Source organism: Rhinoderma darwinii, chromosome 1 (assembly GCF_050947455.1).
Source record: "Rhinoderma darwinii isolate aRhiDar2 chromosome 1, aRhiDar2.hap1, whole genome shotgun sequence".
NCBI classification, from domain to species: domain Eukaryota; kingdom Metazoa; phylum Chordata; class Amphibia; order Anura; family Rhinodermatidae; genus Rhinoderma; species Rhinoderma darwinii.
Window position 1 is genome coordinate 312706408 of NC_134687.1, and position 288358 is coordinate 312994765.

Consider the following 288358-nt stretch of genomic DNA (forward strand, 5'->3'; position numbering starts at 1 on the left):
CTATTTGCACATTCAGGGGGATGTCCTGAAACTGTGTTAAAGGGCCGCTATTCTGCCTATTAAGCTTGCTAGCTGTCTGAGACAATATCAGTATATCTAAGAATTCTGAGACATATGCCACTAAGTCCTATTTTTTCGTACAGACGCTCATCGACAAAGTCTAAGTGTCTATTGTGATCCTGGAAATACTAGAGAATTCGACTTCTCTAGATTGATTGTGAAACCTGTGTCTGCCCACTAGATTAGAACGTGATCTCTTTGTTGTAATAAAACCAGTCGGTCTGGATGAAATATTAACAGATCATCCGAATAAACAAGGCATTAGACCCATTAGGAATGGAAATTAGTTATCAATGCTTTTGTGACCCTGGAAGAAGTGTTTTACACTGGCCGATTATCGTGCAGACTAGCGTTCATATAACGCTCGTTGCCGATAATTGTAAAAAGGGCAGCCATCAGCAGATGAACAAGCAAATGCTCAATCATCCACTGGTTGTATCGTTTTAAAAAAGTAAAATATTATCATTGTTGGCAGCCCATCTCCCTGTGTAAACAGGGGGACGCACTGCCGACATGATAATAATGTATGGGGACGAGCGATCGGAGTAACGAGCGCTCATCTCCATCCATAGCTCCGTGTGACAGGAGCAAACGAGCGCGATCAACGATGTCTCGCTGCACCGGCAGAATATCGGCAGGTGTAAAAGGCTCTTTAGGTGCTTGGAGAGACCTGAAAACCATTACATTGCAGTGGAACAGATGTTTTCTCCATTTGAACTGCAAGAGGCAGTGTTTTGGTGCAATATAAATTGTGTGGAAAGGGTCTTTCAAATCTATTTTGATGAGAAAGACATATTTTACAGGTATCTTAGTTCAGATAAACTCTTTTTTCCGATAAAGTTTTTTATTGATGAGTAATATGGAGAAAGAGGTCTTTGAACTTAATCTGCGCGATGCCATAGTGCATAGTTACTTGACACTGGTGAAATCCGGTAAAGTATTTGGCACAAAGGGCCCTAAATGGGGCTGCAGATCGTGTGGGGATTGTTTAAGCTGTCCTAACATCGAGTGCTCTGAGTATTTTGTTGATTCTAGTGGACATAACTTCAAAATGTGTTGGCCTATTACCTGTAACACTAAAGGCGTTATTTATTATGCCACATGTCCGTGCTCTAAAATTTACATAGGCATGACTACCCGCGAGTTGCGGGTTCGAGTGAGAGAACATGTTAGGGATATAGAGAACGCTAAAATGGTAGAAGATCTGGAACAATTAAAAACAATTCCTAAACACTTTCGACTCCACCACTCATGTAATTCGAGATTATTGAAGGTAAAAGGTATTGATTACATCAATATCGATATGCGAGGAGGTGATCTAAGAAAACTTCTCCTACAGAGAGAATGTAAGTGGATTTGGAGGCTACAAAATGTACATCCTAAGGCCTCAATGAGACCACTGGGTTCTCCTCATTTCTCTGATTGCCAGTTCATTTTAGTGGTGTTGGGTATATTTTTGCTATCGTTTTTTATCTTCGGTTTGTGATTTTAACTAATCATATATCTCTTTTCATACAGATTGGATTTATATTGTATAATCCCATTGTCACATTTGGAGTTTCCATTTTCTTTATTTGGGGTTCCTCTGCGCCAATGGGCTTTCCCATGTTCGTCAATCAATATTGTTGGAATTCATGCAACTCTTGAAGAATTCTTGACGATCAGAGAACAAAAGTTCGATACATGTTTACATTCATATATTTACATATGCATTGTTGAAAATTGTATGATCTTGAATGCACTTTTATGTAATATATACATTATGTATATTATAATTTTGGACATCATTTATGCACAAATAAGTTTATTATATTTTTTTATTTTCACATTTTATGGTATCAATATTTATACTTATTCACGTTTATATATTCAGCATGAATATCACATTATCACCTTATATTACATAGAGATTGTACACTGTGACTTTGTGATGTGTTTTTTACATTTATTTTGTGGCACTTTCTTTTCTTTTCTTTCATTTTTATTAGACTTTTTTCACTGCACCAATCTTTTTGGTTCTGTATTTATTTTCCCTGCAAATGCATTATGTGGTTCTGATGATCATGATATTTCGAGATGTATCTTCTTTATTGATATTATGGTTATCAATGCTGTATTGCATACATGTATTGTTAATTACGATTGGGCAAACTTACCTTAGAGACTCTGTCACGACATTATAAGTGGCCTATATTGTACATTATGTGATCGGCGCTGTAATGTAGATTACAGCAGTGTTTTTTTATTTAGAAAAACGATCATTTTTGACGGAGTTATGACTTATATTAGCTTTATGCTAATGAGTTTCTCAATGGACAACTGGGCGTGTTTTACTATATGACCAAGTGGGCGTTGTACAGAGGAGTGTATGACGCTGACCAATCAGCGTCATACACTTCTCTCCATTCATATACGCTGCAATAGTGTTCTTATCTTACTAGATCACTATATGTAGCCATATACACACAAACTAACTCTACTCAAGTGTCCTGACAGTGAATATACATTACCTCCAGCCAGGACGGGATGTGTATTCAGAATCCTGATACTTCTGTAGCTTTTGTGGTTGATTTACAGCACATCAGGCGTAGTCTCGCGAGATTACGCTGTAAACTGTCATTTACAGCGAGACTACGCCTGCTCTGCTGTAAATCAACCACAAACGTTAGTGAAGTGTCAGGATTCTGAATATACATCCCGTCCTGGCTGGAGGTAATGTATATTCATTGTCAGGACACTTGAGTAACGTTAATGTGTGTGTATGTGGCTGCACATAGTGATCTAGTAAGATCACTATGTGCGGAATAAATGAATGGGGAGAAGTGTATGACGCTGATTGGTCACTGATTGGTCAGCGTCATACACTCCTCTGTACAACGCCCACTTGGTAAAAAAGTAAAACACGCCCAGTTGTTCATTGAGAAACTCATTAGCATAAAGCTAATATAGGTCATAACTCTGTCAAAAATTATCGTTTTTCTAAATAAAAACCACTGTTGTTATCCACATTACAGCACCGATCACATTATGTAGGAGACAGGATACTTATAATGTGGTGACAGAGCCTTTTTAACTGCGATCCTGTGTTCTCTGCTCACTGTGTCGCTTTGTGATTGGTGCGTGGTGACCGGCCTCCGTTTCATCACTCATGACGCGGTGACGTGTATCCGGCTCCTCGTGACTGATGCGGCCATTTTACTCTCCAGGACGACGCGACCAGTAACTATACAGTGAGGTAAAGATGTTTTGAACGGTGTATTTTTCACCTGACGCATGTTTTTGTAGTTGGCCAGTCCCCATTTAAATATGGTGAGTTTATTGTTCAACGTCACCCCCAGACTAAGGCATTAGCGACGAAACGCGCATTGGGGCGGACGTTCGCTGTGTCTCTTCCTGCATCCATCATGGGTATGCCTCAGTATTTTTGTGTATAACTGCTTTCCTCCACGTTCATATGGACTTAATACATGTTTAATCACTATTCATATTTTTTGTGCTTGTGCAGCGCATCATTGTATGTATATACGGTCTCCTCACTTCAGTCTATATCAAAACTTTTTGGAAGGCGTGTCATTGGTACGACTTTGTACTTTTTATTCATCTGTTGGACACACAGCTTATCGTCCTTTTTATCTGCTGGTTTGTGGATTCCTCATTTTATCTATTGTCTTTTATCATGTAATTCAATAAAGATTTTTTTCTATTTTTGCATATTCTCGTCTTCTGAGCATCTGTCTTCTTTAGGTCATATATGTTCTATCCTTTGCGGTACAGTTCTACGGCACAGACACTTATCCGTAGCGATACGGAAAGGTGTCCGCGGCCAATAGAACCGAATGGGTCCGTAACTGCGTAATTCCGATGTTACAGAGATTTTTTTTACTGTCGTCTGCATGGGGCCTAAGAAGCCTGAAGACCAAAACATAAGTTAGAATTCAAATGCCCAGAAACAGAGACCCAGTATGGGGACATCCCAGCACACGTCCCTGTTGGTATTCAGCTGGGGCTAAAAGGGGGACATATCTGTGGTATTGAGGGCATTTCATAGAAGCCATCTGTGGCTAAGGCCTGTATGGGAACACACCTGTAACTGAATCCTGTATGGGGGAATACCACCTGTGGCTAAAGTCTGTTAGGGGGCACACCTGTGGCTAAAGCCTGTATGGGGGGCAATCCTGTGGCTAAAGCCTGTATGGGGATTAACCTGTGGCTAAAGGGGCACCTGGGGCAGGTGCGTATGGGGCACTTGCAGTAGACATTAAATGGGAATCACCTAATCTGAAGCACTTATGGGGGGCCCGTCAGTTGAGGCCTTTAGGAGGGTATAAGCTGTTAGGTAGGCTTCCGTGACTTGGTACCAATAGAAAAAAAAATGTGAATGCAATAAAATAGGACCACCATGGGAGATTGATTTGAAAAATGCTGTGCCACACACAGCACCCAACTGTTGGAAGCACAACCCACTCATTGACAATAAAACCAGTGGGGGTTGTAGCCCCTTCTCTCTGTGCCCCTTAATGCCCATTGGCATGTTTACTGTTCACCCCTCAGTAAAGCCATTGCTTGTGCCACCTGTATTTTAACAGGTATACACTTAAGATCTCAACTTTGTGACTAAAATATGACAACTTCACCCAAAAAAAAGCTGCCCATTGGAGTATAGGCATGTAGTCATAGTGATAGGAAATGAAAGACCTCACGTAAGTCACATCTGCTTGGTGGCAGCGTGGGGCTCCTCACATGCACCTCACACCTCTCCTCCTTCCCTCTCTCCCTGCAATAGAGAAGGACAATCCCAAGCTTCCCCTCCTCCCCCTGTGCTGTCCTCCCCCCTCCGCCAGGCGCAGGCGCAGCTCATACATTCGGCTCTCCTCGGCACGACTCGGCTATTTCCGCCTCTTTGTTTTAAACTCCAGCCGGAATTTTTTTCCTCCTCGTTTTTCTCTCTTCTTATTTTAACTAAGGGGGGACTCATTGGGAACACGAGTGCCCTCCTGTCACCCCGTTCCTGCCACTAGGCTCCAGCACCCTGATACATAACCCCCTCCTTGGCTTTGCCTGCTGCACAGACACACACACCGAGGCTTCTCCTTTTGCCCTGTGTGTCTGTGCTGTGCCCGGTGGTGAAGCCCCCTCCAGCAACCAGCAGCGGCTTTATCTCCAGAGACACAGCAACTACAGGAGCCGCTCCACCATAACAATTGCAGCAGGTCAGTGTCTGATTTCCACCCTGCAAAGTGAGAGGGGAACTGGGATCTGAGATACATGGGAATAGTCCTAATCATGACTCCCCCTCCCCACCTCCTCAGCCCTCCCCCTTTCTAATCTAGCACATCTTCTTTTCTCTTTAATGTCCTCCTGCATGTGTAGTGCTTGCTATGTGTGATCCATAAATAAGCCCTCATGGCTCCTCAGCCATGTAATGTCTCCATCCTGCCTTGTATTCCACTGCTTCCCCTCCCCTTCCTACTTTCTAGAGACCCCCTGGATCATGGCCTTAAGGGGGATTCTATAGTGCCTCTGCCTTCCACCCCATTAATGTATTGTGTTGTGATGCTGCAGACCAGTAATTGAATTGCCCTTTTACCCTTCGCTCACCTGCCATTCCTAGAAGTTCTCCATGTCTCCTGTATACATGTAATGATGGAGCCAATGTCTAGGTGGTGTCCCCCTGTCAGTTTCGGGGATCCCCCTCGTAGTGTTTTTTTTTTTCTCACCCACTATTGTAACACCCCATCTTCTTTTTAACCACCGCTAACTCGCTGTCACTTTCCTCCACCTGTCTACTCCAGTCTTTCTAGTGTCTTCCACTCTCCTTTGATCCCTCCACACCATAGATCGAGTCTACAATTAGAATTTACGTGTAACTTGCTCACTCAGCCTTGGTTACTCATGCCCGCTCATTGTCACATTGTTTTGCCAGCCTACATTTCATGTCCTTCGTACTCGATTACAGTTCTGCCAGTACTCAACAAGGAGAAAGTAATATTCGGTGTTGTCTTTAGCACACATCCCTAAATCTTGATGCTATTGAGCGCCTCTTTACACTTCTAGACCAGTGTTGCAGGTGCTTCGTCCATTGCCACCACCTTCTGTATGTCACCAGCTCCTGCCAGTGTACTCCAGGTCTAGAAGTGTGGTGTCTTAGGTATTGGAGTCCAAAACCACTTTTATTTATTTCCATCCACATTGGCAGATTTCCATACACTATTCTGCTTGGTACTCGTAGCTACACGTTTATGTCTATTCAGTTTATTGTAGTTAATGTCTCTGTTTTTATATTGATGGCCCCCTAGTTGGTTGCATTGCTACCTTCAAGCTGCTCTATCTAAGTTCTTGTTCATGCCGTGTCTTAGTGCCTTATGCCCACCATTAAAACCCTTCCGCGTCTCTACTGGTGCAGTGCCCCTGCACTTTCTCTACTTGTCACTTCACTATTTCCACCTCCAACTTTTCTCATTTTCTGTTGGTCTGTGTCTGCAGTGTCCTTAACTTCCCTTTTATTGTTTATTTGGTTGTCGAAGGCAAACTTTTTTTTTTTTTTTTTTTTCAAGCACAATCTCCCACTACCCTTATACGTCAGAATCACAAGGGTTGCTCAGATCTATGATGTTGTTTAAGAGGGTCCTTACACTAGAGAGCTGCTTTGGTGTTTTGTGTAGCTGATCTGGAGAGAATAAGGTGGTCACAGGTGACTTTATTTGACTACCAAAATAGTGACTCTACATGATCAAAACAATCAATTTTGACCATCAAGGCCCCCTCTTGTTCGACTTGGAAAGGAATTCACCAGTGACTGTCTTATTCCTCCAATATGATTTCTAAAGGCACAGAATCTGTCTGGTTTGAAGACCATGCCAAATAGCACCATGTAAAACCCAGCCTCCGAGATGCCCGCAATTATGACTTACAAGGGAGGGATTCGGCACCTGAACTTCTGGCCGTAAACTTCTCTGACATAAGGAGAAATTCTTGGAGTGTCTGTATTTAAACATGATGTTTTCAGGTTTGGGCAGCGTTTAATTCATGTATATACCCACCTGTTGCCTTTCGGCCCAGTTTAGTTTGGCACAACATTCCTGTAGCCGCCTTACGGATGTACTTGGAAATCATTAGGTGTGTTGAGATGGGTGTATGATGTGCATTGCTGGTCAGTTTCTAGTTGAAGGCTTTATCTTTTCATTTCATTAGATTTGCTGAATAACGAGTGATCTGCACCCACCACCCATCTGTTTATGAATAATATAATGGTGGCATTGAGACTAAAGCTGTTTTCACGCTGATACTGTGTTTGACTATCAGCATGGAGATGGTAACTGTAATGTTACTGTATTAGTTCTGCTTAGGACAAACAGGATCACTTGTTTATTGATTCAATTGTACGTACTTTTTAGAATAGTATTTCTCATGATTTCAAAAATGTCACTGCATTTGTTTATAACCAACGTTAAAATAGAAATGTGGACAATACAGAATTCTGTTTTTAGTTATTAGAAGGGCATACATTTCTTTTAACACATGTCTGATTTGGACAACTCTATCCCATGTTATAGGTCCCCTGACATTACAATGGTCCTACTTCTGGACTGTACCCACAACGTGATTCGCCAGTATTAAACTCGGCTATTTGCGTAATTCTTGGACATGCTTGCTCCCCTATTACATCCATGTGCCCCAATAAGGAATATGGATGGGGTTACCAAAAGCAGATCAGCCCTTTAACGGCATATGTAAAGTACTCGGACTGTGAGATGTATAAAATACTAGAAGTTTGCACTCTGTATAACCTTTAAAGACTCCTAGTGACTATGGGGTTGTTAAAGTTATCAAGGACCGTAAATCTTTTTCTCAAAATACTTGAGTAATTCTCATTTCATGCTACATCAATTGCAACACATTCCACTGGAGGACATTAGACCTAAGCTGCACATGCGATTGTTATTGGGGGTTTTCTTTGCAAATCAAATACACAGCTATGTGGCTGTAGACCATTGAATTTTTTTATTTATTTTTTTATTATCTCTTAGACCCTATTCGCACAGTTTTTTTGCAGGCAGAAAAAAATCTGCTTCAGAATTCCACCCGGGAAAATAAACGCTTCTGCCTCCCAATGAAATCAATGTGGGGCGACTTTGGCAGTTTTTTTTAGTTGATTCCGATTTGTTGTTTCCGTGTCAAAATCAGCTCCAAAAAACCCACTGTGAACAGGGGCTGGATTCACATGGGACGGAAATGCTGCAGATTTTCAGTTCGGAAAATCCATAACCGATTACAGTCCCAGCCATGTGGATGACATTTGAGCAAATCTGATCCACGTGCTGCTTAAAGAGGCTCTGTCACCACATTATAAGTGCCCTATCTCCTACATAAGGAGATTGGCGCTATAATGTAGGTGACAGCAGTGGTTTTTATTTAGAAAAACAATCTATTTTTACCACGTTAGGAGCGATTTTAGCTTTATGCTAATTAGTTTATTAATGCCCAAGTGGGCGTGTTTTTACTTTAGACCAAGTGGGCGTTGTACAGAGGAGTGTATGCCGCTGACCAATCAGCGTCATACACTTCTCTCCATTCATTTACGCAGCAGCATTGTGTTCTTACTAGAACACGATGTGCAGCCACATACACAAACACTAACATTACTCCAGTGTCCTGATAATGAATATACATTACTTCCAGCCAGGACGTGATGTGTATTCAGAATCCTGACATGTCTGAATCTTTTCTGTGAGATTTCCAGCAAGGCAAGCGTAATCTCGTTTTAAATGACAGTTTACAGCGTAATCTCGCGAGATTACGTTTGCCTTGCTGGAAATCTCACAGAAAAGATTCAGACATGTCAGGATTCTGAATACGCATCCCGTCCTGGCTGGAGGTAATGTATATTCATTATCAGGACACTGGAGTAATGTTAGTGTTTGTGTATGTGGCAGCACATCGTGTTCTAGTAAGAACATGATGCTGCTGTGTAAATGAATGGAGAGAAGTGTATGACGCTGATTGGTCACTGATAGGTTAGCGTCATAGACTCCTCTGTACAACGCCCAATTGGTCTAAAGTAAAAACACGCCCACTTGGGCATTAAGAAACTAATTAGCATAAAGCTAAAAATTGTTCATAAAGTGCTAAAAATAGATCGTTTTTCTAAATAAAAAGCATTACTGTCACCTACATTACAGCGCCGATCTCCTTATGTAGGAGATAGGGCACTTATAATGTGGTGACAGAGCCTCTTTAAGGTGTATCTAAACGTTTGACAAACTTCTGACATGTCATAGAGACATGTCAGAAGTTTGGATTGGTGGGGGTCCAAGCGCTGAGACCCCCACCAATTGCTAGAACGATGCAGCTGAGGCGCTCGTGTGAGCGCTCAGCTACTTCATGTCTGTTTGGCTTTTTTCGGGAAGCCGATGTATCGGAGGATGGGCTCATAGACTTTCTATTGAGTCCGTACACGATACATTTATTTCCGGAAATAGCCGAATAGACACAAAGCGGCTGAGTTATCACACGAGCACTTCAGCTGCATCGTTCTAGTGATTGGTGGGGTCTCAGTGTTCGGATCCCCACCAGTCCAAACCTCTGACGTGTCTGACATGTCAGAAACGTTTAGCTACACTTTAACGTTTTCCGGACCGAAATAAAAGCATGCAGCGGATCTTCAAATTTGCATCTTGCTCATTCTGTTCCTTATGTTCACTTCAGATTTCACCGTTTTCAATGTAGAAGGGGTGAAATCCGCAGCAAAATACTTACGTAACACTTGGTGAACCTTTTACATAAAACTCACCAGGTCTTTATAGCACTTACTGTCGAAAAACTACTTCATGGTACAAAATCAATATTTTATGCTACTGTTGGCCATTAATCACATTTTTTAAATGGCAAAAAGTCAGTGATCAACCACAAAGAATTGGTTTGTGACATCGGGCTAATGCTGGTGATTTTGCACGTGATCATGATTTACTAATCCCGTATGTCCCATAGCCATAAGTAGGTTCCAAGACAGACGATTGAACACTGGCAAAATTAGTTAGTGCAATTGGGTTACAAAAAACCCCTAAACCGTGTAACTTAGGCCTTAATATGTTTATTACCAGGTAAACATAAAGCCTTTGGGGCCATCTGCACTGCTGACGGTTGCATTTGTTTCTCATAGACCGGGAAGGATGAAGCAAGCTGCACATCTGGTAAACTAGATCCTGTAGTCATGAGAGTGTGTTTAGCTTGCCACATGGAGTGCGCTATATATGATAAATGCACCACTTCTCTGGCACCGCATGATGATCTTGAATTTCAGGACAATTGTGCCGATTACATCCATGTACAAATGCATCAAGACCGGGAGTTATTAAAAAAATAGAATTCACATGAGGCTCTTCATTGTTTATTTTAATAAGATAGAAATTGAGAACGTGCTGTATCCGGAATAGGGACCAAGAAAAAAAAAGTGTGTATAGGAGTCAATGCACACAGCAATTCAGTCCAAATAGGATTTCACACGGAGTCCTTACGCGTCCATATTATGGAGTCCTAGGCACTGCGTAAGTATGTTGCCTTCCTGAGGCACTGTGTTCCCTAGAAGCCGCATTCTGTAATACAGCATGAGATGGAACATGTCACAATATTTTGCCTGCATGGATTCTGTAAGGTTTTCTCTTCGAAATTTAGTGCAAGCCTCTGTATAAATAGTATGAGCCCAATGCAGTCTATAAGTGCCATATTGCACATCTGTACAATACAGGACTGTAATACAGCCATATGCATGAGCCCTAAGTATGCTGTAAGGTAGATTTATTTGTTAAAGGGCCTTTCACTCCTCCACTCTACCTTTTTTGATTATTTTTGAACTATCACATTGTTGTTTTTCTTATGGTGAGGAAATGTGCATACAGTAATATAAGGTATTTTTCCCCTTCACACTAATATACGTCTAGAAAATCACTTAGGCCTCATGCACACCACCGTAAGGGTATTTAATGTCCGCAAATACGGATCCGACTGCTACGGATACACATCCGTAGGCGCCTGCAATTGCGGATGCGCCCATAGACTTCTCATGGCTTTTCATGCGTTATTATGGTGAAGCTCTGTAAAGTGTAATAATAGAAATGATTAAATTGCTTAAAACGTTTAGTCAGGGAATTACTGTATTTTTCGGACTATAAGACGCAGTTTTTAGCAAAAATAAATCTTGCTAAAAAGTCCCTGCGTCTTATAGTCCGCAGTCAAGGGAGCCGGCATCGCCGGGCCCCATGACCGCTTCATTACTTTTCCCCTTCCCGAACCCATGACGTGCCGGCACATCATGGATCAGGGGGGGGGGGGGGATGATGTATGGAGTGGCCTCACGCGCTGAGCCCGCTCCATACACTGCAGGTGTTCGCTTCTGACATGCTGCTCTAACGGCCAGGAACAGCAATTTCGCTGTTCCTGGCAGTTTAAAGGGGTTGTGCCATAAAACACATGTATCCCCTATCTACAGGATAGGGGATACATGTGTGATCGATAAGGAGAACGGGGACCGAAAGTTACCAAGACCGCTGCATGAGAAGCTGTGACTTCCGCGTTCTGTGTCCGGCAGCTTCATAGAGATCAATGGGATTCTTCTGCTCATGCGCGAGCGGCTCTCCATTGATCTCTATAGAGCTGCGGAACAAATAAGCCGGAAACAGGACCTGGAAGTCCAGGCTTCTCATGTAGCGCTTTGGGTGACTTTCGGTCCCCTGTTCTCCTTATCGCTGGGTGTCCCAGCGGTCGGACCCCCCAGCGATCTCACATGTAGCCCCTATCCTGTGGATAGGGGGTAAATGTGTTTTATGGCAAACCCCTTTAACTAGTTAAATGCCATGGTCAATAGCGACCGCGGCATTTATAGGGGTTTTTCTATGAAGGACATTTATGACATATCCACAGGATATGTCATAAATGTCAAATATATGCAGGTCCCACCTCTGGGACCCACACCTATCTCTAGAACGGGGCCCCCTAAATTCTGTTCCAGCTTTCTGTGCTCTCCTGGCCACTTGATTACATGCGGTGTTACGGAAACAGCGTAGCTCGCATGCTACGCTGCTTCCGTAACTGCCATTCACTACTATGGGAGTTAGAGAAACAGCGTAGTTACGCTGTTTCATTAACTCCTCATGTAACCAAGTGACCGCTGGTTTAGTCCCCATGGGGAAGTAATAAAATGTGTAAAAAAAAAAATGTTAGATACATTTTCAGGAGTGTAAAAAAAAATATTAAAAGTTCAAAAAAAAACCCTTTTCCCATTTTTCCCCAAGCACAATGTAAAAAATAAAATAATTTGGTATCGCTGCGTCCGTAAAAGTCAGATCTATTACAATATACCATTTAACTCGCATGGTCAGTTTAAAAATTGAAAACATCAAAATAGTTTTTTGGTCACCTTAGTGCTTAAAAAATGAAATAAAAAAAAAGTGATTAAAAAATCGTATGTACCAAAAAATAGTGCCAATAAAACTACAGCTCGTCCCGCAAAAAATAATCCCTCACACCGCTCAATAAATGAAAAAAATATTTAAAAAATGTGGCTCTCAGTATGTGGTGAAACAGAATAAATTATATTTTAACAAAGAATTTTTTTCCTACTTTCTGTTGTCTAAAACCAGGGTGCGTCTTATGGTCAGGTGCGTCTGAGGCCGGGTTTACATGGGCGTGTGCGTTTTGCGCACACAAAAAAGCGGCGTTTTGCGTGCGCAAAAGGCACTTAACAGCTCCGTGTGTCATCCCCGTATGATGCGCGGCTGTGTGATTTACGCGCAGCCGCCATCATTATGACACTCCGTTTGGATGTTTGTAAACAGAAAAGCATGTGGTGCTTTTCTGTTTACATTCATAGTTTGACAGCTGTTGTGCGAATCACGCTCGTCCCACGGAATTTTCACTTCAATGGGTGCGTGATATGCGAACAACGCAGAAATATAGGACATGTCGTGAGTTTTACACAACAGACTCCTGTTGCGCAAAAATCACGGACTGTCTGCACTGCCCCATAGACTAACATAGGTCCGTACGACACATGTGAAAATCACGCGCGTTGCACGGACGTATTACACGTTTGTCTAAACAAGCCCTTATAGTCCAAAAAATACGGTACATAAGTAAAAATTCCCTAATAATCATAATTTTAACAAATATTTAAAATAGTAGTGAGCTTAAAAGTTTATTCCCAGAATAGACATTTATCCCCTATCCACAGGATAGGTTTCTGATTGCTGATGGCTCTACTTGCTGGGACACCCACTGATCACTAGAACGAGGCTCGCAGTGATGAAATCATCATGTGGAACGGTGGATGAGCAAGTGCAGTTCTAAATGGGACTGATGGAGACTGCCAAGTACAGTGCTTGGCTGTTTCTGCAGTCCCATAGACCTTGAATAGAGCGGCAGGGCGCATCCACGTCCTACAGTCAAGCTCCTCCTCACAGTTGGGGGCTTGGGCCCCCAGTTCCAGTGATCGTGGGGGCCCTGGCCGTGGGGCCTCACTTATCCTGTTGATAGGCGATAAATTTCTATTCTGGGGATGTCCCTTTAAAAATGAAATGTAAGGCTGCATTCACACGAGCACATTATGTCCGTAATGGACGGAACGTATTTCGGCCGCAAGTCCCGGACCGAACACACTGCAGGGAGCCGGGCTCTTAGCATCATACTTATGTACAATGCTAGGAGTCCCTGCCTCGCTGCAGGACAACTGTCCCGTACTGTAATCATGTTTTCAGTACGGGACCGTAGTTCCACGGGGAGGCAGGGACTTCCTATCGTTTTACATAACTATGATGCTAGGAGCCCGGGTCCCTGCAGTGTGTTCGGTCCGGGACTTGCGGTCGAAATACGTTCCGTCCATTACGGACGTAATGTGCTCGTGTGAATCCAGCCTAAGGCTACATGCGCACGTTGCGTAATTTGGAGCAGAAAATCTGGATCAAAACCACAGGTAAACGCAGGTAATTCCACAGGTAAAATTCGCACCGAATAGCATGTTTTTTTATTTTATGCGCCTTTAGGTGCGCTTTTTACATTTTGATGCGGTAATAGGTGCAATTTTATGCTGCGTGTTTTGGTGCTGGTTTTGGTGCTTTGCAGGAAGCAAATATATGGCTAGAGAATTAACTTGGAAAAAAAGCATGAAAAAATAAATAGCTGTAGCTTAACCCCTTCCCTCTTTGGCTGTTTTTGACCTTCCTGACAGAGCCTCATTTTTCATGTTTCATGTTTCACTTTATGTGGTAATAACTCCGGAATGCTTTTACCTATCCAAGTGATTCTGAGACTGTTTTCTCGTGACACATTGGACTTTGTTACTGGCAAAATTTGCCCGATACATTCAGTATTTAATTGTGAAAAACACCAAAATTTAACGAAAAATTGCAAAAATTAGCATTTTTCTCAATTTAAATGTATCTGCTTGTAAGACAGGCAGTTATACCACACAAAAATGTTGCTAACTAACATCCCCCATATGTCTACTTTAGATTGGCATCGTTTTTTGAACATCCTTTTCTTTTTCTAGGACGTTACAAGGCTTAGAACTTTAGCAGCAATTTCTCACATTTTCAAGAAAATTTAAAAATGCTATTTTTACAGGGGCCAGTTCAGTTGTGAAGTGGCTTTGAGGTCCTTAGATATTAGAAACCCCCAATAAGTCACCCCATTTTAAAAACTGCACCCCTCAAAGTATTCAAAACAGCATTTAGAAAGTTTTTTAACCCTTTAGACATTGCGCAGGAATTAAGGCAAGTAGAGGTGAAATTTACAAAGTTCATAATTTTTTTCCAGAAATTCATTTTGAATCCATTTTTTTTGTACCACAGAATGTTTTACCCAAGAAATGCAACTCAATATTTATTGCCCAGGTTCTGCAGTTTTAGGAAATATCCCACATGTGGCTCTAGTGTGCTACTGGACTGAAGCACCGGCCTCAGAAGCAAAGGAGCACCTGGTGGATTTTGGGTCTCCTTTTTATTAGAATATATTTTAGGCACCATGTCAGCTTTGAACAGGTCTTGTGGAACTAAAACAGTGGAAACCCCCCAAAAGTGACCCCATTTGGGAAACTACACCCCTCGAGGAATTTATCTAGGGGTGTAGCAAGCATTTTGACCAGCCAGTTTTTTTGCAAAAATTTTTGGAACTAGGCCATGAAAATGAAAATCTACATTTTTTTCAAATAAAATGTAGGTTTAGCTAATTTTTTTTCATTTCCAAAAGAACTAAAGTAGAAAAAGCACCACAACATTTGTAGAGCAATTTCTCCCGAGTAAAACAATACCCCACATGTGGTAATAAACGGTTATTTGGACACACGGCAGGGCTTAGAATGGAAAGAGAGCCATTTGACTCTTGGAGCTCAAATTTAGCAGGAATGGTTTGCGGAGGCCATGTCGCATTTGCAAAGCCCCCTAGGGGACAAAACAGTGGAAACCCCCAACAAGTGACCCCATTTTGGAAACTATACCCCTCGAGGAATTTATCTAGGGGTGTAGCAAGCATTTTGACCGGCCAGTGTTTTTGCAAAAATTTTTGGAACTAGGCCATGAAAATGAAAATCTACATTTTTTTCAAATAAAATGTAGGTTTAGCTAATTTGTTTTCATTTCCACAAGGACTAAAGGAGAAAAAGCACCATAAAATTTGTAAAGAAATTTCTCCCGAGTAAAACAATACCCCACATGTAGTAATAAACGGCTGTTTGGAGACACGGCGAGGCTGAGAAGGGAAAGAGCGCCATTTGGCTTTCGGAACTCAAATTTAGCAGGAATGGTTTGCGGAGGCCATGTCGCATTTTCAAAGCTCCTGAGGGGACAAAACAGTAGAAACCCCCAACAAGTGACCCCATTTTGGAAACTACACCCCTTGAGGAAATTATCTAGGGGGTATAGTGAGCATTTTGACTCCACAGGTGTTTTACAGAACTTATTGGAAGTAGGCCGTAAAAATGAAAATCTACATTTTTTCAAATAAAATGTAGGTTTAGGTATTTTTTTTTCATTTCCACAAGGACTGAAGGAGAAAAAGCACTGCAACATTTGTAAAGCAACTTCTCCCGAGTAAAACAATACCCCACATGTGGTCACAAACATCTGTTTGGACACACGGTAGGGCTCAGAATGGAACTAGCACCATTTGGATTTTGGATAGTGTCTGGGCGCCATGTCACATTTGCTGAGCCCCTGTAGTACTAGTACAGTGGAAACACTGCAAAATTGACTCCATTTGGGAAACTGCACCCCCTGAGGAATCATCTAGGGGTATAGTGAAAATTTTGACCCCAAAGGTTTTTTGCTGAATTAATTAGAATTAAGTTATGAAAATGAAAGATAATTTTTTTTTTCCAACAAGATGTAGTTTTAGATCAACATTTTTCATTTTTACAAGGAATAGAGAAGAAAAAGCACCCCAACATTTGTAAAGTAATTTCTCCCGAGTACGGTAACACCCCATATGTGGTTATAATCAGCTGTTTACATATATGGGAGCAATCGGAAGAAAAGGAGCGGTATTTATCTTTTGGAGCGTAGATTTTTCTGGAATGGTTTGCGGACGCCATGTTGCATTTGCAAAACCCCTGATGTACCAAACAAAAGTGACCCCGTTTTAGAAACTACACCCCTAAAGGCATTTATCAAGGGATGTAGTGAGAATTTAGACTCCACAGGTGTTTTTCAGAAATGAATACGCCGTGGATGTTGCAAAGTGAAAATTGCAATTTTTCCCCTGATCTGCCTATTCATCGCACAATATGTTGTGCCCCTAGAGAATCTTACCCCATAAATTGTTAAGCGGGTTCTCCCGGGTATGGTAATGCCTTACTTGTGGCCATAAATTGCTGCTTGGGCACACTGTAGGGCTAAGAAGGGCAAGACCGCCATTTTGAGAATGGATTTTGCTTGGTAAGAGTTCTGTTTGGGGTTTTGCTGGTATTTCCGTTTATAATGTGGTGGCACATGTAATCTGTGCGGAGTATATCAGGGGTATATGTAATCTGTGCGGAGTACATCAGGGTATATGTAATCTGTGCGGAGTACATCAGGGCATAATAAGAGGGTATAATAATGGGGTAAATAATACAATTATCCATAGATGTGTGTTACGCTGTGAAGCGATCCGTTATGCGCAGGCCGGTGTCACACTGATAAACGTTTTTCTTTCTTATCCCCCTTTTGTAACGCTCTGCACCTTTTGGGGACTTTTTCTCCTTCGTAGTTTGGGAAATATTACTGGGAAAGTTTTGCGCTGGTATAATACGGGCGCCCTCGCTTCCAGCGGATGTGCCATGTCCCTTCCCTTTCCTAGTTCCTAAATTCTAGGGCCCTGAAACTGAAGGAATGTTCCCCTCCTGTGCATTGAGATGTTTTTTCATCACCGCATTACTAGTGCCGTAACTTTTTTGTTTTTCAGTTGATTGAGCGGTGTGCGGGCTTGTTTTTTGCGAGACGGGCTGTAGATTTTATTGGTACAATTTTAGAACACATACGACTTTTTGATCACTTTTTATTTCATTTTTTGGTAAAGGAAATTACCAAAAACAAGCAATTCTGGAATAGTTTTTTATTGTTTTTTTTTATCGGCATCCACAGTGCGCCCTAAATTACATGTTAGCTTTATTCTGCGGGTCGATACGATTACGGCGATACCAAATTTATATAGTTTTTTTTATGTATTGCAGCTTTTGCACAATAAAATCACTTTTTTTATAAAATCATTTGTTTTCTGTGTCGACATTCTAAGACCCATAACTTTATTATTTTTGCGTGCACAAAGCGGTGTCAGGGATTATTTTTTGCGGGACGGATTGTCGTTTTTATTAGTACTATTTTGAAGTAAATGTGACTTTTTGATCACTTTTTATAGCATTTTTTGGAAGGAGATGTGACCTAAAAACAAAGATTCTGGCGTTGTTTTTCATGTGGTTTTTTTACGGCGTTCACCGTGCGGGATAAATTTCATAATAGTTTTGTAGTTTGGGTCGTTACGGACGCGGCGATACCAATTATGTATAGTTTTTTTTTAATTTTTACGGTTTTTCCCATAATAAAAGACTTCCTATGGGAAAAAAGTCAGTTTAGCTTTATTTTTATTTGAAATGTGTGTGTTTTTATTGTTTTACCACATTTTTATTATCTTTTTTTTACTTTTCTGACTTGTCCCACTAGGGGACATGAGGGCCTGATGCCCCGATCGCTACTCTAATACACTGCACTACATACGTAGTGCAGTGTATTAGCGCTGTCAGTTATTCACTGACAGCAAGCCTATGAGGACACGCCGCAGGCGGGTCCTCATCGGCTCCCGTACAAGGCAGACTCGGACGCCATTTTCTGGCATCCGATTGCCACAGCAACCCAGCGATTGCATCACTGGGTTGCCGGTAGGGTGAAAACCTATCAGATGCTGCGCTCTATTGAGCGCAGCATCTGAGGGGTTAATCTGTCGGATCGGAGAGTAGCTCCGGTCCTGGCAGTTACAGGAGGGTGCCAGCTGTTTAATACAGCTGTCACCCCGCGGTGATGGTGCCGGCTCTGCTCCTGAGCCCGCACCATCACTGCGCCGTATATATACGGCGCTTTGCGGGAAGCACCTCTCGACAGCGCCGTACATGTACAGCGCATGTCGGGAAGGGGTTAATAAGACCCTTGAAAAGGTATCCGAATCAAGACTGTTAATTGCCTTCTACTATATATATATATATATATATATATATATATATATGTATATATATATATATGTGTATATATAATTTTAAAAAAATCAAACAGATCATCAATTTGTGATAAAGTGCTAGTGCGATGACTAAAATACAGTATAACATGGTGCTAAAAATAAATCTGCAATTTAATATAGGTGTGTATATATAATGCCTATAGGCAGTATATATATAATGCCTATATTGAAAAAGTTAAAAAATTCAGACCGTTGTGTAAATAATTTAATGTGCAAAAAAAAACAATGTTATTACATAAATAATACATATCCCAGAGTTTAATTTATAAGATAAAGTACTGAAAACTAGGATTGCACGATGTACCAAAATATCGATACTATTTCGATGCCGTGCACACTCAAACGGTTCAATACCGTTAATTCATGTATTTCGATACAAAGCTGTGCAGTCGAATAGCATAGTATGGTTCACATGAATGTAGTTCAGAGCGGGGCTGCGGCTGTGTAATACACTCATGGCCCCGCTCCTGACTAGTGTGCACCCGCTGCCAGCATGAGGTGATGCGGCCGCCGCTGCTAAACACCCCCATGTTCTGTCTTCAGTGCCATCAGCACCGTTGCTCATTGGTGCAGCGCCGGCCGCATCACCTCATGCTGACCGCGTGCGCCACTTGTCAGGAGCGGGGCAATGGCTTATTACACAGCTGCAGTCCCGCTCTAATAGCGGAGATCATAGAAATGATCTCTGCCACTATTCCATTGAATGCTGCAATCAAAGCTGACTGCAGCATTCAAGGGGAAAATTGGAAGGGGATGCTGCTCCCTGCGACGCGATCGAGGGACATACCATATATGGGCAGACAGCCCAGGGTCCATTCAAGGGTTGTCTGACCATATTTCCTGTTAGGACATACTGAGGTATGTCCTAACAACTGCCTGTGTACTATAAGTATATAGATATATGCCAGTACATTAAAGTTTAAAAATAGAAATAAAAGTCCAAATTTAAATAAAGTTAAATGACGTATATTTTTTAAAAAACACACTTTTTTTTTTTTTTACAATAAACATTAACCCCTTCCCGCTTTGGCCACTTTTGACCTTCCTGACAGAGCCTCATTTTTCAAATCTGACATGTTTCACTTTATGTGGTAATAACTTTGGAGTGCTTTCACCTATCCAAGCGATTCTGAGATTTTCTCGTGACACTTTGGACTTTGTTAATGGCAAAATTTGCTCGATCCATTCAGTATTTATTTGTGAAAACACCAAAATATTAGAGAAAAATGTGCATTTTTCTAAATTTAAAGAGGCTCTGTCACCACATTATAAGTGCCCTATCTGCTACATAAGGAGATCGGCGCTATAATGTAGGTGACAGTAATGCTTTTTATTTAGACAAACAATCTATTTTTACCACTTTATGAGCGATTTTTAGCTTTATGCTAATTCGTTTCTTAATGCCCAAGTGAGCGTGTTTTTACTTTATTTCAATATATTTTTATTAAGAAATTTGTAACAATATAAACACAGTACAGGCAATACATTTACAATATATATAATCTGCAGCTCTTAGGTCTGTGCAAGGAAGTCGTGTTTTTACTTTAGACCAAGTGAGCGTTGTACGTAATCTCGTTTTAAATAACCATTTACATCGTAATTTCGCGAGATTACGTTTGCCTTGCTGGAAATCTCACAGAAAAGATTCAGACATGTCCGGCTTCTGAATACACATGACGTCCTGGCTGGAGGTAATGTATATTCATTATCAGGACACTGGAGTAATGTTAGTGTTTGTGTATGTGGCTGCACATAGCGATATAACTATATCGCTAGTGCAGTGTAAATGAATGGGGAGAAGTGTATGACGCTGATTGGTCACTGATTGGTCAGCGGCATACACTCCTCTGTACAACGCCCACTTGGTCTAAAGTAAAAACACGCCCACTTGGGCATTAAGAAACTAATTAGCATAAAGCTAAAAATCGCTCATAAAGTGGTAAAAATAGATCGTTTTTCTAAATAAAAAGCACTGCTGTCACCTACATTATAGCGCCCATCTCCTTATGTAGCAGATAGGGCACTTATAATGTTGTGACAGTCTCTTTGCATGTCTTACAAGCAGATACATTTAATTATACCACACAAAATAGTTGCTAATTGACATCCCCTTTATGTCTACTTGAGATTGCCATCATTTTTTGAACATTCTTTTATTTTTCTAGGACGTTACAAGGCTTAGTCCCCATGCACACTAACGTATTTTTGCGGCTGCAATTCACCCGCAAATCTGCGGGTGAATTGCGGCCCCATTCCTTTCAATGGTCCCATGCACACGACCGTGGTTTCCACGGTTCATGCATTGCCCAGGAGCCCGGACCGAAAAAAGTCCAGGCTCAAAGAAATGAATGCACTCTGCCATGTGCACGGCCCGCGATTTGCGGGCGGCCTGCGGGTGACACTCCGCGGCTGTCCGAGCCGCAAATCACGGCCGTGCACACCACTACGGTCGTGTGCGTGAGGCCTTAGAACTTTAGCAGCAATTTCTCACATTTTCAAGTAAGTTTCAAAAGGCTATTTTTACAGGGGCCAGTTCAGTTGTGAAGTGGCTTTGAGGGCCTTATATATTAGAAACCTCCAATAAGTCACCCGATTTTAAAACTTCACCCCTCAAAGTATTAAAAACAGCATTTAGAAAGTTTCTTAACCCTTTAGACGTTTCACAGAAATTAAAGCAAATGAGAGGTGAAATGTACAAATTTCATTTTTTTTTTGTTGCAGAAATTCATTTTTAATCCATCTGTTTCATAACACAGAAGATTTTACCAGAGAAACACAACTCAATATTTATTGCTCCGGTTCTGCAGTTTTTAGAAATGGACCACATGTGGTACTAGTGTGCTTATGGACTGAAGAACAGGCCTCAGAAGCAACGGAGCACCTAGTGGATTTTGGGGCCTTATTTTTATTGGGATATATTTTTAGGCACCATTTTAGGTTTAAAGTGCTCTTGCGGTGCCAAAACATTGGAAATCCCCCACAAGTGAGCCCATTTTGGAAACCACACCCTTTGAGGATATCATCTAGGGGTATAGTGAGCATTTTGACCTCATAGGGTTTTTGCAGAAATTATTGGAAGTAATCTAGATTTTGTAGGTTTAGCTAATTTTGTTCTCATTTCCACAAGGACTAAAGGTGAAAAAGCCCAGCAACATTTGTAAAGCAATTTCTCCCGAGTAAAACAATACCCCATATGTGGTCATAAACGGCTGTTCGAACACACAGCGGAAGAAGCTTTTGCAAAGCCCCTGAGGGACCAAAACAGTGAAAACGCCCAAAAAGTGACTCCATTTGAGGAATTCATCTAGGGGTGTAGTGAGCATTTTTACCCCAGAGGTGTTTCATAGATTTTATTAGAGTTGGGCAGTGAAAACAAAAAAATACCTTTTTCTTCAATACGTTGTAGCTTTAGCTCTAAATGTTTTATTCTCTCAACAAATAAAGGAAAAAAAGAACCCCAACGTTGTAAAGCAACTTCTCTAGAGTACGACAATACCCCATTTGTGAACATATTCTCCTATTTGGACACACGGCAGGGCTCAGAATGGAAGGAGGGCCATTTGGCTTTTGGAGTGCAGATTTGTAGGGCAAAGTGACCAAAAAATATAAATTCTGGCATTGTTTTTTTTCAGTTTATTTTTTTTTACGCCGTTCACTGCGTGGAATAAATAACATAATATTTTTGTAGTTTAGACCGTTACGGTCGCGGCGATACCAAATATGTATGGTTTATTTCGCTTTTTTCAATAACAAAGTACTTGATAAGGGAAAAAGGGCGATTGTGTTTTTATTTTATGACTTGAAACTTTTATTTTAGCAACTTTTTGTTTTTCACTTTTCTTTAGTCCCACTAGGACGAGGACTTGAAGGTCCAGCTGTCGGATTATTTTTCTAATACATTACACTACGTATGTAGTGCAATGTATTAGATCTGTCAGTCATTCACTGACCACAAGCCGATTAGGCTTCGCCTTCGGGCGGTGCCTAATCGCTTCCATAATGGCAAAGCAGGAAGCCATTGTTAGGCCTCCTGTTGCTAGAGTAGCAGTCGGCAGTCCTGCGATTGCAGGGCAGAGCTGCTGATCTGCTGTAAACCACTAAGATGCAGCGATCGCTTTCCATTACTGCATCTAAGGGGTTATTTGCAGGAATCGGAGCTTGCGACGGTTCCTGCTGTCACAGGTGGATGTCAGCTGTAACATACAGCTGACAACCACCGCTGATAACACCGGCTCAACTTCTGAGCCAGCACCACCTTGCCGGCGGCTATGGAAGCCTTTTAGGCCCTGCCTCCGATCGGGGCCTGAAAGTCTTCCGTACTAGGCATAACGGGAGGCCAGTGTTAAGCCTCCGGTTGCCTTTGTAGCATCGGTATCCCGGAAATTTCATTGCTGGGGTGCCGATTAGCTGCAAAAACCCTAAATGCAGCGATCGCTTTTGACCGTTGTATTTAAGGGATTAATGGCGGAGATCGAAGCAAACTTCGGTCCTCGCCGTTACCCCAGGGTGTCCGGTATAATATGCAGCCGACACCCAGGGATGGTGGCACCGATGCCGCTTCGGAGCCGTGTCCACCATTTGCCTGAGGCACAATGAAGCCCTAATTTCCAACTACTTAAATAATGAAGTAAATTATAACTTTTATTAGCATAAATTAAATATCCAAAAGGGACACACAACACAAAGTAAAATTTAGCCAATGTTGGCTAGTTAGCATATAGATTTTTTGTATTATCAAAGTAACTGTTTCCATTTAGGTTTGACACATTATCCTTCCTAATAATGTTCCCTTCCTTTTCCTTACCAGTACTTTTAATTATCTTTAATAACAGACATATATGCAGCTATATGATGTTACGTATACATTGCGTTGCATCGATTAGCTATTTATTATAGCCAGTGGACTTATATGGGTACTTAATAAATTGTTGCTGTACATCACTCTTTTTCTAAGTGTCCTGACATGCGCACTTAGAATAGTCTAGTACTTGGTAATCTACATTCCCAACTGGGAGTTGCCACGTAGTCCGCTTCTTACAACTGTACCTTGCTACTCGTTCGAGAGATTCACTGCAAAATCTAAGTGTTTAGACATGCACATACTTACTCCTTTATGAGATTATTCATATAATCGGCTGCATGACCAGCTTTTCTGTAATGCGCCTGTGCGCCCGGTGCGTTTTGATTGGAGCACTCTCCAGTCCTCCTGATTGGTTAGTTCACATGTCTATCTTATTAGACGGGGGCTTGTCTCCTCTCAGACAATTCTATTGGCTCCATATGTGTGCGCACCTACTTGTTTGAATATCCGAAATTTTAAAGGAAGGGAAATTTCGAGCGCGCCGTCAGCCCTATTAATCCCCTGAGGATGCTACGTCAGTAGCGAAACATGTCGGGGGGGGCGGAGCGCTGTCTCATTTTTAATCTCATTGTTAAGCTAGCATTACCTTGAAATCGAATATTCACGTAGTGGTTAGATCAGCGGTCTGCAGCCGCTGGCTGATGCACCGTGCATTCAGTCACTACAAGTATTCACCTAGATGTTTCAGTAACATACTCTGACTCACCACGATTTGCTGGCCAACATTGGCTAAATTTTACTTTGTGTTGTCTGTCCCTTTTGGATATTTTATTAGGGTCTTTCTAGTTTTTCGGTGTCCACCATTTGTCGTATGGATACGGCAAAATGCGGGAAGCACTGGCTTCCCATGACGTATCCATACGACAAATGTCGGGAAGGGGTTAAAATAAGTCAGTATCGTCGCGCCCGTAATAACCTGCACAACAAATTTATAGTGTCATTTATGATGTCTTCTGTTTAAAAAATAAAATAAAAACTGCTTTCTATCACTTATTAATGTGAGGCACATGGTGTTCTGAATTCTGAACCTCCAAGTGCCTCACATTAATAGGAATTAACCCCAACGTGTACCTGACACATTAACCCAATGTTGTCCGTTATGACTGTAAGAAACATGATTGGGTTAATGGCAAAGTATCGTTTTGATATTGAAAAGCGCAATACTACACAAAGTATCGGTATCGAAGTCCAAATTTTGGTATCGTGAAAAACCTAGTAAAAACCCACCGTTTATACTAATTATTGTAGTCCCACACAGTCAATTGACTGAATAAATAATTATAATTTTTTTTTTTTTAACACTGGCTCGTGCCAAATCTGGCTTTGGGAGAAGGATCCATTGGTCAGGTCCACTCTGGCTTCCCCAAACCTGTCAATCAAGCAGGGCGGGGACAAGCTGGAGAGGAGCCGCCAATCCGACACTTTTCTCTGAGTCCGGAACTTACACATATCATAGTTTTAATATGAGTACAACATAGTCCAATGGAGTCGTCGCACCTGTTGCTAAATCATGCCACCTACAACTAGGTCAGCATGAGCATGCTGACACATTCCTTTTAATGTAAAACTTGGTTTAAACATAAGTAACGTCATTGTGATAAATATGAAATTAGCCTTGTACATATATGCAAATGTGCACTAAAAAAAACAACTAAATTGAAATATTAACCGTACATGTAATAGTACTAAACTTAGAATCTATTCACTCCGAGGAGTACCCTAAAATGTTTCTATCTGAGACACATACATACAGTGCGTTTTTTTTTTTTGTTTGTTTTTTGGTGTCTTTATATGGGACTTTATAGGCTGAAGCAAGCTTTTCTATTAACGAAAATCTGGTAACATTATTACATCCCGCAGTGCAAGCACACCTCAAAGTGGTAGGCAGGTATAATTTAAAGGGGCTCTGTCACCACATTATAAGTGGCCTATATTGTGCATGATGTGATCGGTGCTGTAATGTTGATTACAGCAGTGTTATTTATTTATAAAAACGATCAATTTTGACGGAGTTATGACCTATTTTAGCTTTATGCTAATGACTTTCTTAATGAACAACTGGGCGTGTTTTACTTTTTGACCAAGTGGGCATTGTACAGAGGAGTGTATGACGCTGACCAGTCAGTGACCAGTCAGCGTCATACACTTCTCTCCATTCATTTACACTGCACTAGCGATATAGCTATATCGCTATGTGCAGCCACATAAACACATTATAACGTTACTGCAGTGTCCTGACAATGAATATACATTACCTCCAGCAGGGACGTGACGTGTTTTCATTCTCCTGACCACTTCTGTAGCGTCTCTGTGATATTTACAGCAAGGCAAGCGTAATCTCGTTTGAAATGACCGGGTACATCGTAATCTCACGAGATTACGCTTGCCTTGATGTAAATATCACACAAGCGCTACAGAAGTGGTCGGGATTCTGAATACACATAACGTCCTGGCTGGAGGTAATGTATTTTCATTGTCATGACACATGAGTAGCGTTATAGTGTGTTTATGTGGCTGCACATAGCGATTTAGCTATATCGCTAGTGCAGTGTAAATGAATGGGGAGAAGTGTATGACGCTGATTGGTCAGCGTCATACACTCCTCTGTACAACGCCCACTTGGTCTAAAGTAAAACACACCCAGTTGTTCATTAAGAAACTCATTAGCATAAATCTAAAATAGGTCATAACTCTGCCAAAAATGATAGTTTTTCTAAATAAAAAACACTGCTGTGATCTACATTACAGCACCGATCACATTATGTAGAAGATAGTGCATTTATAGTGTGGTGACAGAGCCTCTTTAAGTAATGTTTCCAATGAATTTGGAAAGTGATAATTCATACCCTAGTAATTTTTTAAGACTGGTGTTTTTAATAAATTATCCCCAATGACTCCCTCACACTGCACTGCCTTCACAAGTATTTTAGCCACTAGGCAGAAGCTAGTGAAGCACCTGGAACAAAGGCAGGGTAAACCGAATACTGCAGACGTTAGGAGCCAGTAATACCACTTTCAGAAGCAAGGTGAACTTTCCTAGACATCAACCGAACGCAAGCCAAGAAGTTAGATGCCAGTAATCCATTTTTAGGCACCTTGGCTATCTGGCCTTTGTGATTTTTGTATCTTTACACAATGTAGAATTGAAAACATTTGAAGGTCGTAAAAATGGCTTGTAACTTCAAAGTTAAACGATCCGCTGGAGACCCAATTAACAGCTGTATGAGCAGTTTTTGGACTTCTAACAAATGGTCTAACATTAAAAAAAATACTGGCTTATCTAGTCTGTTAGTATGGAAAGATGCAGGCTCTACAATTACAGTGAAGACTCTTTGAGATGACCAACCAAAATTGCACAAAAATGGTCCTTTGTGTGGGTGGTCCTGTTAGTCTCAAGATTGACTCCATAAGATTGTCAGTCACCATCATGGCTCCCCTAGCCGTCTCAGTTCCTAGCGCATGGCTTTCCTCTCCTCATTACCTAGCATAGGCTCCTCTGCCATCTTCATTCTACCCAGCATGGCATTGTTTTTCTCCAAACAATGGCTCCATCCTCAACCAATATTGGCAGGCTGTTCTGCAGCTTATCATGTGGGCTGAGCTCTGTTCACATACAGAATGACGTAAGCTGCATACAGAGCTTGACAACTCCCCTCCTCTGTCTCCCTTCAGTAAGCAGCGCCTTTCTCCCCTGCAGTCAATTCAATCAGAGGATCCATCAGTGCTGGAAAGAAGGAATCAAACTTGGCATCGGTCTCCTGTCCTTTGCTAGGCCTTGCTGTCCCACTCGTCACTTTATTTCATTCATTATTGAGCACTATGTTCCCGAATGCACTTGCTAGGGAACCCCATTACGTCAATAATGACATCACATGGAATCCATGTGCAGAGGGGTCTCGGAGACGTGCACAGAAGACGCTATCTTCACCTTCTCTGCTGCATTTCTCTGTATACAGATCACTAATACATTGGACTGTTCCCATTGGGTCACTTATCAGTGATCTGAATTTAGGGAATATACAGATCATGTGTTCTCTGCTAACTTGTGCCCCATAGTAAAAATTTTAATAATCTAGTAAAATGTAACTAAATGGGAAAAATAATAAAATTCACACAGGTCGGATACTCTGCGTAAAACTATGCAGCATATCCAACCTAAAACTCGCAGCACATTCAGTCAGAAAAACCGCACCACATTGTGGTTGAGTTTTTCGGGCGGAATTTCCACTGCGGAAAGCAGTTCTAGGAAAAAAGAAAAGCGTTCATACTTACCCTAGCTGTAATTATGGCGACATGTTCCTCTGATGTCCTGCAGCCCGACCTCCTGGGATGACGTTTCATTGTGACTGCTGCACCAGTCACATGAGCTGAAACGTCATCCCTGGAGGCTGGGCTGGTCGCAGAAGCAGAGATTATTTTTTTTGAGTTGCGATTTTTGCGGCGGAGTCGCTGCATTTCTGCCGCAGAAAAGTAGCGATTCTGCAGCATTAATTAAAAAACTGCACCGCAGGTAAATTTATCAACGTTTTTTCAGCAGGTGTTTATTTAAATCTCATCCACTTTGCTGGTACTGTAATATACTGCAGATTTTCCACAATGAAATATGTTGCAGAAAATCCGCAGTGTTTACGCTACGTATGAACCTGGCCCTACTAAAACGTTTTTGTATCTGGATCAATATCATTTGTGTGCTATGTCTAAAGGTAACTGAGGGAGATACATTTAAAACTAAAAAGGTGTCTTTGTTCTCTGGCGATATTGCAGCGTGATGTTACAGAATGTACACAAATTTGGCATCCTTATGCACGGGAGTATTAGAGGATTACGTTCTGTACTAAATCTTAAAGAGGCTCTGTCACCACATTATAAGTGGCCTATATTGTACATGATGTGATCGGTGTTGTAATGTAGATTACAGCAGTGTTTTTTATTTAGAAAAACTATCATTTTTGACAGAGTTATGACCTATATTAGCTTTATGATAATGAGATTCTCAATAGACAACTGGGCGTGTTTTACTTTTTGACCAAGTGGGCATTGTACAGAGGAGTGTATGACGCTGACCAATCAGCGTAATACACTTCATTCATTTTCACAGCGCATAGTGATATAGCTATATCGCTATGTGCAGCCACATAAACACCCTAACAGTACTGCAGTGTCCTGACTATGAATATACATTACCTCCAGCCAGGATGTCATGTTTATTCAGAATCCTGGCACTTCTCTGTGTTTTACAGCATAGCAGGTGTAGTCTCGCTGTGCTGTGCTGTAAATCACAGAGAAGTGCAGAGAAGTGGTCAGGATTCTGAATACACATCACGTCCTGGCTGGAGGTAATGTCTATTCATTGTCCGGACACTGCAGTAATGTTATAGTGTGTTTATGTGTCTGCACATAGTGATATAGCTATATCGCTTTCTGCAGTGTTAATGAATGAAGAGAAGTGTATGACGCTGATTGGTCACTGATTGGTCAGCGTCATACACTCCTCTGTACAACGCCCACTTGGCCAAAAAATAAAACACGCCCAGTTGTCCATTGAGAAACTCATTAGCATAAAGCTAATATAGATCATTACTCTGTCAAAAATGATATTTTTTTCTAAATAAAAAACACTGCTGTAATCTACATTACAGCGCCGATCACATTATGTACAATATAGGCCACTTATAATGTGGTGACAGAGCCTCTTTAAGATTTTTTTACTGTTTCTGACAATTTTTCCCTAAATAAGACTAACAGAATTAAATGCGCTCCAATTTTAAATAGTAAGAAAGCCCTAAGTGTCCAACAAAAAAAGAAACAAACATTGTTGGTATAAAGAAAGAATAATAAAAAAAAAAGTTTTGCCTTTTTAGATTGCAGCATTCCAAAATGTGAAATTTTTCTCTGGGTATCAAGGCATAAAACACCCCTGGCTATGAAATGGTTGAGGAAGACCACTGTACATAAATTATAGTGTAAATTATCGGTCGCATAAAAATATGGTCTTATTTTTTTTTGGGGGGGGGGGGAGCCCCCCTGTCTTCTCAAAGAGATTATCCCGGGGAGATTTTGCAGTACTTCCAAAGCTTCTTTCAGTTGGGTGGTTCTGAGGACCATTCTGTGTGTATCGGGATTGCTCCAATATCCCTCAAAACTGTTTTCATGCCTCCTGTCTGCAGAAATCTTCAATTTAGTAAATAAAAAATTGTAGAATTTTATCAACCCGTTCCCGCCCTGCGACGTAATAGTGTCATGGTAAGTGAGTGATTCACGCAAACCCCTGTACGATGGTCACGACTGTAACATCCTGTCAAGATCTAGGGGTATGTGGACCCACTAGGCCACTCCACTGTAGCGGAGCGGCAGCTGGCCAAATAACAGTCTGTAAAGTCTATGCAATAGTCTTTAGCACAAGAGTACCTGTAAGGGTATGTTCACACGCTTAACAAAAAACGGCTTTAAAATACGAAGCTGTTTTTTAAAGGGAATGTGTCGCTAGAAAAACATTAATTTTTTTTAGTTAAACAGTTAGTGTGTAGGTGATTAAACATTGTTCTAATTTTTTTATTTTTTTCACGAGTCAGGAAATATTATAAATTAGATTCTAATTTTTATAATATTTCCCAGCGCTGGTCACTAGAGGGAGCAATTCCCAAAATTGCAGCATTGCATGTGGTAAAGCAACCACATTGCTTTATGCTGCAAAATTTGAGAAAACTCACTCGCTCTAGTGAGCTCTCAGAATCCCCCCTCCTTTATCCTGGCTAGTGCCGGGAGAAACGAGGGGATTGAACGGTCAAACCTCCTACACTGTGTGTCGCCATCTTTTGAGCTAACACACAGTGTAGTAGGTTAACCTACAGTAGTAAACACACACTAAACCACGAACATACATAGAAATCACTTACCTGCTCCTGCCGCCGCCGCTCCCTCCGGTCCGTCCGCTCCGTCTGCTACCGCCGGTCCAAGTGCACAAGTCCGGAAGCCGCGACCGGAAGTAGTAATCTTACTGTCCGGCCGCGACTTCCGGTCCACAGGAAAATGGCGGCGCCGTTCCCACACAGACGGCGTACAGCATAGTGGATGGAACGGGCCCCATTCGCATTCACTATGGGACTGTATGTGCCGTATTCCATGTCTGTATGTGTCGTTAATCGACACATACAGAGATGGAAAAAAAAATGGCAGTCCCCATAGGGAAGAAAAAGTGAAAAAATAAAATAAAGTAAAACACAAACACACAAATAAATGAAAAAATGTTTAATAAAACACTAAAATCAAATTGATCTAAAAAATGTAGCTACTTACCTGCAAACGCTGATGCTGCTGCAGAATCAACTGTAGCCTCTGGTGCCGGTGTCCTCGCTCGTCTGACACGATGCAGGACCTGTGAGTGACGACACAGTGTGATCTCTCGAGAACACGCTGTGTCTGCACTGCCAGAAGCTGGGCGTTCTGAAGAGAAGTGGATGATACTTCTCATCAGAGCGCCCAGCTAGTAAAAGTATTAAAAACGCCCGATGTACGCACCTAATACACGCCCACTTGGACTTTTACTTTTAAACACACCCACTTGGACTTTTGCAAGCCTCATTTGCATAACTACAAAAATGGTCATAACTTGGCCAAAAATGCTCGTTTTTAAAAAATAAAAACGTTACTCTTATCTACATTGCAGCGCCTATCTGCTGCAATAGCTGATAGGGGTTGCAAAATCTGGTGACAGAGCCTCTTTAAACGGACTCTGACACACTCCCAGTGTTCTCGGATTGGCAAGAGCTGCTCACGTGAGCAGTTCTGTCCAATTTGTGAACAGCGGGAGTGTCTTACACCTCATTCACACGACAGGGTCCGAGTGTCGGCCGATAAAATCGGCCGTTTTTCCCGGCCGGTTTGCATCCGTTCCGTTCCGGGCTGTGTTGCCGATTTTGACCCGTTTTGCATCCGTTTTTTTCCCTGTCCGTTTTAAAATCGGATGAATTTCATTTAACTTTGTTGACACACACAGCCCTTTGTACATAATGCCACCCAGCCCCCTGCAGGTAATGCCACCCAGCCCCCTGCAGGTGATGCCACCCTGGCCCCTGCAGGTGATGCCACCCTGGCCCCTGCAGGTGATGCCACCCTGGCCCCTGCAGGTGATGCCACCCTGGCCCCTGCAGGTGATGCCACCCTGGCCCCTGCAGGTGATGCCACCCTGGCCCCTGCAGGTGATGCCACCCTGGCCCCTGCAGGTGATGCCACCCTGGCCCCTGCAGGCGATGCCACCCTGGCCCCTGTAGGCGATGCCACCCTGGCCCCTGTAGGCGATGCCACCCTGGCCCCTGTAGGCGATGCCACCCTGGCCCCTGTAGGCGATGCCACCCTGGCCCCTGTAGGTGATGCCACCCTGGCCCCTGTAGGTGATGCCACCCTGGCCCCTGTAGGTGATGCCACCCTGGCCCCTGTAGGTGATGCCACCCTGCCCCTTGTAGGTGATGCCACCCTGCCCCCTGTAGGTGATGCCACCCTGCCCCCTGTAGGTGATGCCACCCTGCCCCTTGTAGGTGATGCCACCCTGCCCCTTGTAGGTGATGCCACCCTGGCCCTTGTAGGTGATGCCACCCTGGCCCTTGTAGGTGATGCCACCCTGGCCCTTGTAGGTGATGCCACCCTGCCCCTTGTAGGTGATGCCACCCTGCCCCTTGTAGGTGATGCCACCCTGCCCCTTGTAGGTGATGCCACCCTGCCCCTTGTAGGTGATGCCACCCTGCCCCTTGTAGGTGATGCCACCCTGCCCCTTGTAGGTGATCCCACACAGCCCCCCCCCACATTCCAGGAGAAGTCACTGACTTCAATGTCCATATATGGACAGTGTAGTCACTCACTTCTCCTTTAGCGGAATCCCCGGCCATAGAGTCGGGGATTCCGCTGCAGAAGTGAGTGACATCGCTGTGTCCATATATTGACAATGTAGTCACTCACTTCTCCTGTAGCGGAATCCCCAATCCCCGGCCGGGGATTGGGGATTCCGACTCCTACAGGGAGCAAAAAAAGACCCTCCTCCTCCTCACATGCACTGTGAGGAGGAGGATGAGAGAGAGCACGAGCGACGGAATACATGGCCATCACTCGGGACACATTCCGGTGATGGCCGTGTATTACCTGGCCCCATAGATTTCTATGGGGGCCGGGTAAACGGCCGAAAATAGGGCATGTCCCATTTTTTGACGGCCAGGTTTCCCGGGCCGTCAAAAAATCGGTCGTGTGAATGGCCCCATTAGGGGTCTATTGTTCCTAATGCAGCCGATTTATGAACGGCCGTCACCCGGATGGGAAACCCTGTCATGTGAATAAGGGCTTAGTCTGAGAAGCACTGTGGCTTTTTTGATACAGCACGGAGAGGACCCTAAAATGGCGGATCCATGATAGACGGTCACAACTGCTGGGCAACAGCTAATATTAGGGTATGTTTACACGTACGATAAAAAACATTTGAAAATACAGAGCTGTTTTCAATGGAATATAGCTAGTTTTTTAAGCCACTCACGTTTTTCGCGGCGTTTTTTACGGCTGTTTTTGGAGCTGTTTTTATATGGGGTCAATGAAAAACTACTCCAAAAAACGTCTCAAGAAGTGACATGCACTTTTTCGCGGTCGTTTTGAAAAACGGCCGCGTAAACAAATAGCCCGTCGGAACAAAACGCAGTTTTCCCATTGAAATCAATGGGCAGATGTTTGGAGGCGTTCTGCGTCAGATTTTTCGGCCGTTTACGGCCCGAAAAATGGCCGAAAATAAGCCGTGTGAACATACCCTAACTCTATATACTCCATCACATTTATAATTTTGTCCTGATCCCTGAGGGTCGCTTTAATAATCTTGTATATTTTACAACAGGCAGCTAATCTGAGGGTTAGCAATTAGGTAGTACACTTGTCAATTGTATTATTTTAAAGCAGCATATGTTGCTTAATTCTGGTAATGGATGCAGATTTATTTTGGTAAATTTTGCGAAATACTTATTTACGTAGCCTTCTACTTCCTTTTCTACACGTAACTATGTGAAATGACAGAACTTCCTTTTTATGAATATGCTGCATTAATTGGAACAGGAAAAATGTAATTTAAATTGCCTATTGTAAAACTATTAGGCTGGGTTCACACGACCTATTTTCAGACGTAAACGGGGCGTATTATGCCTCGTTTTACGTCTGAAAATAGGGCTACAATACGTCGGCAAACATCTGCCCATTCATTTGAATGGGTTTGCCGACGTACTGTGCAGACAACCTGTCATTTACGCGTCGTCGTTTGACAGCTGTCAAACGACGACGCGTAAAAATACAGCCTCGTCAAAAGAAGTGCAGGACACTTCTTTCAGACGTAATTTGAGCCGTTCTTCATTGAACTCAATGAAGCACAGCTCAAAATTTACGGCTGTCAGAGAAGCCTCGCAAAATGCGAGGAGGAGCATTTACGTCTGAAACGAGGCAGCTGTTTTCTCCTGAAAACAGTCTGTCTTTTCAGACGTAAAAGCCTGCTACCGTGTGCACATACCCTTAGCATTATGGTACTGTAAATTGTTAGAAAAGAATCTAGATTTGTTAAAAAAAAAAAACAAGTGCAGATAAATGATGCTATTGGGTGCAGTTTATAGAATAATTCCTTTGCTCTGTAAAGTCAGGCATAAGGGAATGTATTGCCTATATAATTATTTCCTAATTAAAACCAGATAGTGAAACATAATCTTTGTTTCACTGGGGTACACCGTACCATGGGTATTGGCCGCTGACACTAGGTAAAAACAAAAAAATGTGTGGCTCCGCCCAGTGGGCTATACCCACTGCTGAGCACTCAGCTCCTCCGTTTTAGCCCAGTGTCTGTAGGAGGCACACATGTCCTGCACTGTTTCACTGGATGCCCGCCATTATGGCGGATGCTCTTTCCACCTGATTGGATGCTCACCTCTATGGTGGGTGTTCCCCCTCCTTGGTCACCCAGTCCATTATTATTACCGCATCGGCGGTTGAGGATTCTGGAAAGCCACACTACTTGTGTGCGTTTTCCCAGCGATTCTAAGATTGTTTTCTTGTGACACATTGGACTTTGTTACTGGCAAAATTTGCTCCATGCATTCAGTATTTAAATGTGAAAAAACACCAAAATTTAGCGAAAAATGCCAAAAATTAGCATTTTTCTAAATTTAAATGTATCTGCTTGTAAGACAGACAATTATACCACACAAAATAGTCGCTAATTAACATCCCCCATATGTCTACATTAGATTGACTTCGTTTTTTGAACACCCCTTTTTTTTTTTTCTAGGACGTTACAAGGCTTAGAACTTTAGCAGCAATTTCTCACATTTTAAAGAAAATTTCAAAAGGCTATTTTTGCAGGGGCAAGTTCAGATGTGAAGTGGCTTTTAGGGCCTTATATACACAGTGTTCCAAATTATTATGCACATTGGATTTAAGTGTCATAAACATTTAATCGTTTTTCAATTAAACTCATGGATGGTATTCTGTCTTAGGGCTCTTTGGATCATTGAAATCAATCTCAGACACCTATGATAATTATTTTGCCAGGTGTGCCCAATCAAAGGAAAACTACTTAAGAAGGACGTTCCACATTATTAAGCAGGCCACAGGTGTCAAGCAATATGGGAAAGAAAAACGATCTCTGCTGCCGAAAAGCGTGAAATAGTGCAATACCTTAGACAAGGTATGAAAATATTGGATATTTCAAGAAAACTTAAGCGTAATCATCGTACTGTGAAAAGATTTGTGGCTGATTTAGAGCACAGACCGGTTCGGTCAGATAAAGGCATAATGAGGAAGGTTTCTGCCAGACAAATTTAATAGGATTAGGAGAGCAGCTGCTAAAATGCCATTGCAAAGCAGCAAACAGGTATTTGAAGCCGTTGGTGCCTCTGGAGTCCAGCAAACCTCAAGGTGTAGGATCCTCCAGAGGTTTGCAAGTGTGCATAAAGCTATTATTCAGCCACCCCTAAACAATGCTCACAAGCAGAAACGGTTACAGTGGGCTCAGAAATACATGAAGACTAATATTCAAACCGTGTTGTTTACTGATGAGTGCCGTGCAACCCTGGATGGTCCAGATGGATGGAGTAGTGGATGGTTCGTGAATGGCCACCATGTCCCAACAAGGCTGCGACGTCAGCAAGGAGATGGCGGAGTCATGTTTTGGGCTGGAATCATGGGGAGAGAGCTGGTAGGCCCCTTTAGGGTCCCTGACGGTGTGAAAATGATCTCTGCAAAGTACGTAGAGTTTGACTGACCACTTTCTTCCGTGGTACAAAAAGAAGAACCGTGCCTTCCGTAGCAAAATTATCTTCATGCATGACAATGCACCATCTCATGTTGCAAAGAATACCTCTGTGTCATTGGCTGCTATGGGCATAAAAGGAGAGAAACTCGTGGTGTGGCCCCCATGTTCCCATGACCTCAACCCTATTGAGAACCTTTGAAGCATCCTCAAGCAAAATATCTGAGGGTGGGAGGCAGTTCACATCAAAACAGAAGCTCTGGGAGGCTATTCTGACATCCTGCAAAGATATTCAAGCAGAAACTGTCCAAATACTCACAAATTCAATGGATGTAAGAATTGTGAAGGTGATATCAAAGAAGGGGTCCTATGTTAACATGTAACTTGGCCTGCTAAGTTTTTTTTTTTTTTTTTTTTTTGATTGAAAGAGCTTTTGATTTCTGTAAATATGACCTCCTGATGCTGCAAATTCAAGAAATTACCATTTTAGTTCTCTTTACAAACTTTAAAATGTTTTGATCTCTGTTGTGCATAATAATTTGAAACCGTGCATTTTGAGTTTTTTTTTACTTCTAAAAAAAAAATCTGTTATCATTAGGAGATTTGTTCAATAAAATTTGCATTATACTCCAACGGTTGATGGCTTGAAGATTATACTGAATGTCATTTGCATCGACTATTTAGGAAAATCAGCGAAAAATAACATTTGCATAATAATTTGGAACGCGGTGTATTAGAAACCTCCAAAAAGTCACCCCATTTTAAAAACTTTACCCCTCAAAGTATTCAAAACAGCATTTAGAAAGTTTCTTAACCCTTTAGACATTTCACAGGAATTAAACCAAAGTAGAGGTAAAATTTACAAATTTCATATTTTGATGTTACAAAAAAATGGATTAAAAATGAATTTCTGCAACACAAAGTTTTACCAGAGAAACGCAAGTCAATATTTATTGCCCAGATTCTGCAGTTTTAGGAAACATCCCACATGTGGCCCTATTATGTTTATGGACTAAGGCACCGGCCTCCGAAGCAAAGGAGCACCTAGTGGATTTTGGGGCGTCCTTTTTTATTAGAATATAATTTAGGCACCATGTCGGGATTGAAGGGCTCTTGCGGTGCCAAAACAGTGGAAATCCCCGAAAAGTGACCCAATTTGGGAAACTAAACCCCTTAAGGAAATTATCTAGGGGTATAGTGAGCATTTTAACCCTAAAGGTTTATTGCAGAAATTATTGGAAGTAGGCCGTGAAAATGGAAATCTACATACTTTCAAAGAAAATGTAGGTTTAGCTAATTTTTCTCATTTCCACAAGGACTAAAGGAGAAAAAGTACTGCAACATTTTTAAAGCAATTTCTCCCGAGTAAAACAGTACCCCACATGTGGTCATAGACGGCTGTTTGGACACACGGCAGGGCTCCGAATGGAAAGAGCGCTATTTGTCTTTTGGAGCTCAAATTTAGCCGGAATGGTTTGCTGAGGCCATGTCGCATTTGCAAAGCCTCTGAGGGACCAAAACAGTGAAAACGCCCAACAAGTTACTCCATTTAGGAAACTACACCCCTTGAGGAATTCATCTAGGGGTGTAGCGAGCATTTTGACCCCACAGGTGTTTCATAGAATTGGGCAGTGAAAATAAAAAGAATCCTTTTTCTTCAATAAGACGTAGCTTTAGCTCAAAAAATTTTATTTTCTCAACAAATAAAGGAAAAAAAAAAACCCCAACATTTGTAAAGCAATCTCTCCCGAGTACAGCAATACCCCATATGTGGTCATAAACTAATTTTTGGGTGCAGGGCTCAGAAGAGAAGGAGTGACATTTGGCTTTCGGAGTACAGATTTTGCTGGATTGGTTTCTGCCGATATGTCACATTTGCAAAACCCCTGTGGGACCAAAACAGTGGAAACCCCCCAAAAGTTACCCCATTTTGGAAACTACACCCCTCAAGGTATTCACCTAGGGGTGTAGTGAGCATGTTCACCCCGCAGGTGTTTTGCATAAATTAGTGTGCGCTTGATATTGCAGAGTGAAAATGGGATTTTTCAATAGATATGCCAATATGTGGTGCCCAGCTTGTGCCAGCATATCAAGAAAGCACTCTAATTATTATGCGGTGTTTACCGGTTTTAGAATCACCCTACATGGAGCCCTAATCTTTTGCCTGCTCAGGAGTGAAAGAGTACCATGCGAAATTGAGGCCTAATTTGGCGACATATAAAGTATTGGTTCACAATTGCAGAGCTGTGATGTGAAATAAAAGAAACCCCTAAGAAGTGACCCCATTTTAGAAAATACACCCCTCAAGGCATTTATTAAGGGGTGTAGTGAGCATTTTCACCCCACAGGTCTTTTCCATAAATGATTACGCTGCGGATGGTGCAAAGTGAAAATTAAAATTTTTCCCCAGATATGTCAATTCAGTGTCAAATATGTTGTGCCCATCTTATGCCACTGGAGACACACACCACAAAAATTGTTAAAAGTGTTCTCCCGGGTATGGCGGTGCCATATATGTTGAAGTAAACTGCTGTTTTGGCACACTGTAGGGCTCAGATGGGTGGGAGCGCCATTTGGCTTTTGAAGCGTAGATTTTGCTTGGTAGTAGTTTTGGTTGAGTATTACTTGTATTTCAGTTTATAATGTGGGGGCACATGTAAGCTGGGCAGAGTACATCAGGGGCATAGTGAGGTGGTATAATAATGGGGTAAACCATAAAATAATCCATAGATGTGTGTTACGCTGTGAAGAATCCGTTCTGCACAGGCCGGTGTCGCACTGATAAATGTCCTTATCCCCCTTTTGGTCCACACTCCACACTCCGCACTGTCACGGCGCGGGGTGTGGACCAACTGGGTTGTACCGCGTAGCGGGGTAGCAGCTGGCCAACTAGGTACAAAACAATGTCTATAGTTCAAAACGGGTACCTGAGGCAATGTAGACAGTGGCAGGATCACGACTTGGCTTTCACAGCAGGTGACGCCGCGGATGCAGCGGGAAGGCACGACTTGGCTTTCACAGCAGGTGACGCTGCGGATGCGGCGGAAGACACGACTTGGCTTTCACAGCAGGTGAAGCCGTGGATGCGGCGGAAGACACGACTTTTTACAGCAGGTAACGATAGTACGGGATACAGGGTTCAGGCAGCAGGAACGTGCAACACTGGGAACTGGAAAACCCTGGGAGACCTTTAGCAAGACAGACTAGGGTATACAACAACGCTCAGGCAAGGAACCAGTGGGCAGAGCCCCTTTTTATAGTCCAGCAGCCATTTGGGCTGATAACTGATTACTGGCAGCTGGACGCGTACTGGCCCTTTAAGTCCGTGCACGCGCGGGCGCGCGCGCCCCCTGCGGGGAACGGCGCGAGGACCCAGAAGACCGTGCCGGCGTCTGCCAGAGGGAGGAGGACGCCGAGCAGAGAGGTGTCCATGGCCGGGATCGTCAGGGGGTGAGTTAGAACGGCGATCCCCGGCCATGGACGTAACACGCACCTTTGCAGTTTGGGGAATTTTGCTGGAAACTGTTGTCCCGGTATAGTGCGGGCACCCTCGTTTCTAGCAGATATGTTTGGGCCCTCCCCTTCCTGGTTCCCTAATTTTAGGGCCCCGATAAATCGCCTCTTGAAACAGACGAATGTTCCCCTCTGATCTACACAACCGCATATTTTTATTTCATGACTTATTGGAGCCTTATCTAATTTTATTTTTTCGTAGACGTAGTGGTATGAGGGATGTTTTTTTGCGGTACGAGCTGTAGTTATTATTGGTGCCATTTTGGGGTACATGCGACTTTTTGATCACTTTTTATCCTATTTTTTGAGAGGCAAGGTGACCAAAAAAACAGCAATTCTGGCATAGTTTTTTTTTATGGTTTATATACAGTGAAGGAAATAAGTATTTGATCCCTTGCTGATTTTGTAAGTTTGCCCACTGTCAAAGACATGAACAGTCTAGAATTTTTAGGCTAGGTTAATTTTACCGGTGAGAGATAGATTATATGAAAAAAAAAAAAGAAAATCACATTGTCAAAATTATATATATTTATTTGCATTGTGCACAGAGAAATAAGTATTTGATCCCTTTGGCAAACAAGACTTAATACTTGGTGCCAAAACCCTTGTTGGCAAGCACAGCAGTCAGACCTTTTTTGTAGTTGATGATGAGGTTTACACACATGTTAGATGGAATTTTGGCCCACTCCTCTTTGCAGATCATCTGTAAATCATTAAGATTTCGAGGCTGTCGCTTGGCAACTCGGATCTTCAGCTCCCTCCATAAGTTTTCGATGGGATTAAGGTCTGGAGACTGGCTAGGCCACTCCATGACCTTAATGTGCTTCTTTTTGAGCCTCTCCTTTGTTGCCTTGGCTGTATGTTTCGGGTCATTGTCGTGCTGGAATACCCAGCCACGAGCCATTTTTAATGTCCTGGTGGAGGGAAGGAGGTTGTCACTCAGGATTTGACGGTACATGGCTCCATCCATTCTCCCATTGATGCGGTAAAGTAGTCCTGTGCCCTTAGCAGAGAAACACCCCCAAAACATAATGTTTCTACCTCCATGCTTGACATTGGGGACGGTGTTCTTTGGGTCATAGGCAGCATTTCTCTTCCTCCAAACACGGCGAGTTGAGTTAATGCCAAAGAGCTCAATTTTAGTCTCATCTGACCACAGCACCTTCTCCCAATCACTCTCAGAATCATCCAGATGTTCATTTGCAAACTTCAGACGGGTCTGTACATGTGCCTTCTTGAGCTGGGGGACCTTGCGGGCACTGCAGGATTTTAATCCATTACGGTGTAATGTGTTACCAATGGTTTTCTTGGTGACTGTGGTCCCAGCTGCCTTGAGATCATTAACAAGTTCCCCCCGTGTAGTTTTCGGCTGAGCTCTCACCTTTCTCAGGATCAAGGATACCCCACGAGGTGAGATTTTGCATGGAGCCCCAGATCGATGTCGATTGACAGTCATTTTGTATGTCTTCCATTTTCTTACTATTGCACCAATAGTTGTCTCCTTCTCACCCAGCGTCTTACTTATGGTTTTGTAGCCCATTCCAGCCTTGTGCAGGTCTATGATCTTGTCCCTGACATCCTTAGAAAGCTCTTTGGTCTTGCCCATGTTGTAGAGGTTAGAGTCAGACTGATTAATTGAGTCTGTGGACAGGAGTCTTTTATACAGGTGACCATGTAAGACAGCTGTCTTTAATGCAGGCACCAAGTTGATTTGGAGCGTGTAACTGGTCTGGAGGAGGCTGAGCTCTTAATGGTTGGTAGGGGATCAAATACTTATTTCTCTATGCACAATGCAAATAAATATATATAATTTTGACACTGTGATTTTCTGTTTTTTTTTAAATATAATCTTTCTCTCACTGGTAAAATTAACCTAGCCTAAAAATTCTAGACTGTTCATGTCTTTGACAGTGGGCAAACGTACAAAATCAGCAAGGGATCAAATACTTATTTCCTTCACTGTACAGCGTTCACCATGCGTTATAAATTACATGTTAACGTTATTTTGCGGGTCAGTACGATTCCGAGGATACCCGATTTATAGCACTTTTTTATGTGTTACAACTTTTTGCACAATAAAATTACTTTTGTAAAAATTAGTTTCTTCTGTCGCCAAGTTGTGAGAACCATAACTTTTTAACTTTTTCATCGACGGAGCTGTATGAGGGCTTGTTTTTTGCGAGACCAACTAATGTTTTTATAGGCACCATTTTTGGTTACATGCGACGTTTTGATCACTTTTTATTTGAATTTTTGTAGGGCAAAGTGACCATAAAACAAATTCTGGCATTGTTTTTTAAGTTTGTTTTTTTTACGCCGTTCACCGCGTGGAATAAATAACATAATATTTTTTTAGTTTAGACCGTTACGGTCGCGCTGATAACAAATATGTATGGCTAATTTTGGGTTTTTTTCAATAATAAAGGACTTGATTAGGGAAAAAGGGCGGTTGTGTTTTATTTTTATTACTTTAAACTTTTATTATATTTTTTACAACTTTTTTTTTATTTTTTCAATTTTTTTTACCCTTTACTTTAGTCACACTAGAGGACTTGAAGGTCCAACTGTCAGATTTGTTTTTCTAATATATTGCACTACCTATGTAGGGCAATGTATTAGATCTGTCAGTCATTCACTGACAGCAAGCCGATTAGGCTTCGCTTCCAGGTGGGGCCTAATCGGCTTCTGTAATGGCAGACAGGAGGCCATTGTTAGGTCTCCTGTTGTCATAATAGCAGTCGGCAGTCGTTCGATTGCAGGGCACAGCTGGCGATCTGCTAACCACAAAGATGCTAGCTCCGGTTCCTGCCGTTACAGGTGGATGTTAGCTGTGACATACAGCTGACATCCACCGCTGATAACACCCTCTCATCTCCTGAGACGGCGCTATCTTGCCGGCGGCTACGAAAGCCCTTCAGGCCCCGCCTCGGGGCGGGGATTGAAAATTTTCCGTGCTAGGCAGACCGTGAGGCCAGTATTAGGCCTCCGGTTGCCATTGCAGCCACCGACACCCCGGCGATTTCATTGCTTGGGTGTCGATGAGCTGCAAACACCTTAAATGCAGCGATCGCTTTTGACAGCTGCATTTAAGGGGTTAATGGCGGGGATCGAAGCTAACTTCGGTCCTCGCCGTTACAGCAGGATGTCAGCTGTAAGATGCAGCTGACATCCGGGGATGATGGCACCGACTCAGCTTCTGAGCCGGTACCATGCATTTGTCGTAAGTATACGTCATTTTGCGGGAAGCACTGGCTTTCCATGACATATACTTACGACAAATGTTGGGAAGGGGTTAAAGGATCCTGTTGATGCCAAAGTAGAGTCTAAGGTAAAAGCCACTTTTAGCATGGCCGCAGCTTAAGGCCTTATTCACACGAACTGTCCGTGAACTTCATGCAGCGTATGTGCGCTGCGTGAAACTCATGACATGTCCTATATTTGCCCGTGTTTCGCGCTGCACGCACCCATTGAAGTCAATGGGTGCATGCAAATCGCGCTCGGCACACGGAAACACTTACGGGTGATGCGCGCTACAGTAGTCAAATCTATGAATGAAAACAGAAGCACCACGTGCTTTTCTGTTTGTAAACCTAAAACCAGGGTGTCATCATGATGCCAGATCCGCGAAAATCGCGCAGCCGCGCACCATATGCTGATGACACACGGACCTTTTGCGCGTGCAAAACGCAGCATTTTTTGCGCACACAAAACGGAAATGTCTGTGTGAATAAGGCCTAAGTCAGACCCTCTTGCAGCATATTGGGTTTGCTTGGAGTATTGAACTAGCTACTCAAGTACAGGACGCAGTTGATTCAGGGGACTCTCAAGTGGATACTTCCCTGCTAGCTGCACAGCTTTTGCAGATGTCTAAATATATCTGTGACATCTCCGTCCAATCTGCCCAAAGGTCGGCTAATGCCATGGTTAATGCGGGAGCAGGGCCATTTGGACTAGGAACTGGGATACTGACAGGTTTTCACCCTTCCATTTGCCGAGTATCTCCTTTATGGACCTGATCTGGTCCAACTCATTTCTGAAGCTACAGGAGGAAGGAGCACTATACTTCCACAACGTCGTCAAAGACGTTGAGGATTCGAAGGTTGCTTCTTTGGAGGTCGACGAGTTCCTGTCCTTAATAGACTTAATAGACATCAAGGATGCTTATCTTCATGCTCCCATTTCTCAAGTACATCAGCATTTCTAGCGCTTTGCTGTTGGTTCTGAGCATTTCTAGTTTGTGGCTCTCCCTTTCGGGCTGGCCACGGCTTGAAGGATCTTTACCAGGGTAATTGCAGCGCTCATGGCTCTCCTCAGATCCAGGGGGACATCGGTTATCCCATACTTGGATAATCTTCTAGTGAAGGCACCTTCCAAACAGGACAACTTGCACAGTCTCAACATTACACTGGATTGTCTTCGCAGAGTCGGATGGCTGATCAACAGCACCAAGTCAACTCTCGCTCCTTCTCGGAGAAGGGAATTTCTAGGGATGGTCCTGGATACACAGGCAGCCAGGGTATACTTACTCAAGGCAAAGATCACCACCCTCAGACAGTGAGTGACCGTACTCTGCAGGAATACTCCTTGCTCCATCTGCTTCTGCATGAAAGTTTTGGGTATGATGGTCTCAACGAGGTAGTCCCATTCGCTCAATTTCAGTCCCGATCTATACAGCTGGCGATTCTATCTTTTTGGGATAAGTCTCCGGACTACTTGGATCTGATGATCCATCTGCCCCCTTCAGTCAAGAAGGAGCTGCTGTGGTGGATGTCTTTCCCCATCACAACTCTAGACTAACAAGACATCACAACGGACGCAAGTTCGTCCGACCGGGGGGGGGGTTATTGGTCTTCGGCTACCTCCCAGTCCGACTCGGAAGCTCAGCTCCTGATAAACATATGGAGCGAAGGGCCATCTTCCTGGCCATGTCTCTCTGGACGTCTCCTCTCCACGGTCTTCCAGTGAGGATACAGGCAGACCATTCTACAGTAGTGGCGTACCTCAATCATCAGAGAGGTACAAGAAGCAGGACCGTATGAAAGGAATCCGCCAGGTTTCTTCGCTGGGCGGAATAAAATGTCCCAGCAATCTCAGCAGTGCACATCCCAGGAATAGACAACTGGGAGGCGGATTACCTGAGCCGGGAACGCCTGCACTCCAGAGAATGGTCTCTTCAGCCAGAGATTTTTACCGCATTTGCATTCGCTTGGACTTGCCTGGACGTAGATCTCTTCGCCTATCACCTCAATCACAAGTGTCCGGACTACGTCAATAGAACCAGGGACCCCAAGGCCATAGGAGCCAACGCTCTAGTTCTCCCCTGGTCGTCCATTAACCTCCCTTACCTTTTTACGCCCCTTCCACTACTCCCTCGAGTGCTGAAGAAAGTCAAGGATGCAGGAATTCCAGCCATGCTGGTGGCCCCAGGCTGGTCTCGCGGAGCTTGGTACGTGGATCTCGTGCTCCTGTTGACAGATGGCCCGTGGCCGCTTCCTATGCGTCACGACCTCCTTTCCCAAGGTCCAATGTTCCACCCTGCTTTACCTCGGCTGTGTTTGACGGCTTGGCTGTTGAAACCGCGATTTTGAAGTTTAGCGGTTTCTCTGATCTGGTCATTCAGACCATGATTAAGGCCCAGGAGACTCAATCCAAAAAGAGTTAGCATCGTACTTGGTTGGCTTATTTTAGGTGCTTTGATTCCCATCCGCTTCAACCCTTCAATCCCTCAGATTCTGGCTTTCCTCCAGGTGGGTTTGGATCAGGGAGTCAGATTGGCTACTCTAAAAGGGCAGGTTTCAGCCCGATCTATACTTTTCCAACACATTTTGGCTTTTCTCGCTCCAATTAAGACTTTTTTTGCAAGGAGTCTCACATTGTACTCTTCCCTTTTTTTTGTCGTCTCTGGAACCTTAGAATCACTATCTGGTCCATGACGCTATCCAGGCTGCACCGTTCGAACCTCTGCGGGAAGTTTCTCTCAGGATATTATCCTGGAAGGCAGCTTTCCTTGTTGCAATCACCTTTATCCGTAGAGTTTCTGAGCTGGCAGCAGTGTCCTGAAAACCTCCCTTTAGGGTTTTTCATAGGGACATGGTAGTGCTATGTCCGGTGCCATCTTTCCTTCCTAAAGTGGTTTCCTTTTTCCATCTTAATAAGGATTTTGTCCTAAACCTTCTTAGGGTATGTTCACACGAGGGCGTCCGTAACGGCTGAAATTACGGGGATGTTTCAGCCTGAAAACATCCCCGTAATATCAGCCGTAACTGCATGTGCAGGCGCTTGAACGCCGCGTCGATTACGGGCGTAATTGGCGCTGCTATTCATTGGAGTCGATGAATAACGGCTCCAATTACGGCCAAAGAAGTGACAGGTCACTTCTTTGACGCGGGCGTCTATTTACGCGCCGTCTTTTGACAGCGGCGCGTAAATTACGCCTCGTGTGAACAGACAAACGTCTGCCCATTGCTTTCAATGGGCAGATGTTTGTCAGCGCTATTGAGGCGCTATTTTCGGACGTAATTCGGGGCAAAAACACCCGAATTACGTCCGTAAATAGGCCGTGTGAACATACCCTTATTCATGAGAACATGCTTTACATTGCTTGGATGTCATTAGAACCCTTCGAGTCTACATTGCAGTTACAAAGTCCTTCTGGAAGTCAGGGTCCCTATTTGTTGTTCCTGACGGTCCTCGTATGGGTGGCCCGGGTTCAAAGGCCTCCATTGCTAGCTGGATACAGTTGGCCGTTTAAAAAGGTCTACTCTGCTAAGGTTAGGGATCCTCCCTTCTAGGTCACTGCTCATTCTACTAGGGCAGTTGGGGTGCGGCATCAGGCCTCTGAGCTTCAGGTCTGTTAATCCACCACTTGGTCCTCGTTACATACTTTTTTCAAGGTTCTACCGGATCATTCTTTGGCCTCTGCCGATGCCAGTTTGGTTTGGATGTTGTTGCAAGCAGCCGTAGTTTAGGCTGCTCGCATAGCTATGATTCTTTTTTCCCACATTAAGGGACTGCTTTAGGATGTCCCACGTTACGGTGTCCCCAAGTTAATTTTTGTACTTAACAGTAAAATCCCTTTCTCGTTGAATTCACTGGTCCCGTCCTATTTCTTTATTGTTATATTTTTTGGCTTCTCAAGGTTGTTTTTCTCCTTGAAAACATATCGTGTTAAAAACCTTCTCTTCTCTCCTAATGCTCTTGGTACGAACTAAGGAGCTGAGTGCTCAGCAGAGTGTATAGCCCACTGGGCGGAGCCACACAATTTTTTATTTTTACCTAGTGACAGCGGCTTATACCCATGGTACTGTGTCCCACAGTGAATTTAACAAGAAAGGGATTTTACTGTTAAGTACAAAAATCCAGTTTTTCTAATCTGTTTTTGTTTTGCCAATTGTTTTTGACTATGGGGCAGCCATTTTGCCTGAGGTGCTGTTAACAGCATTTACAGATCTGCTTTACAGCAGACATCAGCGAACAGTAGGCGACCCATTGACTAATATGGGAGAATGTTCTAGGCATGCTCTGTTACCTGTGCAGAGGTCATTGTGCAGGAAGGGATAGGAGGGGAGCTGTTTCCATTGCCTATTGTCAATGGTGGATCCTGTGTTCTATATGTAAAGGTGTTACCTTTAATTGTAATCCTGCCTGTGATTTTAACAAATTACTGCTGAGAAGTAATCTCTACAGAACAGGAAGGGTCAGTCTTTTGTGAGGCTAAAGGCCCTTCTCTACGGCCCAACTATCGGGCAAACGCTCGTTCATAGAACGCTCTTTGCCTATAATTGCCCTGTAAAGGGGGCAGCGATCAGCAGATGAACGAGCAAACGTTAAAAATGAAAAATATTATCGTTGTCTGCAGCATATCTCCGACAACTGCTGCCGACATGATAATGTATGGGGACGAGCGATCCGAGTAACGAGCGTTCGTCCCCATACTAGCTGCTTGTGAAAGGAGCAAAAGAGCGCCGATCAACAAGCTGACTCGTTGATCGGTGCCTGTTTACACGGCAGTGGCCAGTGTAAAAACGTCAAGATTTTAGGATTATTTTTCAATAGAGATTATGACATAGAAAATGAAAAAAAAAACGAACCAAAAATTCTTAAGAAATCGGCTTAAAGATGCTCTGTCACCACATTATAAGTGCCCTATCTCCTACATAAGGAGATCAGTGCTATGATGTAGGTGACTGTGATGTTTTTTATTTAAAAAAACGATCAATTTTTACCTTTATTAGAGATTTTGGTTTATGCTAATGAGTTTCTTAATGCCCGACCAAGTGGGCGTTGTACAGAGGAGTGTATGACGCTGACGAATCAGTGTCATGCACTCCTCTCCATTCATTTACACAGCAGCATCGCGTTCTTACTAGAACATGATGTGCAGCCACATACACAGACATTAACGTTAATCAAGTGTCCTGATAATGAATATACATGACCTCCAGCCAGGACGTGATGTGTATTCAGAATCCTGACACTTCTGAATCTTTTCTGTGAGATTTCCAGCAAGGGAAACAAAATCTCGTTTACCTCGTAATCTTGTGAGATTACGCGTGGCCTGATGGAATCTCACAGAAAAGATTCAGAAGTGTCAGGATTCTGAATACACATGACGTCCTGGCTGGAGGTCATGCATATTCATTATCAGGACACTTGATTAACGTTAATGTCTGTGTATATGGCTGCACATCGTGTTCTAGTAAGAACGCGATGCTGCTGTGTAAATGAATGGGGAGGAGTGTATGACGCTGACTGGTCACTGATTGGTAAGCGTCATACTCTCTGTACAACGCCCACTTGGTCGAAAGTAAAAGCACGCCCACTTGGGCATTAAGAAACTCATTAGCATAAAGCTAAAAATCGCTAATAAAGTGGTTTAAAATAGAGTTTTTCTAAATAAAAAGCATTACTGTCATTAAATCAGAAGGTCTTATCCCTTGAAAACAGCGCCGTCATTTTCAGCCTTTTCTTTTTGTAAGTGTGAACATACCCTTTGACTGCGACTGTTGCCTGCTGTTCTACGTTGATTTAAAGTTTCATTGAGTCACATAAATTGTGCAACCCATTGCATTCCTCCCCAGTCTGGGAGGCATCTGTGGCCCTCACACTGAAAATAAATGCATCGTTTGTTGCGTGTATTATATTATTCAGCAAATCTACCTCCGCCATGATGTATGGATATAGTCATTATTTAGATCCCGTAACCAATAGATCCCTATTAGTAAGATCACTCAACTCAGAGCCTACAAAATCTTTTGTCTATCTTTTTAGTAGCCTGGTAACTTCCATAGAAATCAGTACAAAACAATCCAAAAATGTGGTTGTGGGCAGCAAATTTTCACACGCAAAACGGCAGTGTCAGAAGCTATATTATATACAGTAGTATACAGCAGGCTCGGGATAAATATTCAATGGTGTAGCATGTAATTGGGGGCGTGGTATGCAAAAATGAGTGTGCCCTAAATAATTGTTCATTAATTTTAATCGAGGTTACATCTTCAATTAATTGTGATTTTTGATTTAGGCCATAATCGCTAAGCCCTACTCCGCACTCTGCAATTTTGTACCTCACGCATTCGGGATAATCTCCCTAGAAGATGTAAAAAAATGTATTTAGAATTGAAAATGTAACAGGTGCCGTGTTGAGTCTCATGTCTGCAGAATATTAAACCCACTAGGAGATGATTTTCTCAAACAGTTGAACCTTGTATTGACAAATGCTAGAAAGTTTCTCGTTAACTATGATCGAGCTGTTAACGATCACATCTAAATTCATAACTTAGATGTGATCGATAACAGATGGATCCTGTGTGTCAGAGACACGCAGGACTTGCTGTCACTGAACCAGTCCGTGCCGCTGATCTGATGCATTCAGGTTTCAGCGCAGGATACAGCTGCTCTGTATACAGGATACAAAGCAGCTGTATCTCAAAAAGTCAAAATAATTTTTAATAAAAAGTATTTAGAAAGCTGCACCAAACACACTGATACACATTTTTATATATAAAAAAAAAACAAACGTTTAAAAGGTGTATATAGCCTTCAAGTTTTGATCTAGGTTAATTGTGGAGGTTTCCTATTCCCCAGCTATTTTAATTCCAGCGGGCAGAAACATAAATGATATTCGTATACACAATCAAAAGCGACTATCGGGCATGGATTTTTTCAATAAAGCTTCCCAAGGGGATATATACGGAGAGAAATTTAAGTCCCAGCCTGCAAAAGATAAGGGTCAGTTCACGCGTTCATGATTTGATGCAAATCATATGCGCATGTTAATCCACATTTAGAAATTCACAAGTGCGGATTTCTTATGGTGCAGATTTTAACATCTAATTGATTTCTATGATGAAAATCTGCAATTAATACGCATTGAATCCGGTGGGGAATGGGCATGCTGCAGATATAAATTCTCTATCCGCATCTGTAAATCCACAATGTTAAAATACACCATGTGGCTTGGGATTTTAAAAGCCCATCTACTTGCATTGTACAGTAAAATGATGCAGATTTGCTCTGCATATTCCGTAATGCAAATCCGCATCAAATCCGGAACGTGTGAACTGGCCCTTTAAGGGTATTCATAAATGGCATACCGTGGGACCGTTCCACTACATGTGCAATAATGAACTTTCGGCCGCACAGCCCATGAAACTTAGAGGAAGATACAGGGACTATCCATCTCTGAAGCGTTCGAATCCGGATACAAACTCCTGATGGGCTGGAATTTTGTCAATGCAGCGTTTAATTGAGAGTTTGGCAATAGATTCAGCCATATATTGGCAGTCTCTCAAAGCGAGTCCCCCAGATCTTCCTTCCATCATCGCATATAAGATAGTTTAGTTTGAGGGTACACAAATGTGTTGTATGATGTGAGTATATTACCTGATCCTTCTAAATTATTATTATATATAGACTAAAAAGTTGACTTGGAATGTAGGTTTCTATGCATTTGCTGTAAAGAATGCAGAAAGTGTCGGATTTGTTGAAACTGGGAGGACTCAGAGGGGGGCATGGAGTGTATCGAGAAGAAGTAATCCTGTGATTTGATGCCTGCGCGATCAGCTAAATCCGCAATACGTAGAAGACTCGTATTTTTCCAATACAGGAACTCCCTTAAACGCAATATATCACCTGGAATAATTCTCACCTACTTAGAGACCCATTGAAAAGGCAAGTGAGTAGCACAAAGTGAAATCAGTTGGGTCAATTGAGCCGCATGGTAGTATTTAACTAGTTGCGGTACTCCCAAGCCACCAAAATGTCTGAGGTCAAATAGGGTGGATTGAGGGATCTCCTCAACATGCCCTGCCAAATAAGTTTAAAGAGGCTCTGTCACCAGATTTTGCAACCCCTATCTGCTATTTCAGCAGATAGGCGCTGCAATGTAGATTACAGTAACGTTTTTTATTTTTTTTAAAACGAGCATTTTTGGCCAAGTTATGACCATTTTTGTATTTATGCAAATGAGGCTTGCAAAAGTACAACTGGGCGTGTTTAAAGTAAAAGTCCAACTGGGCGTGTATTATGTGCGTACATCGGGGCGTTTTTAATACTTTTACTAGCTGGGCGCTCTGACGAGAAGTATCATCCACTTCTCTTCAGAGCGCCCAGCTTCTGGCAGTGCAGACACAGCCGTGTTCTCGAGAGATCACGCTGTGACGTCACTCACAGGTCCTGCATCGTGTCGGACGAGCGAGGACACCGGCACCAGAGGCTTCAGTTGATTCTGCAGCAGCATCAGCGTTTGCAGGTAAGTAGCTACATCGACTTACCTGCTAACGCTGATGCTGCTGCTGAATCATCTGTAGCCTCTGGTGCCGATGTGTCCTCGCTCGTCTGACACGATGCAGGACCTGTGAGTGACGTCACAGCGTGATCTGGCAGAAGCTGGGCGTTCTGAAGAGAAGTGGATGATACTTCTCGTCAGAACGCCCAGCTAGTAAAAGTAGTAAAAACGCCCCGATGTCCGCACATAATACACGCCCACTTGGACTTTTACTTTAAACACACCCACTTGGACTTTTGCAAGCCTCATTTGCATAAATCCAAAAGTGGTCATAACTTGGCCAAAAATGCTCGTTTTTTAAAAATAAAAACGTTACTGTAATCTACATTGCAGCGCCTATCTGCTGCAATAGCAGATAGGGGTTGCAAAATCTGGTGACAGAGCCTCTTTAAATATTTTGAGCAGTGTATATATGTATGGAACTGCAGAGCTCAGACCAGTACTTGGCTAATGTTACTTTATTCTTTAATTTAAATAGCAGATACCTGAGACATTTCACTTTCTTGTATACACATACGCAAAACTGAATCATTGCTGTACTTTCAGCCAATGGTCTAATAAGCTTAACCCTTTCCCGCTTTGGCCACTTTTGGCCTTCCTGACAGAGCCTCATTGTTTTTCCTTTATGTGGTAATAACTTCGGAGTTCTTTTACCCATCCAAGCTATTCTAAGATTGTTTTCTCGTGACACATTGTACTTGTTACTGGCAAAATTTGCTCGATACATTCAGTACTTAATTGTAAAAAAATAAAAATAAATTTAGCGAAAAATCACAAAAATTAGCTTTTTTCTAAATATAAATGTATTTTTAAATGCCTTATTCACACGTGTTATACGTCCATGCTACGCGCGTGATTTTCACGTGCGTCGCACTGACCTATGCTAGCGAATGGGACCGTTCAGACTGTTAGTGAATTTCACGCAGCGTATGTGCGCTGCGTGAAACTCACGACATGTCCTATACTTGCCCGTGTTTCACGCAGCACGCACCCATTGCACTGCAATCTACAAGCGCCACTCTAGCTCCCTGAAAGAGCGGAATCCCCCATGTGGCCGGGGATTCCACTCCTGGAGCGCTCCGCTTGATGTCTCTGGCTGTATATGGACCGTGACATCAGGGGCAACTCCTGAAGGGGCATCCCCGTCTACAGCGTTGCCGACTCTGTGACCGGGGATTCCACTCCAGGAGAGGCCCTTGACGTAACTGTCCATAAATGGACACAGGCGACAGGGGCTTCTCCTGGAGTGGAATCCCCGGTCACAGCGTCGGCAACGCTGTGGACGGGGATTCTGATTCAGGATTTGCCCCTGATGTCACTGTCCATATACGAGACATCAAGCGGAGCGCTCCAGGAGCGGAATCCCCGGCCACAGGGGGATTCCGCTCTTTCAGGGAGCTAGAGTGCCGCTATCTACAGGAAGGGGGGGGGGGGGGGTGGCACTACCTACCAGGGGGCTTTGTGGCACTACCTACCAGGGGGCTTTGTGGCACTACCTACCAGGGGGCTGTGTGGCACTACCTACCAGGGGGCTGTGTGGCACTACCTACCAGGGGGCTGTGTGGCACTACCTACCAGGGGGCTGTGTGGCACTACCTACCAGGGGGCTGTGTGGCACTACCTACCGGGGGGCTGTGTGCCACTACCTACCGGGGGGCTGTGTGGCACTATCTACAGGGGGAATCTGTGAGTGACGGGCTGATGGTCATTTTACTGTGTGTGCTGGGGTGATGGTTATTTTACTGTGAGGGGGGGGGGGGACTGATGGTCATTTTACTGTGTGTGCTGGGGTGATGGTTATTTTACTGTGAGGGGGGGACGACTGATGGTCATTTTACTGTGAGTGGCGGTAAGATGGTCGTTTTACTGTGAGTGGGGGGCTGATGGTCATTTTACTGTGAGCGGGGGGCAGATGATTATTTTACTGTGAGTGGGGGGCTGATGGTCATTTTACTGTGAGCGGGGGGCAGATGATTATTTTACTGTGAGTGGGGGGCAGATGGTCTTCAACTGGTTTTTACCTCTGAGTTCAAATTTAAATTAATAGGTGGCAGAAAATACCTGCAGTGCCCGTTTGGAGCTTTTTTTCCAGCGCCTTTTGCATTAGCTTCAACAGCTTAAAAAAAACGCAAAAAAAAATAAGGTCAAACAACGCTGTCACTTCCTGAAGGAATTTTGAGGCAGATTTTTTTTGCCTTACAAAAAACACTGTGTGAACAGACCCTATGAGTGTAGTGCTTGTTTTTAGCCGTTTTCTGTCTTTCTCTAAACTATTTTTGGTAGGGGTGCCCTGAGAATTTTATTTTCCCAGTGGAGTCCGAAAATGTTGGGAAACCCTGTGGGGGCCGTGTGGCACTGTCTACAAGGGAGAGGTGGTGGGATATGGCACAATCTAAAGGAAGGCTGTATGGCACAATCTACAGGGGGGCTGTATGTGGCAGGAAGGGGAGGGGGGCATTATACTGTGTGGGGACCACTAAGCGGACATTATACTGTGTAGTGGCACTGCAGAGGGCAATATACTGTGTGGCAGCCAGGGGAGGGGGCATTATACTGTGTGGAGTCCACTAAGTGGACATTATACTGTGTAGAGGCACTGCAGGGGGCAATATACTGTGTGGCAGCCAGGGGAGGGGGCATTATACTGTGTGGGGACCACTAAGTGGACATTATACTGTGTAGTGGCACTGCAGGGGGCAATATACTGTGTGACACTTAGGGGGCATAATACTGTGTGGGCACAATTAGAGGACAAAATACTGTGTCTTTGAAGGGGTTATATATAATATATTATTATTATACTGTATGGGGGAACTAAAGGGGCATTATACTTTTTTTATGAATGGGTGGGGCGCCGAAAGATAATTTTGCACGGGGCGCCATCTATCCTAAGGCCTGCCCTGTCACTACCCACCACAGGTTTTAAGGCTATATAAACCTTTTGAATGTGCTTTTTGTTGTTGTACCAGTCTGTTTGAGGCTACTTCGTAAATACTTTTTTTTTTAAAATAATTTTTACTTTGAGATACAGAGCAGCTGTATCATGAACTGAAACCTTTATCTGTCAGGTCGGCGGGACTGACGGGTTCAGTGTCAGCGGGTCCTGCGTGTCCCTGTTCATAATTTAGATTTGTTCGATAACAGGTGAATCCTGGCCCGCCGACACTGAACCCGTCAGTCCCCCGGACCTGACGGATACAGGTCTCAGCGCACGATACAGCTGCATCTCCAAAAGTAAAAATTATTTTTAATAAAAAGTATTTACAAAGTTTCATAACACACACTAAAAAGTTTTTATATATATAAAAAAAAAGAGGTATACATAGCCTTTAAGATCTCTCCCCCTCCCCCAGGTATCCTCTCTCCCTTCCTTCAGATATCCTCTTTTCCCCCAGTTATCATCCCCCTAGTATAATGTCTCCTTTAGTGTCATCCACCCTCCATTATCTCCTACCCACCACGCCATCATCTCCGTGTCCCCATTGTCATCTAACCCCCCTCCCACCCCCATAGAAAGCAAGTGTCTTCCCCAGGTCTGTATGATCCTCCGGACACTGTATCACTAGCAGCAGCTCTTATCTCCTGTGCAGCGTAAGGGGACAATAAACCTGTCTTCTCCCTCCGCCACACAGCCCGGGAGATAAGAGGTAAGAATTATTGGGGCGATGTGATGTGAGGATGCTCCGGGCAGCAGCAGCCTGACAGACATCACATACTGACACAGACATCACGTACTGTACTCACGGTGTCAGAAGTGTTCTGCTGCTCCTCCCTTGGAGGAGGGGGAGGGGGAGGGGCGGGCTCTATGTGAGCAGCGGACCCTTTATGATTTTATTTTGATGCAAAGAATGGGCCCCGGCTCCGTGATGGGACCTGTTCCTTTCACCAAAGTGAAATCCTAAAGGACCGTGAGCAAATGCATTCCAGCAGTGGAGCACGGCCCCCCGTTTTTTCAAATTTTGATCGGGCCCCTGACGGCAGTACCGCCAGTACTGCCCTAATGCCATGCTTCCGGGTGATGCGCTCTACAGTACTAAAATAAATGAAAAACAGAAAAGCACCTCGTGCTTTTCTGTTTGTAAATATAAAAACAGAGTGTCATAATGATGCCGGCTGCGCGAAAGCACCATATACTGATGCCACACGGACCATTTGCGTGCGCAAAACTGACACGTCCGTGTGAATAAGGCCTAAGACAGGCAGTTATACCACTCAAAATTGTTGCCAATTAACATCCCCCATATGTCTACTTTAGATTGGCATCATTTTTTGAACATCATTTTATTTTTCTAATAGGTTACAAGGCTTAGAACTTTAGCAGCAATTTCTCATATTTTCAAGAAAATTTCCAAAGGCTATTATTACAGGGACCAGTTCAGTTGTGAAGTGGCTTTGAGGGCCTTATATATTAGAAACCCTCGATAAGTCACCCCATTTTAAAAACTGCACCCCTCAAAGTATTCAAAACAGCATTTACAAAATTTCTTAACCCTTTAGACGTTTCCCAGGAGAAAATTAGAGGTGAAATTTACATATTTAATGTTGTTTTTTTTTTGCAGAAATTCATTTTTAATCCATTTGTTTTTGTAACACAGACAGTTTTACCAGGGAAACACAAGTCAATATTTATTGCTCAAGTTCTGCAGCTTTAGGAAATATCCCACATGTGGCCCTAGTGTGCTACTGAACTGGAACACAGGCGTCCGAACCTAGTGGATTTTGTGGCCTCCTTTTTATTCGAAAATATTTTAGGCTCCATGTCAGGTTTGAAGGGCTCTTTCGGTGGCAAAACAGTGAAAATCACCCAAAAGTGAGCCCATTTGGGAAACAACACCCCTCAAGGAATTTATCTAGGGGTATAGTGAGCATTTTGACCCCACATGTTTTTTTCAGAAATTATTCAAAGTAGGCCGTGAAAATGAAGATCTACATTTTTTTCATAGAAAATGTAGGTTTAGCTATTTTTTTTTTTCATTTCCACAAGGATTAAAGAGGCTCTGTCACCACATTATAAGTGCCCTATCTCCTACATAAGGAGATCGGCGCTGTAATGTAGGTGACAGTAATGCTTTTTATATTAAAAAAATGATCTATTTTTCCCACTTTATTAGCGATTTTGGTTTATGCGAATGAGTTGCTTAATGCCCAACTGGGCGTATTTTTACTTTCGACCAAGTGGGCGTTGTACAGAGGAGTGTATGACGCTGACCAGTCGGCATCATGCACTCCTCTCCATTCATTTACACAGCAGCATCGCGTTCTTACTAGAACACGATGTGCAGCCACATACACAGACATTAACGTTAAACAAGTGTCCTGATAATGAATATACATGACCTCCAGCCTGGATGTCATGTGTATTCAGAATCCTGACACTTCTGAATCTTTCCTTGTTGGGATCTCCTGGGTATGGTAATGCCTTACTTGTGGACATAAACTGCTGTTTGGGCACACTGTAGGGCTAAGAAAGGAAGGAGCGCCATTTGGAGCATGGATTTTGCTTTGTAGTAGTTTTGTTTGAGTATTACTGGTATTTCAGTTTATAATGTGGGGGCATGTGTAATCTGTGCGGAGTACATAAGGGCATAATAAGGGTATGTGCACACACACACTAATTACGTCCGTATTATACGGACGTATTTCGGCCGCAAGTACCGGACCGAACACAGTGCAGGGAGCCGGGCTCCAAGCATCATACTTATGTACGATGCTAGGAGTCCCTGCCTCGCTGCAGGACAACTGTCCCGTACTGAAAACATGATTACAGTACGGGACAGTTGTCCGGCAGCGAGGCAGGGACTCCTAGCGTCGTACATAACTATGATGCTAGGAGCCCGGCTCCCTGCACTGAGTTCGGTCCGGAACTTGCGGCCGAAATACGTCCGTATATTACGGACGTAATTAGTGTGTGTGCACATACCCTTAGAGGGTATAATAATGGAGTAAATAATAAAACTATCCATAGATGTGTGGTACACTGTGAAGCAATCCGCTATGCACAGGCACCGCATTACTAGTGCCATAACTTTTTTTTTTTTTTTGGTTGAAGGAGCAGTGTGCTGGCTTGTTTTTTACGAGACCAGCTGTAGATTTTATTGGTACCATTTTGGGACAAATACGACTTTTTGATCGATTTTTTTTTTACATTTTTTTGTAGGAGGAAATTACCAAAAACAAGCAATTCTGGAATAGGTTTTTAGTTTTTTTTCGTCGTTCACCATAAATTGCATAATAACTTTATTCTGCGGGTCGATACGATTACGGCAATACCAAATTTGCATATATTTTTTTTTTATTATTATTTTTTCCATGTATTGCAGCTTTTACACAATAAAGTCACTTTTTAAAATAACAACATTTTCTATGTTGCCATATTCTAAGAGCCATAACTTTTTTTTATTTTTGCGTAGATTAAGCTGTGTCAGGGATTGTTTTTTTGCTGGACAGGTTTTCGTTTTTATTGGTACTATTTTGGAGTAAGTGTGACTTTGATCATTTTTTTTATTCCGAATTTTGGGATGAGATGTGACCTAAAAACAGGGATTTTATTTTTTATTTTTTCATTTTATTTATTTTTTACAGCGTTCATCGTGCGGGATATATGACATAATAGTTTGGGTTGTTACGGAAGCGGCGATACCAATTATGTATAGTTTTTTTTAAATTTTTTACAGTAATGATAGACTTTTGGGAAAAAGGCAGTTTGGCTTATGTTTTTTTACTTAAAACTTGTATTTTTTTTCCTTTTTTTTATTTCTCCCACTAGTGGACTTGAAGGCCTGAAGCCTCGATCGCTATTCTAATACACTGCACTCCGGTGGGTCCTCGTCGGCTACCGTACAAGGCAGACACGGAGGCCGTTATTTGGCCTCCGATTGCCATAGCAACCCAGCGATTGCGTCGCTGGGATGCCGATCGGGTAATAACCCCTCAGATGCTGCGCTCTCTTTTGAGCGCAGCATCTGAGGGGTTAATCGGCCAGATCAGAGAATAGCTCCGGTACTGGCCGTTACCAGAGGGTGTCTGACACCCGGTGGTGATGGTGCGGGCCCCTTCCCGTCAGCGCCGTATATATTAACTCTAAAAGCGGAATCCGCTGCCAGAACTGGTATTCCGCTCCAGGAGTAGCCAATGACGTCACTGTCCACTCTGGCCTGGGATTCCGCTCCTAGAGAGAGCCACTAAACGTCACTGTCCAAATGGACAGTGGCGTCAGGGGCTCTCTAGAAACGGAATCCCTGGCCAGTGCGATCTGACATAGGGGATTCTTCTCCTAGAGTCAGTTCAGGTGGCACTATCTACAGTGGCATGGTGCGATGCTATCATAGAAGTTGCATTGTATAAAGTAAAAAAAAATTTAAGAGTCTATTTTGAAAGTTGCATAAAAACACATTTACACATTTATTGAAAATTTTTTAAATAAATTGCTTATAACAATAACAGCAGGGGGGTGGCACTATCTACAGCGGGGATGGAGAGACGGTGGGGCTTCGATACTGGAGGGAGCTTAGGTGGCGCTATATACAGAGGGTTTTGCGCTACCTACAGTGTGTTATGGGTGGCACTATCTACAGTGGTGGGTGAATTCCGGGGCTCTCAAAGCCCCGGCCGACATGAGAGTGCAGCGCTGCTCACACTGAAGCAGCTCTGCACTCATTAAACCCGTTCCATGCTGTCAACGTCTATATACGTGACAACTGCACGGGGCATCGGCAGTTAGAACGTATATAGCCGTATGGCAGTCATGAAGGGGTTAAAAATGTAAAAATATTCAAATTCAAACATATTTATTTGTAATTCCAGAGAAAATGGAAAATTTTAGCTTTGTGTCCGCCAAAGTCTGTGTTTTTTTTATTTTTTTTTATTAATCTTTACTTTATTTTCACATTAAATTTTTTTTATTTTTTTTACAATTTGTCCCACAGAAAAGATCTTTTATGAACATGTGTTGTTGTTTTTTTTTTTTGGTATTCGTTAAACGGATACACCATGAACTGGTGTCATAAGAGTGTTTCTTTGACGGATGCCACTATCCGGCAACCATTCAACATATCAATTACCTATAGACTATAATGGTATCCGTTTAACGGATACATCATGAAAAGCTTTTAAAAATCCCATGCATATACATTAAATGTACACTACCGTTCAAAAGTTTGGGGTCACCCAGACAATTTAGTGTTTTCCATGAGAACTCACACTTCTATTTATGAAATGAGTTGCAAAATGACTAGAAAATATAGTCAAGACATTGACAAGGTTAGAAATAATGATTTTTATTTGAAATAATAATTTTCTCCTTCAAACTTTGCTTTCGTCAAAGAATGCTCCATTTGCAGCAATTACAGCATTGCAGACCTTTGGCATTCTAGCTGTTAATTTGCTGAGGTAATCGGGAGAAATTTCACCCCATGCTTCCAGAAGGCCCTCCCACAAGTTGGATTGGCTTGATGGGCACTTCTTGCGTACCATACGGTCAAGCTGCTCCCACAACAGCTCTATGGGGTTGAGATCTGGTGACTACGCTGGCCACTCCATTACAGATCGAATACCAGCTGCCTGCTTCTTCCCTAAATAGTTCTTGCATCATTTGGAGGTGTGCTTTGGTCATTGTCCTGTTGTAGGATGAAATTGGCTCCAATCAAGCGCTGTCCACAGGGTATGGCATGGCGTTGCAAAATGGAGTGATAGCCTTCCTTATTCAAAATCCCTTTTACCTTGTACAAATTTCCCACTTTACCAGCACCAAAGCAACCCCACACCATCACATTACCTCCACCATGCTTGACAGATGGTGTCAGGCACTCTTCCAGCATCTTTTCAGTTGTTCTGCGTCTCACAAATGTTCTTCTGTGTGATCCAAACACCTCAAACTTCGATTCGTCTGTCCATAACACTTTTTTCCAATCTTCCTCTGTCCAATGTCTGTGTGCTTTTGCCCATATTAATCTTTTCCTTTTATTAGCCAGTCTCAGATATGGCTTTTTCTTTGCCACTCTGCTCTGAAGGCCAGCATCCCGGAGTCGCCTCTTCACTGTAGACGGTGACACTGGCGTTTTGCGTGTACTATTTAATGAAGCTGCCAGTTGAGGACCTGTGAGGCGTCTATTTCTCAAACTAGAGACTCTAATGTACTTGTCTTGTTGCTCAGTTGTGCAGCGGGGCCTTCCACTTCTCTTTCTACTCTGGTTAGATCCTGTTTGTACTGTCCTCTGAAGGGAGTAGTACACACCGTTGTAGGAAATCTTCAGTTTCTTGGCAATTTGTCGCATGGAATAGCCTTCATTTCTAAGAACAAGAATAAACTGTCGAGTTTCACATGAAAGCTCTCTTTTTCTAGCCATTTGGAGAGTTTGATCGGACCCACAAATGTAATGCTCCAGATTCTCAACTAGCTCAAAGGAAGGTCCGTTTTATAGCTCCTCTAAACAGCAAAACTGTTTACAGCAGTGCTAACATAATTGCACAAGGGTTTTCAAGGGTTTTCTAATCATCCATTAGCCTTCTAACACAGTTAGCAAACACAATGTACCATTAGAACACTGGAGTGATGGTTGCTGTAAATGGGCCTCTATACACCTATGTAGATATTGCATTAAAAACCAGATGTTTGCAGCTAGAATAGTCATTTACCACATTAACAATGTATAGAGTGTATTTGTGATTAATTTAATGTTATCTTCATTGAAAAAAACTATGCTTTTCTTTCAAAAATAAGTAAATTTCTAAGTAACCCTAAACTTTTGATCGGTAGTGTATGTCAAACATCTATGCCATGAAAAGCTATTAACCCCTTCCCAACATTCGTTGTGTATATATACGGTGCACGTTGAGTGGGGGAGTATGGAGCTGGCTCACAGACTTCCATAGAACGAGCCAACAATTCAGGGTAGCTAGCGGTTTTACCTTATGAAGACCCCCAGGTCTGCCAATTTTGTACTTCTATGAAACCCTGCCTCCGGTGTCCGTATCACAATATACTGCAATACATTAGTATTGCAGAATATAATGCAAGCAATCAAACGATAGCTGGTTTAAGTCCCCTAGGAGGACAAGTAAAGAACAGTAACAAAGTTTTTTAAAATAAATGAAATAAATAAAAAGTCACTTCATCTCCCACAAAAAATAAAAAGTGATCAGAAAGTCTCATGTACCCCAAAATGATACCAATAGAAACTACAGCACACCCTGCAAAAAATAAACCCCCATACCACTCAATCGACCGAAAAAGACAAACATTAATGCTCTCAGAATTAGGGATGCACGATGCATCGAAACTTCGATACTGTTTCGATACCGTGTATCCCCAAACGGTTCGATACCGCTATTTCATATATTTCGATACTTAGCTGTGCGGCCGCACAGCTAAGTATAGTAACGCATGAATGTATGAGAGCGGGGCTGCGGCTTTGTAATATATTTGTAATACAGACATTGCCCCGCTACGGAGTCCTGACATGTGCGCGCATCTGTCAGCATGAGGTGATGCGGCCAGCGTTGCACTGATGCGGCGGCACGGAAGACAGAACATGGCGGGCACACTGCAAAACACCCCCCACGTTCTGTCTTCAGTGCCTGCACCGCCGCTCATTAGTGCAGCGCCAGCCGCATCACCTCGTGCTGACCGCGTGCACTTGTTGTCAGGAGCGGGGCAATGGCTGTATTACACAGCCACAGTCCCGCTCTATGACGGCTGAGAAGAGAGAAACCTCATTCCCACTACATTATATGGTACAATAAATGCTGCCGTAAAAATCTATAACTCGTCCCGCAAAAAAACAAGCCTTCATACGGAAATATTAATGGAAAAATAAAACTTTATGGCTTGTGGAAGGTGGGGAGGAAAAACCAAAGTGAAAATCAAAAAAATGGCTGCGGTGGGAAAGGGTTAAAGGGGTTCTTCGGAACTTATAAATTGATGTCCTATCCTTGAGATAGGTCATCAAAATCAAATCGGTTGGGGTCCGACTCCCGGCAATGAAGGTTGCGGCCTCTTCATAGTTTACCAGGTATAGCGCCGTACAATTCCGTAGCGGCTTTGCCTGGAATTTTCAGCTCAGTCCCATTCAATTGAATAGGATTGGAACTGCATTCAAAGGCACGGTCGTTACGGAAGTGTATGGCACTAATCCGGCCCCTTTATCGGTGGCCCCTATGGACAGCTGAATGGTGAGGGTGCAGAGAGTTGAATCCCCACTGATCTAACATTGATGACCCATCCTTAAAATAGGCCATGTATAATCGTCCCAGAGAACCCCTTCGAAGCCCCTTTCACGAACTGACTTGTTACAACGGTGGGACTAAATAAAACCTCTAAACTCAATGATTACGAGGTGTGTCCCAATACTTGTCTCCATATAGTGTGTGTCGTTTCAGGTTAATTTTCAGAATAAGCTGTCCTGTTTATGTACATGAAGAATAATGCTATTTCGCACTATTATATGACTTATATTCTGAATTTATCAACCGTTATCCTCTGTTTTTATTTTTCAGTTTTCCCTGGAAAGTACTATGCAGTGTTGCTTTGAATCCAGCTTTGGGGTGAGATGGAACACTTAAAGGGGTTATCCAGGAAATGAAATATTTTTTTTTGGGGTCTGCAAATGAAATGAATAAAACCAAAAAAGCAATACTTACCTATCCTTGCCACTGGCGATCCAGCGATGTCGCTCCGGCGGCAGTCCCGGTGCTTGTTTACATGCATGTGGCATGTGATCGTTTCAGCCAATCAGAGGACTCGGCGGCCATATGTTGTATGCCAGAAATACGATTTATCACCAGTGAGCCCCGCTGATTGGCTGTAGAGGTTACATGCTACGTGTATGTAAAACAAGCATCGGGACTGCCGCTGGATCATCGGGGGACAAGGATAAGTAAGTATTGCTTTTTTGTTTTATTTCATTTGTAGCCCCTAAGAAAAATGTTAAGTTCCGGGATGACCCCTTTAAGTGTCTGTCTCTGTGCAGCTCTTCCCATCTCCCTCTTCCCTCTCCATAGACTTCTATGGCCAGCAGCTGTAACATGATCTCTGTGAGATGATAATCCGTCTTCCTCTGTGCTGGCATAATACAGATTTTACCAGTGATAAGTGGAGAAAGGGGCATTTTTCTGTAATAAGATTTATTACAAAGTTTCTGATCACTACTTTTACTATTGATTCATGGGAAAAAATGTAAATCACTGCTACACTAACAAGATTATTGTTATTATTTTCTAGTAAGTAAAAGGGAAGTCTGTGGTTAAACAACCCCATTAATTAAGAGAGATTTTAGGGTCAATTCTTCGGAAAATTCTAATGCTGACATGGGCTTAATGTAGCTGAATTACCTGTTGTAGGTGCAAGATTTTTTAAATGTCTTATAAATAATGTCAGTATTTCCATGGAAATCAGGTAGTTTGGGCGATCTTTGCCTTATGCATACTTTGTGTGTATGAGAAATAATGTCTTATTTGTATGATCTGATTTTTTTTTTTTTTCTGAATACAACTACATCATTGCAAAAATGTATTTCTTGCTGCTGATGTTTAGTAAAAACATATTTCCTTATATTTCTGTTACCCTGTCAACATTGATGTGAGCACCAGATAAAAGGCATTGTATATGAAATGCAACTACTCTTGAAGTCTTTCCCTTTTTAATTTTTTTTTATTTATACATGTTTTGTCCATTAATGTATTAATTGATTTACTTACGGACGGTGTTCTAGTTTTTTTTCATTGGATGATTCTTTCATATTGTCATTTTTTAGCTGATCCGCTTTAATTCAGATATGCATGAATGTACATTTCCGATCCTTGCTATAGCATTTTAATTGGGTTCCATTTAGAACTTTGACTAGGCCAATTCAAAACTTTCATTTTGTCTCTCCTCAGCCATTCAGATGTAGACTGTGTTTTCGGCTTCCGCTTATGGACAGATGACTGGACATTCTCCTTAAGAATTTTCTGGTACAGTGAAGAATCCATAGTTCCTCAATGATGGCAAGTTGTTCATGTTCTGAGGCAGCAAACCATCAACACACCATCACATTACCACCATTATGCTTGATTGTTTGGTGTTCTTGTGGAATACTCTATTTGATTTACACCACACATAATTTGACCTGTATTGTCCAAAAAGTTTCCATTTTTGGCTCTTAAGTCTATAGAACGTTGATGTCCTACTGGGACATTGATTCACAATTCGCTTTCCTTGCACAAAGTTGAGGCTACATGACTTAGTTCTTTTAGGATGTTGTTGTTGCACCCTTGGAATAATTTTGAGCAATTCGATCACTCCTGGAAAGATTCATTAGTCTTCCAAGTCTTCATTTTGAGATAACGGCTGTCATTGTGGTTTGATGTACTTGCAGAGCCTTAGCTTTGTAACCCGTTCAAGACTGTTTCATATTTCATTTAATGAGGTTTCAACATCTTTAAATGTTTTTTTTTTTTTTTTTTTAATTTTCTTTGGTATTGGCATAGCATTTGGTGTAAAAATCTGCATGTATTATGATGCGTGTGTGTGTGTGTGTGAACCGCATGCTGCACTGTTTGTAAACCCAGCTTCTGGACTTATGCATAAGGCCATATTACAACTCCGTTTTGTACTGAGATGTTTATAGGGCTGCCCTAGACGTACGCGAGTCCTCTATTGTACCTCCCATGTGTTTCTGATTTCATATAAGCAGCACATAGAGACTTTCTCTGTCACAGTCCATAAGAAACCCACAAAGACTGTGGCATACTCCATTGGACTCCATATGTATGTAGGTATTGTCCTCTAGGTGATATACAGTTATTAAACGCAACATAATTGCATAACTTTTCCCCACCAGTTGCTATGACTCACCTTAAAGGACTTATCCAGAGAGATAAAATGAATGGCCTATCCTCAGAATAAGCCATCAATATCTCATCAGTGGGGGTCCGCCTTCCAGATCAGCCGCCCCTTCAAAACAGCTGATTGGAGTGGGTGCCAAGAATCGGACTCCCAACGATCACATATTGATGGCCTGTCCTGAGTAAGTAATTTTATCTCTCCGTATAATAATCTCTTTTTAGAATCATTTGAACAGTCAAGATGTTTCAGGTGATTCCTGTGTAAATACATCCGTATCTGAAAGGTTCTTGCAAAACTGAAAACAGAAGAACACTCCTCACAACTCTGGGATAGTGTTATTGAAAAGTATTACTGATAGGATAAATACAAGACCATTTTTAAAAGTCTCTAAATATTCCTCAGAGCACAGTTAACAGCCATGTGCACTTTAAAAAAAAAAAAAAAAAAAAAAAAAAAAAAGTATTGTCCCAGTGCATCTAAAACTTTTTTTTTAACCCCTTCCCTCTTTGGCCACTTTTGACCTTCCTGACAGAGCCTCATTTTTCAAATCTGACATGTTTCACTTTGTGGTAATAACGTCGGAATTCTTTTACCTATCCAAGCGATTCTGAGATTGTTTTCTCGTGACACATTGGATTTTATGTTACTGGCAAAATTTGCTAGATATGTTCTGTATTTAATTGTGAAAAACACCAAAATTTTGCGAAAAATTGCAAAACTTACAATTTTTCTCAACTTAATCTGCTTGTAAGACAGGCAGTTCTAACACACAAAATTGTCGCTAATTAACATCCCCAATATGTCAACTTTAGATTGGCATCGTTTTTTGAATATCGTTTCATTTTTCTAGGACGTTACAAGGCTTTGAACTTTAGCAGCAATGTCTCACATTTTCAAGATTTATTTCAAAAGGCTATTTTTACAGGGGCCAGTTCAGTTGTGAAGTGACTTTGAGGGCCTTATATATTAGAAACCCCCAAAAAGTCACCCCATTTTAAAAACTTCACCCCTCAAAGTATTCAAAACAGCATTTAGAATATTTCTTAACCCTTTAGACTTTTCACAGGAATTAAAGCAAAGTAGAAGTGAAATTTACAAATTTTATCTTTTTTTGCAGAAATAAATTTTTAATCCATTTTTTGGGTAACGCAGGAAGTTTTACCAGAGAAATGAAACTCAATATTTATTTCCCAAGTTCTGCAGTTTTAGGAAATATCCCACATGTGGCCGTAGCGTGCCACTGGACTGAAGCACCGGCCTCAGAAGCAAAGGAGCACATAGTGAATTTTGGGGCCTTATTTTTATTACAATATATTTTGGGCACCATGTCAGGTTTGAAGGACTCTTGCGGTGCCAAAACAGTGGAAATCCCCCAAAAGTGACCCCATTTGGGAAACTACACACCTCAAGGAAATGATCTAGAGGTGTAGTGAGCATTTTGACCGCACAGGTTTTTTACAGAAATTATTGGAAGTATGGCGTGAAAATTAATATCAACATTTTTTCAAAGAAAATGTAGGTTTAGCAATTTTTTTTTTTTTCTCATTTCCACAAGGACTAAAGGAGAAAAAGCACCACCAAGTTTGTAAAGCAATTTCTCCCGAGTAAAACAATACCCCACATGTGGTAATAAACGGCTGTTTGGACACATGACAGGGCTTAGAAGGGAAAGAGCGCTATTTGCCTTTTGGAGCTCAAATTTAGCAGGAATGGTTTGCGGAGGCCATGTCACATTTCCAAAGCCCCTGAGGGGACAAAACTGTGGAAACCCCCCACAAGTGACCCCATTTTGGAAACTACACCCATTGAGGAAATTATCTAGGGGTATAGTGAGCGTTTTGACCCCACAGGTTTTTTTCAGAAATTATTGGAAGTTGGCCCTGAAAATAAAAATCTTTTTTCAAAGAAAATGAAGGTTTAGCTAATTTTTTCTCATTTCCACAAAGACTGAAGGAGAAAAAGCACCACAAAATTTGTAAAGCAATTTCTCCCGAGTAAAACAATACCCCACATGTGGTAATAAACGGCTGTTTGGGCACTCGGCAGGGCTCAGAAGGGAAGGAGCGCCATTTGGAGTGCAGATTTTGCTGGATTGGTTTCTGGGCGCCTGTGGGACCAAAACAGTGGAAACCACCCAGAAGTGACCCCATTTTGGAAAGTACACTCCTCAATGCATTTACCTAGTGGCGTAGTAAGCATGTTAACCCTGCAGGTGTTTTGTAGAAATTAGTGTGCACTCGATGTTGCAGAGTGAAAATGGGATTTTTTTCATAGATATGCCAATATGTGCTGCCCAGCTTGTGCCACCATAACAAGACAGCTCTCTAATTATTATGCGGTGTTTCCCGGTTTTAGAAACACCCTACATGTGGCCCTAATCTTTTGCCTGGACGTTCGACCAGGCTCAGGAGTGAAAGAGCACCATGCGAAATTGAGGCCTAATTTGGCGATTTACAAAGTATTGGTTCACAAGTGCAGAGGCTCAGATGTGAAATAATAAAAAGAAACCCCTGAGAAGTGACCCCATTTGGAAACTACACCCCTCAAGGCATTTATTAAGGGGTGTAGTGCGCATTTTCACCCCACAGGTCTTTTCCATAAATGAATGCGCTGCGGATTTTGCAAATTAAAATTTTATATTTTTCCCCAGATATGCCATTTCAGTGGCAAATATGTCATGCCCAGCTTATGCTACTGGAGACACACACCCCAAAAATTGTTAAAAGGGTTCTCCCGGGTATGACGATGCCATATATGTGGAAGGAAACTGCTGTTTGGGCACGCTGTAGGGTTCAGATAGGAGGGAGCGCCATTTGGCTTTTGGAGAGCGGATTTTGCTTGGTAGTAGATTTGTTTGAGTATTGCTGGTGTTTCCGTTTATAATGTGGGGGTACATGTAAGCTGGGCAGAGTACATCAGGGGCATAGTCAGGTGGTATAATAATGGGGTAAACAATAAAATGATCCATAGATGTGTGTTACACTGTGACACAATCCTTTCTGCACAGGCAGGTGTTGCACTGATATATGGCGTCCTTTCTTATCCCCCTTTTGGTCCACACTCCGCACCTTTGCAGTTTGGGGAATTTTGCTGGGAAAGTGTTGTCCTGGTATAATACGGGCACCGTCGCTTCCAGCGGATATGTTTGGGCCCTCCCCTTCCTGGTTCCCTAATTTTAGGTCGCATCTTGAAACAGAAGAAATGTTCCCCTCGGGCACAACTGCATATTTTTTTATTTCCTGACTTATTGGAGCCATAACTAATTTTATTTTTTGATAGACGTAGTGGTATGAGGGCTTTTTTTTGCGGGACGAGCTGTAGTTATTATTGGTACCGTTTTTGGGGTACATGCGACTTTTTGATCACCGTTTATCCTATTTTTTGGGAGGCCAGATAAACAAAAAACCGCAATTCTGGCATAGTTTTATTTAGGTTTTTTTTATACAGTGTACACCATGCGTTATAATCTACATGTTCACGTTATTCTGCGGGTCAGTACGATTCCGGCGATACCTAATTTATAGAACTTTTTTATGTTTTACAACTTTTTGCACAATAAAACGACTTTTGTAAAAATAATGTATTTTTTCTGTCGCCAAGTTATGAGAACCATCACTTTTTTGTTTTTTTGTCGACGGAGCTGTATGAGGGCTTGTTTTTTGCGAGACGAGCTATAGTTTTTATAGGTACCATTTTTGGATACGTGCGACTTTTTGATCACTTTTTATTCCTGTATTTGTAGGGCAAAGTGACCAAAAAGCAGAAACTCTGGTATCGTTTTTTTAAGTTTTTTTTTTTACGCTGTTCAGCGCGTGCAATAAATAATATCATATTTTGATACCTCAGGTCATTACGGTCGCGGCGATAGCAAATACGTATGGTTTATTTATTTTTTTCAATAATAAAGGACTTGATGAGTAAAAGGGGGGATTGTGTTTTATTTTATTACTTGAAACTTTTATGGTTTTCAAACTTTTATTTTTTTCACTTTTTTTTGTACAATTTTTTTTATGCTTTTTTTTTATACTTTCTCAAGTCCCACTAGGGGACTTGAAGATCGAGCTGTCAGATTTATTTTTTTCTAATTCATTGCACTACATACGTAGTGCAATGTATTAGATCTGTCAGTTATTCACTGACATCAAGCCGATTAGGCTTCGCCTCCCGGCGGGGCCTAATCGGCTTCCGTAATGGAAGAGCAGGAGGCCATTGTGTCTCCTGTTGCCATAGCAGCAGTCGCCAGTCCTGATTGCCTGTCAGGGCTGGCGATCTGCTAGTAACCGCTACGATGCAGCAATCTCTTTCGATTGCTGCATCGAAGGGGTTAATGGCAGGGATCGGAGCTTGCTCCGGTTCCTGCCGTTACAGGTAGATGTCAGCTGTAACATACAGCGGACTTCCACCGCTGATGACGCCGGATCAGCTCCTGAGCCGGCGCCATCTTGCCGGCAGCTACGGAAGCCGATCAGGCTCCGCCGCCGGCCGGATCTTGACCGGCTTCGGTGCTAGGCAGACCGGGAGGCCAGTATTAGGCCTCTGGTTGCCATTGCAGCCACTGGAACCCCGGCAATTTCATTGCTGGGGTTCCGATGAGTTTTATACACCTTAAGTGCAGCACTCTCGTTTGAGCGCTGCACTTAAGGGGTTAACGGCGGGGATCTAAGCTAATTTCGGTCCCCGCCGTTAAAAATGGATGTCAGTTGTAAGATACAGCTGAGATCCGGCGATGATGGCACCGGCTCAGCTTCTGAGCCGGTGCCAAACATTTGGCGTATGGGTATGGCAATTTGCGGGAAGTCAATGCTTTCCATGGCATACCCATACGGCAAATGTCGGGAAGGGGGTTAATAATAATAATAAAAAAAATATTTTTTTTCTTCTACGGCTCCCATACAGATCTGTGTGTCTCCATGGTAACAGACATTAAAGGGCTTCTCCATTACCGGACAACTGATGACCTATCCCCCAGATAGGTTATCAGTACATGATCTGTGGGAGTCCAACACCCAGACCTTGCACCGTTAAGCTCCTCCGGCTGCCTTCGGGCACCGGACGTCAATGCTGGAAGCAGATTGATCCGGTCATGGAAGAGCCGCCAAGCTGCAGTACTACAGCTCTTTGCCTATTCAAGTGAATGGGAGCATAGCTGCAGTTCGGCAGCACAGCCGCTATGCAGTGTACGGAGCCAACTGCTTCCGGCTCCGTACGTTGCATACTGTGCAATAACATCCGGTGCCCGCAGGCCACCGGAGCAGCTGATCTGTGCGGGGGTTCGGGTGGCGGACCGGTGGATAGGTCATTAGTTGTCCGGTAGTGGACAACCCCTTTTAACCCCCCTTCTTTTTTTTTTTTTTTTACCTGCAGCACTGATCGCTGCTAGAATACATTAGTGTAATGTATTCCAACTGTCAGTGTGACATCAGTCACTCTAACAGGAACCTATGCACCACGACGCAACTGTACGTCTTGGTGGCCAGTGTCTTAGCGCACCAGGACATACAGTTACTGCTCGGTTCCCGGTGCACATTGTTGGTGACAGTGTGCACCAGGAACCCGGAGGTCAGCTCTCCCCGACAGCTGACACTCCACCTTTGCCGATCAGCGGCTCATCGCCGCTGATTTTGGCAATTAACCTTTTAAATGCGGCAATCTATTGCAATCGCCGCATTTTAGGAGTTTCTATCACATCGGCAGACCCCAGGATGAAATCCCGAGGTTCGCCGATGGTTGGCGTGACAACCGGAGGCCAAATAACGGCCTCCGTGTCTGCCATATATGGAAGCCTATCAGGACCAGCCTCCTGATAGGCTTCCTGTCAGAGTGACAAGAAGTCACTGTGTTGTTCCCAATGCACTCGGTGACCATGTGCATTGGGAACAGGGAGGTCAGCTGTCCCCGACATCTGACACTCCACTGTTGGCAATCAGCGGCTCATCTCCGCTGATTTAGTCAATTAACCCCTTAAATGCGGTGATTGATTGCGATCACCGCATTTAGGGGTTTGTAGCACATCGGCAGTCCCATACAATCGTGGGGGTTGTCGATGATGGAAGCTTATGAGGACTAGCCTCTGGCTGGTCCGCATAGGCTTACTGTCAGTGGCTGTAACGTCACATTGACAGTTGGAATACATTACAGTACCTAGGTAGTGTAATGTATTCTAGCAGCTATCAGTGCTGCAGGTGAAAAAATAAAGTGTAAAAAGCTAATAAAAATGTTTTATAAAAGGTTTTTTTTTTTTCCTATAATGTGTGTGTGTGTGTGTGTGTGTATGTGTATGTATATATATATATATGTATATATATATATATGTGTGTATATATATATATATATATATATATATATACAGTGAAGGAAATAAGTATCTGATCCCTTGCTGATTTTGTAAGTTTGCCCACTGTCAAAGTCATGAACAGTCTAGAATTTTTAGGCTAGGTTAATTTTACCAGTGAGAGATAGATTATATAAAAAAAAAAATAAAGAAAATCACGTTGTCAAAATTATATATATTTATTTGCATTGTGCACAGAGAAATAAGTATTTGATCCCCTACCAACCATTAAGAGTTCAGCCTCCTCCAGACCACTTACACGCTCCAAATCAACTTGGTGCCTGCATTAAAGACAGCTGTCTTAAATGGTCACCTGTATAAAAGACTCCTGTCCACAGATTCAATTAATCAGTCTGACTCTAACCTCTACAACATGGGCAAGACCAAAGAGCTTTCTAAGGATGTCGGGGACAAGATCATAGACCTGCACAAGGCTGGAATGGGCTACAAAACCATAAGTAAGACGCTGGATGAGAAGGAGACAACTGTTGGTGCAATAGTAAGAAAATGGAAGACATACAAAATGACTGTCAATCGACATCGATCTGGGGCTCCATGCAAAATCTCACCTCATGGGGTATCCTTGATCCTGAGGAAGGTGAGAGCTCAGCCGAAAACTACATGGGGGGAACTTGTTAATGATCTCAAGGCAGCTGGGACCACAGTCACCAAGAAAACCATTGGTAACACATTACGCCGTAATGGATTAAAATCCTGCAGTGCCCGCAAGGTCCCCCTGCTCAAGAAGGCACATGTACAGGCCTGTCTGAAGTTTGCAAATGAACATCTGGATGATTCTGAGAGTGATTGGGAGGAGGTGCTGTGGTCAGATGAGACTAAAATTGAGCTCTTCGGCATTAACTCAACTCGCCGTGTTTGGAGGAAGAGAAATGCTGCCTATGACTCAAAGAACACCATCCCCACTGTCAAGCATGGAGGTGGAAACATGTTTTGGGGGTGTTTCTCTGCTAAGGGCACAGGACTACTTCACCGCATCAATGGGAGAATGGATGGAGCTATGTACCGTCAAATCCTGAGTGACCACCTCCTTCCCTCCACCAGGACATTAAAAATGGCTCGTGGCTGGGTCTTCCAGCACGACAATGACACGAAACATACAGCCAAGGCAACAAAGGAGTGGCTCAAAAAGAAGCACATTAAGGTCATGGAGTGGCCTAGCCAGTCTCCAGACCTTAATCCCATCGAAAACTTATGGAGGGAGCTGAAGATCCGAGTTGCCAAGCGACAGCCTCGAAATCTTAATGATTTACAGATGATCTGCAAAGAGGAGTGGGCCAAAATTCCATCTAACATGTGTGAAAACCTCATCATCAACTACAAAAAACGTCTGACTGCTGTGCTTGCCAACAAGGGTTTTGGCACCAAGTATTAAGTCTTGTTTGCCAAAGGGATCAAATACTTATTTCTCTGTGCACAATGCAAATAAATATATATAATTTTGAAAATGTGATTTTTCTGTTTTTTTTTAATATAATCTAGCTCTCACTGCTAAAATTAACCTAGCCTAAAAATTCTAGACTGTTCATGTCTTTGACAGTGGGCAAACTTACAAAATCAGCAAGGGATCAAATACTTATTTCCTTCACTGTATGTATGTATATATATGTATATGTATGTATATATATATATATATATATATATATATATATAGTTTATTTTCTTGTTAGCGGTAGTGTGTGTGTGTGTGTGTGTGTGTGTGTATATATATATATATATATATATATATATATATATATATATATATATGTATAAAAATAATTGTTTGTTTTAGTTTTTGACATTATAACGAGTAAGTTGTTTAGTTCTGAGGAGGCATATGCCATGGTGTGGTCCGAGTCTGAGACCGCATCAGAGATGGAACCTGTTTTAGGCATTGACGATGATAGCGTCACTTCAGGTTCATCTTGAGGGGACGTTATCCCTGACGCAGTAGAAACTGCAGGACATGAAAGCGCAGGGCCTAGTAGCGCTGTAGCATGGGACAGCCTGGTCCCTCCAGTTCAGGCTTTTGTATGGGCACCTGCTCCATCTTTTGGGCCTAGAATCCACAGATTTACTGCCACTCCTGGCATAACTGTGGACAATGCTAATTTTATCCAAATGGATTACTTCCATTTATTTATTCCAGATCCTAAATATGATTGTCCACAAAACTAATTTATATGCCGCTCAGCATATAAGCAGAAACCGTCATCCACCCATGCCAGACATTGGATGCCCACCAATTTGCAGGAATTAAATTTTTTTGGGGGGCTGACCCTAAATATGGGTATTGTAAAAAAGCCCTCCATTAGGTCTTCCTGGTCAACAAGACCCGCCCAAGCGCTCCAGTGTATTCTGCAGTAATGCCCAGGTCTCGTTATGAAACAATAAATGAGGTTCCTCCACTTCAATGACAACGCACAGACCCCCCCCCCCCAAGTACCGATGCAAACAGTGATCGGTTGTTCAAAATAAGACCACTGATAAATTCCCTCAATAATTTATTTCTGCAACTCTACACCCCTGAGCAGAATGTAAGCGTGGACGAATCCCTGCTCAACTTCCATGGAAGACTTAGCTTTCGCCAATATCTACCTTCCAAAAGGGCAAGATATGGCGTTAAGCTTTACAAATTGTGCGAAAGCGGGTCAGGATATACCACCGCCTTCAGGATTTATGAAGGGTGGGACTGCTCAATAAATGTTCCTGGATGCCCCCCTGATCTTTCCACCAGCAGTAAGACCATGTGGAAGATAATGCAGCCTCTGCTTCACCAAGGGTACCATCTGTACTGTGATAATTTTTATTCCAGTGTGCCCCTGTTTAGGCATTTGCATGCTGCAAGGACTGGGGCACGTGGTACCATGCGCAAAAACCGAATTGGTTTTCCGCAGCAATAAGTGGGAAAGCGCATGGTAAAGGGGGACTTCTGTGCTTATGCATCTGAGGAATTGCTGGCGGTCAAGTACAGGGATCGCAAAGATGTGTATGTGCTAAGCACAATACTTACCGCAGGAACAGTGGCAGTGAGGGAAAGAGGGGCAACATCGGACAAGCACAAACCAGTGAGCGTGTCCGAATATAACAAGTACATGGGGGGGGGGGGGTGGATTTAAGCGACCAGGTTTTACAGCCCTATTTAGTGAAACGCAAAACAAAAACCTGGTACAAAAGTGTGGCCATTTATCTGTTACAGGTGGCCATCCACAATTCATTTGTGCTCTATAAAAAAAACAGAGGCAGAGACACATACCTGGATTTCCAGGAGAAAATTATTGAAGGCCTCATTTTTGACGTTCAGGACACCCGAGAATGCCCCCAGTCTGAGGATGTCACGCGACTGACTGAAAGACATTTCATCACTCGCATTCCCCCAACACCAACTAGAAGCAACCCCCAGAAAAAGTGCCGTGTCTGCAGAAAAGACAGGCACCGCAAAGATTCCCGATATTTCTGTCCCTCATGTCCCTCACAACCAGGCCTGTGCATTCACCCATGTTTTAAAAAATACCACACTGTTCTGAATTATTAGATTTTAGTTAATTCGTTGAAAATATATTTGCCCTACATTACATTTTTATTTTTCCAAGGATTTTACTCCACGGGTGAGGGAGGGAATGGGTGGGGGGTGGATGTCATGTTTGCATATTTTCTAAAGTTCATCTGCTGGAGAGCTCCATTTGCATAAATCTGCAATTTCTTATTTTAGGAAACCCCAAAAAATAAATTCCCATTATACCCTTAGATTTAATATTTTGGGATCTCTGCTTCAAGAGCAAATATTTTGGAAGGGTTAAAACCAGCTTTGAAAAAAGGCGATTTGTGAAATAAGCTTCTTCTATCGTCCGCCCTCCTACATCTCTATGTGATAATAAGACACACATATTTGGTATCCCCATGCACAGGAGAAGTGGCAGAATGTGAAAGGAGATGAATTTTGTCCGTGGTCTATACTGTGTGTGAAAAATGGCAAAAATTGCAAATTTTTATTTTGTTCCATCTTATTCAAGAAACTTTCAGAAGGAAACTGTACTTTCTAAAAATATCATAGATCCCTTGAAGGAAACCTTGTGGGGTCTACTTGTGTGAATGAAGTCATTTATGGGGTGATTCTAATCTTTCAGCAGCATTACGCCACCAGAAAACCGTATGCTGCTATAAAATCAAATGCAGAATTCCTGGACCGAACAGGCCAAAAAGCCTCCTTTTATGCCAAGCCCTGGCACATGCCCGCACAGTGAACAAGGCACACATATTTGGTATCCCCATGCACGGGAGAAGTGGAAGAATGTGAAAGGAGATTAATTTTGTCCGTGGTCCATACTGTGTGTGAAAAATGCATCATAAACTGACGCATTTGCTAAATTCTTGAATTTTTTTTCCAATTTTGCCCACTTTAGAGAAAAAATAAATAAATGATATATACTGACAAATGCCACTAAAACAAAGCCCTATCTGTCCTTTAAAAAGAGTGTAAAATTCAAAGATGAACTTTATTCACCTGCAGAGTTATAATCATCTAAAGAAGCGCATAGCAAAATTGTGAAATTTGCTCTGGTCATTTAGCTGTAAAACAGCCTAGTCCTTAACCGGTTAATGAACGAAAGATTCACATTGAAAATCTTTACTGAACAAAATGAGGTATCAACGATCAATGGAACCTAAAGTAATCAATCAATTGAGAGCTGGATTCTAAATCACTCCTTCAATGAAAGAAAAAAATTAAAATCACAGGCAGATCAAATTTGCGTGAATATGTTTACGGCAACTTGTAATGTGACTCAGTAGTGTGCATGGCCCCCACTTACCTGTAAGCACTCCAAACAATGTCTGGGCATGATTCACAATTTAACTCTGATCAGCCATAACTTTAAAACCACCTGTCTAAGGGCTTGTTCACACGTAGTTTTTTGCAGGCAGAAAATTCTGTTTTGCACCACACATGTTTTTTGATGTAGATGTTACTTTGACACGTACCATATACCTAAACATTGTTGCATACCAAATCCACCACTTCATGGCATCGGTATTCTCTAATGGCCTTCAAACTTCCCAAATCTCAATTCGTTCGAGCATCTGTGGAATGTGCTGGAAAAATTTTGTGTACGTTGGGAAAGCTCTAGTGTCCATAAGGAGATATATAATAGCAATAAAATGAGGCAGCACTTCAATCATGTGGAGCCGTTTTTCATTGACTCTATAAAAAAACAGCACCAAAAACGTCCGTAAAAAATGCAGCGTAAATTGCGACTGGCTTAAAAAACTTCTGACAATCGGGAGCTGTTGTCCCTTGATAACAGCTGCGTATTTTCAGATGTTTTTGAGTTTGGGTGCACTTACCCTAGGGCTGGGGCTACATGGAGCCTTCTCTATGGGATGTTCTGGACGTCCTTTCGAAGATACGTGTGTACCGCCCAATCGTTTATAGTCTATGTGGGGTCTGAAACTGGTTAATGTGGTTTTCTCGATTCATATACATTGCTGCATTCATTCATTCAAAACGGCTGGCTGCCTTTGAACCAGAAATTGATTTATCTCCCTTCTGCTGTAGGACATATTCAGAACTAAGCATTTAGATGACATTACTGTCATTTGAGCTCATACAATGCACTGCTCCCTAGCAATAGTAATCCAGCAGATCCAAATTTTTCATGTAGCTTTCTGTCTAAACAAAAATGAAATATCATGCAGTTAATAAATTATTAAAATAAGTAATACAACTCAGCTGACATGATGGAATCGGCTGAGACAAATATGTCTTCTATGTATACAGGATACATAGATGTATCTTAAGCCCTTAACGACATGTCACGTACCTGCCGTTAAGGGGAAGTATGGGGCGGGCTCACGGGCTGATCGCGCTCCATACTCAGCGGGTGATGGCTGCGTTATACAGCCGACACCTCACTGCAACGGGTGAAATCAAAGTTCACTTTGATTCTGCCCGTTTAACACCTTAAATGCAGCGGTCAATCGCAGCCCCGGCATTTAAATTGTTAGAATCAGGTGGTCATCCCCCTTTAACGCGCCATCGCCCCCCCCCCACTACGCGATCGGGGAGTGCCGATGGTTATCATGGCAGCCTGGGGGCCTAATAAAAGCCCCCAGGTCTGCCATATTCGTGGGCTTCAATTGAGGCTGTCTGTATCACGATATACTGCAATATATTAGTATTGCAATATATCATTCAAGCGATCCACCGATCACTGGTTCAAGTCCCCTAGGGGGACTAATAAAAAAGTAAGAAAACGTTAAATAAAATTTTAATGCAACGTTAAAAAAATTTAAAGTTAACATAAGTGGTATCAATGTATGTCCATAAAAGTCCAAACTATCACAATATAGCGTTTAACCCGCTTGGTGAATGGCGTAAAAAAATAAATATATATATAAAAAAAATTATTCGATAAATCTACACATGCAAATTGCTGTTTTTTGGTCGCATTCGCTCTCCAAAATTTTTTAATAAAAAGTCGCATGTACCCCAAAATGGTACAGGTGAAAACTACAGCTCACCCCTCAAAATTTAAGCCCTCCCACCGCTAAATTGATGGAAAATTTAAAAAAGTTATGGCTCTCAGCATGTGGCGACACAATACCGTTTTTTGTTGTTTTTTTTTATAAAGTAGTTTTATTTTTTTAAAAGTGGTAAAACATAAAACAAAACATATAAATTTGGTATTGCCATAATCTTATCAACCTGTTGGATAAGGTGCATATGTAGTTTTTACCGCCTGATGGACACCGTAAAAACACCACCCCCCAATATATGGTGTAATCAGTTTTTTGGCCATTTCAACTCGCAAATAATTTTTATGCGGTACATGAAAAACAAGTCTTTATACGGCTACGTCGACAAAGAAATAAAAAAAATTAAGGTTTTTGGAAGGACGGGAGGAAGAAACGAAAATGAAAAAAGTCAAATTGACTGTTTTATTAACCCCTTCACGCACCTTGACGTTAATGCACTTTCGAGGTGAGCAGTCACTTCGCGCACCTCGACGTGCAGTTACGTCTGTGCTTTGACAGTTAACCGCCGCGCAGCGCTACACCGCAGCGGCGGTTAACTGTGCAGGATGTCTGCCCTGCATTCCCTGTTGCCGATCAGCGGCGCCTTGCCGCTGATTTCGGCAGTTAACCCCTTCGATGCGGCGGTCGATTCCGATCGCCACGTCTAAGGAGTTTAGCAGAGATCGGAAGCCCCCTCGTAAAATCACGGGGGCTGGCGATGGTACCCATGGCAACGGGAAGCCAGACAATGGCTTCCGGGCTTCCTGTCAGTGTGACTGTCACGTCACAATGACAGTTGGAATGCATTACACTATGTAGGTAGTGTAATGTATTCCAGCAGCGATCAGAGCTGCAAGTCTAAGTGTCCCATAGTGGGACAAGTAAAGAAAGTAAAAAAAAAGAATGAAAATATTTAAAAAAAAAGTGTAAAAATAAAAGTTAGAAGTGACCTAAACAAGAACTGCTTTTTTTCCTATAATAAGTCTTTTATTATAGGAAAAAAATGAAAACGTAAAAAAAAGTACACGTATTTGCTATCACCGCGTTCGTAACAACCCCAACTATAAAACTATAATATTATTTTTCCCGCACGGTGAACACCGCAAATAAAATAAACGAAAAACAATGCCAGAATCACTATTTTTTTGGTCATCACCCCTCCCAAAATACACAATAAAAAGTGATCAAAAAGTCGCATGTACACCAAAATGGTACCAATACAAACTACATCCCGTCCCGCAAAAAACAAGCCCTTACACAGCTTTTTTGACTGAAAAATAAAAAAGTTATGGCTCTCAGAATATGGCGACACAGAAAATGTATTTATTTTATAAATAAGTTATTTTATTGCGCAAACGCTGCAAAATGTAATAATAACGATATACATATGGTATCGCCGTAATCGTATCGACCCGCAGAATAAAGTATAATGGTCATTTATAGCCCAGGGTGAAAGCCGTAAAAAATAAAAAACATTGTCAGAATTGATGGTTTTTGGTCACCTTGCTTGACAAAAAATGGAATAAAAAGTGATCAAAAAAAATCGCATGTACCCCAAAATGGTACCACTGAAAACTACAGATTGTCCCGCAAAGCACTGCTCCGGTGGTGAAAAAATAAAAAAAGTTCTGGCTCCAAGAATATGGCGATGCAAAATGTGCAGTGCTCCAAAAGCGGATAAGATCGGGCGCCATTTATAAGTGCGACACTGGCCACATATCTGCAGATTATTTATTTACCCCATTATTATACCCTCTTATTATGCCCCTCAAGTACTCTGCCCAGCCTACATGTACCCCCACATTATAAACTGAAATACCAGCAAAACGCCAGAGCTACTACCAAGCTAAATCTGTGCTCCAAAAGCCAAATGGCGCTCCCTCCCTTCTGAGCCCTACAGCGTGCCCAAACAGCCGTTTACGTCCACCGATATGGCATCGCCATACCCGGGAGAACCCTGTTAATATTTTATTTGTGGTATTTGTGGCACAAACTGGGCACAATATATAGTGCACTAAAATGGCACATCAGTCGAAAATGTTAATTTTCACTTTGCACCATCCACTGCGCTTGAAACCTTTCGCACACCAGGACTTAATAGCATGTCGTGGTGTGGGGGGTGATATATGGCGCGTCTCACGCACTGAGCCCGCGCCATACGCTGCGGGTGTCTGCTGTGTATTACAGCGGACACCCGGGAATAACGGACAGAAACAGCGATCGCGCTGTTACAGGAGCATGTAAAAATGACAATATACTGCAATACATTAGTATTGCAGTGTATTCTACCAGTGATCTAACAATCGCTGGTTCAAGTCTACTAGGGGGACTAATAAAATATGTAAAAACAAAAGTAAATAGTTATTATTAGTGGAAAAAAATAAATAAATATTTAAAGTCCAAAAAAACAACCTTTTCACATTTTTTTCTCTAAAGTAATGTAAAAAAAATACACAAAATTGTTATCGCTGCGTCCATGAAAGTGCGAACTATTACAATATACCATTATTTAGCTCCCACGGTGAACTCCGTGAAAAACAAAGAATTTAAAACTGCAAATCCGCTGTTTTTTAGTCACCTTGGCTCTACCAAAAAATGTAATAAAAAGTGCTAAAAAAGATGTATGTACCAAAAAATTGTACCAATAAAAACTACAACTCGTCCCACAGAACATAAGCCCTCACACCGCTCTATTGATGGAAAAATAAAAAAGTTATGGCTCTCGTAAAGTGGGGAGGGAAAAATTAAAAAGAAAAAGCAAAACATGGATCAGTCCAGAAAGGGTTAATTATTTTCTAATGAAAAAGCATTTATGACCACATGTGGGGTATTTCCGTACTCAGGAGAAATTGCTTTACAAATATTGGGGTGCTTTTTCTCCTTTTATCCTTCGTAAAATAGAAAAAATTCTACATTTTAGTGGAAATAATGTTGATATTAATTTTCACGGCCTAATTCTAATATATTCTGCCAAAGACGTGTGGGGGTTTAAATGCTCACTATACCCCTAGATAGATTCCTTAACCCCTTAACGCTCCATGACCTACTATTAGGTCATGCTAACTGTAGCGTTCGCGCTCAGTGACCTAATAGTAGGTCATGGAGTAAACACGGCGCCGTTCGCGCGGGGCGCGTTCATGAGCTGTGATAGTCTGCTGTCGGAAACAGCAGCTATCACTGCTCAATGTGCCGGGACCGATCGCGGAGCTCCCCCGCCGATTAACCCCTCAGAAGCCGCGTTCAATAGCGATCGCGGCTTCTTAGGGGTTAATCCGCCATCGCCGGCCTGCTACACGATAGCGGCCGGCGATGGTGACTATGGCAACCGGACACCAAACAATGGCGTCCGGCTATGCCATAGACGGAAGCCTAGTGGGTCCTGACAACGTCAGGACCCACTATGCTTGCTGTCAGTGAGTAGCTGACAGTTCTAATACACTGCACTACGCATGTAGTGCAGTGTATTAGAATAGCGATCAGGGCCTCCTGCCCTCAAGTCCCCTAGTAGGACAAAGTAATAAAGTTAAAAAAAAGTTAAAAAAAGATGTGTAAAAATAAGAAAATAAAAGTTTTAAAAGTAATAAAAGTAAAAGTCCCACTTTTTACCTTATCACTCATTTATTATTAATAAAAATATATAAACAAACAAATAAACTATACATAATTGGTATCGCCGCGTCCGTAACGGCCTGAAATACAAAATTATTTTATTTATCCTGCACGGTAAACGCCGTAAAAAAAAATATTAATAAACCGTACCACAATCACAATTGTTTGGTCACTTCACCTCCCAAAAAATGGAATAAAAAGAGATCAAAAAGTTGCATGTACCGAAAAATGGTACTGATCGAAACTACAGTTCGTTACGCAAAAAATAAGTCCTCGCACGGCTTTATTGATTGAAAAATAAAAAAGTTCTGGCTCTTAGAATAAGGTAACACAAAAAGTGAATGATTGTTTACAAAACGTATTTTATTGTGCAAACGCCATAAGACATAAAAAAAAAACCTATAAACATCTGGTATCGCCGTAATCGTATCGCCCCGCAGAATAAAGTGAATATGTCATTTATAGCGCACGGTGAACGCTGTAAAAAAAAAAGAATAAAAAAACAATAGTAGAATTGCTGTTTATTAGTCACCACGCCACCTAAAAATAGAATAAAAACTGATCAAAAAGCCGCATGCACCCCAAGAAAACTACAATGGATTCCTCAAGGGGTCTAGTTTCCAAATTGGGGTCACTTTTGGGGGGTTTCCAATGTTTTGGCACCACAAGACCTCTTCAAACCGGACATGGTGCCTAATAAAAAGGAGGTCTCAAAATCCAGTAGGTGCTCCTTTGCTTCGGAGGCCGGTGCTTCAGTCCATTACCGCACTAGGGCCACATGTGGGATATTTCTCAAAACTGCAGAATCTGGGCAATAAGTATTAAGTTGCGTTTCTCTGATTAAATCCTTTTGTGTTATAAAAAAAATGGTATAAAGAGGATTTTCTGACAAAAAAAAAAGTAAATTTCACCTCTACTTTGCTCTAAATTTCTGTGAAACACCTAAAGGGTTCATAAACTTTCTAAATGCTGTTGTGAATACTTTGAGGGGTCTAGTTTCTAAAATGGTGTGTTTGATAGGGGTTTCTAATATATGGGCCCCTCAAAGCAACTTCAGAACTGAACTGGAACTTAAAAAAATAAATGAGGCAATACTTCGCTTCTCACATTATACTGATAATGAGCCGTGCCCACCCCGAGATGACCCCAGTTTTGACCGTTTGTATAAACGGAGACCCCTATTAGACCGTTTCAGTGCCCGGTTTTCTCAAGCATACACCCCCGAGAAGTGTTTTTCTATTGATGAGTCCCTGGTACATTTTAAAGGGAGGGTTCAATTCCACCAGTACCTGCCGGGTAAGAGGGCAAGGTATGGCGTGAAGATGTCTAAGCTGTGCGAGAGTGCATCAGGGTATACCTACAGATTTAGGATATATGAAGGAAAGGCCACCCCCAAACCAGACTGCATCCTGGACTACAATAGCTACATGGGAGGGATGGACTTGTCAAATCAAGTCCTGAAGCCCTACAGCGCCATGCGGTGTGGTATAAGAAGCTGGCCGGGCACATCATACAGATGGCTTTGTACAATGCGTACGTGCTACGTCGATGTGCAGGCCAGAGGGGAACTTTCCTGGAATTTCAAGATCTAATCTTTAGGGACCAGCAAGGGGGGGCACCCAGTACTTCTGGAGGCGAGGCCACACGCATCGTACCAGGGCATTACTTTCCAGGAGAAGTTCCCCAAACCGGGGGAAAGGGAAAGAGTCAAAAGAGGTGCAGAGTCTGCTATAAGAGGGGGATAAGGAAGAACACAATATACCAATGTGACGCGTGTCCCGAAAAGCCAGGGCTCTGTATAAAAGATTGTTTTAAAATGTATCATACATCCCTTGATTTTTAATTTACCCTGATGCACTCCGCACAGCTTACCCCCCTCATCTTTCCCTTCTGAGCCCTGCCGTATGCCCAGGCAGCTGATAACAGCCACATGTAGGGTATTGCCGTACCCAGGAGAACCCACATTACAATTTAAGGGGTGTATATCTCCGGTGGCGCATGCTGGGCACAATATATTGGACACTGAAATGGCATATATATATATAAAATTGCAAATCTCACTCTGCACCATCTGCTGCGCATTATCTTTTACACAGTACCTGTGGGGTCAAAATGCTCACTACACCTCTAGATGAATGTCTTAAGGGGTGTAGTTTTTAAAATGGGGTCACTTCTCGGGGGTTTCAACTGTACTGGTACCTCAGGGGCTTCTGCATACATGACTTAGCACCAGAAAAGCTCCAGTAGGCCAAATGGTGGTCCTTTCCTTCTGAGCCCTCCCATGGGCCCAAACGGCAGTTTATCACCACAAATGGGGTATTGCCGCACTAAGGACAAATTGGGCAACAAAATAGGGTATATTGTTCCCTGTGAAAATAAGAAATTTTGATCAAAAATGACATCTTATTGGAAAAAATATAATTTTTTTCATTTCACAGCCCAATTCAAATAGGTGCTGTGAAAAAACTCTGCGGTCAAAATGATAACAAAAAACATAAATGAATTCCTTGAGGGGTGCAGTTTCCAAAATGGGGTCACTTCTGGTGGGTTTCCATTGTTTTGATACCTCAACACCTCTTCAAACCTGGCATGCTGCCTAAAATATATTCTAATAAAAAAGAGGCCTCAAAATGCACTAGGTGCTTCTTTGCTTCTAGGGCTTGTGTTTTAGTCCACGAGCGCACTAGAGGCGCATGTGGGACATTTCTAAAAACTGCAGAATCTGGACAATACATACTTAGTAGTGTTTCTCTGGTAAAACCTTCTCTGTTAGGGTATGTGCACACACACTAATTACGTCCGTAATCGACGGACGTATTTCGGCCGCAAGTCCCGGACCGAACACAGTGCAGGGAGCCGGGCTCCTAGCATCATACTTATGTACAATGCTAGGAGTCCCTGCCTCGCTGCAGGACAACTGTCCCGTACTGTAATCATGTTTTCAGTACGGGACAGTTGTCCTGCAGCGAGGCAGGGACTCCTAGCGTCGTACATAAGTATGATGCTAGGAGCCCGGCTCCCTGCACTGTGTTCGGTCCGGGACTTGCGGCCGAAATACGTCCGTCAATTACGGACGTAATTAGTGTGTGTGCACATACCCTTACAGAAAAAAATTGAATAAAATTGAAATTCAGCAGAAAAAATGAAATTTGCAAATTTCATTTCCACTTTGCTTTAATTCCTGTGAAATGCCTGAAGGGTTAAAAAAACTTTCTAAATGCTGTTTTGAATACTTTGAGGGGTCTAGTTTTTAAAATGGGGTGTTTTATGGGGGTTTCTAATACATAGGCCCCTCAAATCCACTTCAGAACTGAACAGGTACCTTCAAAAAAAGGCTTTTGAAATTGGAGAAATTGCTGTTTATGTTCTAAGCCTTGTAACGTCCAAGAAAAATAAAATCATGTTCAAAAAACGATGCCAATCTAAAGTAGACATATGGGAAATGTGAACTAGTAACTATTTTGGGTGGTATAACCATCTGTTTTTCAAGCAGATGCATTTATATTCAGAAAAATGCTATTTTTTGTAAATTTTCTCTAAATTTTGCAATTTTTCACAAATAAAGACTGAATATATCGACCAAATTTTACCACGAACATGAAGCCCAAAGTGTCACGAGAAAACAATCTCAGAATCGCTTGGATAGGTTTAAGCATTCCGACGTTATTACCACATAAAGTGAAATATGTCAGATTTGAAAAATGGGCTCTGAGCCTTAAGGCCCAAACTAGGCTGCGTCCTTAAGGGGTTAAGTGGTGTAGTTTCCAAATGGGGTTACTTTTGGGGGGTGTCCATCTATGGGGTCTAAATGCTTACTACACCCCTAGATTAATTCCTCAAGGGGTGTAGTTTCCTAAATGGAGTCACTTTTTTGGCATTTTCATTGTTTTGTCCCCTCAGGGGCTTTGCAAGTGCGACATGGCCTCCGCAAACCATTCCAGCTAAATTTGAGCTCCAAAATGCAAATAGCGCTCCTTAAATTCTAAGCCCCGCTGTGGGTCCAATCAGCACTTTACTACCACATATGTGGTATTTACGTAATCAGGAGAAATTGTTTTACAAATGTTGGGGTGCTTTTTCGCCTTTATTCCTTGTAAAAATTTAAAATGTCTACGGTTTTTCAGCAAAAAAAGCAGATTTTTACCTTTACAGACTAATTCCAATGAATTCAGCAAAACAACTGTTTGGACAAAATGTTAACTTTACCCCTAAAAAAATTCCTTGAGGGGTGTAGTTTCCAAAATGGGGTCAATTTTGGGAGGTTTCCACTATTTTGGTTCCTCCAGTACATTGTAAACGCGACACGGCACTGAAAACTATTCCAGCAAAATCAGAAATCCAAAATCCAAATGGAGCTCCTTACCTTCTGAGTTTTGCTGTGGGTCCAAACAGCAGTTTATTACCACATATGGGGTATTGCTATAATCGGAAGAAATTGCTTTACATATGTTGGGGTGTTTTTTCTACTTTATTCCTTGTAAAAATTTAAAATTTCTATGTTTTTTTCAGAAAAAAAGTAGATTTTCATCTTCACATACTAATTCAAATAAATTTTGCAAAAAAACTGTGGGTTCAAAATGCTATCTATACCCATAGATTAATTCCTTGAGGGGTGTAGTTTCCATAATGGGGTCACTTTTGGGGGGTCTTTACTGTTTTGGTACCACAAGACCTATTCAAGCCTAACATGGTGCCTAAAATATATTCTAAAAAAAGGAGGCCCCAAAATCCTCTAGGTGCTCCTTTGCTTCTAAGGCCTGTGTTTCAGTCCATTACCGCACTAGGACCACATGTGGGATATTTCTAAAAAGTGCAGAATCTGGGCAATAAATATTCCGTTGCATTTCTTGGGTAAAAGCTTCTGTGGTACAGAAAAAATGTATTACAAATGAATTTTCAAAAAAAATAAAAATTAAATTTGTAAATTTCACCTCTACTTTGCTTTAATTCCTGTGAAACGCCTAAAGGGTTAAAACACTTTCTGAATGCTGTTTTGAATACTTTGAGGGGTGCAGTTTTCAAAATGGGGTGATTTATGGGGACTTTCTAAAATATAAGGCCCTTAAAGCCACTTCAGAACTGAACTGGTCCCTGAATAAATAGGCTTTTGAAATTTTCTTGAAAATATGAGAAATTGCTGCTAAAGTTCTAAGCCTTGTAACGTCCTAGAAAAATAAAAGAATGTTGAAAAAACTATGCATATATAGACATATGGGAAATGTAAACTAGTAAGTATTTTGTGTGGTATTACTATCTGTTTTACAAGTAGATACATTTAAATTATCTCTAAATCTTGGTCTTTTTTACAAGTAAATATTGAATTTATCGACCAAATTTTTCCCCTAACATAAAGTACAATATGTCACGAGAAAACAATCTCAGAATCACTTGGACAGGTAAAAGCATTCCGGAGTTATTACCACATAAAGTGACACATGTCAGATTTGAAAAATCTGCTTTGTCCTGAAGGCCAAAACAGGCTCAGTCCTGAAGGGGTTAAGGCGTTAAAAAGTAATAACAATTTTTAATAAGTCAATTTAAAAGTTGTTTAAAAACACAAAACGTTGACATATTAAAAAATAAAATCCTTTCTTTTAACCCCTTCCCGACATTTGACGTACATGTACGTCATGGAAAGCATTGACTTCCCGCAAAATGCCGTACATGTACGTCAAATGTTTGGCACCGGCTCAGAAACTGAGCCGGTGCCATCATCACCGGATCTCAGCTGTATCTTACAGCTGACATCCGACTGTAACGGCGGGGACCGAAATTAGCTTCGATCCCCGCCATTAACCCCTTAAGTGCAGCGCTCAAACGCGATCGCTGCACTTAAGGTGTTTGCAGCTCATCGGAGCCCCAGCAATGAAATTGCCGGGGTTCCGGTGGCTGCAATGGCAACCGGAGGCCTAATACTGGCCTCCCGGTCTGCCTAGCACCGAAGCCGGTCAAGATCCGCCCGGCGGCGGAGCCTGATCGGCTTCCGTAGCTGCCGGCAAGATGGCGCCGGGTCAGGAGCTGATCCGGCGTCATCAGCGGTGGAAGTCAGCTGTACTGTACAGCTGACATCCACCTGTAACGGCAGGAACCGGAGCAAGCTCCGATCCCTGCCATTAACCCCTTCGATGCAGCAATCGAAAGCGATTGCTGCATCGTAGCGGTTACTAGCAGATCGCCAGCCCTGACAGGCAATCGGGACTGGCGACTGCTGTTATGGCAACAGGAGACACAATGGTCTCCTGCTCTGCCATTACGGAAGCCTATTAGGCCCCGCCGGGAGGCGAAGCCTAATCGGCTTGCTGTCAGTGAATGACTGACAGATCTAATACATTGCACTACATAGGTAGTGCAATGTATTAGAAAAAAAAAAATCTGACCGTTGGACCTTCAAGTCCCCTAGTGGGACTTGAAGAAAAGTGTAAAAAAAGTGTAAAAAAGTGCAAAAAATAAAAGTTTGAAAACAATAAAAGTTTCAAGTAATCAAATAAAACACAATCCCCCTTTTACTCTTATCAAGTCCTTTATTATTGAAAAATAATAATAAACCATATGTATTTGGTATCGCCACGACCGTAACGACCTGAGGTATCAAAATATTGTATTATTTATTGCACGCGGTGAACAGCGTAAAAAAAAACGTAAAAAACGTTACCAGAGTTTCTGTTTTTTAGTCACTTTGCCCTACAAATATTAGAATAAAAAGTGATCAAAAAGTCGCACGTATCCAAAAATGGTACCTATAAAAACTATAGCTCGTCCCGCAAAAAACAAGCCCTCATACACCTCCGTCGACCAAAAAATTAAAACGTTATGGTTCTCACAACTTTGCGACAGAAAAAAAATACATTCTTTTTACAAAAGTAATTTTATTGTGAAAAAAGTTGTAAAACATAAAAAAATGCTATAAATTAGGTATCGCCAGAATCGTACTGACCCACAGAATAAAGTTAACATGTAGTTTATAACGCATGGTGAACGCTGTATAAAAAAAAACGAAAAAAGCTGTGCCAGAATTGCATTTTTTTGTTTACCTGGCATCCCAAAAAATAGGATAAAAGGTGATCAAAAAGTCACATGTACCCCAAAATGGTACCAATAATAACTACAGCTCGTCCCGCAACAAACCAGCCCTCATACCGCTACGTCTATGAAAAATAAAATTAGTTATGGCTCCAATAAGTCAGGAAATAAAAAAAATATGCAGTTGTGCCCGAGGGGAACATTTCTTCTGTTTCAAGAGGCGATTTATCAAGGACCTAAAATTAGGGAACCAGGAAGGGGAGGGCCCAAACATATCCGCTGGAAGCGATGGTGCCCGTATTATACCAGGACAACACTTCCCAGCAAAATTCCTCAAACTACAAAGGTGCGGAGTGTGGACCAAAAGGGGGATAAGAAATGACACCATTTATCAGTGCGACACTGGCCTGTGCAGAAAGGATTGCTTCACAGCGTAACACACATCTATGGATTATTAATTTTTTTTCATACCACCTGACTATGCCCCTTATATACTCCGCCCCGCTTACATGTACCCCCACATTATAAAACACCAGCAATACTCAAACAAATTTAGTACCAAGCAAAATCCGCTCTCCAAAAGCCAAATGGTGCTTCCTCGGCTCTGAACCCTACAGCGTGCCCAAACAGCAGTTTCCTTCAACATATATGGCATCGTCATACCCGGGAGAACCCTTTTAACAATTTTTGGGGTGTGTTTTTCCAGCGTCATAAGCTGGGCATGACATATTTGCCACTGAATGGCATATCTAGGGAAAAATATAAATTTTTAATTTGCACCATCCGCAGTGCATTCATTTATGGAAAAGACCTGTGGGGTGAAAATCCTCACTACACCTCTTAATAAATGCCTTGAGGGGTGCAGTTTCCATAATGGGGTCACTTCTCAGGGGTTTCTTTTTATTATTTCACATCTGAGCCTCTGCAGTTGTGAACCAATACTTTGTAAATCGCCAAATTAGGCCTCCACTCCGCATGGTACTCTTCACTCCTGAGCCCTGTCATATGTCCAGGCAAAAGATTAGGGCCACATGTAGGGTGTTTCTAAAACCGGGAAACACCGCATAATAATTAGAGGGCTGTCTTGTTATGGTGGCACAAGCCGGGCACCACATATTGGCATATCTATGGAAGAAAATCCCATTTTCACTCTGCAACATCGAGTGAACACTAATTTCTACAAAACACCTGCAGGGTTAAAATGCTTACTACACCCCTTGGTAAATGCATTGAGGGGTGTCGTTTCCAAAATGGGGTCACTTCTGGGGGGTTTCCACTGTTTTGGGCCCACAGGCGCCCAGAAACCAATCCAGCAACATCTGCACTCCAAATGGCGGTCCTTTCCTTCTGAGCCCTGCCGTTTGCCCAAACAGCAGTTTATGACCACATATGGGGTATTGCCGTATTCGGGAGAAATTGCTTTACAAATTTTGGGTTCTTTTTTTCCTTTATTTGTTGAGAAAATGAAAAAAATTGCGCTAAAGCTACGTCTTATTGAAGAAAAAGGACTGTTTTTATTTTCACTGCCTAATTCTAATAAATTCTATGAAACGTCTGTGGGGTCAAAATGCTTACTACACCCCTAGATGAATTCCTCAAGAGGTGTAGTTTCCTAAATGGAGTCCCTTTTTGGGCGTTTTCATTGTTTTGTCCCCTCAGGGGCTTTGCAAATGTGACATGGCCTCCGCAAACCATTCCTGCTAAATGTGATCTCAAAAAGCCAAATAGTGCTGTTTCCCTTCTAAGCCCTGCCGTGTGTCCAAACAGCCGTTTATTACCACATGTGGGGTATTGTTTTACTCGGGAGAAATTGCTTTACAAATTTTGTGGTGCTTTTTCTCCTTCAGTCCTTCTGGAAATGAGAAAAAATTAGCTAAACCTAGATTTTTTTTGAAAAAATGTAGATTATTATTTTCAGGGCCTACTTCCAATATTTTCTGCAAAAAAACTGTGGGGTCAAATCGCTCACTATACCCCTAGATAATTTCCTCAATGGGTGTAGTCTCCAAAATGGGGTCACTTGTGGGGGGTTTCCACTGTTTTGTCCCCTCAGGGGCTTCGTAAATGTGACATCGCCTCTCAAACCATTCCTGCTAAATTTGAGCTCCAAAAGCCAAACGGCGCTCTTTCCCTTCTAAGCCCTGCCGTGTGTCCAAATATCCATTTATTACCACATGTGGGGTAGTGTTTTACTCGGGAGAAATTGCTTTACAAATTTTGCGATGCTTTTTCTCCTTTAGTCCTTGTGGAAATGAGAAAAAAAATCGCTAAACCTACATTTTCTTTGAAGAAATGTTGATTTTAATTTTCACGGCCTACTTCCAATAATTTCTGTAAAAAACCTGTGTGGTCAAAATGCTCACTACACCACTAGATAATTTCCTTGAGGTGTCTAGTTTCCCAGATGGGGTCACTTTTGGGGGATTTTCACTGTTTTGGCACCGCAAGAGCCCTTCAAACCTGACATGGTGCCTAAAATATATTCTAACAAAAATAAGGCCCCAAAATCCACTAGGTGCTCCTTTGCTTCTGAGGCCGGTGCTTCATTCCAGTAGCACGCTACGGCCACATGTGGGATATTTCCTAAAACTGCAGAAACTGGGCAACAAATATTGAGTTGCATTTCTCTGGTAAAACCTTCTGTGTTATAAAAAAAATTGTATTAAAAATTTATTTCTGCAAAAAAATATGAAATTTGTAAATTTCACCTCTACTTTGCTTTAATTCCTGTGACATGTGTAAAGGGTTAAGACATTTTCTAAATGCTGTTTTGAATACTTTGAGGGGTGAAGTTTTTAAAATGGGGTGACTTTTGGGGGGTTTCTAATATATAAGGCCCTCAAAACCACTTCACAACTGAACTGGCCCCTGTAAAAATAGCCTTTTGAAATTTTCTTGAAAATGTGAGAAATTGCTGCTAAAGTTCTAAGCCTTGTGATGTCATAGAAAAATAAAAGGATGTTCAAAAAACGATGCCAACATAAAATAGACATATGGGGGATGTTAATTAGCAACAATTTTGTGTGGTATTACTGCCTGTCTTACAAGCAGATACATTTAAATTGAGAAAAATGCTAATTTTTGCAATTTTTCACTATATTTTCGTGTTTTTCACAATTAAATACTGAATGTATCGACCAAATTTTACCACTATCTTAAAGTCCAATGTGTCACGAGAAAACAATCTCAGAATCGCCCGGATAGGTGAAAGCATTTCAACGTTATTACCACATAAAGTGACACGTGTCAGATTTGAAAAATGAGGCTCTGTCAGGAAGGTCAAAAGTGGCTAAAGAGGGAAGGGGTTAACCATGGAATGATTTTTTTGAATTGACTATTCATATGGCTTGATGTCTCTGCAGTATAATTTCCCATCATAGTATTTACATAGTAAATCAGGATCTTTTATAAAGGACAATCGAGGTTCTAAAGTCGAGAAAGGAAATTTTGGGTTTCTAAACTTAAAGGGAATGTGTCGCAAATTAAATTTTGAAGTAAGTTACTTATTTTTCTTGTATTTTTTGCGGCATTTTTTTTTTTTCTTCCACATGGTGGGAAGTATTAAAAATTAAATAATAATTTGACACGTTTTCCTATGTTGGCCACCAGAGGGAGCACTTCCCAGAATTACAGCAAGGTGAATAATGGAAAACAAGCGGACTTACAGCTGCTTTAAATGTGGGAGGGAATCTCACCCCCCCTCCCTATTTTTGGCTGCAAGCCAGGAAAAGGTGTCTTCAAATTGCTAAGCAGTGTCTGCCATTTTGGGAGAGCTTTTACAATGTAGCTGGTAGAAGCTATAGGACACACCAAAAGGCTAAGAATGATGAAAGTCAAGAGGGAAGCCCCTGTGGTGAATGACTTTTTAGTTGACCGGTTCACACGGCGTGTATTTGACGCGGTTTACATGCCAAAAATCGCATAAAAAAACGCTTAATTACGCTTTTCATTTACATAATTGGTAAAGCGCGCTGTTAGTACATACAAACTGCTTTTTTACACATGCGTTTTTAAAAAACGCGTTGTGTAAATAAAGAAGTGTAGAGTCAATTCGTTTACACGTAAAACGTGCCAAATGTTCCCATAGTCAATGGGAGTCTTTATTATGCGCCAAAAAGCGCACACAAAATGCGTGAAAAAACATGCAAAAAAAGCATCAAACGCCTGATTTAAGCTTCCCATTTACATCAATTGGAAAGCAAGCGTTTTTATAAAACGTGTTGCGTAAAAAAGAAGCGTTGGATCAATTCTTTGGTGCATAAAATGCGCCAAATGTTCCCAGTCAGTGGGAGTCCTAACTACGCGCCCAAAAACTTGCAAAAATCGCACACAAAAACTGCAAAAAAAACGCAAATAAAAGAAGCGTGCATGGCCCCATAGAAATGAATGGGTCAGTGTGCTATCAGTTAAAAAAAAAAACAGATGGCATACTGAAGTATTTCACTGAAGTGTGCTTGAGGCCTAACTTTATTTTTATTTTTTGGGTTCCGCTGGACCTATTGGACTATGTTGTAGATTCGGTGGACTACTGCGATGATCTATGGTTTTTGTTTAAAATGGTTAGCGGGGATTGTGTGGGGGAGTTTTTATTTCAATAAAAATATTTTCTTATGTCTGTTTTTTTAATACTTTATTACCACCTTAGTAATGCCAGTTGTCTGACGACGTCCATTACTAAGGCGGGGTTTAATGTTAGCCAGTAAATAGGCTAATACTAACCCACATTATTACCCTGGTACCCACCGCCACCAGGGGTATCGGGAGGAGCCGGGTACGATCCAGTACACGACCATCTGTAGTGATGGTTGGGTACTGGGGCGGCCACAGACCGGTATTATGAGGCGTGGAAGAGCCAATAACTGTGACTTTTTCCATCCTGGTAATGCCAGGCGGCTGCTGCTTTTGTATCTGGCTGGTTATAAAAAAAATGGGGAACCCCATGTAATTTTTTATTTTTACAAAAAAACAGACGCGTGGTCCCCCCCTGTTTTCATAACCAGCCAGATACCACATAGCAGCAGCAGCAAAAACCTATTGGTACATTCAGGAAAGTCTTGTCAACATACATGTAGAGTTTCTGTCATAAACCGTGTAAAGACAAGAATGTGTTCAAACCAAGTTATATCTTGGTGCATTGACCCTAACATTGAGCATGAAAACCTACAGTGTGGGGGGTACAAAAACACACCGTAATTTCTTTAGAAAAATACAACCTTTATTCAAAATACACAATGATTAAAAGATGAGTCATGCAAAACATGAACAAGACGTCCCTGACACTATGAACAGTGTTACAAAACATGGGTATGAGATGAGCAAGAAAGAGGTAGAAACAAAAATACAAGATGCATATTTCCTGTGATCCACATAGATCCCTGAATGTAATGACAGCACAATTACCACAGATACAAGTGTGCAACTGAGCACTTGGTGGAGTAATAAATGTTATGTGGAAAAACATATAAGTGGACCTACATGAACAGGATGCATATAGAGAAACAACATACCCACGTGGCTCGCTCTGCACGGAGAGAGACGTCAGACCCCCTGGACGAAGGCTTTTCGCCAAAACGCGCAAGGTTTTTATAGCAGCACCTAGCCTAGCACTACCAGGGTGGGAAGGTCCACTGTTTTTGGCCCTTTCTCAGCCTGGTAATACCAACCTGCGGCCGCCCTGTACCCGTGCATCACAACAGATGGTCGGGTACTGGATCGTACCTGGCTCTTCTGGATACCCCTGGTGGTGGTGGGTACTGGGGTAATAATTGGGGTTAGTATTCGCCATTTTACTGGCTAACACTAAGCCCCACCTTTTTAATGGATGTCGTCAAACAGACAACTGGCATTACTAAGGTGGTAATAAAGTATTAAAAAGAAAAGAAACATAAGAAAATATTGTTATTGAAATAAAAACTCCCCCACACAATCCTCGCTAACCATTTTATTAAAAAAACAAAAACGTAGATCATCGCAGTAGTCCAACAAATCTACTATGTAGTCCAATATGTCCAGCGGAACCTGCAAAACAAAAAAAATAAAGTTAGTCATATGAAAAATATAAATACTCCTACTCCCCTACAGCGACTTCTGTCTTCTCCTCACAATAAATACTAGAGGACCCTGCAGACACCCCCAAGCTTTGCTCCTTTTATATTGTATCTGTTCTGCTTGCAAAATGTAATAAATGTAATGTAAACCCATATCAGGCGAAGTTCACACTGGCGCTACTATCAGTTTATCTCTCTCCCATCAGAGGAAGAGAGTATCGATACATTAAAGAGGCTCTGTCACCAGATTTTGCAACCCCTATCTCCTATTGCAGCAGATCGGCGCTGCAATGTAGATTACAGTAACGTTTTTATTTTTTAAAAACGAGCATTTTTGGCCAAGTTATGACCATTTTCGTATTTATGCAAATGAGGCTTGCAAAAGTACAACTGGGCGTGTTGAAAAGTAAAAGTACAACTGGGCGTGTATTATGTGCGTACATCGGGGCGTGTTTACTACTATTACTAGCTGGGCGTTGTGTATAGAAGTGTCATCCACTTCTCTTCACAACGCCCAGCTTCTGGCAGTGCAGCACTGTGACGTCACTCACAGGTCCTGCATCGTGTCGGCACCAGAGGCTACACTTGATTCTGCAGCAGCATCAGCATTTGCAGGTAAGCCTCATTTGCATAAATACGAAAATGGTCATAACTTGGCCAAAAATGCTCGTTTTTTAAAAATAAAAACGTTACTGTAATCTACATTGCAGCGCCTATCTGCTGCAATAGCAGATAGGGGCTGCAAAATCTGGTGACAGAGCCTCTTTAAACGAATTTCATGGTAATTCTTTTGTATAAGTTGCTTTCCGTTTGTCTCCGTTCGCCAGGTTTCCGTATTTTTGAACGGAAACAAAAGTGCAGTCTGCAGAACTTTTGTTTCCCTTCAAGAAAAATTATTATACGGAAGCCTCGGAGGAGCAGCCGTACACCATAATCGCTATTTTTTTGGTCACCACCCCTCCCAAAATAGAGAATAAAATGTGATCAAAAAGTCGCATGCACCCGAAAATAGTACCGATAAAAACTACAACCCATCCCGCAAAAAACAAGCCCTTACACAGCTTTTTTGACTAAAAAAAAAAAAAAGTTACGGCTCTCAGAATATGGTGACACAGAAAATAAATTATTTTATAAAAAAGTGATTTTATTGCGCAAACGCTGCAAAACCTAAAGAAACCCAAATACATATGGTATTGCCGTAATCGTGTCGACCTGCAAATAAAGTAGAAATGTCATTTATAGTGTACGGTGAACGCCGCAAAAAAATAGACGAAAAAACATTGTCAGAATTGCTTGTTTTTGGTCACCCGGCTTGCAAAAAAATCACATATGCCCCAAAATGGTACCAACCGAAAAATAAAAGTTACGGCTCTTTTTATTTTAACAATTCGATTTTTCTTTGCAAAAGTAGTATAATATAAAAAAATACTATATAAATTTGGTATCACCGTAATTGTATTGAGCCGCAGAATAAAGTAAAGTTTTAGTTTTTACCGCATGGCGAAAGCTGTAAAAACGAAACCCCCAAATAATGGAATCAGATTTTTTTCCAATTTCAGACCACAAATAATTTTTTTTCAGTTTCCCAGTACATTTTAAGGCACTTTAAATGGTGTCAATAGAAACTACAACTCCTCCCGCAAGAAATAAGCCCTCACAACACTACTGACGGAAAAAGAAAAAAGTTATGGCTCTTGAAAGGCAGAGAGTAAAAAACGAAAATAAGAAAGCAAAAAAATGGATCAGTCCTGAAAGGGTTAATTCATTTCTAATGAAGAAAATGTATGACCACAAGTGGGGTTTTTCCGTGCTTGGGAAAAATAGATTTATAACAATTGGTTGTTTTTTTATCCCTTTCGAAAATGAGAAAATTCAACATTTTAGTGGAAAAAATTGTGATTTTCATTTTCGCGGCCTAATTCTAATAAATTCTGCATAAAACCTGTGGGGTCTAAATTGTACCCTAGAAAAATTCCTTAAGGGGTGTAGTTTCCAAAATGGTGTCACTTTTGGGGGGTTTCAACTCTTTTGGTCCCTTCAGGGCGTTGCAAATGCGACATGGCACCGAAAACCAATCCAGCAAAATCCGTTCTCCAAAATTAAAATGGCGCTCCTTTCCTTCTGAGCCCGGCTTTGGTCCAATCAGCAGTTTATTACCGCATATGTGGTATTGCCGTAATCAGGAGAAAATGCTTTACAAATGTTGTGGTTCTTTTTTTCCTTTATTCCTTGTAAAAATTAGAAATGTCTGTTTTTTCAGAAAAAAAAAGTAGATTTTAATTTTCACAGTCTAATTTCACTAAATTCTGCAAAAAACCTGTGAGGTCAAAATGCTAACTAATCCCCTAGATAAATTCCTTGAGAGGTGTAGTTTCCAAAATGGGGTCACTTTTGGGGTGTTTCCACTGTTTTGGTCCCTCTTGGCAATTGCAAACGTGACATGGCACCGAAAACCATTCCAGCAAAATCTGTGCTCCAAAATCCATATGGCGCTCCTTCCCTTCTGAGCCCTGCTGTGGGTCCAATCAGCAGTTTATTACCACATGTGGGGTATTGCCGTAATCGGGAGACATTGCTTTACAAATGTTGGGGTGCATTTTCTTCGTTATTCCTTGTAAATCTTTAAAATGTCTTTTTTAAGAAAAAAAAGTAGCTTTTAATTTTTACAGACTAATTCCAATATATTTAGCGAAAAACCTGTGTGGTCAAAGTGCTAACTATACCCTTGGATAAATTCCTTGAGAGGTGTAGTTTCCAAAATGGGGTAACTTTTGGGGTGTTTTCACTGTTTATCCACCACAAGACCTCTTCAAACCTGACAAGGTGCCTAAAATATATTCTAAAAAAAAGGAGGCCCAAAATCCACTAGGTGCTTCTGCTTCTGAGGCCGTTGTTTGTCCTTTAGCGCACTAGGACCACATGTGGGATATTTCTAAAAACTGCAGAATCTAGGCAATATAATATTTGGTTGCATTTCTCGGGTAAAACGTTCTGTGTTACAAAAAAATAAAAATGTGTTAGAAATGAATTTCGGCAAAAAAAATTTAATTTTGTAAATTTCACCTCTACATTGCTTTAATTCCTGTGAAACGCCTAGAGGGTTAAAACACTTTGTAAATGCTGATTCAAATACCTTGAGGGGTGCAGTTTTCAAAATGGGGTGATTTATAGGGATTTTATACTATATAAGGCCCTCCACACCACTTCAGAACTGAACTGGTCCCTGAAAAAATGGCCTTTTGAAATTTTCTTGAAAACATGAGAAATTGCTGCTAAAGTTCTAAGCCTTGTAACGTCCTAGAAAAATAAAAGGACGTTCAAAAAATGATGCAAACATAAAGTGGACATATGGGAAATGTTAATTAGTAACTATTTTGTGTGGTATTATACGTTTATACGTTTACATTTAGAAAAATGCAAATTTTTGCAAATTTTCTCTAAATTTTCGTGTTTTTCAGAAATAAATACCAAATTTATGGACCAAATTTTTTCACTAATATAAAGTACAACATGTCACGAGAAAACAATCTCAGAATCGCTTGGATACGTAAAAGCATTCCGGAGTTATTACTACATAAAGTAACACATGTCAGATTTGAAAAAATGCACTGTGTCCTGAAGGCCAAAAGAGGCTGGGTCCTGAAGGGGTTAAGGACGCAGCCTTGTTTCGGCCTTAAGACTCAGAGCCCATTTTTTAAATCTGACTTTATTTGGTAATCACTTCGGAATGTTTAAACCTATCCAAGCGATTCGGAGATTGTTTTGTCGTGAGACATTGGGCTTTATGTTAGTGGTAAAATGTGGTCGATATATTCAATGTTTATTTGTGAAAAATGGCAAAATTTAGAAACAATTGCATTTTTCTCAATTTAAGTGCATCTGCTTGTAAGGCAGATGGTTATACCACCCAAAATAGTTACTAATTAACATTTCCCATATGTCTACTTGAGATTTGCATTATTTTTTGAACATTCTTTTATTTTTCTTGGACATTACAAGGCTTAGAACATACGTTTTTCCATCGTCGCATTCCAAGAGCTATAACTTTTTTTATTTTTGCGTCGACATAGCTGTATAAGGTCTTGTTTTTTGCTGGACAAGTTTTATTTTTTAATAGCACCATTATCATGTACATATTATTTATTGATTTACTTTTTTTCGGGGGGAATAGAAAAAAACCTGAAATTTTGCCACTCTTTTTTTGCATCCTAAATCTACACCGTTTTACGTGTGGTATAAATAACACAATAACTTTATTCAGCGGGTTGTTACGATTGCAACGATACCAAATTTTGTATAGATTTTGTATGTTTTACTACTTTCACAGTAAAAACGCTTTTTTTTCAAAATTATTTGTTTTTTGTGTCTCCATATTTGAAGAGCCATAACTTTTTTTTATTGTTCCGCCAATGCAGTTGTATGAGGGCTTTTTTTTTGCGGGAAGACTTGTAGTTTTTATTAGTACCATTTTTGAGTAGATGCGACTTTTTTATCACTTTTTATCACATTTTTTTTAAAGTCAGGATTCACAGAAAACAGCAGTTTTTCCATAGTTTTCGTTTCTTTTTTTACGGAGTTCACCGTGCGGGTTAAATAATGTAATAGCTTTATAGACGGGGTTGTTACGGACGCGGCGATACCAAACATGCGTCACTTTATTACTTTATTTTATTTTTTTAATAGTAAAGCAGTTTGTAAGGGGAAAAGGTGGGTTTTTCATTTTATTTTTTTTATTAACTTTATTAAACTTTTTTTTAACTTTTTTACCAGTCCCACTAGGGGACTTTAATATGTGATCATCCGATCGCTATTATAATACACTGCAATACTTTTGTAGTTTAAAATGGACAGGCATCTGCTAGGACATGCCTCTGGCATGAACTAGCGGCATTCACTACAGGCAGACCTGGGGGCCTTTATTAGGCCCCCAGCTGCCATCGGAGACACAGACACTCGGCGATCTTATCGACGTGTGTCGGTGGGAGAGAGAGGGAGCTCCCTCCCTCTCTCCAAAACAACTCGGATGCGGCGCACGCTATTGAGTGCCACATCTGAGGGGTTAAACGGGTGAGATCGATACTTATATCGATCTCACACGTTAGAGCAGGGATGCCCCCAGCTCTCAGCTACATCTGGCAGCTGAGAGCAGGGAGATTTGTCAGCTCCCTGCTCTGTTTATTTATTCTGATGCAGCGCCGTAAAAAGGCTTATGCATCAGAATAAGGCCAATTAGTGGCCAACGTGAAAAGGCGTATTGGCGGTCACTAACGGGTTAATAAAATTTCAAAAGCCTTTTTTTAAGGTACCTCTTCAGTTCTGAAGTGGCTTTGAGGGGCCTATGTATTAGAAACCCCCCATAAAACACCACATTTTAAAAACGAGACACCCTCAAAGTATTCAAAACAGTATTTACAAAGTTTTTTTTAATCCTTTAGGCATTTCACGGGAATTAAAGCAAAGTGGAGGTGAAATTTGCAAATTTCATTTTTCTTGCTGAATTTCAATATTATTCAATTTTTTTCTGTAACACAGAAGGTTTTACCAGAGAAACACTACTAAATATGTATTGTCCAGATTCTGCAGTTTTTATAAATGTGCCACATGTGGCTCTAGTGTGCTCGTGGACTAAAACACAAGCAAAGAAGTACCTAGTGCATTTTGGGGCCTCTTTTTTTTTTTTTTTTTATTGTAATATATTTTAGGCAGCATGCCAGGTTTGAAGAGGTGTTGAGGTGCCAAAACAGTAGGAGTCCCCCAAAAGTGACCCCATTTTGGAAACTACACCCCTCAAGGAATTCATTTATGGTTGATGTTACCATTTTGACCCCACAGTTTTTACACAGAACGTATTTGAATTGGGCTGTGAAATTAAAAAAATTTCATTTTTTCCAATAAGATGTAGTTTGGGCTCAAAATGTCTTATTTTCACAAGGAATAAAATACCTAATTTTGTTGCCCAATTTGTCCTGAGTGCGGCAATACCCCATTTGTGGTGATAAACTGCTGTTTGGGCACATGGGACGGCTCAGAAGGAAAGGACCACCATTTGGCCTACTGGGGATACATGTGTGATCGCTGGCAGCGATAAGGAGAACGGGGGACTGAAAGTCACCTGAAGTTCTCCATCACAAACCTCAGACTTCCGGGGTCTGTGTCGGCAGCTCCGTAGAAATTAATGGAGCGCCGGTCGTGCTTGTGCGCATGCGTGACCAGCGCTCCTTTCATTTTTATTGAGCTGCGCAGACGCCGGAAGTCAGAGGTTAGTCATGGCGAACTTGGGGGGACTTTTGGTCCCCCGTTCTCCCTATCGCTGCCAGCGATCACACATGTATCCCCTCTCCTGCGGATAGGGGATACATGTCTTTTGTTTAATGGCAGGGGGGGGCTGTATGGCGTTCCCTGCAGGGGGGGGCTGTATGGCGTTCCCTGCAGGGGGGGGCTGTATGGCGTTCCCTGCAGGGGGGGGGGGTGCTGTATGGCGTTCCCTGCAGGGGGGGGGGTGCTGTATGGCGTTCCCTGCAGGGGGGGGGCGCTGTATGGCGTTCCCTGCAGGGGGGGGGGGGGCGCTGTATGGCGTTCCCCGCAGGGGGGGGGCTGTATGGCGTTCCCCGCAGGGGGGGGCTGTATGGTGTTCCCCGCAGGGGGGGGGCTGTATGGTGTTCCCCGCAGGGGGGGGGGCTGCATGGCGTTCCCCGCAGGGGGGGCTGTATGGCGTTCCCCGCAGGGGGGGCTGTATGGCGTTCCCTACAGCCCCCCTGTAGGGAACGCCATACAGTCCCCCTGTAGATAGCAGCGCCATACAGTCCCCCCTGTAAATAGCGCCATACAGTCCCCCCCTCTGTAGATAACGCCATACAGACTCCTCTGTAGAGAACGCCATACAGACCCCTCTGTAGAGAACGCCATACAGACCCCCCTGTAGAGAACGCCATACAGCCCCCTCTGTAGAGAGCGCCATACAGTCCCCCCTGTAGATAACGCCATACAGTTCCCCCTGTAGATAATGCCATACAGTCCCCCCTGTAGATAACGCCATGCAGTGCCCCCCCTGTAGATATCTACGAAGGGGGCTGTAATGCGTTATCTACAGGGGGGGTGTGTATGGCGTTATCTACAGGGGGGACTGTATGGCGTTATCTACAGGGGGGACTGTATGGCGCTATTTACAGGGGGGCTATATGGTGCTCTCTACAGGGGGGGCTGTATGGCGCTATCTACGGGGGGGCTGTATGGCGCTATCTACAGGGGGGCTGTATGGCGCTATCTACAGGGGGGCTGTATGGCGCTATCTACAGGGGGGCTGTATGGCGCTATCTACAGGGGGGCTGTATGGCGCTATCTACAGGGGGGGCTGTATGGCGCTATCTACAGGGGGGGCTGTATGGCGTTATCTACAGGGGGGGGCTGTATGGCGTTATCTACAGGGGGGCTGTATGGCGTTCTCTACAGGGGGGGGGTGCTGTAAAAAAGGCACTATCTTCAAGGGGGTGGTTGTGTGACACCCAGGGGAGGGGGGCCCCAGTCAAAAGTTTGCTATGGGGCCCAGTCTTTCCTAGTTACGCCCCTGGGTACCAGTACAGTTGAAACCCCCAAGAAGTGACCCCATTTTCAAGACTACACCCCTTAAGGCATTCATCTAGAGGTGTAGTGAGCATTTTGACCCCACAGGTATTGTGTAAAAGATAACGCGCAGCAGATGGTGCAGAGTGAGATTTGCCATTTTCTATACATATATGCCAATTCAGTGTCCGATATGTTGTGCCCAGCATGTGCCACCGGAGACATACACCCTATAAACTGTAATGTGGGTTCTCCCGGGTATGGCAGTACCCTACAAATGGCTGTTAACAGCTGACTGGGCACACGGCAGGGCTCAGAAGGGAAAGATGAGGGGGATAAGCTGTGCAGAGTGCATCAGGGTAAGAAAAACTGGGGTATATTAAAAATCAAGGGATGTATGATAAATTTTAAAACACTCTTTCATACAGAGCCCTGGTTTTTCGGGACACGTGTCACATTGATATATTGTGTCCTTCCTTATCCCCCTCTTATAGCAGACTTTGCACCTCTTTTGACTTTTTCCCTTCTTGCCAGTTTGGGGAACTTCTCCTGGAAAGTGTTGCCCTGGTACAATGCGTGTGGCCTCGCTTCCAGAAGTACTGGGTGCCCCCTCTTCTTGGTCCCTAAAGATTAGGTTCCCTCTGGCCTGCACGTATACATTGTACAATGCCATCTGTATGATGTGTACGGCCAGTTTCTTATACCACACCGTCGATTTCCGCGTGGCATTGTAGGGCTTCAGGACTTGATCTGACATGTCCACCCCTCCCATGTACCTATTGTAGTCCAGGATGCAGTCTTGTTTGGGGGTCTCTGTACTGGTACCTCGTCCTGGCACATTGGTACTGGTGTGGCCATGTATTGTTGTCAATACAAGGACATCTCTCTTGTCCTTGTACTTGACACACAATATGTTGCTGCTAGAATATGCACTGCTCTCACCCCTTCTGAGTGTTTGCCCAAGCAGAGTCTTAGGGAGGCCTCTCAGATTTCTTCTAGCAGTGCCGCATGCCGCAGGACTTCTGGAAGTGAGGCAGTTGAAGAGTGGGACGCTGGTATAAAAATTATCCAGGTAGAGGTGGTAACCCTGGTCCAGCAGTGGGTGCATCAAATCCCACATAATTTTTGCATTAACTCCCAGTAAGGGGGGGGGGGGGCATTCTGGGGGCTGAATACTGGTGTCATTCCCTTCATATATCCTAAATTTGTAGGTATACCGTGATGCACTCTCGCACAGCTTATACATCTTCACACCATACCTTGCCCTCTTAATCGGCAGATACTGGCGGAATTGAAGCCTCCCTTTAAAATGTACCAAGGACTCATCAATAGAAATACAATTCTCGGGGGTGTATGCTTGGACAAACCGGGCACTGAAATGGTCTAATAGGGGTCTCCGTTTATACAAACGGTCAAAACTGGGGTCATCTCGGTGTGGGCACTGCTCATTATCAGTATAATGTAAGAAGCGAAGTATTGCCTCATAACGCATACTGGACATGGCCATACGGTACATCGGGGTGTGGTATAAGATGTCCGTGCTCCAGTAGGTCCTAGTGGACAGCTTTTTCAGAAGCCCCATGTTCAAGTGAAGTCCCCAAAACTTGCCCAACTCTGCTGCGTCTACAGGGGTCCACCTGTGGGATTGGGCATAAAATGATGTTTGGTTCTTAGTAATCTACTGTTGGCTATATAAATTTGCATGGGAGACCATAAGCGCTATAAAGTCATCAGTGAAAAAGAACTTAAAGTCCATTTCACTGAGCCTTGACGTATTAAATTTGATCCCCGAGCTGCCCGTGTACTCTGGGATTTGGGGCTCATAAATGTTTATGGGGTCACTTTGCTCGGGACTTTCAACTGCTGCGGGGTCATTTCACTCGGGGGTTTCAACTGTAGTGGTGGTCCTGGGGCGTCTCCTAGGGAGTTTCTCTTCTTCATCACTCGATGAGGAGGTGGATAAATAATAGAGAGTCTCACCATCTGACGAGTCTGTGTCGGAGGCAAGAAATGAATATGCCTCTTCAGCAGTAAATGTCCGTTGGGACATGTTTGTTTGCTTCCCTGACTATGAGCAATAGGCTGCTACCTAAACCAGTCAAAAAATTTGGTGTTTTTATAGAACGAGTGGGCTTCCCTGAGACTAGGGCGAGGGTTCCTAACACTAAACCTAACTAGATTTTATTTGAAATTCCCCGAGACTAAATCTAACTACGGCGGCTATTCCCTGACACTAAACCTAACTAGATTATTCCGAGCCTCCCTGACACCAAACCTAACTACGGTGACGGGTGCCTGACACTATACCTAACTAGATTATTCCGAGCTTCCCTATTGCTAAACCTAACTACGGTGATGGATCCCTAACGCTAAATTCCCTGATGCTATACCTAACTACGCTTTTTGACGGTTCCCTGACAGTAACTAACCCTAATACTAAACTAACCAGTTAAATTGTGTAAACTAACAATTATTAATTTTATTTTTTTTTATATATATTTTTTATATATTTTATAAAGAAAAATAATCCCCAGGGACCAAGAAATTGGTCCTGAAGACTAAGAAGTGGTCAGTGATAGATCACTGACCAAAAACATGGGGGGAACACAAGGAGGAAGGGTACAGGAGTGGGTAGTGGATGGGGGAGGTGGGAAGCAGAAATAAGCAAAAAAAAAAAGTTTTTGTTTTTTTTGCGCTTTGCTCTTCTCTCTCTCTTCTCACAACCGCCTCGCTATCTCCAACAGAGGCGTTCAGGGCGGTTGCAGCAGGATGTGATGTCAGGGAGAGGAAGTGAAGAGACCGATCACCGCTACTGGACAGTTAGTCACTGACTGACCAATAGCCGCGATCGAGGAGTCGGGATCATCGCGACAGGTTCCGGCATATTTAGCTGTGATAGCCTGTGTTTAGTCTGCACCAAACAGCAGCTGTCACAGCTTGTGAACGCGCCTGCGGAAAATGGTGATGTACTATTCCGTCACGGAGCACGAACGGTTCGGTCAGCATGACTGAATAGTACGTCACTGAGCGCGAAGGGTTTAATTCCACCTGTTGCAGTGATGTCGGCTGTATTACACAGGCAACACCCGCTGAGTATGGAGCGTGCTCCGCCCGTGAGCCAGCTCCATACTTCTCCTTAACGGCTAACACGTACATGTGGTTGAGGGGTTAATTTATATTTACAACTTAACATAGTACTTTGGCCCCCTACGCATCACGTCATATTGATCATAAAAAAAAAAGAAGTGATATGAACAGAAGAGAAATTAAATCAAATCAATATTTGGTGACCATCCTTTTACATTCAAAACAGCATCAATTCTTCTAGGTACACTTGAACACAGTTTTTGAAGGAAATCGGCAGGGAGGTTGTTCCAAACATTTTGGAGAACTAACCACAGATCTTCTGTGAATGTAGGCTTCCTCAAATCCTTCTGTCTCTTCATGTAATCCCAGACACTCGATGAGTAGGGCTCTGCTGGGCCATATCATCACTTCCAGGGCTTATTGTTCTTCTTTATGCTGAAGATATTTGGTGTCTTTGTCCTGCTGCAGAATAAATTTGGAGTCAATCAGACGACTTCCTGGTTGTATTGCATGATGCGTAAGTATCTGCCTGTATTTCTCTGCGTTGAGGACACTATTAATTCTGACTAAACTCACAACTCCATTTGCTGAAATGCAGCCCCAAACTTGCAAGGAACCACCACTATGCTTCACTATTGCCTGCAGACACACATTATGGTACCGCTTTCCAGCCCCTCTGTGAACAAACTGCCTTCTGTTACAGCCAAATTATATAAATTTTGACTGAACAGTCCAGAGCACCTACTGCTGTTTTTCTGCACCCCAGGTCCTATGTTTTCATGCATAGTTGAATCTTTGGCCTTGTTTACTTGTCAAAGGTATGTTTTTTTTGGCCGCAATTCTCCCATGAAGACAACTTCTGGGCAGTCTTCTCTGAACATTAGATGTGTGTACCTGGGTCCCACTGGTTTCTGCCAGTTCTGAGCGGATTGCACTGCTGGACATCTTCCGATTTTGAAGGGAAGTAAGCATAATGTGTCTTTTGATCTCCTGCACTAAGTTTCCTTGGCCGACCACTGCGTCTACCGTCCTCGAAGATGCCCGTTTCTCTGTGCTTCTTCAAAAGTGCTTGAACAGCACATCTTGAAACTCCAGTCTACTTTGAAATCTTTGCCTGGGAGAGACCTTGCTGATGCAGTATAACTACCTTGGGTCTTGTTATGGTGGACTTGTGACATGAAACTGTCTTATACAGCCTCACCTTTGTAGCAGAGCTTTGCTGTTCCACACCCTGGTTTAAGCCTCCTACACAGCTGTTTCTGTAAGGGTATGTGCACACACACTAATTACGTCCGTAATTGACGGACGTATTTCGGCCGGAAGTCCCAGACCGAACTCCGTGCAGGGAGCCGGGCTCCTAGCATCATAGTTATGTACGATGCTAGGAGTCCCTGCCTCTCTGCAGGACAACTGTCCCGTACTGTAATCATGTTTTCAGTACGGGACAGTTGACCTGCAGCGAGGCAGGGACTCCTAGCATCGTACATAAGTATGATGCTAGGAGCCCGGCTCCCTGCACTGAGTTCGGTCCGGTACTTGCGGCCGAAATACGTCCGTCAATTACGGACGTAATTAGTGTGTGTGCACATACCCTTACAATTAATGACGGTGTTTCAACCTACATATGAAAATAATGATCATTATCACCTGTTTGGTATAATTAGTTATTCATGCACCTGACTATAATCCTACAAAATCCATGACTTTGTGCAAGTGTGCCTAGAAGAATTGATGCGGTTTTGAAGTCAAAGGGTGGTCACACCAAATTTTGATTTGATTTAGATTTCTCTTATTTTCATTAAATTAGCATTTTGTTAATTGAAAAAAAAAAAAAAAAAACACTTATTTTTGAAAACATTCTTACTTTGCAGCATTTTTCCACAACTGCCTAAAATGTTTGCATAGTACTGTATATGTTAAACGCAGGCTGTGAGGTATGTCCCAACAGTAGCATCCGTCGCCATAGACTATAATGATATCCGTTAAACGGATACGCCATGAACTGGAGTCAAGAGAGTTCATGGTGTACCAGTTAAATGAATTTCATTTTAGTCTATGGGTGACAGATGCCACTATTAGGCATTCTTTTAAAATATCCATCATGAAAAGCTTTTAAAAAGCTGATGACTTATACGTTAAATGTCGCACAGTAGCATACGTCCCCCATAGGCTCCCTTTGAACACCCTACGTACATGTTTAGTGTGTTTGGCAGGAGCTTACCCGATGTACGCACTAAACGTAGGGAATGCACATGATGTGTAAGGGGCCTAAGAAATATGATTTAGGAGCTTACGTTAGGGGCCTCCATCGCCGATCCAGTTCGAAATACCAGAAAAAATAGAAGAGCAATGAAAACACGTTGTTTTGTTTTTTTCTTCTTAGGGTATGTGCACACACACTAATTACGTCCGTAATTGACGGACGTATTTCGGCCGCAAGTACCGGACCGAACACAGTGCAGGGAGCCGGGCTCCTAGCATCATACTTATGTACGATGCTAGGAGTCCCTGCCTCGCTGCACTGTGTTCGGTCCGGGACTTGCGGCCGAAATACGTCCGTCAATTACGGACGTAATTAGTGTGTGTGCACATACCCTCATTCTGCACTAATAGTATTAATTCACCTTTCTGTGCCAAACTTTGAGGTCTTTGCTTTTACTACCATCTAGTGGTAAGAACAGTGAACAACTTAGGGGTCTTCCCCCCCCCCCCCCCAGATTTTGGTGCTTCGTGTCTAAGAGAAGAATAATGTCATTATATAACATATTACTCATTACATTTATTCATATATTAAGTTATATTACGAGGTGAAAATGTTGTGATTATTTCCTCTTTTTATTTTCTTTTTTTTTCTTTTATGTGATTGTTAGGCGGGATTCACACGACAGGGTTTCCCGGCCGGGTGCCGGCCGTTCATAAATCGGCCGGCACCCGGCTGCATTAGGAATAATAGACCCCTAATGGGTCTATTCACACGACCGATTTTTTGACGGCCGGGAAAACCGGCCGTCAAAAAATAGGACATGCTCTATTTTCGTCCGGGTGCCCGGCCGCCCGGCTCCCATAGAAGTCTATGGGGCCGGGTAATACCCGGCCATCACCGGAATGTGTCCCGAGTGATGGCCGGGTCTACCGTCGCTCGCGCACTCTCTCTCCTCCTCACAGTGCAGAGTGCATGTGAGGAGGAGGAGGAGGAGGAGGGTCTTTTATTGCTCGCTGTAGGAGTTGGAATCCCCAATCCCCGGCCGGGGATTGGGGATTCCGCTACAGGAGAAGTGCGTGACTACACTGTCCAGATATGGACACAGCGAAGTCACTCACTTCTGCAGCGGAATCCCCGACTCTATGGCCGGGGATGCCGCTACAGGAGAAGTGCGTGACTACACTGTCCAGATATGGACACAGCGAAGTCACTCACTTCTGCAGCGGAATCCCCGACTCTATGGCCGGGGATGCCGCTACAGGAGAAGTGCGTGACTACACTGTCCATATATGGACACAGCGAAGTCACGCACTTCTGCAGCGGAATCCCCGACTCTATGGCCGGGGATGCCGCTACAGGAGAAGTGCGTGACTACACTGTCCATATATGGACACAGCGAAGTCACGCACTTCTGCAGCGGAATCCCCGACTCTATGGCCGGGGATGCCGCTACAGGAGAAGTGCATGACTACACTGTCCATATATGGACACAGCAAAGTCACGTACTTCTGCAGCGGAATCCCCGACTCTATGGCCGGGGATTCCGCTACAGGAGAAGTGAGTGACTACACTGTCCATATATGGACACAGTGACGTCACTCACTTCTGAAGCGGAATTCCCGACCTGTGGCAGGGAATTCCTCTTCAGGAGAAGTCAGTGACTACACTGGCCATATATGGACATTGAAGTCAGTGACTTCTCCTGGAAGGGGGATGGGTGCAACCTACAGTGGGCTGTGTGGGATCACCTACAGGGGACTTGGTGGCATCACCTACAGGGGGCTGGGTGGCATCACCTACAGGGGGCTGGGTGGCATCACCTACAGGGGGCTGGGTGGCATCACCTACAGGGGGCTGGGTGGCATCACCTACAGGGGGCAGGGTGGCATCACCTACAGGGGGCAGGGTGGGTGGCATCACCTACAGGGGGCTGGTGGGTGGCATCACCTACAGGGGGCTGGTGGGTGGCATCACCTACAGGGGGCAGGGTGGCATCGCCTACAGGGGGCAGGGTGGCATCACCAACAGGGGGCTGTGTGGCATCACCTACAGGGGGCTGGGTGGCATTACCTACAGGGGGCTGTGTGGCATCACCAACAGGGGGCTGTGTGGCATCACCTACAGGGGCCTGGGTGGCATTACCTGCAGGGGGCTGTGTGGCATCACCTACAGGGGGCTGTGTGGCATCACCAACAGGGGGCTGTGTGGCATCACCAACAGGGGGCTGGGTGGCATTACCTACCAGGGGGGCTGTGGCATTATCTACAAAGGGCTGTGTGTGGCAACAAATTTAAATGAAATTCATCTGATTTTTAAAACGGACAGGGAAAAAAACGGATGCAAATCGGCTCCAAATCGGCCGGTAAAAACGGCAACTCGGCCCGGAACGGAATCGGAACGGATGCAAATCGGATGCAAACCGCCGGGAAAATCGGCCAAAAACGGCCGATTTTCCCGGCCGACACTCGGACCCTGTCGTGTGAATGAGGCCTTAGGCCTCATTCACACGGCAGGGTTTCCCGGCCGGGTGCCGGCCGTTCATAAATCGCCCGGCACCCGGCTGCATTAGGAATGATAGACCCCTAATGGGGCTATTCACACGACCGATTTTTTGACGGCCGGAAAATCCGGCCGTCAAAAAATAGGTCGTGCTCTATCTTTGCCCGGGCACCCGGCCGCCCGGCTCCCATACAAGTCTATGGGGCCGGGTATTACACGGCCATCACCGGAATGTGTTCCGAGTGATGGCCGGGTTTCCCGGCGCTTGCGCTCTATCTCCTCCTCCTCACAGCGCAGAGTGCATGTGAGGAGGAGGAGTTGATGCCATTCTGACGAATGGCATCGCTGTACACTGTGTTGCAGGGCCGGGGTGTACAGCAGGTGGAGGGAGCGCTGCGCTGGCTCCCTTCCCCTGCTTGTTAAAAGCACCCTGGCTCGGCGACACCTTCGATGGCGCCGCTAGTAGTAGTAGCAGCAGCTGCTGCTGCTGCGGCTGCTACTACTGTAGCGACGCCACTATAGCAGAGCGGGGAGGTATCTCCCCGCTCTGCTATGTGCTAGCCGCACTTTAGCTCCTTGAAGGAGCGGAATCCCCGTGTTTTCGGGGATTCCGCTCCTGGACAGAGCGCTTGATGTCTCTGTCCATATCTGGGCAGTGACATCAGGGGAAACTCCTGAAGCGGAATCCCCGAACACATGGGGATTCCCCTTCAGGAGCTGCCGCTGATGTCACTGTCCGGATCTGCCCGGCCCGGCACGGATGCATAACTTTATGCAAACCGGCCGGGCAAAATGGCCGATTTTACCGGCCGACACTCGGGCTCGGGAACGACCCGGTCGTGTGAATCCCGCCTTAATGACACACTTTCTTGAGAATGTTCAGCAGCATGTGGATAAGGTTTTTAAAATATCATCCACTTGCCTGCAACAGTCTTCTGTTGCAGATTTTTTTTTTCCAGCATATCGGGATGGCAAAATCTACAGCAAATACGCTACATGTGCAGGGGGCCCAAAGGATCTATATACAGATAACTAGCTAGAGCAATCTTTTTGCAGTTACACATTGTTAGTGGTAAAATTTGGTCAATATTTTTACTCTTTTTTATTTTTATTTATTTATAATAAAATTCTGAAATTTAAAGACAGTTTAGAAACTTTAGCATCCTCTGCTTATAAAATGGATATTGGCACCACACAATTTATTACATAAATAAGGTTTATCATATGTCGTCTTTATGTACACCGATATTTTTTTTAATTAATTTTTTTTAAATTAAATTCTTTAAGACGTTATAACGCCCCATGCACACGACCGTGCCCGCAATCACGGCCCGCGATTGTGGGCACGGCCGGCCGCCAACTGCCACCCGCATTTTCGGGCCGTGCTCACATACAAGGTATGGGAGCACGGCCCGCAAAATGCAAAAGAACGGACATGTTCCATAATTTTCGGAACATTTCTACCGGATGGACACCCATCCGTAGCGCTACAGAAAGGTGTCCGCGTTCAATGAAAGTGAATGGGTCCGTTTTTGCGGACCGCAGTTGCGGTCTGCAAAAACTGAGTTTTTTACGGTCGTGTGCATGGTGCCTAAGGCTTATAATTGCAGTTTTTTAAATATAGAACAGAATTTGCAAAAACATATATTTTTTTTAAGCACCACTATAGTTTTAAAGTGGCTTTGAGGGGCCTATAAGAAATCCCTCATGAATGACCCCATTTTAAAAATTGCATCCGCTCCACGTTTTTAAACCAACATTTAGATGGTTTGACGCTTAGGTTTTTTACAAGAATTAAAGCAAAGTGAAGGTGAAAGTTACAGATTTCCTTTTTTCTTCAGATATTCAATTTTAATTCATTTATTTCAGTAACACAGCAAGTGTTAAGAGAAACCCAACTCACTATTTATTACTCTGATTCTGCAGTTTTCAGAAATATTGCATATGTGGCCATAGTTTGCTGCTTGACTGAAACACATGCCTCAGAAATTAAGAAGCACCTTGTGAATTTTGGGGCCTACTTATGGTTTCTAGGCACCACCACTACAGGTTTACAGAGACCTTGAGGTGCCAAAACATAAGAAACAACCTTAAAAAATACCATATTTTGCTAACTTTTCACCTCAAGGAATTTAGGTGTGTAGCGAATATTTTGACCACACGGGTGTTTCATAAAATTTATCAGTGCAGTGCAGATTTCACTGAATTGGTTTCTAGATACCAAGTTGCATTGTGGCTAACCGTACAGTGGAAACCTCTGAGAAGTGATCCCATTTTGGAAGCAACACCCCTCAAGCAATTCATTTAACCACTTCCCGAAATTTGACGTATGGATACATCATGGAAAGCTAGTTCTTCCCATATTTTGCCGTATCCATACGACAAATGAATGACACGGGCTCAGAAGCTGAGTCTGTGTCATCATCCCCTGGTGTTAGCTGCATGTTACAGCTGACGCCCTGGGGTAATGGCGGGGACCGAAGTTAGCTCCGATCCCCACCATTAAAGAGGCTCTGTCACCACATTATAAGTGGCCTATCGCCTACATAAGGAGATGGGCGCTGTAATGTAGGTGACAGTAATGCTTTTTATTTAAAAAAACAATATTTTTTCACCACTTTTATTAGTGATTTTAGATTTATGCTAATGAGTTGCTTAATGCCCAAGTGGGCGTGTTTTTACTTTGGTCAGCGTCATACACTCCTCTGTACAACGCCCACTTGGTCTAAAGTAAAAACACGCCCACTTGGGCATTAAGCAACTCATTAGCATAAATCTAAAATCACTAATAAAGTGGTGAAAAAATATCGTTTTTTTTAAATAAAAAGCATTACTGTCACCTACATTACAGCGCCCATCTCCTTATGTAGGCGATAGGCCACTTATAATGTGGTGACAGAGCCTCTTTAATGGGCCTCTTTAATGGTGGGGATCGGAGCTAACTTCGGTCCCCGCCATTACCCCAGGGCGTCAGCTGTAACATGCAGCTAACACCAGGGGATGATGACACAGACTCAGCTTCTGAGCCCGTGTCATTCATTTGTCGTATGGATAATATTTTAAATAAAAAGCACTGCTGTCACCTACATTATAGCGCCCATCTCCTTATGTAGGAGATAGGGCACTTATAATGTGGTGACAGAGCCTCTTTAACCCCTTAAATGCAGTGATCAAAAGCGATCGCTGCATTTAAGGGGTTTACAGCTCATCGGCACCCCAGCAATGAAATTGCCCGAGTGATGGTGGCTGCATTAGCAACCGGGGGCCTAATACTGGCCTCCCGGTCTGCCTAGTACAGTAGCCGTTCAGGCCATGCCTGGAGGCGGAGAATATAAAAGGCTTCCGTAGCCGCTGGCGCCGGCTCAGGAGCTGAGCCGTCAGTGGTAGGTGTCAGCTGTATGTTACAGCTGACATCCACCTGTAACGGCTGGAACCGGAGTTAGCGCCGATCCTTGCCATTAACCCCTTAGATGCAGCGATCAAAAGAAATTGCTGCATCTTAGAGGTTGGTAGCAGATCGGCAGCCCTGCATTGAGATCGTAGGGCTGCCGACTGCTGCTATAGCAACAGGTGGCCTAACAATGGTCTCCTGCTCTGCCATTACGGAAGCCGATTAGGCCTTGCCGGGAGGCGAAGCCTAATCGGCTTGCTTTCAGTGAATGACTGACAGATCTAATACGTCGCACTACATAGGTAATGCAATGTATTAGAATCAAAATCTGACAGTTGGACCTTCAAGTCCCCTAGTGGGACTAAAATAAAGACGTTGTAAAAATAAGTTTAAAGTAATAAAATATAATACAATCGACCTTTTCCATGATAAAGTCCTTTTATTATTGTAAAAAATTTAATTAACCATACATATTTGGAATCGCCGCGACCGTAATGGCCTGAACTTTGGTCACTTTGCCCTACAAAAATGTAAATAAAAAGTGATCAAAAAGTCGCATGTATCCAAAAATGGTATCTATGAAAACTATAGATTGTTTCGCAAAAAACAAGCCCTCATAAAGCTCCATCGACGAAAAAATTTAACAAGTTATGGTTCTCACAACATGGCGACAGAAAAAAATATATTCTTTTTACAAAAGTGATTTTATTGTGCAAAAACTTGGAAAACATAAAAATATGCTATAAATTTGGTATCGCCGGAATCGTACTGACCCGCAGAATAAAGTTAACATGTCATTTATAACACATGGTAAATGCTGTGTAAAAAAAATATCTATGCCAGAATTGCTGGTTTTTGGTCACCTTGCCTTCCAAAAAAAAAGGATAAAAAGTGATCAAAGCGTCGCATGTACCCCAAAATGGTACTAATAATACCTACAGCTCGTCCCGCAAAAAAACAGCCCTCCTACCACTACGTCTTTGAAAAAATTTAATTAGTGAAGGCTCCAATAAATCAGGAAATAAAAATATGCAGTTGTGCAGGCCTGATGGGAACATTTCTTCTGTTTCAAGAGGCGATTTATCAATGCCCTAAAATTAGGGAACCAGGAAGGGGAGGGCTCAAACATATCTGCTGGAAGCGAGGGTGCCCATATTATACCAGGACAACACTTTCCCAGAAAAATTCCCCAAAATGCAAAGGTGCAGAGTAGGGCTGGGCAATTATGACCTAAATCAAAATCACGATTAATTGAACATGTAACCTCGATTACGACTATTTAGACCACACCCCTTTTTGCATGCTACGCCATTGAATTAATATTTATCCCCGGAGCCTGCTGTATACTACTAGTATATAATATACCCTCTGATTCTGCTGTATACTACTAGCATACAGAAGATTTAGAGCCAGGGGTTATACATACAGCATATATATTGTACAGTAGGCAGGCTCAGGGGGTATATATTATATACAGTAATATATCATTCCACTAACACTTCGCTGAGGCATCTCAAAGTCAGGTTCTTCCAGACTAGTGTGTTCTTATTCTTCGTAGTCCTTCTACCCAGCTTCTTTTCAGCATCAAACATTTGTACGACTAATTAGGCCTCAATTTCGCATGGTACTCTTTCACTCCTGAGCTAGATCGAATGTCCAGGCAAAAGATTAGGGCCACATGTAGGGTGTTTCTACAACCGGGAAACAGCATAATAATTGTAGATCTGTCTTGTTATGGTCTCACAAGCTTGGCACCACATATTGGCATGTCTATGGAGAAATTCCCATTTTCACTCTGCAACATCGAGTGCACATTAATTTCTGGAAAACACCTTCGGGGTTAACATGCTCAGTACACCCCTAGGTGAATACCTTGAGGGGTATCGTTTCCAAAATGGGGTCACTTCTTGGGGGTTTCCACTGTTTTGGTCCCACAGGGGCTTTGCAAATGCGACATAGCACCCAGAAACCAATCCAGCAAAATCTGCACTCTGAAAGCCAAATAGTGCTCCTTCCCTTCTGAGCCCTGCCATGTGCCCAAACAGCAGTTTATGACAACATATGGGTTATTGCCGTACTCAAGAGAAATTGCTTTACAAATTGCTTTTTTTTTTCCCTTTTATTTGTTGAGAAAATGTAAAATTTTGAGCTAAAGCTACGCCTTATTGAGTAAAAAGGATTTTTTTTATTTTCACTACCCAATTCTAATAAAATCTATGAAACACATATGGGGGCAAAATGCTCACTACACCCCTAGATGAATTCTTCAATGGGTGTAGTTTTGTAAATGGAGTAAATTTTGGGTAGTTTCCACTGAACTGGTACCTTAGGGGCTTTGCAAAAGCGATGTGGTGCCCAGAAACCAATCCAGCAAAATCTGTTCTCCAAAGGCCAAATGGCGCTCCTTCTCTTCAGAGCCCTGCCGTGTGCCCAAACAGCAGTTTATGAGCACATATGTGGTATTGCCATACTCGGGAGAAATTGCTCTACAACTGTTAGGGGGCTTTTTCTTCTTTATTCCTTATGGACATTGTTTTTTTTTCCGCTAAAACTACATCTTATTGTAAAAAATGAAAATATTTCATTTTCACGTCGAAATGAAATGTTAAATACTTTTGTGTCAAAAAAGACAAAAGTATAATAGGTATGATACTCTGTGACGATCGCCGATCTCAGGTCACGTCACAGGGGTGAATTACACTACTGAGCTTATTAATTTACCCCATAAATCCACGCCCACCTACTCTGGATGACAGGATTATGCTAAATTACTCACATAGGTTTCCAACACCCCAATAATTTATACCACAGTATGCTACCACCACCTATAACATTGCTGGATAGTGAAATCATATTGTTGCAAGGCTAAACTCCATCTCAGCAGCTTCCCGTTATCACCTGCTACCCTGTGCAACCAACTAAGTGGGTTGTGGTCGGTCACTACTGTAAATTTTCACGTCAAAATTTTAATAAAATCTATGAAACACCTGTTGGGTCAAAATGCTCACTACACCCCTTGATGGATTCCTTGGGGGTGTAGTTTCCAAAATGGGGTCTTTTTTGGGTGTTTCCCTTGTTTTGGCATCACAAGACTTCTTCAAACCTAACATGGTGCCTAAAATATATTCTAATAAAAAAGAGACCCCAAAATCCTCCAGGTGCTCCTTTGCTTCTGAGGCCTGTGTTTCAGTACATTAGCACATTAGGGCCACGTGTGGGATATTTCTAAATACTGCAGAATCTGGGCAAATCATATTGAGTTGCGTTTCTCTGGTTAAACCTTCTGTGTTCCAGAATTTTTTTTATTAAAAGTGTAGCTAAACGTTTGACAAACTTCTGACAAGTTTGGATTGGTGGGGGTCCGAATGCTGAGACCCCCACCAATATCTAGAATGAAGCAGCTGAAGTGGTCGTGTGAGCGCTCAGCTGTTTCATTTCTGTTCGACTTTTTACGGAAAGCCGATGTATTGGTGTAGGGCTCATAGACTTTCTATTCAGTCCGTACACCGATACATTTATTTCCGGAAATAGCCGAACAGACACGAAACGGCTGAGTGCTCACACGAGCACTTCAGCTGCTTCGTTCTAGAGATTGGTGGGGGTCTCAGTGCTCGGACCCCCACCAATCCAAACTTCTGACATGTCACTATGACATGTCAGAAGTTTATTAAACGTTTAGCTACAATTTAAATATGAATTTCTGCAAAAAAAAATACAATATTTGTACATTTCACCTCCACTTTGCTTTAATTCTTGTGAAATCGCTAAAGGGTTAAGAAACTTTCCAAATGCTGTTTTAAATACTTTGAGGGGTGCAGTTTTTAAAATGGGGTGACTTATGGGGGTTTGTATTGTATAGGCCCCTCAAAGCCACTTCACAACTGAACTGGTCCCTGTAAAAACAGCTTTTTGAAATTTTATTGAAAATGTGAGAAATTTTTGCTAAAGTTCTAAGCCTTGTAAGGTCCTAGAAAAATAAAAGGATGTTAAAAAAAACAATGCCAATCTAAAGTAGACATATGGGAAATGTTAATTAGCAACTATTTTGTGTGGTATTACGATCTGTCTTACAAGCAGATCCATTTAAATTTAGAAAAAAAACGAATCTTTTCAATTTTTTTCGCTAAATTTTGGTGTTTTTTTTTTACAAATACTGAATGTATTGACCAAATTTTACCACTAACTTAAAGTCCAATGTGTCATGAGAAAATAGTCTCCGATTCGCTTGGATAGGTAAAAGCATTCCGAAGTTATTACCACATAAAGTGACACGTCAGATTTGAAAAATGAGGCTCTGTCAAGAAGGTCAAAAATGGCTGCAGCGGGAAGGGCTTAAAGGTGTAAAGAGCATTTTGACCCCACAAGTGTTTTGCAGAAATTCGTGCACAATGGATATTGCAGAGTGAAAATTGCTAATTTTTCATAGCACGCAAAAAAAAATAATGGCGACCGCACACTGCGTTCACTAATGTCACCTAAACCGCTAAATATAAATATATATGCATTACTGCTAAATCTACTTACAAATAGGGAGGTTCTTGGCACACATTTTTGATCAAAAAGTGTTAGCCCACCTGCCACGACAAGGCGACCTCTGTAAGGTGGGAACCTACGCTGCACATACACCCAGAACTGGGACTAAGCCTACACATATATCTGGGGATGGTAGGATCCAGCATTGAACGAATTAAAATCACCCAGGGCAAAATGGGAGGAGTGCAAGAACAACAAGTGGAGGCAGTCACTAACACCACATGTAATGCATATTTATTTATATTTAGCGGTTTAGGTGACATTAGTGTTCGCAGTGTGCTTACGCCATTTTTTTGTATGCTGTATAAATTTGCCGTCACAGGCGTTCTTGCACCTGTATGTACATTTTGCTTCGTTTTGTTGGAATGTGCTGTGCAAACTTTCACATTTCAGTCCTCAGCTTGTTCCACTGTAAAAATACAGCTCTCTAAATATTATGCTGTGTTTTTTTTTATTTCAAAACACCCTGCATGTGGCCCTAATCTTTTGCCTGGACATACAACAGGGCTCAGGAGTGAAAGAGTACCATATGCATTTGAAGCCTAATTTGGTGATTTATACATTACCCATAATTGCAGATGCTCTGAGGGGAAATATTAAAAGAATCCATAAAGAAGTCACCCCATTTTAAAAAAAACGACACTTTCAAGGCATAGAGGTGTAGTGAGCAGTTTGACCTCACAGGTGTTTTCCAGAAATTAGTGCTCAATGCATGTTGCAGATATATGCCATTTCAGTGCCACACATAGTTAAGCGGGTTCTCCCGAGTACAGTAATACCCATATGTGCTCGTAAACTTCTGTTTGCACACTGCCAGGCTCGTAAGGACGCCATTTAGCTTTTGGATCACACAATTCTCTTAGTATTAGTTTTGTTTAAGGTGTTTTTTTGGTACATTTGTAAAATGTGCGGAGTACATCAGGGCATAATAATGGGGTAAATATTACAGTTAATAATCCGTTCATGTGTGATACGCAATCCTTTATGCACAGGCCAGGTTTTTCGAGGAGGTGTCGCACTGATAAATGGTGTTCATTCTTTGTAATGGCAGGAAGGAGGTGAAGGGAAAGTGAGCCCTAATCTACCCACCGCCCTGTCCCTGCCTACTTGCAGCGACCCGCCCTAGGCGACGGGGTACAACTGGGCGGCGGTCCCTACGCTGTCTAAGTGCACGGGAGAACAAACAGGGAACACGCAAGGGAAGGGGCAGTCGCCCACGGAACGCCGCGAGGAAACGGGGCGGTGAATGAGTAGTCCGGACCAGGATGAAGTGGAGTATACCCAAGTGAGCACGGAGGAGGAAGCAAGCCAGAGGCAAAGCAAAGCAGGTTAAGCGGAGCTGCAGCAAGGCAGAAGCACGGCAGAAGCAGGCTGGAGCAAGCAGCAGTGGGGCCAGGAATCCAAAAGAATTACAAGCACTGAGGAGGAGAACACGACAGGTGATAAAGGGCAGGGGGCGGAGCTAACTCCGACTGACCAGGCCGCGATAGGCTCTCCCACTCCTGAGCCTGCCACCCTGGTTGGTGGGAGATGGTGTCAGTCGAACAGGTCTGGCCTCAGGTGTGGATTGATTAATCCCAGGAGTATACCTAGACGTAGTACCTGGCAGATCCCTAACATTCTTATCCCCTTTTGGAGAACACACTGCATCTTTTAGGGTCCTTGCCATATTTGCAGTTTGGGAAAATTAACTGGGTAATTGTTTACCTGGTACAGTAGAGGCGGACTCACTTCCATAGAAGATGACTTTTTGGGGCAAATTTACTTGGGCCCTCCCCTTCCTGGTTCCCGAATATTAGGGCCCTGATAACCACCTCTTAAAGCTGAAAGAATGTTCGCGTCCAGTCTGCACATCGGGATAGCACGTAAGCGTAATACAGCGCCATCTGTACGATGTGCACAGCCAGCCTTTTGTACCATGGGACATGGTTATGTGGGAACACAGGGTGTTGTACAAAATGTATTGCCTACTTTGGTTTCTGCACTAGCCCCATATGCAGCACAAGGGCCAAAAATGTCATCATCTCTGTGACATCTGCATGGCCCACTTGTGGGATCTAGCAAATGATCAGCGAAAAACTGCTGGACTTGTGAATTAGTCACGGCTAATCATAACTTTTTTTTTTATTTTTCACTTGATGAAGCTGTGTGAGGGCTTGTTTTTTGTGAGACAAGCTGTAGTTTTTATTAGTATCATTTTGGGGTACATAACCACTTTTAATTTAAATTTTTTTTTTAACCCCTAAAGGGCCGAGCCATTTTTTTATTTTTCATTTTGATTTTTCACCTCCCGCATTCCAAGAACCAGAACATCTTTATTTTTCCGTCAATAGAGCGGTGTGAGGGCTTATATTTTGCGGGAGGAGTTGTAGTTTCTATTGGTGGCATTTAAAGTACCATATAATGTACTCGGAAACCGGCCAAAAAATATTTGCGGGCTGAAATTGGGAAAAACTGCGATTACTCCATTATTTTTTGGGTTCGGTTTTTACATCTTTCACCGTGTGGTAAAAACAACAACTTAACTTTATTCTGTGGCTCAATACTATTACGGTGATATCAAATTTATATAGATTTTTTAATATTTCACTACTCTAAAAAAACAAAAAACTTTTTGTTAAAAAAATAATAGTTTTGTTTTACCACATTCTGAGAGCTGTAACTTTTTTGTTTTTCCATGTATTGAGCGGTGTGAGGGCTTATTTTTTGCGGGACGAGCTGTCATTTTTATTGGTACCATTTGTTGGTACATATGACTTTTTGATCACTTTTTATGAATTTTTTTTGGGGAGCGAAGGTGACCAAAAAACTGAGCTTTTGGCTGTTTACAAGTTTTATTTTTTCCAGCCTTCACCGTGTGCATTAAATAACAATATATTGTAATAGTTCAGACTTTTACGGACGCAGCGATACCAATTTTGTTTACTTGTTTTATTTTTTACATTACTTTAGAGGAAGAATGGGAAAAGGGGGATTTTTTGAAGTTTTTATTTTTTTTGCACTACTAAAAACGTTATCACTTCTTTTTACACCTTTTATTAGTCCCCCTAGTGGACTTGAACCACAGATTGTTAGATCGCTGGTACAATATACTGCAATACTAATGCATTGCAGTATATCGCCATTTTTACAGGCATCTGTTAAGCCCTGCCACAGGCCCCTTCATTAGGCCCCTAGGCTGCCATAATAGCCATTGTCACCCCCGGATCTCGTTGCGGAGGGGGGCGATTAGCTGTCAGAGGGGGCTGCCCCCCTCTTTTGAACATCTCAGATGCTGCGGTCGCGATTGAAGGCAGCATTTGAAGGGGCTAAACATCCAGGAACAGCGCGATCGCTGCTCCTGGCAGTTAGTCCTGAGTGTTGGCTGTAAAACACAGCCGACGCCCGCAGCATATGGAGCGCGCTCTAAACATCATCCCCCCCCCCGCACCAGGACGTATCGGTGTGCTAAGGGGTTAAAGACCTGAGGATCAAAAACAGCAATTTTGGCACAGTTTTTTCTATAAAAGTTTAACGTGGTTCACCGTGCTGTACAAATTACACGCTAGCTTTATCCTACAGTTCGATACGGTTACAGTGGTACCAAATTTATATCGTTTTTTTTTTTAATGTTTTACTTTAACGCAATTAGACTTTTTTTTCACTATATTCTGAGAGCCATAAGTTATATTTATTTTTTTTAGTCGACTGAGCTATATCCGGGCTTGATTTTTTTGTGAGACAAGCTGTAGGGCTTATTTAAACAAACGTGATATACGTCCATGCAGCGCGAGTGATTTTCACGCGCCTCGCACGGACCTATGTTAGTCTATGGGGCCGTGCAGACTGTCCGTGAGTTTCACCCAGCGTGTGTCCGCTGCGTAAAACTCACGACATGTCCGTTATTTGTGCGTTGTTCGCGCATTACGCACCCATTGAAGTCAATGGGTGCGTGAAAATCACGCGCAGCACACGGAAGCACTTCCGTGTGACGCACGTGATTCGCGCAACAGCAGTAAAAAGTATGAATGAAAACAGAAAAGCACCACGTGCTTTTCTGTTTACAAACATAAAAACAGTGTCATAATGATGCCGGCTGCGCGAAAATCACGCAGCTGCGCATCATACGCAGCTGATACACGGAGCTGTTAAGTACCTTTTGCGGGTGCAAAATGTCGCGTTTTTTTCGCGCGCAAAAGTCACACGCTCGTGTAAATTCGGCCTTATTGTTATCATTTTGGGATACATGTAACTTGATCTGTTTTTTTTTTTTGTTTTTTTTTTTCATTTTTTCTGCCTTGTTTCCTTTTTTTATTGTATGCGTTATCCATGCGGGATGAATAACATATTTTTATAGTTCAGGTTATGACGAACGCGGCGATGCTATTAACGCATGTTTTTTTGTTTTTTCATTTTGCCATAATTATAGTTGATCAACTATAATTTTTTTTTTTTAATTACATTTATTTACTTTTTCTAAAACATTTTTTTTAGTTTTTTTTTTGTAGTCTTACTAAACTTACTTTAGACTTGAAGGCCTGCTCTTATCTGTGCAATACATTGCACTACTTAGTAGAGCATTGTTTTGTAACTCATTTTTACACTGACGGGCAGCCTATTGGGCACTGCCTCTTGCAGGACCTAATAGGCTTCCGTGCATAACAGACCAGGATGCCATTATTAGGCAACCATTGGCTCGTAGATGGGATGATGGGGTACAGAGAGAACCCCCTCCCTCTGCCAGCCTCTTTGATGATGCAGTCTTATAAACGTAACTGTATGCCTATTTGCGAGAATGGACTTTCAATTACATTTAAAGAGGCTCTGTCACCAGATTTTGCAACCCCTATCTGCTATTGCAGCAGATAGGCGCTGCAATGTAGATTACAGTAACGTTTTTATTTTTAAAAAACGAGCATTTTTGGCCAAGTTATGACCATTTTTGTATTTATGCAAATGAGGCTTGCAAAAGTCCTAGTGGGCGTGTTTAAAGTAAAAGTACAAGTGGGCGTGTATTATGTGCGTACATCGGGGCGTTTTTAATACTTTTACTAGCTGGGCGTTCTGACGAGAAGAATCATCCACTTCTCTTCAGAACGCCCAGCTTCTGGCAGTGCACGGACACAGCGTGTTCTTGAGAGATCACGCTGTGACGTCACACACTTCCTGCCCCAGGTCCTGCATCGTGTCGGCCACATCGGCACCAGAGGCTACATTTGATTCTGCAGCAGCATCGGCGTTAGCAGGTAAGTCGATGTAGCTACTTACCTTCAAACGCTGATGCTGCTGCAGAATCAACTGTAGCCTCTGGTGCCGATGTGTCCTCGCTCGTCCGACACGATGCAGGACCTGTGAGTGACGTCACAGCGTGATCTCTCGAACACGCTGTGTCTGCGCTGCCAGAAGCTGGGCGTTCTGAAGAGAAGTGGATGATACTTCTCGTCAGAACGCCCAGCTAGTAAAAGTAGTAAAAACGCCCCGATGTACGCACATAATACACGCCCACTTGGACTTTTACTTTAAACACGCCCACTAGGACTTTTGCAAGCCTCATTTGCATAAATACAAAAATGGTCATAACTTGGCCAAAAATGCTCGTTTTTAAAAAATAAAAACGTTACTGTAATCTACATTGCAGGGCCGATCTGCTGCAATAGCAGATAGGGGTTGCAAAATCTGGTGACAGAGCCTCTTTAAATTCGGGAAGCGGTTGATAAATTTTTTGTGTCTTTGGCTGTCAGTGCGACACTGAGAAATCTACAACAGCCAGAAGCTGGCATAGATTTCCACTACAATTTCTGCCAGTTTCTGTCATAAATTATAGTAATTGCATCGAGCCGCGATGGCTCTGCCACCTTCTGCTAAACTCCTCTGACTTTTTAGAAAAATTGCGAGAGCAGTGTAAATGACACACACAAGTATTAATTTTGTGACTTGAGAGCCTTTTGCGACTTTTCTACGCCATAAAACCGGCGTAGGAACGTTGATAAATTCCCCCCCATTAAGGCTATGTTTACATCGGCATTAGAGGCTCCGTTTGAAACCTTTTTAGATTTTACCATATTTGACAGTAAAAAAATACCACTGAAAGTAGCACTATTTTACTCATCAACACGACGGTGATAAAGAAAATTAATCATTATAGCTTTAGCTAATAATCAATTCCCAACATTATATGCTTTTGCTAAAATATATATGTACACTTTGCCTATGTTTTCTTTGCCTCTGAAATGTATTTTATATAATCTTGGTAGCTAAAGGCCCTTTTACACGGGCCAATTATCGGGCAAGCGAGCGAAATTATGGATAAAAACTACGGTTGTGTTCGTGGGGCCTAAGTCGGTGGGGACGCAAGTGTAAACAGAGCTGAAGTAACGCAATCATATTGCCTCTATTTTGACTCTTATGGGGAAACACTGTATAAAAAAAATATATAGAAAAAAGAAAACAATATCAAATAAAAATCTATACCTGGTAAACCCCATTATTATTACTACTACTACTACTACTACTACTACTATCATATGGATAGTGTGTGACTGGTTTATACATATTGTCTTAAAGTATACAAAAAAGAAAAAAACATGCTTTGTAGAAACATTTATGGTTTTGTGGATAAACAATCTTGTATGTATATTTTTGCTATACCTTTACCAGTTCTCTCAAAAAGCACATCTATGGGTTTATTTTTGGGCTGTCATTCTGGGGCTGGACTATGGAGGCACCGTTCTCTGTTGGTCCTCCCCAGACGCTCTTCAGATCGGCTCAAAAAAAAAAGTTCAAGTAATGTAACACTTGCCTCTCAATTCACTCTTCGACATCTTCATCATCTTCCTCTCTGCTTATACTGATCATGGGAAGTATGTAGTGCTGAAAGAAGATTAAAGAAGAAAAATTTTGTTCTTAAAACTTTTTAACTTTAAATAGATCTCTTACCTTGGAAAACTTTTATTTTGCAGACACCAAAGATGCTGACTCGAAAGATAAAACTCTGGGACATCAACGCTCACATCACATGTCGTTTGTGCAATGGATATCTCATCGATGCGACTACTGTGACGGAGTGCTTACATACCTGTATGTATAATTTAGCTTTTTTTTATAGTATAAATTGTGATTTGGAATGTAATTTATTATATGTACAGAAGTGAGGAAAGATAGCAACACTAGCTCTGTATGCATCTCCCTGTCATTTTTCTGGTACATGGGGGAGGGGCTGTACTCCATTTATAATAATTTGTAATAATTGATTTCAATAGATTCCCATTTGTGCTGTCTTCATGCAGACCAAATAGATGTTTCCAATATGGCTGCCCTAGGGAAGTTTTTTTTTTTTTTTTTTTTTAAATGTTTTATATAAAAAAAATACATTAAAAAAACCAAACAGACTTTTATATCTAGTTAATGAAACATTAATTTTGAAACTTTATTTAAAGGCTATGTACACTTTTTAACGTTTATTGTTTTTTTTCCCCACTATATCATTGTTTTGTGTCTTAAGCAATTTCTTTTATTGACTTATTAAAAACGTTTTTACAGTACATCTTCTATGTATTCTGTACATATAGAATCTGTATCGTTACCTCTCTGACGATTCCATCAGTTAAGCTGAGAGAGTCCTGTGTGTATAATAAAAGTCAATGAAGAGAATTACTGAAAAATATTGATTTCATTTAAAAAAATCCATTCAAAAGTGTACATAGCCTTTAATTCCTGTATGAACATAGGAGCAGAACATTGTGGGCAGTGCCAGTTGACATCACTTTATTTTACAGCTGACACCCTTCTAGAATGGCCAGGACAGGAGCAAGCCTCCGATCCGGCTGATTAACTCTTTAGGTAGTGCAATGTATTCCTATAGCGATCAGTGTTGCAGGCCTTCAAGTCCCCTAATGGGTCGAAAAAAAAAGTTGTTTAAATAAATGATTCAAGTTAAAAAAAAAACAAATTTTATTTTTTTCCCCATACTAAGTTTTTTATTATTGGGAAAAAAAAAACTATACATAATTTAGTATCGCCGCGTCCATAACGACCCAAGCTATAAAACTATTATGTAATTTATCCAGCATGGTGAACGCTGTAAGAAAAAATATGAAAAACCACGCCAGAATCGCTGTTTTTAGGTCACCCCAAAAACTGGAATAAAAAGTGATCAAAAAGTCACATTTATCCCAAAATAGTACCAATAAAAATGACAGCCCGACCCGCAAAACAAAGCCTTGACACAGCTTTGTTGATGCAAAAATAAAAGTTATGGATCTTAGAATATGGCGACACAGAAAACCAATTATTTAAAAAAAAAAAAAAATTATTATTTTAGTTGCAAAAACTGAAATAGATAAAGAAAACTATATAACTTTTGTCCGAATAATGAAATAAAAAGTGATCAGAAAGTCACATGTTCCAAAATGGTACCAATAAAATCTACAGCTTGTCTGTCAAAAAACAAGCCCTCTCACAGTTCCATCAACCGAAAAAAGTTATGGCACTAATAAAGCGGTGATTAAAAAACATCCCGATGTGCAGGCCGGAGGGGAACATTCCTTCCTGTAGGAAAACATAAAAAAAAAAACTATATAAATTTGGTATTGCAGTAAACGTACTGACTCGCTGAATAAAGGCAACATGTCAATTATACTGCACGGGAAATACCGTAAAGAAAAATACATAAAGGATAATGCTGGAATCCTTTGTAATTGGTCCCTAACCTCCCAAAAAATTGAATAAAAAGGGATCAAAAATTTGCATGCCAATGGTACCAATAAAAACAACAGCTCGTCCCACAAAAAAAAGCCCACATACGGCTACCCGATGTGTAGGCCGGGGGGAACATTCCTTCAGTTTCAGGAAGTGGTTATCAAGGCTCTAGTTTATGGGAACCAGGAAGGGAAGGGCCATAGCACATCTGCTGGAATGAGGGTGCCCGTATTATACAGTGGCAACACTTTCCCAAACTGCACCTTTTTGTGACTTTTCCTCCTTTGTAGAGGGTTACAAAAGGGGGATAAGAAAGGATAGTGTTCATCAGTGCGACACTGGCCTGCGCATAACGGATTTCTTCACATCGTACCACACATCTATGGATTATTTAAATTATTTACCCCATTATTATATCCTCTTATTATTCTCTGATGTACTCAGCAGAGATCACATATGCCCCCGCATTATAGACTGAAATACCAGTAAAACTCCAAACGAAACTACTACCAAGCAAAATCTGCTCTCCAAATGGCGCTCCTTTCCTTCTAAGTCCTACAGTGTGCCCAAACAGCAGTTCACGTCCACATGTGTGGCATTCCCATACCTGTGAGAAGCCACTTAACAATTTATTGGGTAAGATTCTAGTGTGGCACAAGCTGGGCACAACATAGTGTGCGGTGAAATGATGTATCGGTGGAAAAATAAAATTTTTCACTTTGCATTATCCACTGCGTATGAATTTCTGAAAAACAACTGTGGAGTCTAAATGCTTACTACACCCCTTGATAAATGCCTCTTAGGGGTGTCGTTTCTAAAATGGGGTCGCTTTTTGTTTTGATACATCAGGGGTTTTGCAAATGCGACATGGCATCCACAAACCATTCCAGCAAAATCTGCACCGCATATGGGGTATTCCCGTACTCTGAAGAAATTTCTTTATAAATGTTGGGGTGCTTTTTCTCCTTTTTGTTCTTTGTGAAATTTTGAGCCAAAACAACATCTTAATGGAAAAAAATTTTTTTTTTAATTTTCACTGCGCAATGCTAATCAATTCAGAAAAAAAATTGAGGGGTCAAAATGCTCACTATACCCCTAGACTAATTTGTCAAGGGGTGTAGTTTCCCAAATGGAGTCACTTTTTAAGGGTTTCCACTCAGGGGCTCTGCAAATGTAATATGGTGCCCAGAAAACAATCCAGCAAAATTTGCGCTCCAATAGCCAAATGGCGCTCCTACCCTTCTGAAGTTTCAAAAATTGTTTATTTTTTTAGGTTTTTCCTATGCTTTGGCACCACGAGACCTCTTTAAACCTGACATAGTGTCAAAAATACCGTATTTTCTAATAAAAAGAAGGCCACAAAATCCACTGGGTGCTCGTTTGTTTCTGAGGCCGGTGTTGCAGTCAAGTAGCACACTAGGACCACATACAGGATATTTCTAAACTCTTAAGAATCAGATTAATAAATATTAAGTTGCGCTTCTCTGTTTACACTTGCTGTTTTACAGAAAAAAAAGGACTGAAATTGAATATCCGCAAAAAATAATTATTTTAATTTCTGTGGGAATGCTAGTGGCTTAAGAAACTTTCTAAATGCTGTTTTGAATACTTTGAGGGTGCAGTTTTTAAAATGGGGTGATTTATGGAGGTTTCTAATATATGGGCCCTTCAAAGCCACTTCAGAACTAAACTGGTCCCTAAAAAAAATAGGCTTTTTAAATTTTCTTAAAAATGTGAGAAATTGCTGCTAAACTTAAGCTTTGTAATGTCCTAGAAAAATAAAAGTATGTTTAAAAAACGATGCCAACATAACGTAGACATATGGGAAATGTTAACTACTAACTATTTTGTGTGGTATAACTGTCTGCCTTACAAACAGACTCCTTTTAATTTTAGAGAAATGCTATTTTTTTCCCAAATATTCTCAAAATTTTGGTGTTTTTCACAAATTAATTCTGAATGTATCAACCAAATTTTACCACTAACATAAATTACAATGTTTCACGAGAAAACAATCTCCGAATCCCTCCGATAAGTATAGCATTCCAAAGTTATTACCACATAAAGTGACACATGTCAGATTGGAAAAATGAGGCCCTGCCAGGAAGGGGTTAAAGGTGTTTCTCACCAATGATAGGTATACCATAATGGTCTGATTGCTGGGAGTCCCAGCAGTCCTTATGAATCAGGCTTTTATGGCTTATGGCATATCTGAGTACAACCACCTTTTCTTTTCTTTGGATAATTTAGTAAAAAATAACACAGGCTAGATTTTTACCGACAAATTGTAAAATTAGAAATGGATCATAAAGATTATAAGAGATATAGCTGAGAATACTTATATGATTACATTTACTGTGAAGTGTAAAATAATTACAATCACAATATCCTGCATGTGCGCATTTGGCAACCAAGAGTTGCCGAGACCATTAAATTAGTCAATAACTGGGGTAGCTGTAGGCTAAAGCAGAAACGTGTGGCTACCAGAATGGGTGACCATGTAGCGAGTCCTCCAGAACGAGATCCACTCTTTGCAGTGGCTCTCCACTCTGGCTAAAATAGCTTTCTACAAACTCTCTAAGGGCTTGTCCACGTGTAGCGGAAATGCGTATTTTCCGTCCGGTATTGCGGATGGAAAATACGCAGCAGAATACAGTAGCAGCAAAGTTGGTGAGATTTAACAAATCTCATCTACACGCTGCGTAAAATTTCCCACCAGAAATTGACCTGCGGTGCGTATTTTTCTTACCGCAGCAGGTCAATTCCTGCTGCGGAAAGTGGACTGAATTGCTGCGTTTTTCAGAGGAGATGTCATCATCTCCGAGCATTGAAAAAAATGCAGCAAAATCTGCACCATTTTCTGCAGTAAAAAACGCACGAAATGGTGCGGTTTTTCTGCAGTTGAAATCCTGCTAGTTTCTGCGGAATTGCTGCAGAAATTTTGTTGCGTATATACACAGCAATTCGGCTACATGTGGACAAGCCCTAATTTCTGAGCCGGACTCAACTGGTGACAGAATTGATGACAGAATTATGCACAGTGTGCACCGCTTCGGTCTAGCAGGACGTGGAAGATGCAGGGATATATTCGGCATCACAGCTGATCCCAGGAAAATAGGGGATCGGTTATGTCCTCTGTTTTACTACACCGGAGTGAATCATTATGTGAGTGTTGGATATATTTTGAAGGGGGTCTTAATGAAAAAAAAACAAAAAAAAACTTGAAGGCCTGGGTCCACATGGGATGGAAATGCTGCTGATTTTTCTTGTGAATTTACACGAAAATGAATGCTACAAAAAATAAAGCTACTATACAATGCTTTGTGGACACTATTGTTTGACGTAAATTACTGTACAAATGTCTATTATTTGACTCTATATTACAGTCATTGAAGCTAGTATTTGACAGTTAAGAATTTAATATTCTGGACTATAATGAGCTGGTGGGGAACGGGCTAAATCGTATAATGCAATAACGTCTTTATATAGACTTTTTAGAAGCTTGTAGATGTGATACAAGGGGCTGTTCGTTTTTTGTGTTTTACAGGATATGGAGGTGACCGGCATACACAGTTTGCCTGTCATGGGAGACTTGTTAACAAATATTTGGTTTAACGTACTTGTGTGCAGATGGTCCGTGTCTCTCATTGCCGTTACATATAGGCTCAATCCATTTATAGATGGGTGTGATGCAATACTTTGTCTAGTTGCTATGTCCCTAGACCACATTTCATCCCATTCATTGTGTTGCATTTGGTGCTGTGTAACCCTATGCATGGATGTTTTCTACAGGGATGCCATCAGTTAAAGAGGCTCTGTCACCAGATTTTGCAACCCCTATCTGCTATTGCAGCAGATAGGCGCTGCAATGTAGATTACAGTAACGTTTTTATTTTAAAAAAAACGAGCATTTTTGGCCAAGTTATGACCATTTTTGTAGTTATGCAAATGAGGCTTGCAAAAGTCCAAGTGGGTGTGTTTAAAAGTAAAAGTCCAAGTGGGCGTGTATTATGTGCGTACATCGGGGCGTTTTTAATACTTTCACTAGCTGGGCGCTCAGATGAGAAGTAACATCCTCTTCTCTTCAGAACGCCCAGCTTGTGACAGTGCAGATCTGTGACGTCACTCACAGGTCCTGCATCGTGACGGCCACATCGGCACCAGAGGCTACAGTTGATTCTGCAGCAGCATCAGCGTTTGCAGGTAAGTCGATCTTACCTGCAAACGCTGATGCTGCTGCAGAATCAACTGTAGCCTCTAGTGCCGATGTGGCCGTCACGATGCAGGACCTGTGAGTGACGTCACAGATCTGCACTTTCACAAGCTGGGCGTTCTGAAGAGAAGAGGATGTTACTTCTCATCAGAGCGCCCAGCTAGTGAAAGTATTAAAAACGCCCCGATGTACGCACATAATACACGCCCACTTGGACTTTTACTTTTAAACACACCCACTTGGACTTTTGCAAGCCTCATTTGCATAACTACAAAAATGGTCATAACTTGGCCAAAAATGCTCGTTTTTTTAAAATAAAAACGTTACTGTAATCTACATTGCAGCGCCTATCTGCTGCAATAGCAGATAGGGGTTGCAAAATCTGGTGACAGAGCCTCTTTAAAGAGGCTCTGTCACCAGATTATAAATGCCCTATCTCCTAAATAACCTGATCGGCGCTGTAATGTAGATTAAGCCAGTGGTTTTTATTTTGAAAAACAATCATTTTTGAGCAAGTTATGAGCAATTTTAGATTTATGCTAATTAGTTTCTTTATAGACAACTGGGCGTGTTTTAACTTTTTACCAAGTGGGCGTTGTATAGAGGAGTGTATGACGCTGACCAATCAGTGTCATACACTTCTCATTGTTCCAGCCCAGCTTCTTTCACTGCACAATCACGCTGTAACAATGGGCTGGAACAATGAGAAGTGTATGACACTGATTGGTCAGCGTCATACACTCCTCTGTACAACGCCCACTTGGTAAAAAGTAAAAACACGCCCAGTTGTCTATTAAGAAACTAATTAGCATAAATATCAAATTGCTCATAACTTGCTCAAAAATGATAGTTTTTCAAAATAAAAACCACTGTTATCTATATTACAGCGCCGATCAGGTTATGTAGGAGATAGGGCACTTATATTGTGGTGACAGAGTCTCTTTAAGGATAGATTCTCTGTGTGTTGTGGAACAGACCACTAAGCACAAAAATGGCCAGGTTCTGACTACACGAAGAAACCATTAAGGAACTCGTCTGATAATTTTATTGTAAGGATTTTTTCCCCCTGTTTTTGTTGCAAGCCAACAGCAATAAATATTGTAAGATTTGTATATATGATACATATTTTTGTGTATATATGTTTGTAAATTCTGACAACAAATCGATACTCTATACTTAACCCCTTCCCCCTGCTTGCATTCTGGGCCCTAATGTCCAAGCCATTTTTTACATTTTTACATTGTCACATTCGAAGAGCTGTAACTTTTTTATTTTTGCGTCGGCATAGCTGTATAAGGTCTTGTTTTTTGCGGGACGACTTGCAGTTTTTATTGGTACCATTTGAGAGTAGATGCGACTTTTTGATCACTTTTTATCACATTTTTTTTAAGTCAGGATTAACAGAAAACAGCAATTTTTCCATTGTTTTTTATTTTATTTTTTATGGCGTTCACAGTGCGGGTTAAATAATGTAACAGCTTTATAGTCGGGGTCGTTACGGACGCGGCGATACCAAATATGTGTAACTTTTTTGCTTTATTGTAGTTTTTTTAATAGTAAAGCATTTTGTAAGGGGAAAAAGTGGGTTTTTCATTTTTTTTGTTTCACTTTTTTTTTTTTTATTAACTTTATTAAACTTTTTTACTAGTCCCACTAGGGGACTTCACTATCCTCCGATCGCTATTATAATACACTGCAATACTTTTGTATTGCAGTGTATTACTGCCTGTCCGTTTAAAACGGACAGGCATATGCTAGGTCATGCCTGCGGCATGATCTAGCAGGCATTCGCTCCAGGCAGACCTGGGGGTCTTTATTAGACCCCCGGCTGCCATAGAAGACACAGACACTCGGCGATTTCATCGCCGGGTGTCAGTGGGATGAGAGGGAGCTCCCTCCCTCTCTCCAAAACCATTCAGATGCGATGCTCGCTATTGTGCACCGCATCTGAAGGGTTAAACGGGTGAGATCGATACTAATATCGATCTCACCCGGCAGAGCAGGGACGCCCCCAGCCCTCAGCTGCCTCTGGCAGCTGAGAGCAGGGAGATTTCACAGCTCCCTGCTCTGTTTACTTTATTCTACAGCAGCGACGTAGAATAGCGGCGCTCTAGAATAAAGCCCACTAATGACCGCCGTAAAAAGGCGTATCGGCGGTCATTAAGGGGTTAAACCCTTATTCGCAAATGGGCATAATAGTATGCCCTAATTACGCTCTCCTAACTGCAATAGGATCTAATAGTACGTCTTAGTGACCGTGCAAGCATTGTAGCTGTGACAGCGGGATCACTGTGGGAGCCCAGCACCTCCGATCACGGTCGTTTAAACTCCTCAGGCCCCTTCACATCATGTTTGGAGCCCTATATTGGAGGTATACGTGTCTTGGACCTTTCTTGCATATTAGACTTCTATGTGAAACGCACCCCAAGCAGGCTTCGACCTAACCTGGTACACATGATACCTATTTGGATATGCTCACCAACTGAAAACTGCAACGTATCCCACTGTATAGGCATACATTGGGATACCTCCTGGGGCGAATTGGGAACTTAATAGTGGCCCTGGAACAAATTCTAAAAGTGGCCTTCTGTTGTAGGCAGAACAAGCACAAGTAGGTGGTGTCCGCAAACCGTTAGGCTGAGTTCCCACACCAACCAAGCTCAGTACATAAATACAGCACCAGAATCAAGCTTCATATATACAGTATATACTGCACCAGAAACAAGCTCAGTACATATATACAGCACCAAGCTCCAGTACATATAAACAGCACCAGAAGAAAGCTCAGTACATATATGTACAGCACCAGAACCAAGCTCAGTACATAAATATAGCACCGGAGCAAAGCTCATACATATATACAGCACCAGAAACCAGCTCGTTACATATATACAGCTCCAGAACCAAGCTCAGTACATATATACATCCCCAGAACCAAGCTCAGTACATAAATACAGCACCACAACCAAGTTCCGTACATAAATACAGCACCAGAACAATCTCTGTACATAAATACAGCACCAGAACCAAGCTCCGTACATATATACCTCACCAGAATAAAGCTCAGTGTATGCATACATACATACATACAGCACTAGAACACAACTCCATGTGTATATATATATATATATACATATATATATATATATATATATATATATATATGGCACCAGAACAAGCTCCGTACATAAATACAGTACCAGAACAAAGCTCCGTACATAAATACAGTAACAGAACCAAGCTCCGTACATAAATACAGTAACAGAACCAAGCTCAGTACATCTATACAGCACCAGCACAAAGTACATTTTCAAAGTAAGGTTAACCACTGACGTATAATTTTGTACCATGTAAAACTACAGCTCCCAGTATGACCTGAACAATGGTAATGATATGCTGAGAGTTGTTGTTTCACAAAAAAACAATGTTGCCACCCATCATCTTGCTTGCAGATCACACAGTACTGATCAGTCAGCGGGAAGATAAACATTTGCATTCAGTGACGCACAGGTGACATCTTCTCTGACTGGAGTAGTTCTTGTCGCCCCGATGTTTGTTTCGCCTAACTATTTCAGCACGTCTGCACCTATAAACTAACACAAACTCCTCATACTGCCGCACGCTGCACCCATGAATACAATAGCACCATACACTGTGCCCAAATATAACTCACGCATTTTGCCCCTAGAAAATAAAGCGCCGCAGACACGTGCTCCTTGTAGATAGTGCAACATACTGTGTCCCCTGTAGATAGTGCCACATACTGTGTCCCCTGTAGATAGTGCCACATACACTGTGTCCCCTGTAGATAGTACCACATACACTGTGTCCCCTGTAGATGTAGGGTGCAATGCCTTTAAAAAAAAAAAAAAGCACAATCTTCACCGTTCCCACACCATCCTCCAGCGAAGCAGGCCCGGTCTCTTCTGGCCGGCGGAGCGATACAGGCGGTGCAATGACTTAATCTCATGGCCTCTATCATTGACAAAGCGATGATTGGCAGGACAGGGAACCTAAGGCTCCCGCCAGCTCCTGTCAGACTGCTCCATTGTATCCCCGTCCTAAGGACGCGGATACACTTTAGTTCAGGAAAAACTGGATTGGCATCCCTCTTGACCCCGGTTCTGCGAAACGACTGCCATTTTAACAAACCGTTCTGGAGAACCGCGACGAACTAGCCACATCCCATGGGTGCCCTGATATTATGGCCCGACCTGCCCACCAGGATTTCTCACGGTACAGCCAATGGCCAATCTGCCTCTGGATACGTTGGCACAATATAGAGACCCCGAATCTGGGGAAGCTGCTGACATCACTGTCAGTATATGGTCAGTCACATTAGGAGCTTACCCAGGATCTGAGTCCCCAGGGCAGAGAGGGGACTCACCCCAGGCTTTGTGTTCCCCCGGTGAAGGACGGAATTGCAAATACAGGTCTGACACATGGCTTAATCTGCTGCTTTTGGGATGAGGCGGCCGGGGGTTTGCTCCTGCTGAACCTGGCTGCTTTCACTGTGCCCTGGAAAATTTCCTGACATCACTGTTCCTATATGAGCATTGCGGTCAGAAGCTTCCCAGGGCCGGAGTCCCCCAGCCAGAGCATCCATCTCCAGCTCTGAATCAGGACATGGCTGTCCGTCACTGGAGCTTTCCAACCTTACGTTAAACTAGGGCTGGGTGACTTTGCCAAAAAATAAAATCTAGATTTTTTTCAACACTTTGGCCGATTTTCGATTTGAATCTCAATATTTCTTATTTTTTTTCTGTTTATTTAACAGAAATACAAAGAGATAATTTATTAATTTTCTTTATATAAATAACTTTTTAACATATATTGCTATAATTATTGTACGTAACTTTTAACCTCTGCAAATACTTTATTTTATCATAAATACAATTGGAAAAATGTCTATCTAATTGATTATAACTTCTATGTTCCCCGGCAGGGAACAGGTTAACAGAATCTATAATCAATGATGCGCTGCGTGCACGAACATCCCTCTCTCCCCGTCACCACCTCAGCCGGTCCCCGACATGGCAGGATTCACACGACCGTGCTTGGACCGTGAAAAATGTCAGACGGATTGCGTGGCCCGATCACGATACATGTGAATGGGACTCCTGGCATCAGTCATTTAGGCTACAATCACACGTCAGTGAAAAAAAAATGGCCATTAAAACGGATCAATGGTCAGTTTTTCATGTCCATTTTGCATCAGTGTATCCAAATTATCATCCATTTCCAGTCCGTCTTTCATGGCCGTCAAAAAAAATAAAAAAAGGATGGATTTCATTTGTCAGGGTGTCATGCCCATTGCCACGGGCCATCAGGCTCACTCACCTCCTGACGCCGGCAGCCATGGAACTGTGAGCGCTGGTCCCCGTCTCTTCCTCAGGAGACGCCAGCTCTCACTTCCGCTTCTTCCAGCTGGGCCCCGTAGTGTGCGCGCACACGATCGTGCCCGCTCTTAAAGGGCCAGCGCGCACACCTGAATTAATGTACAAAATTAGCCCATGAGCACCCTGGACTATAAGAGGGGCCCAGCCCCTTCCTGCCTTGCCTGAGCCTCGTTGTAGTTACCCAAGTCTGTCTAAGCAAATGGTCTCCTAGTGTTTTCCAGTTCCCAGTGTTTCCTGTTCCTGTAACCTGTATTCCGTGCTATCCTGGTCAAGTACTGTGTTGAGCTGACGTCGTGCTGTACTGTATACCACGCCTATCCTGCTACACCACGTCTGGCGCCTGCCTGCTGCCTAGTCCCAGCTGAGCCTGCCTCACTACTGTCTGAGCTACCACAGGTACACTATACGAACTATAGACTGTGTCCTGTTGGCCAGCTTCCATACCATCTAGGTGGCACGGCCCAGTGGATCCACGTACCCAACGTGACACAGGGAAGATAGTGCCCCGGCGCCCACATATGGTGACATAGTGCCCCAGCATCCAAATATAGTAACATGTCCCAAATATAGTGACACAGTGCCTACATATAGTGACCGTGCCAACATAGTGACATAGTTCATACATATAGTGACAGACCGTGCCCACATAAAGTGCCACAGTGCGCACATATAGTGATATAGTGCCATAGTGCCCACATATAGTGACAGTACCCACATAGTACCACCCTCCCAATAGTGCCACAGTGCCCATTTAGACCGTACCACACCCCCTTGCAGAAAGCACCCCCATTTAGATAGTACCCCAACTTGTAGATGCAGCACCAACCCCTCCCTTGTAGATAGTACCCCCACATGTAGATCTCACCCCCCACATGTAGATTGCAGCACCACCCCCACCCCCCTTGCAGATGGCTGCACTACCCACCTTCCTTGTAGATCGCACCCCCACTCGTTGTAAGTCGCAGCACCATCCCCTTCCTTGTAGATCGCTCCGCTGTAGCTGCCACTAGGAGCTGAATCCCCGGCCAGAGGTTGCCAACACTTTGGCCGGGGATTCAGCTCCTAATGGGAGCTACAGTGGCGCGATGTATAAAGGGGGCGGGTTGTGGTGCGATCTACAATGGGGTGCCATCTACAGCGGTGCGATCTATAAGGGGGGGTTGTGGTGCGATCTACAAGTAACAAGGGGGGGGGTGCGATCTGCAAGGGGGGTGGTATCTACAGGGCGGTGTGGCTATGTACTAGGAGTCCCTGCTGTTCCGTGCTGCATCATTTTGTTCAGTACAGAACAGCAGTTCCATGGGGAAGCAGAGACCAAACGTGGCGAACCAGGAAGGGACGAGGCGGCGGGGCTGAGCTTCCACCTGCAGTACAGCGCAACGGCACCACTAAAGAATCGATAAAAAAAAATGAATTGTGAGAGTCCTTGAGGGCAAATGAATCAAATTAATTCGATTAATCACCCAGCCCTAAGTTAAACGTTGCCATACGGCACCCATAGGCTCCGTGTTAAAAAATCGTGTATTGTGTGGTATACTTTGGGCAGAATGAAATCGCGTAGTCCATATTCCATACTTTAAAAAAGTATACCAGCCTGACAGAGGCCAAAAGGACTAGTAACCATGGCAGACAGGAGCCTAAATAAGTCCCCCAGGTCTGCCAACGGCATGGCCCAATTGATTGCTGGTCAGCCGGGCTCCAACTGAAACTTCTCATCACGGTCGTTTAAACCCTATTGGCCGCTGCATACAAGGTGGATAACAGTGGGAGGGGGCTCTTTGTCAGGCTGTAATGACGGGGGTAGGGAAACGGACAAGTAAGCCCTAATCTACCCGCCACTCTGTCCCTGCCTACTTGCAACGACCCGCCCTAGGCGACAGGGTACAACTGGGCGGCGGTCCCTACGCTCAGTAAGTGCAAGAGACAAACAGACAAGGGAACACAAAGCAAAGGGAAATGGGGCAGTTGCCCACGGCAACACCGTGAGCAACAAAAGTGGTGAACGAGCCGAGTCAAACCAGGAGTGCGCGAGGTACCAAACGCAGAGCAGGAGAGTAGTCAGAAAGCCAGGGTCAGTATGGAGCAGGATCAAATAGTCAGAAGCTGTAGCTGGGCCAGGAAACCACACGAGAAGAATCACAAGCAAAGGAGGAACAGGAAAGGCAGGTATAAATAGACAGACGGCGGGAGCTAGCTCCGTCTGGCCAGGCTGCGATAGGCTCTCCCACTCCTAAGCCTGCCATCCTGAGTGGCGGAAGCTGGAGTCAGTCTCAGAGACATAGACTCAGGTGCAGACTGATTACCTATGGGCGTATACACAGAAATTGTGCCTGGCAGATCCTTTACAGTACCCCCCCTTTTATGAGGGGCCACCGGACCCTTTCTAAGTGGACCTGGTTTATTGGGGAAACGGAGATGGAACCTCCTGACCAATACCCCAGCGTGAACATCCCGGGCGGGTACCCAAGTCCTCTCCTCAGGCCCGTATCCTCTCCAATGGACCAGGTACTGGAGGGAGCCTTGCACCATCTTGCTGTCCACAATCTTGGCCACCTCGAATTCCACCCCCTCAGGGGTAAGAACGGGAACAGGAGGTTTCCTCGAGGGAGCCAAGGACGGGGAGCAGCGTTTAAGGAGGGAGGCATGAAACACGTCGTGTATTCGAAAAGATGGGGGCAACTCCAGTCGGAAGGAGACAGGATTGAGGACTTCAATGACCTTATACGGCCCAATAAACCGGGGAGCAAACTTCTTGGACGGGACCTTAAGGCGCAAGTTCCTAGACGATAACCACACCAGATCCCCGACCATAAACAAGGGGTTAGCAGAACGTCTTCTATCAGCCTGAGTTTTTTGTACGCTCTGGGACGCCTCTAGGTTCTTCTGAACCTGGGCCCAGACTGTGCACAGTTCCCGATGAACGACCTCTACCTCGGGATTGTTGGAACTACCAGGTGAGACGGAGGAGAACCGTGGATTAAACCCAAAATTACAGAAAAAGGGGATAGACCCCTGACGAGTTACTGACCCGGTTATTAAGGGAAAATTCGGCGAGGGGAATGAATGAGACCCAATCATATTGACAGTCAGAGATAAAACACCTTAAATGTTGTTCTAGAGATTGATTAGTCCTCTCAGTTTGACCATTTGTTTCAGGATGGAAGGCAGAGGAGAAGGACAGATCAATCTCCAACTTTTTACAGAAGGCTCTCCAAAACAATTAAACAAATTGTACCCCTCTGTCCGAAACAATATTGACAGGGACCCCATGGAGACGCAGGATGTGTTTGACAAACAAGGTAGCTAACGTCTTGGCATTAGGTAGTTTCTTGAGGGGCACAAAGTGGCACATCTTACTGAAGCGGTCTACTACCACCCACACCACCGACTTGCCTGGAGATGGAGGAAAATCGGTGATAAAATCCATGGAGATATGGGTCCAAGGTCTCTGGGGAATGGGCAAAGAACGTAGTAAGCCCGCTGGTCGGGACCTGGGAGTCTTGGACCTAGCACAAACCTTACAAGCGGCGACGTAGGCCTTAACGTCTTTAGGCAACCCAGGCCACCAATAGTATCTGGCAATGAGGTGTTTGGTACCCAGGACGCCTGGATGACCAGATAGTGCGGAGTCATGATTTTCCCTAAGTACCCTTAGCCGGTATTGCAGGGGAACAAACAGCTTGTCCTCAGGAAGGTTCCCGGGAGCTGAACCTTGATCAGCCGCAATTTCAGAGACTAATTCAGAATCAATAGAAGAAATGATTATACCAGGAGGCAAAATACAAGCAGGATCTTCCTCCGAAGGAGGGCTGGCCATGAAGCTACGCGACAGTGCATCGGCCTTAATATTTTTAGACCCAGCCCTATAGGTAACCAAAAAGTTGAATCTGGTAAAAAATAGCGCCCATCGAGCTTGTCTCGGGTTTAGCCTCCGGGCAGATTCTAGGAAAACCAGATTTTTGTGGTCGGTAAGGACCGTTACCTGGTGCCTAGCCCCCTCCAGGAAGTGGCGCCACTCTTAAAATGCCCATTTAGTGGCTAAGAGTTCGCGGTTGCCAATATCATAGTTACTCTCAGTGGGCGAAAACTTCCTGGAGAAGTAGGCACAGGGACGGAGATGGGTGAGGGACCTGGTACCCTGGGACAAGACAGCCCCCACTCCCACCTCGGATGCGTCAACTTCCACGATAAATGGCTCCATTTGGTTGGGCTGAACCAGCACCGGGGCCGAGATAAAGCACTTCTTAAGGACCTCAAAAGCCTGGACAGCCTCAGGGGGCCAGTGGAGGAGATCAGCACCTTTGCGAGTGAGGTCCGTAAGAGGCTTAGCGATGACCGAGAAGTTAGCAATAAATCTCCTGTAATAATTAGCGAACCCCAAGAAACACTGTAACGCCTTCAGGGAGGCAGGTTGGACCCATTCCGCCACAGCCTGGACCTTGGCGGGGTCCATGCGGAATTCATGAGGAGTGAGGATTTGACCCAAAAATGGTATCTCCTGTACCCCAAACACACATTTTTCGGTTTTCGCAAACCGTTTGTTTTCCCGAAGGACCTGGAGCACCTTCCTGACATGCTCAATGTGGGAGGACCAGTCCTTGGAAAACACAAGTATGTCATCAAGGTACACTTCAAGAAATACCCCCAGGTAATCTCTTAAAATCTCATTTATGAAATTCTGGAAGACCGCGGGAGCATTACACAACCCAAAGGGCATGACGAGGTATTCGATATGACCTTCGGGCGTGTTAAACGCAGTCTTCCACTCATCCCCCTCTTTGATGCGGATAAGGTTATACGCCCCCCGTAGATCAAACTTGGAGAACCATTGGGCCCCCTGAACCTGATTAAAGAGATCAGGAATCAGAGGAAGGGGATACTGGTTCCTTACAGTGACCTTATTCAAGTTACGGTAGTCAATGCCTGGCCTAAGACCACCATCCTTCTTCCCTACGAAGAAGAAGCCAGCACCTACTGGAGAAGTAGAGGGGCGAATGTAACCCTTGGCCAGGCATCCCTGGATATACTCACTCATGGCTTCACGTTCGGGACAAGAAAGATTAAATATCCTACCCTTAGGGAGCTTAGCTCCTTGTACCAATTCGATAGCGCAATCGTATTCTCTATGAGGAGGTAACACTTCGGAGGCCTCCTTAGAGAAAACATCAGCGAAGTCCTGAACAAATTCAGGTAGCGTGTTCACCACCTCGGGGGGAGAAATAGAATTAACAGAAAAACATGACGTCAAGCATTCATTACCCCATTTGGTAAGCTCCCCATTATTCCAGTCAAACGTGGGATTATGCAACTGCAACCAGGGAAGGCCTAAAACCAAATCGGACGATAATCCCTGCATCAACAGTACAGAGCACTGCTCCAAATGCATAGAGCCAACAAGGAGTTCAAAAACAGGGGTATGATGTGTAAAATAACCATTAGCAAGAGGAGTGGAGTCGATACCCACTACCGGGACAGGTTTAGGCAAATCAATTAAAGGCATAGCTAGAGACATAGCAAATTCCACAGACATGATATTAGTAGAAGACCCTGAATCCACGAAGGCACTGCTGGTAGCAGACCTACCCCCAAAAGAGACCTGAAAGGGAAGCAAGATTTTATTACGTTTCATATTCACGGGAAATACCTGTGCACCCAAGTGACCTCCCCGATGATCACTTAGGCGCGGAAGTTTTCTGGCTGCTTATTCTTACGCCTAGGACAGTTGTTCACTTGATGCTTGTCATCCCTAAAGTAGAAGCAGAGACCATTCTTCCTGCGGAACTCTCTACGTTGTCGGGGGGACACGGAGGCCCCGAATTGCATAGGTACCTCCGAGTCTTCCGTGGAAGAGCGAAGCAACGGGACCGCGGGAGGCATCATGGGGGAGTCAGAGGGGAAAACACAAAAACGTTCAAGTTGTCGTTCCCTGAGACGTCGGTCAAGTCGTACCGCTAAAGCCATAACCTGGTCAAGGGAGTCAGAAGAGGGATAGCTAACTAGCAGGTCTTTCAGGGCGTTCGACAGACCCAACCAAAACTGGCACCTTAAGGCAGGGTCATTCCACCGAGAAGCTACGCACCACTTCCTAAAGTCAGAACAATACTCCTCAACAGGTCTTTTACCCTGACGTAAGGTCACCAGCTGACTCTCAGCAAAGGCAGTCCTGTCAGTCTCGTCATAAATGAGTCCGAGAGCAGAAAAGAAACGATCAACGGAGGAAAGTTCAGGGGCGTCAGGAGCCAAGGAGAAGGCCCACTCTTGGGGCCCTTCCTGGAGCCGGGACATAATAATACCCACCCGCTGGCTCTCAGAACCTGAGGAGTGAGGCTTTAAGCGAAAGTAGAGCCTACAACTCTCCCGAAAGGAGAGAAAAGTCCTCCGGTCCCCTGAGAACCGGTCAGGCAACTTGAGGTGGGGTTCAAGAGGTGAGGTGAGGGGCACTACCATGGTAGCGTCAGGCTGGTTGACCCTCTGAGCCAGGGCCTGGACCTGTAGGGAGAGACCCTGCATTTGCTGGGCCAGGGTCTCAAGGGGGTCCATAGTAGTGTCAGGGACCAGGGTAGACTAGGTATATGGGCTTGTGATTATGTAATGACGGGGGTAGGGAAACGGACAAGTGAGCCCTAATCTACCCGCCACTCTGTCCCTGCCTACTTGCAACGACCCGCGCTAGGCGACGGGGTACAACTGGGCGGCGGTCCCTACGCTCAGTAAGTGCAAGAGACAAACAGACAAGGGAACACAAAGCAAAGGGAAATGGGGCAGTTGCCCACGGCAACACCGTGAGCAACAAGAGTGGTGAACGAGCCGAGTCAAACCAGGAGTGCGCGAGGTACCAATCGCAGAGCAGGAGAGTAGTCAGAAATCCAGGGTCAGTATGGAGCAGGATCAAATAGTCAGAAGCTGTAGCTGGGCCAGGAAACCACACGAGAAGAATCGCAAGCAAAGGAGGAACAGGAAAGGCAGGTATAAATAGACAGACGGCGGGAGCTAGCTCCGTCTGGCCAGGCTGCGATAGGCTCTCCCACTCCTAAGCCTGCCATCCTGAGTGGTGGAAGCTGGAGTCAGTCTCAGAGACATAGACTCAGGTGCAGACTGATTACCTATGGGCGTATACATAGAAGTTGTGCCTGGCAGATCCTTTACACAGGCAATACCGATCGCTGGGTGCCGATGAGTTGCCAGGGACCTTTTATTGCCATAAGCCTCTGTCTGTCCGACCATGCCAGATGTATTCCAAAGCATTTTATATGTGATCTTGAGTTTGCAGCTTCAAGTCCCCTAGTGGGACAAAAAAAACGATGTTAACCCCTTAAGGACGCAGCCTAGTTTTGGCCTTAAGGCTCAGAGCCCATTTTTCAAATCTGACATATTTCACATTATGTCGTAATAAAGTCGGAATGCTTAAACCTATCCAAGCGATTCTGAGATTGTTTTCTCGTGACACATTGGGCCTCATGTTCGTGGTAAAATTTGGTCGATATATTCAGTGTTTATTGGTGAAAAATTGCAAAATTTAGAAAAAATTGCATTTTTCAGAATTTAAATCCATCTGCTTGTAAAACAGACGGTTATACCACCCAAAATAGTTACTAGTTCACATTTCCCATATGTCTACTTTAGATTGGCATAATTTTTTGAACATTCTTTTATTTTTCTTGGACGTTACAAGGCTTAGAACATAAACAGCAATTTCTCACTGTCACGAAGCGGGTTAGTGGACCCACTAGGCCGTACCGCCGCAGTGGGGAGGCAGCTGGCCAAACAACAGGACACCCCAGAAATACAATGTCCCGCACAAGGGTACCTGAATAGTCCAGATGGTGGCCGCAGCTCTGGCACAGATGAGATGGGTGCAGCAGATGGCGCCAAACGTGGCGGATGACACAGGAGCCGCAAGTTGCGCCAGACGTGGCGGATTCCTCCGGATGTGGCAGATAACACAGGATGTGGTGGATTCCTCCGGATGTGGCAGATGACACAGGACGTGGCGGATTCCTCCGGACGTGGCATATGACACAGGACGTGGCGGATTCCTCCGGACGTGGCAGATGACACATAGTAGCGGATTCCTCCGGACGTGGCAGATGACACAGGACGTGGCAGATGACACAGGACGTGGCAGATGACACAGGACGTGGCAGATGACACAGGACGTGGCAGATTCCTCTGGACGTGGCAGATGACACAGGACGTGGCACGACTAGATACTAGGGCAAAGCACGGGAAACAGGAACGGGGAACAAGGTACGGGTAACAACAGGAACGGGAAACACTAAGGGACCATTTGCAAGACAGACTGGGAAAACTAACAAAGCTCAGGCGTCGAACTAGGGGGCTGGACCCCTCTTATAGCCCAGGGTACTCACGGGTCAAAGGTCGTTCAAGATGTCCGGTGCGGGCTCCGGCGGAGGTGAGTGGATGCGAGCGCTGGCGTCTCCTGAGGAGGAGGCTGGGGCCAGCGCTTGCCGACTCGTGGCTGCGGCTGTCAGCGGGAGGCTGGAGCTGACAGCCCACAGCCACGGACATTACACTCATTTTTTTAAGAAAATTTCAAAAGCCTTTTTTTTAAGGTACCTCTTGAGTTCTGAAGTGGCTTTGAGGGGCCTATGTATTAGAAACCCTGATAAAACACCCCATTTTAAAAACTAGACCCCTCAAAGTATTCAAAACAGCATTTAGAAAGTTTTTTTTTAACCCTTCAGGCATTTCACAGGAATTAAAGCAAAGTGGAGGTGAAATTTGCAAATTTCATTTTTCTTGCTGAATTTCAATTTTATTCAATTTTTTTTCTGTAACACAGAAGGTTTTACCAGAGAAACACTACTAAATATGTATTGTCCAGATTCTGCAGTTTTTAGAAATGTACCACATGTGGCTCTACTGTGCTCGTGGAATAAAACACAAGCCCTAGAAGCAAAGAAGCACCTAGTGCATTTTGAGGCCTCTTTTTTATTAGAATATATTTTAGGCAGCATACCAGGTTTGAAAAGGTGTTGAGGTGCCAAAACAGTAGGAATCCCCCAATAGTGACCACATTTTGGAAACTACACCCCTCAAGGAATTAATTTATGGTTGTTGTTACCATTTTGACCGCACAGTTTTTTCACAGCACGTATTTGAATTGGGCTGTGAAATGAAAAAAATGTCATTTTTTCCAATAAAATGTCATTTGTGATCAACATTTCTTATTTTCACAGGGAACAAAATACCCCATTTTGTTGCCCAATTTGTCCTTAGTGCGGCAATACCCCATTTGTGGTGATAAACTGCCGTTTGGGCCCATGGGAGGGCTCAGAAGGAAAGGAGCGCTATGTGTTCTTTGGAGTCCAGATTTTGCTGGATTGGTTTTCGGGTGCCATGTCGCATTTGCAGAGCCTCAGAGGTATCAAAGCAATGGAAACCCACCAGAAGTGACCCCATTTTGGAAACTACACCCCTCAAGGAATTCATTTATGGGTAATGTGACCATTTAGACTCCATAGTTTCTTCACAGAACTTATTTGAATTGGGCTGGGAATTTAAAAAAATATATTTTTTCCAATAATATGTTGTTTTAGCTAAAAAATTCTTATTTTCACAAGAAATAAAATACTCCATTTTGTTGCCCAATTTGTCCTGAGTGCCGCAATACCCCATTTGTGGTGAAAAACTGCCGTTTGGGCCCATGGGAGGGCTCAGAAGGAAAGGACCACCATTTGGCCTACTGGGGATTTTTTAGTGCAAAGTCATGTATGCAGAAGCCCCTGAGGTACCAGTACAGTTGAAACCCGCAAGAAGTGACCCCGTTTTAAAAACTACACCCTTAAGGCATTCATCTAGAGGTGTAGTGAGAATTTTGACCGGAGACCTACACCCCATAAACTGTAATGTGGGTTCTCCCGGGTATGACAATACCCTACATGAGTCTGTTATCAGATGCCTGGGCACACACCAGGGCCCAGAGGGGAAAGACGAGGGGGGTTAAGCTGTGGGGAGTGCATCAGGGTATGTAAAATTGGGGTAAATTATAAACCAAGGGATGTATGATTAATTTTAAAACACTCTTTCATACAGAGCTGTGGTTATTCGGGAAACGTGTCACATTGATATATTGTGTCATCCCTTATCGCCCTCTTATAGCAGACTTTGCACCTCTTTTGACTTTTTCCCTTCTTGCCAGTTTGGGGAACTTCTCCTGGAAAGTGTTGCCGCCCTGGTACGATGCGTGTGGCCTCGCTTCCAGAAGTACTGGGTGCCCCCCCTTCTTGGTCCCTAAAGATTAGGTTCTTGATAATCACCTCTTGAAATTCCAGGAAAGTTCCCCTCTGGCCTGCACATCGATGTAGCACGTACGCATTGTACAATGTCATCGGTATGATGTGCACGGCCAGCTTCTTATACCACACCGCATGGCGCTGTAGGGCTTCAGGACTTGATCTGACAAGTCCATCCCTCCCATGTACCTATTGTAGTTCAGGATGCAGTCTGGTTTGGGGGTGGCCTTTCCGTCATATATCCTAAATCTGTAGGTATACCCTGATGCACTCTCGCAGCTTATACATGTTCACGCCATACCGTGCCCTCTTACCCGGCAGGTACTCGCGGAATTGAACCCTCCCTTTTAAAATGTACCAAGGACTCATCAATAGAAATACACTTCTCGGGGGTGTATGCTTGGGAAAACCGGGCACTGAAACGGTCTAATAGGGGTCTCCGTTTATACAAACGGACAAAACTGGGGTCATCTCGGGGTGGGCACAGCTCATTATTAGTATAATGTAAGAAGCGAAGTATTGCCTCATTTTATTTATTTTTTTAGGTTCCAGTTCAGTTCTCAAGTTGCTTTGCGGGGCCCATATATTAGAAACCCCTATCAAACACCCCATTTTAGAAACTAGACCCCTCAAAGTATTCACAACAGCATTTAGAAAGTTTATGAACCCTTTAGGTGTTTCACAGAAATTTAGAGCAAAGTAGAGGTGAAATTAAAAACATTTTTTTTTGTCAGAAAATCCTCTTTATACCATTTTTTTAATAACACAAAAGGATTTATCAGAGAAACGCAACTTAATACGTATTGCCCAGATTCTGCAGTTTTGAGAAATATCCCACATGTGGCCCTAGTGCGGTAATGGACTGAAGCACCGGCCTCCGAAGCAAAGGAGCACCTAGTGGATTTTGAGGCCTCTTTTTTATTAGGCACCATGTCCAGTTTGAAGAGGTCTTGTGGTGCCAAAACATTGGGAACCCCCCAAAAGTGACCCCAATTTGGAAACTAGACCCCTTGAGGAATCCATTGTAGTTTTCTTTGGGTGCATGCGGCTTTTTGATCAGTTTTTATTCTATTTTTAGGTGGCGTGGTGACTAAAAAACAGCAATTCTACTATTGTATTTTTATTCAATTTTTTTTTACAGCGTTCACCGTACGCTATAAATGACATATTCACTTTATTCTGCGGGGCGATACGATTACGGCGATACCATATGTTTATAGTTTTTTTTATGTCTTATGGTGTTTGCACAATAGTATACGTTTTGTAAAAAATCATTCACTTTTTGTGTTACCTTATTCTAAGAGCCAGAACTTTTTTATTTTTCAATCAATAAAGCCGTGCGAGGACTTATTTTTTGCGTAACGAACTGTAGTTTCGATCATTACCATTTTTAGGTACATGCGACTTTTTGATCTCTTTTTATTCCATTTTTTGGGAGGTGAAGTGACCAAAGAATTGTGATTGTGGTACGGTTTATTATTATTTTCTTTTACGGCGTTCACCGTGCGGGATAAAAAACGAAATAATTTTGTAGTTCAGGCCGTTACGGACGCGGCGATACCAATTATGTATAGTTTATTTGTTTGTTTATATATTTTTATTAATAATAAATGACTGATAAGGTTAAAAGGGGGATTTTTACTTTTAATACTTTTAAAACTTTTATTTTCTTATTTTTACACATCTTTTTTTTACTTTTTTTTTTACTTTATTACTTTGTCCCACTAGGGGACTTGAGGGCAGGAGGCCCTGATCGCTATTCTAATACACTGCACTACATGCGTAGTGCAGTGTATTAGAACTGTCAGCTACTCACTGACAGCAAGCATAGTGGGTCCTGACTTTGTCAGGACCCACTAGGCTTCCGTCTATGGCATAGCCGGACGCCATTGTTTGGTGTCCGGTTGCCATAGTCACCATCGCCGGCCGCTATCGTGTAGCAGGCCGGTGATGGCAGCTTAACCCCTAAAAAGCTGCGATCTCTATAGAAAGCGGCTTTTAAGGGGTTAATCAGCGGGGACACAGCGATCGGTCCCCGCTGTAGGAGCTGTGACAGCTGCTGTACGAGACAGCAGCTGTCACAGCTCCTGTATGTGTCGGGAGGATGGCCGAAACGGCCGTTACTCCCGAGACGTACTATTAGGTCATGGAGCGCGAACGATACAGCTGCCATGACCTAAAAGTACGTCCAGGCGCGGGAAGGGGTTAAACTAAATTGAATAAAGTTTAAAAACAAACAATCCAAAAAAAGGCTCCCAAAAATAAATAAAATTGTTTCAAAATAATTCACCATAAAAAATAAATACATATATGGTATCATCGCAATTGTGCAGCAGGTTTAAAAAAAAAAAACAAAAGTGCTGGTGAATTTGTTTTGTTTTTTTTAACCAAATTTCCCTCCTTTATCTAAATTACTATTATTTAAAAAAAATAAAAGTTAAAAAGGGTATTGCCGTTGTAACAAGTTATCACCTAAAGGATAGGTGTGAAATGTTAGATCGATGGGTGTCTGACTAGTTACAACTGGAGAACCCCTTTAATTCATAAATTATATTAAAGAAGCACTCAAGGTTTTTTTTTTCTCTCACAGTCCACACTCCCTGTTTGCAAATGTAGTGTAGTGATGTGCAATAATTTATCTGGTGCTCTATTTCACAGGATGCCGGCAGTGTTTCTTTAAATCTAAAATGATGCCATTGAAAACTTCCATTTTGTCCCAAAAAAGAAACAAGCTCTCATACAGCTTCTTTAATTTAAAAAAAAAAAACAATGGCTCTCGGACAGAAACCTAAACGATATATACTTGTTATTGCTGTAATTGTACTGACCTGTAGAATACAGTTAACAGGTATCCTTCACAGTAAACCATTTAAAAAAAAGAATCCCTAAAAACAATGCCAGAATTGCTTTTCTCTCCATTACCCCGCCTCCCATAAAAAATAAGTCAAAATAAAAAAGTTAATTACGGTAATAAATTCCCTAAATTGGTGCAATTGAAAAATACAACTCTTCACAAAAAAACACTTCCTCATATAGTTACGTTGATGGGAATGAAAATGGTTTCATTGCGCTCTTCTTTCTGTCTAGCTGTGCTATCGGAAACTATCCATGTATGTTTATAGCTAGGGTTGGTTGAAGGGGACCAGCATGAGGTATTTCTTTATAGCTATATTTATTTACTAGTGCTCGATAAAAGTTGGTTGCCTATGACTGTGCTAATCGGCATGAAATAAGTAATAACATATAAAATAAGCTTTTAGTATAGATGACGGAATATTATTTGGTATTCTCGCGTTTAGGAATTTCCGAGCCGAATTCCAGGTGCCAATACACTAGTAGAGCTATGTCAATTCATTTGTGTGTTGTATTCCTTTACTGTGAATTGTAATATATCTGTAAGCATGCGAAATGCATCTGTAACAGGATTACAAGGTGCACATCTCTGAGTGCTTACATCACTTAACTCGAAAAGGCAGGATCCAGCAAGCGCAGCCTGCTTATTGTGAAGTGACAAAACGCGCCAGTTTTATTCCCCCTCCTTGTTTGCAGACTTTGCTACCACGGAGTGACAGTCTCTTAGTAAGTGACTGTGACTATCACTGTTGTGCAGCTGACACATGGCTATGGAAGACTCAAACAAGCAATTGCTGGATACGTTTTTTAGGTTGCGTTCGAGTTCTGCTTCCTAATTCCAATCATTTGATTTATGTTATGGCTCCATCTTGGTGATGAGCAGTTGTACCAACTGCATTTGTTGTTTGTCTGTTGAAATGATTGATACACTCAAATTTTACATGTCCTGATGAAGTGTATCAATTTTACTATATTTTAACCAGTACAGGACCGGGCATCGGTTACCTATTTTTAGCATGCGTTAATGAAACCTCTATAGCGTTTTTAGTTGTTGGGCTAGCAACGTGATTTTTGGGACTTTTTTTTTCGTAATAAATTCAAGTTTCTTTTATTATACATTTTTTGCACGTTTTTCCTGTTTAGCATTATTAGGCTTATAGTTTTGAACAAAATAGTAAAACATATATATATATGAGCGATGTGTATGTGAGAGAAGCGTTGAAAACCGCTTTTGTTTTTTCTCCAGGGTCCCTGGCAGTCTTTGACTTCCTGGCACCTGACCTTCAACGTCCCAATTGCTCTGGCAGCAAGCTTGAACCTGCGCAGTAAATGCAGTGGGCGGTCCTCAATCGGATCAGAAGATTATCAATTTAATTTTGAGAGAATGATGAAGATTTCATTCTGCAGAGCAAGATGCGTTTTGGACAACCCCTGTCCAAATTCCCTGTTAGGACAAGCTCCTCAGCTGGCAGACTGCTCTGAAAATTCTGGACAATGAATGAACATCAATTCCACCAGTGCTAAAGGACAACTTGGGAATAGGAATTTAAAATCCCATGTAGCCCTGTCCGTTTTTAATAGGCTTATGTATATCCCTCATATTCTTAAAGTTGATCTAAGGTTAATGTCTCAGTGGTCACCTGATGGCAGACTATCTCTACCTTGCCCTGAGAATACATTTCAGTCCTGTAGTCTGCTGACTGCATCTCTAGGGCTAGAGCGTGGAATCTGAAATGCCTTCCAGGTTTCTAGCGAAACACACCTGTTTTTACATAGACCAATGGTGTGGCTAAAAGATCAGCTAAATATATTTTACATTTACCGAGCAACTGAATAATAACATATAAAATAAAAAAAAGTAATATATATGAAAACTAATTTGTATTTAATTTGACTGTCTCCTATACAACATCAGCCATAACATTATAACCACATTACATTATGTAGGTCCTCCAAAACCGCTCTGACCCTCCAATGCATGGAATCCACAAGACCTCTGGAGGTGGCCTGTGGTATCTAGCACCTAGAGGTTGCAAGGTTGGACCTCCATAGATGGAACTTGGTTTTTCCAGCACATCCCATAGATTCATGATCGGATTAAGATCTGGGGAATTTGGTGGCAAAGTAAACTCCTTGAACTCTGTTGTGTTCCTCAAACCATTGCAGTGTGTTAGGGGGCCTTATCCTGCTGAAAGATGCCAATGCCATTAGGGAATACTGTTGCCATGAAGGGGACAACTTGGTCTGCAATAATGTTTAGGTAGGTGGTAACAGAACATTGCCCAGAGCATCACCCTGCCTCCGTTTGCTTGTCTTTTTCCCATAGTGCATCCTGGTGCCGTCTTTTCCTCAGGTAAACGACGCACACACTCCTGGCTGTCCACATGATGTAAAAGAACATGTGAATAAACTCACCAGGCCACCTTCTTCCATTGCTCCATGGTCCAGTTCTGATGCTCACGTACCCACTGTTGGCCCTTGTAGTGGTGGACAGGGGTCAGCATGGCACTCTAACTGGTTTACGACTTACTGCCACTGCGGTACATTGTGTGTTCTGACACCTTTCTATCACAGCCAGCATTAACTTTTTCAGAAATTTGAGGGGCAGTAGCTCTTCTATACAAATCAACGTTCCTTGGGTGCCAATGACCCTGTCGCTGGTTCACCAGTTGTTCTACCTTGGACTCTTTTTTTTTTTGTAGGGACTAATCACTGCATACCGGGAACACACCACGAAACCTGCCGTTTTGGACTTGACCTGATTCATTTAGCCATCTCAATTTGGCCCTTATCAAAGTTGCTCAGATCGTTATAGTTGCACGTTTTTCCTGCTTCCAACACATCAACTTCAAGAACCGATTGTTTACTTGACATCTCAAAAGTTTTGATCGGTGCGGGTCCGAACACTGAGATCCCCACTGATCGCTAAGCGGCAGAAGTGCGCGGGTGAGCGCCGAGCCGCTTCGTTTCTGATCAGCTTTTCTCGGAAAGCTGCGCAATTGATGTAGGGTGTAAAGGATCTGCCAGGCACAGCTTCGGGGTTAACGCCCATAGATAATCAGTCTGCACCTGCTTCTATGTCTGTGAGACTGACTCCATCTTCCACCACTCCAGGTGGCAGGTTTAGGAGTGGGAGAACCTATCACAGCCTGGCCAGACGGAGCTAGCTCCCGCCCTCTGTCTATTTATACCTGCCTTTCCTGTTCCTCCTTTGCTTGTGATTCTTCTCGTTTGGTTTCCTGGCCCTGCTGCAGCTTCTTGTACCATTGTCCTTGCTTCATATTGACCCCGGCTTGCTGACTACTCTCCTGCTCTGCGTTTGGTACCTCGTACACTCCTGGTTTGACTCGGCTTGTTTACTACTCTTCTTCTCTGCGTTTGGCACCTCGTACTCTCCTGGTTTGACTCGGCTTGTTCACTTCTCTTGTTGCTCACGGTTTTGCCGTGGGCAACTGCCCCTTTCTCCCCCTAGCTCTGTGTACCGTTGTCTGTTTTTCTGTCGTGCACTTATTGAGCGTAGGGACCGTCGCCCTGTTGTAGGGCGGGTCGTTGCAAGTAGGCAGGGACTGAGTGGTGGGTAGATTAGGGCTCACTTGTCTGTCTCCCCACCCCCGTCATTACATAGGGGCTCATAGACTTTCTATGGGGGGTCTCGGTGCTCTGACCCCCACCGATCAAAACTTCTGACGTGTCACTATGAGGGCAATCTTGCTGCCCTATCTAAAGGGAACATGTGATTATTATGAACATTATGGCTATTTAAATAATAACCTAAAAATGGAGTCTATAACACACCAATACTATAAAACGTATAAATTCTATTGACTACATAAACATAAAATACATTTTAAAATCAAAGATGATTGGCTTCAATATATCACACTGTGGCAGACAACGGCAAATGTAGATGCATTCAAGAAATATATTTGATATATCAAAGGGTAAATACACAAGGGGAAAATAATAATAATAATAATAATCTTTATTTATATAGCGCCAACATATTACGCAGCACTTTACAATTTAGAGGGAACATGAAACAAACAATATCAGACATTACATAGTGACAAAGTTAAAGAGGCTCTGTCACCAGATTATAAGTGCCCTATCTCCTACATAATCTGATCGGCGCTGGAATGTAGATAACAGCAGTGGTTTTTATTTTGAAAAACTATCATTTTTGAGCAAGTTATGAGCAATTTTAGATTTAGTTTCTTAATACCCAACTGGGCGTGTTTTTACTTTTGACCAAGTGGGTGTTGTAAAGAAGTGTATGAGGCTGACCAATCAGTGACCAATCAGTGTCCTACACTTCTCATTGTTCCAGCCCAGCTTCTTTCACTGCACAATCTCACTGTGATGTGGATCATGCTGGGCTGGAACAATGAGAAGTGTATGACACTGATTGGTTACTGATTGGTCAGCCTCATACACTCCTCTGTACAACGCCCACTTGGTCAAAAGTAAAAACACGCCCAGTTGGGCATTAAGAAACTAAATCTAAAATTGCTCATAACTTGCTCAAAAATGATCGTTTTTCAAAATAAAAACCACTGCTGTTATCTACATTCCAGCGCCGATCAGATTATGTAGGAGATAGGGCACTTATAATCTGGTGACAGAGCCTCTTTAATTTACAATTCAAACCTGAGGAGTGAGGACCCTGCTCGCAAGAGCTTACAATCTATGAGGAAATAAGGGAGACAAAGTGTAACAGTGTTTGTTCTGTACAATAGTCAAGCCATTTTTATACACATGGGGTGGTACACATAAAGCTGCATGAGCCGGTCACCAGCCAGTATCCGTGTATGACGGACATGAAGAGAAGGAGTCTGAGGGAATCTTATTCTGATGACTAATGGGGCCATGGAAAGGAGTCAGATTAGGGAATGTTATAGGCTTGTCTAAATAGATGTGTTTTCAGGGCACGTTTAAATGTGGATATTGGGAATTAATCGGATTGTCTGGGGTAGCGCATTCCAGAGGACTGGTGCAGCACGAGAAAAATCTTGAAGACGGGAGTGGGAGGTTCGGATTATGGAGGATTTTAATCTAAGGTCGTTGGCAGAACGTAGAGCCTGAGTAGGGTGGTAGACAGAGATGAGGGAGGAGATGTAAGGAGGTGCAGCACTGTTGAGAGCTTTGTGGGTGAGAGTAATAAGTTTGAATTTTATTCTGAAGGGGATGGGCAACCAGTGCAGTGACTGGCACAAATTAGAGGCGTTGGTGTAGCGGTTGGTCCTAAATATGAGCCTGGCTGCTGCATTGAGGATAGATTGGAGAGGGGAGAGTTTGGTGAGGGGGAAGACCGACTAGTAATGAGTTACAGTAGTCAAGACGAGAGTGAATCAGAGCAATAATGAGAGTTTTGGCGGTTTCCTCCGTAAGAAAAGAGCGGATTCTGGAGATGTTTTTGAGGTGAAAATGACAGGAGTGTGAAAGTGATTGAATGTGAGGAGTAAAGGAAAGATCTGAGTCAAAAATAACCCAGACACAGCAGGTGTGTTGCTTAGGAGTTATGATAGTGCCACACACTGAGATGGAGACATCAGGTTTAGGGAGGTTGGTATAAAATATAAGAATCCCATTAGATCAAAAAGGTTATTATGTCAAAAGGTAATGCTGATATGATGCAAATAGTCGGACCAACTGGCTATTATCCAGCAAAAATATAAATATAGTTCTATATGCATAGTAGCAGCTTGCACAGGCAAAGATACATATGTAGTGGTCATATATGCATAATAGCAGCTTGCCCAAATACAGGTACATATGTAATAATCATACAGTATATGCATAGTAACCGCTTACCCAAAAGTGCATATGTAATAGTCATGTATGCATAGTAGCCGCTTACCCATGTGATGGTAACTGGCTGTCTAGAGTCACACACCGACGCGCGTTTCGGCTGAAAGCCTTCGTCTGGGGGTGGTGCCAGAGAGACACAAGGAGGTTTTTATGTGCCCATGAAACATAAAAACACTAACCTGTGGTGATGTTAGCAGCTGGTATTGAACGCACAATGCGTCCATACAATCCGAGATACAGAGATCCAGGAAGTCAGTGATGACGTCCTATGCTGCAACGCAGTAAGCACCACGTGTCTGATACATTACATGACACACGGAGTTGGTCAACGCGAATGCGTCAACATCTCTCCTATGTGAGAGACCAGCACAGTGCAGTCCATGCAAATAACTCAGGAGGGAGGAGTAAAGTGTAGAGCGATCACATGACCGAAACTATACACGATATCTGTCAGATGACAGGAGCATAGTGCATCACATTATAAAACCGAGCTATTTCATATACGTATTAAAATCCGTAGATTACATGCATAATATAACAGACATAGATATTTATATTACATAGAGCATCCAAAAGAGAATAAATATATATATTCTAATCTGTCCCTATCCTTTCCCTAACCTTTACAAAATAAAATAATCTTCTTAGACAAATCATATGGCACATCCGTTTTACTGAACATATGATTTGTGAATAATAAAGATAAGTATATAGTGAAAAATGACAAAAGGCAAAAAATCCAAAGGGTATGTGTTTATAAAAGTGAAAACGCAAAAGTGAAAAAAGATGAAGAAATATAAAAAAGTGTGTGTGTGTGTGTGTGTGTGTGAAGTGTTAAAAAACAAAAAATCTTTTGAAGTTATATTGTGAAAATGTATAAATTCCAATTATGTAAAAACCAATGAAAGGCACAAGCCAATAGTAATAATAAATTACATTGCGAGCGTTGTTCATTAGTAAAAAAAATTAAAGAAAAAGTATACAATATATATATATATATAAAACTCGTGACCTCTGTATACAAATATTAAGTATTAAAAGATGTAACAAAACTCTAAGTGCAAAAAATGTGTGCCTTATATAGAAAAAAATATAATGGTAGGTTCATATGTGCATAAGACACACACACACACACACACACACACACACACACACACACACACACACACACACACACACACACACCAAAGGGTGCATGCGTATCATGCCAAAAACAAACAAATTATAGCTATTTAGTTTATTCATTCCTCAACTCTCCTCCTTCCACAGACAGTGATTGACAGTTTCTTTTGTGTGAACATGTTTTCAACCACATCACTAAAGCTGACCATATGCGGCCACAGCTTTATTTAAAGCCACATGACTTCAACAATCACAGTAGGAGTCAGGTGAAATGCTAGGCAAGTATATTTTGGGATTCACGGATACCAAGAGATGCCCGAGCTGCCTGACCTACAGCAACAGGCCAGGCAGCAATAAAGGGTGGCAGGCTCTGGCTTGCCATTCTAACAAAGCTAGTCTACTTCAAGGGCACCAATGACCCTACCAGAGATCCTGTGCTTTACATCTACCATTACCACATCTTTTTCGGCTGGTTACCTAATCTCAGCCGGTTCACCACCATCAAGTTTAACAGCTTCTATCAGTTAATTAACTTGCCTGCAACCTCCTCCTTACTCCCCAACCACAACAGGAGAGGCCATTTGACACCTTAAATGGACTCTACCCGCCACCAAAGCAACCAACTTAATTCTCAATGATAAATATGTCTTCAGCAATACTGGATTAACTGTGTGTTGGCAAAAACCATATATAGAACTGCCCCGTATCTGATTTTTGCCAAAGGTTTCAACTACATTAGGTGACAGATAATAAAATAATCAGTCCCGAACCCCAGACGAAGGCATTTCGCCGAAACGCGCGTCGGGATTGACGTTCTCTCCTTGCAGAGGGCTACTATGGGTATGTTACATGTTCTATTCTTTGTGTACTACTCTGCTTAAACTGCCTGTATCATCACTGACCGCACTTGTACTTACTAGCAAGCTACCACATGTTGATTTCCAGCAATAGGCTGGTATTTTGATATCGTATCTCAGCTATTTGCACTCAGTTTCAGCAGAGTCCCCACTGTTGCTTTGATACATACGATGCATGTTTGCACGTTACTATTTACATAGAAGCTGCAACCATTTTTTCTGGTTAGACCTATTGGGCTTAAAGTACATCGAATATACTCATTGTATTGCTATGTCTTGTCATTTGTATGTCCTCTGTAACTGACAGACGTTTTTATTCATGCTCAGCATGATTCATCTTTTAATGTTGTTATATTCAATAAAATTTATATATGTTTCTCTAAAATTACAATGTGTTAATTGACCCTACAGTTTATAGGTTTCCTGGCTATTGCAAGTAGGAAAACCAGTGTAATAATGTTTGTTTTTTTTTATAACCAAATTATGCTTGAATAGTCTGCAAATACCACAATCCACTAGCTCCAAAACCAGTCACAGCGGCGTCACCTGAGCATTGCAACCCGTAAAACCTTTTAGATAAACAAGAAATTGTAGCCAGGTTCTTGATGATCAGATTTACTTGGAACATTCTGCAAATATCCTAAACTACTAGCCACAAACCAAAACTAGCTAATGGTGCAACCCGGGCATTGCACCATATAAAACTGCCATACATGTAACAAACTGATTTAGTGATGCCAACGTCACAGGGTTCTACCCTTAGAGAAGAGCATTCATAATAAGCAGTGTTGGTAATTAAAAAGTATTTAACCCCTTAATACCAAAGGTATTTTAAACCTTAATGACCAAGCAATTTTTTTTTTTTTTTCGTTTTTTCATAGTCTCCTTCAAAGAGCTATAACTATTTTATTTTTCCATTTACATAGCTGTGTAAGGCCTTTTTTTTTGCGTGACAAGTTGTATTTTTTAATAGCACCATTTTGGGTACTTATTTTATTGATTTACTTTTTTGGTGGGGTAATAGGAAAAAAAACTGAAATTTCGCCACCCTTTTTTTGTATTCGTTCAAGATATGAGAAATTGCTGCTTATGTTTTAAAGAGGCTCTGGCACCAGATTCTCTAACCCCTATCTCCTATTGCATGTGATCGGCGCTGCAATGTAGATAACAGTAACTTTTTTTTTTATTTATTTTTTTTTTTAAACGTTCATTTTTGGCCAAGTTATGAGCTATTTTATATATATATATATATATATATATATATATATATATATATATGCAAATGAGCTTTGAAATGGACAATTGGGCGTTTTTATTTCGTTATGGCCAACTGGGCGTGTATTGTGTTTTTAACTGGGTGTGTTTACGTGTATGACGCTGACCAATCAATATATGAACCGTGACGTCGGCAGCAGTGCTGGAGTTCCCGAGCAGAGCATCAGCACTCCAGCTATAGGAAACCCCTGAAGTCACTGTCCATATATGAACCGTGACGTCAGCAGCAGTGCTGGAGTTCTCGAGCAGAGCATCAGCTGATGCTCTTCTCGGGAATTCCAGCTATAGGAAACCCCTGAAGTCACTGACCAAATGTCGGGAGCAGTGCTGGAGTCCCGAACAAAGCGCTAGCTGATGCTCTGCTCGGGGACTCCAGCAATAGGCAGTGTGACAGCCTCTTGCGGTCATGCCATTGATAACTCGCCGACACGAACAGAACAGGAAGCAAGCCCTCGGTCACGTGGGGCCGTGTCGGCGCGTCATAAATATTCGAAACGCTCCAGGACTTCCGGCAACAGCTCCCCGGGTTTGAACGGCACCATTTAGTACCGAATTTTTAATTAAAGTATATTAGTAAGTGACTTCTTTTTACATAAAAATATGAATGCAAAGCAATTTTTGGTCCCTGGACAACCCCTTTAAGCAGACCAATAGGTGTAGTTCTTGACAAATCACAATTGGGGAACTTTATTTTTGGCTAAGAGATACGTTTTAAGTAGTTTGCATGAAGTAGTAGTATGTACATGTGTAAAATAAGCCTGATTATTTTAAACTGCACAGAATTGCTTTTGTATTATTTGGCGGATTGGTGTGAAACTTTTTGTAATGTTCTGAATAAGATGAATTTGGTTTGGGAGCCACACATTGCAGGCTGAATGACAAAAAAGAAAAGACAAAAAAGAAAAAACAAAACCGCTGTTATTTATAATCCTAATTTTTCGTTTGGCCATTAGATGGCACCATTGGACAGTAAATTTGAGAAACTGCAATGTTATAAATTTTAGTTTTTGTTACAGTAGATGGTGGAGCAAAGAAAATAACAATTTTAATTAGAATAACTTGTTAATTAGGCCTTTGCAGCCTGCAAAAAAAATGGAATGCATTTAGGTTTTAATTGAATATATAAATTAAACCGAAAAATTCAAGGAAGGAGGGTGGTATTGACTGACCGATTTCTTTAATTTATCTTTACAGTTTGTAGAAGTTGCTTGGTAAAATATTTGGAAGAAAATAACACCTGTCCTACATGTAGAATCGTCATCCATCAAAGCCACCCTCTACAGTATATAGGGTAAGTGAGAGTTATGTATATCATCCAGTGTGAAACTGCTGGCATATTTTTCATAATTGGTAAGCTGGAGCTACAGTCGGGCCATTTAACATACCAGAGCTGTTAAAAGGGTTGTCTCATGAAGGCAACCCCAGTTCATATGCTGTATTAGGTAATATGGACAGGGGTAAAAGTGATTCCTGCTCTGGCAAACATGTGCTGTCCATGTATTACATGGACGTTAACGCCCCATGTAACAATACAGTTTTCCTGCAGATGTAGCTGGCTGTAGCTTCACCTGGCAACATCTGCTGTTTTCCATGGGTGTAGAAAGCTGGACTGATGGCCGATTCCCATATGAAAGGCATTGTCTGTGATGGGACATTCACAATTCTCCCGTCTTCAGATTTTTCCCATCATTCCCTGCTTGTTCAATGTCTGTACAGTGCATACTCTGTCTGTACTTTGCAGCATTTTTCGCAACTACCTAAAACTTCTGCAAAGTAAGAATGCTTTCAAAAATAGACGTGCAAGGCCCCCTTCACACGACCGTATTTTCATTTATCCATAAATACGGTCCGTATTGCATCCATATTTGATCCATATATACGGATCCATAAAAAAAAGAGGGAGGCTGCAAAGGATGTCACCAACATGTTGCATAGCAACGCTTTCGTAAATACGGACGGTTTACGGATGCACATCTGTAGCTGTCCGTATTTACGGACGTGCCCATCGGCTTCTATGGGAGGGTCCGTGCCGTCATTTTTTCAACACGGACACCCATCAGTAAAAATATTAAAAGGCGTCTGTGGCCAATAGAAATTAATGGGTTCGTAATTACGGTCCGTAATTACAGATGAAATTTATGGTCGTGTGCATGGGGCCTTAAACGTTTTTGTTTTTTTATCAATTAACAAAATACAAAGTGAATGAACAGAAGAGAAATTGAAGTTAAATCAATATTTGGTGTGACCACTCTTTGCCTTCAAAACAGCATCAATTCTTCTAGGTACAATTGCAATCAGTTTTTGAAGGAACTTGGTAGGGAGGTTGTTCCAAACATCTTGGAGACTTAACCACAGATCTTCTGTGGATGTAGGCTTCCTCAAATCCTTCAGTCTCTTCTTGTAATCACAGATAGACTCGATGTTGAGACCAGCGATCTGTGTTGCCATATCATCACTTCTAGGGCTACTTGTTCTTCTTTTACGCTGAAGATAGTTCTTAATGACATTGGCTGTATATTTGGGGTCGTTGTCCTGCTGTAGAATAAATTTGGAGCCAATCAGATGCCTCCCTGATGGTATTGCATGATGGATAAATATCTGCATGTATTTCTCAGCATTGAGGACACCATCAATCCTGACCAAATCCCCAAATTTGCAAGGAACCTCCATGCTTCACTGTTGCCTGCAGACACTCATTATTGTATTGCTCTCCAGCCCATGTCGCATGGCTTTGTTTCGACGTCGAAGGTACGGCTATTTGGCCACAATTCTTCCATGAAGACCACTTTTGGCCAGATTTCTCCAATCTGTAGATGGGTGTACCTGGGTCCCGCTGGTTTCTGCCAGTTCCGAGCTGATGGAACTGCTGGACATCTTCAGATTTTGAAGGGAAGTAAGGATAATGTGTCTTTGATCTGCTGCACGAAGTTTCCCTGTCCGAACACAGTTTCTACGTTCCTCAACATTGCCCATTTCTTTGTTCTTCTTCAAAAGCGCTTGAACAGCATGTTTTAAAACCTTAGTCTGCTTTGAAATCTTTGCCTGGGAGAGACCTTGCTGATGCAGTATAACTACCTTTTGTCTTGTTGCTGTGCTCAGTCTTGTCATGGTGCAACTGTAACATGAAACTGTCTTCCACAACCCCACCGTTGTAGCAGAGTTTTGCTGTTCCTCACCCAGTTTTTAGCCTCCTACACAGGTATTTCTGTTACAGTTAATGACCATTTCAACCTACATATGAAAATGATGATCATTATCACCTGTTTGGTATAATTAGTTATTCATGCACCTGACTAAAAATCTTACAAAATCCATGACTTTGTGCAAGTGTACCTAGAAAAATTGATGCTGTTTTGAAGGAAAAGGGTGGTCACAACAAATATTGTTTCTGATTTTAGATTTTGCTTCTGTTCTTTCGCTTTGTATTTTGATAATTGATGAAAAAAAAAAATAACACTTCTATTTTTGAAAGCATCCCTACTTTGCAGCTTTTTTTTGCAACTGCCCAAAACTTTTGCACAGTACTGTATATGCGCACATAGCAATATGTCCCAGAGGTTTTATAGTGCAGAGGAGGCATACGCTATGGTATTTTCAGATACTGAGTAAAGATGAGAAGTAATTCATACTTTCTTGTTTATCTAGCGAGTCTAATGAGCCCCCCACAGTGCAGAAGAGTTGCCTACCATGTGCAGCCTGACTTAAATGAGGCAATGTGGGCACCCAATCTCAATTACATCCCCAATGTTTTTAACTTCACTGCCTTCTTAATGATCCAAGTAGTGACCGCAGGGTTTTAGAGAAATAGATTTCTTTAAACTATTTTTCTTTGAAGAATTTGTTAATGCATTTGTTTAGCAGTCTAATCTGTATGCAGAGCATTTCCTCATCAGCAACCCCACCTCCATTATTATGCCGAAGAGGATCCCCACAAACCCCCTAGAACTTTGCAAGTTTTGGGGTTTATTGTTAAGCATGTTTTTTTATAATACCCCACTTTATGATAACGTGATGAGCAGGGCATGTTTTGAGGCCTTTATCAAATTTCTCCACTGCAACGATAATTCCCACTGCCCACTCACACTGGAACCTAATTATGACAGGCTATACAAAATCAGGCATTTCATCGACCACTATAATACAACATTTTCCAAAATGTACACCCCTGAAAAAAATATATTCGGTTAATGACTCTCTCCTAAATTAAAGGGAGGCTTCACTTTTTGGCATTACCTGCCAAACAAAATGGTCCAGTACTGGAAAAAATTTATAAGGTATGTGAAAGCACCACAAGGTACACACGCTGCATAGAAATTTACTACGCAAATACCCATTCCTAGGTATTCATGCTATTAATGTTTATATTCTGAAAGAGCACTTGTCTAAGAATATCACATCTACCTGGACAACTTAGTATCCCCTTCCTAAAGTAATTTTCGTCCAGATCCACCGTGGAGCGTGGCACCATCAAGAAGATTCAGAGGGCTTCCTCAAAACCCTGCATGGGAAGACCTTGCAGGAAGGAGAAAGTCGGGCATTCTGCAGGGAAAATTTACTGCACGTGAAGTAGGGAAAAAAGGGAGGTTCTTATTTTGTCCACAATACATAATGACAGCAGCAGCCCTGTGCCGTGGATCCAGCATCCCCAACCACTAAGCCTGCTTCATGAGTGGCATTCATTTATCCGATTTAAATCATGTAATCCTACAGTGGCATGCACAAAACTAAGGTGTGGTACAATAATCTGGCAGTCAACCTCACCCAAACCGGCATTTATAATGCGTTTGTGGTGTCCGTTGTCACTATCTGGGGGTATGTGGACCCTCTAGGCCGCACTGCCATAGTAGTAGGAGCTGGCCAAACAACTGTATATAAAGTCTATGCAAAGTACTTAGCACAAGAGTACCTGTAAGAGTCCAGACAGTAGCAGAGGCTTTGGCATGGATGCAACTTGATGTGGCAGAAGACGCCAGACGTGGCGGATGATACCAGACTTGGTATATGACCGCGCTCAGGCAAGAATGGAAGGGCAGAGCCCTCTTATAGTACAGGGTGATTGGGTAATTTAATGCATGTGTGCGGCGCGCTGGCCCTTTAAGACTGGGGCGAGCGCGCGCGCACCCAAGAGAGAACAACAGAGTTGTGCGGCCCCATGTGCTGGCGTCTCCTAGGAGGGAGACACTGGCCAGAGGATAGAGGTCGCAGCTGACGGGAGGTAAGGAGAGGCGGCGGACCGTGGCCGTTGCATCCATATATATTTAGGCAATGGCTATACCTTTCTGCAGTACCAGGAGAAGGTTGTCTTCAGAAGGGGAGAGTACTGCATCGTGAGGGAATATCAGCCATATGATCCCTGGCCAGCATTTCCCCCCTCTGAGGAAAAAAAGCCCAAAAAAGATGTCGGGTGTGTGCAAAAAGAAGGATCGAAAAAGACACTATCCACTGATGTGATATGTGCCCCACAAAATCCAGCCTATACATTAAAGAATGCTTTAAAATTCTTCACACTTCATTAGAGTTTGAAATAATTTTTTATTTATCCATTCCTTTTGTCTACTTATTATTTCATATTTTTTGCCCAATAACTAAAATAAAATACTTTTTTTAAATTTAAATCTACCTATAGATTAGGGGTACTCAACTAATTTTAGTAAAGGTCCGTTTACCTTGGTCTGCCGTCAGGTGAAGGTCCAAGCTGAACACCAACGGTAAAGACTATGTTCGCACTGGCAAATCCAACTGGATCCGTGGCAAAAATCCTAGCTTTATCTGCCCCCTGTAGAAAGTTCCAAACAGCCACAAGCTCACCTATCACCGTTCCCGCATTTTCTGGCCAGGTCTTTTTCAGCAGAACGACAAAGGCGAGATCATTGCGTCGCCTGCTGAGTCATTGGAAAAGCGATGGGGCGTACAGGGAACTGCTGGTTCCTTTGCACCTGCCAGCGCTAAATGAGGCAGTTCAATTGTACCTGCGTCCTAGGTACCCGGATATAATAGAGTGCAGGGGTCCGGACAGCTGGTGTCTGTGGTACGCCAGTGTAGTACCCCTGCCCTAGATGAATATCTAGAGGGTTGTTGCTTTACAATTAATAACACCTCATTTCTGTATCTTAGGCGTTTGTTATCCTGCCACATCAGGGACTCCACAAAGATGAAATGACTAAAATTGGGTCATGAAAGCCACACACGATTCAAACAAGCCGAGACCGGAGGCTTGTTTGAATCCTAGCGTGCTGAGAGCTGCACTTACGTACACTTGCTACTTGCAAGTATCTACTTTTTTTTTTTTTTTCTCCAAAAAGGCTACTTTTGAGGTTTCTGTCATAAACCCATCACTTGGACAATACTAAGGCTTGTCTGTCATCCTCTTCCCTGAAGAATCCTGGGACAAACCGGGAGGAAGGAGCTAAACAGGGGTATACTAGAGCTATTTCCCCTTGTAGGGCTGTTCTTTTTGGAGCATTTGCCACTACCTTTAAGAAAGTGCAGTAGTTCGCAGTAGTTCGGGAACAAGAGTAGTGTCCATAACCGTATACAGCATACATGCAAATACACCTGAATTACGGAAGGAACTGGATTTTATCTTTTTGAATCATGGGACTGGATAGTTCTAGTTTTTTTCAAGGGTTAATATGACACATGGACATTTTATATGATACACGTATTAAAAGTGGTACCACTAATCATGCCGAAATCCTTACATTTTTGTGGTTGGTTCTAAATATGGGCATTACAAAAAAGCCACCAGTAAGGTCCTACTGGTCAACAGACATTTTTTACCCCTGACCTTTGTACCGCAAGTACAATGCCCAGGGTACACTTTGAGGCCATTCAAAAATGTATAATTATAATAATAATTCCCAATACCCCCGCCCAAGGATGACGCCAATTTCGATAGCCCTTTTGAAATTAGAAATCTTTATTTAATTATAGTTTGAATATTTTTCTAGTAAGTACACCCCTGATAGCAGTGTGGACTTTTGCACCCGGTGTTTGATCAGGGGATCCACGTGTATCTTGATAATTGGTACACAAGTGTACCCCTGTTCAAATGTCTGGCAGAGAGAAAAACAGTGGCGTGTGGGATGGTAAGAAAAAACAAAAACCCCTCCAAAAGACCCTTGTGAGCCAAACTCTACAGGTTGTAGGGTGTAGGGTGTCTTTTTAAATAAATAAATGAGGTACAAAAAAGAAAGATCAAGTCCCATAAGCATCGCTCACATCTGCATCGCGGTTTCGTTCGTGGGTTCTTTCAGACCTTTCCGTCAGGGGAACCCATGAATGGAACCATAGCTTTCAGTTTGCATTGCTAATGGTTTCAGAGGTAGTGCTTCCGTTGATAATGGTTTCCGTTTGTCTCCGTTTCCTAAGGCTTCCGTTTATTATTTTTTTTTGCATAATCAATACGTTATTGATTCCGCAAAGAAAAAACTGAAACCTTACGCAACGAAGACAAAAGGAAACCATTAGCAGCTGAAGTATTACCATTGAAATCAATGGTACTACAGACGAAAATCTATGGTTTCCGTTCATGGGTTTCCCTGATGGAAAGGTCTGACGGAACCCATAAACGGAACCCTGACGCAGATGTGAATGAAGCCTTAGTTGGCCCTTTATAGCCTAATTTATGGAGCACTTTAGGGGCGCCCCTATCCGCTAACCCTAGCACTCCCCTAAGGATTCCCTACCATAGCGTCTCTCTGCAACATTTGGGTTCATCAGGGGAAAAAGAGGGAAAATGAAAACATTATCAGAGTGTTCTAGGAGCTCAGAGCCTCTTCATGCAAAAATTGGCCCTTGAAAGTCGTAGGCTTCTTCTTCATTCCGAGGACTGCCATGCCAGGCAACAGATTTGGGCCACTTTGGGGGTATTTCTGAACTCAGTAGAAATAGCCTGATAAGTGCTGAGCTGTCTTTCTCCACTTTCTTTCTGTGTCTAAAAACTATACTCCTCAACATTGAAATTGCAACATCACGAAGGAAAAGTTTTGGAATTGTGGAAATCACAGGATCGATAGACATGTTAATGATATGCAAATGTAAAAAAAATGGAAACAAAACATTCCAAACATCATGATTTATTCAGTATCTAGTATGAGCGCCACGTGCAGAAATACATGCACTTACACGCCTTGGCACGCTATCAAGGAGGTTATTAATGACTGTCAGAGGAATGTTATGCAACGCTGAATGCACTTGGACACGCAACTCATCAAAATTTGCAATTACCTTTGCAATTACCGACCAATGACGTCCCAGATGTGCTCGATGGGAGACCAGTCCGGAGATGCTGTAGGCCATGGTAGCACACTTGGGCCACGCAAGCTGCTCACAGTATCCTGAGCAGCATGCGGCCTGGAGTTTTCCTGTTGAAAAACTACTTCTGAGACACTTGAAGAAAAGGCCTTACCACTGGTTCCACGACCAAATCAATGTAAGGCCGAGCTGTTCGTGTACCGGCTACCATACATTATGCCAGCCCACACCATAATCTCGGGAGTAGGACCGGTGTGACGTTCCCTCTTCATCGCATTGCCCACGTGGTCTCCAGACCAATGTCTGGCTATTATTGTGTCCGAGACAAAATCGTGACTCATCGCTGAAGAGGATAGACCTTCATTTCAGCTTCTGTTGCTGTCTTGCTGTTCACCATGATAGCCTTTGAGAGCGGTGGTGTGTGGTCAATTGAACACCTGTAGCTGAACGTTTGGCTTGTAGCACAATGTCGTGCAAACGCCTTCTGATGTTTTGCGTCGTCACTAGTTGCCGCCCTAGGCTTGGGATGTGACGTCCAATTTCATTTGCAGTGCAGAATAGATGACTGTACACCATTCTTCCAATCAAACGATCAGTCTGTGCAGAGATTTGCCTCCGTGCACCTCTTGCTGTCATTTCCGTTTATTGTTGTTCTCCCAACCTGCGGGACACACGACGTTGAACAGTGCTGACATCTCGGCTTAGGCGCATAGCGATCTGCCGGAGTGATAAACCAAGGTCTCTCAGTTCAAGGATTCTGTCCCTCTCCGTTTGCGAGAAGTGGCGATAACTGGCATGTCAACGAACAGGAGGCCTCTCACAATCATCCCACACCACTTCATCCGATTAGTGACGTTTCATGTGACTAAAAAATACTTTGCTTTCAATTTGGCTTTTATGCCCCTTCCACATGCCACAGAGTTGAGCTGGGTGCTTGGAAATTTGATAATTTGCAGATGTTAGCCGGATTACTGAACGCCTTCAAACATCTGCCCATTGATTTCAATAGGAAAAATGGCGTTTCGTTCCGACAGAGCAATTTTTTTACGCGGCCGTTTGAAAAATCGGCGCATAAAAAAACGCCCCGTGAAAAGAAGTGCATGTCACTTCTTGAGCCGTTTTTTGAGCCGTTTGTCATTGTGTCAATAGAAAAACAGTTCCAAAAACGGCCACAAGAAACGCATCAAAAGAATGTTTCTTTAAAAAACGGCTGAAAATCAAAGGTGGTTTTCCCTTGAAAACAGCTCCGTATTTTGCAGCAGTTTTTTGTTTAGTGTGTGAACATACCCTTAAGGCAAAAAGGTAAACACAGGCTCAATCCTAGAGAGGTTAAGCCTCTGCATTTAAACTTAGGATGTTTCCATTCACTGACCGCTAGCAGTGTTTTGCGGTGTATCGCGCCATTGAAAATGATTCTAATAATAAAATAAAACAATTACAATATTCCAAATACCCCCTACATTAAAGTGGACTCTAAATAAAGAAATTCCCTGTCCAGAATGTTTGTCTGGATTGCCACACTATGTATATAATTACATAAGCGTACAGACCTACCCACACATTATATTAAACTCACCCATTACGTATAGACCTATATGCGCACATTTAATATCCTAAGCGAGCTCAGCCCATTTGGTTAGGCTGTCCACATGAGAATGGTGGAGGACAGTGCGGCGTGCACAGTAAACCACAACGGATCTGGCAGCTAATGCACAGATATGGTGCCAGGACCAAGCTTAATACATATATACTGCACCAGAACCAAGCTCAGTCCATATATTCAACACCAGAACCAAGCTCAGTCCATATATTCAACACCAGAACCAAGCTCAGTCCATATATACAGCACCAGAACGAGGCTCAGTACATATATACAGCAACAGAACCAAGCTCAGTACATATATACACCACCTGAACAAAGCTCAGTACATATATACAGCACCAGAGCCAAGCTCAGTACATATATACAGGACCAGATCAAAGCTAGGAACTTATATACAGCACCAGAACCAAGCTCAGTTCATATATACAGCACCAGAACAAAGTGCAGTACATATATACAGCACCAGAAAAAAGCTTAGGACACTGTCATCGCGCCGACTGCATCGTCACTAAAGCGCCGAATGGCGAGGCATCATGTGCCTCGCCAGGGCAGCGCTAGGCTACTCAGATGTATCCGCATCCTAAGGAAATGGATACAATTGAGTGCAGGGGACCGGTTCCGGCTCCCTGCCTTTTATACATACGATTTATTTACAGAAGTGTGTTTTCCCTTTCAGAAGTACCAAGCTAATGTGCAAGTTTTGGTACACATCAATTTAATTAAATTTCTTTAAACTGATTATTCTCTTACACATAGGATTTTTTTTTTTTTCAAGATTGTTCAGGTACATACATTGACAGAATAACAGATACATTGGTTCACAGTGATGAGAGGTACTAAATTTATACTATAAAGAAAAAAATACCATCTAATAAAAAGTAATACCAAACAGAATTCTAGTTGAAGCCTTCTCCCATGTCCCCTCACTATATGTAGAAGTCTATTGTGGAGAAAAACTCCTTGGTGCAGATATATTTTTTGGGTAGATTTGTATTCTAAAGGTAAAGGAAGTTCAGCAGAAACCTTTTTACCACTGATAGGAGAATATATTTTATTACTCGATTTGAACCAAAAGCAAACATGCTGTTTCCTTATTGCTAGTGAATGATGGAACGTTAATACATGTAACCGTTCCAGAATAAAGAGTAAGTGTTTGCGGGAAGGCCAGTTTAGTACCAGCTGTCTACCTGCCTTTTGTGTGCGCCAGTGGTGGTGAAAATATTAAAGAAAGCAAGGATATAACCATTATTTTGAAACAAAACATTTCTACTATTAATTTCTTTTGTATTTTTGTTTTTTCAGTCATGACCGAACAATGCAAGATATCGTTTACAAGCTGGTGCCAGGTCTACAAGAAGGTAGGGTATCCTGTGCATTTTGCAGCTTAGAGTTGATAATTGTCTGCAACTGATCAGTTATTTACTCTTTTTGTAAGGCCTGATTCAAACGAACGTGTCCATTTTGCGCGCGTAAAAAATGCAGCGTTTTTCTTGCGTTGCAGTTCCCTGTGGCATCAGTGTGTGTCCCGTGTGGCATCAGTTGGTGCACATTTTTTTATTTTCTATTTCTCTCTGTATTTCTTTAGCAACTGGTGCGTGAATCACAAACCGCACGCGGAAGACGTCTGTGCGCTGTCCATGATTTCCACGCACCCATTGACTTCAATGGGTGCGTGATCCGCAAAAACACACCAAAATAGGACATGCAGTGAGTTTCACGCAACGGACACGCGCTGCGTGAAAACTCATGCATGTCTGAATAGCCCCATTGAGTTGAATAGGTCTGTGTGCTGTCTGTTGTTTTGATGCACAACACACGGACGTATACAACTTTCGTGTGAATCTGGCCTTAGTCGTAAGATAGTCTTGCTCACTAAAATGGCAGCATTATCAGTTTACTAATTTGCATTGGATATTTTTTTTAATGTTTGCCGATGATGCAAACCACCTAGGGTTATTAAAACAGAAGAATACAATATTTAATAACAAAGAAATTTGGAACGTGGAGTCTTAGGCCTCGTGCACACGACCGTAGCCATGTGCACGGCCGTGATTTTCAGGTTGGACGGCCGCGGGGTGTCACTCGCGGGCCGTGCACATTGCCGCGTGCATTAATTTCTATGAGCCTGGACCGCAGAACACGGCCGTAATAAGACATGTCCGTTTTTTCTGCGGTCCTGGCTCCTGGGCCATGTACGCACCGTGGAAAATACGGTCGTGTGCATGGGCCCATAGAAATGAATGGGGCCGCAATTCTAACGTGGATTTTCATTATGTATTTATCGTTCCACTTCTATTGAACATCAAAGTGCTAAAAAGTTAAAATTACTTTTTATGCAGCTGTTTGCTGGAGTTTTTATCTCAAATACTCACTACTGTAACATGACATATCTTTACTCATAGCGGAAATCCGTAAGCAGAGAGAGTTCTATCACAAACTCGGAATGGAGGTGCCTGGTGACATCAAAGCAGACACTTGTGCAGCTAAGCAACATGTAGAAGCTGTTCGAAATGGTATGATCCTCCTAAATAACAGTATCATCAATGTTTTACTTCATATTTAAAGAGGACCTGTCAATTCTCCTGACATGTCTGTTTTAGTAAATTAAATTATTCCCCCATGAAATAAAAGTTTTGGCGCATCTTTTCTTAGAGCTCTAAGTTGTGCTGTTCCTCTGTTGTTTCTAGGGCTGGGCGATCAAATTAATTAGATTAATTCGCCCTCAAGGGCTCTCACAATTCTGTTTTTTAACAGAATCGTTGAATCAATTCTGTAGTAGCGCCGTCGCGCTGTAGTGCAGGGGGAATCTTCGCCCTGCCGTCTCGTCACTGCCTGATCTGCCCTGTCCTGTCTCTGTTTCTACATGGAACAGCAGTTCGTTGGGGAAGCAGAGACTCCTCGTATATATAGCCACACCCCCTTGCATATCCCACCACCACCCCGCCTTGAAGACCGCGCTGCTGTAGATCCCACTAGGAGCTCAATCCCCGGTCAAAGCGTCCGCAACCTCAAGGAAGGGGGGGTTGGGTGCGATCTACAAATAAGGGGGAGCGGTTCTTCAAGGGAGGAGGTGCTGCGATCTACTAGGGAGGGTGGGGTACTATCTTCTAGGGTTGTGGCACTATCTACATGGGCACGTGGAACTATATTGTGGGGTTGTCACTATGTGGACATTGTCATTACATGTGGGCTCTGTGGCACTGTCATTACATGTGGGCACTGTTGTGGACACTGTTATGGGCACTGGCACTGCATGTGGGCACTGGCACTATGTCACTATATGTGGGCAGTGTGGCACTATGTAGGTACGGTCATAACATGTGGGCTCTGTGGCACTGTCATTACATGTAGGCGCTGTGGTAATGATGTGTGTGCTGTGGCACTGATGTGGGCAATGGCACTGTATGTGAGCACTATGTGGGCGCTGTGGCACTGAGGTGGGCACTGAGGCACTGCATGTGAGCACTATATGAGGGCACTGTGGCATGATGTCACTATATGTGGGCATTGTGGCACTATGTGGGCACTGTCTACTGGGACATTGCGGCACTATCTACATAGGCATTGTGGCACTATCTACAGGGACATTGTGGCACTATCTACATGGGCACTGTGGCACTATCACTATATGTGGGCAATATCTACAGGGACATTACGGCACTATCTACATGGGCACTGTGGTGTTTTCAGGGGATAGGGACAAAAAAGAAACCTGACGGCCATGAAAAACTGATGGCAAATGGATGAAAATTTGGAGGCACTGATGCAAAATTGACATGAAAAATTGACAAATAATCAGTTTTTACTGGCCATCTTTTTTCACTGTCATGTGCCTAAATGACTATGATGCCAGGAATCCCTTTCACATGTACCGTAGTCGGGCTGGCAGCTGACACACGGACGGTTTTTCACGGTCCAATCACAGTCGTATGAATCGGGCCTTAGTGTGATACATTTAACCCTCCATCGTGGGACTGATACTGCACAGGGTCCTGCTCACACTGCAGACACTATAATGTTATCTTACCCCAGAGTGCCCGCTAGCGCTATCTGCCTGGCCCTGCTGCAATTTACACTGCTACCTGTAGGTAGGTGATCAGCATGAAAAACAGCCCCAAGTCTGGACAACCCCTTTAACGTAGTCAACATTCCCCACAAACTATGTCCAGTTTTCTGTACCCATCTCTCAACAACTGACTGCATCACTGTGAAACAGACCACTATATAAAGATAAAAGGGAGTTTAGACCACTCCAACAAATAATTACAGAACTAAATATCTTGAGAAGATTTTTTGTTTTTAATAAATAGTAAAATAAAGCAGTTTGTGGTGCCTCACTCCAACTACTTATAGTTACATAGTTACATAGTTAGTACGGCTGAAAAAAGACACATGTCCATCAAGTTCAACCAAGGGAAGGGAAAAGGGAAGGAAAAATTTCTACACATAGGAGCTAATATTTTTTTGTTCTAGGAAATTATCTAACCCTTTTTTAAAGCCATCTACTGTCCCTGCTGTGACCAGCTCCTGCGGTAGGCTATTCCATAAATTCACAGTTCTCACTGTAAAGAAGCCTTGTCGCCTCTGCAGCTTGAACCTTTTTTTCTCCAGACGGAGTGAGTGCCCCCTTGTTTTTTGAGCGGGTTTTACAAGGAACAGGATATCACCATATTTTTTGTATGTGCCATTAATATATTTATATAAGTTAATCATGTCCCCCCTTAGTCGTCTTTTTTCAAGGCTAAATAGGTTTAATTCTTTCAATCTTTCCTCATAACTTAAATTCTCCATGCCCCTTATTAGCTTCGTTGCTCTTCTTTGTATTTTTTCCAACTCCAGGGCATCCTTTCTATGAACTGGAGCCCAGAACTGAACTGCATATTCTAGATGAGGCCTCACTAATGCTTTGTAAAGTGGTAATATTACATCCCTGTCCCGCGAGTCCATGCCTCTTTTAATACACGACAATATCCTGCTGGCCTTTGAAGCAGCTGATTGACACTGCATGCTGTTATTGAGTTTATGATTTACAAGTACACCCAGATCCTTCTCAACAAGTGAATCCGCCAGTGTAGCGCCCCCTAGGACATATGATGCATGCAGGTTGTTGGTACCCAGATGCATAACTTTACATTTATCTACATTAAACTTCATTTGCCAAGTGGACGCCCAAACACTTAGTTTGTTTAAATCTGCCTGTAATTCATGAACATCTTCCATAGTCTGAACTATATTACATAGCTTGGTGTCATCTGCAAAAATAGAAATAGTGCTATTAATCCCATCCTCTATATCATTAATAAATAAGTTGAATAATAGTGGTCCCAGCACTGAACCCTGGGGTACACCACTTATAACCGGTGACCATTCAGAGAAGGAATCATTGACCACAACTCTCTGGATACGGTCCTTGAGCCAATTCTCAATCCAATTACAAACTATATTTTCTAAACCTATAGTCCTTAATTTACCCATTAGGCGTCTATGGGGGACAGTGTCAAATGCCTTTGCAAAGTCCAAAAACACTAAATCCACAGCGGCCCCTCTGTCTAGACTTCTGCTCACCTCTTCATAAAAACAGATTAGGTTAGTTTGACAACTTCTGTCCTTAGTAAAACCGTGCTGGCTGTCACTTATAATGCTATTTATTGTCACGTAATTCTGTATATAGTCCCTCAATAGCCCCTCAAACATTTTCCCCACGATGGATGTTAAGCTTACTGGTCTATAATTACCCGGGGAAGACCTAGAGCCCTTTTTGAAAATAGGCACCACATTTGCCCTGCGCCAGTCCCTTGGCACTATACCAGTCACTAGAGATTCTCTGAATATTATGAAAAGGGGGACAGAAATAACTGAACTAAGCTCTTTAAGAATTCTAGGGTGTAACCCATCTGGTCCCGGAGCCTTGTGCACATTTATTTTATTTAATTTAGCTTGGACCATCTCTACATTCATCCAATTCAGTATATCAACTGATATATTAACAGCACCGGCAGCGGCTACATCAGCTGCTCTTTCTTCTGTTGTATATACAGAGCTAAAGAACCCATTTAGTAACTCTGCCTTCTCTTGATCCCCTGTGATCAACTTCCCATTACCATTATCTAGGGGTCCTACATGTTCAGACCTTGGCTTTTTTGCATTTATATGCTTGAAGAATTTTTTGGGATTTGTTTTACTATCCTTGGCCACCTGCCTTTCATTTTGTATTTTTGCTAATTTTATTACATTTTTACAGATTTTATTAAGCTCTTTATATTTTACAAAGGCTACAGCTGTACCCTCAGATTTGTAATTTTTAAATGCCCTTTTTTTGTCATGTATTGCCCCTTTCACAGAAGGTGTAAGCCATGTGGGGTTTAATTTGAGTCGTTTATACTTATTACCTGTAGGAATAAATTTTGCACTATAATAACTCAAAGTAGATTTGAAAATCTCCCATTTATCATTTGTTCCATTATTTGACATTAGTTCTTCCCAGTCTATATCCTGAATTGCAGCCCTCATCCTGGGGAAATTGGCTTTCTTAAAATTAAATGTTTTTGCCCTCCCAGCCTGCGTTTGTTTTTTACAGTATAGGTAAAATGTAACTATATTGTGATCACTGTTACCGAGGTTTTCACGAACATTGACATTCCCAACAAGATCTGCATTATTAGAAATGACCAGATCCAACAGAGCTTCACCTCTAGTCGGGTCTTCCACAAACTGGCCCATAAAATTTTCCTGCAACAGGTTGAGGAAATGTCTCCCCTTTGCAGTTGAAGCCGAACCATGACACCAATTAATATCCCGGAAATTAAAATCTCCCATTATCACTACAGTACCCGCCTGTGCAGCCCGCTCCATCTGTTTATATATCTGACCTTCCATCTCCTCAGTTATATTGGGGGGTCTATAGATTACACCAAAAGTAATTTTTTCAGTGTTTACCTCCCTTTCTAGTTCCACCCACAAGGTTTCAACCTCCTCACAGTCTTCACCCACTATTGTCTCTTTCACACTCGCCTTCATATCACTTCTCACATACAGACATACACCACCACCTTTCCTATTTGTCCTGTCTTTACGAAAAAGTGTAAAACCCTGTAGATTTACAGCCCAGTCATGTGAAGAGTCCAGCCATGTTTCAGCAACACCAACTATATCTATATTTTCTTCCAGTATCAAGGCCTCCAGCTCCCCCATTTTGCTTGCTAGACTTCTGGCATTTGTGAACATACACTTTAACTTGCCTGTCAGTTTTTCACTTTTATTATCAGAAATGTGATTTGACATTAATCGGTCCTTTTTATTTACACTGATGTTCTGTAACGAAAGGATCTCCTTATCTTGTTGTCTAGTCCTCTCCCCACATTCTGTTTCTCCCCCCACCAATATAGTCTGACCCCTCTCTAACCTGGCTACCCTTTTTTTTTCTACATTGACCTCCCTCCTCAGCCCTAGTTTAAATACTCCGCCACCCCAGCTAGAATTCTCTCCCCCAGCACAGCGGACCCCCTTCCATTTAGGTGCAAATCATCTGCAGAATACAGTTTGTACCCCAATGAAAAGTCAGCCCAGTGCTCTAGGAACCCAAATCCTTCTCCTCTACACCAAGACTTCAGCCATGCATTTAACTCCCTAAGCTCCCGCTGTCTTTCCTGTGATGCGCATGGCACAGGCAGTATTCCTGAGAATACAACCTTGGAGGTCCTTCCCTTCAGCTTGTAGCCTAGTTCTTTAAAATTATTCTTAAGGCTCCTCCACCTACCATTTATTCTGTCGTTGGTACCGACATGGACCACGACAGCTGGATCATCACCAGCCCCTCCCAGCAATTTGTCCACCCGTTCCACCACATGCCGAACCCTGGCACCAGGGAGACAGCAAACCATTCGGTTGAGGTGGTCTTGGCGACAAATAATTCTATCCGTCTTCCTGATTATAGAATCCCCTACGACTATCAATTGTCTTGGCTTACCTGCATTACCATCCCGCCGACTACTAGCTGGGCTGTTCTCCCGGCTGTTAGGGAGATCAGTATCCACTAGGGCTGCCATTTCTGAGACTGACACCCTAGCATCATCACCCAACTTGGCAATTTTGCCTGGAATGTCAGAAACCGGATCGGCCTTCCTTGTCTTTGACCCCTTTCTACTGCCCCTAACTACATTAACCCAGCTACTTACCTGATCCTGCTCACCCATGTCTTCACCCTCCAGTTGTAACCCACTAACTGCATGCTCTGTGAGCAGCAAGCTCCGTTCAAAATTGTCTATCCTCCTCAGTGTTGCATTCTGCTCCTCCAGATCTCTAATACGAGCTTCCAGGTGAACAATATGCTCACATCTGCCACAGAGATATTCACCCTGGAACTCCGGCTCCAGTCGTGCATACATATGGCAAACTGTGCACTGAAGAAAACCTCCAATCTTGCTGTCCATTATCCCAGTTACAAAAAAAACAGCGAACAGGTGTTAATCAAAAAGATAAAGAAGTAGAAGAGCACTTACTTGGGCTTTAACTCCTCTTTTGAACTCCGGTTTTTGGAACTCCACTTAATATACAAACCACTTGGTATTCAGCCACAGAGCAGTGCCAAGTATAATGGTGTTCTGTTAATTTATGCCCAAATCGCAACTCGTATTAGTGACATTCGCTTACTGTTAATGAAATTGCAGAGTTTTGTTTTTTCCATATCAAAATTAAAAGATTGTTACTTCATTTTTTTTCAGTTACTGTTGTGCTTTCCTATATTCTAGGTGACACAAAACCGGAAGAAAATACAACTAAAGATACAACGGAAGAAAAACAAGAAGACGACCATGACTACCACAGAAGTGATGAACAGGTATCTATAGCACAGTGCTTCCTATGGTAAACTTTTTCACTTTCAAATGCTGTTTTATCAACAAGGTTGGGAATATGCGAAGATTTAACTACTTCCTGACCAGAGGCTTTACCCTTCTTCCTGACAGGCCCATTTTCAAGTTTTAGCCATGCGCCAATTTAAAAGCGAATTGTTCTTTTATTACTCTTCCAACCCACATGTATTTGGTCTTGTTTTTTTCAGAACATGTTGGGCTTCCATATTTTGTAAAAAAAAATAATAGATATATTTTACATTTTAAAAAATGTAATTGGAAAAAAAAATTATAAAAAAAAAAAAAAAAGTGAATATGTGAATTTAGATGATGTTTGTTGACATCTGGTGCATGCTACTGGGTAAACACACCTGAACACATATTTGGCAACGTCTGCCAACTTCAGCGATACTAAATGTGTGTGCACTTCTTACACGCTGTGCACAAGGCGGAGCTTACAATGAATGGTGCGCAAACTGGCTTTTGGAGAGCAAATTTTCCAAAGCTGGTTTGCTGACACCATATGACCAGTGCAGATGTTGTGAAGTGCCAAAACACCGTCAACACCCCCAAAATTACTATTTTTAGGAAATTACAGCCCCACCCCCAAGGTATTAGTTTAGTGACATATAAAAGATTTTAGCCCTCTATTTTTATTTCCAGACAATTCATTGACTTTGATGGAAAAAATTAAACTTGCCATTCTTTTTCAAATTATGTGAATTCAGGTGATCTTTTCTGCCATCTGTTGCGTGACACTGGGTAAACACAACTGAATGTATATTTGTCAACTTCTGCCAACTTAAACGATACCAAACATGTGCATTTCATACACGCTGGGCGCAAGGCGGAGGTTACAATGAATGGTGCGCAAACTGGCTTTTGGAGAGCAAATTTCCTAAAGCTGGTTTCAAAACGATCATTGTGTATGCGACCAGTGTCGTGACCAAAGTCACTGTGTAGCCCCAACTTAAGGCCCCCTGCACACTGCCATGCCCGTAATCACGGCCAGTGATTACAGGCTCAGCCGGCCACGGACAGACACTCACATTTGCATGGTCCGTAAAATAAAAAAATAGGACATGTCCTTTTTTTTACGGGACATTTCTACGGCCCGGACACCTTCCCATAAATATTTTGGAAGGCGTCCGTAGGTTCCGTACTTTGATGAACGTAATTGCGGAACAAACTTACAGCCGTGTTCATGGGGCCTAAAACTGTACATCTATATATGATTATATATATATATATATATATATATACATACATATACACAGCACACAAAAATTTGCGACCGCACTCTGCGAACACCAATGTCACCTAAATATAAATAAATATGCATTACTGCTAAATCTACTTACAATAGGGAGGTTCTTAGCGCACACTTTGATCAAATCGCGTTTGCCCGCCTGCCGCGACAAGGCAAACTCCATAGGTGGGGACCCACTCTGCACATACACCCAGAACTGGGACTAAGCCTACATATATCTGGGGATAATAATGTAATTAAAATCGCCCAGGGCAGAATGCATATATATATATATATATATATATATATATATATAAATGAAAGCTATAGATAAAGAGATAGGTAGATATATAAATAAAGATTATTATTTCTAACAAAAAAATCACAATTTATATATATATATATATATATATATATATATATATATATATATATGTGTATATATAGATATATTGTAGCGGTGCAGAAACTGTCAGGTTTTAAGCAACCAGGGAGCATGTACAGCAGCGAGGGTTTTCTCTGCTGTTGCTTGCGTGTAAAGCCCGGAATAGGGCCTGGTTTGCTGGAGTGTGAAGGAGAAGGGCGGCTTCAACTCTATACAGACAGTCCATGTCTTGGGCTTCCACTCCATACAGACAGTCCATGTCTTGGGCTGTCTGATGAGCTTAGTTAGGCTTCACCTGAGGTGGCTCTTTAATTGAGGTGTGTGCAGTTCACACAGGGCTCTCAGTCTGGGGAAGACAGGCATGCTAGCCTGTGAGAGTCACCAACGTGTAAGGTAAAGCTGCCTATGTTTTGAGGTGCTGGGCACAAGGCTCATCAGACAGCCCAAGACCTGGACTGTCTGTATGGAGTGGAAACGAGCCCTTCTCCTTCACACTCCAGCAAACCAGGCCCTGTTCCGGGCTTTACACCCAAGCAACAGCAGAGAAAACCCTCACTGCTGTACATGTTCCCTGGTTGCCTAAAACCTGACAGTTTCTGCACTGTCCAGTAGCTGCACTGCTACAATATATATAGAGAGATATAGAGATATTCTAATCTATCTATCTCCTATCATCTATCTCATATCTATATATCTATCTCATATCTGTCTCCTATATATTGATATATATAGTATAGTTCTAGGCTGGAGCTACACGACGACTTTGGCCACGACACCGGTCCTATGGCCAATAATCGCTTTGTCCGGTAAAATTGTCGCGTTCACTTTCATTACTTGCCATGTACGCTACGGAACATAGTGATCTTTGACCGCACGACTGTGTCGTGTCCAAAGTCATCGTGTTGCCCCAGCCTTAAACTATACTATATATCAATATATATGAGATCGATAGATAGATGGATGAGAGAGACAGTGTATGGGGAACGCCGACTGGGCATGTATTGTGATCATTGTGACAGGTTGTCACAATGATCACATGCCTTGAGACCACGCTGATTGGTCTCTGGGCAGAGCTCCGTGATGTCCGCTGTCTGGAGACCATACATTCCTATGCTTATGACCTAAAATGACTTTGTTGGATTACACAAAACTTGGAGTGCATGCTTTTAATCTATCCATGTATAAATGGTAGAAAAAAAGCCAAGGTTACTCAATCCCCAAACTGGCAGTAATGGCTTTTTTTTTTTTTCTTTTCTTTTAATTGCTAAACTGATCTGAGGATCACTTCAGCTCCTCTTCTTTATCTTCTGACCCATGTATTCAGTGCAGACTGACATAATAATCTAATAATGGCTAAAAGGATTGAAAGACTGGGCATGTGTATAATGAGCTGTAGGCAGACACAATGCAGGTTGACATTTGTGTGGCCTATGTATTTGTTCATGCCGAGCGCTTTCATTCAGCAGCTTTCTATATATAGCTGGTGCTTTGAGGGATGTAAAGATGGATTTCATTGAAGACATTGATTTTGATACAAAGGAGAGTTTGCATGGTTTGGCCAGTTTTTTGCTACATCCGCATACTGTAGTGTTTCTGCGTTGTAGCTTTTAATTGTTTAAGTTTTCAAAGGAATGTCTTGTTGGGATGCCACAGAATCTGAGTAAGTTGTATTGTAATTTAGACTCGAAGAAGTCATGAGTTTCAAGGTAATCTACCTCGGAGCCACTGTAAACAAGCCTACAGCGCTTTGAAGGGTTATTTTCTTGTGTTAGAAAGCAGAACAGTAGGTGTGCTACTCTGTCAGGTTTGGTTTACTTCTTCCCTTACTTAAGTGGCACTACATTAAATCTGGAATGGCAGTGTAAATTATTAAGTTGTGTTTCTTCTGTGCTTTCCTCCCTTCTAAAGGTCAGTATATGCCTAGAATGCAATAGCAGCAAGTTGCGTGGACTCAAGCGGAAATGGATACGGTGCTCAGCCCAGGCAACCGTTTTGCATCTTAAGAAGTTCATAGCCAAAAAACTTAATCTAACATCTTTTAATGAGGTAAGACAAAGCAGTGTTCATTTGCATGAAATGGTACTATTGTTTTCTTAGCCCATTAAGGAGGCAGCTATTCTAGGCATTGAGGACGCAGACATTATTTTTTTTCGTATTATTTTGCGGGACGGGGGTACATATAATGTATAGAGAAGATGTTCACAATTTTTTTGAGGGCGGAATGGAAAAAAAAGAATACGGCAATGTTTTGGGTTTCGTTATTATGACGGTTGCTACGCAGTATAAATTATATACTGACTTTTTTCGGAGGGTCAGTATGATCACAGCGATACCAAACGAATAGTTTTTTATGTTTTACTGCTTTTGCTAATTATTTGAATTTTTTTTTTGTACCGGTACATTCTAAGAGCCATAGCTTTTTTTTATTTTTCTTATGATGGAGCTGTGTGAGGGCTTGTTGTTTTGCGGGGCAAGCTGTCGTTTTTATTCGTACCATATTGGGGTACATACGAATATTTGATCACTTTTTATTCCATTCTTTTTTTAAAGGAACAGTGTCATCACAAATTTATTTTTCATATGTTAAAGATGTTAGTGCTTTATTAAAAACGTTTATATTTATTTGTGTGTTTGTGTTTTACCTTTTCTTATTTTTACACTTTTTCTTCCCTATGGGGGCTGCCATTTTTTGTTCCATTTCTGTATGTGTCGATTAACGACACATACAGACATGGAATACGGCAGCCACAGTCCCATAGGGACTGCGAACGGCTCCCGTCCCATCCACTTCTGTGTACGCCGTCTGTGTGGGAACTGCGCATGCGCCGCTCCCACACAGTCCAATTTGAAATTGGCGCCGTCCGGCGCCATTTTCCTGTGGACCGGAAGTCGCGGCCGGACTGTAAGATTACTACTTCCGGTCGCGGCTTCCGGACTTGTGCACATGGAGCAGCGGCAGCAGACAGAGCGGACGGGCCGGAGGGAGCCACGGCGGCAGGAGCAGGTAAGAGATTTCAATGTATGTTCGTGTTTGTGTACGTTTACTACTGTATGTTAACCTTCTACACTGTGTGTTAGCTCAAAAAATGGCGACACACAGTGTAGGAGGTTAGACCGTTCAAACCCCTCGTTTATCCCGGCACTAGCCCGGATAAAGGAGGGGGGGATGCTGAGAGCTCACTAGAGCGAGGGCTTTTTACCCAATTTTGCAATGCTGCAATTTTGGGAATAGCTCCATCTAGTGACCAGCAATGGGAAATATTATAAATTAGAATCTAATTTATAATATTTCCTGACTCGTGAAAAAAACAAAAACAATTTGAACAATGTTTAATCACCTACACACTAAATGTTCAATTAAAAAAAAACAAAACATGTTTTTCTGGCAACACATTCCCTTTAAGGAGAGGTGACCAAAAAACAGCAATTCTAACATCGTTTTCTTAGTTCACTGTGCGGGATAATTAATGCCATAGTTTTATAGTTTGGGTTGTTACGGATACAGTGATACCAATTATGTATAGTTTTTTTTATGTTTTCATTTTTTCCAATAATAAGGTACTATGTAAGGGGCAAAACCGTGAATTTGGTGTTTTTACTTGTTGTTTTTTTTATTGCTGATATAATAAACGGCAATACTTCTGTATTGCAGTGTTTTATGCCTTTCAGTGTAAAACTGACCGGGTAGGGCTATAATGCTCTGCCTCTGCCGATAAGCAGACAGAGGACGAGCCCAAACTCCCTAGGTGCCAAAGTTGCTATTGACCACGGCATCTATGGGGTTTTACCAGCCATTGCAGCAGGTTGTTAGCCGTGTGTGTGTGCGTGTGTGTGTGTGTGTGTGTGTGTGTGTGTGTGTGTGTGTGTGTGTGCGCATGCGTGTGTATATGTATATATGTGTGTGAGCACTCCGGTAGAGGAAAAAACTTGTGGGTTTATTCAGTCAACATAAATGCGACGTTTCAGTCCAACAATAGGACCTTTCCCAAGCATGTTTTTAACATCTTTTTTTCGGGATGATGTCTGGATATGAGATGTAAAGGAAGAAAATACCATTTATAATTTGGATTTACCACGGAGTTATGACCTTGTTTTCTTTTTTCATTGAAGGTGCAGCATGTCACCTGTATGTTACAGCTGACTCCCGCTGCTGACAGCGCAGGCTTAGCTCTTGAGCTTGAGCCATTATTGAGCATTATATGTCTTTGTAACACTTTTTAGATTTTACCTAGATGAGATTAAATGGCTCTGGGAATTGTACTTGGACAAAAAAATCCAGACTTTTAAAAAAAGGGATGTACACTCGACATCCTCCATTCGTATTTCCTATTAGTAGGACATATGGACGTCATAGAGATAAGTGGCTCTTACTGTGGAGCACTCGGTGCAGACATATTTTAGATCTTCGCCCATTGACTTCAATGAGCACCATAAAATACACATATTATACACCACCAGTACTGAGGATGTGTGTACTCATTATTTTTGGAATACAAATTAGAAATGTCTGAAATGTTTGCAGATGGCAAAATTTGCATATAAACGATTTTTATTTTGCTTTTCAGTTGGACATATTATGCAATGAAGAAATCCTGGGAAAAGATCACACGCTTAAGTTTGTTGTTGTCACAAGATGGAGGTTTAAGGTAATTTTTTTTTGTTTGCACATACATTTTTCTTATTTTTTTTTTTTACTTGCCAAAATGACAGTAGATGACTTTAGTTTTAGGCCTCATTCACACGGCAGGGTTTCCCGGCCGGGTGCCGGCCGTTCATTAATCGGCCGGCACCCGGCTGCATTAGGAATAATAGACCCCTAATGGGGCTATTCACACGACCGATTTTTTAGGACATGCTCTATTTTCGGCCGGGTGCCCGGCCGCCCGGCTCCCATAGAAGTCTATGGGGCCGGGTAATACACGGCCATCACCGGGATGTGTCCCGAGTGATGGCCGGGTTTTCCGGCGCTTGCGCTCTATCTCCTCCTCCTCACAGCGCAGAGTGCATGTGAGGAGGAGGAGTTGATGCGCTGGCTCCCTTCCCCTGCTTGTTTTAAAAGCGCCCTGGCCCAGCGACACCTTTGATGGCGCCGCTAGCAGCTGCTGCTGCTGCGGCTGCTACTACTGTAGCGACGCCACTATAGCAGAGCGGGGAGGTATCTCCCCGCTCTGCTATGTGCTAGCCGCACTTTAGCTCCTTGAAGGAGCGGAATCCCCGTGTTTTCGGGGATTCCGCTCCTGGACAGAGCGCTTGATGTCTCTGTCCATATCTGGGCAGTGACATCAGGGGAAACTCCTGAAGCGGAATCCCCGAACACATGGGGATTCCCCTTCAGGATTTGCCGCTGATGTCACTGTATGCAAACTTTATGCAAATCGGCCGGGCAAAATGGCCGATTTTACTGGCCGACGCTCTGGCTCGGGCGGGACCCGGTCGTGTGAATCCCGCCTAAGTAAAGAAAAAAAAATGGGTTGGCCTGAATTTTTTTATTTGAAGTTTAGAACCTAATTTTTTTTTTTTTATGTGTATAAGGAATGGAAAAATAGAAGCAATCTCTACCAACACAGGAAGGGAAAGGCTTCTGGGATAAGGCATTGAGTGAGGGTTTGGAGGACTCCAGGCTCAATCAGTTATACTTGCACACTGACAAATGGGAACATCGCCCCCTCCTCTCTATATAAACACACACACACACACACACACGCTGTATATTAACCCCTTAATGACCAGCCTATTTTGGACCTTAATGACCAAGCTATTTTTTACGTTTTTCAATCGTCGCATTCCAAGAGCTATAACCTTCTTATTTTTGCGTCGACATAGCTGTATAAGGTCTTGTTTTTTGCGGGACAAGTTGCACTTTTTAATAGCACCATTTTTAGGTACATATTATTTATTGAATAACTTTTATGAACTTTTTTTTTGGGGGGAATAGAAAAAAATCTGAAATTTCGCCACTCTTTTTTGCGTCCTAAATCTACGCCGTTTACCGTGTGGTATAAATAACACAATAACTTTATTCAGCGAGTTGTTACGATTGCAACGATACCAAATTTGTATCGTTTTTGTATGTTTTACTACTTTTACACGGTAAAAACGCTTTTTTTTCTAAATTATTTGTTTTTGTGTCTCCATATTTGAAGAGCCATAACGTTTTTATTTTTTCGCCGATGCAGTTGTATGAGGGCTTTTTTTTTGCGGGACGACTTGTAGTTTTTATTGGTACAATTTTGGAGTAGATGCGACTTTTTGATCACTTTTTATTACATTTGTTTTAAAGTCAGGAGTCACAGAAAACAGCAATTTTTCCATAGTTTTTTATTATTTTTTTTACGGCGTTCACCGTGCGGGTTAAATAATGTAATAGATTTATAGTCGGGGTCGTTACGGACGCGGCGATACCAAATATGTGTAACTTTTTAACTTTTTTGTTTTTTTAATAGTAAAGCATTTTGTAAGGGGAAAAGCTGGGTTTTTCATTTTTTTTCAATTTTTTTTTTTTTAATAACTTTATTAAACTTTTTTTTCACTTTTTTACTAGTCCCACTAGGGGACTATAATATGCGATTCTGCGATCGCATTTATAATACACTGCAATACTTTTGTATTGCAGTGTATTACTGCCTGTCCGTTTAACACGGACAGGCATCTGCTAGGTCATGCCTCCGGCATGATCTAGCAGGCATTCACTCCAGGCAGCCTGGGGGCCTTTGTTAGACCCCCGGCTGCCATTAGAGACACAGACACTCGGCGATCGTATCGCCGGGTGTCGGTGGGAGAGAGAGGGAGCTCCCTCCCCCTCTCCAAAACCACTCAGATGCGGTGCTCGCTATTGAGCACCGCATCTGAGGGGTTAAACGTGTGAGATCGATACTAATATCAATCTCACACGCCAGAGCAGGGATGCCCCCAGCCCTCAGCTGCCTCTAGCAGCTGAGAGCAGGGAGATTTGACAGCTCCCTGCTCTGTAAACTTATTCCGATGCCGCAACGTAAAAAGTCTATGGCATCGGAATAAGGCCCGTTAGTGACCGACGTAGAAACACGATGGGCCGGTCACTAACGGGTTAAAGGGGTTGTCCACCTTCTGACAACTGATAACCTGTCGACCGGATAGGTCATCAGTATGTCATCGGTGCGGGTCCGACACCTGGGCCCCGCACTGATAAGCCACTTCGGTGGCCTGCGTGCACCGGATGTTGTGGCACATAATGCGATGTACGGAACCGGGAAGCAGTTGGCTCCGTACATAGCATAGCGGCCGTGCTGCAGGTCTGCTCCTATTCACTTGAATAGGAGCAGAGCTGCAGCTCGGCCGCTATTCCGTGGCCGGAGCTAACTGCTTTCGGCTTATACGTCCGGTGCACGGAGGCACCGGACCAGCTGATTTGTGCGCAGCCCAGGTGTCGGACCCCCACAGATCATGTACTGATGACCTATCCGGTGGATAGGTCATCAGTTGTCAGAAGCTGGAAAACCCCTTTAAAGAGAGAATATATACAAGTTAAAACTTATAGAAGGGTTCTCATTCCCAATTGCATGATTTTATTAGTCTTTTAACCAGACAAGACATTCATGTGAGAAGTTTTTAGAAAACTATAGAAGCCAATTGGCACAGGTTCTTTTTCCATCCGCTTAGAGCCTTCTGGAAACTGAGACAAAATGTAATGCATGAAACCAGAATACAGAAATCAGAGCTAGCTAGAGATGGAAATTTCCCCAGCCCCATGAATGTTTTATATTTATTCTAAAGATTCCTAAAAAGCTTTGACGTGGCTCTGTTAGGTCTCTTATTATTAGTCATTAATGATTGAGGTGATTCATAACTTATGACTTTATTCTTGCACTCTAGTGCCAGTCAGTCAGTAAGAGCCTGTGTTGACCATGCTCAGTACACGTTATGGTTATTGTAGAGTATGGCTATTGTACTAAAGTAGCAGTTCAGTTTAAGGTTAGCACATCATATCAAAATAAAAACAGACATTATTCATTGGTAAAAATCCTACAACATTATTTAAAGAAAACCCAAAAATATAGATTGATCAATAAGGAAATATTGCAAATTTTGGCTTCCTGGGTTGAGCTTGAGTGTTTCATCCAGGCCTGTGGCTATGACCTCTTATTTATGGATTATTCTTTGAACAATGACTTGTCAATACGATCTGAGTTTAGGTAATAATGTCTGTATTTTAGTCTTCTATTTATCAGCCTCTATTTATCTGCTAGATGTCTCCTTTTACATGGGTTGATTATCTAGTACAATTTTATATAAACTAAAAGTTCACACTCGTTTGGGCAGTGTAAACGCGTGGAATGATTGCACGATCAGCAAGAAATTGCTAGTTTGACATTGATCTAGTATTTTATGATGACCTAACCATTATCGTTTGCCAGCGGTCCATCGCCTGGTGTAATAAAGGCATCTGCTAGTCGTTCGCAGACAATACAGAAGGAAATGTTGCCGAGCTTTTTGGACATCACATTCAAAAACCATGGGCCTTAATTTGGAGTTGGGCCCCCCTTTTTGACTATAACAGCCTGTACATTTCTGGGAAGGTTATCCCACAAGATGCATGTGGGAATTTGTGCCTATTTAGCCAAAAGAGAATTTGTGAAGTCAGGCACTGATGTTGGATGAGAACGTCTGGCCCGCAAATGGCATTCCTTTTCATCCCAAAGGTGTTTGATGAAGTTGAGGTCAGGGCTCTGTGCAGGTCACTTTCTAAAACTGTTGCCACAAAGTTGGAAGCAATTGTCTAAAATGTCTTTGCATGCTGTAGCATTTACATTACCCTTCACTTGAAATTAAAAGCCTAGCACAAACCCTTAAGTAACAGGCACTACGCATTCCGATAAGTAGTGTTTCCCTGGCATTGGCCAACCCACGTTTCGTCCATGATACTGCAAAAGAACACGCTTCCACTGCTCCAGAGTCAAATGTTAACATGCTTTACACCACTCCAGCCGAAACTTAGCATTGTACATGATGGCTTCTGTGCAGCTGCCACACCATGGAAACCCATTTCATGAAGCTCGACAAAGAACAGTGCTTGTGCTGATGTCACTTCTAGTGGCAGTTTGGGACTCTGTAGTGAGAGATACAACATAGGATAGGTAATTGCTATACACCACAAAAGTATCCGTTCAGTGCGCCCGCTATGAGAGTTTGCGCGGTGTACTGATTCATGGCCGAGCTGTTGTTACTCCTACATGCTCCCACTTTAAAATCATAGCACTTACAGTTGGGGCAGATCTATCCGATCAGACATTTCAGAAACTAACTTGTGGCAAAGGTGGCCTCCTATGACTGTTTAAAGTCACTGAGCGACTTCTAATACCAATGTTTATCTATGGAGATTGCATGGCTGTGTGCTTGATGTTGTGTACCTACTTGCAATGGGTGTGGCTGAAACACCTGAACTCAATAATTAGGAGGGGTGATAACATACTCTTGGCTTTTGACAGTGGAGTACTGCCTTCATTATTCTCCTGTCTTTAAAGGGAATGTGTCACCAAATGTAAAAAAAAATTAAGTGAGTTACTTATTTTTTTGCTGTATTTTTTTTTTTCTTCCACAAGGTGGATATTAATTGACATTTGGCATTTTTGTCTATGTTGGCCACTAGGGGGAGCACTTCCCAGAATTGCAGCAAGGTGAATCAGGCAAAGCAGCCTGACCTAGAGCTGTTGTAAATATGGGAGGGAGACTCAATTACTAAGCAGTGTTCAGCTCCATTTTTGGAGTGTTTTTGGCAGAAGCTGCAGGACACGCCAAAAGGCTAAGAAAGTCAAGAGGGAAGACCCTGTGGTCAATGACGTGTAGAACCAATGTAGATCAGTCTCTTTCCTCACATCTGTCTTCTGACTCTGATTCAGAACAGGAATCGCATTTGTCAGCTGCAATGCAGACGTTAATATGTGCTGTAAAAGACCACTTTCACGTAAAGGATGACCCCCATCTCCCCTTCTCAGGAGGAAGCACCAGAAGCCATGTTCCCAAAACCATACAGAATTTGAGAAGTTATTAACCAAGGAGTGTAAACATCTGGACATACACGATGCATACCTACATATTCTCATCGTAGGAACCCGCCAACTTTTCCTTTGCTTCGCAGTGGATTCTCTACATTTCCAATTTGTCAATCTTGCTTTTGGGCTCACCACGATTCCTCGGGTCTTCATTAAGATCCTGTCAACTCTAATATCGCTTCTCCGCGCCATGGGAGTCGCTGTTATCCCTTAGCTGGACAACCTCTTGGTGAAAGTACCCTCCAGAGAGGACAATCTTCAGTCTCCAGATCTCTCGTTACACTTTGAGAGGATTCATATGTATCATCAATGACACAAAATCCGGAGCATGGAGTGTTTAGAAATGATACTTAACACGGTAGCCCCCTTTTAAATAGAAGTGGCTCTTCTTTGCCAGGAGACTCCTACCCAGCACTTGCATGCACAAATGGATAGATAAAGAATGGTGTCGACCTTTTGAGGCAGTTCCATATGCACAATACCACTACAGGTCCCTCGAGAGGGCCATCTTTTCATGCTGGGACAAGTCTCAGGACTCCCTGGACAAGTTGATTCTCCTGTCCGTTCAGGTACGTCAAATCACTGAATGCCAGTCTATCTGGGTGGGGTGCAGTTTTCAATCCTCACACAGTTCAGGCAACTTGATAGCAGGAAGAATTGTCCTAGCAGATCAACCTGTTGGAATTGAGTGCAATCTTCCTAGCCCTTCCCCACTGGACTCTTTTTTTTTTTTTTTCAACCTGATCTTCTCGTGGATGTGCCATGGCGTCTTCTTCTTTTTCCCAACCTCCTTTTCCAAGGGCGGCTATTCCACCCCACTTTACCTCAGATGCTTTTAATGCTGTGGCTGTTGAAGCTGAGGTTCTGAGGGCCAGGGGTCTCTTTTAGCCTGTGATCCAGATCATTTTGAAGGGCTAGAAAACCTCAGCCAAGGTATACTGCCATACGTGAAAGGCTTTTTTCCTTGGGTGTGAGCGTAATCCTTTCCCTTATCGCCTCCATTAGGCGGGTTTCAGACCTTGCTACCTTGTTCTGCAAGTCACCTTTTTCGGTCCTCAATAGGGATAAGGTGTTGTTCTGGCTTGTTCCGTCTTTTTTACCGACAGTCTCTACATTGCATATTAATGAAGAGATTGTTCTCCCTTCTTTTAGCCCTTCCCCATCACATCTGAGGGGACGGGCTTTACATTGCTTTGTTTTGGTAAGAGCAATCCGTATCTATCTGGCTGCAAAGTAGTAGTTTCTGCGCTGAGATTCTTTTTTTATTATTATTATTATTCCTGAAGAGCCACGCAAGGGTTTGGCAGCATCCTAGGCTAGTATTGCTTTTTGGATCCGGTCTGTGATTTTGTAAAACTATCGGTCCAAGAGTAAAGTTCATCCCCTTCGGCTTACTGCCCATTCTACTAGGGCTTTTGGTGCCTCCTAGGTCGTCGGGCATCAAGTCCATTTGCTTAGGTCTGCAAGGCTGCTACCTGGCCTTCTGTGCAGTTTTTCCAGATTCAATCTTTGGCATCTGTTGATGCCAGTCGTGGTCGCTGCCAGCTGTGTGTTAGGCAGGTTGCATAACTACTTTTAGTTTTGTTTTTCCCACCCTCTGGGACCTCTTTAGGACATCCCATGGTGTCGTTTCCCGCAATGATTAACAAGAAAACAAGGTTTTTGTACCCCCTTTAAAATCTATCACTCATTAAATCCATTGGGGGACACAGATCCTGCCCTGCTTATTTTTGGTTGTTTATTCAAGCACAGGACCTGTCGTTCCGACTGTTTGTTTTTCTCCCGGGCCCGCGGACATAATTGTTTTTCTTTTTTCCTACTACTTTTGTACAAAACTGGATAAGCCAGTGTCTATGGGAAGGGTATAGCCTGCCTTGGCGGATCGAAGACTCTTTTCTACCAAGTGTCACCTCCTAGTGGCAGGAGCTTATACCCATAATGGTGTGTCCCCCGCCCCCAATGGATTCAAGGAGTAATCGACTGCACGGTTAGTACAAAAATCTTGTTTTCCATATGCATTTTAAAATAGTGAACAGAGTGGTAGTCACATTTTTGGGTAGGTAGCCTGCATTGTTGTATAGGCATCTTTTTCTCTATAGAAGCTTCAATAACTGGGTGGAGTATAAAAAAAATAATGTATATATATATATATGTATGTGTGTGTATATGTATATGTATATATATATATATATATACATATAGTGCAAGTGGTCTTTAATAGTTGTGTAATTTTAAACAAGATTAGCAATAAAATTATAATTTTTTCATGTTTTTTTTTTTTTTTGTTTTTTTTTTTTAAAGTTTACATTTTAGTCTTGTTCTAATTAGCAACCTAAATATATATTTATATGCCTTTATTGCAGAAAGCACCACTTCTTCTACATTACAGACCGAAAATGGACTTGCTGTAAAAGAACTTAATTGTCCTGTCTGGACAAGGTTTTTGCAGAGACTATCATGGGCACCACAGCCGTGCACCACATGACTCCCGACATGTGACCTGTACCAGCGGATTCAAGCCAGAAGATTGTAGCGCACTCACAGGAGAACCTCTTCACTTCAAAATGTTTCTCTTACGCAACACAATTAACATAATTCTGGACAGAAAAAATATTTCTACTTTTTGTACAAAAAAAAAAGATAATTTTTCACAATTCAAGACACTACCAGCATGGCGTTTACAAATATTGAACACTTTTCATAGATATTCATGTCTTTGCTGCAAACTACATCCAAGTTTATTTTTGAGATGTATTGATCGTCGTATATATTAATAAATATATATCTATATATGTAATAGATTGACACCAAATTACCTTAGGTTGCTTTTTAATTGTTAAACGATTTTATAAATCATTTACAATTAAAACCCATTATCAAGTTTACTTTGTAGATGCTTAAAAAAAAAAAAGTTACATTTAGGCCGATTGCCCAGTGCAGACCTTTGAGCCAATATATTTGTAAAACAAATTGGGGGTGGTGATTGTGCTGTTTCCAGATCTTCTTGTTTGGTGGAAAATATCACTTGCAAAGATTAGTGATTGGATTATGCATTTTGACTTGTGTTTCTAGTTGTGATTTGTTGCCACAGTGCACTTTTTGCCATTTGCTGCAATAATGTTATTCGAGATCCCTCTGCTTGCAACATATGGTTGTAGACCCGTTACTGCTAGTCCTGTTAGTACAGACCTGTTGGGTCTTAGACCTATAATTCGACTTACAGAAATGATCAATTCTGATTTGAGATCTTCATTGTTCTTGGTGCTAACCTCCTCTTTATCTAAAAATATTGACATGGTGCAGTGAATAATACAAGGAAACGCATCGACACGTGTGCCTGCTGGAGTTGCATGGTTCAAATTTGATTTAAAGGATTAAAATGAACCATGTCAATTGAAAGAATGTAATAAATTACGAAAACTGAATGCATATATTCATGAAACAATCTACATTTTTGCAACTATCTATTGGATCACTTGAATTTGATATGGTGCTACATTAAATCCTCTGTTGCTGAATTTCAATATTTAGCTGTATAGGCCAGCTCGCAATTGGCTGCACTGTCTGCCTATCGGAGATAACAAGTAAAAGTGATCTAGCATAACACTGTATAGCTATGCGTATTTGTTAACCTAACAACCTCAGCAGTGAAATAATTTTTATTTTTACAAAATGCCATGTCGCTAAGTCTACTCTCTCCCCATCCGCCATTGTCTGTTCCCTTTTTGAATAATTTGGGAGCAAAAAGAAACGGGCTAGTTGCACTGATCAGGTCAAAACTCTGCAGATGGGATACATGAAGGAGATCTATTGGATTAATGGAAGCCTCTGTGAGGTACGTTGTAATGTTGCTCCCGGAACTTCAAAGTAAATGTTACATTTAAGAATGGGCAAAGAAGCACTTTTATGTCCGATTTTTATTTGATGCATCTGCGCTGTTCTCACAAGCGGCACTTGGCTTTTGGGTCAGGAACGTTTTTTGAAGGTGGGGAATTGTTTATCAGTGAACAGAGTTTAAAAACTTCTTTCACTGCATTGTGTCTGCAAAAATAATATTTATATGTCTTTGCTGTATCCTGCAACAGTGAGACGAAAGATAGCCAGGTATACATACAGTTTTGTTTAATATAGTTCATATGGAAAATAGTAAATTCTGACAGAATATATGATAAATTTAACAAGGATTGGTGGGGTTTAAAAATAACTTTATAAAATTATTTATTCTATTTTAAGCTTTCTATATTATTTTACCATTGAAATGGTTTGTGACAAGCTTTATTTACTGGCATATAAAATTGTGAAAAGTTGAACAAGCTTCATTTTTTTTAATTTTATTATTTTTTTCAACATATAGTAAAGGTGAGTAAAAGCATCAGGAATGCAGTTGTGCAATAGATTTGCAAAATGCCTAGTTTAAAGAGGCTCTGTCACCAGATTTTGCAACCCCTATCTGCTATTGCAGCAGATAGGCGCTGCAATGTAGATTACAGTAACGTTTTTATTTTTAAAAAACGAGCATTTTTGGCCAAGTTATGACCATTTTTGTAATTATGCAAATGAGGCTTGCAAAAGTCCAAGTGGGTGTGTTTAAAAGTAAAAGTCCAAGTGGGCGTGTATTAGGTGCGTACATCGGGGCGTTTTTAATACTTTTACTAGCTGGGCGCTGTGAAGAGAAGTAACATCCTCTTCTCTTCAGAACGCCCAGCTTGTGACAGTGCAGATCTGTGACGTCACTCACAGGTCCTGCATCGTGACGGCCACATCGGCAGCAGAGGCTACAGCTGATTCTGCAGCAGCATCAGCGTTTGCAGGTAAGATCGACTTACCTGCAAACGCTGATGCTGCTGCAGAATCAACTGTAGCCTCTGCTGCCGATGTGGCCGTCACGATGCAGGACCTGTGAGTGACGTCACAGATCTGCACTGTCACAAGCTGGGCGTTCTGAAGAGAAGAGGATGTTACTTCTCATCAGAGCGCCCAGCTAGTGAAAGTATTAAAAACGCCCCGATGTACGCACATAATACACACCCACTTGGACTTTTACTTTTAAACACACCCACTTGGACTTTTGCAAGCCTCATTTGCATAACTACAAAAATGGTCATAACTTGGCCAAAAATGCTCGTTTTTTTAAAATAAAAACGTTACTGTAATCTACATTGCAGCGCCTATCTGCTGCAATAGCAGATAGGGGTTGCAAAATCTGGTGACAGAGCCTCTTTAAGTAAATGTTTGTCTTCAGCGCTATGAAAATAGGAATCATTCTTCGTGATCACTAAAGAAAATTTATTTAAATATGACTTGTCAGGCCTCATTCACACGACAGGGTTTCCCGGCCGGGTGCCGGCCGTTCATAAATCGGCCGGCACCCGGCTGCATTAGGAATAATAGACCCCTAATGGGGCTATTCACACGACCGATTTTTTGACGCCCGGGAAAACCGGCCGTCAAAAAATAGGACATGCTCTATTATCGGCCGGGTACCCGGCCGCCTGGCTCCCATAGAAGTCTATGGGGCCGGGTAATACACGGCCATCACCGGAATGTGTCCCGAGTGATGGCCGGGTTTTCCGTCGCTTGCGCTCTATCTCCTCCTCCTCACAGCGCAGAGTGCATGTGAGGAGGAGGAGTTTATGCCATTCGGACGAATGGCTGTACGCTGTACACTGTGTGGCAGGGCCGTGGTGTACAGCAGGTGGAGGGAGCGCTGCGCTGGCTCCCTTCCCCTGCTTGTTTTAAAAGCGCCCTGGCCCGGCGACACCATCCATGGCGCCGCTAGCAGCTGCTGCGGCTGCTACTACTGTAGCGACGCCACTAGAGCAGAGCAGGGAGGTATCTCTCTGCTATGTGCTAGCTCCATTTTAGCTCCCTGAAGGAGCGGAATCCCCGTATGTTCGGGGATTCCGCTCCTGGACAGAGCGCTTGATGTCTCTGTCCATATCTGGGCAGTGACATCAGGGGAAACTCCTGAAGCGGAATCCCCGAACACTGTCCAGATCTGCCCGGCCCGGAACGGATGCAAAACTTTATGCAAACCGGCCGGGCAAAATGGACGATTTTACCGACCGGGCAAAATGGCCGATTTTACCGGCCGACACTCGGGCTCGGGCGGGACCCTGTCGTATGAATCCCGCCTCAGTTTTCCCTGCCGTGTCTGTTTATTATATACTCGTTCCCACGAAATAGCAATTCTAGAACACCTTTTCGCAGAACTATGCGTTTTGTTCCTTTTATTCCTCCTGGAAATGTATGAATATATTTACAAATTAGTGTTACTATTTTCCTTGTCAATGTGGTGGACAGTGTTAGTACATACATGCACCTAGTTGTTAACTTATTCTTACATTTCCAGGAGGAATAACAGAGGAGCAAAACAATGCAAAGTTCTAAAAAATATCCTCCAGAATTGTTATCTTATAAAGAAGTATTCACTAGAACATACACATCAGAAGAGCAGACAGGACCTCTTTAAAAATTGTTTTCTTTGCATTTTGCATAAGCTACACAATCACAATTAAATAGTATTACAATATTTCAGAACAATCTTTTTGCTCTCTGACTATTTTATTTTATTTAGTCCTGTCCAACTTAATATGGTGCTATTAAAAATTATTATATCCCATATTTTAATTTCCAAAATCTTTGCTTTATATAGTGTTCTACATTTTTTTTTTGTAATTCGAAGGTTTATTCCCTTATATCAAACTTATGGAATTCATTCAAATGAACGCAAATAGCCTTTGTAATAAACCTCAAGTTTTATACTCCAGAAACAGTGATTTCCTCAAATTTACTTTTATTACCTATCTGTGCATGAATACTCTGACTGTTATGTAGATTTGTTTTTGTGTCTCCCTGAAGACAAAAAAAATTCAAAAAAGAAATCAGGTACACCTTTCAGGTTTCAACTAATGTACGTGGCCCTCAAATTTAATGGCACACTTGAGGTATTTATGTAATGGCTGTATACTTATTAGATTTATTTTTTTTTTTTTCATTGTACATGTATAGTATACGAGGGATATATATATTTCTACCCAAGTTGGGTAGGCTCATTATGAATTTTCAATTTCTGTCCACTATATATCTGTTAGTGTCCTTGAAATACACTGAAGACATCGTTCATTGGTTCCAGTATTGAAAATGTAAGGTGGAATAAGCTATTGCTTTCAATACCATTTTAAAAGCCTGAAGAATTTCATGTACTTAAATAAACTTTCAAAAATGTTCATTTGGTGCAAATGTTTTTTTTTTTTCCCCCTAAAAGTTTACATTTTTAAGTTTGTATTACTGTGCAAAAGTTGTATCAAATAGGTTTTTGTCCATAATGCCTTTGGGTAAGGCTATATTGCTTAATGTTTTGATTTTTACTACAGTGAAGCTTGTATTCTGTGTTTTGCCAATTAATATTATATGCTTGTAATAAAAGCTAATACAAAAACGAAAAAATGTAAACAAATTTGTTTGTTATCATACTTTAATTTAGATGGGTTTGTGAGGACAACTTTGAAAATATGTTAAGGACAGATACGTATTTGAATGTTTGACATTCTTTAGAAAAGAGAAGAAAAACATGCTGAAACTGCAAATTTGAGTAAGGTCCTGTTTACATCGCATTCTTGCCCTGTGTTTAGAGCGTGCGTTGGGAAAGCTCGTGATGTACATGCTAAATGTGTCCATAGGGCTCCATTAGCCAGTATACGTCAATATAACACTTTTTTTTTTCTTTTAAAGATAAAATAGCCTAGTAGACTACGCTATTCTATCCCACCGGATCCCGCAAAAAAAATGTATACCGCAGTGTATACACTGTGTATAGCACTTTTTAGCATGGAAGGCTATGGGTGATGTACGCTATACAGTGTATACATTTAACGTATGGGCAATGAATATGTTCAATGGATTTCGACATGTATGTAAAACGTAGGCAAAAAACGTGATGTCATAGCCTAACTGACAAAAATGAGTTTTGTGTGTATACATTCAGCCGAATGTAAACATATGTAGTGTGAATTTAGCTTAAACTAAACATATACAGTCGCATACCCCTGCCATAAACTATTAAAAAAAAAAGTGTACTGCTTGGTATACTTTTTTTGTTACATGGGAGCCTGTGGGTGTCGTATGCCAATGCATGGCATATGTCACAGGTATACGTTTAACGTATATGTCATGGGCTTTTCAATAGCCTTTCATGACATATACAGTACATTAAACGGATGCTATTTATAATCTTTGGACAACGGATATGTTAAACGGCTGCCTAATAGTGGAATCCGTCACCCGTAGACTGTAATGGTATCTGTTTAATGCATATGTCATAAATTCTCACTACCCCAGTTCATGACGTGTCTGTAATGTATAACGGATACCATTAACCCCTTATTGTATTTTCACATACATGCACGTCACATGTATAGTCCCCTTCCCGCATTTCGACGTGCAGGTACGTGATGGTGATCATACAGGCACAGCTGTGACTAACAGCTGGTCTCCCACTGCAACGGCCGTGCTTGGAGAAACCTCCGATCCCTGCCACTTAACCCCCTAAATGCTGTATTCCATTTAAGTGGTTTGAGAGAGGGAGGGGGTTCCCTCTGTAACCCATCGGCGTGCCGCATGCACGATCGCAGACCACCAATGGGTTGCCATGGCATCCAGGGGCCTAACAAAAGTCCTGAGGCCTGCCATAATAGTATGCCTAGTAGACAGTGCCAGAGGCATGTCCTAATAGACTGACATGCAGTAATGCTTTGGTATACGGAGTATACCAAATCATTATATCAGTGACCAGAAGAAGTCCCCTAATGGGACTAAATAAGAATAATTTAAATACAGTCAAATACATAAAAAATAAAAAAAGCACTGTAACATTAACTAAAACCTTTTTTTTTTCATAAAATGTGGTTTTGTTTAGTGAAAGCGTAACAAAAAATAGATATACATACATCATAAGGTATGGCCGCAATTGTAACGACCCGAAAAGTAAAGTTAACACGTTATTTAAACTGCATGGTGAACAAAGTACAAGAAAAAGTACAACGGCGGAAAATGCTTTTTTTTTTGCCATGCAATATGTGCTATGTATCCCAAAATGGTACCAATGAAAACTACATCTTGCCCCACAAAAAAAATGTATGGCTACATCAACCGAAAAATACAAAAGTTATAGGTTTTCGAATGCAACGATGCAAAAACAAATTTTGTTTAAAATTTTTTTTATTGTGCAAAAGGAGTAAAACATAAAAAAACTATACTTACGTGGTATTGCCTACCCATAGAATAAAGGTAGCATGTTACCTAAAGGTTAAGCTAAATAATAATACCAATACGATAAAGAACAATGGTAAAATTGCTTATTTTGGTCACCCTGCCTCCAAAAACAAAAACAGTACCATTAAAAACTACAGCTTGTCCTGCATAATAAGAAAGCCCTTTTACATCTCCGTAGACGGAAAAATAAAAAAGTTATGACTCTCGGAATTTGGTGACCCCAAAACATGATTCTTTATAGACAAATCTGTTCTTTATTGTGTGAAAGTAATAATACATAAACTATACATAGTTGGGATCACCGCATCCATAACAACTTTAACCATAAAACACGTTATTTATACCGTAAAAAATAAATAAAATTAAGTGCCGGAATTGCTGTTTTTTTCAACAGATATGCCATCTCCGTGCCCAAAATATTGCGTCCAGCTTGTGCCACTTGACACACACACCCCATAAATAGTGGTATAGGGGTATATGTAAGCTGTGTGGAGAACATCAGGGCATAATAAGGTGGTATAATAATGGGGTGAATAAAAAATTATTCAAGGATGTTGTGGTACGCTTTGAAGCAATCCTTTATGCACAGGTCAGGTTTTTGTACCATGGGACATGGCTATATTGTAAAATGGGGTATTGTACAAAATGTACGCACTCCTGTATTGTCTGATTTAAAGCTTCATCTACGATGTCCACCTATGGGGTCTAGCAAATGATGACGTTTTGGGACGACAAACTACTGGACGAATAAATTAGTCTGGGCCTTCATTTTGCATCGTTGCGTTCCGGGAGCAATAACTTTTAAAATGTTTCCGTTGACGAAGCTGTGTGAGGGCTTGCTTTTTGCAGCAGGACAAGCTATACTTTTATTGGTACCCTTTTGGGGTACATGCAGTTGTTGTTTTTTTTTACATTTCTATATATTTTTTTTTTCAATATTTATTGAATTCAATTGTGAAGAGATGCCCAGTATGTCTATAGATAATAGTACTAACAATTTGCCACAAGGCAACTAAATACCCTTTTCCCACTGCACTTAGAAAGTATATATTTTTAACCCATTATTAAAATGTAACTTTTATTAGATTTTCGGACACAGACCAGTTTAAATTCCTAAAGCTCAATAATAGAATGAGGAGGTCCTAATGTGAGCTATACAATAAGCAGTACATTAATTGTGGTAACCTATCTAAATGTGAATCAATGGATGCATCTGCAGATCGCATCCAATACTACATAGAGCAATATAGATGCATTGAGATTAAAAACACATAAAATTCCGCCCTGACATGTTTATGGGGCAATGGCGCCGTGAATGCCAACAAACACACTTAAATAGCCTTGGTGGTTGTCACTAGGTGGGCTCAGTGGTCAACAGCCAATCAGAAGTAAACATACCACGTCACACCCACGCATCATCAGATTGACAAACATGTCCAGCCAATAGAAATTCTTAGCCATTGACGCAAGGCTCATGAGCATGCGCAATAAAGGAAGACCCATGAAGTAAAAACTGTGCTGAGATGCATGAACTGCGCATGCCCAGGTACTTAACTATAATATCCTGTTCCCTCTTAACAATATAGCATGGTGACAATTTCTAAATAGATTCATGAACTTGCAATATACCTATGGAGATTTTTGAGACTAGAATGTCTGTAAAGATGGCTACCAATAGAACAGATCTAAGCTAATTATCAGACCATTAATTATAAATGGTCATGGCTGTACGGCAGAAAAAGGAAGAGCCCTTAACTAGGAAGAACAATATTAACCATTTTTAACGGGATACATTTTTAAAAAATCACTTTCAGTATCCAAGGTTAAATTTAATTCCTATAACAGATGACTTTAGCCCCTTCATGACAGCCATACGGCTATATCCGTTCCAACTGCTGATGCCCCTTGCAGTTGTCACGTTTATAAAAGTTGGCAGCCTGGAACGGGGTTTAATGTGTGCAGTGCTGCTTCAGTGTGAGCAGCGCTTCACTATCCTGTCTGCCAGCTCTCTCCACAAGTGTCGGCACCTCTCCCCCTTAGTTTCATCAAACAACCATGTGTGTTGATCACTGTTAGGAGGCTTAGAAGTACAGAGCTGCACGCACTGAAGCAGTCCTGCACTTTCCTGTCTGCCGACTCCTCAATGGAGCCTCCGGCCAGAGCATAGCAAGCGCTCTGGCAGGGGACTCCTGTCTTGGGAAAGCCCTCGACATCACCCCTGTAGATAGCGCCACTGAAGCGCCCTCTAGGAACGGAATCCCCGGCCAGATCGTTGCCGACACATTGGCCGGGGATTGTGCTCCTATAGGGAGACCCTGACGTCACTATCCATATATGGACAGTGACGTCAGTGACTCCTCCAGGGCCAGAGTGTTGCCGACGCTCTGGCCAGGGATTCCTCTCCCGGAGGAGACCCTGACGTCACTGTCCATATATGGACAGTGACGTCTGGGGCTCCCCCTAAGAACAGAGTCCGCCGCCAATTCCACTCCCGGAGGGGCCCCTGATGTCACTGTGCTCAAGGAGCCCCTGAATTCACTGTCCATATTTGGACAGTCAAGTCAGGGGCTCCCTCTAGGAGCACAATCCCTGGTCAAAGCGTCGGCAATGCTCTGGCCAGGAATTCCTCTCCTAGAGGGAGCTTCAGTTGTGTTATCTACAGGGGTGGTGGCACTATCAAGGGGGGTGTGGCACTATCTACATGGGCACTGTGGCACTATGTGGGCACTGGCACGATCTACAGGGGACACTATGGTGCAATCTACATGGTCACTCTGGCACTATCTACAGTGAGCACTGTGGCACTATCTACAGTAGGAACTATCTAAGTTGGCACTGGCACTCTACAGTCGGCACTTTGGCACTATTTACAAGGGCATTGCGCCACTATCTACTTAGGCACTGGTGTTTTTAGGGGTTGGAATGAAAAAGCTTGATGAATGAATTCATCCATTTATTTTTTTATTTTTTTTAACAACCATGAAAAACGGATGGCAAATGGCGGATAAAAACAGTCAGACGGCCAGGAAATGTATGAAAGTTTATGTTTATGATGTAACACGGCCGTGAAAAACTGACAGTTGATCTGTTTTTAATGGACTTTTTCTTTTACTGTTGTGTGAATATAGCCTTCATCACTCTCCCCTCGCAGCGATCCAGGCTGAGGGATGGAGAAGATTACTAATTGTTACAGAACTACAACAGTGTGTGTTTGTGTGTGTGTGTGTGTATATATATATATATATATATATATATATATATATATATATATATATATATATATAATATAAAAAATGGTAAATTTGACCTGGACCCCAGGGCATCAATTACCTTTGGTCATGAAAGGGTTAATAAGATGAATAAATATTTTTTTAGTGCAAATTAATCTACGTTATAGCTGATGTTCTAGTGCTGTGTATGAGTACATATTTAATTTTGTCTTTTCGATTTTTATCAGAGTAGAAATTATGTTCGCATAAATTTACCACTAATCAATGCAGGACTGAGTAAAGATAATAGAGAAAGATTAGTTGTAATAAAATAGATTTCATAAAAACGCTGAGAAAGTAAAGCCTTCATTAAATTAAGGTAGGTAGATGTGTGAACACTACCACCAGGTGGCAGGACAATCTTTAGATCAAGAAAATTTATTTCTTTCTCGTGAATCTCAGAAGTGAATCTGATTCCTGTCGAGTTGTTTTTACTTTGATAAAAAACAAAAATACAAAAATTAAATATGTACTCATTCTGACACAGCACTAGTCTTGAATATCAGCCATCATGTAGATTAATTAAATTGTATTAAAAAAAATATATGTTCATTCATCTTATTAAAGTAGTCTGTCAGGAATTTCATTTAATCTTGGACACTAAAAGTATTTTTTTTTTAAATGTACCCTGTTATAGATTATTCATATTGTTCCTCCTAGATACGATTAGATGCTCTTCCCTTTTTTGCTGTACAGCCATAACCATTTATAATGAATGGTCTCATCAATTGCTCATATCTTGTCTATTGGTAGCCATCTTTACAGCCTTTCTAGTCTCAAAAATCTCCATAGGTAAATTTGCAAGTTTGTTATCCTGATCCTATATTGTTAAGAGGGAACAGGATATTATTATAGTTAAATCTGCTGTTCTCAGAATCTAAGTCCCTGGGCATGCGCAGTTCATGCATCTCAACACAGCTTTTACTTCATGGGACTTTCTTCATTGTGCATGCTCATAAGCCTTGCGTCATTGGCTAAGGACATCTTCTTTTCTATTGGCTGGACGTGTTTGTCAATCTGATGACGTGGTATGTTTACTTCTGATTGGCTGTTGAGCACTGAGCCCACCTAGTGACTACCACCGAGGCTATTTAAAGGGAATGTGTCGCAAGAAATGATTATTATTTTTTTTTCCAGTTAAACAATTAGTATTTGAGTGATTACACATAGTTTTAATTTTTTCATGAGTCAGGAAATATTATAAATTAGATTCTAATTTATAACATTTCCATGTGCTGGGCACTAGAGGGAGCAGCTCCCAAAATTGCAGCATGGTCACTGTGGTAAAGTAACCTCATTGATTTATGCTGCAAATTTGGGTTGGACACACTCTCCTCTAGTGTCCTCAAACAATCCGCCCTCCCTTCTTCTGGCTAGTGCAGAACATACACGAACATAATACACACATACGCTTCTGAGAATGGAACGGCTCCCGTTCGCATTCTCTATGGGGTTGTATGTGCCGTGTTCCATCTCTGTATGTGTCGTTAATCAAGACATACAGAGATGAAAAAAAAAAATGGCAGCCCCCATAGAGAAGTAAAAGTAAGAACTGAGTAAAAAGTTTAAAGTCACAACACTAATAAATACATTTTTTGTTTATATTTTATTAAAAGCAATACACCGCATTCCAAATTATTATGCAAATGTTATTTTTCGCTGATTTTCCTAAATAGTCGATGCAAATGACAGTCAGTATAATCTTCAAGCCTTCAACCGTTGGAGTATAATGCAAATTTTATTGAACAAATCTCCTAATGATAACAGGTTTTTTTTTTAGAAGTAAAAAACTCAAAATGCACTGTTTCAAATTATTATGCACAACAGAGATCAAAACATTTTAAAGGTTGTAAAGAGAACTAAAATGGTAATTTGTTGAATTTGCAGCATCAGGAGGTCATGTTTATAGAAATCAAAAGCTCTTTCAATCCAAAAAAAATTAGCAGGCCAAGTTACATGTTAACATAGGACCCCTTCTTTGATATCACCTTCACAATTCTTGCATCCATTGAATTTGAGAGTATTTGGACAGTTTCTGCTTGAATATCTTTGCAGGATGTCAGAATAGCCCCCAAGAGCTTCTGTTTTGATGTGAACTGCCTCCCACCCTCATAGATATTTTGCTTGAGGATGCTCCAAAGGTTCTCAATAGGGTTGAGGTCAGGGGACCATGGGGGCCACACCATGAGTTTCTCTCCTTTTATACCCATAGCAGCCAATGACACAAAGGTATTCTTTGCAACATGAGATGGTGCATTGTCATGCATGAAGATAATTTTGCTAGGGAAGGCACGGTTCTTCTTTTTGTACCACGGAAGAAAGGTCATTTTCACACCGTCAGGGACACTAAAGGGGCCTACCAGCTCTCTCCCCATGATTCCAGCCCAAAACATGACTCCGCCACCTCCTTGCTGACGTCGCAGCCTTGTTGGGACATGGTGGCCATTCGCCAACCATCCACTACTCCATGCATCTGGACCATCCAGGGTTGCACGGCACTCATCAGTAAACAACACGGTTTGAAAATTAGTCTTCATGTATTTCTGAGCCCGCTGCAACCGTTTCTGCTTGTGAGCATTGTTTAGGGGTGGCACAATAATAGCTTTATACACACTTGCAAACCTCTGGAGGATCCTACACCCTGAGGTTTGCGGGAGTCCAGAGGCATCAGCGGCTTCAAATACCTGTTTGCTGCTTTGCAATGGCATTTTAGCAGCTGCTCTCCTAATCCTATTAATTTGTCTGGCAGAAACCTTCCACATTATGCCTTTATCTGAACGAACCCGTCTGTGCTCTGAATCAGCCACAAATATTTTCACAGTACGATGATCACGCTTAAATTTTCTTGAAATATCCAATGTTTTCATACCTTGTCCAAGGTATTGCACTATTTCACGCTTTTCGGCAGCAGAGAGATCCTTTTTCTTTCCCATATTGCTTGAAACCTGTAGCCTGCTTAATAATGTGGAACGTCCTTCTTAAGTAGTTTTTCCTTTGATTGGGCACACCTGGCAAACTAATTATCACAGGTGTCTGAGATTGATTACAATGATCCAAAGAGCCCTAAGACACAATACCATCCATGAGTTTAATTGAAAAACGAATAATTAAATGTTTATGATACTTAAATCCAATGTGCATAATAATTTGGAACACGGTGTATAATAAAAAAAAAAAAAAAAATCATGACACCTTCCCTTTAAGCCTGTTTGTTGGCATTCACAGTGCCATTGCCCCATATACCCCTGAGGACGCTGTATCAACGGCGAAACAAGTCTGTGTTTTTAATCTCAATGCATCTCTAATTCTCTATGTAGCATTGGATGCGATCTGCAGACGCATCCATTGATTCTTATTTAGATAGGTTACAGCATTGAATGTATTGCTTACTGTATCGCTCACTTTAGGAACTCCTCATTCTATTATTGAGCTTTAGGCAGTGAAAGTTTTTAAACTTGTCTGTGTCCGAAAATCTAATAAAAGTTCAGTTTTATTAATGAGTTAAAATAAAAATACTTCCTTATGTTTTGGCATCTCAAGATTTCTGCAAGCCTATAGTGGTGCCTGGAAAAACAACCTAATATTAGCGTCCGCAAACAACGGCCGTTTTTATGCATACGGCTGTCCATGTTGCGTCAGTGTGGTTTCCATGTCAATAGATTTTCTTGGAAGTGTTTCTTCTCGGCGATTCTTCCTGGTTTCACTTTTATTATATTCTCTGCCTTTCTTTAGCAACTGATGCTTGAAAAACTGACAGCACACAGAAGTTGTCCATGTGTTGTCCATTTTCACGTAACCGTACCACTTCAATGGGCGAGTCTGGTCTGCAAAAATGAACCAGAATAGGACATGCAATGAGTTTCTCGCAACAGACACGCGCTCTGTGAAACACACGTGTGAATAACCCCGTAGAATTGGATGAGTCAGTGTGAAGTTCATTGTTAAAACAGACAGTATACTGATAAGAAACACGCTCGTGTAAATAAGGCTTAAAAAGGAGGGCCTAATATACACAAAATGGTCCTTTTTCCCCTGAGACCTGTGTTTGAGTCACGTAGCACACCAGGGCCACATATAGGATATTTCTGAAAACTGCAGGATCTGGATAATAAATATCAACCTCTTTCTAACAGAAATAAATGGATTAAAATTGAATATTTGTGGATGCGGACAGCTCACATATGTGGTCTTGTCCAAAAATACAGCCATTCTGGAGTAACCTAACTGAAATTATTGGAGATTTTTACACGATTATAATTTCATGCACTATTATGACTTGTGTACTGGGTAATATGTGTGATTTAGAAGTAATAAGAAAAAAACACATTAATAATATGTAGGTTACTCTTCATTGCTAGGCTTCTGATTGCCAGAAGATGGATGAGGCGGAGAACCTCGGTTTTTTTCTGAGTGGGTTCAGAATGTTGATAGATTTAGTAAATCTAAATTTAATAAATGGAAGCATCTTAAAAATAATAATCTATATACTTGTCATTCTCTGGAAATCATGGGAAGAATTTGTCCAGGATAAATTGTGGAACTTGACTAGGGGTAGGGGAGAGAGGAGGAATGGAGAATGGGTGGTTATTATATATTGGTAAACTTAATAACAATATGAAAGGAGAAACAAAAAGGATTTGTAATGTGCTATACTGCAGTAGTCTGTACCAAGTCTATGAATGTCCAAGCCCCTTCTATATAGGAAAGAGTCTTTTATATTTATTTAGCTATAGACAGTATCCGTTCCACGATGAGCTGATATGTATGCACTTTGTTTTAGTTGCGTATTAGTGGGGGATTGTTAGGAATTAGTCATTCAGAGGCAGAGGTGTTGATTTGAAAGTGAAATTCATACGTGATGACGACATAATATAAAATTGTTATTCTTTTGGTCTTGAATAAAGAGAATTAAAAAATAAAATAATATTTGCAATGAAACATTAGTTTGTAAATGTTATCTTCACTTCTCTTTAATTCCTGTGAAACACCTAAATGGTTAACAAACTTCCTAAATGCTGTTTTGAATACGTTGAGGTTGCAGTTTTTAAAATGGGGTGATTTATGGCAAGTCGCTAATATATTGGCCCCTCAAAGCCACTTCAGAGCTGAAGTGGTGCCAGAAAAAATAGGTGTTGAAAATTTGAAAAACTGTTCGGAAACGTATAATTCTTAGGGTACGTTAACATGCTTAGCAAAAAACTTTTCAAAATACGGAGCTGTTTGGAAGGGAAAACAGCACCTGATTTTTAGCCGTTTTTTTTAGCAACTCGCATCTTTCGCAGCGTTTTTTTTAAGGCCGTTTTTGGAGCTGTTTTTCTATAGAGTCAATGAAAAATTGCTCAATAAGTGACATGCACTTCTTTATCGCGCGTTTTTTTACGCGGCCATTTTGAAAAACGGCCATGTAAAAAACGCCCCTTCGGAGCAGAACACCGTATTTCCCATTGAAATCAATGGGCAGGTGTTTGTAAGCATTCTGCTTCCGATTTTTCAGCCTTTTTTTGGGACGTTTACGGCTCGAAAAATGGCTGAAAACACTATGGCTAAGTAAAAGCCTTCTAGCCTTATTAACACTTAAAATTACACTTGTCAGACTTGAAAAATGGGGCTGCGTCCTAAAGGCCAAAACAAGAAGCCTAACTGACCCGTATTCCATGAATGTCCTTAGAGTGCACGCTTAGTGGGAATTATGGCCAAAGATATCCAGTATAGGAATTAAGCAGCACTCTCATAAGCAGTTATTTGCTTGAATCTTCAATTAAATAAAATACAAGATCAAGTTTTTCACACCCTCCCAGGCCTTTATCAACTATAATCTAAAACAATAAGCTCCATATTAGCAATATTAGTGAAAATATTAGGAAATTTATACATCGACAGAGCACATAACAAAACTAACATTTTCCGACCATAGCAAGATTATATCATAATATCTAAATTGTATGCGTCAAGTAGCAACTATTGCTATATGCCGCATAAATGAAATGATCAGGCTTGTGTTAAGACACATGTAAAAGAGAGCACTGGTAATATCTTTTACTACAAATTCTGTAGACCGTAATATGCTGTTCTGTAATGTCAATAATCAAGGTTCCTAAACGCAGTACTAGCGGAAAATCTCTTAAATAGATCATCACATCAGTTGTAGTAGTCTTACCTTAGTGGCAATGGGTATGGAGAATGTGAGATCATGTTGAGATCCTCAAGTACTTTCTGCGCTTACGCTGAGTGGTCGCGCTGAGTTGGAGATGTGGGATGCAGTAATTACGGAGTTTTGTCTTATTTGTTTTTGTTGATCCAGCAACTCGATGCTGTGGATACGGTCAGTAGAATGTAAGGTAACTGTACCTAAAATATATTACTGCTCATGTAGTAATGTTTCTGAAACACTGTCTTCGGATTATATTATAGTATTAGGGGTTAGCGATATATGTATTATGTAACTATGTCATAAATGTCATCACTTATAAAGTGGTTATGTTACCAAAATATGGAGAAGGTCATTACCATGCTCTCAGATGTGTAGTTGTAATTATAAATCATTCGGTGTGTCTGGAAGAGAAGAAAGCAACATAATTGAATGAAAGAGAACAAGGAAAGATTTTTGAAAAAATCTAATTTTCTGTTTAGTCCATATAAATACTGTAACCTATGAATCCAGAAGCATTCCCTCTGGTTCAATGAAACAACAATATTACTCTCTCTCCTGGGTTGATGAGCATGTTCAAGAACTTGGAATCTCAACTGTGATATGGTATGTCCTGCTTGCTCAAAATTAAATGGGACTGTTAGTAAAGTATTTTTACATCTGATTTGTTTTTGCCCACACGTTCCTGTAACGTTCACTGGGAAGGTGGACCCACTGGGCTACTCCACGTAACGAAGTAGCTGCTGGCCAGACGAGTATACGACAGTCACTGGTCGATGGTACCTTGATGGCAGGCGGGTGCCGAATTACTGGAAGCTGGCTTGTGCTCAATTATTGGAAGCTGGCTTGTGCTGGATTATCGGAAGCTGGCTTTGTTGGATTATCGGAAGCTGGCTAGTGCTGTATTATTGGAAGCTCTCTTGTGCTGGATGCTCAGAAGCAGAACTCGTCCCGGACACTGGACTCGTCCCGGACACTGGACGCGTCCCGGACACTGGACTCGTCCCGGACACTGGACTCGTCCCGGACACTGGACTCGTCCCGGACACTGGACTCGTCCCGGACACTGGACTCCTCACGGACACTGGACTCCTCACGGACACTGGACTCACGATACAGGACTGACAATGGATACCGGATAGTCACAGATACAGGTTTCAGGGAACTGGATACGGAACCCAGACTGACTCTGGGTTAGAACTAACATTGCTCAGGCAATGGGGCAGAGGGAAGGTCCAACTATATAGTTCAGGGTATACAGGGATAGGCTAGGGATACTGTAGTGGTGCGCGCTGGCTCTTCACCCTACAGAAACCAGAAGTAGGAGGCAGAGCTGACGGCTGCGACCGCCGTGGGAGGGGAGGTGCCGGCGGTCCGCAGCCATAGTGCTACAGTACCCCCCCCATTAACTCCCCCGCTTCTTAGGGCCAGTGTGTAGGAGGAATTTTTTGATGAGCATAGGGGCATCAATGTTCTCTTCAAGTTCCCAAGATTTCTGCTCAGGACCAAAACCCCTCCAGTCCACAAGGTAGAAAGTCTTTCCTCCAACCTTCTTGTAGTCCATTATCTCTTTAACTTCAAATACATCTGAACAACCCCTGGGAGCAGATGCGGAATTAGGGGATTTACTGTACCGGTTGAGAAACACAGGTTTCAGGAGAGCAACATGGAAGAAGTTGGAAATCTTGAGAGTAGGAGGCAGACGTAGTTTGTAAGACACGGGATTGATTTGTCATAAGACTTCAAAGGAACCAAGAAACCTAGGAGCAAATTCGTAAGGAGGAATTTTTAGGCAAATATTTTTTAAAGGATAACCAGATTGTAACTCTCAGACATTTCTCCATTCGAGCCACCGCCTGCAAGATCACCGACTTGGTTTGCTGCCAAATGTAAAGGAAACTTCCATAGGAAACATTAGCTGCAGGAACTTTGGAGGTAGCAGGCATCGGGAGAGGCACACGAGGATGTTGACTGTAAACTATGAAAAACGGTGATGTGGTCGTAGATTCAATCATATGATTATTACATGAAAATTCGGCCCAAGGGAGCAGATGTGGCGGTAGATTTCGAGGACTTGGTTAATTCGTTCAACTTGAACGTTGAACTGCGGATGGTACGCAGAAGAGAAATCCAATTTCACGTCCAGGAGTTTACATAGAGATTTCCAGAATTTAGATCTGAACTGGACACCATGGTCAGAGACCATGTGGAGAGGTAGCCCATGCAGACGAAACACATGTTGAATAAAAAAGACTTGGCGAGGAGCTGAGGGAAGATCCAGACAGGGAAATGAAATGTGCCATTTTGGAGAAACTATCAACAACTACCCAGACAGTGGTGCAGCCATCAGAGAAAGGAAGATCTGTAATAAAATACAAAGCAATATGCTGCCAAGGATCGGCAGTGGCTTGAGTAGGTCCGTAGGTTTGGAATGAGCAATTTTGTTTTTGGTACATGCAGAGACATAGTCTTGAACACCTTTGGGTAGTGTGGGCCACCAATAGTGGCAAGTAATGAAGTCCCGAGTCTTACGAATGCCAGAATAATCTGCCAACTTGAAGTTGGGACCCCAGACGAGAATCTTTTTCCTATCAGCAGGAGGGACGTAAGTTTGCCCTGAAGGGATGTCTCTGATCTGCAGAAGAGCAACCGCTGTTATTCTGAGGGTCCTCTTCATGGTCAGTTGTTTCAAATCAACAGGATAGAACGTCTGCCTTGAAATTTTTATCAGCTGGGCGAAAATGGAGTTGAAAATTTAATCTGGAAAAGAACAAAGACCACCTGGCTTGATGTGGATTCAAAAGTTGTGCTGACTGTTAGTAGGTGAGGTTCTTTTGATCGGTGTAAATGACAATTAGATGTGCAGAACCCTCCAACAGAGTCTCCACTCTTCTAGAGCCAGCTTGATGGCTAGGAGCTCAGGATCACCAATGGAATAGTTCCTTTCCGCAGCAGAGAATAGTTTAGAGAAAGAACCACAGGAGACAGCTTTTCCCTTAGGGTATGTTCACATGGCTTACTTTCTGCCGTTTCTCGGGCTGAAAAATGGCCGACAAATCGGAAGCAGAACGCCTTCAAAAATTTGCCCATTGATTGCAATGGGAAAATGGCGTTCTGTTCTGATGGGCTGTTTTTTTATGCGGCCGTTTTGAAAACAAAACGGTTTAAAAAAAAGTGCATGTCACTTCTTGGGACGTTTTTTGAGCCATTTTTCATAGCCGGGAAAAACGCCATGAAAATCGCGAGTGGCTTAAAAAACGTCTGAAAATCAGGAGCTGTTTTCCCTTGAAAACAGCTCCGTATTTGCAGACGTTTTTGAGTTTGTGTGTGCACATACCCTTAGAGTCTCTTTGGGAAAGAACTGCTCCAGCATCAATGGACGAGGCAACAACCTCCAACAAGAACTGTCGGGAGACATCTGAATGACGTAGCATGGAGGCAGAAGTGAAGGATCTTTTTAGCTCTGTGAATGCCGACTCGGCTTCTGGGGTTCAATTCTTTGCATTTGCCCCCTTTTTGGTGAGGGCAGAGATGGGAGAAGTAAGCGAAGAACAATTAGGGATGAACTGACAGTAGAAATTTGCAAAGCCCACAAACCTCTGCATAGCACGGAGACCTTGAGGACGAGGCCAATCAAGAACAGACTTTACTTTTTCAGGATCCAGCTGGACTCCATGATCTGAAACAATAAAACCCAGGAAGGGTAAGGATTTCTTTTCAATTTGGCAAAAAGCTTGTTCCCCCTTAACCGCGACAGGATTTGGCGAACATGGTTCCAGTGTGTTATCAGATCGTGTGAGTAGATCAAGATGTCATCCAGATAAACCACCACGCAGACATACACAAATTCACAAATATGTCATTCACAAATTCCTGGAACACATCTGGAGCATTACATAACCCAAAAGGCATCACGAGATATTCATAGTGACCATCTCTAATGTTGAATGCAGTCTTCTACTCGCCACCACGGATACGTATCAAGTTATAAACGCCACGAAGATCCAGCTTACTGATCATCTTGGCTCTGCAAATATGGTTGAAGAGTGTAACGAGCGCAGTCGCAGACCGCAGACCCCTTTCATCCTGCCGACGTCTTCCTCCCCAGAGATGCCAGCACATGTGGTCGTCCTGTCCTGCAATGACCACTAGGATGCACGCGCAAGCTCATTCGCGGCCTTAAAGTGCCAGTGCGCACACATGTTGAGAATTAAATCATTACTCCCAGATCACCCTGGACTATAAAAAGGGCCCTGCCCTTTCACTCCTTGCCTTAGCGTTGTTTGTATTCCTCTGTTAGTCTTGCAAATGGTTCCATAGTCGTATCCTGTTCCCTGTGTTCCTGTGCCCTGCTACCTGCATCCTGTATCCCGTGCTGTATTTGTTCCTGTGCCCTCTCTAGATTTGGAGTCGTGTTTTGCCATCTGCTACGCTTTCTGTCTTACACCATGTCTGGTGTCATCTGCCATGCCTGGTACCTCCTGCCACGTTTTCATTACATGCCGTCAAAGTACCATCTGTGCCCAAGCCGCTGCTACTGTCTGGACTATTACAGGTACCCTTGTGCTTGGACTTTTTATAGACTTGGTACACTGTTGCTTGGCCAGCTGCTAGCCCGCTACGGCGTTGCGGCCTAGTGGGTCCACATACCCACAGATCGTGACCATACTCTCAGGCCATGGACCCCGCTGGTCAACCCAAGACCAAGACGACATCACAAGTCATGCGGGCGGATATACTAGCCCTCCGGTTACAACAGGATTAACTCCTCCAACTACTGAACATTATTGCACATCGGCTGGATACGTAAACTGCAGCCTTCACGGCACCTGCTCTTGTTCCTCCTTCTACACCACCTGGCAGTACCTATCCCCGATTCTCTCTGCCACTACCTCCACGTTACGACAGAGATGCGAGAACCTGCAGGAGATTTCTGAACTGGAGGACCCTAGACCCGTGACTTAGTGTTTCCTGCAGACTCTCCGCACAGTATTTGAGGAACCTGGGCGAGTCTCTTCAGCAGCCGCATCCCTGCTGACCCTTCGCCAAGGAGACCCCTTCGTTGGCGAGTACTCCATTCAGTTCTGTACCCTGGCGACCAGGCTGATCTGGAACAACGAAGCCTTAGTGGCTACATTCTGGCAGGGTCTATCCTCCGATATCAAAGACGAGCGTGCTGCTCGAGATCTGCCTTCTACCCTAGATGACCTCATTCTTGTAGCCACCCGGATTGACATGAGCATCCAGGAATGGTCTTAAGAGATTTGCCAGGTCAGGATATTGCCTAGGTTGGCTCCTACATTCCAGCAACCCCTGCTGCCTTCATTAGCTGTTCCACCAGAGGAGCCTACGCAAATAGAAGTTGTCTGTTCAGGAGAAACAACGCAGATGCACTTCGGGACTCTGTATTGCGGCCTTGGAGACTATTTTGTGCGTTTGTGTCCCCAAAAGCCAAAGAGACTCCAGCGCCTAGGATTTGTTGGAGAGACAACCTTAGGTGGAAAAGGACTAAATAATAAATTCTCTTCCAAATTGTCCATTCCCGTGACCATAGTGTCCGGTTAGAAGACGTACCGGGTCTTTGCCTACCTGGGCTCCGGGTCCACAGCAAACTTTATCCAACAGGACTTAGTGGATCAGCTCCAGTTGCCAACGTTCCCTTGGAGACAGCCCTGGCTATTGCCTCGGTCAATGGACTTCCTATGCCCGATCCCATCGTGTCTGAGAACAAGCCACTGAAGCTCCAAGTGGGAGCCCTTCATACCGAGCAGATTACTTTACTCATCTTGCCCAAAGACGTCAATCCGTCGATGTTGCTGGTTCTGCCTTGGCTCCGGCTTCATGCCCCGCTCCTGGACTGGAGTTCTGGAGAAGATCTCCAATGGAGTTCCAAATGTCTCTACTGCTACTTGTTACAGATTCAGCTTGTCCTGCCTCCTGTGTCTGTCGACAGGATTACCCACTAATTTTGCACAGTTTGCGGACGTCTTTTGCAAGAAGCAGGCTGAGATGCTTCCCTCACAACGGGCGTATGACTGCCCGATTGAACTTGTTTATTAATGCTTCACCGCTCCGTGGACAGGTATACCCCCTCTCCTTGCCAGAGACTAAGTCCATGTTGGCCTATATCAAGGAGAATCTGGAGAGGAGTTATATACGAAAATCCTCCTCCCCAGGCGATGCCAGGTTCTACTTTGTAAAGAAGAAAGACGGATCCCATCGACCCTGCATTTACTACCGTGGTCTCAACCAGATCACGGTCAAAAACAAATACCCTTTGCCACTGATCTCGGAACTATTTGATCGCATACAAGTTCTTCTCTAAACTAGACTTGCATGGTGCCTACAGCTTAATCCGATTCCGTCAAGGTGAAGAGTGGAAGACGGCATTTAAGACTCGAGAAGGGCACTATGAATACCTGGTGATGCCCTTCGGCCTGTGTAATGCTCCCGCAGTCTTCGAAGAATTTGTAAATGATATCTTCTGAGATCTCCTCTATGCCTGTGTTGTGGTCTCTGACATTTTAATTCATCGCTGCCTCTATTCATATAAACAGCGCTCATTGAGCGCTGTGTAGTAGAGATCAGAGAAGATAGATGCAGCGAAAGTTGCTTCTATCTTCTCCTCAGGGTCCCCAGCAGTCACTGACTGCCAGAGATCCGACATTCAGCTGCCCGATCGCTCGGGCAGCAAGCTAAAACCCACGCCGTAAATAGTCTATGGCGCTGGTTTTAAGGAACCGAACCACTGGCTGCAAATACACAGCCAGCAGTCGGAAACCAGTTGATCCTACTGGCTAACCCTTGCCAGAAGGTTGCTACGAGGGCCTCATTGTTCCAAGCAAGATTCGCTATGAGAGTCTGAAATTGTATAGCGTATTCTCCTACCGTCTAACTTCCTTGACACAGGGACAGAAGGGAAGCTGCGGCAGAAGATGTACAGCCTGGTTCCTGGAAGATGGTGCGGAAAGTGTCTATGAAAAGCTGCAAGTTTGAAGACTCCGGTCCCTCATGTTCCCAGAGAGGGTTTGCCCATGCCATGGCCTTGCCAGACAACAGGGAGATGATGAAGGCTATTTTCGTCTGGTCTGACGGAAACTGATGGGAATGAAATTTAATGTGGAATTTACATTGATTGTGGAAGCCTCAACAGGTTTTGGAGTCCCCATCATAGCAGGGTGGAAGTGGCAATTTAATTCCGGCACCAGAGCTGACTGGAACTATGGCTGGCTGAGGAGTAATTGGAGCTACAACTTGTGGAGCTGCCAGAGTAGAAACAGGAGTGATGTCCAGGCGACTAGCGATGGTGTTTACTGCCTGCAATAGCTGATCCTGGTGTAATCGGAGGTCTCGCATATTATCCTGCATAACTTGAACCGCTGTCTTTGGTTTGCCAGCGGGGTCCATGGCCTGAGCAAACTGTAAAGTCCACTGGGAAGGTGGACCCACTGGACTACTCTGCGTAAGAGAGTAGCTGCTGGCTAGACAAGTATAGGACAGTCACTGGTCAATGGTACCTTGATGGCAGGCTGGTGCCAGATTACTGGAAGCTGGCTTGTGCTGGATTATTGGAACCTGGTTTGTACTGGATTATCGGAAACTGGCTTGTGCTGGATTATCGGAAACTGGTTTGTGCTGGATTATCGAAAACTGGTTTGTGCTGGATTATCGGAAGCTGTCTTGTGCTGGATTATCAGAAGCTGGCTTGTGCTGGATTATTGGAAGCTAGCTTGTGCTGGTTTCGCAGAAGCATAACTGGTCACGGACACTGGATTCGGATACTGGACTCGTCACGGACGCTGGACTAGTCACGGACACGGATACTGAACTCGTCACGGACACTGGACACGGATACAGGACTTGACATGGACACTGGACTCATGATACATGACTGGACACGGATACTGGATAGTCACAGACACAGGTTTCAGGGAACTGGATAAGGAACCTTCGCTGACTAACTCTAGGTTAGAACTAACATTGCTCAGGCACTGGGGCAGAGGGCAACTCCAACTATATAGCCCAGGGTGATAGGTTGGGGACACTTTAGTGGTGTGCAAGCTGGACTTTTAGGAGACCATCACAGCTTGTGCGCGCACCCTACGGGAACTATAAGCAGAAGGCAGAGCACGCCGCCGTCCCTGGGGAGGCTGAGCGAGATACGGTCAGTGAGTAGAGAGAAGCTGACTGCCACGGCCGTCGGGGGAGGGGACATGTCGGCGGTCCACGGCCATCGGTGCTACAGATCCTTTTTCTGTTGCGTTGTCTCGACCACATATACCAAGCCACACGCACATATACACGTGCAATATTGTGTCTCCTTTGATTACACTGGAGCAATGACTACATCCCAATCATGTTGTAGTCATAAAATCCCAAATATAATTTTTTTCTCAAGTACCGGCTCAAGGAGGGACAAGCAGAAGTCTTGTTGAGTTAAGCCTAGAGTTAATGTGGTATTTAACCACTTAATGACTATCAATACGTGTTTTCACTGCTGTCATTTCACGTTACTGTCACAAAAGAACGACACAGGTGTTCCGTGCAGGCTAGAGTGCGTGTCGGGCTGTATAAAGACAGCTGTGCTCCTGCTCTAACGGTTGGAATCAAAGTTATCTTTGATTCCGCCCATTAACCCCTTAGACCTCTTTCACCCTATCGCCACCCCCGCAATGCGATCACTGGGTGCCAATGGTTTTTATGGCAGCTGGGCGCCAGAATTATTGTAGTGTATTATAAAACCAATAAAATGATTGCATAATAAAGTACCTTAGTTGGAAAAAAAAAAAAATAGTTTGATAATGTTTTCAATAATTAAATGAAAAATTCCCCTTTACAAAATGCTTTATTATTAAAAAACTAAAAAAATTAAACAAAAAGCTACAGATGCAGCCGTCTTTACCTTGACTTTTAACTAATTAAATACACATTTTATCTGTTTTGTCTGTGTATCAGGAACGACTTGATCGGGACCCGGTCTCCACGATCAGGAAAAAATTGTGTGTGATTGTAGAAAACTATTTAACTAAATCAATAATTGATAAGAAGATAGCAGATTACTTGGTCAATATTACACCTGTTACACCTGTCTTTTATATTCTTTCCAAAGTGCATAAAACATTAATCAATTCCCTGTGTTACCCGATCATGGCAGCAGTAGATTTGATTCTATCTATATATATTGGAGAATATAATATAATATTGGAGAAGATATTAACCCCTCTTACTAAAAATATGAAATCATTTATATTGGACACCAGTGCTTTTTTATCACAACTTAAAATCTTGGGAAGGTACCAGCGGATTTTGGTGACAATAGACTTAATAAGTTTATATACATCGATCGATCATGACAAGGGCGTAAAGGCAGTCCATAATTTGTTATCCACTAGTACCTATTCTATACATTAACAACAATTCATATTGGATCTTTTGAATTTGGTCTTACCTGATAATTTCATGTTTCAAGATTCCTTTTATGGTCAGCGACATGGTACTGCGATGGACTAGAACGTGGCCCCTCCGTATGCGAATACTTAAATGTCAGATTTTGAAGAAAAATATGTGTACACACATGAATTATTTAACCAGTTCGCCTTAATATGGCTCAGATTTATAGATGACATTTTCTGCATATGGACAGGGCCACTCGAGTCCATCAATACTTTTTTCAACACTTGAATGAAATTTGGACCGAGCTTAAGTTTACCATTACTATTGATCAGCATCAAGTCAGTTTTTCGGATACACTAGTGATGAAGAGTGAAACAGGTGTAGTTAGCACCAATCTTTATAGGAAACCTACAGACAGATATAATGTATACAATTTTGCAGGCTATTAAAATTTAATGTTGTTTGGTGACAAATCGTTCTATTATATATAATTACTAATATATAAATGTTTGTTGCATGACATTTTAGGTGATCGAATTAAATGTTAATTGTAAAATTAATTTAATAACACGCTTAGACATACAGAATGATTAATTAAAAGAAAGATATTTAAAACTAATAATTATTTAATAAATATATATATATATATTTTATTTTTTTCTTCCTTTCAGACCATGAGTTCCGGGAAATAATAATGTTTTATAATATGTCTAAGAATGACATTCAGTGTGAAAACGGCAATTGGAGAACGATCACACCATAATTTTAACAGTCAATTAAAAGAATATATTATTAAGATACCCTATCTGGATGTAGAACACTGGTGAAAATATATGTAAGGTTTCCATATGCTTCACGTTCTACCCCTTTTCCCATTTTTTCAATGTCTCATTCTGTCAATGGGTTTTTAATGAATGAACCCTTGGCTGATAATCCTGTGTTGATGTTTTCCTTTTTTTTTTTTTTAATAGACTCATTCATAAATGTTTCCTACACAGCTGTAGATTTACTATGTGCTAATGATTTGGCTTAATTTTGAATGTGATTCCAGTTTGTTGATATGTTAATTCAGTCATGTGATCGGAAATTACATGCTATATAATGTTACTTTTTGAAATCCATGTATGCACAATTGGGAAAGGTTATTGTAAGCCGAAACCCGTCTTAATAAAAAGAAAAGCATTCGATTCAGTGAGTGCCAGGATTTTGTTACGTTTACTGTCCCGATATGGAGAATGACGTCAGGGGCTCCTTCTGGAGGAGACTCCCTGGCCTCAGCATGGCCGATGCTCTGGGTGGGGATTCCGTCCTAGAGGGAGTCACAATGGCGCTTTCTACAGGGGGTAGTGCTATCTACAGGGGGTGGCACTATCTATATGGGCACTGTGGCGCTATCTTCAGGGGACACTGTCGTGCTATCTACATGGGCACTGTGTGTGGCACTATCTACATGGGCACTGGCACTAGGGGCAGCTAAGGTGGCATTATACTGTATGGGGGCAGCTATGGGGCAATATACTGTATGGAGTAGCTGAGGGGGAATTATGCTGTATGGTGGCAGGTAAAGGGGCATTATACTGTATGGATGCAGCTAAGGGGACAATATAGTGTATGTTAGCAGCTAAGGGGGCATTATACTCTATGGTGAAAACTATAGGGGCATTATATTGTATGTGGGCAGCTATTGGGCATTATACTGTATGGGGCAGCTATAGGGGTATTATGCTGTATGGGTCAGCTCTGGAGGCATTATGTTGTATGTGGCATGGGCATTATACTGTATGGGGCAACTATGTGGCATTATGCTATATAGGGGAATTTGTTTGGCCATTATACTGCATGGGGGCATCTGTATAGGCATTATACTCTATTGGGGAATCTGTGTTGCCTTTATAGTGTATGGTGGCAGCTATGGGGGCATTCTACTGTGTGGGGGCAGCTATTTGGCATTATACTGTGTGGGAGGCACTATGGGAGCATGATACTGTGTGGGGGCAGCTATTTGGCATTATACTGTGTGGGAGGCACTATGGGAGCATGATACTGTGTGGGCTGAACCGGGTGTGTATTGGTGGGATTAGAGGCGTGGTTTAAAAGGAAAAAAATTTGTTTGTCCCTCTTTGCGATATTTGAAAGTGGGAGGTATGGTATTCTTTGTTAGGCTATATTAGCCAAATGGCACAATACAGTATATTGTTCTGTGCTGTCTATATTAAAGGCCTCATTTACGAATTACAGATTTGTTAAGTATTTTGATGCCAAAATCAGGACTGGAAAGAATTAAATAATTATTAATATTTCCATTTATATTTCCCTTTTTGTCCTGGTTTTGTCCTTTTGTCCTGGTCCCAGTCTTGGTTTTGGACTACAAATATTAATGTAACATACTGATCAAATCTGCAATGTGGGAGTGAGGACTAATAGTGCAGCATACTTGTCCCAATGGTATTCTGCCCTTAAATAGGGCAGCACATTTATGTGAAAGATCCTCTTTAATGAAACAGAGTATTTATTTCAATCACGTAACTTTTTATTCGAAAGAAAAGTTTTTTTTGTAATACAGGTACAGCAAGTACAAAAAGTACAGAAAAACAACAACCCCACAATCATTTTCCAGCACCTGTCTCATCTGCAAATATTCAAAAAAAGGAGTAGTTCAGTAGGGCAAACTCAGATTGTAGGCCAGAAAACTGTTTCAGAACTTCCCCCTTATATAATTGAGGCAACCACCAAATACCTTTGTTTTTCCATCTACCAAAGCCCTCCAGGCTTGCAACCTCCAGCAACCGGGGGTTATTGCAGAGAGGGGTAATTTGAGTGCAACCTTTAATTCCTAGAATGTCCTTCACCTTCCCCCATACCCTATGCGTTTGGTATAAAGTGGGCATTCTTTTGGTATGAGTCTTAAATTTATTGGTCTCCAAAGTTGCAAATAACCGATCACAATGCGTGAAATATCTCAGTATGCCCTGTGCAGAGTCTTGTTCCTCCAACCCCCATCCCCTAAGATGTTGCAACTGTGCCGCTAAATAATAGAGCCCTGGATAAGGGGCCACCAATTCTCCCTCTGTGTTACCTCTCTGTAAGGTATATAATTTTATACGTACATGACCCTTCCGCCATATAAGATCCTGAAACATCCGAGTAATCGTCAGGAAGAAGCGTTGGGGCAGCCATATCGGTGAGTTATGTAGAAAGTACAGTAGCTGGGGCATCCACACCATCTTAACCAGTTCAGGACCGGGCTATTTTGTGCCTTCAGGACCAGACACCGTTTAGCCATTTTTAGCACGTGTTAGTTAAATGGCTATAACTTTTTTATTTGTTGGGCTAACGACGTGATTTTTGCGAAGTTTTTTTCCGTAGACAATGCAGGTTTAATTTTTTATCGTTTTTATACACACCTTTTTTGCTATTTTAGAATTTGTATTCATAAAGTTTGAAAATAATAGTAAAAAACTAAGCTTTTTTACGTTTCAGCTATTTTTTTGGGGTAATAACATAGTTTTACCCTAAAATAGACCTTTTATTTGTGATCGCCATTGTCTACCGTAAATTTTAATATATTACATGTCTATATTAGGGTAATTGGGTCAGCGCTAGCGTTACAACAATGATTGGCAGGGGGGAACGTTTTTTTTTTGGGGTGGGTATTTTATGTGTATTTATTATAATATTTTTTTTTGCACTTTACTTTATAATTTTTTTATTACTATGGTCTGTCCCCCAAAGGTCAAAAAAGACCTTTGGGGAACTTTATATATTTTTTTTCTTTCTTTTACACCATGTTTTTCCACTGTAACTGGGGCTGCACAGCAGCCCCAGTTACAGGGGAAATCAGCCCTCTCATAGTGACGATTGTCACTAACTGGGCTGTGCTGGGTCTAGTTAGACCCAGCAGCAGTCTGTCAGTAACGGCACCCGGCGATCATGTGACCAGTCACATGATCACCGGGAGGAATAGAGACAGTGCCGCTGCTGCTGTCTCTATTCCTATACACAGCGTTCATTGAGCGCTGTGTAAAAGAGATCGGAGAAGACAGAAGCAACGAAAGCTGCTTCTATCTTCTCCTCAGGGTCCCCGGCAGTCACTGACAGCCGGAGACCCGACATTCAGCTGCCCAATCGCGGGGGCAGCAAGTTAAAACCCGAGCCGTAAAAAGTCTAAGGCTCGGGTTTTAAGGACCCTGACCGCTCGCCGTAAAAATACAGCCAGCGGTCGGGAACCAGTTAATTAGATTTGTGCGCCCCACTACAGATAATGGTAACCCGCACCAAGCCACTAATTTAGTTCAAAACTTTGCTACCAGAGGATCTAAATTAAGATGTTCATAATCTGTCAACACTGTTGATATCTTTACTCCCAAGTATTTAATAACTATATCACATTGCAGTGGGATGTGTTCCCTATCTAAGTTTACCAAAGGTTCATCCATCGGATGTAATTCCGACTTCTTCCAATTAATAGATAAACCTGAATAGGACTCATATTGTCTAATGACTCTCATTACATTGTCCAAGGTTTGACCCCTATCGCCCAAAAAGAGAAGCATATCGTGAGCATATAGGGCTATTCTTTCTTCTAGTTCACCATGACGAAAACCTACAATCCCCGGATGCACCCGAATACAAGCCGCTAAAGGCTCTATGGGAAGTGCGAAGAGCAGGGGGGATAAGGGACACTTCTGCCGAGTGCCCCTGCCCAATGCAAATACTTCTGTCAAAGCACCATTCACCCGTACACGTGCCACAGGAGTCTCATACAGAAGACAAACAGAGGCTATGAATCTTTACCCAAACCCCATACGCTCTAAGACTTTTTTAAAAATTCCCATTCTATACTGTCAAAGGCCTTGGCCGCGTCTAGAGAACACACAGCTCGTTTACCGGAGTTATCCACCAGAACCTGCATGTTTAAATACAATCGCCAAAGCCTAATGGCTGTAGACTTCGCAGGCATAAAGCCAGTCTGATCCGGATGATTCAGAGTGGTAATGACCTTAGATAGACGCACGGCCAAGGCCTTTGCAATAATTTTAACATCAACTGGTAAGAAGGAAATTGGTCTGTATGAATCTAGCATAAGTGGATCCTTACCAGGTTTCAACAGGACGACTATTATAGCTTCTTTCATAGTATCTGGCAGGGAGCGAACTTATGAAAAGTTTGGTTCGGCTAGTTCGCCGAATTTCACGAAAAAGTTTGATTCGGACCGAACTAGTTCTGACCAAACCTGTAATTTCCGTGCGCCGAGCATGGTACTGTCCAGGGTGCTGAAAGAGCTAATGGGCTGCACTAACTCTTTCAGCAACCTTGACAGTACCATGCTCGGCGCGCGGAAAATACCATTTTAATGTAATAAAAAAATAAAATAAAAAAATGTCATACTTACTTTCCTCCTGTCCGGCCTCCAGCGATGACGTTTCATCCATGTCGCCGCTGCAGCCAATCACAGGCTGTAGTGGCAGTCACGCATGTCAGGATGATGTCAGAAGGCCAGCCTCCAGGGATGACGCTTCATCCCACGTGACCGCCTCTGCAGCCAATCACAGGCTGCAGCGGCCTCTGCAGCCAATCACAGGCTGCAGCGGCCTCTGCAGCCAATCACACGCTCCTCTCCTGAAATACTCTGTGCTGCCTTAAACTCTGTGGACAGGTCAGGATCCTGTTTATTTTAAATGCTGCTGGGGAACCCGCTCGATCCACTATATAAGGCTGCGCTACAGTGCAGCATTTAAAAGAAACAGGATCCTGACCTGTCCACAGAGTTTAAGGCAGCACAGAGTATTTCAGGAGATGAGCGTGCGGATCTTGTGCGGGGTGGTGACTTGCCAATCATGTGAAGGTGTTATTGAGGACAGGAGTGGAGGAAAGGTAACAGACTGAGCTACGTAATGGTAAGAGCAGAGTTCACAGCAGCACAGAGTATTTCAGGAGAGGAGTGTGCAGATTCTGTGCTGCTGTGAACTCTGCTCTTACCATTACGTAGCTCTCAGTCTGTTACCTCTCTTCCACTCCTGTCCTCAATAACACCTTCACATGATTGGCAAGTCACCACGTAATGGTAAGAGCAGAGTTCACAGCAGCACAGGAGTGGAGGAGAGGTAACAGACTGAGAGCTACGTAATGGTAAGAGCAGAGTTCACAGCAGCACTGAATCTGCACGCTCCTCTCCTGAAATACTCTGTGCTGCTGTGAACTCTGCTCTTACCATTACGTAGCTCAGTCTGTTACCTCTCCTCCACTCCTGTCCTCAATAACACCTTCACATGATTGGCAAGTCACCACCCCGCACAAGATCCACACGCTCATCTCCTGAAATACTCTGTGCTGCCTTAAACTCTGTGGACAGGTCAGGATCCTGTTTCTTTTAAATGCTGCACTGTAGCGCAGCCTTATATAGTGGATCGAGCGGGTTCCCCAGCAGCATTTAAAAGAAACAGGATCCTGACCTGTCCACAGAGTTTAAGGCAGCACAGAGTATTTCAGGAGATGAGCACGGACGGCCACGGGCAGCCGGTCGTTTTTCCGAGCCGTGCTCCTATTATAAAGTATAGGAGCACGGCCCGTAAAATAAAAAAATAGAACATGTTCTATCTTTTTAACGGCACGGGCACCTTCCCGTGAGAAAACGGGAAGGTACCCGTGGCTAACAGAAGTCTATGGGCCCGCTATTTCGGGTCGTAATTACGACCCGTAATAACGGGTATTTTTACGGTCGTGTGCATGAGGCCCCGTAATTACGGTTGGCTACATGTGTGCACCCGTCATTACGGCAGTGTTACTAGGCGACGTCAGTAAATAGTCACTGTCCAGGGTGCTGAAAGAGTTAACTGATCGGCAGTAACTGTTTCAGCACCCTGGGCAGTGAATTCCGATCAGAATATAGAGTAACCTGTAAAAAAAACGTATGAAATGCTTTTTATTTTATTTTTAATCAGCAGCCTCTTTTCTCTATCAGTGATTGATAGAGACAAGTGGCTGCCGATTTGTATAATATTTTTGACCGGGTTCGGTCAAAACGTGTTCGGCCGAACCCGGTGAAGTTCGCATTCGCTGCGAACCGAACTTTTCCCGATGTTCGGACCGAAACCGGGTTCGGTTGTCCCGGTTCGCTCATCTCTAGCAGGGACTATCAAACAGACTATTTATTCTGCATTTCACATCTGCATTCTGTTTTTCATCGTTCTGCTTTGTCATAGAAGCAAAATAATGAGAAAAACTGAAGCCCCGGATTCAACAGTCTCTGATTGAATCCATTGACTTTAATGGGTTCCGTTGGGTTTCCGTCATCGTATTTCTCATTTTGCTGGACAAAATAACCGCATCTGAGAAGGAGGCTCCGACGCTAATGTGAACAGAGCCTAATTTATGTATGTAGTGGTTCAGAGCGCACAAGATCCGGTAGGTGCACGAATAGGGTCCCAACCCAATTACGTAGTAAAGAAATATTTGGCACACAAAGTGATGATTTTAGCAAATCTTTCGGTTTTATTTTATAAAAAATTTATGCCAGAGGTTTAGTGCGACGTTTCGGTCGTATATTAGACCTTCATCAGGCACTTGTACCTCCTGGTGTCTAGTTCATCCAGTTGTTGGCGCTGTGTAAATTAGTAGCAGTTTACGGCGCCATAAGAAAGCCGTAAACTGCTACTAATTTACGCAGCGCCAACGACTGGATGAACCAGACACCTGGAGGTACAAGTGCCTGATGAAGGTCTAATATACGACCGAAACGTCGCACTAAACCTCTGGCATCAATTTTTGATAAAATAAAACCGAAAGATTTGCTAAAATCATCACTTTGTGTGCCGAATATTTCTTTACTAGAGCCTAATTTTCATCACTTTGTGTGCCGAATATTTCTTTACTAGAGCCTAATTTATATTAGAAAAAGTCTGATTTGTACAGTTTGAGATGATATTTTCCTCATAAATACAGCCTGTCTGAGATAAAGAAAACAGGATTACTTACTTCATACATTCAGATCATACAATGGTACTGGCCTCTATGGGAAACATTAGAAACAAAAAGCTCATTCATATTGCCTTAATTCAATTGCTTCTTACTGATGTTCCTGTATGGTTCACTGAAAATAAATATATTTGAACATTTATGTATTCAACACAGTGTATTATATAAATGGAAATTGGGAAAAATAAGTTTTATGCTTTTAATTAAAACCCGTCATTAAGAAAAAAGACAAAAAGTTATTACACTCACGCAGAAGATTTTGCATGGTATCACACATCTGTAGTATAGTTCTAGTTTATTGTGGAAATTACTTTCTTCATCAAAAGGAGAAAATGGTAAATGTAATAAATGTTATAAAATAAAATTTCCGCTATGGTAAAATTGATGGGTTAACTGACAAATTGCCAAAGGTCAGGGGGTAAAGTTTACTATAGCTGTGTTGAGCTTTCTTATAATTTCTATTAATGGACTTCACTGGTGGTTTATGCAGTTCTCTTATTAAGCACAACCTTTTAAAGTAAGTGTACGGCAAGATGTCTGGAGCAGAAGCAAAGTCAGGACCGAACCCACAGTTCAAACTGAAGGAGTGATCAGTGATGCAAAAAACCAGAGGAGTAGACTAAGACACAAGCCAGAGGTCCAGGGGCAGGACATATCATTGGTGCAACCCATGCAGCCACACAGGGGCCCAGCAGGTAAGAGGGTCTATTGCCATCTTAGTAGGAAACTGCTAACTGTTTATGTCTATAGCTCACACTTACTGGTGGATAATGGGAACATAATGGTGTGCTCTATGATAAGCTATTAGATAGCATGGGGCCCATATAGTGTACATGCACACAGGCCCTTTGCCCATATAGTGTACATGCACATATGACACTGCAGAGGTCATATCGCAGGAAGTTAGACTCCAGATACCAGGCGACGAAAGCATAGGGAGCAAGATGAATGTGTCAATCCAAAGGCAAAGCGGAGTTCAGCAATCGGGGTAAAACACAGAGCAACACATGCTAGAGGAAGAAAGTGTACCTCATTAACAGACTGGTTCAGGGCCAGATTCGTCCTTTTACCTGTCACTGTGTGATGTTATCAGAGCGGGCCTGTTGCCATGGCAATCTGACGCGACTAGAAACAGAAAATGACGCTGGATCGAGGAGAGGAGAGTAACACTAAGAAGCTATATGATGCCTGTTTCTTTTTTTTTTTAAATGTAGACTTTTAAAGTTGCATTTTTTAGTACAAAAAAATTGGGGAAAGTGCTAAAAGTTTGTGAGAAGTACACTGTTTACCCCATTCTTTTTTCTATGATTTCTACATTCTACCGAACAGCAGAAATAGTTCATATCACTTATCATTTCAGTCTTAGTACTTTTCTTTTTCTTTTTCAGTTTATATATCTCTATGCACTAGAACTTCCACCACTGCATTTGTAAGAGAAAAAATGTTGTCCCTAAACAAAGAACGTATTTACGTCCATACTGTATAGCTGTGGTCTCCCACCTGTGGCTCTTCAGCTGTTTCAAAACTATAACTCTCAGCATGCCCTGATGGCCTAAGGCTTCATAGACTAAATAATTTAGCTACACTTGGCATAGAAAACCTTTACCTGAAGACTCTCTGCTCTCTGCTATTATAATGTTTGGATTAACATTAATAATATAAATTTTGGAGAAAGCTGGTAGTGTTTTTTTTTTAGAAAACAAAATGGGTGCTTTTTTCTTAACAAGAGGCATTTGGGAAGGTACAATGAAATAGAAACGTGTAATTATAAAACGAATTGGGTATCATTATTTTCCAAGCATCATACCCCCTTGGATTCAGTTCTGTTATTGCTATACATATGGGATTTAAATTTGCATACAATTAAATATGTCATCCTAAATCTAAGTAAACTCATTAATTGTGTACGTGTTAGTGCCAAAAGCATGTCAGTAATTCTGTCTGAAGAGAAAACATTACACTGTCTGTAGAAAAATATTAAACTGATTCAGATGCTATTTTATCTAGTCTTTTCTTGGAACACATTTAATTGCATTTGTCAAGAATATTTATAGCACTTGATGATAAACACAGTAGTGAATAATTGTTTGTGACACTAACAAATATGTATTAAGTTGATGTCTCAACAGGTCTGTTAATATTCTTGTTTGCATATTTTTTCCCATGGAGCATAGCCTGTAAGACTCCATACCAGTTGCGTCTCTTCAACGAGAATCAGCAACCCTCCCAAGCGCAATATTCTTGACTGAATTAAATAAAGGAACACAAAAGAAATTACTAGTTGTGTAAATATGGACAGGTCACTATGTACAGGTTTGATAACCTTAAACTAAACAATGTATTTAGATTTTGGCTTGAAAAATAGTTTAAATGGTTCCTTAAATCAATTAAAAAATAACTAAATAATTATATTAGAAAAAAACGTACACTTTAGCTTAATTTTACAGCATTTCACAATTAACCGATTTTGATTTACATTGTATTTTCTTCTCTATTCACATCCAAAACGAAATAAAAAAATCTGCTGATTTTGTATTACCACAGCACAATGCATTGTAGCAGGGCACAACACAGTTACACAATTTTATTGTGGCCATGTCATTATTTTGTTATTGACGCCAGATGTTACATTCAGAAAATTTTTCTTATATACTTATTGCATCAATATGTCTCGGCTATTGACACAGGATATAGAGGACAGAAATCTGTTCTGGTCATCTTATGATTCCGCAGGTGTATGGCTTGTTGCGATTCTGTATATATGTACTAAGCTTTCTTCTGGTGCTGTATATATGTACTGAGCTTGGTTCTGGTATGGTATATATGTACTAAGCTTGGTTCTGGTACTGTATACACTACCGTTCAAAAGTTTAGGGTCACTTAGAAAAATATTCCTTATTTTTGAAAGAAAAGCACAGTTTTTTTCAATGAAGATAACATTAAATTAATCAAAAATACACTCTATACATTGTTAATGTGCTAAATGACTATTCTAGCTGCAAACGTCTGGTTTTTAATGAAATATCAACATAGGTGTATAGAGGCCCATTTCCAGCAACCATCACTCCAGTGTTCTAATGGTACATTGTGTTTGCTAACTGTGTTAGAAGGCTAATGGATGATTAGAAAACACTTGAAAACCCTTGTGCAATTATGTTAGCACCGCTGTAAACACTTTTGCTGTTTAGAGGAGCTATAAAACTGACCTTCCTTTGAGCTAGTTGAGAATCTGGAGCATTACATTTGTGGGTTCGATTAAACTCTCAAAATGGCTAGAAAAAGAGAGCTTTCATGTGAAACTCGACAGTCTATTCTTGTTCTTAGAAATGAAGGCTATTCCATGCGAGAAATTGCCAAGAAACTGAAGATTTCCTACAACGGTGTCTACTATTCCCTTCAGAGGACAGCACAAACTGGCTCTAACCAGAGTAGAAAGAGAAGTGGGAGGCCCCGCTGCACAACTGAGCAACAAGACAAGTACATTAGAGTCTCTAGTTTGAGAAATAGACGCATCACAGGTCCTCAACTGGCAGCTTCATTAAATAGTACCCGCAAAACGCCAGTGTTAACGTCTACAGTGAAGAGGCGACTCCTGGATGCTGGCCTTCAGGGCAGAGTGGCAAAGAAAAAGCCATATCTGAGACTGGCTAATAAAAGGAAAAGATTAATATAGGCAAAAGCACACAGACATTGGACAGACAAATCGAAGTTTGAGGTGTTTGGATCACACAGAAGAACATTTGTGAGACGCAGAACAACTGAAAAGATGCTGGAAGAGTGCGTGACGCCATCTGTCAAGCATGGTGGAGGTAATGTGATCGTCTGGGGTTGCTTTGGTGCTGGTAAAGTGGGAGATTTGTACAAGGTAAAAGGGATTTTGAATAAGGTTATCACTCCATTTTGCAACGCCATGCCATACCCTGTGGACAGCGCTTGATTTGAGCCAATTTCATCCTACAACAGCACAATGACTCAAAGCACACCCCCAAATTATGCAAGAACTATTTAGGGAAGAAGCAGGCAGCTGGTATTCTATCTGTAATGGAGTGGCCAGCGCAGTCACCAGATCTCAACCTCATAGAGCTCTTGTGGGAGCAGCTTGACCGTATGGTACGCAGAAGTGCCCATCAAGCCAATCCAACTTGTGGGAGGGGCTTCTGGAAGCATGGGGTGAAATTTCTCCCAATTATCTCAGCAAATTAACAGCTAGAATGCCAAAGGTCTGCAATGCTGTAATTGCTGCAAATGGAGCATTCTTTGACAAAAGCAAAGTTTGAAGGATAAAATTATTATTTCAAATAAAAATCATTATTTCTAACCTTGTCAATGTCTTGACTATATTTTCTAGTAATTTTGCAACTCATTTGATAAATATAAGTGTGAGTTTTCATGGAAAACACAAAATAGTCTGGGTGACACCAAACTTTTGAACGGTAGTGTACATGTATTGAGCTTGGTTCTGGTGTTGTATATATGTACTGAGCCTTGTTCTGGTGCTGTATATATGTACTGAGCTTTTCTCTAGTGCTGTATTTATGTACTGAGCTTGGTTCTGGTGCTGTATATATATATATATATATATATATATATATAAAGATACGTCACTGGTAGATTGTCCCTAGTCTTGGTGCATTCCTGTCAGCAGCACCATTCTTGCCTATCAGCTATATTTGTGATTTAATTCTATGATTTATACACAGGTGCTTGCTCTGCTCTTATTATTAATGTTGTAAGCATTAATTGATTTTGGAGGGGTGGGGGCACTATTTTCAGGTACGCCCTGTAGGCCAAATATCCTAAAAACTGCCCTGGATGTTGGGCATCAAGATCTGCAATAGTAAGGGACATGTTAGTAATCAGGATCAGGATCTGCAATAGTAATGGAAAAGGGACATATTTAGAAAATAAACATGCCCACTCCGGTCTTCTTCTCGTTGACCAATGCTAGGTAATGAAGAGGTAAATGGTTATTCATATATTTAAGACAAGATGTAGCATAAAAATTGAGAAAACCCACATCACAATGAAAAGATTGATACATTTTAAAGGCCTTTTGCATTTCCTAGGCAAATTTAGCTCCTGTACATTGGGTGTAAAAAAAATTAACGTCGGATTTCATTTTGATACAAAAGGTCCAATGTTGGATCAGAAACATTGATGATGTGCTGATGGTTTGACGTGAATCAGTAGGTACGTTTCAATAATTATGGACCATCTTAATACCAATGACAGGAATTTTCATCTGACATACAAGATCCAAAAGTTGCTTGGACATATTTATAGTGTATAAATTTGTTGGTTTACATATATAGATATGTATCAAAAGGAAACTACAGTCTACGCTTTTCATTTTATATCATGAGCATGTTTTACATGGACAATTAAGGCCATCCGACTTAGTCAACTTTTAAGTGCATGAAGGATAAGTTTCGTCTGAAGAGGCTTTTGAAAAACAGACTAAAGAAATAAAGAAATGAGAAAAAAAAAGGTATGCTGAGCTAGGGCTATTTAAACAGTGTAATCTGTTACGTAAAGGTGAGAAACATGTAAGATACATCACAACCTTTAATGACTGTTGAGATATCAGATTATGTTTAAGATTATACATGAACTGATATGATTTACAGATGATGTGCTGGCTAGCACACTGATTGAAAAATCTCTCATTACAGCAAGACATGCCAAAATTCTTAAAGATTCACTTGTGCAGAGCTACTACACAACACAACGATCTAATAATTTATTTTTGGGTCATGAGGCCCAGTTTGAGAATGCTTCCCCTGTGGGGATTGTATCAGTTGTTAAAACATTGAGTGGCAAATAGCTGTGGACACAAAAGAATTTAAAATCACTACATATCATGTGACACAAGTATTGTGGCATATTATGCGACACGTCCAAGTACAAGAATTTATGTTAGCCTTATGTCCAGCTAATTAATAAGGATCTGTACGAGGGAAGGTGTAAGGTACATGATGAAGACTAAAGATAGTGAGGCTACTACCTAATTGAAACCAATAGCTAGGTACTTTAAAGTCTATTTACACCTTTGAAATCATTTTTTTTATAAGAATGTCTATCAGTGTGTTTTGTGCAACTTTCTAAATACTTTTTTATGAAAAATTATTTTTACTTTCAGATACAGCTGCTTTGTATCCTGTATATGGAGCAGCTGTAGCTAGCACTGAGTCCTTTATCTTGGTCAACGGCACTGTCAGGTTCAGTGGCAGTGGGTCATGCATGTCTCACACGCAGGATCGATAGGTTACTGATCACATCTAAGTTCATAACTTAGATGTGATAGATAACAGGTGGATCTTGCATGTCAGAGACACGCAGGACCCGCTGACAATGAAACCGCCAGTGCCGTTGACCTGATGGATTCAGGTCTCAGCGTATACAGAATACAAAGCAGCTGTATCTCAAAAAGTAAAAATATTTAATTAATTTAATAATTAATAGAATGCGTGGGGAGATTTATCAAAATAATTTTAAGGTTAAAATGTTCTAGTATAGGGACTCGCAAGACGATGATGACCCTTAACATTGGTTGCAAGCTTGTGTATTTTGGCGAAAATATCAACTAATACCTCATGTTTATCATGGATATTTTTTCAGAATGCAGCCAGATCTCATAATGTTGGGGGAGAATAGTATGTCAGTGTTTGGTGTGGTGCACTTGGTAATTGATGGGCAGCCCGCCAGATCTAATAGTATGGGCGTGACTAATATGCTATGATCCGGTATGGTGCCCTACGCCGTGCAAAAAGCACACTTTTAGAAGCTTTGTCTATGTGCAATGTTAATACTAAGCATCCTTTCCCCTCATGAATAGTGGGCGTGAGAGTGGATATCATCAGTATTTTGCACCTGAGCAATCTCCCTCTATGCAGCATTTGTGGCTTGTCTGCATCCTGCTGGGAACCTGCCCTTATATTAGTATAACCTTAATTGTGGGGGTTTTTCTTGTCGCAAATAACACTGTGACGCTAGCCAACATCAGTCTTGTGAAGAAGGGCCCCAGTGTTAGTTACTTTGTAGAAGTAAATGGCCTTGCAATATAATGGGGCCCGTTCCTCTCTCCAAATTAACTATGGGCAGTGGTGACGGGCGGGCCCCTTTTTAAAAAATGTTTTTGGCCGGGCCCCTAATGGGTATACCAGCGGTACTGCCCTGATGGCGGCCCTGAGTAGAGTACTTGCCTATAGCAACCAATCAGATTCTGCCTTTAATTTTTCAGAGGACCGTTGGAAAATTGAAGCAGTCACCTTAGTGGCTGCCATGGGCAACTACTCGCTTTTTCCACAAATTTTAATAAATCCCCCTTGTATGTCTTGAAATAAAAGGTGTTGACATTAGAAAAGGCTTGGCATAATAAGAAGCTAAATAGATTCTTACGTCTCCATCTGGTTTAAATAAAAAATTGGGTCTTGCCTTGTACCTGTGACTTAATTCCTAGTACTGGGGTTTTCTTATTTTATTACATGATTTTAATATGTTTTGCTTTTTTCTATCTATCCCTTAGGTTACGAATGTCCTGCTCATCTGTTGTTAATGAGACTTGGGAGTACTGAGATGAGAATAGTCACCACTTTGTGCTCTTCCTAGGTGTGTACATGCATGGACAAAACTTCTGGGTGGACAAAGACTTTTGAGTTCATGCCGGGGGAGGGGGGGGATTGCTTTGGTACATATACATTATTGTGCATGATATTCAGATCCCCTTGAGAAAGCGGTGGACACAACATGCCCATCCAGTTATAGTCAATCATTCTAATCGGGTCTGATTATTGGTGCAATTATGGGTACGATGCCTTTTGGTTTATTTTTTATGTGTTTTTTTTTACTTGTAAGTGATTTACATGAATTACTCTGTATTAATGGCTGCTACTCCATTGTATGAAACTCATGCACATGCCTGTATTGTGTGACTTGTTTTTATTAATAATCCTTTATGCTTGTACTATACATACTCTAATGGAATTTTTAAACATATGTTTAATAAAGATATGACTTTTATATTAAAATTTTGGAGTTTATTTTTATTACACTGTATTCTCATAGGAGAAACACACTTGATTTGTTACCTAGCCTGTTACTGTGTTGCAAACTTGTTATTGTATTAACTTAGTAAGGCTTCGTTCACATCTGCGTCGTGACTCCATTCATGGGTTCCGTCTGAGCTTTCCGTCAGGAGAACCCATGAACGGAATCTAAACTGAAACAAACAGGAACCATGGGTTTTGCATCACCATTGATTTTAATGGGGACGGATCCGGTGCAAATGGTTTCCGTTTGTCACCGTTCCATTGTTTTGACGGAATGAATAGCGCAGTTGATTACGGTATTGAGTCCATCAAAACTACGGAACCCTTACACAACGGTTACAAACGGAAACCATTTGCACTGGATCCGTCACCGTTGAAATCAACGGTGATGCAACCAGAAACATATGGTTTGCATTTGTTTCAGTTTGGATTCCGTTCATGGGTTCCCCTGATGGAAATCTCAGACGGAACCCATGAATAGAATCCTGACGCGGATGTGAACGAAGCCTAAAATTTACTGCATATGTTATGTCATTAATGTATGTATATTTATACTGATGTACTGTTGAGTGAGATTGGAAATGCACTCATAGGGCTTATTGGGTCAGATTTTCGAGTGTGTCTGGGACTAGAACGTGTTGACTAAGATGCGCTGAAAATCTGCCAAAAAATAGGCACAGAACTCTGGTGCAAAATAAGCCAAATTAAATGTGGTATAGGGAGAGAGATGTGTCTAATAGTTAATGAGAGATTCGCCAAAATTATCATGCATCATGCATCACTGTGATACATTCTATTAGACAGCATTAGTAAATGGGGCAATTATATATAGTGCAGTGCCTTGTAAAAATATTGACTCTTGGTATTCTTTCCTGTTTTTTTGCAGTACAACCTGGATTTTACATTTAAAATTTATTCTAAATTAGATTTTATGTAATAGACCTGACAAAATAGTCCATGTTTTTACAGTAAATGAAAAAAAACAAAAACAAAAAACAAAAACTGAAGTTGTGAGTTCATATATATTCACCCCCTTTAGGTTATGTTCACACGGCACATTTTCGGCCGTTTTTCGGGCAGTAAATGCCTGAAAAACGGCAGAAGCAGAACGTCTCCAAACATCTGCCCATTGATGGCAATGGGAAAAACGGCGTTCTGTTCCGACGGGCCGTTTTTCCGTGCGCCCATTTTGAAAAGTCTTTTTTACGCGGCCGCGCAAAAGAAGTGCAGGACACTTCTTGGGACGTTTTTGGAGCAGTTTTTCATAGACTTTATTGAAAAAAGCTCCAGAAACGGCCGTAAAAAACGCAGCGAAAATCGCGAGTGGCTTTAAAAACGTCTGAAAATCAGGAGCTGTTTTCCCTTGAAAACAGCTCCATATTTTCAGACATTTTTGAGTTTGTGTGTGAACATACCCTTACTATGAAACCTCTAAATAAGGTCTTGTCAAACCAAATAACTACAGAAGTCACATAATTAGTTGAATAATTGATCTGTCACAGGATGTCAGTATATATACACCTGATCTGAAAGGCCCCTAAATCTGCAACACCACTAAGCAAGCAACATGAAGACAAATGAGCTCTCCAAACAGGTCAGAGACAAAGTTGTGGAGAAGTATAGATCGGGTTGGGTTATAAAGAAATACCTGAAACTTTGAACATCTCACGGAGCACCAATAAATCCGTTATAAAAAAAATAAAAATGGAAAAAATATGGCACAACTATAAGGCTGGGTTCACACTACCATGTTACGTCCGTAATGTACGGAACGTATTTCGGCCGGAAGACCCGGACCGAACACACTGCAGGGAGCCGGGCTCCTAGCATCATAGTGATGTACGATGCTAGGAGTCCCTGCCTCGCTGCAGGACAACTGTCCCGTACTGTAATCATGATTACAGTACGGGACAGTAGTTCCACGCAGAGGCAGGGACTCCTAGCGTCGTACATCACTATGATGCTAGGAGCCCAGCTCCCTGCAGTGTGTTCGGTCCGGGTCTTCCGGCCGAAATAAGTTCCGTACATTACGGACGTAACATGGTCGTGTGAACCCAGCCTTAACTTGATAAGAGAAAACAGCCTACCAAACCTTGGAGACTGGACAAGGACACAAATGATAACACTAAAGGAGCTCCAAAGATTCACTGCGGATATGGAAGTATCTGCCAATAGGACCACTATAAGCCGTACACTTAAAAGCCATTACTTAAAGAAAAAAAAATTAGAAAACATGTATTGAGTTTGCCAAACAACATATGGCAGACTCCCCAAACACATGGAAGAAGGTTCTCTGGTCAGATGAGACTAAAATTGAATTTTTTGGCCGTCATGGGAAATGCTAAGTGTGGCGCAAACTCAACACTTTCCATCTGCCCAAGAACACCATTCCCACAGTTCAGCATGATGGTGGCAGCATTATACTGCGGGGTGCTTTTCATCGGCAGGGACTGGAAAACAGTCCAGGATTATAGGAAAGATGGATGGTAGTAAATAAAGGGCAATTCTCGAGAAAAACCTATTTCAATATGCCAGAGATTTGAGACTGGGACGGAGGTTCACCTACCAGCAAGACAATGAAGCTAAACATACAGTAATGCTAAACTACATGGGCATGGCTCAAGGGTAAACATCTAAATGTCTTGGAATGGCCAAGTCAAAGCCTAGACCTCAATCCAATGAGAATCTGTGGCATGACTTGAAGACACTGTACACCAATGCAACCCAACTAACTTGAAGGAGTTGGAGCAGTTTTGCCTGGATTTGCCTGAATACTTATGCACATTTAAGTCCTCCTGTTTTTTATTCTAATTATTGTTTGTGTCACAGTAAAACATATTTTGCACCTTCAAAGTGGTAGGCATGCTGTGTAAATCAAATGGTGCAAACCACCCAAAAATCTATTTTAATTCAAGGTTGTAATGCAACAAAACAGAAAACAATTTGCTGTAAATTCATATTATGCCCGGAACTACCTTTCGGTTTTTCTTTTTTACATTGTTAACATTCAACAAATAATATGATATAGATCATACTGGGATTGTGCAAGCACATGTTGTTATGTTGGGTTCTTACTTCCTCTGGAAGGCAATATGATTCATAGCTTTTTACATTTGTATTTTGTAGAAAAAGAGCTATTATTAATAAAAAGAGCTCTAAGGTAATAAAATGACTTCATCTCTTGGGATTCATCTGAAAGCTAAAATATGGGAACAGGAGTGGAATCAATTAAAACGCATTTTGGACAATTAAACACATGCTGTCTATACTGCAAATTCTTAGGGGACTGGTTACAATGTCATTCATTATCCTCTCATGCTTCAGCCAAAGTTTTGCCTTAATTATCCACTCTTGAAGAATTGATATGAAACTTCCTAGTCTTTTTCATAATATTCAGCACATTAGCCCTAGACCGAGTAATCTTGGTATTAATGTTTTTTTAAAATATGAAACATTTAATTAGGATTTATTAATATATGAAAGCAATACAACAATTAAAATTCTATGAAAAGTCACTTACTGTTTACATTGCCCTAATTTTATAATGGGTGTTTGTTACATATGCCTTTTTTGGGTGTCAAACATCCCCTCCAACTGTCACACAGTATGTTAGTTTTGTGGTTAATCATCTTTTCTTTTGAGAAGCATTCAAATGACTGGAAATATATAAAAATATTTAATTTTTATTTTTTTATTTTTTTGCGCTAACCGTACACATGACTACACAGAAAAGTGGATATGTTGCAACAGCAGGTCTGTCATGACGTAAAATCGTCCCATGAGGTCCATATAGTGTTTAATTGGTCCAAGAGGTTGTTCAACCTAGCCATCATGTATTCAATATTACGAACGTCTTTAATTCTGGAATGAAAGTCATATCTAGAATGAGGGGAGGTGTGCTTCCAGTGCAAAGTTATCAGACACCCATCAGTTAGGAGAGAAAGAAGCTGCCTGGCACCCAATTAACTAGCCCCTTTCTGGGTGACATTAGGAAGAAAATGAAGGGGGTCTAATGGGGCCCTTAGGCCCAAGACACCTTGAATTAGTGATTGTCTCATAATTCAGTAAGGTTTAATCAGTGGACATGTCCATAAGATGAAAAACAAGGACCTACATGTCCAAGAAAATACCAGGGATTAAATTTGTGTAGCATGTCTGGGGTATGGTATCAATGCATCATCACTTTGTATTAAATCTTTCTGTATAGAGTACAGAGAAATCACCGGGACGCATTGCCCTAACTAATTTGTCTAGTAACTTTGTTTCTAGGGATATATTTTTGACAAGGCACCACTCCCAATTTTGCATGTATCTGTGTTTGTACACTGGCGCCATATGAAGCAGTTAAATACCTTAGGGGACATGAGAGAAATGTGGGAATGGTTTGTAGCATTACCCCATTAGAGTGCATTTGGGTGGTAGGGTGCCATCCACATTTTCTCTATCCCCGTCCACTTTTGGAAAGCACAAAGTGTAGACCAGCAAGGAACATGCCAAGGATGCGCTGCATAAGAGTACTTTGCTATGTTGGGCAAAGCTAAACCCCCCTGTGACACACATGCGGTCTGCAGTGAACTATGGACATGGTGTCTGCCTCTATTCCAGCTAAAGTTTTGGAGGGACGAGTGTATGTGCCGCAGGAGACTGTGGGGGACTGGGATAGGAATGATTTCAAATAGATAAAGGTGTCTCAGGAGGACTCTCATTTTCAACACGTTAATGCGGCCTATGAGCAAAAGGTGAATGGGTTTCAATTTAATCAATAGATTTTTCAGTGAATTGGGGGAGAAATTATGCAAATAAAGTGTATAATAGTCAGCAAAGTAAGCCCCAAGATATTTAATATATGAAGATTGCCAAGTCCAGTGGAAGATTTGTTGGAGAGTAGTTCAAAGTGGAAAAGGCAAATTAACGGGTAATTCATCAGTTTTTGATGTATTGACTTTATATCCCGATGGGCCACCAAACTCTTGAATAAGGGTGTGGAGGTTCGGGAGAAAGACCAAGTACTGGGTGATAGTGAGAAGTAATGTCAGCAGCATACAAAGCAATCTTAAATTCCCTATTCCGAGCCCCACACCATGAATATCAGGGGACAAGTGGTTTGCCATTGCCAACAGTTTGATACAAGGGCATTCCTGACATGTCCCATTACGAATGGGGAAAGACGCAGAAGTAGCATAACAGAGTTTAAACACAGGTAGAATAAAGACTCTTCAGTGCCCAACAAACTGTCCTCGGAAGAACATTTGTTCTAGAGTAGCAAACCTAAAGGGCCAATTTAAGCAGTCAAATGCTTTTTCAGAGTCTAGGCTAAGCCATAGCATTTGAGCATTATGTTTGTTAACCACATCAACCAGCTTGTCAGAAAGGAATAAAACCGACATGGTCCTTACATATCAGGTCTAAAAACCATATGTTTAATCTGCTGGCTAGCAGCTTAGTGAATATTTTCAAATCTGAATTCTGGAGAGTAATGTGTCGGTAGTTAGAGTAATCCAAATGGTCTATTTACCTGGTTTCAAGAAGACCGTAATATGAAAGTGTAATATGAAAGTGCAACATGGTAGATGGAATTGACTCCCCTTTAAGAAAAAAAGTTAAAGCTTACCTAACAGGTAAAAGGGTGAATGTCTATACAGAATCAAGGTATGATTAGGAGTCACACACGATTATGGCATGATATGGCGAGCAAGAGGCTTTCTGACTTCAGCAGGCAAACCAATCAAAAATGCTGATGCAGTACAACAACTACTTGAGGCTCTATGGACTGGACTGAATGCCTACCCTTGGCATTGTACTCTGTTAGAACCACTCCTAGGGCCCATTGAAACTCAGCCTCTATGAAGTACTGTTTGGGTCAGTCCCAAAGATGGGTTTGTACTTCCCACAACAGTTGCAACAACAGTTTGACGGGCTAACAGCCTATGTTATCCAACTACACAGGCATTTAACTGAATTGCATAAACAAGTGTATTCTTCTATTCCAGACGCCAATTCCTTAGAAGGTGCCCATCAACTGCTGCCTGGTGAATGGGTAGTCTTGAAAAGACACACAAGGAAGGCTTTGGAGCCCAGAAATATCAAACCGTACCAAGTACAACTGGTCACTGCAACTTCAGTCAAGCTCAACGGCAAAGAAACCTGGATCCACGCCAGCCACTGCAAAAAGATTGTAAACCAGGAAGTCAAAGATGTCGCTACTTGATGATGTTACCACTGGTGGGCACCCTCAATAACGTACTCATGGACAATAGGGACAATAAGTTCATCAAACATCACCAGGTTTTGTATCATGCTCTGAGGGAGCAAAACAACCTGACTGATTGTTGGGTTTGCACACACAGCCCTGCCAATGCCAAAAGCATGCCCTACCTCGCTATCCCTATTACTTTAAATGAAATAAGGGAACAGTATAAGAGTACTGTGATTACTTAACTGCCTCTCAAGGAGGTATGTGTCAAATTGTGGGCCCGTCTGTTGTTATTATATTGATCCTGCAGGCAACCTACGTGTTGAAGCTAGTCTAACAAAAATAGCTGATTTTAGATAAAAGTGGTTAAAAGAACACAAGGTTAACAAAGACTCCTGGTGGGATAATACCTTTTCTTTCTTAAAGGGAATAGTAGGATGGCTTATGGATATACTTCAAATTGTGTTTTATATAGGCTTTCGTTTGTTAACATGGCTAATGACATTTTTATGTAAGAGAACTAATAAGGTGATACATCAGGCTGAAACCCAGACCCTTCCATGAACAATATCCTATTAGAACGCAGCCTGTCACTGAGCCCTAGGTAGATAGGCAGAAGCAGTAAGGAAGTCCCTCTCATCCGGTTTAGCGGGTGAGAATAGTAGCTTGGGGATCAGTGAATAGGTTTTAAGAATGAGAAAAAGTAGGGTCTGAGATGGAAGCCTGTGCTATATCATTCATTTTTTAGTCTTTTTCCTATAAACAAGAATTCATTTTGTTCTCTTATCGTAAAACTATTAAATTCTAGAATTAATTTGTGTAACAACTGTTTCAACTTTTGTGCCTCTTAGATATGGCCCATCAGATATGGCTCACCACAAACTGTCACGTAGCTAAAAATATGATGAGAACATTTATGATAAATCATGTGATATAATGTATACATGTTCTTTTATGATGACTAAAGGACACAGTCCCTTGTGACTGGGGGGAGGGCACGGACAGAATGGGTATATAATATATCTATTGTTCTTTAATGAATTAGAGAATCTGATTACAATTATATATTCTGTTAGTGTGTTGTTTTCCTTACGATGCATCGTACCTCTTGCAAGCTCTCCCATCAATTTGAAACCAGACAGAGACTACAATGAGGTCCAGTTGATGACCTGCCTAATTGATGTCCATTTAACAAAATACCCCGCTGACATCAAAATCACTGCTCCGTTCATTATTGTGGCTATTACATTCTACAGTTAAACCATTTGTCACGGTCACAGGGTATGTGGACCCACTAGGCCGCTCTGCCGCAGCTGACCAGGTCGGCTTGCAGTCCCCTGGTTCTTTCCATCACATTATTACATCTACAAGACTGTCGTGCTCCTAGTATGACATCATCAGGTGAGCATAAATTGAAATAATTACTGCTCAAAATTATCATAGTGGGATAATACCCTATGCTGCACCATTGTGTACCCTTTTTAGCTTGCAAAAAAACCTGAATGTATCACAATAAGATCATACTTTTAGTATCACTATAATCAAAAAAACTAGATATTCAAAATTTCATAGTTCAAATTTTATGTGCCAATAATTATTGTTCTAGCTGCCTAAGTGTATTGAACCACCTATTGTTGTGAATACATTTAGTAAAGATTATTAAAATAAATTAAAAACATGTGCATCCTGTTTTATTCCTTACCATATCTACACTATAAAGAGCGCAGATAGGCCACATGATGAATCAAGAACATGAAAATCTAATAAAAATAATAATACTATTGTTAATAAATACATAATATACACCCTAAAGATGAAATGTGCTAAAAAATTAAATAATAAATTCATGTACAAGCATTAATGGCTGACCATGATAAATTTATAATAATATTTGATGTGTAACCTGCAATTGTATAAATAGATCAAAATGATTATGACATTATTTGATATACTTCCTAGCTGGGTGTGACACCACACCTATGACACCCCATTACTGAGGTAAGTATATCGTTCCATGTTATATCTTTTGTTACCCAAATGGTCACGAAAATGGTCCTGTGTGATACTGGAATATTGCTCCTCTCCATGGAGATGGACAGAGGATCAGTGTTTATTATCAGATAAGTACAAGGTATCGCTTGATGGATAAATAAATGAAAAAAGAGAGTAAGAAAGTGTAGAATGTATTAAAAAATATTAAAACGAGTGGTATTGCTACAAAGTGAACAAAAGTGGAACGTAAAGACCTATCATCGCACATTTACTTTTACAGAAATGGAGCAAAACGAATGTGCTCATTCAGACCACCCGGAGACACAGTATCCAACAGGAAAATTTATTTTATTTCCTTTTGGGAAAGAAGTGTACATCAGTCCCCCCTCAGGAATTAATCAGAATCCGATCAATCCCTCTGAGCTTAAATGCAGATCTGTCAAGTGATGTGATACATTGGCAGGAAGTACAGTAGACAACCAACAATAGTGTTTCAGGTGATTGTATGTGTGATTATAAGGCTATGTTCACACGGGGTATTTTGCAGGAGGAATATCTGCCTCAAAATTCCATTGGGAAGTTTGAAGCAGATATTCCTCTCCCTGCACACCGATTTTCACTGAGTTTTTCGCGCCGTTTTTCGCCCGCGGCCATTGAGCGCCTCGGGCATAAAACAGCGCGAAATACACTTTCTCTGCCTCCCATTGAAGTCAATGGGAGGTCAGAGGCGGAAGCGCCCGAAGATAGCGCATGTCGCTTCTTTTTCCCACGAGGACGTTTTACTGCTCGCGGGAAAAAGACGCCGACGCCTCCGATTGAAATCAATGGGAGGCATTTTCGGGCCGTTTTTGCCGAGTTTTGCAACGCGGTTTCCGCGTCAAAAAACTCGGCAAAATACTCCGTGTGAATATAGCCTTAAATTCCTAATTTCCTACAGAGTTGGAAGTCTGTGTCTATGTTTGGGCCTGCTACACATTCGCCACATGTGTGGCAGCCCCACCTTGATCCCTTTGAGCCAAAGACTCTCTCTGGTCTCATGCCCAGATAGTGACTATGAACCGAGATGTCTCTCAGATTCCTTGATCCGTGGTATGTAATATTGGGGTGTGCAGGGTGGTCATTCTATAAGGTGTTGTGCATCAACAGCACTTCTGAATATTTATAAACTGCCCCTTTCATTTTCCAACATAAATCTCACCCTGCCTCCTTGCGGCTGTATGTTCTTCCTCATCCACAGTATATTACCCCTCCTCGTCTGTTTGGCTCTAATATAACCTGTTTTAATGGAATGACTGGGGTAGTCACCATCCTGGAAGTTTTAATGCAGATCTTTGGCTTGCTTCTTGAATGTTTCTTCATCGGAGAAGATCCTTCTGATCCAGAGAAATTGTTCAGTCAGAATGTTTTCAATTAGATGTTTTGGGTGAGATGAGCTAGTGTGGAGTAAAAGGTTCACTGCTATAGTTGTTTTGTACACATTGAATGGATGGGACCAAAATCATCCACCTAAAAGACAATGTCCAACGTTTTGTTTTGTTATTAACTGTTTATTTAAAGAAGACCTGTCACCTGTTCTGACCTGGCTATTTTAGTTCATTCTAGTATTCCCCATGAAATAGCAACTATGGAACATCTGAGCTGCAAGCAGGGCCGGCCCTAGGATAGATGGCGCCCTGTGCGAAATGATCTTTCGGCGCCCCACCCCATCATTAAAAAAAAATGCCCCATAAAAAAATTATAATGCCCCTTTAGTGCCCCCATACAGTATAATAATAATATTTTATAATATATTACAACCCCTTCAAGGACACAGTATTTTGTCCTCTAATTGTGTCCACAGTATTATGCCACCTGTAGTATCCCTACACAGTATAATGTCCGCTTAGTGGCCCCCACACAGTATAGTGCCCCCTGTAGATTTTGCCATATAGCCTCCCTGTAGACAGTGCCATAATCCCCCACCTCCTTTTTTGTAGATCATGCCATACAGCCCCCCACCTCCCCCTTGTAGACAGTGCCATATAGTCTCCCACCTCCCCTTGTAGACAGTGCTCCCAAACAAAAACAAAAATTGTACTCACCTAGGCCCCGTTCCCATGACGAACTGAGCTGCTAAGAACAAGCACTACACATGTAGGGTATGTTCACACACGTTTTTTGTAAGGCAAAAACAATCTGCCTCAAAATTCCTTCAGCAACTGACAGCGTTGTGTGACCTTTTTTTGTGTTTTTTCTTAAGCTGTTGAAGCGAATGCAAAAGACGCAGAAAAAAAAGTTCCAAACGAGGTATTTTCTGCCTCCTATTAATTTCAATTGGAGGTCAGAGGCAGAAACCACTTGAAGACCATCACAGTAAAATGACCATCAGCCCGCCACTCACAGTAAAATGACCATCAGCCCACCACTCACAGATTCCCCCTGTAGGTAGCGCCACACAGCCCCTTGTAGGTAGCGCCACACAGCCCCTTGTGGGTAACGCCACACAGCCACCTTGTGGGTAGCACCACACAGCCCCTAGTAGGTAGCACCACACAGCCCCCTTGTAGGTAGCGCCAAACAGCCCCTTGTAGATAGCGGCAGACAGCCCCCTTCGAGGTAGCGCCACACAGCCCCCTTGTAGGTAGCACCACACAGCCCCCTTGTAGATAGCGCCACACAGCCCCCTGTAAAGAGTGCCACACAGCCCCCTGTAGAGTGCGCCACACAGCCCCCTGTAAAGAGCGCCACACAGCCCCTTGTAGATAGCGCCAGACAGCCCCCTTGGAGGTAGCGCCGCAAAGACCCCTAGTAGGGAGTGCCGCAAAGACCCCTGGTAGGGAGTGCCACACAGCCCACAGCCCCCTGGTAGGGAGTGCCACACAGCCCCCTGGTTGGTGGTGCCCCACAGCCCTCTGGTTGGTAGTGCCACACAGCCCACAGCCCCCTGGTTGGTAGTGCCACACAGCCCACAGCCCCCTGGTAGGTAGTGCCACACAGCCCACAGCCCCCTGGTTGGTAGTGCCACACAGCCCCCTGTCCGCTTAGTGGCCCCCACACAGTATAGTGCCCCCTGTAGATTTTGCCATATAGCCTCCCTGTAGACAGTGCCATAATCCCCCACCTCCTTTTTTGTAGATCATGCCATACAGCCCCCCACCTCCCCCTTGTAGACAGTGCCATATAGTCTCCCACCTCCCCTTGTAGACAGTGCTCCCAAACAAAAACAAAAATTGTACTCACCTAGGCCCCGTTCCCATGACGAACTGAGCTGCTAAGAACAAGCACTGCACATGTAGGGTATGTTCACACACGTTTTTTGTAAGGCAAAAACAATCTGCCTCAAAATTCCTTCAGCAACTGACAGCGTTGTGTGACCTTTTTTTGTGTTTTTTCTTAAGCTGTTGAAGCGAATGCAAAAGACGCAGAAAAAAAAGTTCCAAACGAGGTATTTTCTGCCTCCTATTAATTTCAATTGGAGGTCAGAGGCAGAAACCACTTGAAGACCATCACAGTAAAATGACCATCAGCCCGCCACTCACAGTAAAATGACCATCAGCCCACCACTCACAGATTCCCCCTGTAGGTAGCGCCACACAGCCCCTTGTAGGTAGCGCCACACAGCCCCTTGTGGGTAACGCCACACAGCCACCTTGTGGGTAGCACCACACAGCCCCTAGTAGGTAGCACCACACAGCCCCCTTGTAGGTAGCGCCAGACAGCCCCTTGTAGATAGCGGCAGACAGCCCCCTTCGAGGTAGCGCCACACAGCCCCCTTGTAGGTAGCACCACACAGCCCCCTTGTAGATAGCGCCACACATCCCCCTGTAAAGAGTGCCACACAGCCCCCTGTAGAGTGCGCCACACAGCCCCCTGTAAAGAGCGCCACACAGCCCCTTGTAGATAGCGCCAGACAGCCCCCTTGGAGGTAGCGCCGCAAAGACCCCTAGTAGGGAGTGCCGCAAAGACCCCTGGTAGGGAGTGCCACACAGCCCCCTGGTTGGTGGTGCCCCACAGCCCTCTGGTTGGTAGTGCCACACAGCCCACAGCCCCCTGGTTGGTAGTGCCACACAGCCCACAGCCCCCTGGTAGGTAGTGCCACACAGCCCACAGCCCCCTGGTTGGTAGTGCCACACAGCCCCCTGGTTTGTAGTGCCCTACAGCCCCCTGCTTGGTAGTGCCACACAGCCCACAGCCCCATGGTTGGTAGTGCCACACAGGCCACAGCCCCCTGATTTGTAGTGCAAAACTGCCCACAGCCCCCTGGTTGGTAGTGCCACACAGCCCTCTGGTTGGTAGTGCCACACAGCCCACAGCCCCCTGGTTGGTAGTGCCACGCAGCCCACAGCCCCCTGGTTGGTAGTGCCACACAGCCCACAGCCCCCTGGTTGGTAGTGCCACACTGCCCACAGCCCCCTGGTTGGTAGTGCCACACAGCCCACAGCCCCCTGGTTGGTAGTGCCACACAGCCCATAGCCCCCTGGTTGGTAGTGCCACACAGCCCACAGCCCCCTGGTTGGTAGTGCCACACAGCCCATAGCCCCCTGGTTGGTAGTGCCACACAGCCCACAGCCCCCTGGTTGGTAGTGCCACACAGCCCACAGCCTCCTGGTTGGTAGTGCCACACTGCCCACAGCCCCCTTGTAGTGCAAGGACTACGAAATGACCCTGATAGCTGGTGGGCAATAGACATTCAAAAAAGGACAACTGTGCAGGAGCACACAAAATACCCAGCTTTCCCAGCTATCAAATAAATGTGTGCTAAGAAACTAAGATATAACTTATATTTATTCTAGCTAAAGGATTAATCCTTTTAGCTAGATTAAATAAAAGTTATATCTTAGTTTATTTCCACACATTTATTTGATAGCCGGGAAAGCTAGGTATTTTGTGTGCTCCTGCACAGTTGGCCTTTTTTGTAGGTAGTGCCACACAGCCCACAGCCCCCTTGTAGATAGAACCCCCCCAACCCCTTCCAGTATAGATAGCGCCACTGTAGCTCCCTGAAGGAGCGGAATCCCCATGTGGCCGGGGATTCCGCTCCTAGAGAGCTGCTTGATGTCTCTGTCCATATATGGAAAGTGACATCAGGGGAAACTCCTGAAGCGGAATACTCGTCCACAGCATTGCTGACGCTATGACCGTCGCTTCCACTCCAGGAGAAGCTCCTGTCGTCTGTGTCCATGACGTCATTGGATCTCCTGGAGTGGAATCCCCGGTCATCGCGTCTGCCATGCTGTGACGGGGAATTCCGCTTCAGTAGTTTCCCCTGATGTCACTGTCCATATATGGACAGAGACATCAAGCAGCGATCCAGGAGCGGAATGCCGGGCCACATGGTGATTCCACTACTTCAGGGAGCTACAGTGGCACTAGTAGATAGCAGAGCAGGGAGTTACCTCCCTGCTCTGCTACAGTGCCGTCGCTACCGCTACAGCAGCCGCAGCGGCCGCTAGCAGCGCCACTGCCCTCATGCCCGGTGTCACCGCTAGCAGCCGCTATGACTGCTACAGCGGTAGTGACGGCCACTAAGTTAAGAAGTGCCAGGGCTGAAAGGCGACTGCAGTTAGTGTGTGTATCCCCGCTGGTAGTTGCACCGGCGTGGGGATACACACACCCGCTGGCACCCCTCTTGCAGTGTGGCGGCTGGCGACCTGTGCGACCGCACTGGTCGAACGTATCCAAGCCCGGCCATGGCTGCAAGCTGCAGAGACTGCACACATGGTTTTGCTGAGTGAAGCGAGTGTGCAGTAAAGTGCGATTTTGCAGATAAGTGAACACAGGGTCGAAGTTTAACAAAAGAAAATAGGAAATTAAAGTTTGGTAATTTTTCGTTGTGCATTGTTGTTGTATTTTGTACTAAAAAAAAAAAAATCAACTTAAAAGGGGGAAAATACTATATTTATTTATCTATTTATTTTATTATACTGTTGATCCCCATTTAACACCTTCCCTACTTTTGACGTATCCATACGCCAAAGTCGGGTGAACCAGCTCCATACGATGCCGGTGTCGGCTGTTTGTTACAGCTGACACTTCAGAGTAACGAGCGGCATCACGCTCGAGAGCGATCCCGCTCGTTTAACTCGTTAAATGCTGCGGTCAATACCGACCGCAACATTTAAATCGTTAGAAAGAGGGGGCGACCCCCTCTAACAGCTCATCGCGCCCCCGCAAAGCAATCGCGTGGGGGCGATGGTTGCTATGGCTGCCTGGGGGCTTAATGAAGGCCCCCAGGTCCGCCATCTTTGTACACCTATTAAGCCTTGCCTCCCGCAGGGCTTAATAGATGCCTGTCAGAATCACGATATACTGCAATACATTAGTATTGCAGTATATCGTGCAAGCAATTTAATGATCGCTGGCTGAAGTCCCCTAGGGGGACTAATAAAAAAAGTAAAAATGAGTTGAATAAAGTTTTTTGTTTGTGTAAAAAAAGAAATAAAAAATATTAAAAGTTCAAAAAAAAACCCTTTTCCCATTTCCCCCCCGAAGCATAGTAAAAAAATAAATAAATAAACATAATTTGTATCGCCGCATCCGTTAAAGTCTGAACTATTAGAATATATCATTATTTAACCCGCACGGTGAACGCCGTAAAAAGAAAAATTTTAAACGCCAGAATCTCTATTTTTGGTCACCTAATCTCCCACAAAAAATGAAATAAAAAGTGATCAAACCATCGCATGTACACAATCGTCATGATTTGGGCTCTGGATGCCACCACATTGGATTTGAAATGAAACAACTGAGATGCAATTTAAGCGTAGACTTTCAGGTTTAATTCAAGGGGTTAAATAAAAATATCCTGTGAAACGTTTAGGAATTGCAACCATTACAAAATGTTCCTCATTTCAGGGGCTCATTTCAAGGGCTCAAAAGTAATTGGACAAATTAACATTACCATAAATAAAATGTTGTTTTTTTAATACTTTGTACCGAATCCTTTGTAGGCAATGACTGCCTCAAGTCTGGAAGCCATGGACATCAACAAACGCTGGGTTTCCTCCTGTCTGATGCTTTGCCCGGCCTTTACTGCAGCGTCTTCAGTTGTTTCTTGTTTGTGGGTCTTTCTGCCTTAAAGGGAAGGTGTCATGATTTTTTTTTTTATTATATTGCTTTTATTTATTTGTGTTCTCATTTTTTACTTTTTACTGTATTCATGCTTTTACTTCTCTATGGGGGCTGGCATTTTTTTTCATCTCTGTATGTGTCGATTAACGACACATTCAGAGATGCTATACGGCACATACAAGCCCATAGAGAATGAGAAGTGGAGCCGTTCCATTCTCAGAAGCGTGCCCTTTCTGTGTGGGAACGGCGAATGCGCCGCTCCCTCACAGACCAAAACAAAGCTCGTTCGTAGAGCGAATACCGACGCCATTTTCATGTGGACCGGAAGCCGCTGCCGGACAGTAAGACAGAGGCGTAGCTATGTTCTCCTGCACCCGGGGAAAAGATTGAGATTGGCGCCCCCCCCAACTTATTACCCGACATCTCATTCCCCCTCACCATGTTTGCTTTCGCTACAAATCAATGAGGTGTCACACACAGCCCCTTGTAGATAGTGAGACACACAGCCCCTCTCTTGTAGATAGTGCCACACACAGCCCCCCTTGTAAATAGCACCACACAGCCCCCCTTGTAGATAGTGCCACACACAGCCCGCTTCCCCCCTTGTAGATAGCGGCACACTCCACCCCTTGTAAATAGCGGCACACTCCCCCCTTGTAGATAGCGCCACACATAGCGCGCTGCCCTTTTGTAAATAACGCCACACTCCCCCCCCTTGTAAATAGCGCCACACTGTAAACAGAGCGGTGAGTTACCGGAGGAACCGAGGAGGTCATGCGGCGCAAGCAGCGGCAGAATTCCTTCTGACTAGGGTCGGTGATAGCCAGGGCCGGCCTTAGTTTGGATGGCGCCCTGTGTGGAACTCTCTATTGCCGCACCCTACAAAAAACTAAAATTACCCACATATATAGACAAGCACATACTGGAACATATATACTGTACATACATAAAGACAGATATTTAGACATACCGGCAAATATACATGCACACATCTGGAATATATACATACAGGTAAACATATAGACACACAGAAACATATACACACACACACACACACACACACCGGATAAATACACAGACAGGAACATATACAAATACATAAAAGGCACATTTATACAAGCACAAGGACACATTCACAAACAGACCCATGTATACCCAGTACAGATAATGTAGTACATTTCACGTGCAGTCCTATGTAACACCGCTGATAACACAGTGATAACTCTCTGAGTACAGATAATGTAGTAGATGATAACTATACCCATAGACACATATAAATACACCCACAGGGGCATATATAAGTGCTGCGGAGTATATAAGGGGCAACAGGGTATATAGGGGTCAGCAGAGTATATAGGGGTCAGCAGGGTATATAGGGGCAGCAGGGTATATAGGGGCAGCAGCATGTATAAGGGGCAGCCTTATACATGCTGCTGCCCCTATATACCCTGCTGCCCCTGTCCTACTTTAATATTGAACACACACTTTTACAAAGAGACATAAACACATGCAGAGATACACACACACACACACACACACACACACACACACTGTAACATATACACATACAAACAAAGAGAAACATACACATATACAGACAGACACACATGGACACTCACCATGTATCCTTGCTGACAGGATCAGAGGTTTCTTGCAGGACTGGCTGTGGGCGGAGCTTCCTCCTCTGCTTCTCGGCTGTTATTTACTCCGTGTGTGTGCAGAGCACATAGTACACGCAGAGCCCAGTGGCGCCCCCTACATGCTGGGAGGGTGCAGCATGGGAGTGGACCAGTCCAGTCACCTGACCTGAATCATCGGACCTCATGTAACTGAGGTCACTGAGCTGATCGCTGCTGCAGGTGTCCGACGTTCATGCCCCGCCTGCCCCCTCTAGCTACGCCCCTGAGTAAGATGACAACTTCCGGCCGCGGATTCCGGCCATATGTTCAACTAAGTGAAGGCGCAAGGAAGGGGAGCGTAGGCGGCAAGAACTTTGTTAGACCAGCAGAGGTGGCGGCAGGAGCAGGTAATTTACGTTCGTGTATGATGTGCGTGTTATGTTCGTGTATGTTCATGTGTGATACTGTCTGCTGAGCCCTGTATCTAATCCTCCTACCACTGTGCATTCGCTCAGAAAATGGAGGCGCACAGTGTAGGTGGTTTGAAGACATTCAAACCCCTCCTTCTCCTGGCACTAGCCAGAAGAAGGGAGGGGGGATTGTGTGAGGACACTAGTGGAGAGTGTGTCCACCCCAAATTTGCAGCATGAATCAATGAGGTTGCTTTACCACAGTGACCATGCTGCAATTTTGGGAACTGCTCCCTCAAGTGGCCAGCACATGGAAATGTTATAAATTAGAATCTAATTTATAATATTTCCTGACTTGTGAAAAAATGAAAAAAATTAAAACAATGTGTAATCATTTATATACTAATTGTTTAAATGAAAAAAAATTAAAAAATTCTAGCAACACATTCCCTTTAAGTTCTGTCTTAAGCAAGTGAAATGCAACTCGATCGGGTTGAGATCTGGTGATTGACTTGGCCATTGCAGAATATTCCACTTCTTTGCCTTAAAAAACTCCTGGGTTTCTTTCGCAGTATGTTTTGGGTCATTGTCCGTCTGTACTGTGAAGCGACGTCCAATCAACCTTGCTGCATTTGGTTGAATCTGAGCAGAAAGTATATCCCTGAACACTTCAGAATTCATCCGGCTGCTTCTTTCTTCAGTCAGATCATCAATAAATACTAGTGACCCAGTGCCTTTGTCAGCCATGCATGCTCATGCCATCACACTGCCTCCACCATGTTTTACAGAGGATGTGGTGTGCTTTGGATCATGAGCCATTCCAAGCCTTCTCCATACTTTCTTCATCCCATCATTCTGGTACAGGTTGATCTTAGTTTCATCTGTCCAAAGAATGCTGTTCCAGAACTGATGTTGTTTGGCAAAGTCTAATCTGGCCTTTCTATTTTTGAGGCTGATTAATGGTTTGCACCTTGTGGTGAACCCTCTGTATTTGCTCTCATGAAGTCTCCTCTTTATGGTAGACTTAGATACTGATACACCTACTTCCAGGAGAGTGTTCTTCACTTGGGTAGATGTTGTGAAGGAGTTTTTCTTCACCATGGAAAGGATTTTGCGATCATCCGCCACTGTTGTCTTCTATGGACGTCCAGGCCTTTTAAAGTTCACGAGATCACCAGCGCGCTCTTTTTTTTCAAGAATGTACCAAACTGTTGATTTGGCCACTCCTAACATCTGTGCTATCTCTCTGATAGATTTCTTCATTTTGTTCAGCCTAACGATGGTCTGTTTCATTTGCATTGGGAGCTCCTTTGACCTCATGTTGTGGATTCACAGCAACAGCTTCCAAATGCAAATGCCACACCTGGAATTTTACCTGCTTAATTGATGATTGATTAACGAGGGAATAGCCCATGCAGCCCATTAAATTGCTTTTGAGAGGGGTTGTCTGTTTCTAAAATGTATCCTAAGACCAGTGCTTAATGATGACATTAGGGGAGACTGTCACATTGTCGAGTCTTTATGGGTAAATATTTATGGAACGCTAAACTACTGATTGGAGTTTGTTATGAGACAACAAACAAAACTGAACATGCTGAGGATGAAATGCTGTAACAAACAGAAAAGACAGCAAATAATAATGGAGTCCTTATAATTGGGGATTTTAACTATAGAGGCTGCTAGATGTGATAAAAGCTGTAAGCTTTTATACACAGTTCAAGACTATTATTTCTCTTGGTTGATTAACCAACCAGAAGGGATAATGTGCTGGATCTGGTCTTATCTAATAGACCAGACACAATATCAGATGTGGAGGTCCGGGAGCATTTGGACAACAGTGTCCACAATATGGTAAGATTTAATATAATATTCAATAAAACAGTACGAAGGGGGGCTAAAATAAAATGATGACTTTAGGAAAGCAGAGTTCAGTCGACGGAGGGAAACACTTAGTCGTATAGAAAAAAATTTGAAAATATCGTCCCTCTTAAAGATGAGCATGGGAATATAATTGTAGAGGACAAATGCAGGGCTGAGATATTAAACATGTACTTTTCCTCTGTGTTCACTGATGAGCAACCAGTGCCAGATATTCAGGGGGATAGTGATAAAGGTTCTCCACCCAATATTACCTGCTTAACATAGGAGGAAGTACAGCTGCGTCTGAGCAAATAAAATATTGATAAAGCCCCTGGCCCTGACAGCTTTCATCTACAGTATTGGACAGACCATTGTATCGCATCCTCTTAGACTCTCTTGTAACAGGATCAGTACCACAGGATTGGAAAACGGCTGATATTGTACCAATATTTAAGAAGGGCAAGAAGGTAGAACCAAATAACTACCGTCCAGTAAGTTTGACATCTGTGGTGTGTAAAATATTTGAAGGTATTCTTTATATTTAGAGAAGTCAAACTATGTAATACCCTACCCCAAGATGTAGTAATGATAGATACTATGTCAGCATTTAAAAAAAGGCTACATGATTATTTACTGACAAATGGCATTGAGGGTTATAACTAATCAAGCAATGAAAGACGTGTAATTGATTGAGAAAGTTTGAACTTGATGGACCAGTGTCTAGTTTCAACGTATGTACATATGTATATTATCTTAAATCTTTGCTTAGTGCCATGCCTTTGTTATTCCCCCTAGAATTCTATCAATAAAATTGAAAACGAGGTGTTACTATTCCCCTTCTTAAAGTGGTGTGTCCATACACAGTCTCACTCAGTCAGCAGTGATTGGACATTATCAGTCTGTGTAGGGACACGCCCCTAACTGGTAACACCAGGAGGAATAACAGAGGAATGGCACAATGTAGCGTTCTAAGAAAGATTCTGCAGAGTTGTTATTTTATGGTGAATACAATTATTTACTAAAACAGATGTACAGAGTGGTGACAAGTCCTCTTTAACCCCTTCCCGCTCCTGGACGTACTATTAGGTCATGGTAGCTCTATCGTTCGAGCTCCATGACCTAATAGTACGTCCTGCATTCAGCACAGCGGCGCTCGCGCCCGGCGCATTCATGAGCTGTGATAGCTGATAGGAGCAGTTGGGATGGTCCCGCCTTGGCGATCGTCGCTATTGGCTAGTCAGTATCTATCTGACCAATAGCGGTGATCGGTCTCTTCACTTCCTCTCCCTGACATCACATCCTGCTGCAACCTCCCTGAATGCCTCTGTTGGAGTTAGCGAGGCGTTCAGAGTGGTTGTGAGCAGAGAGACAGAAGAGAGAAGTAAAATAAGTGAAAAAAAGCACTTTTTTTTGCTTCCCACCTCCCCATCCACTACCCACTCCTGTTCCCTTCCTCCTTAAGTTCCCCCCACATTTTTGGTCAGTGATCTCCTATCACTGACCAATTTTCAGTTTTCAAGACCAAATGTCTTGGTCCCTGGGGATTTTTTTTTTCATTTTTTGTATATAGAATAAATAAATAAAAAATAATCTATAAAAATAAAAAATAAAAATTAGAAAATGTGTTAGTTTGGAAAATTTTGACAATTTAACTAGTTACTTTAGCATTAGGGTTAGTTAGTGTCAGGGAATTATCAAAAAGCATAGTTAGGTATAGCATCAGGGAATTTAGCGCCAGGAATCCGTCACCACAGTTAGATTGAGCGTTAGGGATCCATCACCATAGTTAGGTTTAGCGTCAGGGAAGTTCACATAAAATCTAGTTAGGTTTAGCGTCAGGCACCCGTCACCATAGTTAGGTTTAGCATCAGGGAAGTTCAGAATAATCTAGTTAGGTTTAGTGTCAGGGAAGCTCGGACTAATCTAGATAGGTTTAGTGTCAGGAAATCGTCACCATAGTTAGGTTTAGCGTTAGGGAAGTTCACATAAAATTTAGTTAGGTTTAGTGTTCGGAACCCTCACCCTAGTTAGTTTTAGTGTCAGGGAAGTCCACTTGTTCTCTAAAAACAAAAAAAAAACAAAAAAACACGCTTTTGTGCTAATTGCGCTAGCCTATTGCTCCCAGTTAGGGAAATTTTTTTTTCTGTTTTGCTGTATATACATTTTGTCTAAGCACAACAAACATGTCCCAATGGACATTTACTGCCGAAGAGGCAAATTCATTTCTAGCCTCCGACACAGACTCGTCGGATGGTGAGACTCTGTTTTATTTGTCGACCTCCTCATCCAGTGATGAAGAGGAGGGACCCCCTAGGAGATACCCCCGGACCACCACCATAGTTGAAATCCCTGAGAGAAGTGACCCTGCAACAAGTGATACCCCCGAGCGAAGTGACCCCATTTGGACGCCCACACCAGACAATTATGAACCCCAAATCCCTGAGTACACGGGCAGCCCAGGGATCAAATTTAACACGGCAGGGCTCAGTGAGATGGACTTTTTCAAGGTCTTTTTCACTGATGAAGTTATAGAGCTTATGGTGTCCCAGACAAATTTATATGCCGAATAGTATATAACAAAGAACCCCACATCATTTTATGCCCAATCCCACAGGTGGACTCCTGTAGACGCAGCAGAGTTTGGCAAGTTCTGGAGACTGCTTGTAAAGGATCTGCGAGACACAACTTCTGTGTTGACACCCATAGGTAATCAGTCTGCACCTGCTTCTATGTCTGTGAGATTGACTCCATCTTCCACCACCCAGGATGGCAGGCTTAGAAGTGGGAGAGCCTATCACAGCCTGGCCAGACGGAGCTAGCTCCCGCCCTCTGTCTATTTATGCCTGCCTTTCCTGTTCCTCCTTTGCTTGTGATTCTTCTCTGTTGGTTTCCTGGCCCTGCTGCAGCTTCTTTAACTACTGATCCTCTGCTTGTGATTGACCTTGGCTTTACTGACCATTCTTCTGCTCTGCGTTTTTGTACCTCGCTCATCTTCTGGTTTGACTCGGCTCGTTCACCTCGCTTGTTGCTCACGGTGTTCCCGTGGGCAACTTCCCCATTTCCATGGCTTCTTTGTACCCTTGTCTGTTTGTCTGTCGTGCACCTATTGAGTGTAGGGACCGTCGCCCAGTTGTACCCCGTCGCCTAGTGCGGGTCGTTGCAAGTAGGCAGGGATTGAGTGGCGGGTAGATTAGGGCTCACTTGTCTGTTTCCCTACCCCAACATTACACTGCTCTTGAACATGGGGCTTCTGAAAAAGCCATCCATTAGGACCTACTGGAGCACAGAAATGTTATGCCATACCCTAATGTACCGCATGGCCTTGTCCAGGATGCGTTATGAGGCAATACTTCGCTCCCTACATTATACCGATAATGAGCAGTGCACACCCCGAGATAACCCCAGTTTTGACCGTTTATATAAACTGAGACCCCTATTAGACCATTTCAGTGCCCGGTTTGCCCAAGCATACACCCCCGAGAAGTGTATTTCTATTGATGAGTCCCTGGTACATTTTAAAGGGAGGCTTCAATTCCGCCAGTACCTGCCGAGTAAGAGGGCAAGGTATGGCGTGAAGATGTATAAGCTTTGCGAGAGTGCATCAGGGTATACTTACAAATTTAGGATATATGAAGGGAAGGACACCTGTATTCAGCCCCCAGAATGCCCCCCTTACTGGGAGTTAACGCCAAAATTGTGTGGGATTTGGTGCACCCACTGCGAGACCGGGGTTACCACCTCTACCTGGATAATTTTTATACCAGTGTGCCACTCTTCAAGTGCCTCGCTTCCAGAAGTACTGTGGCATGCGGCACAGCTAGAGAAAATCTGAGAGGCTTCCCTAAAACACTGCTTGGGCAAACACTCAGAAGGGGTGAGAGCAGGGCACATTCTAGCAGCTACATATTGTGTGTCAAGTACAAGAACAAGAGAGATGTCCTTGTATTGACAATAATACATGGTCACACCAGTACCAATGTACCAGGACGAGGTACCAGTACAGAGACCCCCAAACCAGACTGCATCCTGGACTACAATAGGTACATGGGAGGGGTGGACTTGTCAGATCAAGTCCTGAAGCCCTACAGCGCCATGCGGAAATCGAGGGTGTGGTATAAGAAGCTGGCTGTGCACATCATACAGATGACATTGTACAATGCGTACGTGCTACGTTGATGTGCAGGCCAGAGGGGAACTTTCCTGGAATTTCAAGAGGTGGTTATCAGGAACCTAATTTTTAGGGACCAGGAAGGGGGGGGGGGCACCCAGTACTTCTGGAAGCCAGGCCACACGCATCGTACCAGGGATACTTTCCAGAAGAAGTTCCCCAAACTGGTGGGAAGGGAAAGAGTCAAAAGAGGTGCAGAGTCTGCTATAAGAGGGGGATAAGAAAGGACACAACACATCAATGTGACACGTGTCCCAAAAAACCAGGGCTCTGTATAAAAGATTGTTTTAAAATTTACCATACATCCCTTGATTTTTAATTTACACTGATGCACTCCGCATATCTTATCACTTTTATCTTTCCGTTCTAAGCCCTGCCGTGTGCCACAGATAACAGCCACATGTAGGGTATTGCTGTACCCGGGAGAACCCACATTACAATTTATGGGGTGTATGTCTCCGGTGGCACATGCTGGGCACAATATATCGGACACTGAAATGGCATATATGTATATAGAAAATTGAAAATCTCACTCTGCACCATCTGCTGCGCATTACCTTTTATACAATAACTGTTGGGTCAAAATGCTCACTACACCTCTAGATGAATGCCTTACAGGGTGTAGTTCCTAAAATGGGGTCACTTCTCTGGGTTTCAACTGTACTGGTACCTCAGGGGTTCTGCATACATGACTTAGCACCAGAAAAGCTCCAGGAGGCCAAATGATGGTCCTTACCTTCTGAGCCCTGCTGTGTGTCCAGGCAGCAGAAAACAGCCACATGTAGGGTATTACCGTACCCGGGAGAACCCACATTAGAATTTATGGGGTGTATGTCTCCGGTGGAACATGCTGGGCACAATATATCGGACACTGAAATGGCATATATATATATATATAGAAAATTGCAAATCTCACTCTGCACCATCTGCTGCGCATTACCTTTTACACAATAACTGTGGGGTCAAAATGCTCACTACACCTCTAGATGAATGCCTTACAGGGTGTAGTTCCTAAAATGGGGTCACTTCTCTGGGTTTCAACTGTACTGGTACCTCAGGGGTTCTGCATACATGACTTAGCACCAGAAAAGCTCCAGGAGGCCAAATGATGGTCCTTACCTTCTGAGCCCTGCTGTGTGTCCAGGCAGCAGAAAACAGCCACATGTAGGGTATTACCGTACCCGGGAGAACCCACATTAGAATTTATGGGGTGTATGTCTCCGGTGGAACATGCTGGGCACAATATATCGGACACTGAAATGGCATATATATATATATATAGGAAATTGCAAATCTCACTCTGCACCATCTGCTGCGCATTACCTTTTACACAATAACTGTGGGGTCAAAATGCTCACTACACCTCTAGATGAATGCCTTAAGGGGTGTAGTTTTTAAAAAGTTTCAACTGTACTGGTACCTCAGGGGTTCTCCTTACGTGACTTAGCACCAGAAAATCTCTAGTAGGCCAAATGGTGGTCCTTCCCTTCTGAGGCCCCCCGTGGGCCCAAACGGTAGTTTATTACCACAAATGGGTTATTGCCGCACTCAGGAGAAATTGGGCAACAAAATGTGGTATTTTGTTGTCTTTGAAAATAAGAGCTTTTGGTCAAAAATGACATCTTATTGAAACAAATTTCATTTTTTTAATTTCACAGCCCAATTCAAATACATGCTGTAAAAACACTATGGGGTAAAAATGGTAACAACAACAACAACAACAACCATAAATGAATTCTCTTGAGGGGTGTAGTTTCCAAAATGGGGTCACTTCTAGTGGTTTCCATTGCTTTGATACCTTTGGGGCTCTGCAAATGCGACATGGCACCCCAAAACCAATCCAGCAAATTCTGCACTCCAAAGAACACAAAGCGCTCCTTCCCTTCTGAGGCCTTCCATGGGCCCAAACGGCAGTTTATCACCACAAAAATGGGGCATTTTGTTCTCTGTGAAAAGAAGAAATTTTATTGAAAGAAATGTAATTTTTTTAATTTCACAGCCTAATGCAAATACGGGCTGTGAAAAAACTGTGGGGTCAAAATGGTAACAACAACCATAAATTAAATCCTTGAGGGGTGTAGGTTCCAAAATGGGGTCACTTTTGGTGGATTCCTACTGTTTTGGCACTTCAACACTTCTTCAAACCTGGCATGCTACCTAAAATATATTCTAATAAAAAAGAGGCCCCAAAATGCACTAGGTGCTTCTTTGCTTCTGGGGCTGGTGTTTTAGTTCACGAGCACACTAGAGGCACATGTGGGACATTTCTAAAACACCTTTTGTGTTACAGAATTTTTTTTTATAAAATTAAATTTCTGCAAGAAAAATTCAATTTGCAAATTTCCCCTCCACTTTGCTTTAATACCTGTGAAATGTCTAAAGGGTTAAAAAAAAACGTTCTAAATGCTGTTTTGAATACTTTGAGGGGTCTCATTTTTAAAATAGGGTATTTTATTGGGGTTTCTAATACATAGGCCCCTCAAAGCCACTTCACAACTGAACAGGTACCTTAAAAAACAAGGCTTTTGAAATTTTCTTAAAAATCTGAGAAATTGCTGTTTATGTTCTAAGCCTTGTAACGTCCATGAAAAATAAAAGAATGTTCAAAAAACTATGCCAATCTAAAGTAGACATGTGGGAAATGTTAATTAGTAACTATTTTGTGTGGTATAACCATCTGCCTTACAAGCAGATGCATTTAAATTCAGAAAAGTGCTATTTTTTAAAATTTTCTCTAAATTTTGCTATTTTTCACAAATAAACATTGAATATATCGACCAAATTTTACCACTAACATAAAGCCCAATGTCTCACGAGAAAACAATCTCAGAATCGCTTGGATTGGTTTAAGCATTCCGAAGTTATTACCACATAAATTGAAATATGTCAGATTTGAAAAATAGGCTCTGAGCCTTAAGGCCCAAACTAGGCTGCATCCTTAAGGGGTTCAGGAAATGTCTGGACCATATTTCACAAAATTTTCAATCATTTCTAATATATTATTAACCAGAAAAATACTTGGCACTGCCCGAGTGTAAAGTCTCGGTCTGTCTGTTTGTGTCTCATTGGATGTGTTCCAAGGGTGCCCAGGAGACCAATCCATGCCCTCGTTTTTTTGTTTGCAGGGAAACCACTAGTAGCCCTGTATACCCCAGCAGTTACACACTGTTTATTTCATTTTTAACCTCCTAAATACTTAAAATAGCTAAACTGGTAGGAGATGGAGATAGGGTCTTCTATGACAGAGCCTAATGATAAACAAAATTGACAGTTTTATTGCCAGGTGCATAGACATAAAGATATTTACCTGATCCAACTCTGGAGCAGGCAACATACAATTATCCATGCGAGAAGAATGCAGAGTCCAGATTTATGCCAACCACCTGCAATGATTGGCCTTGGTCCTTATTTATTGTAATTGCAAATGATAGCTTAACTGGTAACTGTAATTGTATAAAAGATATTGTGTCATCTGTTCCCTTTGGTATTATAGGCAAGGTCTGCCTGAAGTCACCAATGTCCCACCAATAAGTTTGGTTTTATCTCAGTGTACAGTCAAATGCTTCCAGAGCACATCTATGTGCCATTGTGCACTTATCCCAAACAATGAGTTGTCATTGACTGAAGATCTCCTGAATCTGCAGTAATATTGCAACTGGTGCGCCATCTTGTAAGATTAAAAGACCATTTAAAAGTGGAATGCGCAGTTCTGCCACCACTCAGTAATATTGCTGCTATTCTAGATGTTGCTGGAGCAATAGCAATACAACCCATACTGCTGACCTTGGCAAGAATCAGGTTGATAAGAAATGTCTTGCTAGTTCCACCTGGGGCATCAAGAAAGAAGAGGCCTCCAGAGCCACTTTCAATGAGTTCAAGTAGCTTCTGATCTGGAGCATTGTTCAGCTGAACCTCTTTTCAATTGTCTTCAGCCAACAGCTGTGTTTTGTCATAGCTTGTATCTCTAGGGTAGCTACTGCTTATGACAGCAGCACCAATTCTTGTCGGAGTGGTCATACCCCACTCACTTAATTTTCTGTCAATCATTTGAATGACTTTATCCTCAAGTAAAATTTTTGCATGGTTTAATATGGCATCTTTGAACTTAGGTGAGGGATTATTGGCTTCTCGGCGAGCAAGATATAAAACATCATCTGCCATGTCTTGACAGTGCCTATCCCAAAGATCATTTGGAATGGCTGGGTCAAAGCAGCTATGAATTATTGCAAGCAGTTTCCTAATTTTGGGTGACTTGTTGCCGCCTCATTTAGACATTCATGCAAGTGCTGCTCAACCTCAAGAAGGCCAAGCAACTAGCAAGATTCATGGTATGAAGCACAGACAGAGCAAATGACCATCCTGAAAAATTCAAATGAGGTAGGACATTTGACAATGTGCTGTAACATCCACAGATAAAAGCACTGACGGTTGTTATAATGGCACGTTGTATACTCGGCTAAGAGAATCAGCACAATAGATACCTGGCTTGTCTTGCACAGATTTGCCTTGCTTTCGCCGTTCAAACTTGTTCTCAGAGACATTCCCAGTATAGGGAATGAACATCTGCATAAAACAGTGTCCTAGCAAAACTTTCCTGTTGGCACAGTTCAAAAACTGCTGTAATGGTTGTTCTGGGTGAATTTTGCACCCTTTCAGCTAGATTATCAGCTGTGACGTACACCGTCTGACCATTTTTAAGATGGATACTAAGGTGTTGTATACCTCTCATGCAATAAAAAGCTGAAAATTCTCCAAACTGTCTCATTACTGCTTATCTAACGGTCAGTTTGGTACTGCTGGATGTCACGAAGGGTCTGTGGACCCACTGGGCTGTACAGCATTGGCGGTAAGACAGCTGGCCAACAGGGAGCAGGTGAGAGCCTATAGTTCTATAGGTATCTGTGGCAGCTCAGACAGCAGCAGGGAAGGCTTGGCTGCGACTAGGCAGCAGGTAGACATCAGATGAGGTGAAGTGGGTCAGATGTGGATGCAGCACGGCACGACTTTGGCACAGCTCACTGCTAGACCGGTAATGTATGAAATGCTAGGAACAGGAACTGGAACAGGTACAGGGACAGGGACTGAAAAATGGACTGGAGCAGGGACTGGAACAGGTAACACACTAGGAGGCCATCACATAGACAAACTAGGGAACACAACAACGCTCAGGCATAGAACTAGGGGGCTGCATCCCTCTTAGTCCAGGGTACTCACATGTCAAAGTTAATCAACGAGGCTGGGGCCAGCACTTGCCGACTCGTGGCTGCGGCTGTGAGGGGGAGGTTGGAGCTGACAGCCCGCAGCCACGGACATTACAGTATCCCCCCTCTTATGTCCCGTCTTCTTGGGACCAGAGCGAGAGAGAAACTTCTTCAGAAGAGTAGGGGCATTGAGGTTCTTCTCTGGCTCCCAGGACCTCTCTTCAGGGCCAAACCCCCTCCAATCCACCGAATAAAAAGTCTTTTGTCTCACTCTCTTGGTGTCCAAGATCTCCTTGACTTCAAAGGAGGCAACCGCAGGGCTGGGAGTCTTGGAATAGCGGTTCTGGATCACTGGTTTCAGGAGGGAGACATGGAAGGAGTTGGGAATCCTGGGCGTAGGAGGCAGCCGAAGCTTGTAAGCGACAGGGTTGATCTGCTTCAGGACCTCGAATGGTCCGAGGAACCTGGGGGCAAATTTACATGACGGCACCCTCAGTCGGATATTCCTGGATGACAGCCAGACCTTAGTGCTAGGAAGAAACCGAGGAGGCTCTCTTCTCCTTGTGTGAGCCTTCTGTTTCATGCGGTCCACTGCCATTAGGATGAAGGATCGAGTCTGCTGCCAGATCTGCAAAAAGTCTCTAAACGTGGAGTCAGCTGCAGGTACCTCGGAAGTATCAGGCACCGGGAGAGGAATTTGTGGGTGCTGACCGTAGACAATACAGAACGATGTATTCCTAGTAGACTTGCTGGTGTGATTCTTGTAGGAGAACTCCGCCCATGGTAGCAGCAGCACCCAGTCATCATGCTGCTTGGAGTGGCGTAGGTAGTTCTCCAAAATCTGGTTGATCCTCTCAACCTGACTATTAGACTGAGGATGGTGGCAGAGGAAAAGTCCAACTTCACGCCAAGAAGTCCACAGAGGGCTCTCCAAAACCTCGAGGTAAACTGAACCCCTCGATTAGACACAATATGCTGCGGCAAGCCGTGCAGGCGGAAGATGTGTTGGATAAATAACTTGGCCAACTGAGGAGCAGAAGGAAGACCGGTCAGAGGAACGAAGTGGGCCATCTTCGAAAATCGGTCCACCACCACCCAGACAGCACTGCATCCAGCAGAGAGAGGCAGGTCTGTGATAAAGTCCATAGCTATATGCTGCCAGGGAGCATTGGGCACAGGCAATGGCTGGAGCAGACCAGCAGGTCTGCAGTGGGTGGCCTTGTTGGCTGCTCATACAGCACAGGAAGAAACGAAGTCCACAATATCCTTGGGCAGTGTGGGCCACCAGAAATGACGAGCAATCAAATCCTGGGTCTTACGTAACCCCGCATGACCTGCCAGTCTAGAGGAGTGTCTCCAGGGGAGGATTCTTCCACGATCAGCCAGGCGCACAAAAGTCCTCCCTGGAGGAATGTCCCCAATTTGCAGGGGATTGACCGAGACAATGCAAGTTGAATCAATAATGTTCTGTGGGCTCTCTATGGTGTCTTCTGTCTCGAAAGACCTGGACGAGGCATCAGCCCTCACATTCTTGTCGGCTGGGCGATAATGAAGCTCAAACTGAAACCTTGCAAAGAACAGTGACCAACTGGCCTGATGAGGGTTCAGCCGTTGGGCCGTCTGGAGGTAGGTCAGATTCTTGTGGTCCGTAAAAATCAAGATCAGATGAGCTGCACCCTCCAGCAGATGTCTCCACTCCTCCAGAGACAATTTGATGGCCAGCAACTCCCGATCCCCAATTGAGTAGTTGCGTTCTGCGGAAGAGAAGAGCTTGGAAAAGTATCCACATACCCTTGACTTGCCCTTGGGACCTCTCTGGCACAGGAGTGCACCAGCACCGACAGCGGTCGCGTCCACCTCCAACGAGAACTGCAGAGAGACATCCGGAAGATGGAGGATAGAGGCGGATGTGAAGGCACTCTTCAGGCTATTGAATGCGGACTCTGCCTCGGGAGTCCACACCTTGGCGTTCATACTCTTCTTAGTAAGGTTAGGGATAGGAGAAGTCAGTGAGGAGAAGTTCGGAATAGACTGCCTGTAAAAATTAGCAAATCCCTCAAGCCTTGAGGGCGTAGCCACTCCAGAACAGACTTTACCTTTTCAGGATCCATCTCGAGACCACGATTCGAGATGATGTAGCCCAGGAAGGGTAGAGCATCCTTGTCAAACACGCACTTCTCCAACTTGGCATACAGACGATTCTCCCATAACCATAGCAGAACCTGATGGACATGTCTCTGGTGCATCATGGGATCTGGAGAAAAAATCAAGATGTCATTAAGGTAGACTATAACACAAACATAGAGGAGGTTACGGAAAATGTCATTCACAAACTCCTGGAAGACCGCGGGAGCATTGCACAGGCCCAAGTGCATTACTAGATACTCATAGTGTCCATCACAGGTGTTAAATGCAGTCTTCCATTCATTACCCTGGCGAATCCGGACTAGGTTGTAAGCCCCACGCAGGTCTAGTTTAGAAAAAAAATTTGCACCACGTATGCGATCAAACAGTTCAGAGATCTGTGGAAACGGATATTTATTCTTCACCGTGATCTGGTTGAGACCACGGTAGTCAATACAAGGACGAAGAGAGACATCTTTCTTTTTGACGAAGAAGAACCCGGCTACTACCGGGGAGAAAGACATTTGTGTGAAGCCCCTTTCTAAGTTCTCTTTCACATAGGAGGACATGGACAGAGTATCTGGCAAGGAGAGAGGATATACCCTACCACGGGGAAGGGATGCACCTGGAATCAGTTCAATAGGGCAGTCATACGCCCGATGTGGGGGCAATGTCTCTGCCTCCCTCTTGCTGAAGACGTCCGAAAAGCCAGCATAATGACCCGGCAATCCTGCCAATGACCGAGGCAGTGAAGGCCGGGCCGAACGAATCCACACCAGGCAACGACCTTGACACTCAGGGCCCCACTGGAGAACCTCTCCAGAATTCCAGTCCAGAACTGGGGCATGCAGTCGGAGCCAAGGTAGGCCCAGCAACACAGGGTTAACAGGTTTGGGTAGGACATAGAACGACAGAAGTTCGGAGTGAAGGGCTCCCACTTGGAGCCTCAGCGGCTTGGTCACAGCTATAACTGGGTCTGGCAGAGGTAGTGCATTCACTCAGGCAACTGTCAACGGTCTCTCCAGAGGGGTGGTGGGTAATTGCAGAAAGTCCACCAGATCTGAAATTAGCAGCGGATGAAATTAGCAGCGGATCCAGAGTCCAGATACGCAGAGACCTGATGCGTTTTCACGCCTGACACTATGGTCACAGGTATGGACAATTTAGACAGGAGTCCATCTTTACCCAAGGTCGTCACTCCAAGCAACTCTAGGTTTTTGGATCTTTGGGGGCATAGGCGCACAAGATGGCCATCGAGACCGCAATAAAGACAGAGTCCAGATGTGCGTCTGCGTTGTCTCTCTTGGGTAGATAACTTATACTGGTCCGTTATTACCGACTCCTTAGGAGGATCGACATCTGAGGACAGCAGGGGTTGCTGCAAAGTAGGAACCAGACTAGGAAGGCCTCCCTCCCGTTGAACCTCTTGGAGGCGTTCAAGGATCCGTATATCAATCCGGACAGACAGAAGGATGAGGTCATCCAGGGTAGACGGCAGATCCCGGGCGGCAAGTTCGTCTTTCATTCTGGAAGATAGTCCATGCCAGAATGCAGCCACCAGAGCCTCATTGTTCCATAACAGCTCTCCTGCCAGGGTGCGGAAGTGGATGGCGTACTCACTCACGGAGGTGTCTCCTTGGCGCAGGTTAATCAAAGAGGTCGCTGCAGATGAGACCCGTCCAGGCTCCTCAAACACCATGCGAAAAGTCTGGAGGAAGGCAGGGAAGTCACGGTCCTTGTCTCTCCCAGATAGGGTTTGCCCATGCAAGAGCCTTGCTAGTGAGGAGAGAGATGATAAAAGCGACCCTGGCACCATCAGACGAAAATGTCCTAGCATACAGGCTGAAGTGGATCTGGCATTGATTAACCCTTTCAAGACAGAGCTCATTTTGACCTTCATGACCAGCCCCATTTTCTCAAATCTGACATGTGTCTCTTTATGTGGTAATAACTCCGGAATGCTTTTGCCTATCCAAGTGATTCTGAGATTGTTTTCTCGTGACATATTGTACTTTATGTTAGTGGAAAAATTTGGTCAATAAATACATTGCTTATTTGTGAAAAACACCAAAATGTAGAGAAAATTTGCAAAAATTATGATTTTTCTCATTTTAAATGTATCTGCTTGTAAAACAGATAGTAATACTACACAAAATAGTTACTATTTTATATATTCCATATGTCTACTCTATATTTGCTTAGTTTTTTGAACATTATTTTATTTTTCTAGGACGTTACAACGTTTAGAACTTTAGCAGCAATTTCTCACATTTTCAAGAAAATTTCAAAAGGCTATTTTTACAGGGACCAGTTCAGTTCTGAAGTGGCTTTGAAGGCCTTATGTTCTAGATAGACCCCATAAATCACCCCATATTAAAAACTGCACCCCTCAAAGTATTCAAAATAGCATTCAGAAAGTTTCTTAACCCATTAGGCGCTTCACAGGAATTAAAGCAAAGTAGAGGTGAAATTTACAAATTTTATTTTTTTTGCTGAAATTCATTTGTAATACATTTTTTTCTATAACACAGAAGGTTTTACCCGAGAAATGCAACTCAATATTTATTGCCCAGATTCGGCAGTTTTTAGAAATATCCCACATGTGGCTCTAGTGCGATAATGGACTGAAATACCGGCCTCAGAAACAAAGGAGCACCTAGTGGATTTTGGGGCCTCCTTTTTTTAGAATATATTTTAGGCACCATGTCAGGTTTGAAGAGGTCTTGTGGTGCCAAAACAGTGGAAATCCCCCAAAAGTGAGACGGTTTTGGAAACTACACACCTCAAGGAATTTATCTAGGGGTATAGTTAGCATCTTGACCCCACAGGTATTTTGATATATTTATTGGAGTTTGTCTGTGAAAGTGAAAATCTACTTTTTTTCTGAAAAAATATAAAAAAAAATAATATTTGCAAGGAATAAAGATTAAAAAGCACCCCAAAACTTGTAAAGCTACTTCTCCCGATTACGCCAATACCCCATATGTGGTACTAAACTGCTGTTTGGACCCACGGCAGAGCTCAGAAGGGAAGGAGCGCCATTTGGATTTTGAAGCGCAGATTTTGCTGGATTGGTTTTCAGTTCCATGTCGCGTTTGCAACGCCCTGGAGGGAGCAAAACAGTGGAATCCCCCCAAAACTGACCCCATTTTGAAGACTACACCCTCAAGGAATTGTTCTAGGGGTATAGTTAGCATTTTGACCCCACAGTTTTTTTGCTGAATTTAGTGGAATTAGGCCGTGAAAATGAAAATCTACTTTTTTTCTGAAAAAATATAGAAAGGTTTAATTTTTACAATGAATAAAGGAGAAAAATTACCCCAAAATTTGGAAAGCAATTTGTCTTGATTACAGCAATACGCCATATGTGGTAATAAACTGCTGTTTGGACCCACGGCAGGACTCAGGAGGGGAGGAACAATATTTGGCTTTTGGAGCTCAAATTTAGCTGGAATGGTTTTCGGGTGTCATGTCGCATATGCAAAGCCCCTGAGGTACCAAAACAGTGGAAACCTCCCAAAAGTCCCTTTAGGGGACTGGAACGAGCGATCATTAGGTCGCTGGTACAATACACTGCAATACTAATGTATTGTAGTATAATGTCATTTTACAGGCTCCTGTAACAGCACGATCGCTGTTCCTGTCCGTTAGTCCCGGGTGTCAGCTGTAATACACAGCGGACACCTGCAGAATATGGAGCATGCACAGCGCATGAGCCCGCTCCATAAATAACCCCTCGCACCACGACATGCTATTAAGTCGTGGTGCGCCAAGGCGTTAATGCGCAGCGGATGGTGCAAAGTGAAAATTAAAATTTTCCACTGATATGCCATTTTAATGCACAATATATTGTGCCCAGTTTGTGCCACTGAAGACAAATACCTCATACAATGTTGAGCGGAGTCTCCCGGATATAAAATGCCATATCTATGGACGTAAGCTGGTGTTTGGGCACGCTGTGGGGTTCAGAAGGGAGGGAATGCCATTTGGCTTTTGGAGCGCAGATTTTGCTTGGTAATAGTTCTGTTTGGGGTTTTGCTGGTGTTTCAGTTTATAATGTGGGGGATATGTAATCTGTGCGGAGTACATCAGGGCATAATAAGAGGGTATAATAATGGGGTACATAAATAATAATTCGCAGATATGTGGCCGGTGTCGCACTGATAAATGGCGCCCGATCTTATCCGCTTTTGGACACTCTGCACATTTTGCATCGCCATATTCTGAGAGCCAGAACTTTTTTATTTTTTCTCCACCGGAGCTGTGTGAGGGCTTATTTGTTGCGGGTCAATCTGTACTTTTCATTAGTACTATTTTAGGGTACATGTGATTTTTTTTAATCACATTTTATTAGATTTTTTTGGAAGCAAAGTGACAAAGAAACATAAATTCTGACAATGTTTTTTGTATTTTTTTTTTTTTTTACAGTATTCACCGTGCGGTATAAATGACATTTTACTTTATTCTGCGGGTCGCTACGATTACGGCGATACCATATGTATATAGGTTTTTTATGTTTTGTGGCGATTGCGCAATAAAATCACTTTTCTATAAAATTATTTATTTTTTGTGTCACCATATTCTGAGTCATAATTTTATATTTTTCCGTCAAAACAGCGGTGTAAGGGCTTGTTTTTTGCGGGACGGGTTGTAGTTTTTATTGGTACTATTTTGGGGTACATGCGACTTTTTGATCACTTTTTATTCTATATTTTGGGAGGATTGATGACCAAAAAAAAGTGATTCTGAATATTGTTTTTTTATTTATTTTTTTGCGGTGTTCACCGTGCGGGAAAAATAATATTATAGTTTTATAGTTTGGGTCGTTACGAACGCGGTTATACCAAATATGTGTACTTTTGATTAACATTTTCATTTTTTTCCTATAATAAAAGACTTATTATAGGAAAAAAAGCATTCTTTTTTTTTTGTAACTTTTATAAACTTGTTTTTACACTTTTATAAAACTTTATTACTTTATTTTTTACTTTTTACTTGAAGCCTGGCAGCACTGATCGCTGCCATAATACATTACACTACCTAGGTAGTGTAATGTATTATAAACTGTCAGTGTGACGCTGAGAGTCACACTGACAGGAAGCTTATGAGAACCAGCATCCGGCTGGTTCTCATAGGCTGCTGTGCATGGCAGACCCGGGGGCTGTTATATGGCCCCCGGTTCTGCCTTATAACTGACTGCAGCACCAGCAATCGGTCCCCGGGAAAGTTTGTTGTAGCATCAAACTTTACAGTTTGTTATAGCAACAAACTTTCCAGTTCGTTGCTACAACACACTTTCCCTGCGATCACATGACCGAGACCTGAACTAATCAGGTCCCGATCATATCTCCGGGACCAGAGGCAGGTGATAACAGCGCGATCCGGGTGTCAGCGCTACTCTGAGACACCCGGATCGCGCTTTTAACACCCACCATGAATTCACGTCGGCACTGCACAGAGCCTAGCAAGTGCCGACGTGAATATACAGTGGGCGGTCGGGAAGCGGTTAAGAAAACCATGACAGGTACTTGCTTCTCCATTATAGCGGTCAGGAAGTGGCAAAGAAACACGTTGGTCAATATATGGGGCTACAAAAAACTACAACTCGTACAGCAAAAATCAAGCCCTCATAGGACTATATCGACGGAAAAATTAAAAAGTTATGGCTTATGGAAGGTGGGGAGGAAAAAATGAAAATGAAAATCTGAAAACTGTTTACAACTGGAAGGGATTAATGGTTGGAGCATTGAACCTGCCTGGATGTTGGCCAGAAGATGCCTTATCTGCCCTGAAAACAACCTTATGATTGTCTGTGGCCATTTTTTCCTATTTCTGCTTTAAACAGATTAACATAAGGATTATGCTGATGTTGCAACCCCTGTAATTTAAGTATTGTTTCCTGCTTTGTAGATGGGAAATCTCCATGTTGGGCATTAGCCTCTACCTGATCACCACCCATGAAGAAGATCTGCAGGAATGCATGTTCCTGATTCTCTACTGGCAAAAGACATCCAATGAGATTTGATAACTGCCCTTTTATCTTAAATGTGGGCATGAAACCACTCTCTCTGACTTCAGTTGCTACAAATGAAGTCATGTGAAAGAACTTGTTATAACTTTTGCTAAGAAAATCTCTTGATTCAAGGCTATTGCCTAAAAGCAATGACTTTGAGTGGCCCCGGAGGAGTTGGCAAGTCTGGCGCTGCCCGGGTATAACCGGTCGGTCTGTCTATTTGTATGTTCATTGGATTTGTTCCAAGGGTGCCTAGGAGGCCAATCCATGCCCTCATATTTTCTTGGTTTAAGGGGAAATCGCTAGTATCCCTGTATATCCCGGCAGTTGCACACTGTTCATTTTAATTTTAATTCCTAAATACCTAACAACGACTAAACTGGTAGGAAATGGAGTCATAAGACTGTGACAGAGCCTGTTGATTTAACAACATTGGCAGTTTTATTACCAGTTGGCCATAGAGTATGGTTGGATCATAATTGAAAACAGCATCATGCATGAAAGCCCACTCATTAGCACGCTGAACATGATGCGCTCTATCAGCTTGCTTTGTGGCCTGTGTTCAGGCAGGAATCTCTGTGCTTCTAAGAACCACCTATCTGATCTGTTGCTGAGAAAGCCCGAGTTTGCTGAGGAGTTTCAGAAGCTCGAGCAGCAGTATGATGCATTTGATCAGCTTGCAGTAGGGCAAGAGGCGTCTCTGCAGCTAGTAATGCAGCTTTCCTCCTGGCCATCAGTAATCTGATTGCTTGCTATGGGTAACCACTCCCCTGTACCTTCCCATCTAGAATTATCTTGTAAAGTGCACTACCTGCTACTGCCAGATAAAAACATCTTTGCTATAAAAGCGAATGTCTGTATTCGCTTTTATAGCTTTGGATCGTGATCATATGCTAATGGATGATAACAGAGAACAACTGCAAAGTATGACTGGTCTGAAAGGGCATCAATTTATGAGAAAGGTGAAATCCACAATCTTGGTTCTGTTGATAGATTTCAGCAGCTCACTCAGCAGCCATGCACTTTGCCACAGGAGTCTTTCGTCTAAGTGCAGGGTTCCTTTTTGGAGACATGTATAGTATGAATGGGTTTCAATTTATGAGTTCGTTTACGGTGAGTAACACGTTGAGTAAAGAAAAATGGCTTGGTTGTTTTGGAAAACTGGTCAAAACTGTGTGTATGTGAGTGAAGCTAAGAATGAAGGACCTGCGAGCTTCTATTGGCTAATACAGGTCACCTGATGTGATATGGAGGAAGGTCCTTGATGTGGAAAGCAGTGGTGTCATATTTGCTTTTGTGAATATGTAGAGAACGGTAAGTCCTAAAGAGCTAAAATCGGTCTAAAACCTTCGAAAGCGCACGATTTACTTAGGTGCCAAATTTGGTGCAGATTGGTCCAGTCGTTTTAAATAAATAATAAAATCCAGTGTAAAAATAAACATACATTTAAAAACAAGCTTATTGTAACCTGATTATCATATTAATAAAAAATTTGACCACATGTGTAGGGGCAGAGCTATCAGGCCATTCACCAATCGCTAACCTTGTATACAAATCAGATATGCTAATCCATGTTCATGCCAGACTCATGTGTAGGGGCAGAGCTGTCAGGCCACTCACCAATCGCTGACCTTGTATGCAAATCAGATATTCTAATCCGTGTTCATGCCTGACTCATGTGTAGGGGCAAAATTATTGCATTCATATAAAGATCAGGTCAAGGGTATTCCTAGAGGTAATCTACTGGTGAACTCTAGACAGCGCAAATCCATTACCCGGGTTCCTTTCGTTTCCACCTATAACGATCTGAGTGGGGAAGTGTCAAAGATGTTTAATAGACACTGGGGTATTATTAAGAACAGTTACAAACACATTGAGTCATTTAGTAATACACCCCTGATGTCATATAGATGGCCGCAAAATTTACGCGATAAGTTAGTCAATGGTCTAACATATAAAAGAAAGGAACAACAGACACTCCTCAGACCAAAAAAAATGGGTAATTTTCCCTGTCTCCATTGTATCAACTGCCGCCTTATGCACAAGGGGAATGTCTTTGTACATCCACGCACACATAGAGAACACAGGATTAAACAATTCCTTACATGTGACTCTGACTGGGTAGTATATGTCTTGTGGTGCCCATGTTCACTTTTATATGTCGGTGAGACTTCCTGTGATTTCAAGACTCGCTTGAATAATCACAGATATTCCATACGTAAGAAAAAATGTGATTTACCGGTAGCGAAACACTTTGCAGATCTGGGACATACAGAAAAAGATCTTAGATTCATGATATTGGAACAAATCCCCAGTCCCGATAGGGGGGCAATAGGTCCACACTATTACATAAATGTGAATTAAAGTGGATCTTTCTACTAGAATCCTTAAAACAAAAGGGCCTCAATGTGGAGTTTAACATGACGAGACTCTCAACTTGATGTGTTGCCACCTCTGGGTCCCCTCATTGTCCTTGCGATGTCTTCCTTAATGAATGTATATATATACACACATGTGATACATGATCTGTATATTGATTTGTTTTAAATATATATCCTCCCTTTTCTCTTTCTACAGAGGATTACAGAATTTCAAGACCACTCACCAAGACTAGATCTAGGTTTCCATACGTGATGTGCGACATATGAGACAAGTCTGTTTGTCTACGTTAACTTGTATTGAGTTATAATTAATATTATCTTGTTCTTTCTCACAGTAGATCCTTTAAAGCCACGAGGGACATGTATACATTCTTATATTTATTTAATATATATCAAAAATGTAAAAAAAAATGAATCTTTTTTTCTTAATTTTTTGCCTATCTGTTTCCGCAGGAGTATTTGGTTTTCGGGAGCGATCCCTGTTCATGAAGATGGAGTGGGATGGCTTGCGGACCTTGTCTCAATCTTACTATATCCATTGTTATGTGGATCTGTGAGCCCGAGTGCTCGTGTGCAACAGAATAGTAAAAAATATATAAATATAAATAAAAATAATTAATATTTGCTCATGTTAATTTATATAATAATGGAATGTCTGTGCACTAATGATTCACTTTGATGTATTTAGCATATTTTGCTGTACACATGTCCCTCGGACTTAATTGATTGGATCACTGGACAGTATCGTATTTGGACTCTTGTCCGCTTTGTTGACGTGCACACTTGTTGCTAATGGTTACCTTTAGGAATGGCCCTTCTTTTCTAGTTGTTATACGTCATCTAGTTTGTAAAGATTCGCTATGGACTTCTTACGCCTGCGCAGTAAACAATGCGTCGTGTAGTTGCTATGCAACATGACACTTCCGGGATGACGACACGAGCATGCGCAGTGCTGTTTAGAAGACGCCATATAGTCAGACTACACATGAGTCAGGCATGAACACGGATTAGAATATCTGATTTGCATACAAGGTCAGCGATTGGTGAGTGGCCTGATAGCTCTGCCCCTACACATGAGTCTGGCATGAACACGCATTAGCATATCTGATTTGCATACATGGTCAGCGATTGGTGAGCGGCCTGATAGCTCTGCCCCTACACATGAGTCTGGCATGAACACGGATTAGCATATCTGATTTGCATACAAGGTCAGCGATTGGTAAGTGGCCTGATAGCTCTGCCCCTACACATGAGTCTGACATGAACACGGATTAGCATATCTGATTTGCATACAAGGTCAGCGATTGGTGAGTGGCCTGATAGCTCTGTCCCTACACATATGGTCAAATTTTTGATTAATATGATAATCAGGTTACAATAAGCTTGTTTTTAAATGTATGTTTATTTTTACACTGGATTTTATCACTGTACACACAGTTTACACTTGTAGCATATGTTTTTTATATGATTACTTATATCTTGTACAATATTTTGTCTGTGCACTATGTTAATGATTCCTCATTATGGTAATGAGGCACATGTCTTATATACCTGCATGTAGTGCTGTGTCACTATGCTTGAAAAAGGTCCTATAGCAGGACGGAAACGTTGCAGCTGTTGACTGAATAAATCACATACTTTTTGGAAACATCGGAGTGCTGTTGGATTTCTTTCGTTTTCATAAATTGTCCCATTTAAAGAAAAAGTTCAGAAGATTTGTTTTTTTACTTTGTTATCCAAGGAGTAACACTAGTGATTTAATACATTTTGAAGGTCTAGGTCTGAATTTAATCTTAGCAGTATGCTTTAATGTAATATTAACCTGTCTGGACATTGCTAACTTAGTGGATTCCTCTGTAAAGCTAGGAATTTAATTAAGTCCAGGCCCTTTGAATTTGCCCAGTATATTCTTAGACAACCTTGCACATCTAACTGTAGATGGTTGAGGTGCTTGCTAGAAATGTCAGAATGAGGGCTAATCATTACGGAATTGTATTACTAAAATTCCTTAAATTAAATATTTCCTTACCTATGACAACCACAGGTTTGAAATGTAAGAAACTATTTTTAAAATCCAGGTCAATGATTAATTAAAAGAATGAAAGGGAACAGTGAATTAAATGTTCAAATCAAAATCTTAGGTGAAATGAATTACATTTTTGTGTGATTTCATTTTATAATATGATTACTCTAAATGCTGTTGAAATTCTCTTTAACCTCTTGCCGTGCTGCACCGCAATAGTACGTCCTTCAGAGGGGTTAGTTCCCGCATCCAGACGTACTATTGCGGAGTAGTTCCCGGCGCACACTGTCCTAACGGACAATGTCCAGGAACCGGGAGGTCAGCTGTCCCCGACAGCTGACACTCCAGCCTTGCCGGTCAGCGGACCATTGCCGCTGATTTCGGCAATTAACCCCATAAATGCGGCGACGGATTGCCGTCGCCGCATTTAAGTGGTTTAAAGCACATCGGCAGCCCCCACGAAGTGATTGTGGGGGCTACCGATGCTTGTCACGGCAATCGGAGGTCAGACAATGACCTCCGGGTTGCCATGTACGGAAGCCTCGGAGGGGCGGGGGTCCGTAACGGCTGAAATTACGGGGATGTTTCAGCCTGAAAACATCCCCGTAATTTCAGCCGTACCGGCATGTGCAGGCGCTTGAACGCCGCGTCCATTACGGCCGTAATTAGCGCTGCTATTCATTGGAGTCAATGAATAGCGGCTCCAATTACGGCCAAAGAAGTGACAGGTCACTTCTTCTACGCGGGCGTCTATTTACGCGCCGTCATTTGACAGCGGCGCGTAAATATACGCCTCGTGTGAACAGACAAACGTCTGCCCATTGCTTTCAATGGGCAGATGTTTGTCAGCGCTATTGAGGCGCTATTTTCGGGCGTAATTCTGGGCAAAAACGCCCGATTTACGTCCGTAAATAGGCCGTGTGAACATACCCTTAGAGTACATTACACTACATGTGTAGTGTAATGTACTCTAGCAGCGATCAAAGCTGCAAATCTAAGTGTCCCCTAGTGGGACAAGTGAAAAGAGCAAAAAAAAGTATTAAAAATGTTTTAAAAAAAGTGTAAAAATAAAAGTTATAAGTTATATAAACAAACACTGCATTTTTTTCCTATAATAAGTCTTTCATTATAGGAAAAAAATGAACACGTTAAAAAAAGTACACATATCTGGTATCACTGCGTTCGTAACGACCCCAACTATTAAACTCTAATGTTATTTTTCCCGCACGATGAACACCCCAGAAAAAATAAAAAACGACACCAGAATCGCTATTTTTTGGTCACCACCCCTACCAAAATAGAGAATAAAAAGTGATCAAAAAGTCGCATGTACCCGAAAATAATACCGATAACTACAACCCGTACCACAGAAAACAAGCTCTTACACAGCTTTTTTTGACTGAAAAATAAAAAAGTTACGGCTCTCAGAATATTGTGACACAGAAAATGTAAAGTACAGATTGTCCCGCAACAAATAAGCCCTCACGCAGCTCCGGTGGTGAAAAAATAAAGACGTTCTGGCTCCCAGGAATATGGCGATGCAAAATGTGTAGTGTTTTCTAAAAGCGGGTAACATCAGACACCATTTATCAGTGTGACACCGGCCGCACATCTATGAATTACTATTTATTTACCACATTATTATACCCTCTTATGATGCCCTGATGTTCTCCGGACAGATTACATATGCCCCCACATTATAAACTGAAATACCAGCGAAACCCAAAACAGAAAAACTACCAAGCAAAATCTGCGCTCCAAAAGCAAAATGGCGTCCCTCCCTTCTGAGCCCTGCAGCGTGCCCAAACAGCAGTTTGTGCCCACATATATGGCATCGCCATACCCGGGAGAACCCGCTTAACGCTTTATGAGGTATTTGTCTTCAGGGGCACAAACTGGGCACGACATATTATGCACTAAAATGGCATATCAGTGGAAAATTGCAATATTCACACTACCCGCTGTGCATTAACCCCTTTGAGCACTATGACTTAATAGCACGTCATGGTGCGGGGGTGATATATGGAGCGGGCTCATGTGCTGAGCCCACTGCATACGCTGCGGGTGTCAGCTGTGTATTACAGCTGACACCCGGGACTAACTGACAGGAACAGCGATCGCGCTGTTACAGGAGCCTGTAAAAATAACAATATACTGCAATACATTAGTATTGCAGTATATTGTACCCGCGGATCCAATGATCGCTGGTACAAGTCCCCTAAGGGGACTAATCAAATATGTAGAAGAATTAAAGTTATTAGTAGTGAGAAAGAAAAAAGTTTAAAGTTAAAAAAAAAAAAACTTTTCCCATTTTTCTTCAAAAGTAATGTAAAAAAATAAACAGAATTGATATCGCTACGTCCGTAAAAGGCCGAACTATTACAATATACCATTATTTAACTCGCATGGTGAACACCATAAAAAACTTAAATAATTTAAACCGCCAAAATCGCTGTAATTTTCGTTTTTATCGCACGGCGAAAGCTGTAAAAACGAAAACCCCAAAAAATGGAATCAGATTTTTTTCCTATATTCCTATATTTTCCTATTTTTTTTCAGTTTCCCTGTACTTTTTATGGCACTTTAATTGGTGTCAATAGAAACTACAATTCCTCCCGCAAGAAATAAGCCCGCACATCACTCTACTGACGGAAAAAGAAAAAAATTATGGCTGTTGGAAGGCGAAAAACAAAAATAAGAAAGCAAAAAATGGATCAGTCCTGAAAGGGTTAATTCATTTCTAATGAAAAAAATGTATGACCCCATGTGGGGTATTTCCGTACCCGGGAGAAATAGCTTTACAAAAATTGGTTGTTTATTTCTGCTTTATCCCTTGTGAAAATGAGAAAATTCAACATTTTAGTGGAAAAAAATTGTGATATTCATTTTCTCCGCCTAATTCTAATAAATTCTGCAAAAGACCCGTGGAGTCTAAATGCTCACTTTACCCCTAGAAAAATTCCTTGAGGGGTGTTTCCAAAATGGGGTAACTTGGGGGGCTTCCACTGTTTTGGTCACTCCAGGGCGTTGCAAAGGCGGCACCGAAAAACAATCCAGCAAAATCCGTGCTCCAAAATCCAAATGGCGCTACTTCCCTTCTGAGCGCTGCCATGGGTCCAATCAGCAGTTTATTACCACATATGGGGTATTGCCGTAATCAGGAGAAAATGCTTTACAAATGTTGTGGTTCTTTTTTCCTTTATTCCTTGTAAAAATTTAAAATTTCTATGCTTTTTCAGAAAAACGTTGATTTTCATTTTCACTGCCTAATTCCACTAAATTCTGCAAAAAACCTGTGTGGTCAAAATGCTAACTATACCCCTAGATAAATTCCTTGAGAGGTGTAGTTTCCAAAATGGGGTCACTTTTGGAGGGTTTCCCCTGGTTTGGTCCCTCCAGGGTGTTGCAAACACGACATGGAACCGAAAACCAATCCAGCAAAATCCGTGCTCCAAAATCCAAATGGCGCTCCTAACCTTCTGAGCCTTGCTGTGGGTCCAATCAGCAGTTTATTACCACATATGGGATATTGCCGTAATCGGGAGACATTGCTTTACATATGTTGGGGTGCATTTTCTTTATTATTTCTTGTAAATATTAAAAATTTCTATGTTTTTTCAGTAAAAAGTAGATTTTCATTTTTACAGACTAATTATGATAAATTTAGCGAAAAACCTGTGCAGTCAAAATGCTAACTATAGCCCTAGATAAATTCCTTGAGGGGTGTAGTTTCCAAAATGGGGTAACTTTTGGGGTGTTTCCACTGTTTTGGCACCACAAGACCTCTTCAAACCTGACAAGGTGCCTAAAATATATTCTAAAAAAAAAAGGAGGCCCAAAATCCACTGGGTGCTCCTTTGCTTCTGAGGCCAGTGCTTCAGTCCATTATCACACTAGGACCACATGTGGGATATTTCTAAAAACGGCAGAATCTGGGCAATAAATATTGAGTTGCATTTCTCTGGTAAAACCTTCTGTGTTACAAAAAAAAATGTATTAGAAATGAATTTCGGCAAAAAAAATAAAATTTGTAAATTTCACCTCTACTTTGCTTTAATTCCTGTGAAACGCCTAAAGGGTTAAAACACTTTGTGAATGCTGATTCGAATACCTTGAGGGGTGCAGTTTTCAAAATGGGGTGACTTCTGGGGATTTTCTAATATATAAGGCCCTCAAAGCCACCTCAGAACTGAACTGGTCCCTGAAAAAATAGCCTTTTGAAATTTTCTTTAAAATAGGAGAAATTGCTGCTAAAGTTCTAAGCCTTTTAACGTCCTAGAAAAATAAAAGGACGTTCAAAAAACGATGCAAACATAAAGTAGACATATGGGAAATGTTAACTAGTAACTATTTTGTGTGGTTTTACTATCTGTTTTACAAGCAGATACGTTTAAATTTAGAAAAATGCAAATTTTTGCAAATTTTTTCTAAATTGTGGTGTTTTTCAGAAATAAATACCAAAATTATCGACAACATTTTTTCACTAACATAAAGTACAACATGTCACGAGAAAAAAATTTCAGAATCGCTTGGATAGGTAAAAGCATTCCAACGTTATTACCACATAAAGTAACACATGTCAGATTTGAAAAAATTGGCTGGGTCCTGAAGGCCAAAACAGGCTGGGTCCTGAAGGGGTTAAATTGAATTCAGCTTCAGTAGGGATAAAACCCCCTCTGTTTTATGTAGGGATTATTGATCATCCGTGGGTCTGGAAAATATGGAACCAATTGTAGAACTTTTAAGTGTTTTATAGTTTAATTCATCATGGACCAAAAAGGCTATAATCTAGAGAGGCACATCTTTGAACAAGTAAGGACTTTTCTCTAGTCGAGGACTATGCTCAAAAATAAGTAATTTTATCATTGCTTTCGTGTATTATTGGTTAGCTTCAGGAGCTATTTTAGATGTTTATGTGACATTCATGAGATCTGCTTCTTTCAACATGGTTTGAAAATGTCCTTCTTTCATTTACTGTGGCTTCTTATTTCTGTTGATCAGCAACCAATCAGAGCAGTTGACAATAGGTTTGGGGGCATGGGCAGAATTCCCCAGTAAATGGAATAGACAGTGAGCCTTGATGCTTGACCCTCAAAAAGCATAAATAACTGTTATCAGTGACAACCTCAGTCCAATATTTATGAATATTTAACATTTAATTGTTTTTTTAAAAAAACCCATAAATAAAATAGCAAAAATTTAATAATCACATCATATTATATTTTAATCCACAACCCCTCCACCCCAACCCTGACCCAGCCAAGTGTTATATAGAAAAAAAGGAGAAGAAAATTCTAGTTTATGGTTTTTAAGTATGTAATGAAAATAGCATTTCTCCATTTTATTAAATATGACAAAATTACATTTTTCATTTTGAACAATTGTTTTTTATCCAGACAACCAGTGTGCAACTCTGTATCTAATGCAAAATCCAAAAAAGCAGAATGGCCTTCTTTGCTGCTATTGACAATCTACCCATACCCGTGGCAATATTGTCTGGTTCCCTATTTAGAGGAATACAACCGAGGATACACAACTTACAACTCAATATCAAATTAATTTCATAAACCTTTTCAATCTAATTTATAACACAAGTCCAATAGAGCCTCAGCTATGTGCAATTTCATAGTATGCATCATGGTTCCTGGGTAGATTTTTACATTTGACGCGCAGATGAAGATAGAGCTCGGGCCCCAAATTTATAGAACAAGACTGGAGAATACAAGGCACAATATAAGAACACTTAATTAAAAAAATCTATAAGAAGCTATTGGAGAGGAAGTATAAGTTACCCTCATTATTGTTAACCATTCTTTATCTAAAATAGGATTACAATAATCTTCCTATTTTTTTATTTTATTTTAATCAGGTAGGTGTTTGTTATCTCTAAATTAAGTAAGATACTTATATACTCTAGATGTACTCTCTCTTATGTGTTGATTTTTAATCAATAACTTTAGGTTATTAAATTATTAAACTTTGTTAAAATATTGCAGATCTTAATTAAAGATATTTGTAAATATGAAATGAAAGTACAAAAATAGCTGCAAATCTTGAACCACCAAAGAGACAATAGGGGTTCCAGCTCTTTATTTTTAGCCTCCCATTTCCTTCAGTTTTACATCTTATCTGTAAGAACTGTTGTGGATAAAAATATTGGTGAAACAGTTCCAAAATTAATTTTATTTAATTATTTATGGCTTAAAATAAAAAATTACAATACTGTGACATGAATTGTGTCGCTTGCATGAGCATACATGGAGCGCTTCTGACTAATCTTCCGATAACAAAGTTTTTTTTAAATAAAAAATAGGACTGAACAACTGTAACAAACAATTCTGTATATAGAACTCCTTCCCAGCCAATCCAGAAGCAGGCACAAAGACATTGTAGCCCTCAGTTTCAGTTCTTGATCAGGCTAAGTATGCAGGGTACAGCTGGGTGCGAAGGAGGAGATCTTTGTTGAGCAGGAGATAGTAGCTGTATGAGGACTTGTTTCTTGCAGGACCATTTTAAATTTTACCATGGTGAGGAACACACATTGTATTAAAAAAATTATATTCGTTTTTTTGGGGGTGGAATGGACAAAAAACAATTCCACATTTTTTTGGTTTTGTTTTTACGGCGTTCACAGTGCAGTAAAAATTACAAGTCAATTTTATTCTGCGGGTCTTTACTATTACAGTGATCCTAAGTTTATATCGTTTTTTTTTTTCTGTTTTACTACTTTTGCATTTTAAAAACACTTTTTTAAATAATTTTGTTTTTGTGTTGCCACATTCCGAGTATGATGGCGTGTTTTTTGCGGGACGAGTTCAATTTTTTTTAATGGCACCATTTTGGAGTACGTATAACTTATTGATTAACTTTTATGAACTATTTTTGAGGGGGGATTAAAAGAAAAAAAGAAGCTATTCCACCATAGTTTTTTGTGTTTTAAATTTATGCTATTCACTGTGCGGCATTAACAACATGTTAATTTAATTCTATGGGTTGGTACGATTATGGCAATACCAAATATGCATAGTTTTTTTCGAATGTTTTACTACTTTTGCACAATAATAGCATATTTCATGGAGAAAAAACTTCTTTATGTCTTTGCATCCTAAGAGCCAGAACTTTTTTATTTTTTTCGTCAAGGAAGCTGTATGAGGGCTTGTTTTTTGTTGGACAAGTCATATTTTTTAATACTATTAGTTTGGGGTACATATAATTTATTGATTAACTTTTCAGAATTTTTCCGCCACTGCTTTTTTTTTTTATCAATTCATGGTGTGGTTTAATAAACTTTATGAATCTTTAGTTAACTATTTTTTTATTTCCCCTAGGGAACTTTAAAATGCAATCTACATTTTGCTTATATAATCCTTTCTATACTCAGTAAACCAAAGCATTACTGCCTGTCAGTGTATAACGGACTGACAGCCTATTATCTAGGCATATAGCCATGACAAGACTGGGGGCCTTTGTTAGGGTTTAATCAGAGCAAGCATTTCTCTACTTTGGGTGGAATCAGTAGTGTAGCTAGCAGGGGGGCACTGAGATGGTGGTGGGTGGTGTCCAGGGCTCGTCCCCCAGTGGCGGTGTGTCCCGGTTTCACCTGTATCTACGTCTTTAGGATGCAAATGCAGTGGAATACAATGCTCCAGCATTCACTGTGTAATGCCAGCACCAGCTGTGAGCGGCTCGACGCAGACGTAATTTAGTGATGTCATCACGCCTGTCTGGGCAGAGCCACACACTGCACAGAGCAGAGGAGCAGACGGATCTCCCCTACTTGTCGTGGGAATGGGGATAGATAAATATATATATATTTTTTTATTAGGCACTATGGGGAATTATACTTTGTGGTGGCAGCTAAGGGGGCATTATACTGGGTATGGGGGGGGGGGCGCAATAGGAAAGTATACTGTATGGGGGCAGCTTTGGGGGCATTATTCTGCATGGCGCAGCTATGGGGGCATTGTACTGTATGAGGGCAGCTATGGGGGCATTATACAGTATGAGGGCAGCTATGGGGCATTATACTGTATGAGGGCAGCTATGGGAGCATTATACTGTATGGGGCAGCTATGGGGGAATTGTACTCTATGGGGCAGCTATGGGGGCATTATACTGTATGGGGCAGCTATGGGGTCATTGTACTGTATGTGGGCAGTTATGGGACATTATACTGTGTGGGGGCAGCTATAGGGCATTAGACTGTGTAGGGGGAGCTATTGGGGCAGAATACTGTATGTGAGAATCTATGGGGCATTATACTGTGTGGGAGGCACTATGAGGGCATTATACTGTGTATGGGGCAGCTATGGGGCATTATACAGTATGTGGGCAGCTATGGGGCATTATACTGTGTGGGAGGCACTATATGGGCATTATACTGTGTGGGGACAGCTATAGGGGCATTATGCTGTGTGGGGACAGCAATAGGGGCATTATACTGTATTGAGGGCAGCTATGGGGGCATTATTCTGTGTGGGGAGGCACTATAGGGGCATTATACTGTGTGGGGACAGCTATAGAGGCATTATACTGTATTGAGGGCAGCTATGGGGCATTATTCTGTGTGTGGGGGCACTATATGGGCATTAAACTGTGTGGGGAAGCTATAAGGGCATTCTACTGTGTGGGGTCCACTAAAGAGTCATTATACTGTGTTGGGGGAACTGAGTTCATTGTACTATGTGGGGGCAGCTATGGGAGCATTATTCTGTGTGGGGGCAACCATAAGGGTATTATCCTGGGGGGGCAGCTATAGGGGCATTATAATATGTGGAGGCCACTAAAGGGACATTATACTGAGTGTGGGGCCCACTGGTTTGGGGCCCACTCAATTTTGTTTTGCCCCCCTATTCTAAACCCCTAGCTACACATCTGGGTAGAATGTATGTCAGGATCAAGGGTTATGGAGTATAGGTTTAAAGTTAGCTGGGTCTCCCAGCCCGCCAACCATATAGTTTTCACTCAGTGGTAAAATTTCTGCTCAGACTCCGGACAATGTCCCTAAAGAAATATCATAAGATTTATCATATACCAAAAATACTGAGCTTGTAAAGGTATGAGTTACCTAAGCTTTTGCAAGGCGACCAGACACCCTGAAGGTTCTGTTCTGATTTACAATGTAAAGATATCTTGGGCTCTTTGTCGCTTATTAAAAGATGCTACAATCTACCCCAAGCTGCTTTTTAATTTGGCTAATTCTTGTCTTACCATCTTCATAAAAACAAGCCCAGTGGGCCGGCTCAATTATTTCTCCTTTTCGAAGACCAAAATCCATTCCCCAAGTTTGCTTGCAAGCTTGCACCATTTTTAACAGGTGCTTGCTGATTTATATGCCATACCTCATATTCATCTTCTCCTGTGGGTGGAGTAGTCTGAAGACGTCTACTACTCTGATCTGTTGATCAGACAAATTGCCGTTTGTCGTGACTGCTGCTCATAGCTATAACTATCATTGGTGAGACTGTTACCCACAGCTCCAACTGTGGTGGAGGCAGGGCCGGCCTTAAGGGTGTGCCCAAGGTGCATCACTCTCCAAATAAGGAGGGGGCGCTGGCCGCCGTGTGTTAGCCAGTATAGCTGCTCAGCAGTGACAGCAGCAAGCTGCAGAGAGAGCAGACTGCTGCGTGATGCTGCTGTCAGTGTTAATATCTCTGCTGCTCTGACTTTTTTCTCTTGCTGTTGGCGCTCCCCTGGGACGCCGCTGCCACGTCCAACCAGGCAGCTTTCTCCCTATCAGACGTGCCCAAACATCTCCTGCTCCTCCTTTCTTGCATAGTGACATCATTCCCCCAAACAGTGGCGGATCCCCATAGGTATGTTATTGGTGGCCGCCCGGGGGCCCGAGGCTCCTGGGGGGGGGGCCATGACCACCGAAAGACCACATTGCAATTTTGTTGCATTTTTGTTGCGAATCGCAGCAAAAAAGGCGACAAAACTGAAGGCCCCTGGAATATATTGTATACAAAGGACACGGATACAATTGACATCACTGGCAAAGCAAGGGAACCGGTCTTTTTGTTTTATGCAGGCGGTGCAATGAGGTTGTCCTCACGCCACTTGCGTTGTTCTGCTAGAAGAGACCAAGGCAGTAGCGTCAGAGAAGTTGATGATGCTGAAACGGGGACAGGTAAGTGTGGCACTAACTACAGGGGGGTGGCGCATCTACAGGGGGCTGTGTGGAGATTTCTACAGTGGGGCTGTGTGGTGCTTTCTACAGGGGGTTGTGTGGCGCTTTCTATAGGAGGGCTGTGTGGCTATCTACAAGGGGGTTGGCGCTATCTACAGAGAGGGGGCTGTGTGGCACTATCTACAGGGGGGCTGTGTGGTGTTATCTACAGGGGGGACTGTTTGACGCTATCTACAAGGGGCTGTGTGTGGAGCTATCTACAGGGGGGGCTGTGTGTGGCACTATCTACAGGGGGGCTGTGTGGCGTTATCTACAGGAGGGACTGTTTGACGCTATCTACAAGGTGGTGTGTGTGGCACTGTCTACAGAGGTCTCAGTGGCACTATCTACAGGGGGGGTGTGGGGCACTATCTACAGGGGGACTGTGTGGTGCTATTTATAGGGGGGCTGTGTGTGATGCTATCTACAGGGGGCTGTGTGGCACTATATATAGGGGGATCTGTGTGTGATGCTATCTACAGAGGGCTGTGTGGGGCTATCTACAGTGGGCTGTGTGGCAGTATCTATAGGAGGGCTGTGTGTGATGCTATCCACAGGGGTGTGTCTGTGTGGCACTTTCTACTGGGAGGGCTGTGTGTGATATCTACTGGGGGTGTGTGTGATGCTATCTACAGGGGGCTACGTGGTGCTATTTATAGGGGAGCTGTGTGTGATGCTATCTACAGGGGTTGTATGGGTCACTATCTACAGGGGGCTCTGTGGTGCTAACTACAGGGGTCTGTGTAGCGCTATCTACAAGGGGGCTGTGTGTGATGGTATTTACAGGGTTGTGTGTGTGCTTCTTTCTACAGGGGGTGTGTATGGCACTATCTACAGGGGGGTGTGATACTATCTACAGTGGCTGTGTGTGGCGCTGTCTACAGGGGGGCTGTGTGGCGCTATTTATAAGGGGGCTGTGTGTAATGTTATCTACAGGGGGTGTGTGGTGCTATCTACAGGGTGTGTCTGTGGTGCTATTTATAGTGGGTGTGTGTGATGCTATCTACAGGGGCTATGTTTGGCGCTATCTACAGCGGCTGTGTTTGGCGCTATCTACAGGGGGCACTGTGTATGTGGTGCTTTACTTTACAGTGTTTGACAATTATATTCAGGGGCACTGCATTTGGTACTATTTTATTCAGGGACCCAGTGTATGGTGCTATTATACGAAGGGGCACAGTTTGTGGCACCATGAGAATTTTATCTTCGTTTATAGGTGTGGAAATGTGAGGAGCCGAAGACATCCGAGTGGAAAATTCTGCAGAAATGGGTCATGGCCGGGAGAAGTCATCATGAAGTCTGGACCGGATGGAAAAGAAAAGAGGGAAAAAACGACTAGAATATGATAAGAAGTCACCTGTGAGACACTGGATTTATAGAGAATCTGTCACCTCTCCTGACATGTTTATTATAGGAAATCCTTGTATTTCATAAAAAGTCTTCGTGCAGTTGAGGACTGATAGACAAATGGGTGTTACCATTTCCCTTGTCAGGAGGATGTGTCCCTGCACAATGTGATACTGTCAGCGTTGGTTGGAGACTGTCAGTATGTAGGGACACAGCTCTTTGACAAGGGGAATCGTAACACCCATTTATTAATGCTTGCACAAAAAGGTATTTTGTGTAAATATTACTAAAACCTACCAAATATGTTTGGTGGATTAGTATGTTAGCAAGAAGTGTTTATAAAATATAACCCTTAAAAACACATGGGACTGTACAAACAAAACAATAGTAAAATTGTTATTAAAAACTATGCTTCTTCATATTTTATTTTGGATGCATTGGAGTAGTAAAATGTAAGGAGGCAGTTGTAACAGCTGACTGGTGTTGGGTCCGTGTTGGACCCCCACTGATCATATATTGATTAGCTATTCCCTGGAGAGGTCATTAATATGAAAAACTGCCCCATGCCTGGACAACCCCTTTAACCCCTTCCCGCAATTTCACGTACAGTTACGTGATGGGAGCTGGTGTTTTCCCACAATTCCACGTAACTGTACGTGAAAGAGATGGAGCTGGCTCAGGAGCTGAGCCAGCGACATCACCACCGGGTGACAGCTGTACAGCCCTGAGGTATCGGCCAGGACCGGAGCTAGCCTCCGATCCGACCGATTAACCCCTCACATGCTGTGTTTAATAGAGATCGCAGCAGGTGAGGAGTTTATAGCCACCGGCACCCCAGCAACGTGGTCGCTGGGTTGCCGGTGGCTGCAAAGGTGATCGGAGGCCTAATACTTACCTACCGGTCTGCCAGTAATGGAATCCTCCTATGCCCCGTCGTCGTAGAGGCTTCCGGTACCATCGGCAAGATGGCGCCGGCTCAGCTTCCGTCATCAGCAGTGGGAGTCCGCTGTATGTTACAGCGGACATCCCACTGTAAAGGCAGGAACCGGAGCTAGCTCCGATTCCTGCCATTAACCCCTTCAATGCAGCGATTCAATGCAATCGCTGCATGAAAGTGGTTTGTATGAAATCGGCAGCCTGCCATGCGATGGCAAGGCTGGCGACTGCTACCATGGAAACAGGAGGCCTAACAATAGCTTCCTATCTGCCATTACAGAAGCCGATTAGGCCCCGTCCGGAGGCGGAGCCTGATCGGCTTGCTGTCAGTGAACAACTGACAGTTCTAATACATTGCACTACATAGGTAGTGCAATATATTAGAACATCAAACAAACAGGTGGAGCTTCAAGTCCCCTAGTGGGACTAAAGAATAGTGTAAAAAAAGTGTAAAAAAAAGTAAAAATAAAAGTTGTAAAAAATACAATAAAAGTTTCAAGTAATAAAATAAAACACAAATCGCCCTTTTTCCCTTATCAAGTCATTTATTATTGAAAAAAATAATAAAGCCATACATATTTGGTATTGCTGCAACCGTAACGACCTGAACTATAAAAATATTATGTTATTTATTCCGCACAGTGAACGCCGTAAAAAAAAACTAAAAAATACTGACATAATTGCTAATTTTTGGTCTCTTTGTGTTCCAAAAATTTAAATAAAAAAGTGATCAAAAAGTCGCATGTACCCAAAAAGGGAACATATAAAAACTATAACTCGTCTTGCTAAAAACAAGCCCTCATACTGCTCTGTCGACGAAAAAATTAAAACCGTTATGGCTCTCACAACTTGGCGACAAAAAAAATCCATTCTCTTTACAAAAGTTATTTTATTGTGCAAAAAGTTGTAAAACATAAGAAAGTCCTATAAATTAGGTATCACCGGAATCGGACTGACCCGCAGAATAAAGGTAACATGTAATTTATAACGCGTGGTGAACGCTGTATAAAAAGAACTAAAAACATATGCCAGAATTGCTGTTTTTTGGTCACCTTGCCTCCCAAACAAAAAAGGATAACAAGCGATCAAAAAGTCGTATGTACCCCAAAATGGTACCAATAAAAACTACAGCTCGTCCCTCAAAAAAAAAAACAGCCTTCATACCACTACGTCTATGAAAAAATAAAATTAGTTAAGGCTCCAATAAGTCAGGAAAGAAAAAATATGCAGTTGTGCCGACCCGAGGGGAACATTTCTTATGTTTCAAGTGGCGAATTATCAAGGTCCCTAAAATTAGGGAACCATGAAGGGGAGGGCCCAAACATATCTGCTGGAAGCGAGGGTGCCCGTATAATACCAGGACCACATTTCCCAGCAAAATTCCTCAAACTGCAAAGATGCCGAGTGTGGACCAAAAGGGGGATAAGTAAGGACCATTTATTAGTGCGACACCGGCCTGTGCAGAAAGGATTGTGTCACAGCGTAAGAAATATCTATGGATTATTTTTTTTTTTTTACCCCATTATTATACCACCTGACTATGCCTCTTATATGCTCCGCCCGGCTTACATGTACCCCCACATTATAAACGGAAACACCAGTAAGACTCCAAACAACACTACTACCAAGCAAAATCCACGCCCCAAAAGCCAAATGGCGCTATCTCCCTTCTGAACCCTACAGTGTGCCCAAACAGCAGTTTACTTCCACATAAATGGCATCACCATACCCTGGAGAATCCTTTTAACAATTTTTGGGGTGTGTGTCTCCAGTGGCATAAGCTGGGCACGACATATTTCCCAATAAAATGGCATATCTAGGGAAAAATTGAAATTTTTACTTTGCACTTTCCGCAGCGCAATCATTCATGGAAAAGGCCTGTGGGGTGAAAATGCTCACTATACCCCTTAATAAATGCCTTGAGGGGTGCAGTTTCCAAAATGGGGTCACATCTCAGCAGTTTCTTTTATTATTTCACATCAGAGCCTCTGCAATTGTGATCAAATACTTTGTAAATTGCCAAATTAGGCCTTAATTTTACATGGTACACTTTCACTCCTGAGCCTGGTCGAATGTCCAGGCAACAGATTAGGGCC

At 42.4% G+C, this 288358-nt stretch overlaps 1 protein-coding gene across 3 annotated transcripts; it reads left to right on the forward strand.

Annotated features, from left to right (window-relative positions):
* The first annotated feature begins 4936 nt into the window (after positions 1 to 4936).
* PCGF3 (polycomb group ring finger 3) lies at positions 4937 to 193083 on the forward strand. Of its 3 annotated transcripts, none has more exons than XM_075851333.1 (10): positions 4937 to 5270; positions 64102 to 64209; positions 124782 to 124899; positions 159497 to 159593; positions 169464 to 169519; positions 170564 to 170674; positions 176909 to 176997; positions 180553 to 180690; positions 183210 to 183290; positions 191036 to 193083. In XM_075851333.1, exons 2-10 carry the CDS (start codon positions 64204 to 64206, stop codon positions 191081 to 191083), a joined length of 744 nt encoding a protein of 247 aa, XP_075707448.1. In that variant the 5' UTR covers positions 4937 to 5270; positions 64102 to 64203; the 3' UTR covers positions 191084 to 193083. The 3 variants fall into 3 exon arrangements, with proteins under 3 accessions (XP_075707448.1, XP_075707456.1, XP_075707466.1); XM_075851341.1 differs by having other exon boundaries at positions 64102 to 64176; XM_075851351.1 differs by lacking the exon at positions 64102 to 64209.
* The last annotated feature ends 95275 nt before the right edge of the window (positions 193084 to 288358 follow it).

Bases quoted from the DNA above. Each gene is read 5' to 3' on its own strand.
- PCGF3 (XM_075851333.1), top strand. The intron at 124,900-159,496 runs GTATGTATAATT...TTATCTTTACAG, and splicing joins GACGGAGTGCTTACATACCT to TTTGTAGAAGTTGCTTGGTA. The intron at 176,998-180,552 runs GTATCTATAGCA...TCCCTTCTAAAG, and splicing joins ACCACAGAAGTGATGAACAG to GTCAGTATATGCCTAGAATG.